General features: G+C 41.3%; 4 protein-coding genes across 8 annotated transcripts; 3 read left to right on the top strand and 1 right to left on the bottom strand.

Annotated features, from left to right (window-relative positions):
- The first annotated feature begins 67,887 nt into the window (after nucleotides 1–67,887).
- slc45a3 (solute carrier family 45 member 3) lies at nucleotides 67,888–130,202 on the top strand. Of its 4 annotated transcripts, XM_062978574.1 has the most exons (6): nucleotides 67,888–68,064; nucleotides 77,233–77,331; nucleotides 110,872–111,286; nucleotides 113,764–114,588; nucleotides 117,052–117,317; nucleotides 125,787–130,202. In XM_062978574.1, the coding sequence occupies exons 3-6, from the start codon at nucleotides 111,067–111,069 to the stop codon at nucleotides 126,216–126,218; spliced, it is 1,743 nt and encodes a 580-aa protein (XP_062834644.1). In that variant the 5' UTR covers nucleotides 67,888–68,064; nucleotides 77,233–77,331; nucleotides 110,872–111,066; the 3' UTR covers nucleotides 126,219–130,202. The 4 variants fall into 4 exon arrangements, with proteins under 4 accessions (XP_062834644.1, XP_008113847.2, XP_008113848.2 ...); XM_008115640.3 differs by lacking the exon at nucleotides 77,233–77,331; XM_008115641.3 differs by lacking the exons at nucleotides 67,888–68,064; nucleotides 77,233–77,331 and adding an exon at nucleotides 100,005–100,044.
- A 5,002-nt stretch (nucleotides 130,203–135,204) lies between these two features.
- On the top strand, nucleotides 135,205–157,632 carry LOC100566502 (Krueppel-like factor 15). Of its 2 annotated transcripts, none has more exons than XM_008115642.3 (3): nucleotides 135,205–135,389; nucleotides 146,979–147,992; nucleotides 156,426–157,632. In XM_008115642.3, exons 2-3 carry the CDS (start codon nucleotides 147,061–147,063, stop codon nucleotides 156,607–156,609), a joined length of 1,116 nt encoding a protein of 371 aa, XP_008113849.1. In that variant the 5' UTR covers nucleotides 135,205–135,389; nucleotides 146,979–147,060; the 3' UTR covers nucleotides 156,610–157,632. The 2 variants fall into 2 exon arrangements, with proteins under 2 accessions (XP_008113849.1, XP_008113850.1); XM_008115643.3 differs by lacking the exon at nucleotides 135,205–135,389 and adding an exon at nucleotides 135,761–137,876.
- A 9,222-nt stretch (nucleotides 157,633–166,854) lies between these two features.
- On the top strand, nucleotides 166,855–205,709 carry elk4 (ETS transcription factor ELK4). Its single transcript, XM_062978575.1, has 5 exons — nucleotides 166,855–166,976; nucleotides 189,646–189,861; nucleotides 192,067–192,957; nucleotides 195,082–195,198; nucleotides 196,269–205,709. The coding sequence occupies exons 2-5, from the start codon at nucleotides 189,655–189,657 to the stop codon at nucleotides 196,365–196,367; spliced, it is 1,314 nt and encodes a 437-aa protein (XP_062834645.1). The 5' UTR covers nucleotides 166,855–166,976; nucleotides 189,646–189,654; the 3' UTR covers nucleotides 196,368–205,709.
- A 7,289-nt stretch (nucleotides 205,710–212,998) lies between these two features.
- Nucleotides 212,999–274,195, bottom strand: mfsd4a (major facilitator superfamily domain containing 4A). The gene is made up of 10 exons (XM_008115680.3): nucleotides 273,330–274,195; nucleotides 251,350–251,548; nucleotides 249,937–250,176; nucleotides 227,185–227,353; nucleotides 223,549–223,664; nucleotides 221,877–222,050; nucleotides 221,117–221,264; nucleotides 220,562–220,632; nucleotides 216,262–216,382; nucleotides 212,999–214,497 (listed from the first exon to the last, which is right to left on the bottom strand). Exons 1-10 carry the CDS (start codon nucleotides 274,193–274,195, stop codon nucleotides 214,436–214,438), a joined length of 2,166 nt encoding a protein of 721 aa, XP_008113887.2. The 3' UTR covers nucleotides 212,999–214,435.
- Nucleotides 274,196–280,660: the final 6,465 nt, after the last annotated feature.

Here is a 280,660-nt window from a genome sequence, read left to right as displayed (position 1 = left end):
TTGTCATGTCAAATTTCACTGAAATTGGACATGAGCCCTCAAGAAGATACACAGTTAAAGTGAGGAGGGTGATACCCGCTTTGCAATGCAATGGCAAAGAATGGGAAAGGGTTTTGATAGACTCCTATGGGACTGGTGTAATAATTTGGTTTTGTGACAATAGGAAATGGCAAAAAAGCACATATTCTAACTCAGTGGTTCTCAACCTGTGGGTCCCCAGATGTTTTGGCCTTCAACTCTCAGAAATACTAACAGCTGGTAAACTAGCTGAGATTTCTGGAAGTTATAGGCCAAAACACCTGAGGACCCACTGGTTGAGAACCACTGTAATCGAATTTACTTTGGGTGGCTATTTCAAAGGCAAAACTTTGTTGAAATAGTTCTGTTTGCCACAACTACCAAAATAAACTATCAAAATGGAAAGTTGGTCCAAGTCAAATAGACTAGTAAGGAAGAAGATAATCCAACCCAAGATTTAGCAAAGGGGGAAATGGTAATCCTGTCCATCCTATAGCACAAGCAGCAGGCAGAAAACCAATTCATCACAGAAACTGGACTTGTAAGGCCATAATGAATCAGGATGGCAGAATGTCAAGGTAAGAACGAGTTTAAAGTACAAGGTGTGAGATATTCCTGGTTCAGGTGTAATGGGGAAAATTGAAAAAGCCAAAAGGAAGGAACCACAACAGAATTCTCTAGATGCCCAAATATATAGTAAAACGATAAGCTTCATTATTTATGATTTCAGGGTTCCACAGGCAGCCTTGGAACATATACCCCACAGATGGGATCGTACTGTATTAGAAGAACCCTCCAAGCCTGCTTTATCACAGCTTGGAGGAAGAGGTTTCATTTCTATAATTACGAATTCAAAGGTTTATGAACAGAAACAGTACCTAATATTACCTTAGAATAGACGTGTAACCCACCAGATAATTGGATTTAAACTCTGGAGTGGTCTGAGCCACCATAGCCAGTGGTGAAATATACTGGGAATTGCAATTCAAACCAGAATCTCCACACCTGACTTCCAGTTGATACAACATCTTACTGAATATTTCTATTGAAGGTAGTCTAGATTTTAAAAAAACATTTAAGGCGTTTTTGTAGAATTCAAACATTGTTTTTTCTATGAATAGAATTTAAACTGGTAAAGTGAATTACAGGTGCAAAAACATCAAAACAAATATCCTTAAATTTCTAAGAACATGATCATGCTTTGAATTAGGCGAGGATTAGCATTGGCTGTTACCTTAGTTTTGGGGTAATGTTAAAGTGTTTTTGGAGTTAGCAGGTCAAAAATTTGCACCAGAGAGCTTCCAAAAGGCTATGAAGAAATGTTTTCAACTGTAACAATGCACATGATCTCCAGAAACAGCAGAGGGCGTAGCTCAACCTCAGTTGCCTTTTTACCCCCTTGCAGAGAGCCTTATGAATTGTATTTAAAATCTGTGTTTACAAAAGCTTCTTGTGCTCTTTTTTGGATTGTGTTAATATCTATTAAAAGCTCAAACAACAAATATTTCAAATCATTTAGAAATTTGCATAATCCAGTCTTAGCATTTGCAGTTTAGTCTGTGTTAGGCCACCTGGTTCCAGTGTGTTTGGGCAACAAAAATGTAAATGTAAAAGTAATAGGTTAAATTTTGCAAGGTATATATGGAATGCTCAATAAGGCACAGTATGTTAGGGACAGATGAGAGAAGTATGTCCTAGCATGTCAAAAACAACACAAGGGAAGAAAAGCTTCAATTGCAAATTTGAAGATAGTTAAGAACTGATCCAGGACCGCAATCCTGGAAACCAGGTTGAGAGCATCTGGATAAGAATTAAGGGAACAAGGATTTTAAAAGATGTAGTTGTGAGGGTCTACTACAGACCTCCAAGCCAGATGGAAGAACTGGATGAAGTATTTCTTGACCAGATGACTAAACATTCAGAAAGAAAAGATGTGGTAATGGGAGATTTCAACTACTCTGATATTTGTTGCAAAACAAACTTTTCCAAGAGTACAAAGTCGCAACAATTCCTCACTTGCCTTGCAGACAGTGTTATTGTCTAGAGCAGGCATCCTCAAACTGTGGCCCTCCAGCTGTTTTGGCCTCTTAACTCCCAGAAGCCCTTGCCAGCTTGTTCAAAGGCCAGGAATTCTGAGAGTTGGAGGCCCAAACAGCAAGAGGGCTGCAGTTTGAGGATGCCTGGTCCAGAGGGTAGAAGAAGCAACAAGGGGATCATCTATTCTGGATCTGCTCCTAAACAATACTGAGGATCTGGTGAATGAAGTGGTGGGATCCTTAGGTGGGAGTGACCATGTGCTCCTGGAGTTTGTGTTACAAAGGAAGGGTGAAACTAAGAAAAGTCATACATGCATTCTAGACTCAGGAAATAATGAGCATGATTCCATGGACACAAATACTAAAAGAAAGGGGTTAACGATGGATGGGAGTGCCTTAAAAGTGAGATACTGAAGGCACAACTGCAAACAGTACCAGCAAGGGGGGGGGGGGAAAGAAGTGTGAAACAACCAGAAAGGATGTCCAAAAACTTTTAGCTGAGCTAAGATTTAAAAGAGACATGCACAAGAAATGGAAAAGGAGGGAAATCACCAAAGAGGAATTCAAACACATAACCAACATATGTAGGGAAAGGGTTCGTAAGGCATAAAATGTGCTTAGGCTTGCCAGAGAGATGAAATCCAATAAAAAGTGTTCTTTGGTTATGTCAGCAGAAAAATTAAAAAAGGAAGCAGTAGGGCCTGTGTGTGGAGAAGGTAGTGAAATGCTAATGGGACAGGGAAAAGGCAGAGCTGCTCAACACCTTCTTTGCCTCAGTCTTCTCCCAAAAGAAGATTGGTGTTCAACCTGAGCACTACGGAGCAGATGAGGTAATAGGGAAAATTCAACCCAAAATAAGTAAAGAAGTATTAACCTGGCTACTCTAAATGAATTCAAGTCTCCAGGGCCAGATGAACTACATCCAAGAGTATTGAAGGAACTACCCTGTTTCCCTGAAAATAAGACATCCCCTGAGGTTTTGCTGAATTGCTAAATATAAGGTCTCCCCCGAAAGTAAGACCTAGCAAAGCTTTTTTTTTGGAAGCATGCCCGCCAAACAGAACACCAGAGCATGCAGGATTGGTAAATGTACATACCATAGATAGTTGTACATGAAAATAATAGTAGCAACAAGAAATTCTTGATAGGATTCATGGTTTGTCTGGTTATGCTGGTTGGTGATAACAACAACTATGCAGTATATAATAAATGTTCATTTTTTGTTCAACAATAAATGTGAATTCTTCATGGAAAAATAAGACATCCCCTGAAAATAAGACCTAGCATATCTTTGGGAGCAAAAATTAATATAAGACACTGTTTTATTTTCGGGGAAACACGGTAGCAGAAGTAATTTCAGAACCACTGGCAATAATCTTTGAGGATTCATGGAGAACAGGAAAAATCCCAGCAGACTGGAGGAGGGCCAATGTTGTCCCTATCTTCAAGAAGGGAAAAAAGGAAGACCCAAACAATTACCGTCCAGTCAGCCTGACATCAATACCAGGAAAGATTCTGGAGCAGATCATTAAGGAGGCAGTCTGCACTCACTTAGAAAGGAATGCTGTGATTACTAAAAATCAACATGAATTTCTAAAAAACAAGTCATGCCAGACTAATCTTACCTTTTTTTCAGTTTGGTAGATGCAGGGAATGCTGTGGATGTAGCATACTTTGATTTCAGTAAGGCCTTTGACAAAGTCCCCTATGACCTTCTTACAAGCAAACTAGTCAAATGTAGGCTAGGCAATACTACTATTAGGTGAATCTGTAATTGGTTAAGCAACCAAACCCAAAGGATTCTCACCAATGGTTCCTCTTCATCCTGGAAAGAAGTGACTAGTGGAGTGCAGCAGCTGGCATGTAAGGGGGGGGGGGCTTGAGGGGCTTCAGCCCCCCCCCCCCGAAATTCTCAAGGTGGTCCACGAGAAGGCCTTACATTTATTATTTAAACTGTTATGTTTATTCATATCATGATCTGATCACCATGCTCAATATATCCTATATGCATGGGGGTATTGGGATAACGATACAAAAGGTTTACTAGTGTAGACCCTCACCCACTCAGACTCATCCCCCCCCCAAAACCAAAATCCCAGCCCCTCCCCAAACAAAATCCTGGCTATGGGCCTGTGCTGCAGGGTTCGATCCTGGGCTCAGTGCTATTCAACATTGTTATTAATGACTTGGATGAATGTTTAGATGGCATGCTTATCAAGTTTGCAGATGACACCAAATTAGGAGGGATAGTTAATACTCCAGAGGGCAGGATCAAAATTCAAAATGGCCTTAACAGATTAGAGAGCTGGGCCAAAACTGACAAAATAAATTTTTAAATGTAAGATACTACACTTAGGCAGAAAAATGAAATGGAAAGATACAGAATGGGTGATGCCTGGCTCAACAACAGTCCATGTGAGAAAGCTCTTGGAGTCTTCATGGACAACAAGTTAAACATGAGCCAACAGTGTGATGAAGCAGCTAAAAAGCCAATGGGATTTTGGCCTGCATCAAAAGGAGCATAGTATCTAGATCAAGGGAAGCTATGGTGCCTTTGTATTCTGCTTTGATTAGGCCTCACCAGGAATACTGTGTGCAGTTCTGGGCACCACAGTTTAAAAGAGATATTGACAAGCTGAAAGGTGTCCAGAGCAGGGCAACTAATTTATTTATTTATTTATTTATTTATTTATTTCCATCATTTCTATCCCACCCTTCTCACCCGAAGGGACTCACGGCGGTTCACAGTCTGGAAAAATTCAATGCCAATATACAATACAAAAAGATAAAACATAAGCAATTCAAACAATTAGATAATTTAACAAAGTACAATAAATAGATTTAAAACAATACAATATAAAATACTTGAACCATTCGTCCACAAGACCTTGTACATGAACCTTAATCCGGACCGAGTCGAAGCCAACAGAATTCACTCAACAAACGCTTGCCCACAAAGCCAAGTTTTCACTTTTTCCCTAAAACTCAGAAGGGATGGAGCCTGCCAGATATCACTGGGGAGGGAGTTCCACAGCCGAGGAGTCACCACTGAGAATTTATTTATTTATTTATTTACAGTATTTATATTCCGCCCTTCTCACCCCGAAGGAAACGCAGGGCGGATAACATTGCACATATAAGGCAAACATTCAATGCCATAACATAGAACAGAGACAGAGACAAACGCAGGCACCGGCTGGCCTCGAACTCATGACCTCTTGGTCAGAGTGATTTGTTGCAGTTGGCTGCTAACCAGCCTGCGCCACAGCCCGGCCTGTCTCTCGTCCCCACCAGCCGCACTTGTGAGGCAGGTGGGGCCGAGAGCAGGGCCTCACCAGATGATCTTAAAGTTCTCGTAGGCTCATAGGAGGAGATACATTCGGACAGGTAAGTTGGACTGGAACCGTTTAGGGCTTTGTAGGCCAAGACCAGCACTTTGAATTGGGCCCGGTATCATATCGGCAGCCAGTGGAGCTGGCTTAACAGGGGAGTAGTACGCTCAGTGTAAGCCGCTCCAGTTATTAATCTGGCTGCCACCCATTGTACTAGTTGGAGCTTCAGGGCCGTCTTCAAAGGCAGCCCCACGTAGAGCATGTTGCAGTAATCCAAACAGGATGTACCCAGAGCGTGGACCACCGTGGCCAAGTCAGACCTCCCAAGGTACGGGCGCAGCTGGCGCACACGTCGGAGTTTTGCAAAAGCTCCCCTGGCCACCACTGAAACCTGGGGTTCCAGGCTCAGTGATGAGTCCAGGAGAACACCCAGACTGCGAACCTGTGTCTTCAGGGGGAGCGCGACCCTGCCCTATACAGGCTGTAACCCTATACCCTGTTTGGCCTTGCGACTGACCAGGAGGACCTCTGTCTTGTCTGGATTCAATTTCAATTTGTTTGTCCTCATCCAGTCCGACACAGCAGCCAGACACCGGTTCAGGACCTGAACAGCCTCCTTAGTGACAGGTGGGAAGGAGTGACAGAGCTGGACATCATTTGCGTACAGATGACACCTCACCAAAACTCCGGATGATCTCTCCCAATGGCTTCATGTATATGTTGAACAACATGGGGGACAGTACTGACTCCTTCGGGACCCACAAGACAATGGTTGTGGGGTCGAGCAGGTGTCCCCCAATGACACCATCTGGGACCACCCCTCCAGGAAGAACCGAGCCACTGCAAAACAGTACCCCCGAGACCCATCCCGGCAAGGCACCCCAGAAGGATACTGTGATTGACGGTATCGAAGGCCGCTAAGAGGTCCAGCAGAACCAGCAGGGACACATTCCCCCTGTCCAGTTCCCAGCGTAGATCATCGACTAAGGCGGCCAAGGCTGTCTCGGTACCATGTCCCGGCCTGAAGCCAGACTGTGCTGGATCTAGAAAATCAGTGTCTACCAAGAATGCCTGGAGTTGTGCGGCCACTACACATTCCACAACCTTGCCCAAAAAGGGGAGATTGGAAATGGGCCAAAAGTTGTCCAATTGAGTGGGGTCCAGTGATGGCTTCTTCAACAGCTGTTTGATCACAGCCAATTTGAGGCTTGCTGGAAAAATGCCTTCCTGAAGGGTTCCTCTGGCTTCCTTTATCAGCCAGGATGGGCAGGGGTCTAGGATGCATGTGGTAGCCCTCACCTCTCCAAACACCTTGTCGACATCTTCAGGCTGAACCAATTGAAAAGAATCCATCAAAATAGGACAAGCAGATGCTCGTGTTACATCCTTGGAGACTGCTGTTAATATGGTGTCAAAGCCGGAGCGGATCAGAGCGACTTTGTCCACAAAGAACCGAGCAAATGCTTCGCAGCGGGCTGCCAAGTTGTCAGGGATCCCGTCTTGGGTGACGGGATTTAACAACCCTCTGACAACTCGAAACAGCTCCGCCGGATGGTTCTTTGCGGACGCAATATTAGTTGCAAAGAAAACATTCTTTGCAGCATCTATTGTCATGGCATATGCCCTTAGGTAGGCGCACAGCCATATTCGATCTGATTCGTTCCACTTTGAACACCACACGCGCTCTAGTTCCCTCTTCTTTCTCTTCATTGCTGCCAACTCCTCAGTAAACCAAGGAGCTGGTTTAGCTCGGGTACTCGAGAGGGGACGTTCCGGAGCGATTGTGTCTACTGCTCTGGTCATCAGTTGTTAAAATAGAATCACTGGGGTGGGGGAGGTAGAACAACAAGCTAAGGGACAATAATAAAATCACAATTGAAGTGCCTGTAGCGTTATACAGTTCTTTAAATGATAAAGTGACTTTGTGCTTAGACATAACCCTGGTCAGAATATGGCTATTCTGTAGGTCAATAATAAGGCACATAATAAGGCACACCCTCCTCAAGCCTCTTAGGCAACCCACCCCAACCCCCCACTCATGGCTCCAAATTGATAGGCTAAACACAGTTCATAGCAGCATAGAAAAGTTCATCATAGAATGTTAAAACAATTAATTATAACAATTAGATAAAGTGCTTAGTCCAGATGGTAGTCAATAAAGTGATAGCAGTGCATCTCTAGATGGAGCAGGATGCTAGAGCAGTCCAGTGGAAGGTTGCGTGGGAAGACCACGCACAGGCCCCATCAGTCTAGGTGGATTAGCAGTCTAGGTGGATTAACAGGCTGACTCACCAAACAGCAGGGCCAAAGATGAAAATGTGCCTTCAGTCTTATGTAGGATCTCTGCCCGTCTCAGGTGGAGGCCCCAGATCTTAATATTGCACTTGGCCCCAGAAAAAACTCCCAGCAAGGTATGGCGCGATATGGGGACGCTGGTATAGTCCTTATGAACAGTCTGACGGCTAGATGTAACGCGGGAAGCAACTCCAGTGGAGGTTTCAGTGGCTGCGCAGCCTTCCTCTATCTCGAGCTAGCTCCCGATCGTTCCTTGTTAGTTCCTCGTTCTTGCCCTCCACTAACGCTTGAACTTCCCCCCAGGTGACCTACGCCACTCTGGGGTTTCAGTCCTAGCTTGTAAGTTTGGGCAGGATGTCAAAAGAGCAGCAGTTCTAAACTTTTTTAAAGCAAACTTATGGAGCAAGATGGTTCAGTATGTTCAATATGATTAAAGTTTTGGAGACCATGAATCCCTATGAGAAGCTCTTGAAAGAACTGGGTATGTTTAGTCTGCAGAAGAGAAGATTGAGAGGAAACATAATACCAATGCATAAATATGTGAAAGGATGTCATAAGGCTTGTTTTCTGCTGCTTTGGTAACTAGGACTCAGAGAAATGGGTTCAAATTACATCAAAGGAGATTCCACCTGAACATTAGGAAAAACTTCCTGACCATACAGTGGAACTCTCTGCCTTAGAGTATGGTGGAAGCGCCTTCCTTAGAAACTTTTAAACAGAGGCTGGACGGCCATCTGTCAGGAATACTTTAATTGTACTTTTCTGCATGTCAGCGGGTTGGAATGGATGGCACACAGGGAGACTGCTGGGTTGCGGGGTGGACGGTACACCAACAGAATCCCCAAGCTGTCTCGGGCCCCCACCTTCAGCAGGACACATTCAAACCTCATAGATTGTGGAACGGTGCATCTGATCAGGGCGATGGACTGCCGGAAGATCACCGCAACTCCTCCTCCCCGACCCTCAACCCTGGCCTGCTGATGGACCCCGAAACCCGGTGGACACAGCTGGGTGGGATTCACCCCACCCAGTTCATCCAACCATGTCTCGGTAATACATGCAAGATCCGCCCCCTCATCCAGGATCAAATCCTGGATGATAGCTGTCTTACCATTGACGGATCTGGCATTCAGAAGCAGGACCTTAAGGTTGGGGGGTTTGTCCTGAAGACTACCACACCTATTCCTCTCCAGGGTTGCAATAACTCTGTTGCGCTTCTCCCTGGGTCGTTGGTGACCGTTCTTCCTTCTCCCCCACACCACCTCAATGGGGCCCCACCCGTGAGAACCCTCTTCCTCCTGAGGGATTGGCTTGTTGAGATTGCCATTTGAAGTGGATAGTCAGCTATCCTGGGATGAAAGGCCTCCAAGTGTATTTGATTGTTTAAAAGAGAGGCTTATCTCCGCTGGTATGAGAGAGGAGGAGTCATCTAATATGATAACATCATCTAATGTTACACCTTACACCTTCCTGTTGCTTTCTCTCCTCATTCCCTCACTCCATAGCCTGCTAGTTCAGTGATCATGCTTCAGTCTGTGCTATTCTTGTACAATCTGTGCTGTGCTGGGTTATAAACACACTGGCATTGTTTCGAAGAGTAGGAGTGCTTATTTACACACAGGGTGGTTGCCTATAACAAAGGGCATGTTGTCACCTGCTGATGGAAAGAAACAGGAGAATGAGTGGTGCAATATTTTATACAATGCCAAGTTCTAGTTTTATTGCAAAGTTGCTCTTTAATCTAAAACCAAAAGAAGGGCTTTCAGGGTGATGTTATCAGTTGTGAGTGGAAAGGCATTTGTTTTGGAACCAATTTGATACTAAGGGCAGCATTAAGGATGTGGGAAGGAGGGAAGAACCGAAGAGAGGGTTTTGTATTTTTAAAATATACTTCTAGTCCTTATGATCCAAAGGGCAAAATGGAAAGCATGGACTGAGCTGATAAAATCTCAGCAGTTTGGGAAATAGAGCTTCAATAAGCGTTGTGCTGTCTCTTCCCTGGCTTATCTAGCTGTTATATACAAAAAGATCGCCTTTGAATGTTTTGCATACTTTTCATGCAAAGTATATCAATGGATATAATTTTGTAAGGCAATTACCTTCAGTGGGTCCTGGCTCAGGAAGGAAATCAGGCAGAAAACCCAGTCTCGTGAGAGATGCAAAAAGCAAAGTTTATTGTTATCACAGCTATGATAAGGCAAACAGCCATACATACCCCAAAGGGCTGTATAATGCAAATGGCCGCCGCAAAGCATGTCGTAGCAAACAAAGAATAAATATGTTGTCGAAGGCTTTCATGGCCGGGATCACAGGGTTGTTGTATGTATTTCGGGCTGTGTGGCCATGTTCCAGAAGTGTTCTCTCCTGACGTTTCGCCCACATCTATGGCAGGCATCCTCAGAGGTTGTGAAGTATACCTCACAACCTCTGAGGATGCCTGCCATAGATGTGGGCGAAACGTCAGGAGAGAATACTTCTGGAACATGGCCACACAGCCTGAAAGACATACAACAACCCAAATAATATATACCTTGGCTTATCTAAAATTGACCAATGGCTGAGGGTCTTCCTCACCTTCCATACCCACTTGGCATAAGTGATACCTGGGACCTCACTTGTTGATTTCAAGCTAACTTTTGGTCTTGGAACTTTCTGGAGAAAAGCACCAGCTCATAGGAAAGGAGGGGCATATGCAGAGGCAAAGCCACATAGGCAAAAGTTTACTATTTTGTGGTTTATTGTCCCTTCACTTTGAAGGCGAGTGCTGAGGTTTTTAAAAAATGAGTTTAAACAAAATAATCCAAAGCTATCTTGCATTGTTAAATGACACATTATAGTTAAAAGTGATGCCCCATATCAAACTCTGCCTGAAATATTCCAGAAATACTACACTTTCTAGTATTCAAGTTCACATTTCACATAGGTAGAAGTCCAAACACTCATCTTTCTTTGTTAATGTATTCATAGAGTTGGAAGAGACCTCATGGGCCATCCAGTCCAACCTCCTGCCAAGAAGCAGGAAAATCGCATTCAAAGCACCCCCGACAGATGGCCATCCAGCCTCTGTTTAAAGCCTCCAAAAGAAGGAGCCTCCACCACAGTCCGGGGCAGAGAGTTCCACTGCCGAACAGCTTGCACAGTGAGGAAGTTCTTCCTGATGTTCCCATTATTTTCTTCAGAGGAGGTTTGCCACTGTTTTCCTCTTAGGCTGAGAAAGTGTGACTTGCCCAAGGTCACTGAGGGCATTTCTATTGTAGAGTGAGGATTAGAAGTCCTAATTCAGCATTTAAACCATTATACCACATGGGCCCCCAATCTAGTTGAATTTAATCCTTACAATAATGTTTCCTAATTTAGGCTGAAAGAAAATGGCTGGCCCAAGATCACAAGTCGTTTTCTTTGCATGAAAGTATGCTTTTGATCTTAGTTTTCTCTACTCAAAGTCTGACACTAACTATTGCGCATATTGTTTATATACCACTGGAGATGTTTCATTTACGTGCAGTCTTTCTCACAAAGTGGGACCCGGGGCAATTCACAAAAGAAATCAGTTAAAACCTGACAATCGAAATAAAAAAGACAACTAAAATCACACTTAAAATAGCATAACATTATTTTAAAAGCATACAAATTTTAAAAAAATAAAAGGAAGCATATACCTAACTAAGAAGCCCCCTGCAAGCAATTACATATTAAAACCTACTTAAACAAAGAGGTCTGTATGTGCCAGTAAAATAATAGCAATGAGGTGGCTAGCTTAGTCTCCCAAGTGGTGGAACTGAGAAAAAGCCCTCTTTAGATCCTAACTGGTTTGTATAAGTAGATATGGTCTTTCAGATAATCTAGATCTAACCCATATAGGGCTTTATAGGTCGTGATCAGTGCTTTAAATAGTGCAAGGAAATCGGTAGCCAGCGCGGCTGTAACTTTTCCCTGCAAAACTCAAAAATATACAAAGTAAGCACAGTTGCAATTCATAACAGCAAAATTAGGTAATTGTTAGCTAAAAACACAATCTAACTTAATGCATTAATGCTAATTTTGTACTAAGAGAGCAAATTTCTCATCTTGGCTGACTCCTATGTAAATACAATTAAGCTTGCTGATAAAATTGTAGCCCCACTACTTAATGACTGGTGTTTTACTTTGAAGTTCTCTTGCTAAACAGCAATAATTTATAGTTCAGCAGCAAATTGCCCTACGAGTCCAAAATGTGGCTCAAAAGCTCTCGTGGATTTCCAGTGTCGAATTTGTGCCCATGTATCATAATAGAGGATGAGAAAGTATTTGAGCAACTGATGGTATTATGTCTTGAGTGAGTTACTTGAGAAGACACAGAATGCATTTGATGACAAAGTCACTGTGGAAGTTCAAAGTGATATTAGATATTTTGTATGGTTGAGATCAGGAAGTATTAATTCACACAGTCAAATCACCTAATGTTGAAAATCATGAAGAGCTCATTTGCTAGCTGAAGTGAAATGCTATTTTAAACCCCTTGTCGCATTCTTTTTTAACCAGGACATTTCCTTTTTGCAATTGAATTTCTTCAGTTGTAAAAAGGAACTCTTCAGGGCTTTAATTGTTGAGTGAAGTGGACCGTCACATGCCCTGAGACAATACTGAGTAAACCAGGAATGGGAATCAGATGCCCTTCAGATATTTTTGGACCACAACTTCAACAACCCTTTCAAGCACAGCCAATGGAGATGAGTGCCAGGAGCCATCTGAAAGTTTGTATGATACCCAATGCCTGAGTGGATGTTTTCCCATTATAAAGCAAAATGACTAATTTTCTGCTGTACACTTGTGGGCCTTATGTTGTGCTGGTCTGATCAATATGCAGGGGGTTTAACTAGATGACCCTTGTGGTTTTTTCTACATTCTGATTCTGTTCAGCTTGCAAATCTCACTGTAGCTGAGAACGTAGCAATGGGTTGAGGTTGATTTTCAGGATTCCTGTATTTTTTATGAGCTATCACTGCTATCCCATGAAACACTTGTGACTTGGTGTAATCACCAGTAGTCAAATTCCATTAGTTTTCCAAAAGATCTGCTCCTGGTTGAGATATAGACAGCAATACATCAATTTGTGAGATGGATCATCACAGCTTCTTGAACTTCTGGGATTCTGGGGGTGGAGGGGTGGCAAAATTTTAAAAAGTTTTGTAAGCTGCCCTGAGTCCCTTCGGGTGAGAAGAGTAGGATAGAAATAATGGAAATAAATAATAAATAATAAATAAAATCCTGCCGCAATGGCTGCCTGCATTTCAGAAACTATCTCTATACTGCTGTTGTGAACACAAAGCTAAAAACTGATCCAAGATTGTGTGGCTGCAGTTTCTTGTTGAGCATATCTTGTTTATCATATTATATACAATCACACAAACAGTGAAAACCCAATATTAGAACCACGATTGTGCAAATGGTTTATCCCACTAACAGTGATAGTGGGTTCTCTTTTATATGCACTTAAAAAAATTAAATGGTTTCTTTGTGTTTCAAAAAGTTCTCTTGCCTTTGAGGCGAAATAAGGACATCATCAATGTTTGCAGAAGATAAGTATATTCCAAGCAATGATTAATTTCTTTTATTATGCTAGTGTGCTTTTTCCCCCAAAGCAGTTTGGGCAGGATGTTTGGCCTGAGTTGGAGATTTGGACTGAGCATCATTACTTCTGCCAGCCTTGGTCTCCTCTCTCCAACTTGCATTCTCACCCCACCCCAAGCACATACAAAACAATGTGGATGAATGAGAGTATTATGGGTCATGAGAACTATTCTGCCTTATTTTTGTGGGATGGCCTTGAATGTGTGGCTTTGTTTTTTCCTGGTCTGGAATCAAAGATCCCAAAACACTAGATTGCCTTTGTCTTAGTGCTGTGAGATGAATGTGAAATTCGGTTTACAGAGGAAAGAACCAAAACAGAAGTAGGAGTCATACTTGAAAAGGAAGTGTAAAGAGGTTGAGTATCTGAAATGTTTGGGACCAGAAGTATTTTGGATTCTGGATTTTTTCAGATTTTGGAATACTTATATGTACATATATCAGCACAATGAGGTATCTTGGAGATGGGACCCAAGTCTAAACACAAAGTAATTTATGTTTCATATACATCTCCTTACACTCTGCACATAAAATAACTTAGAATATGTTTAATGTTTTAAACTGGGAATTTGTTTTAATACTGATTATATTTAATTCTGTTTCAATGTTTGCATATTGGTATATTAAATTGTATGCTAATGCTTTTATGTTAAGCCGCTTTGAGTCTCCTTTGGGAGAGATAAAGCAGGGTATAAATATAATAATAATAATAATAATAATAATAATAATAATAATAATAATAATAAAAACATTTCTGTTCAGATTTTTCTATTGTTCTCTCTAGGAATCTTTAGATCCTCTAATGTGATTTGGTAGTCAACTTTTACCATAGAGTTTTAACAGGGCGCCCCCAGTAATGCAGTGGGTTAAACCCTTGTGCCAGCAGGACTGCTGACATGAAGGTTGGGTTGCTGACCTGGAGGTTGCCAGTTCGAATCCAACCCGGGGAGAGCATGGATGAGCTCCCTCTATCAGCTCCAGCTCCATGCAGGGACATGAGAGACGCCTTCCACAAGGATGGTAAAAACATCAAAACATCCGGGTGTCTCCTGGGCAACGTCCTTGCAGATGGCCAATTCTCTCACACCAGAATCGACTTGCAGCTTCTCAAGTCGCTCCTGACACACACACAAAAAACCCCCATAGAGTTGTGCCAGAAGACCTATGATGGACCTACAATGTAGAATTAATGTAGTTTGACACCACTTTAATTGTCATGGATCAATACTACGGAATGCTGGGAGTTGTAGTTTGCTGAGGCACCAGCATTTTGTCAGAGAAGGCTAAAGGCTTTGTAAAACAAGATCTGTCATGACATTAAATGATGGCACTTAAAATGATGTTAACCTGCTTTAATTCTACAGTGTAGCTGCAACCCTAGGCATTGCATGAAAGGTGTTCTCTCCAGTTAAAAAAAAAAATCTTTTTGGTTTTTATTGCCACTTTTGTGGGGGTCCTGTGCTCCTGACTCCAGAGAATAAGCTAACCTTTACAGGGAAAACTTTGCAATGCGTTTACAATAAGTAAGCCCCTCTTTAGATTTGTTTTTTAAACTCTAGCTCTATATAATTCTGCTCTTACTGAAGACTATACTTGTTCATTGCTGCTGTTTCCCAAAGCCTGTTATAGCCACATTGGGCTACAAGGTCTTCTTTTACACTACCCCACTTGCAATATTTGCATACTGTAAAATTCTGAAGTATAGTTTGGGCAGATATTTAGAATTCTCTTTCAGAGAGCTTTAAGTTCCCCCAGACTATACATCCCAGAACACCATAGAATAGAGTTATGGAAGTTACAGTGGGATCATTGAGCTATAAACATGAAAGGGATTGTGAATGCTCACTAGATGGATGGGATTTCTGATGACATTTTCAGGTAATCATGGTCATATGTTCGCAATTCAGCCCATGCATATACTCATTCTTTGATAAATAAATAATAATTTGACAGGCTGTAAAGTTTTTTTTATATTATGGAGACACTAGCACAAAGCTTATTTTAAAAAATGTAGCCACTTTCAGTGCCATACATTTTAGTGTTCCATATCTTTCTTTTGAAATGAGGTGAATATGAATGATGATTCAGCTTTGGATAGCTTTTTCTGCTTGGGCTCAACCACACAGGGCCGGCCCTAGGTAATTTTCAAGTGTAAGTGAACAGAATTTTGGTGCCCCCCCCTCCAAACCAATCACTGAAAAATAAAAGCGTTGGATAAGCAAAAATGTTGGATAGTAAGGAGGGATTAAGGAAAAGCCTATTAAACATCAAATTACATTATGATTTTACAAATTAAGCACCAAAACATCATGTTTTACAACAAATCAACAGAAAAAGCAGATCAATACATGGTAATGTTATGTAGGAATTACTATATTTGTGAATTTAGCACGAAACATTGTACTGGGATATAGGGCAGTGTGGACTCAGATAACCCAGTTCAAAGCAGATATTGTGGGTTATTCTGCCTTGATATTCTGGTTTATATGGCTGTGTGGAAGAGCACTGAGGGTCCTTAGGAATCCATAGGAATTAAAAGGCCACTGAAAGGGAATCTGGCCCCCGGTATTAAAAAAAATCTAATATCAGGACAGTAAATAAAGACCAACACTCAGAAAACAGAGGAATTCCAGACAAAAAACAATCATGGCCAGCTAGCACCTTCCAACAAAGGATTCCCCCAGGCAGGAATCAGCCAGGCTTTGAAGCTGCAAGGCCATTTACTGCTAATCAAGGTGATCAATTGCAACATTTACACTTGCCTCCAACAGAGTTCTTTCTCCCACCCTGGACCTTCCTCAGATATATAAACCCCACTTGACTAGTTTCCAACAAACCTCGCAACCTCTGAGGATGCCTGCCATAGATGTGGGCAAAACATCAGGAGAGAATGCCTCTGGAACATGTGCCCCTCTCTACTCAACCGGAGGCGCCTCAACGGCACCCCCTAGAGGATTGCGCCTTCCGCAGGTGCATAGTTTGCGTAGCGCTTGAACCGCCCCTGCAACCACAGAACACTTGAATTTATAGAATACCTTTCTATCGCCAGCTAGTAACAGCAGTCTGATTCCATAATAACTTAGGATTAGGGCAGCTTGTCTTCTGGGTCAGGAGACACAGCCAATGTTTAGAATCACCCACTCAAAACCACTTTGGAACATATTTGTAGAACAATTTGGGCAGTTATAAACAGACCATATAATGCAGTTTAAAGCTGATTCTAGGGCATGGTGTCCACCCCCCCCCCCCAATTGCACACTGCTGCATGCATCAAACTAGAACTAGCACATTACAAAAACTCACCAGAGAATAGATAATTCCATGCAAAAATTCAAAACCAGTCTAGCCACAAATATTGTGGTCTGGGGTTTAGTTCCAATCCTCAATCAGCAGATACTGTAGCTACCATCCCAGCCTCAAAACAGTTCCTGGGATGTTTGTGTAGACATTTCACAGCAAACCCAGTTTGTTTTAATCCACTTCTACAGTGGATTATAATGTCTGTATAGAACAGGGGTACCCAAACTAATGCCCACATGCCAGATGCAGCCCTCCAAGGTCATTTACCCAGCTGCCGTCCTAAACTTTAGTCGCCCTACGTCTGAAATGACTTGAAGGCACAGAACAACAACAACAACAATCCTAATTCGCTTGACTATCTCATGAGCCAAAAGCAGGCCCACGCTTCCCACTGAAATAACTGGTAAGTTTATGTTGGTTAAAATTATAATTCATTTTAAATATTGTATTGTTCTGTTAAGGGTTTTTTGCACTACAAATGAGATATGTGCAGTGTGCTAACAAATTGGTTCATGGTTTTTCAAAATACAATCTGGGCCCCCAACAGTCTGAGGGACCATGAACCGACCCTTGGCTTAAAACGTTTGAGGACCCCTGGTGTAGAACCACCCTTAGAAGAAAAGAAGGAGTCACCTTAACCTCTTTGAGTCTCCTTATGGAGAGAAAAAGTGGGATATAAATAAATATAAAGATAAAGATAAAGATAAACATAATAATAATAATAATAATAATAATAATAATAATAATAATAATAATCGACTTGTGATTTTGCGATACGAAATCTAGCGTATATATCTCGTTTGCTGTGTCATGCTATGTCTTTGTGTCAATAATAATAATAATGCTGGCACAACAAAGCATTGCATGGAAAGTTCCTTGACAAAATTGAAGGAAAAGCTGATAAGGGGAAGACCTGGCTATGGCTCACGAACGGGACATTGAAGAAGGAGACAGAAGGCCTGATCCTTGCAGCCCAGAAGCAAGCCATCAGAACAAATGCAATTAAGGCTAAGATCGAAAAATCAGCTGATGACCCAAAATGCAGACTGTCCAAGGAAGCTGACAAAACCATTGATCATATCCTCAGCTGCTGTAAGAAAATTGCACAGACAGGCTATAAACAGAGGTACAACTATGTGGCTCAAATGATTCATTGGAACTTATGCCTCAAGTACCATCTCCCAGCAGTAAAGAACTGGTGGGATCACAAACCAGCAAAGATAATGGAAAATGAACACGCAAAGATACTGTGGGACTTCCGAATCCAGACTGACAAAGTTCTGGAACACAACACACCAGACATCACAGTTGTGGAAAAGAAAAAGGTTTGGATCATTGATGTCGCCATCCCAGGTGACAGTCGCACTGACGAAAAACAACAGGAAAAACTCAGCCACTATTAGGACCTCAAGATTGAACTTCAAAGACTCTGGCAGAAACCAGTGCAGGTGGTCCCGGTGGTGATCGGCACATTGGGTGCTGTGCCAAAAGATCTAAGCCGGCATTTGGAAACAATAGACATTGACAAAATTACAATCTGCCAACTGCAAAAGGTCACCCTACTGGGATCTGCGCGCATCATCCGAAAATACATCACACAGTCCTAAACACTTGGGAAGTGTTCGACTTGTGATTTTGTGATACGAAATCCAGCATATCTATCTTGTTTGCTGTGTCATACAACATCATTGTGTTAATAATAATAATAATAATAATAATAATAATAATAATAATAATAAGAAGAAGAAGAAGAAGAAGAAGAAGGATTAACCAGTCCACATCCTGGATGTTATGGCTCTATATAATCAGGCTCCTGGTTTCCATTTCTGCTCTACCCTTCGGTCAGGTGCCACTTCTGTGTTAGAGTTCCTTACCTGTACAGTGAAGACAGTAGCATTTCACCCAGAGTGAAATATTGAAAAAATAAGCAGTTGCGTGTGAGAAATCTGGTAGTATAGTTAAATATTTGTTTTAAAACTTATTGAAGCTATGACCCTCCAAACCAGTTCTTGGATTAGATTTATCTTTCATTCATTATCACAAAGTGGAATGAAGTCAATATATCCATGTACTCTGGCTTGAAACCTGAAGTATTAGTGTTTATAATAAAGGGTTTGTTCTGGTTACCTTTGTGAAGTGGATGTCTCATTAGTACATTTGTAGGACACAGCTTTGGTGTTGATCATATAGAACGAATCCACGGAGCTATGACTGTGGGATGTTTATACAGCTTGCATGGAATGCAGTGGCCGACCCAAGTGATAACCTTTTGGAATGTTAGAATTCCTCCGTATTAAAAAGCTCCTTGCAACTTGTAATGTAAACCTTAGCCATATGCTAAATTTCACAATGTTCAAGGAGCTTTTTGCGTGTAAGATCGATTCAAAATATACCTCCTCTGCAGTTCAAAGTGATATAGTCAAAAGTGAGGTTCTATAGTTTCCAAATTTGCTGGCTTCAATTGTGAACGAAACTAAGTCCCAAGTCATAGTACTATCACAGTACTGAACTGAACTTTAAGATCAGATGTTCAAAGTGTACCAAGTTGATATACTTACTTAGTAGTCTTTCTGGTACGATTTGAATGTTGTTTCCCACCCTTTTAAAGCTCTTAAATAGGCATCAGACCTCACTGTTAATTTATTTCGTGGTTTTATTGTGTTTTATTGTTATTTTGCTGCTCAGTCGTTTAGTCGTCTCCGACTCTTTGTGACCTCATAGACCAGTCCACGCCAGAGCTCCCTGTTGACCGTCACCACCCCCAGTTCCTTCAAGGTCAAGCCAGTCACTTCAAGGATACCGTCCATCCATCTTGCCCTTGGTTGGCCTCTCTTCCTTTTTCCTTCCATTTTCCCCAGCATCGTGATCTTTTCCAAGCTTTCCTGTCTCCTCATGATGTGACCAAAATACTTCAGCTTTGCCTCTAATATCCTTCCCTCCAGTGAGCAGCCGGGCATTATTTCCTGGAGGATGGACTGGTTGGATCTTCTTGCGGTCCAAGGCACTCTCAGGATTTTCCTCCAGCACCAAAGTTCAAAAGCATCTATCTTCCTTTTCTCAGCCTTCCTTATGGTCCAGCTTATGCATCCATAGGTTACTATGGGGAATACTATTGCTTTGACTATGCAGACCTTTGTTGCCAGTGTGATGTCTCTGCTCTCCTTTGTCAAGGTTGGCCATTGCTCTCCTCCCAAGAAGTAAACGTCTTCTGATTTCCTGGCTGCAGTCTGCATCTGCAGTGATCTTTGTGCCTAGAAATATAAAGTCTGTCACTGCCTCCACGTTTTCTCCTTCTATTTGCCAGTTATCAATAGGTGTAGTTGCCATGATCTTGGTTTTCTTGATGTTTAACTGCAACCCAGCTTTTGCACTTTCTTCTTTCACCTTGGTGATAAGGCTCCTTGCTTTCGGCCATCAGAGTTATTGTTATTTTAACCTGCCCTATACACTTTGTTATTGAACAGTTCATAAATGCCATTAATAAATTAGACATGATAGACAGAAGAGGAAGAGGGAAATATGAGCTATGAGGTTTAAGGAAATCTAAGAGAACAATTAGAAACATGAGTTAGTGCCTGACAGTTAATCAAGGCAGGCTCAATCTTCTACTTACTAGTAAGATTTGTCAAAGGAATCTGTTTTGAATTACTGGAACATGGTTAAAAGCTCTCTCTCACTAAACTTTTCTCTACATTTTGCCAACAGAGTTGCAGACAATTTTTAAACACTCAGGTGAACTTCAGACCATATGTCTATTGCAATATTTAGTGCGGTCTTGCTTCACAATATTAATGTGGAACAGGGCAAGGTTGACATGCCTCTTTGGACAAACAAAGGGCCTGGGACATATTTCAGGAGTATACGCAACCAATTGGAACAAACATTTATGCAGAATAGCTACATGTATACTATTCCTTCTTAAAGTCGTGTGTGTATGTATGTGCGTGTGCGCGCGTGTGAGAGGCATTTGCAGGGCAAAAGCAGTCAGCAAAAGGAAACACTTTAGCTAGAGTTGAGTCTCTCCTGAAACCTCCTGTCAGTACTCACCCTTCTCTTGTCAGGAGGATATTTGCAGTGAAGGGATGATGGTATAGGAAAATTCATCAATTTACATCAGTGTTTCTCCCCAAATCATATATAGATGCACAGCCCAAACTTCTTATATCTACAAACACAGGTTTGACACACACACACACACATGTCCAAGCATGGAACTGGAACTGGAACTGGGTTGGAATACATAGGAGCCAATAATGGCTAAGACATTGAGTTTGGAAAGTGACTCTTTGAAAAATATAATTTGTTACATAATAAAATCCATGACCACATCCCCACATTGTTAGATTCAAATATAATTTCAATTGTTACTATTTGATATCCAGTTTTTAATAGTAGCCAAAACATATATTTTGATTCTTTTTGAAGATGGGATGCTACAAACCACTAGTTCTTTCCAAACTTAACTAAAGTTATTTGTAATTAAGTCATTATCTCAATACTGGTATTTTAATCACATTACATTTCAACCACAACTTAATAAGGGATAGCCTAGCTTTGTTGCCCTTATGTTTATTACAGGGCCGCTTCGTAATGGAAGCCCTTGAAGCCGCTGCTTCGGGTGCAGCCCTTGCTGGGCGCTCTCGCGGCAGTGGCGACCATTGGGTCGCTCGCCACGGAAGAAGGAAGTACTTGCTATTCTCGTGAGATTTCGCAAGTGCTATCTCTGTGTTTTGACATTCTAATCTGAAAAATTTCCACTGAACAGCAGAAATCTATTGTAGCTCATCATGTATAAAACATATGAAGTCATATCTAAAGATGTGCAAAAAATGTTGGGGGCAACCTGAAAAGCTTTGTAAAACAGGTTTTTTTTTAAGTTTTAAACCCCCCTTTTCTGCAAAAAAAACTCCTGAAAATAATATTATGGATTGATGTATAAAATGTTCAGGCTATGGCGCTTATGTAGTTACTCCTCCCAAATTATTTAAAAAAGCTATTTGAGAAGAAGACATTTATGTTAGGCTATGCACAGTATCATTGATCTCCCTGATGGCCTTTTTTCTGAAAAAATCCCCTGCATAAATTGCTTCTTCTTGAAACTTCCATATTTTGCAGTTTATATTGTAGTCAGCAGTCCTTCCTGCACTGTTTTTGTATGTCCACATATCTGTAGCTGTTTCTAGTATTTCAAAACTGCAAACGGAGTGAGTTCCAATTTTGTTATCTGTCTCTCCCTCCCTCCCTTCCTCCCTCCCTCCCTTTCAGACACAGACATTTTTGGCAGCCTGTGACACCTCTGCTGAGTCCGAAGGGCAAAAAGCGGGCCTGAGATTTGCCATTTCATTCCTACCTAGTCCATAATTCTTAGCTTCCCAAGATCCAGGGAAGCAAAGTGTCTTTCCCATCACTCTTGCTTTTTAACTAAAAGAAATCCTACATTCAAGAAGATTGAATATAGGGTGTTTTGCATACAAAAATATTATCAAGTGCTGTCTCTGACAAATGGTATAGTGGTTTGCCTGAATTAGAATGTCCCCACCTGGCCATGGAAACTCGCTATGTGACTTTGGGCAAATCACACTTAGAAGGCAATGGCAAATTCCCTCTAAACAAATCTTGACAAGGAAACCCTATGATAACAGCTTTGAGTCTCCTTCGAAAGAGATAAAGTGGGGTATAAATAAATATAACAACAACATCATCATCACTGTAATTCATAGTTGATGTGAATGCACATTTCAACAACACTATATATATATATATATATATATATATATATATATATATATATATATAGGATTCTACCAAACTTCCTTTTTAATCTGTTTAATTCAGTGCTTGTAATTAGTCAATACTACCTGGAAGCAAAAGAGACTATGTTTTTCCATAATCCTCAAGGACCCAGACAGGAAGCTATTGGTTTCTAAGTCACCGAGGATTTAAATAGCTGGAGTGCAACAACATGTTGTTAGTGATTTAAACTAGATTTTTCTTTCTTTTCTTTCTATTGCAGTCACTTTTTGCTTATGTGGTGCAAATGTTTCTGAATAAACACACTGGGGACAATTTGCAATGAATCCAATAAACAGGCTGATGGTGTTTACCTGGAGCAAACAGCATATCTGTGTTTGTGTTCCATGTGAAAGGAACCAAGATAATGGAACAGATGGCTCACAATTAGAAATATGGATGCAGATCATTTTGTTTGCACAATGTTTTTCCCCCTTTAGTTTGTTTCAAACTGGGTGGCTCTTGCAAATATACCCATGTTTATTGCCTCCCTCTGTTTCTAGCTTTGCAGTGATGTAACTAACTACGTGACTCTGAGGAACAATTAGCACGCTATGATTTCTAAACAGGAGGTGGCTAGGGCATGATTCCAGCAATTCCATACTTAGGCAGATATCATGTATGAATCACGTGTTTTAATTTCTCAGCTATGTACTAATATTTAGTTTTGGGAAGTCACAATTTGCAGATTGTGGGAAACAAATTTGTAAAGAAGAAATGATATATAGGAAAACATTTCATGAAATGCCTTATATGAACCGTAAGAAGGAACATATTTGATTGTGTAATTTCCTCCAGTGTTTTGATTTCTCCTCAGTCTCTGAGCCCTGGAAGCAGTCTTGTGGAAGGTCTTCTCATGCATCTGAAATGGGCAACATGCCACCAGAAGGCCACACTATGCTTTCAAGTTGCAATCCTGTTTTGGGCCCCAAGCAGCATGGACAAGACTTTCAAATCTGAGCTTCCTGCCTTTTACATCCTGCTGCTCTTTTCCATGGTAGTTTCCTATCAACTTTGCTGTCATCTCAAAGGGCTGGATGATGCAAAAGGATGTCCTGTGATCCCCATTTCATGGAGAACTGTTATATTTGCTGCCAGTCTTTGGTAGTGGCACCTACTATTTTCTGCAATGTGGCAGCAATGCAGCCCATGTTGGGGTCAGTGTGGTCCATGTGTCCTCCTGAACCTGTGACATGTCCGTGTGTCAATGATCAAGACAGAGTCCCAGTCTTACAAGGCTCACATAATACTATGCTGTAGTGTGTAGGGTTTACGTCTAGCTTGTTTAGTTGCTGGTTCTAAAGTTTTTAAAATTTTCATCTCCCATTATACTTAGAGCAACCCTAAATCTAAAGTTTAGGCGGGGTGCAGGTAAATGACCTTGGGGAACTGCCTTAGGGCCCTTCCACATTCATATAACCCAGAATATCAAGGCCCCTTCCACACAGCTGTATAAAATCCACACTGAACTGGCTTATATGGCAGTGTGGACTCAGATAACCCAGTTCAAAACAGATATTGTGGATTATCTGCCTTGATATTCTGGGTTACATGGCTGTGTGGAAGGGCTTTAAGGCAGATAATCCACAACATCTGTTTTGAACTGGATTATCTGAGTCCACAGTTCTCACTTGAACTGAGCTCTTTTGCCTGTTCTGATACAGTTTAGTCCATTTTAAATTCCAAGTCCATGTGTGCGCTTTTGTTGCAATAGATTTTGTTTTGGGCTGTGTCTTGTGGGTGGTGGGTGGTACTTTGTTATGCTTTTGCAGCCAGCTACTTGTCCCCACTTCAATTTCTCACTTGCCAAATATGACTTTACTGAAACTGGTCACCTTCTTGTAAAAAGCTATTTTTGAAAACTTCTGTTGTGCTTTAGTTCATGATGGATATAAGCTTCTGCGGTGGCATGGCTGTTTTCCTCTAGGATCACCCTCCCAAAACAAACTTGCATGGAAAAACATAGTGATGCTACCATAGCAGTGGGTTGGTTGTTTTTGTTTATACCCTTTCTGTCTCCAAGTGTGGAATCCAAGATGGCTTACAGTAAAAAGCAAAATAGCACTCATGCTAAATTTATAGCAATAATGTTAAAGACCTAGGGAGATTTAAAATACACTAGAAATGCTAAAGTTTTAGAAAAAATTATAAATAATTTAAACATTGTAAGGAAGCATTGTGAAGAAAGGAATCCACATATTTGTCAACATATCTGGAGAGAAAATGAGGTGGATGTAAGGACCTTAAGCATGGGTTTCCGCTTTGTTTGGTCAAGGAAATGAGAAGATGTGTCAAGAAAAAATATTAGACGGATCAGCACTGTGTGGCATAAATCACCAATCTGTACATCCTTTATTGTAAAGGAAAAAATTATGTAATAGTAATGTGGGCTTTCAAGGTCTCCAGAACTGCTGATCAAATAAGATGATAAGAAAAATGGCAACATAGGGGTGAAACTACCAGGGTAAAATGGCCTCATGGTTCACTTTCCTGAATTAATTTGTGTACACACAGACATTGGATTTTCCTTAAGAAGATTTAGAATTGTGCAGTCAGGTGTTATGTATTCATTTCTGCAAGAATATTCAAAATCCACAAACAAGGATACCTTTGGGTTGTTGTGTGTTTTCCCGGCTGTATGGCCATGTTCTCTCCTGATGTATCGCACACATCTATGGCAGGCATCCTCAGAGGTTGTGAGGTATACCTGCCATAGATGTGGGCGAAACGTCAGGAGAGAATACTTCTGGAACATGGTCATACAGACCAGAAAACACACAACAACCCTGTGATTCCGGCCATGAAAGCCTTTGACAACACAAGGATACCTTTTCCTGTACAGCATCTAAAGGGCTTTTTGCTCAGATGAAACAGTACATAGATTCCTTGAGACATTAAATGTTCTCTGTCTAAGAAAGGAGCAGTTAATTGTGCATATGACAAGAACAGCTAAATTTCATATATCGGTAATTTACTTTCCTGTTGCTAATGGAGTTGAAATCTACATTTATTGCTTTGTCCTTAATCCTCACTGGCTCAAAAGAGAAGTGACCTCTGCCTGCTTTGAAATCCTTCAATACCATCTGAATTGACATTGCAGAGAGAATGTAGACTCTAACATCATCACCATTGTGGCTTTTTGGTATCTATACCTGATGAAGAAGCCAGGGAAGCATCAAAAGCTTGCAAAATTTATTTTATGCCTCTGAGTTAGCTCAAAAATGGTGTTGCTGCTTGTGAGTGATTTTTTATAATTTGTTGTATGGCCAACAAAGCTATCACCAAACACACACTGATGCAAAACACACCTTGAGTTCGTGCACACTTTTCTTTCTAGAGTCCCACTTCCTGAAATTTGAACTCTCCATAGAATGCTAGAAAATGTAGTGACCTGCGAAATTGACAGAAATACTAGAGAACAGAAGAATGAACCTGAATATACCGGTAGTGTTCCTGACCTTTAGTTCCAATTTGTCTCTTTCTGTTTCTGGTAAACAGAGGAATTAAACCAGGGAGAATTCCCAATTTGTAATGGGATCCTGCTGGTGTCTGCTTGATGGTGACACAGAGATGGTTTTTCTTTGTTGTGGCATCCATCCTATCAAAAGATGGGTGCCACATTCAGACCTGCAGAGTGTTAGGCTTCAATGCTGGTGCCTTTTGTGTTCTCTACATGGCTTTCTTCCATTTCTGAACTGCTTGGATGTGCATTTGTTGATTGTTTTAAAAATTACTCTCATTTTTACTGATGCAAACAAGAGTTGGGATTTTATTCAAATATGAAGAGAAATAAAAATTAATTCTAATAAACTGGAGCCATCACTGCTCCAGTCTCCCAGCTGATTCAGGCCAGCCCTATCTACTATCATTAATTTACCATACCAAGAGCGGACATGTGAGAAGCCTCCCAACAGGATGGTAATACATCCGGGCATCCCCTGGGCAACATCTCTGTAGATGGCCAATTCTCTCGCATCAGAAGCGACTTGCAGTATGTTCTCAAGTTGCTTCCGACACAATACAAAAACCATACTAAGAGAAAGGTTTGGGTTCAAGACAGGCAGCATTTTAAAACAATACTTATTAATCCTGAGGCTCAAACCTTTCACAATTATTTATGACTTTTTGGAAAAAGAAAAAGAGGATGGCGATTGTGAAGGAGCTTGGAAATGGGATATTGGGGATGGAGGGGTAAATAACTGTATTCTTTCAAAATGTTTTTTGCAATTATATGCTCACCCAGCCACCCATTTCTAAGAGTCCTTTCTTCCTCTGTGGATGAGAAAACCATTTATCATTTCTCACTCCACTCTGCTTCAGCAATCAGCCTTAGAACTTCCCAGCTGTATTTATCAATTCAATCTGAATTTCAAATTGATGCCATGGCTCCAGGAGGCTCTATATGGGGACCCTACCTGACTTCATGCGGGAAGACCCTGAGCAGAGCCTTGAATGTTAACCTCATACCTAGCCAAGTTCATATTAAGAAAAGGTGATCTTTTTCTGGTACAGGGGAGGCAAGCAAAACACTAAGCCTGGGTGTTTTTGATAGCTTGGCTCACAGTGTGCCACTTAATCTAACATCTGTGCCCTGCCAGCAGCAGGTTGGCCACCCATGTTTCAGACTGGTGGGATGTGATGTAAGCCTCTTGACTTTTGAGTGGAAGAACAGCTGGCATCACTGATGGTGGTGGGGCTCCTTCAATTTATCAGTGTCACCTTCTGGGGTGGTCCTCTGAGTAGCTGCTGTTCATCTTCCGGTGGCTGCCCTCAGACTTCTTTTGAGCTTTTAGCTGTTCAAAGGGCCAGCAAAATTCATGGCACAGAGGAAACCGCAGGCTCTGGAGTGGCGTGTGTGTGCATTTTTTTTACCCTCAAGAGACTTTTGCTTTTGTCTCCTGTTGTGTGCAGCTGTTTCGCGAGAGATTTTAAGGAGCGGCTGGAGCTGCCGAGTACACACTCTGTAAAAATGTGGTTGGCCCATGGCCCAGGTCTGTGCAAGCTAGCAGCTACAGGCCACTCTCACCTAGTTTCAATAGTTTCATAGCAGAGGCTCACAGGAGAACACATACAGGAAGCTATCACATACACATGAAATTGTAAATCTTTTTAAAGGGAGTACCTTTCTGTTGGCAAGCTTGCTATTTTCTTATGGCAATGGTAGTCAAATTTGACCATCCGCAGTCAAGTGGGAATGCAGTTAAGTTACATTAAACTCCAGTCATAATTGTTTTCTTGGGGGGGGGGATGAAGAAAGGGAGTAGTACAGTCCTCTATAGAGTTTTATTTGCATCCTTCACCATTGGGTATGTTGGCTAGAATTAATGGAAATGGTAGTTCAAGAACTCTTGAAGGGCCAAATGATTCCCATACCCGGTTTAGATGTTAGTGTGTATTACTTTACTCATAAACAGTGGTTGTGCCTTTTTCTAGACCCAGAGTCCTGTCTTGACAGCAGCATCATATTAACAGAAGGCTGTAATGTTTTCCTCCCTAGATGGGAAATTATGATTAATGGTTACAACATTGTTCACATAAAGGAATATTGCTTTTGAAGTACCACATGTCTGTGACTCAGGCCTGCAATAACTGATCTCCCTATACAACTACACACCTTGTGCAATGCTTTTGTGGCAGCATGTTGGCACATCAGAGACTGAGTTTCACCTTCTCTCCCACATTCCCCACCTCCCCTTCACTGTTCCTGAGGCACTAAGTCTTTGATTTTAAGTTTTATTTGATTTTTAAAATATAACCTTAACAGGAATTACAACATTTCTTTAATTTGTTTTAAATTACAAAGCAGCAGAAATGTGGGATGGCAAAGTTACGAGGTAATGTGACATTATTGATGCAATTGGATGAAAGCTGAGATGTACACTAGTGAGAGTGCAGTAAAGTTCCCAGATAACTTTGGGGTTGGTCTGTATGGCTATTGTAGTTTCTTCCAACTGTATGATTAGTTGACGTTTTAATGAAAGATTTTGGGTCTGTTTTTAAGGCTGGGGGACCCAACTTTGGCAAGCAGCTTATTAATGTGTATTTATTTATACATTAAGGTGAATGTATGTAGAAGCAGGGCCGGCCGGAGATAATTTAAAATATTAAGCGAGGGTGGGGAAAAGCGCCCCCCCCCCGCCGGCGCCGCGGGAGGCGTGGCCATGTGCCACAGGAGGCACATGGCCACGCCTCCCGCGGCGCCGGCGGGCCCTGCCTCCCGCGCCCTGGCCCCGCCTCCCGAGCTGCTCGCCCTGACCCCACCTCTCACGCAGCGTGGGCCTGGAGGGACCTCCGCTGCAGTCTGGCCAGCTGGAAAAGGCCAGATGGGCGAGGGTGAGTAGCGCGGGAGGCGGGGCCAACCCTGGCCCTGCCTCCCGTGCTACTCGCCCTGACCCCGCCTCCCATGCTGCATGGGAGGCGGGGCCAGGGCATGCTGGGTGGGAGGTGGGGCACCGCCCTGACAATGCCCCGCCTCCCGCCCAGTGCGCCCGGGCCTGGCTGGCCTTGCCCGGCCGGCTGCCGGCTGGGCAAGGCCAGCCAGGCCACAAGGCCAGCCGGCAGCGGCCATGTGGAGCTCGCTCATTGCCGAACAGGCCTTCCTGTTCACCGGTGAGTGAGCCCATGGTCCCCGCTGGGGCGGGGGAAGCCTGACGGCGCCCCCCTGGGTTCCTGCACCCGAGGCGGCCGCCTCACGTGGCCTCCATGAAGGTGTCTACGGACAATGCCGGCTCTTCAGCTTAGAAACCCCCAGAGTCGGACATGACCAGAATAAACGTCAGGGGAAAACCTTTACCTTTACCTACGTAGAAGTGTCCTTCATGTGTTAAAAATATTTAAATTAACTTATCATATAAAATCAGCTATAATTTAAATAATTTAAAAGACAGCAATAAAGATTTTAAAAATGCAGCATCCTCATTCAATGGAAACCTTTTGCATGATCATTTAATCATCAAATGCCTGCTACATAAGGAAGTCTTTACCTTTTGGTGAAATGAGAGCACAGAGAGTGCCAGGTTAGCTTTCTATGGGAAGGAATTTCATTGCCTAAAATCACCATATTGAATTATAAATACTAAAAGGGCAGAATATACAGTACCATGAAGCTGAATGTACAAGGAAACAGAAAATAAAAAGCAGTTTATACATATAAGCACATCAAGAGTTTGTTTATATGTTCCAGCTCTTCCTTTCTCAACTGCTGCACCATGCTGCAGAAGAACACAGTGTTCCGTGGAACAGGTTAGCAAGAGCTTTTGGGTAACTAACTGCCCAAGTAATTAGAACTGAATTGGTGGAAGAAGACAGCAAGTGTTGAATAATTGGTGGTCTGTTTTTAACCAGCTTCTAGCTTCTAACCAGCTAGTTTTGTTTCCTTCCAGGATTTTTATTTTATGGTTGTTTACAAACCAGACACAAGACAACTCTCTGCAAGAAGGGAATTGAAAATAACTCTACTTGCAGGCATGACAGCAGAGTCTACAGAGAAGGAGCAAATCAATCTTTCTTTTTCCATCATGTTGTTGTTGTTGTTGTTGTTATTGTGCACATTCATATCATTTCTGATTTATGACAACTCTAAAGCAAACTTTTCTTGGCAGAATTTGTTCCGCAGGGAGTTTGCTTTTTGCCTTAAAACAGTCCAATGTATGAGTTGCCCTTACCATGTGATAGTAGGCTGTGCTTTTGGAATGGAAGATGTTGCTTGCTCTGAAGGATAGAGATGGGGAAGGAGTCCAAGCTCGCTGGTTCTATTTGGCCATTTTTGGTATAATGACTTGGGAATTTAAGCTGCTAACAATCAGAAAACAGATATTTACAACTGGGAGACTTCCCTGTCATGTTTAGCCATCACTGACTTAGTTCTCCTTTAATTTCTGGGTGAAGAAAAAATATGTTTCCCCCAGATCTTTTAGATTCAATCTATATACATTTTAATGCTAATATTTGTGGCAATTGTGCAGTGAGTGTTTTTACTATGTATAGACATGATCACACATAGCTAGTAGCATAGGGTTGAAGTTCCCCAGCTTATGCTACTGATTAGTAAGGTACTGTGTTGCTGTCTTGTCAAAATGCAGTTTTTTTTAAAGTATTAGGAAATATCCCACCATATAACTATGAGATTATTTGGTTTATTATCCTGGTTCATCTTTGCTTGTTATCTTCATTTTTCTTGTCTTTCCAGCTAAGAGGTTTGGAGGAATGTTCAGAGGTATTCCCCGATATTTCTGTTTCTTTACAATCAAAACCTTTACTGTCTGTTTTCAGTCAGGATGTGAACTGTGTAGTTCTCCAGATATTGTTGGACTGCAAATCTCACCAGATAGGGGATATTCAACCTCTGTACATACCCCTTTAAGTTGCTGATTGACTAATTGCGAACATGAATTTCATAGGGTTTTCTTAGGCAATACACAGGGCACTTCCAGACAGAGCCAAAATGTGCATTTTAAATCTGGGTCAAAAAATCCTGGGACCTGACAGCAGGTCCACACACAGGCCAGTCAGTTCCAGAAAATGGTCCCCCACCATCCTTTAATCTTCCTTTAAAATGGATCAAGATGGAGGGTGGATGGGGGACATCTGGCTGAAGATTGTTTTTTCAAAAAATTCATTGCACTGTGCGCTGGACTTCATTTGCGCACATGAGAATATATTAATGTATAAACAAGCAGATTTCTTATCTCTCTTCGCACACAATTGTTAATTCAAGCTTTGTTTAATATTATAAAGTTTAAAAGAAAGAGTTTCAGAGATTCTAATTGCTTTCCACTTGTGCTTACCTTGAGCCTCCTGTGTGTCTGTGGCTCCATTTTTGACAGCCTGATCAGCTGCTTCAGGCTTTTAAAAAGCACATGTGCATTGGAGCAGTCCACACAGGGGAAAGGGAAGGAAAGCACGTGTTTCACATAATTGAAGGGATATACAGTCATGTACTTTTGGGTGGAATCGGGTTTTAAGCACACCTTTTTAACACGTATTTTTCCATGTTAACCCAATTTCACCCACACTTTGGCTAAACGTCATTTAGCCACCCCCCCCCCCCCAGTTACTTCCAGGGTTTTAGCCATGTGTAGAAGGGCCCTCAGAGGTATTTTTGTTGGTTCCTTCCTCTGAAGTGTAGCCTACAGCATTTGTTGTCTGTCTCCTATCCGGATAGTAACCAGAGCTGACATCCAAAATCAGATGGGACCAGGTGTCTTTATCATATTTAAGTACTGAAAATGTCAGCTCTTAAACTGAAAATGTTATAAACTGGTTTTGAAATCCTTGGGTCCAACATGCAAAATATGATCTAACAGTGATATTTGCTCTTGCACTAAAATTCTCCTCTTTGTCCTGGAGAAGGGAAGCAGGCCCTGAGACTCAGGACCAAACCTTGAGATGTGAGAACCTAAGGAAAACTCAGAAGCTGTGTTCATAAGATTTAATATCTGAGAAAAAAACTCTTATTAAAAAACATCATTTCACCTATTTTCTTCATCCATGAGCAACGCATAGATTAGGTCAGGTTGATTTCAGCAGTTTGCCCATTGCAACACTGTTAACAGTGAAAGGTGGTGATTGGACATGATGCAAAATGTTGTGATAGTTCTCTGGTTGCATTGTCAAAAAGGCCAAGGACATAGAGGTCAAGAGTGCAGTCTCTTGGGAACATGGTGTTGAATTCTGAAGACTTGATCTCCCATGAGATAGCTGTACACATACACCCCGAAACCAGTTTTTCATTCTTCTCAACCTTTTGCAGACTCTAGGCACCTTTCCAGAATCAATAAAACATTATCCTTGGTTGACTACATTCTGCTAAGCCTGTAAATATTATGCAATAATCTCAGCTCTATTTACAAGCAAGTATTCCACCTCTTTCAATAGGGTGCATTTTCTCAACAGATATATCCAGTATCCTGAATCTGGAAACCTTTGGATGACCTTTTAAAAATATTAATCAAGATTGACCCCCAATATTGCACAGAAGGAAGTAGCTGCTTCAGGCAGCTGTGGATTTGGGGTCATGGATGCATGGACAACTAATGTCACATATTTAATTTGTTATCATTGCTGTTTTGCTTTGGAAGTTTGTTTTTTTTTAAATTCAAGGACTGGTGAAGGTGCTTATGAGATTTTTCGATTAGGGGATTAAAATACCTTGGCTGGCTTTGGGTATAGAGCATCTTTGGGTATAGAACATCCGGGGCGGCTCAAGTGGTAAGCAAAGTACGCATTTGCGGAAGGCGCAATCCACTAGGGGGTGGAATTGAAGCGCATCCAGGTGCCCAGACTCCAGCTGCAAAAAGAGGGAGGAAGCTTCCCTCCTCGCCAAAGTCCCGAACTCCTTCCTCACAGCGAGGAAGGAGGCTGGGGGCTGGACGAGGAGAGAAGCGGTGAGTGACTGGTTTGGGGGCAGGGCAGGGGGGAACCAGAAATACTGCTTGCTTACACTTTGAAATTACCTAGGGCCGGCTCTGATTTTGACTTTGGTGAGGAGGGCCATTTGCTCTTCCACCTCAGGCAATAAAATATCTGGGTCAACTCTTTCTCTTCCGTAGAAGTTTTGAACTCTTCTGCAAGACAAGAGACATAGGGAGAATAAGCTGAAGTCTCCAAAATAGCTGTTCATTCTCCATAATGATAGCACTTTGACACAACTTGAATTGAAATGGCTCCATGGTGTGGAATCTTGGGATATGTAGTTTCATGAGGTAGTTAGACTCCTCTGCCAAGGATTGCTGATGCCTCATCAATCTGCATATCCTGGTATTCCATAACATGCAGCCATGACAAATACGGAAGTGTCAAAATGTAGTTGTCACCAGGAGGTATAATTTAAAAGTGGCTGCTGCAATGCTGCTGCCTGAACAATCTTAAATGTGGTTGGTAACAAGCATTACACCCCTCCCTAGAAGGCAAACAAGAAGTTTAAACAACCAACACAGAAGGGGGTTCCGGCACTGTTCCATTATCCGGACAGACTCCGAAAGGGGGCTAAGACAGAGAAGAATAGTCAATTTTATGGGGGGGGGGGGAGTTGAAGAAGGATATCAATTTTCTCCATTTACACGGATTTTTCCCCCCGCCATTCCCATATCATAAACTAGGGTTGTTTTCACAACAACGACATGGGTGGGTGGGTGGGTGGGTGGGTGGGTGGGGGGAATAACAGGAAAACAGGAGGAGATAGTTTAACTCTTTCTCCCCCTCCCCCCCATAAAATAGACTATCCTGCTCTGTCTAACTCCCCCTTGTGGCCTCTGCCCAGATAATGAAACAGCACCAGGATTCCCTTTGCCCTGCTGTTAGGTTGAGAAGGTAGGGCTTACTTGCTTAAGGTCACCCAGTGGGTTTCCAGGGTTGAGCTGGGATTCAAACCCTGGTCTTCAAGTCCAAGCCGATCACTGAAACCACTACACAATGCTGACTATTCTGCCACCTTTCTTTGTGGTATTATCTCTAGTAGGAAGGTTAGAGATCTTATTTATCATAAAAGAATGTTACATTGTTCCTGTTGAAAAATGTCATGCTGTACTGCTTAAGTCTCTGTGGTTATATAGGAAGCCTAGAAAAGAGTTAGGGACAGTCCTATGCATGCTTTGATTAGGCTTCACTATTGTTTCCTCTTTCCTGTTGACCTGTTTAGGTCAACCCTACCCTTTGATGCTTTAGAAATGTGATATCTCCTAGGGCTTTGATGTAACTTCCCCAATTTGGCCTTTGGAATGTTTATGGCCCTAGAGAAGAAGAGACCCATGAGGTTGGTCGCCATTAGTTCTTCCTGCTTTGTTCCAGAGGGGATGCATCTTGTCCCCTCTTGTAGTCAAGATGTAGCTATCTAGATCTTTGTTATTTTGATCCGTCTATGTGTATTAGATCAGATTAGATTAGCTAGTTAGCTCCAAACCTTTTCTATCCACCAATGGATTTCTTTTTACCTCAATAAATGCTTTTAAACTTTAAAGCTGGCTTTGCGGTCCTTCTCCATCCTGAAGAACACATAGAGGCTTTCCTAAACTCACACCGCGTAAGTCTCACTGCTGCATTGGAAGAAAATGCTTCCATTCCATTTACTCTGCTATTTTAATGGGAATTTACCTCATAAAGAGGGTGATTTGAGCTTAACGGCTCATAATTCCCAACAGTTCCCATATAATAAGGTTGCAGTCTTCAAAACACATAGAATCATAGACTTGGAAGAGACCTCATAGGCCATCCAGTCCAACCCCCTGCCAAGATGCATGAAATCACATTCAAAGCACCCCCAACAGATGGCCATCCAGCCTCTGCTTTAAAACCTTCAAAGAAGGAGCCTCCACCACACTCTGGGGCAGAGAGTCCCACTGCCGAACAGCTCTCACAGTGAGGAAGTTCTTCCTGATGTTCAGGTGGAATCTCCTTTCCTGTAGTTTAAAGCCATTGTTCTGTGTCCAGGGCAACAGAAAACAAGCTTGCTCCCTCCTTCCTATGACTTCCCTTCACATATTTATGTATGGCTATCATGTCTCCTCTCAGCCTTCTCTTCTGCAGGCTAAACATGCCCAGCTCTCTCAGCCACTCCTCATAAAGCTTGTTCTCCAGACCTTTGATCATTTTAGTCACCCTCCTCTGGACACATTACAGCTTATCAACACCTCCTTTAAATTGCAGTGCCCAGAGTTGGACACAGTATTCCAGGTGTGGTCTGACCAAGGCGGAATAGAGGGGTAGCATGACTTCCCTGGATCTAGACACTATACTCCTATTTATGCAGGCCAAAATCTCCTTGGCTTTTTTAGCTGCAGCATCACATTGTTGGCTCATGTTTAACTTGTTGTCCACAAGGACTCCAAGATCCTTTTCACACATACTGCTGTCGAGCCAGGCGTCCCCCATTCTGTATCTTTGCAATTCATTTTTTCTGCCTAAGTGGACTATCTTGCATTTGTCCCTGTTGAATTTCATTTCTAATCTCTAATCTGTTAAGATATTTTTGAATTCTGCTCCTGTCTTCTGGAGTATTAGCTATCTCTCCCAATTTGGTGTCTTCTGCAAACTTGATGATCATGCCTTCTACTGAGGAAATGGTCCCACTGAATATGGTGGAACCTAATTCTGAGTAAACCCACTTTAGAATTGTACTGTAAGACATGTAATATAAAGGGATATTTATAAGATATTATTGCACATAGAATAAAATGCCTCAGGCATGATTAATGAATGGTTTGAAATCTGAGCCATGAACCATCACCCCCTGGGCAAAGCCAAATTTGTGCTGTAATCCAATTAAAGTCTAGCCAGTGGAGATTTTCTTTATTATTTGAACAAACTGCTAAGAAACCTCAATCTTGGCTTCTGTTTTCCTCCATACCTGCAGCAGACTCAATAGCACAACACCTTTAATCAGAAATTCTTATTAAACAAAAGCTGTATGGTTTTTTTTTGGTTCAGGTCACTGAAACAGAACAATATAAAAAGTATACTGGACTCATTGTGCTGTAGGAGATGAAATGGCAAACTAGAAAGAGCAGCTATTTCTGAATGCATTTTACACATAGCTTGAAAAGAGAAACTGGTTGAATCCACACTTGCATAACAAATTTTTATTTATTTATTTATTTATTATTTAAACTTATATGCCGCCACTCCCCTAGGGCTTGGGGCGGCTTACAAGAAAGGCTAAAATCTAACAATTTAAAAACATCTTTAAAATATCTTTTAAAAAAAACATCTTAAAAACACTCCTCCAGGGCTCAGAGTGGCTTACAAAAACAAGCTAAAATCTAAGCAATTTAAAAACAGCAATAACGGAGATCAAAAGCCTGCCGAAACAGGTGTGTCTTACATGCCCTGCGGAAGACTGATAAGTCCCGCAAGGCATGAACTTCAGGCGGCAGAGTGTTCCAGAGTGATGGTGCCACTGATGTAAAAGCTCTACGTCTAGTTGCTGTTAGACGCAAGGTCTTAAAACTGGGAACTTCCAATAGATCTTGGTCCTCAGAGCGGAGGGATCTCTGGGGTTGGTAGGGGGTGAGGCGGTCCCTCAGGTACATTGGCCCTACACCATGTAAGGCCTTAAAGGTAAGCACCATCACTTTGAAAGTGATCCGGTGCTCAATTGGTAACCAGTGCAGCTGTAGTAAGATTGGTGTTATATGACATCTCATCGGGACTCCCGCAAGAAGTCGAGCAGCTGCATTTTGTACCAACTTGTCTTTATGTTATTCCTGGTGCTGCTGGAACACATGATTCTCCTCTATAATAAAAGTGAAAGTATTTCTAGGTTTGAAAGCAGTTCAAAACATGTTTAGCTCTACAGTTTCTAGAAAAAAAACAGTTTCTGGTAACATGTGTCCTGAGTTCAAAAGGGATCTGGATGAAATACATAAAATCCATATTTATGAGTGTTACAGCAACAATCTATACCCGGACTGCCCTAACCAGGCACTCAGGTGGCAGGTGAGGAAGGGGACTGAATGGGGTGGGTAGGGGAGAGAGAGGGCACCTGCCTTAGGCGATCCCTCGTAGCTCGAGGACGATGGTCTTCCATCTTGGAGGTGTGTTCTTAGGTGACTGAAGAGACCGATTCTTGACCCGCATATTCTCCCGCAGTGAGGACATTGGTTTCCAGACGGAATGCGGTCCCGGTCGGGGTTAGCTTGACGCTCCTTCCTCTTGGCACGTTTCTCCCTTAAGCCCTCCGTTCGTGCCTCTTCGAACTCCGCAGCACTGCTGGTCACAGCTGACCTCCAATTAGAGCGCTCAAGGGCCAGGGCTTCCCAGTTCTCAGTGTCTATGCCACAGTTTTAAAGGTTGGCTTTGAGCCCATGTTTAAATCTCTTTTCCTGCCCACCAACATTCCGTTTCCCATTCTTGAGTTCAGAGTAGAGTAACTGCTTTGGGAGACGGTGATCGGGCATTCAGACAACGTGGCCAGTCCAGCGGAGTTGATGGCGTAGGAGCATTGCTTCAATGCTGGTGGTCTTTGCTTCCTCAAGCACGCTGACATTTGTCCGCCTGTCTTCCCAAGAGATTTGCAGGATTTTCCTGAGGCAACGCTGATGGAAACGCTCCAGGAGTTTGGTGTGACGTCTGTACACAGTCCACGTTTCGCAGGCATAGAGCAGGGTTGGGAGGACAATGGCTTTATAAACAAGCACCTTGGTATCTCTACGGATGTCCCGGTCATAAAACACTCTCTGCTTCATACGGAAAAATGCTGCACTCGCAGAGCTCAGGCGGTGTTGTATTTCAGTGTCGATGTTGACTTTTCTGGAGAGGTGGCTGCCAAGGTAGCGGAAATGGTCAACATTTTCTAATGTGACACCGTTAAGCTGTATTCCTGGCTTTGCAGAGGGATTAGCTGGTGCCTGTTGGAAGAGCACTTTGGTTTTCTCGATGTTCAGTGAGAGGCCGAGCTTCTCGTATGCTTCTGCGAAGGTGTTTAGAGTACAGTAGAGTCTCACTTATCCAACATAAACGGGCCGGCAGAACGTTGGATAAGCGAATATGTTGGATAATAAGGAGAGATTAAGGAAAAGCCTATTAAACATCAAATTAGGTTATGATTTTACAAATTAAGCACCAAAACATCATATTATACAACAAATTTGACAGAAAAAGTAGTTCAATACACAGTAATGCTATGTAGTAATTACTGTATTTACGAATTCAGCACCAAAATATCATGATATATTGAAAACATTGACTACAAAAATGCGTTGGATAATCCAGAACGTTGGATAAGTGAGACTCTACTGTAGCTTGTAGGTCTTCTTCTGAATGCGCACAGACTATGTTGTCATCGGCATATTGGAGTTCTATAACAGATATTGTGGTGACTTTGGTTTTGGCTCTCAGTCTGCTGAGGTTAAATAGCTTGCCATCTGTCCGATAGATGATTTCCACTCCGGTGGGAAGCTTCCCATCAACAAGGTGAAGTATCATAGCGATGAAGATGGAAAATAAGGTGGGGGCAATAACACATCCCTGCTTGACACCCGATTCCACCTTAAATGGGTCACTTTGGGAGTCATTGCTGTCCAAGACTGTTGCCATCATGTCATCATGGAGGAGCCGCAGGATGTTCACGAATTTGTCAGGGCACCCGATTTTTTGGAGGATGGTCCAGAGAGCGCTGCGATTCACTGTGTCAAATGCCTTTGCAAGGTCAATGAATGCCATCTACAGAGGTTGGTTTTGTTCCCTGCATTTTTCTTGGAGCTGTCGTGCAGTGAAGATCATGTCCACTGTTCCTCTGGAGGGACGGAAGCCATTCTGGGATTCTGGGAGGGTGTCTTCTGAAACAGGGAGAAGGCGGTTTGCAAGGATTCTTGCGAGGATTTTCCCGGCGGAGGTTAGAAGGGCGATACCACAATAGTTCCCGTAGTCTGTTCTGTCCCCTTTCTTGAAAAGGGTGATGATGGTGGCATCCTTGAAGTCAGCTGGGATTTTCTCGGTCATCCACACCTTTTCAATAAGCTGGTGGAGTTGTTGTATCAGCTCAGGTCCACCCTCTTTGAAGATTTCAGCAGGAATCCCATCAGGTCCGCTGGCTTTGTTGTTTTTTTGTTGGCTGATGGCATTGCTGACTTCTTGCAAACTAGGCAGTGCTGCAAGCTCATCCCTGGTTTGTTGTTGCGGGATTTGTGAGAGGGTCTCTTTGGCCACATTGGAGCTGCGATTCAGCAGGTTCTGGTAGTGCTCTTTCCAACGTAGTGCAATTGATGTTTTGTCCTTCAGAATTTTGGTTCCATCTGATGAGCGTAGAGGCTGTATGCCATGGTTTCTTGGTCCGTAAATGATCTTTGTGGCTTTGAAAAATCCCTGAGCGTCATGGGTATCTGCAAGGTGTGGATTTCTTCAGCCTTCTTTGTCCACCAGATGTTCTTGAGTTCTCTGGTCCTTCTTTGGACCTCAGCTTTTGCACTGGCATAGATCTTTTTCTTGGCAGCACAGTTGGTGTCTCTCTGCCATGTTTGGAAGGCTTTCCTTTTGTTATCAATTAGCTGTTGGATCTCTTTGTCATTATCATCAAACCAGTCTTGATGTTTCTTAGTTTGGTATCCAATGGTTTCTTCGCAGGCTGTGATGATGGAGGTCTTCAGTTTGCTCCAATGTTCCTCAACATTTTCGGGGTGTTCTGTGGGTAGATGATCCTTGAGTGTTGTTTGGAGAAGGGCTCGTTTGGAGGGCTCCTGAAGGGCTTGGGTGTTCATTTTGCGCCTTGTTTTTCTTCCTTGGAGTCGGCGTTTGGGGACGATCTTGATAGCCATCGTGGATCAGATTAACCTGTGGTCCGTCCAGCAGTCATCAGCACCTGTCATGGCTCTTGTGAGAAGCACATCGCGGCGGTCTCTGGCACGTGTGATAACATAGTCCAAGAGGTGCCAATGCTTTGACCGAGGGTGCTTCCATGATGTCTTGAGCTTGTTTTTCTGGCAGAAGAGCGTGTTGGTGATGACAAGGTTGTGCTCTCCGCATTTGGTGAGAAGCAAGATGCCATTTGAGTTGCTGTTTCCGACCCCATCTTTTCCTATGATCCCTGGCCACAGGTCGGAGTCCCTTCCGACTCTGGCATTAAAGTCCCCCAGGAGGATGATTTTGTCCTCCTTAGGTATCTCCGATAGGATGGTGTCCAGCTGACAGTAAAAATTTTCCTTAATGTCTTCGTCAGCATCTAGAGTTGGTGCATAGGCGCATATGATGGTTGCCTGTTGGTTTTTGGCAAGGTTAATTCGGAGGGTTGAGAGTCGTTCATTGATGCCAGTGGGTGCTTCAGTCAGGTGCTTCACCAGGTCGTTTCTGATAGCAAAGCCAACTCCGTGTATTCTTCGCTCTTCTTCAGACCGTCCCTTCCAGAAGAAGGTGTAGCCTCCCTTTTCTTCCTTCAGCTGTCCCTCTCCTGCTCTCCGGGTCTCCTGAAGGGCTGCTATGTCGATCTTAAAGCGTCCCAGCTCCCTTGCAATGATAGCAGTCCTGCGTTCGGGGCGTTCACTGTCAGTGTTATCCAACAGTGTCCGTACGTTCCATGTTCCAAAGTTCATTCTTCTTTTTTGGCCGCAGAGTGGTGACCCCTCTGGACGCGGCAGTCCAATCAGGGTAGGAGAGGCAGACTATGTTTAGGGCACCTTTTCTAGCCCCTTCCCCGTGTGGGGTGAGCAGAGCGGATCCTAAAAAGGGCTGTTCAGTCATGGATACAGCTGCCGGACTACTAAACTGCCTCGGTCCTTGAGGCAGAACGACTGAGTCCATATCCACCGCCCATGTGCCAGTCTGTGACTAGGGGCTTCCAGATTTCACAGTCCTGCCCCCGTCGCCACTCGCTGATCGCCATGGGACTTTTGTAGCTTTGTTTTTATTTTTGTTGGAAGACGCCTGTGCGTGATTTTTTTTAATGTGTGGAGATCGGTGCACGGCCGGTCAACACACAGTCTTCACAGAGTGAGGTTCCAGCAGTGGTGTGGGCACCTGCACAGAGGGCACCTGCACTGCTCAGATCAATCACTTGGACAGGAGGCTGAGAGGGCAAATGGTTGGGAGGGGAGGGCAATGAAGATGGAAGATGCTTGTGTTGCCCCAATAAACACTCAAATCAGGCAAAAGACTGGGAAGGGGATGAGACAGAGGGAGTAAGGCAGGGGAGGTGACAATTAGGGCACCACTGAAGCCCCTTCCAGCTGTCCTTGCACCATTGAGCCATACACCACCTGCACTCTGTTTCATGTATCTGTTTGTTGGGATACCTGCTTCTCCGTTCTTCGGTTTTGGCAATGACATTTAAAGTTCCTGTGCTCACACTCAGCCCTAGGTCCTCATAACACTATGCCCCCCCATAATGTTTAGGGGACTAATGGAAGGCCACAGGGCAACTCGAGTCACCCTGCGAGCTGTTCACCCACCTTCCTCCTTCCCTTGTGGTGTGATGGGAAGGCAAGAGTGGAAGAATTGCTATGGAGTACAGGATGCCCCATTGCTTCCCCCATCAGATTGAGGGAAAGCACGAAAATACAGTGTTCCCTCACTTATCGCGGGGGTTAGGTTCCAGGACCACCAGCAATAAGTGAAAATCCGCAAAGTAGGGAGTGCAAGAGGATGGGCAAGGTTTATAGGAAACTATAGAAGGCTATTGGTTGATGGGTTTATCCATGCTGGAAAATCAACACCTCTGAAGCTGCTATGGTCATGTGACCTAAAATAATCTGATACTGTGAACATGTGAACATGCCAGAAATGCCTTTTTTGTATCAAGGTGACTTCTAGGGAGGGGAATTGTGTGGCCAATTTCAGTTCAGATTAAAACAGGTGAGTATGATTTGGTGTTACAAATCTCAGACTAGGAATAAAAATTATTGTATTAAGTTATGTGTGTGTTTTTATATCCTGCCTTTGCAATCATTATTTTGTATTTATTCATTTATTTTGTTGTATATGCCATCTTTTCTATATACTAGGCCCTGAGATGTCTCAGGGACAATTAAAAACAGAATTATCCAAATTTTGACATTAAAACAACAATGTAATTTAAAATAATTAATAAACACATCCAGAAATTAATTCAGTAATGCTAAAAAATTTAGTGAAAATTATATCAATTTTTTTGTTTTAATTATTGATAACATTATACCAACATGTAGATTGTTTATATTTTAAAGGACACGTTTAAACGTCTAAAAATTATCAAAATAACTAAACACCACAAACTTATCACAGCATAGTATTTAAATAATATGAAATGTTAATTACCATTCAACCTATCATCACTGTTGTAATTGATTTAAGAACTCCTATTTGCTGTTGTTGATATAACTATGGAAACTACGGATGATAGGTTAATTTTAATAAATTATTTGCAAGCTGTGGCTAGAAAAAAAGGGTGGGTAAATTTCTTGCTAGCAGAGTCTACTTTGCCTTTTTATACAACCCCACATTGCTAGTTTAATTTCATTATTTAATTCTTAAAATGTAAGAATTCTGAGCCCAGACTATTATTTGAATACTAAAAACTGAGCTGAGCTCATAGTCCTTCCAGACTATTTGGCTACTGCAAACTTCTTTTATTCCAGTATTCTGGTGGGAAAGAGTCATTTTATTGTTGCTTTAGCTAAATGACTGGAAACGGGAGATCCTTGCTGTCAATATGCTGCAAATCCCCCCTTGAAATTTATCAGTGGACCTAGATCTATCCCCTGCCAACGCCATTACTCATATTTCCTTCGGAAGGAATATAATAATATGTGCCAATAGTGATCTGGCTCAAGGAAGAGGCCGTTTTCTTCCCAGGGAAATTAAGGAGTGGGCTGTATGGAGTACAAATGGCTCTGTCATCAAACCATGATGAATCAAGGTGCAGTGTAACGGAACACCTTAATTTGCTGTAATACATTGAAAAGAAAGTCATGAGACCTGTTGTTTTCTTTTCTTCTTAACCACCTAAGATTAGCCATTTTTCAGTCTGGCAGTGATCCAACACCAGTTAATTTACTTCCCAGGGAAAGCCCAATTTGAGCTTCTTTCTTTTCTTTTTTTTTTACTTGACAGCAAATACCAACATTTGCATTTCTGCAGTTCCCTGGAGGTCTCCTCAGTTCTGCTGGCTCAGTGCCACTCAGGCTTGAAAGAAGACCAGGCATGTTAAAGCATATAAGAATTTGTACTCCTGTGTGGCAGGAGCTTTGTACCTTTCCTATTATGTCTCCGTATGTGCCTTCAGGTCTCCTGTCAGCCCATGAATTTCATACTGTTTTTTAAGGCAAGGAATAATCAGAGGTGGTTCTGTCAATTCCTTCCTCCAGCCTACAGTGCCTGGTATTCATTGGCAGTCTCCTATCCAAGTAATACCCATGGCTGTCTTTGCTTAGTTGCCAATATTAGAATCTAGAGCATTTAGGGTATTAGTTGACTTTAAAATCAAATGGAAGGGGCCTCTTAGAGGTGTCACATTGCTTATAAGACCCACTCTGTGATCACTGAAAGCAGAACATTTAGGACTTTATCACACAGGGCAGGCAAACTGGCATTGGAACTGGAACTTTGGTGACAATCCATATCACACAATGTGGTATGTGTATTCCTCTACCAGTTTGCTTCCCCATCATAATTGTTCTGTCAATAGCTCCCAGTCCTTCAACATTCTTGTCACCAATCTTAGTGCAATTAATCCCTTCCACTTCTATGCCAGTATGCTGGCAGTAAAGTGATATCAAGGGGCAGGATTGTTCTCCTCTTCTCCTCCTTGCCTCTGCTTTGCTATTCCCAAACTGGCTGTTTTCCTTTTATTGTATATTTATATTTGCTTTTTTAAAAAATTGTGGTATTGTGCAATTGCATGATGATGATGATGATGATGATGATGATGATGATGATAGAATTGCAGTAATGCAGGAAGGCGGGTTTACTAAGACATGCAGAAGTTAACTGCAAATTAGTTCAACCTGAAATATATCCGCTATCTATGCTACAATCACCTCTCTTTGTCCTGTATTTCAGGAAGAGATCAAACCACAAAGACAAACAATTTTTTTTTACAAAGGTAAATGCTCAGCTAATTTAAATTAAGTTATTAAAAGACACACATTCAGATTTAATATCCTGTGTTTTTAGTAATATTCTCCTACTTGTCTGAATGTAAACTTTAAATGTGACTGTCTTGAGAAACATCTCACAGGAAATGTTGGTTTTAGTTCCTATACAAACCAACTGTATTTCTGATATCCTGATGTTTTGCTTCTTCCAGTGTCTTTCCAACATATTTTTAAGTAAACTCCAGGTAGAATGAAAGATTTTTTTTAATTTCCATGCCACAGATGGGTACATTCTAAAATGAAAAAGATTGCTTACATGCCTGTGTGTCTCTAGTGACTCGGAACTAATAAAAATAATTGCCAAATAAACCAAGATACTGTTTTCTGAACATACATCAAGCAAGGGAAAGAGAACGGCTGGAACAAAATTATGATCATAATGTCTAACTAGAATATTATTGCTAAAGCACTATAGCATAGTAAATAAAACTCCTGAATAATCACAGAATCATGAGCTGAAGAGTCCTGTGGGCCATCAGGTTTAACCCTCTGCTCAGTGCAGGATATCCAGCTAGCTTCCCCAGCTGATAGCTATCCAACCTGAGGAGGAGACTGATTACCACTCTAGGCAATTAATTCCATTGCCCAACTGTGATGAGATCAAAAGTTTTGCGGGTCTCCCTGGAAGAGGAGATCCATGCCAGACCCAGAAAGAGGGTTGTACAACACCTGGCGAGCATGCGAGAAGCAAAATAAAGGTTTTCCTATTTCCCAATAAAAGGCTCACCAAGTTTTAAGCAGAGGTCACTGAGTTTGGTCCAGCTGGAGCAGGATGACGGCAGCAATATGTTGCAAGAAGAATTGTCATGCCATTACATAGAAAAATACACATTTTATACCTTTTCAGTTCGAATTTCCTGCTCTTGCCCACCTGGCCAGCTGATTGGTTTGGGGAGTCCCTGATGTCAGGAGGCAGGAGGAGCAGTCTGGGGGGCTTGCGCGCCTCATCCAACAGGAGTGCGAGCTCCACCTGTAACGTTTCTCCCTCGCTGGCCAATGGGGGAGATGGAGGCGTGGCAACAGGAAAAGCAAAGGCAAACATATGTTGATGACAGGATTAGTGAGTGGCCCTATGTCAGGTCCTTTGTCAAGCGGTCTGGTGAGAGCCTCAGGGCTCTGCAAGCTGGACCTGGCTATTGAGTCATTGATTTAAATAACAAGTCTCTTGAATGAGAGTCTGACACATGAATGCCAATCCTATTTTCAAAAGAGCAGCAGCATCAGAAATCTTGATGGGATTAAGATTATTCAGAGTCCAAGGAGGGAGATGGCTTTGTCTGGACAGCTGTGGCTTACCCTTGTCTCCCTGCAGAGGGGGGTAAGCCTTTTTGGCAAATGATTAGAGTGTCCAAAGGTGTCTTCATTCTCAAATGGTCTGGCCTTGCCCTCTGAGGTTTGAAAAGAATTCCATTGTTTTATTTTCCAGAGGGTGGTCATGGTAATCCATACTTGTAGTAGATAGCCTGAGGCATCCTGATGGTGCTCAGGTCAGGATGGTGTGCTGGTCAAAAGTTCACATCAGGGTCACAGTGCTTCTTTTATAAGGGACAAGAGATAAAGTATAATAAAAATAATAAATAATAAAATAAAATTGATAGGAGACACATGTGGGATTCACTATGGGGGAGAAACACGAGATCCAGCATCCCCATGTATTGGGAGACAGAAGCAGGTAGTCCCATAGGGCATGCAAAGGGCTTTTGTCTCCTTTGTGTCTCCCATGGGGGTAAAAGAGAGAAATCCCAAAGGTTCTCCAGCAGCCCAGCAGGCAAAAGGGCTTTTTAGGGTTCCCCTAGAACTGGGAGACTGAGCAAGGGGTACACGGGGTTCATGAAGGGAAAGAGGAAAGGGGTTCCTGATACCTAAAAAGTTCATAAGAAGGTGCAAAAGGTAGTTTTGGATCGCATTGCCTGTGCTAATTCATAAAAAGGCAAACTCATTCATGAAAGGGAGCCAATACATTGTTCAGGAGGTGAATCGGGGCCACTGTGGCAAAAAGCGAGATAGCAGTTTAGTTTAGAAAGTGCTCTGAAGTGAAATAGAATTGGTCTGGAGTGAATCCGTTGAGTTGTGGATACGGGGACCAAGTTGGTTTCCGTATCCGCAGTTAAAAGAACTACATTTCCTTGTTCCCAAGGTGGTTGTGGACTGCCTCAGCCAAGGTGGCTGTGATCCGCAGCTCGGAAAGGGGTTTATTGTTAATTTTTGGTTATTGGAAGCAGCCTGCGAAAGAGCTCCTTTTGCAGGCAGGAAAGTGAAAGCAGCAGCGGATACAATTTATTATTCTGGGTTAATATGTAACAGAGGACAATGGAGCTTCAATGGAGAGAAGCTGCCTGTGGTTTTTATCTACTGTAAGGGAGGATACAATGTATCTGTGTGACTGAAGTCTATTTGGAAAGGAAAATCAGGGTTCCTGTGAACCTGTGGAACTCCTGGCAAAAATCAGCTGTGTGTCAAAGCAATGTGAGTGCAGGGGCTTCTGTGCTCGACATCAACTGCTCTCACTGTCAAGAACTCACTGAAAGGGATCTAGGAGTTTTAGGCCCCTTCTACACTGCCATATAATCCAGTTCAAAGAAGATAACCTGGATTTGTTATGGCAATGTAGAAGGGGTCCAAGCTGAACATGCATATCAAATAAGATGCTTTAAAGTGAACATAGTACTGATGAGACCTGGCCAATGCAGAATACAGGATGACTATTATTCTCTCGTTGTGGAAATTATCCTTCTATTATTTTCCTTCAGATAGCATTTGCTTCTTCTGCTACAGCCTTACTCGGCTGCCTCATATTCAATTCATGAGACAGCTGAGTCTCATAATCATGAGATCATCTTCATATGTAGTGCTGCAGCCCCTATACCTGTGCATTTAATAATAAAAAGAGCTCAGAGGAAATTAGTGGAAATCAGTTTCTGAATTGTTCATCAGACTAGATGTGACACATGAACATGGAGAGAGAGGATGAAGCCCCAGATATTTTTTAAAGGACTAGATGGAGGAGCATAGAAACCTGTGAATATGCAGGTACATTTTTTTTACAAAAAGCATTGGAATATTTTCAAGCAGTCTGGTTGAGCCCATACATAATATGTCTGGTGAAGCTGTTCATTGCAAACACATAAATGTAAGATTTTTCCTTGCATATTTTCTTCCATTCAATTAGAAATGTGGAAAAACTAGGCTGTGAGCTATTTGAATAAATGCCACATTAATAGTATGCAAATAAGAGTAATGAATACTTGTGCAAAGTGCAAATTATCTCCCAGTATTTGGAGATTCTGGATTCCAGAAAAAAAACACCTCCCTTTTCTAGTGAGTCATAGCAGTAATAATACGTTGGGAGACAGACATGGTTGTCATGTGGTTAGATTTAAAACAGTCAGATCTGAATGAAAGTTTGGCTTTTATGGACTTCTTTTCGAACTCTGCACCCATGTCAACATTTTAAATGAATTACGTGCAAAATTGCAGTGTTTTTTAAAACAAATCCTCCTTCTAGTCTTGTCCTCAGGTACCTTGTGGGCATGTATCTACATGTAGATCACCACAGCCAGAAGTTTCAGTCCTATGGTCCACTTTGATAGGTTGATTCAACATGCATCACCCAGCCCTTTTAATTAGCATTTATGTCCCCGGTATTTATCTTACTATATATTTTCATCCCATGTAGGCAATGTGACATAGAAATTGTACTTTTCTAAGCATATGGTTCTCTAACTCCATGTTCTCTATAGATAAAAAATCTTCTTGAAACTGAATGTGATACTATCGGGCCTGCAGTTCAAGATGGTGATATTAGGATTTGTTTTTAGCTTATCAGCAACTGTAGCTCTATTAATTTTTCTGACCACTTATTTATTTGATTCATATTCTGCAATAAGATCTATATGATGTAGTAGTTTGAGTGTTCAACTAGGACTCTGAGCAAGGGCGGTTCAACCAGTAGGCAAACTACGCGATCGCTGAAGGCGCCATCCTCTTGGGGGTGCAATTGAGGCACCTCCAAGTGCCCTAAGGCTAATGAGCAGCTTCTTTTTTGTTTTGTTTTTGTTTTTTCCCCCCTCATCATTGGGAGGGGGAACGCCCTCCGGGTACGCCTCACCTTCCCCCTCCCACGTGCGCACACACGCACACAGCTGGGAAGGAAGGTGGGAGGGGGAGGCTTATGATTTTACAAATTAAGCACCAAAACATTATGTTTTGCAACAAGTCTGCCACTCGTTTGGGAGCGTGGCTGCACACCTCTCTCTTCTACCTTTTATTTTTCAGTGATTTGTTTGGGCGGGGGGGGGGGGCAAAATTCTGTTCGCTTACACTTGAAAATTAACTAGGGCCAACCCTGACTCTGAGACACCAGGGTTCAAGTCCTTGCTCAACCATAGAAACCCATTGGTTGGAAAACCCAATCAAAGAAACACTTTCTCAGTTTCTGATGAAATAAATATCTCTTGACTGTATTTTGTCAAGAAAACCGTAAGATAGGCTCACCATGAGTCAGAGTTAATTTGAGGGCACACAACAACAATAATAACCAATTGTGCTGCATCATATAGGACTACAGCTGCTTATGATGGTTTCCCCTGGATGTTGCTATAAATGTGTGCTCTAATTTAAACATAAACACAGTGCAGCCTACCACAGTGGGGAAGAAGAGTCAAAAAAGCAATTGTCCAAAAAGGTAGCATTTCCAAGCACTGCAATGAAAATGGAGCAAACAAGCATGCTCATTAGCTGTCTGGACCCCATGCCTGTCTAAGGGTGGCACCGGCAAGATTTATTTCAGACAACAGTGAACTCTTCCAGATTGATTTAAAAAAGCACAAGTACTCATACGCGTCTTGCAGGGTTTCCTGTTGTTGTTGCCTTTGTGTTTTCTCTTACATTCTTTAGGGAGGGTATTTGTGATGATGAGTTGGATCTGCATTAGAGCTTTTTAAAAGCAGTGTTTTCAATGGTGTGAAAGATATATTTCTTTCTCTGTGAATTTTGAAAAATATTGCAGAAATGCTATTTTACTGATGTTTTAGTGCAAATATGTCATCTTATTTTGATGATTGTATGTGTATGTGCTTACAAGTCACTTGTCAACGTATGGCAACTTTTGGCGGATTTTACAATGCTTTCTAAGGCAAGGTATCTTCCTCTGAAATACAGCCTATAGTACCTGGTATTTGTTGGCAGTGTCTCACCCAAATACTAGCCAGGGCTGACCCTGCTTAGATCAACTGGATCTGGTGCCTTTAGGTTTTTTTTTTTATCATGTCAGAAGTGACTTGAGCATATACAGCAAGTTACTTGTGGTATGAGAGAACTGGCCATCTACAGAGATGTTGCCCAGGGGATGTCTGGATGTATTACCATCCTGCTGAGTGGTTTCTCTCATGTCCCCACAAGCTAGAGCTGACAAAAGGGAGCTCACCCCTTCTCGTGGATTCAAACCGGCAACCTTCAGGTCAGCAACCCAACCTTCAGGTCAACAGTCCAGCCTGCACAAGGGTTTAACCCATTGTGTCACCATAGCTCCTGCTTTTAGGTTATTTAATCCCATTGATGCCCTACATCTCTACCAAAAAAAATGTATCTTGGAATAAAAAAGAAATCCATGCAAAAGTGGGAATAAAATGTTGCAGTATGCCCATACCCATCACACACTCCTTTGGGATGCAACTTCAGGTTGTTTGGTGCATGCAGCTGCAACAGAAGAGAATGGTCAGAACCCTTAGAAGGAATAGCTTATGGAGAGAGGTCACTGGCCAAATTCCAGACACCCCACTCTATATTAAGCAGCCCTGGCCTTAACCTACCCTCATTGTTCTGATCACAAAGATTTGTTTAATTTATGTATGAATTGCTTTCAATAAATTTAAGAAGGTATGTTTGCTTCTCCTCCTCCTTTAATCTTCAAAACAACACTGAAAGGTAGGTCAGTCTGAAGCCAAACTTGAAAAAATACTTTTATGTCCGTATCTCCTAGAATTTAGTGGCCTTTTAAAACTCCAAAACACAACTTTTCCAAACTCCACACTTAGAAAGGGTTAGTGATCTAAGATGACTCAAAGAGATGCACAGAATAAGGAGGTCAATGTGGATATTCTGAGTCCAACACCCAATAACCCTTTAAGTTCTGTTAAGAGGAGTGGGTGAAAGAAAGAATGGGGTAAAAATAAGGAAAAAGATAAAAAGATAAAAGATTTGCTCTTTCCTAAATTATGTTTAATTGGTCTGGGAACAGAGACGGAGCAATGAGGGGCAATGTCAAAGAGGTACCTATAATAATTCAAGAGGAACTGGTTTTTCTCCTCTTTGACTGGAAATCACACACACACAAATTATTGAGTCATTTTTCCCAGAATCAGCCCAAAATCTATATAAGCTTTGAGGGCAGCAAATGTGCTATTAAACCACCACAGTGACTCTTAAAATGTCTCATCAGCTTTCACCCTTCCTGTATGACAGCTGACAAGTCTTTACTGCCAGGCAAAATAATGTCTTGCCTATTGGGCAAAACTCAATCTTAGTTTTAGGAAATGTTGGTATCGCTGTGTGTGTTTTAAATGTCACTCTTGCAATTAGTCTGCATTCTGCAATGTGACCTTGACCATGCAATTCCATTTCCTGTGGTCCGTGTTCGTATAACAAACATCCCTATTACTTTTTATAATCAATAGAAATGTGCAGATTTTTGCGGGTCTAGCCACATATGCTGCTGTCTCCTTGATCCTTGGCCCCATGGCACACAGTTGAACTTGGAATGTAAACAGACGCAGGATTGCACTTCAGGAGTCCTGAGTATAAGGAGCAATTGGGTTTTGTGTGCAATGTACTTATAAAAAGCTACAGTCAATTTTGCTAGTAAATCTATGAGAACTAAAGCTTCAAACAGCATACCGGTAATTGGGTTGTTATAGACTTGAAGCGCTGCCATACTATGCATTGATTGAATAGAGCTATGTTTCTACTTGGGAAGATGTATGTATGTTGACCTCTCAGCCAGAGAGTTATAATGCCTCACCAAAAACCAAACCCCAATATTTCAGAGAAAGTAGCTAATAAGGTTGCTATATCCAATTCTGTAAAACTGGACATTTAATTTGAATATCCATGTACATTATTCTAAAGATAAAAATTATTGTGATTTGTATTCTAGTCAGGCACACTAACTGTTGCATTTTTAAAAACTCTACTATTTTGAACCTTTGTGGAATTTTTGCAGATACAACTGTTTTGAGAGAGAACCAGTATAGAGTTAATGGCTAAAGTGCTAGATTAATTCTCCGGTTGATTGTGACATTCATCATGGACCTCCCTACATTTCAGCAAACCTGCCATAAGAGTTTGCTGTAGGGGTTAAAAGAGAAAGTTTAGGAAATGTACATTTATAGCACAGTACAAACAAAACAATAATAACTTATTGTCATGCAGATACTTCCAGTGTTATTCTCATAAGATCGGTAATTTTGCCATCAATGTTTCACTGATTGCAAAAAGCTACATATTCACAGGCCAAGATGGAGAAGTAAATAAGGATGAATGTCAGCAAATGAGGGAATAAAAGTGTGATCTGATTTCCTTCAGAAATATGGAATTACAGTAGAGTCTCACTTATCCAACATAAACGGGCTGGCAGAACGTTGGATAAGCGAATATGTTGGATAATAAGGAGAGATTAAGGAGAAGCCTATTAAACATCAAATTAGGTTATGATTTTACAAATTAAGCACCAAAACATCATGTTATACAACAAATTTGACAGAAAAAGTAGTTCAATATGCAGTAGTGCTATGTAGTAATTACTGTATTTACGAATTTAGCACCAAAATATCACGATTTATTGAAAACATTGACTACAAAAATGCGTTGGATAATCCAGAACGTTGGATAAGCGAATGTTGGATTAGTGAGACTCTACTGTAATATTGTATTATTATTGTTGTTGTAATATTGTATTATTATTGTTGTTGTTGTTGTATAACTAGAAAACAGTGTATTGTAACTTTTTCATTTTGATGTTTCATCAACACATGCACACACAAATGGTAATGAGAGGCTGATTTTCTTTTAACCATGAATTTTATTCTGTGTCCAAATTAAGGTTATCCCCCTCAAAGTAGTTCTTTGGGCAGCTACACAGGCATGGTTTCCATTGTTCATAGCAGTGCTAGGCTTCTTTTGGAATGGGTTTGAGCTCATTGGTTATGCTTTTCTGAATATTGTCCAAAGTAGCAATATAATAACTTATTATCATGCAGGTGGTTTTTAAGTGGGGGAATAAAAAGCAGTCTCATGAACTGAGCTCTGGCAAATAGGGGGCCTGGGGAACCACAGGAATGTTTTTTTCTGCCAAAAATTCATTGATGGAGACTGCTGTGTGACATAGGGCCTTGTTGTGGTGCAGCACCCAAGGCGTACAATTCCTGATCACACACATGTCACCCTTTTCCTGAGCCCTTCAAGAACTTCCCAATAAAAAGTTTGACTGACACATTCCTTGTGGATGATCCCTTGCCTGCCACAAAAACAAACGAGCATTGATTTAATTTTCAATTTTCTCCTTCTCGCTTTCTTAGGATGGGGAGAATTTGCAGTGTGCCACTCTGGATCATACTCAAAAATCCCTGATACATCACCTGTGATCACATGACTAAAGAATTCTGGCTCCCTCTCAAGACAGTTCAGAAGATCAACACACACACACATCTCCAATTGGCCTTCTGTTCAGTCATGAGGGTTTTAAAATTTATCTCCTTTCTGCTGTCCGTTTTGTAACGTAGCTCACGAAAAGAACTTCGCATAGATGCTCTCAACAATTGCATAGCAACTGTAGCAAGTGGAAAGTTGTATTACGTTTAAGACAGGGGTTAACCTAACTGCCATGTGAAATGGGAAGTCACAGCGTTGTCAGTTTGTGCACAATGTTGCCAGTCTCAATACTTTTCAGCTGTACCTTTTTCTGTTATTGAGAAATTGGACACCCCCCCCCCCTCCTAAAAGATGGGCTCAAAATAGGCTACATGAATTCTTATTTTTATTTTATACAATTTTGCAATTCTGAGAACTCGGCTTCCCTCCGTGCCACTCCTTGCTCTACTTTCATTGACCCTTCCATCGAAGAGTGACTGATTGCACACCCCAGAGACATTAACATTTTCCCCTATGAATGAGTGGTTCACCTCACAGAGAACCACTTTTTCACTGCCCCGGAGACTAGGACTCAGAGCAATGGTTCAAATTACAGGAAAGGAAATTTCACCTGAAAATTAAGAAGAACTTTCTGACCATAAGAGCTGTTCAACAGTGGAACTCACTGCCTTGGAGTGTGATGGAAGCTCCTTCTTTGGAGGCTTTTAAACAGGCTGGATGGCCATCTGTCAGTACTTTGATTGTGCTTTTCCTGCTAGAGATTGGACTAGATGGCCCATGCAGTCCTTTCCAACTGTATGAATCTATGAAAGGCTCCACAGAAAATGCTTGTATAATTCCCAACCCCCGAGACTGGTATTCTTCATATATGCTTAAAGAGCAATTTAAAGGGATTTTTTTCTCCACTCCTCAATCTTCCTGTGCATTCTCTTGAGATTCATCCATAAACTCTGTACAATTTCATTCATAATTTTTGCATGGTTATATGCTCATTGATAAAAGTATAACTGCATGTGCTGGTGTTGTGTAGGGAAAGATCTTCTCATACTGTCCAGTGCTTAAGTCCCAGAAAACTTGTTAAAGAATATAACATGCATGTTTGCCTACCTGAGCTGCTCCTGGCTTCATGCCCATTGTGAAGTTAATACCATCATGTAGGGCTTTTCCAGCTTATTGATTTGATCCGGAGGCATCCACTCCTGTGGACGGGCACACATATTACCACAGTATACCTTCAATTGAACTGTTACATCAAAATAATTGACCATTGTGTTCACTTGACTTTTTCTTTGCATAAACTGGATTGAGTAATTAATCCCATCATGAACTGTTTTCCATATTTCCACACCAGAATTTCAGATGTCTGCACCTTATTTATTTATTTATTTATTTACAGTATTTATATTCTGCCTTTCTCACCCCGAAGGGGACTCAGGGCGGATCACATTACACATATAAGGCAAACATTCAATGCCTTGACATAGAACAAAGACAAAAACAAATGCAGGCTCCGAGCTGGCCTCGAACTCATGACCTCTAGGTCAGAGTGATTGATCTCAGCTGGCTGCAGCTGGCTGCTCACCAGCTTGCGCCACAGCCCGGGCCCAAGAGCTATTGGATTTTCCTACTGCCCAGAGAAGGCAGAAGAGAAATATTAGTCACCCTTCAGTTTTTGAGAGCTCTTGTCCCAGTTCTTTTTGTAGGAAAATGCTTGAGCCGAGGGTGCATTTCCTGTTAAGAGGACAAGGTAAGATTAGCCCAAGAGTCCAGACGCCTGCTGTGATGGTGTCAAGAACCCTTCTGCTCAAGTGCTGTTGGATTCTTAAAATAGCTTATGATGTGCATGTTTTCTAAGGTCTTATAGTGAAGAACGATTTTGGTCATATGTCACTGATAGATTTCCTAGCATCATTTACTAAAAACATAGGATGGGGAAGAGAATCCAGCGGGAATGCAAACCAGGATATTGAACTTTCTCTGTCTTGTGGATAAATGTCATTCATGGAGACATTGCTATACATAACTATATGGTGTGGAACTGATTATTTGGATCCCTAATTGTTGTTACAGCATCATAATTTCATTTTAACTGCCACTGCAACATCCTATAAAATATTGGGATATAGAATTTAAAGAAATGCATTTAGAGTTCTCAAGAAGAAAGCTTTAATTTCTCATCAAACCACAAAGGTGCTGGAAAATGCCTTCAGTTGGGATATATAATCTGCTGCCACCCCCAATTCTCCACCATTTACTAAATGGGTGAATTAGGAGTGCTCAGCATGTGACAGGCGGGGATCATTATATAAGGAGGTGTTGAATTCCTAACTCCACAATTACAAAAAAGGAGGGCATACATCAGTATTACCCTGGAGATTGCCCCTAACAAGATGCCAGCGGCAATCTTTCCACACAGAACAAGAATCTGGTAATTGATTTTATAGTATAAAACTAGCCATTACCAAAGACACTAAGGGTGCCTCTACACAATAGAATTAATACAATTTGACATCACTTTAACTGTCATGGAGTCATGGGAGTGGTAATTTTACAAGGTCTTCAGCCTTCTACTCCAAGGAGTGCTGTTGACTCACAAAATTAAAGCTCCCAGGATTCCATAGCATGGACCCATGGTAGTTCAAACGGCATTCATTCAATGTGGTAGATGCAGTCTAAGGCTTAGGGTGAAATCAAATGATTAGGCTTATTTTTCTGCAACCTGATGACTTGAAAGCATTGGGGGCCTGTACTTAGATCTCCCATCTGCTCATATCTATATATATAAAAGAGTGATGGCATCACGGCGATGGACAAAACAACAAATCTACAGCTCCCCCAAACTCTAAAATTGGCAACGCAATCCATCATCCCCGCCTCCAGTAAGATACAACATAATCAAACAAAAAACACAATCACAACACCAAAAAAACACAACAGGCAATCTGCGCACGCGCAGAAACACAGTCCTCCCAACTCTTTCCGCGCGCGCGCACACACACAGAACCGTTCCCCTCCCTCCCTCTCTTGCACCTCCTCCACCGCCGAAGCCAGGGACTCTGCAGGAGAAGGCACATCTCCGCCTCACGAGGCTGAGCTCCCCATCCTCGAATCGGGAGTTCTACTCCAAAACACCCGGAGGGCCTAAGCCGACCCTTCCCTGCCCTCACCTCTCGCCTGGAAAACAAAAAGGTCCCTCCCTCGGGACCTTCCTGGTTTTTGGCGCCAACACTGTCATTGCCGCGCCAGGCACTTCTGGGAAAGGGAGTCCTGCCTCTCTCCCTCTGTGTGGAGGGGCAGCCTTTCCCACCCCTTTCTCTTCCTCTCGGGCCTGCAGCGGCGGACGAGCACCACGTTGCCCGCCTTCCTGGCCCGGTTCCCCTCCTCCTCCTCGCCGCTGCTCAGGCCTCCTCCTGTCCTCCGCGGGAAGAACATGGAGGCCGGCATCGGGAAGCGCGGAGGCGGGGAGGAAGGAAGCCGCGACGCCCCAGGCCTGCGCCTCCACTGGAGCCCGCTCTTGCCTGGCCTACAACCCACCACCACACCGGCGCCACCTCCGGTAGGAGGGGAAGGGCCGGGATGGAGGGGCAAAGGGGAAGGGCAGACCTCACCCCGCCACGCCTCCCGCCTGGCCCCTGAGCACGTACAGAGCGCCTTCTCCTCTTCTCTTATTTACCCTTTTCCAGGGCCCGGGGGATGGCGCAAACGCCTTCCTTGCAAAATTATAAATATACAGTAGAATCTCACTTATCCAACATAAACATCCCAGCACAACATTGCATAACTGAATATGTTGGATAATAAGAACGGATTCAGGAAATCCCAATTAAACATCAAATTAGGGAATCATTATACAAATTAACCACCAAAACATCATGTTATACAACAAATTTGACAGAAAAAGTATCACAATTTAAAACACTGAATACACAAAAATTGACTACTAAAACGCAGACTACATTGGATAATCCAGAACATTGCATTACCAAATGTTGGATAACTGAGATTCTACTGTAAGATGAAATAATTACTGTGGTGCAGTAATACACAACAATATAATCTCTACAATCACAACACTAAATAAACAACACCACTCTGAAAACGGGAATTCCAGACAGGGAACAATCAGGGCCAGCTAACACCTCCTAACAAAGTATTCCCATCGCCAAAGTCTGGCAAATCCTCTGTTTTCTGAGGGTCACAGACAGTAGAAGCACATAAAATATCACACACAACACCACTCTGAAAACAAGGAAATTCCAGAGAGGAAACAATCACGGCCAGCTAACACCTCCCAACAAAAAATTCACTCAGGGAGGAAACAGCCAGGCTTTAAAGCTACAAGGTCATTACATGCTAATCATTTTTCCTAATTGCAGCATTCATACTTCCCTCCAACAGACAAAAACAATCAAAAATATTGTATATTCACAACCTTACGAAAATAATACCCCTGATGGTGCAGCGTGTTAAAGCGCTGAGCTGCTAAACTTCTGGACCGAAAGGTTGCAGGTTTGAATTTGAGGAACAGACAGAGCCCCCACTGTTAGCCCCAACTTCTCCCAACCCTAAAGTTCAAAAACATTCAAATGAGAGTAGATGAATAGGTACCACTCCAGCGGAAAGGTTACGGTACTCCATGCAGTCATACCACATGACCTTGGAGGAGTCTACGGACAACGCCAGCTCTTCAAGCTTACAAATAGAGATAACCACTAACCCCCAAAGTCGGACACGACTGGACTTAATGTCAGGGGAAAACGTTTACTCTTTACCTTAACTACCACCAATTCCTCAATACTTTATTTCCCATACCACCAGACTTCGCCACAGCAACGCGTGGCCGGGCACAGCTAGTTATTTATAAACAAAACATTCCCAGTTGAGTTCAGGATTACAGTACCAGGAAAGAGGTTTTTTTGTCCCTATTTTCCATGCTGTTTTTCTTAGACAATCTTCCTGTCTCTTGAAACTGCTACTTACCCCAGATACACATTACACTTTCTGCTCCCTATCAGGAACTAACAGCACTTTAGGACAGCTGTTCTATCCCTTGCTGTTTTGCTTTACTGCCATAGCTGAAAGAGAGAAGAGTTGTGTGCTGATAACTTGGCTAGCTACAAATTGTGTGGGTATGTCCATTTTAGATAAAAGGAGAATCTCTGAAGTCATCTAATCAAGCAGGAACGGCCGACGTGACAGTTACCCTTCTTCTCCCTTGACTTCTTAGTGCAAGTTAAAATAACTGTTTTCTTTCCAACCACAGATGTATACGAGATGGCATAATCTTGACATTGTATCTATATCATATGCTAAAAACAATGATGAATTTCATACTAAAAAGTCAGTATACAGACATATCTACATTGGGGCTCCCAGTATATTGTTCCTCAATGCAGAAAACTGTTCAGACTGAGTGTGGCAGTCAGCAGCCATGATCCAGAGCATAACTGTACAGAATGATCCAATTTACTTTTCTGTAAAGTTGGGCACAGTTAGATTTTTATGTAATAATAAACAGGGTTGTGGCAAGAGCCTTTGGCCATGCTTTTTGCAGGTTTCTGGGAGTTGTAGTCCAAAATATAAGTTTTCTGAGTTGGCTATGAGTGTTGGGTTTGAATTAAATGGCTAAAGATCATTAAGAGTCAGATTATTGTGATGATTTGGAAAGTGTGACTTCATTGTACTGTTTTGGTATTAGATTATGACAAGGGTAAAGAACCTTTGAGGGACAGGGGCTTCAAGTTATTTTCCTTGGACATATGACAACTTCATCATGGGGATTTTGGGCAAGATTTATTCTGAAGAGTTTTGCTATTGACTTCCCCTGCAGCTAGGAATGTGTGACTTGTGCATGGTTATCCAGCAGGGTTGTTTTTGACAGAGCAGGGATTTGAACCCTAGCTTCCCTAAGTCCTAGGGTGCATCTACAATGTAGAATTAATGCAGTTTGACACCACTTTAACTGCCATGACTCAGTGTTTCAATTTTCACTGCCAGGGAGTGCTGGTGCTTCACCAAACTACAGTTTCTAGGAATCTGGAGCATTGAGCCATGAAGGTTAAAGCAATGTCCACCTGCATTAATTCTGTGGTGTAAATGTACCCCTAGACCAGTGGTTCCCAACCTTTTTATTTTTTGACCAGGGACCACTTTGACCAGGGCCCACTTGAACAAGGACTGCTTTGATGAGGGACCACTTTGACCAGGGCCCATTTTGAACAGGGACCACTTGAACGGGGACCACTTTGACCAGGGACCACTCTCCAACTTTAGTACCAAAAGGGTGACAAATCAGTTTTAAAAGGGTTACGAAACAGTTTTTGGTCAATTTTAGATTCAGTTTGGTTATTTGGGGTGGTGATTCAGAAAAGAGAATTGGATAGACCACATCAGCTCTAGTTTCTGATACAGAACATATGCCATCCAGTAGTCACCATCTGCTCGTCCACAGAAAAGCATATTTAATAATCTAGAGCGGATGTGGTCTATCCAATGCAATAGTCAGTTTTGCAGAAAGGAGAGGAAATAAAATTAATAAAATAAAATAAAGAGGAAGGACGTTCGCGGACTGGATTTTTGTTCTCGCAGCCCACTGCTGGGCCATGACCCACAGGTCAAGAACCATTGCCCTAGACCAACATTCAAACCACTACACCTTGTTAGATGTTAGGCGACAACCAAGTCCTAAGTTGCAGTTATTTTTGTGCATGTGTATTTATTTCAGCAAAAGCTTGGGCTCCCCCAAATGTGGTGTTTCCCCATGGCTCCTGATTTAGCCTCAGTTGGGTTGACACTCATCAACTGGATTGGCTATCAGAGAAGTGATGGCTATTTTCAGTAGAAAGTAGAACAGAGTTTGGCAGAGCTAATGTACAGCCTATGGGTTGCCTCCTGGCTCTTATTTTAACTGATTTAGTAAAAAATTAAAAGCAAGATGATTAATCATAAATAAAGGCATTTTAGGTTGTAGTCTTGGCATGTTTTGATTCCTGCTTTGTTTCTGACCCTTTCACCCTTGTGAGGATGACCTCATGTTAGTCACAGCAGCAGGTGGACACTTTTGGCTTTGGCTGATTGAAAAATGCACATTCGATCTGGAACACAGATCACAGTGGAAGCAGCTTAACATGAACATTTATCCAGCTACCTTTCTCAGACACTAAATAAGTGATGTTTCCTGGCTAGAAATCTATCCACACATTTTCTGAACTGTTATTATTTTTCCAAATATAAATAGAATCCAACTCTGTTCACATGCAGAGTGAGAGCTGGAAACCATGCAGGATTCGTACGGGAAACGGTGCCGGATTTTTGTTTTACTTTTTTGCAAACTTCATTTGCCTCAGAAAACCATGCCAATGGATTTGTTCCTATTGGTTCGTGTGACTGCAAGTGTAGACGTTTCACATGCTTTTTTCCATGCAATGTGGGCCTGCAAGCCGTTTTGACTGAACAGCTGTCGGGTGCGGAAAACAAGGCGGCATTTGTACCATTGCTTCAAAATCAAATGAAAAGTGTGAAGGATGAAATGCTAGGGAAGGGGAGAAGGCAATAATTTGTGGCATTCTGAACTGTACCTCACAAAATAGGCACATTTGGCTTAAGTCTTGGTCCAGTCGTGAGCTAATATAAATGGTCCTAGCTCCATTGACTTGTATATCTGTAAATGCTTGTCTAATTGGAGAACAGATGTCCCCAAACTCTCCATATGTACTTCTGTTTATGAGGATTTGCACAAACATCTACTTGGTCACACAGATGTTCAGGGAAAGTTCACATTCATGTATGGATAAAGAATTGAAACAAACTCACACTATGAGAAGATGTAAAGTGTAAAATTAATTTTCATGCAAATGTACATGGAGCTGAAACAAAGCGTCAATTTATCATTTGCAAATGGCATATAGATGGTAGAAAACATAGACTCCAATCTGTGATGTCTCTGTGCAGTAGCTACTTGGATCCCTAAAAGCTTGTCAAAATTATATGGAGACCTCTAAGTTATGAAAACAGAAGATGACCGACAAAATCTTATTGGTCTCTATAAAACGACCTTAGTCAAGATTAATTTATTGAATTCAAATATTATAGGCTCAGTAGTTTCCAGGTTTACTGAAAAGTTACTTTCTTTGTTCCTCTTAATGCATTTACTCTCTTCTCCAGTGCAGTTTTATAAGCTGTCTCCCCATAAGTGATTCAATAGTAAAGAGCTAAGTGATTGATGCTATCTCAAACAGAATAATAACTGAAAGCCAACTAGCCATATTAGCCTTTTAATGAAGCAGATGTGAAACACTATAAGAAGAAATTGCTACTTGAAGAGTGTCCTTGTAGTCAAGATAAATCCACTAAAAGCTGATGAACAGGTTGCTCCCTTGAAGATCTTTGGTGCATATGATGTTCATGTCCCTGAAGCAAAGTATTATTTGCTGGCATGTTAATTAAGCAATGCCTAATGGTTTTTAATTCTTCTTTACTGTAGTCCCCTCTTTAAATGTTTTTTGTTACTCTAGACTCCAAAGACTTAATATATAAAGCCCTAAGGTGCATCAAATATGTATTTAAAGATGATCATCAGGGATCTTCAAATTTGGGAAAAAGGGAGAAATGAATAAATGTGCATACTCCTGTTAGAATATTTTTACTGGAATAAATAAATACATAATAATACTAAAACATTGAAACATGGCCTAATATTATTTATTAATTTTAATTAATGAGAAAGTTAATGCTGTATTTCACATAAGCTCCTAAATTGAAGCTTCTAAATTCAAGCTCAGAAAGGAGTATGGCATTTCTCAAAGATAAATAGTATAAATGGGTGGTCCCGTCACTCCCAAAATATTATATATTTGAAACAATATTATGACTCAGTTTATTGTTTAGATTTTGGTTGATGAATAACAGAGATACTATGCTAGCCGTAGGCTCCATAAGAAGGACTGAAACTACTTCTGAGGCACTGCTTTTTCTTCCAGTATCTAAAAATCCAAAAGCAATGGATTTTTGAAACTTGCAAGTAATAATAAATTACACAATGTAATAAAAATTTAAAGATTTTCTGTTCCAGATTTGAAAGTGTCATTCTTGTTTAATTGTGCAGTACTTACACAAAGTAGTTGTTACATGCCAGAAACTTCATTTTTGTGGCTGCCACAAACTATGTTGAATTGGTTGAGACTCGATGAAATAGTCATTAAAAATTATAGCAAACTGTGCTGGAGGATGTCCCCAAAAACAAAGGTTTTTCTGCAGTTTAATAAACCTTTCCCATGTTTTTATGACAGAACCAATTATGAAATGACATTTATAACACAGGAACAAAAATTGTGTTACCTAGTGTTATCATTCAGCATAGTTTGTGACTGAATAAAATTATATATACTAGACCTAATAAAAAGTATAGAAATGTTCATTGTGTTCATTGATTAAATTACTTGGTCTGTTTTATTTAAACTTTTGATGGAGAGATTATTCCCTACCCAGTGATGGCATTAATGGAAGTCATTTCTACAAAAAATCAACATTGCTTTCACTGCCTACCCCACCCCAGGAAAGACTGAAGTCCTTCATGTACAGCTGTGAGAAATATCTGTAGACTATAATGAGGCATTTCTAAGTACACTTGCATCAGAACATGCTGCATATAAACTTAGGGCAGGACATGGAAATGAAGTCCACGGAAAAAGAGTGATATCCCAGCCAGCACATATCACTATGCATTCCTCAGGGTTCCTAGGAAGCAGCAGAGATTGTTGCTTGGGGTGTTTGTAGACAGGGCTGGCCCTAGGGAATTTTCCAGTGTAGGCGAACAGAATTTTGGTCCCCCCCCCCCCCCAAACCAATCACTGAAAATAAAAGTGTTGGATAAGCGAAAATGTTGGATAATAAGGAGGGATTAAGGAAAAGCCTATTAAACATCAAATTATATTAAGATTTTACATCTTAAGCACCAAAACATCATGTTTTACAATGAATCTACAGAAAAAGCAGTTCAATACATGGTAATGTTATGTAGGAATTACTATATTTGCGAATTTAGCACCAAACATTGAACAGGGATATAGGGCAGTGTGGACTTAGATAACCCAGTTCAAAGCAGATATTGTGGGTGATTCTGCCTTGATATTCTGGGTTATATGGCTGTGTGGAAGAGCCCTGAGGGTCCTTCCACACAGCCATATAACCCAGAATATCAAGGCAGATAATTAAAATGCCACCAAAAGGGAATCTAGCTCCCAGTATTTTAAAAAAAACCCTCTAAAATCAGGACAATAAATAAAGAACAACACTTTGAAAACAGGGGAAATCCAGATAGTAAACAATCAGGGACAGCTAACACCTCCCAAAAAAAGATTCTCCCAGGCAAGAAGAAGTCAGGCCTTGAAGCCACAGGGCCATTAAATGCTAACCAAGGTGATTAATTACAACATTCACACTTGCTTCAAAGAAGAGTTCTTTCTCCCACCCTGGACCTTCTACAGATATATAAGCCCCACTTACCTAGCTTCCAAGTCCCCACAGACCTCACAATCTCTGAAGGCCCCAAAGGCGGGCCCGTGTGACATGAAGGTGGGTCCGCGCCAGCCGGAAGGCCTAGCGCGGGCGCCAGAAGGCCCAGCGCAGGTGCCGGAAGGCTCGAAGGAGAAGGAGGCGGGGGTGGCGCCATCCTCCTGGGGGTCTCAATTGCGCCCCCAGTACGATGGCGCCACAGGCAAGTGCCTAGTTCGCCTTGCGGTTGGACCGCCCCTGTTTCTAGAGGAGTGCTGTGCAAATGCTCTGCCCTCCTTTACAGAATTCTGTACAATGACAGACAATGTCTCCCCCTCTGTCTTTAATTATAGTCCACCTTTTGCCCAAAATTGGGACTAATGTTAGCTTACACATGACAGTGAGTACAATATAGTTTAAAATGCTTCAAATGTCAACATTAAAAGAGAATTAAACTAACAAAATCAATGTGCCAATTTTAATGTGGAGAAATGTAAAGTGCTACATAAAGGCTAAAAAATGAAATGTACAGATATAGCATGGGTGACACCTGGCTTGAAAATAGTACATGTAAAAGGGCTCTAGGAGTCTTAATGGAGCAAAAGCTGAACATGAGCCAAGAATGTGATGCGGCAGCTAAAAAGACCAATGCGATTCTAGGATGTATCAATAGGAGCCTAGTGTCGATCAACAGAAGTCATAATCCCACTCTATTCTGCTTTGATCAAACTTCACCTGGAATACTGTGTCCAGTTCTGGGCACTGTGGCTCAAGAAGGATATTGGCAAGCTGGAACGTGTCCCTCTGGACAACCAAAATGATCAAAGGTTTGGAAACTAAACACTAAGTAAGTGGTTCCGAAACTTATTTGGCCTGCCGCCACCTTTCCAGAAAAAATATGACTCAGTGCCCCCTGGCAAGGGGGCGTGGCTTAGAGGGGTGGACGTGGCTCCTGTTCAAGAGGGCGGGGTTGAGCCTCTCCTAGTCCAAGATGCAAGGCTGCGAGGGGAGGTGGGCGGGGCCACAAATTGGCGCCGAGGACTGGGATGGGTGGAGTTACGAGCTCTGAGGCAGGGTTGAGCTTCTATCCCTGTCCTGCAGCGCCTTCCAGGACACAGGAGGCAGGGCTAGAGGAGGGGCCAGGGCCTCTTCCGAAGTGCCTGACGGGGCTGAACCTCTATACTCCGCCCCCGTGTTCTAACAAGTGCCTCAGGGGAGGTATACAGAGGCTCAGCCCTGTCTCGCGCTCTTTGGAAGAGGCCCCACCCCCACCCCTACCCCCACCCTTTAGTCCTAAAAGGCCTCTCAGGAGAGGTATAGAGGCTCAGACCTGTCTCAGGCTCTTGGAAGGAGGCTCCGCCTCATTCCCTAGCTTTGTCCTCTGTGTCCCAACAAGAGCCTCATGAGAGGTATAGATTCTCAGCCCTGTCTCGGGTTCTTGGGAAGAAGCCACACCCACTCCTCTAGCTCCGCCCCCTGTGTGTCCTAACAGGTGCCTCAGGTGATCAGCCCTGTCTCCGGCACTTGGAAAGAGGTCCCGCCTCTCCTCTGGCCCCGCCCCGTGTCCTAATAGGTGCCATCACCACCCCCCTGAATCAGTCCAGCGCCCACCGGGGGGCGGTAGCGCCCACTTTGGGAATCACTGCACTAAGTCATGTTTAAGTGTTTGAAAAGATGACACACTGAGGAGGGGGCAAGCTTGTTTTCTGCTGCTCTAGAGATTAGGACAAATTGCAGGAAAAGAAATTTCCACCTAAACATTATGAAGAACTTCCTGACATAAGATCTGTACAACCTTGGAATATGCATCTTTGGAGTGTGGTGGAGTTTCCTTCCCTAGAGATTTTTAAGCAGAGAGGCGGTTCAACCACCAGGTCAACTAGGCAGTTGCCTGTGGCGCCATCTTGTTGGGGGCGCCATTGAGGCAACTCCTGTCTCCTGCGGCCTGCCTCCGCAAGGTATTGAACTGCTTTTTCTGTTGATTTGTCGTAAAACATGATGTTTTAGTGCTTAATTTGTAAAATCTTAATGTGATTTGATGTTTAATAGGCTTTTCCTTAATCCCTCCTTATTATCAAACATTTTCGCTTATCCAACACTTTTATTTTTCAGTGATTGGTTTGGGGGGGGGGGGGGAGCACCAAAATTCTGTTCGCCTACACTTGAAAAATACCTAGGGCCGGCTTTGAGCAGAGGACATCTGTTGGGAGTGCTTTAATTGCATGTTTCTGCATGACAGAATGTGGTTGAACTGGATGACCCTTGTGTTTTCTTCCAATTCTATGATTTTAGTTACAATATTAAAACAACTTAAAATGCTAAAAGGTTATTTTAAAACAATTAAAGCAGTAAAGCATCCTCTTAAAAGCCCTTCTCCCCAAAATCTTCTGTTCTGAAAGTTTGTTGGAATAAAAAACCAGATCTGCTTTGTATGAAAGTTCTTGGAGCAGCCACTGAGAAGACCTTGTCTTGGGTTTCCACCAAGTGAAGAATTCCTGAGAGAAAGACTTCTCTGCAGGATCTGAGAACTCAAGCAAGATCACCTGGAGAAATACAGTCTATTGGCAGGACCCAAGCCCTGCAGAGTTTTATAGAGCAGAACCAGCACTTTGAATTGTGCCTTGGATCGGACTGGTGGCCACTGGGACTGTTAAGAAGGAACTTTTGTGGTTTCTGTAATCAGTCCCAGATAACAGTCTCTTTGTACCAACTGAAGTTTCCGAACACTCTTCAAAGGGAGCCCCGTGTAGAGTGCATGACAGTAATCCAAGCAGGATATCACTAGGATGCATGTCACAATAAGGCGCATTTGTAGCCCACCTGTTTTTCTTATCAACGGCTCTTGATAACACATGTATGTTGGCATTGCTAGGGACCCCAGAATTGTTATTCAAGGGGTAGAGTCAACACTGGGAGGCAGATTGTTGCAGGCATTTGCAGGATGGGGGCAAAATACTTTCCCCATCAATTATCACAAAAACAGGAGCCACCGATGGCACAGTGGGTTAAGCCCTTGCTGGCAGTACTGATGACTTGAAGGTTGGGTTGCTGACCTGAAGGTTGCTGGTTCGAATCCAACCAGGTGAGAGCATGGATTAGCTCCCTCTATCAGCTCCAGCTCCACGCGGGGACATGAGAGAAGCCTCCCACAAAGATGGTAAATACAACTAAACATCTGGGCATCCCCTGGGCAACGTCATTGGAGACAGCCAATTCACACCAGAAGCGACTTGCAGTTTCTCAAGTCAGTTCTGACACACAAAAAATCACAAAAACATTGAGTGACACCATCTAAAAGAGTGACACCACAATGAATGTCTAGAAAATATTTGTGAAGTGTTTCAGCAGACATTTATAATTTTGTAAGAAAAATATCTCTGCAGTTAGATATAACCATATATAGCTGTCCCTGATTGTTTCATGTCTGGAATTTCTCTGTTTTCAGAGAGTTGTTCTTTATTTACTCTTCTGATTGTAGAGGTTTTTTTTAATACTGGTAGCCCGATTTTGTTCATTGTGGATTTCAATGGCTTCTCTGTGTAGTCTGACGTGGTAGTTGTTAGAGTGGCCCATCATTTCTGTGCAATTACATGAATGCTTGTGAATATCACTTGTTCAAAGAGTTGACTTCTAACAAAGCCATGCTTTTCTTGACTAGTGGTTTTCAAAAGGTGGTCTTGACATGTTCATGGAAATTCACATTTGTCAAACGGATATAACATCATTTCCCCTTTTCAACAAGGTTATGATTGCTATAGGCCTCTAGTGGCGCAGCAGGTTAAACTGCTGAGCTGCTGAACTTGCTAACCGAAAGGTTGGTGGTTCGAATCCGGGGAGTGGAGTGAGCTCCTGCTATTAGTCATAGAATCATAGAATAGTAGAGTTGGAAGAGACCTCATGGGCCATCCAGTCCAACTCCCTGCCAAGTAGCAGGAAATCGCATTCAAAGCACCCCCGACAGATGGCCATCCAGCCTCTGCTTAAAAGCCCCCAAAGAAGGAGCCTCCACCACAGTCCGGGGCAGAGAGTTCCACTGCCGAACAGCCCTCACAGCCAGGAAGTTCTTCCTAATGTTCAGGTGGAATCTCCTTTCCTGTAGTTTGAAGCCATTGTTCCGTGTAGTCCCAGCTTCTGCAAACCTAGTGGTTTGAAAACATACAAATGTGAGTAGATCAATAGGTACTGCTTCTGCGGGAAGGTAATGGTGCTCCATGTAGTCATGCCAGCCACATAACCTATGAGGTGTCTATGGACAACACCGGCTCTTCGGCTTAGAAATGGAGATGAGCACCAACCCCCAGAGTTGGACAGGACTGGACTGGTCAGGGGAAACCTTTACCTTTACCTATGATTGCCATTTCTTTCCAAAAGGATATGCCCCAATGAGTGGGTGCAGTTATTTTCCAAAAGTCCCATTATATAACATGGTGTAAGGAAAGCAGTGTCCCTTATATCAAATTCTGGGCAGCCAATACTTTCCAGGCGATGGTTGAACCCGTGGATACAGAACCCGTGGATACAGAACCCGATTGTAAGCAAGCCTGTCCAGTTCAGCCCAGCTCATCTCAATACGGATGATGAACATTGACGTTGATTGTGATCACTGAATTTCCTGCTCGAACCTGGGAAGTTGATGGCTTGTACTTCTGTGTTAACCTTTGGTTGCAATAAAAAGAAAGAAAGAAAGTTGGGAGTTTGGAAGCCCCTCCCCTCCCTCCCTCCCTCCCTCCCGCCGGAGCCCAAGAGGCAGCAACGTGTCCCATCCCGCCCAGTTCCCGGGGTGAAGGGGGAAAAAAAGAAATTAGGAAGAAGAAAAAATAGAAAAGAGGATCAGGTCACTCCCCCCAACGCCACCTCGGCGCATGCGCCTCCGAGCCCAGGCGAGTTCGCTTTTTTAAAAGGCGGCAGAGGCGAGACAGAGAGAGAGAGAGAGCCCGGCTGGACTCGGAAAAGGAGAGGAAGGCAGGCAGTCCGGCGTCACCGCTCCCGGCTCAGGTACATGGCAGCGACTGACTGGCAGGCGGGGGAGTGAGCATCTCTTCCTTGCTTTCCAAGCTTCTGTAGATTCTGGGCTTTTGGAGGAGTTTGCCCCAAAGTTAGCGCAAAGGAAAGGGTCTCCTCCACTAGGGGAGAGCGGGCTGCTTCTCCTCGCCGTGGCTCTCCCAGGAAGGCTCAGCCCCAGGTGCTTCTCTGCCTCTGGACCCCCCGGGCGCCTCCTTAGGGCATCCTCGCCGCTCTCCCTCTTTCTCACTCCCTTTGGAAAAGTTTCCTCTCCTCTCTGTCGGTCCTTCGGCTTCTTTTTTCATAGCGGTCTCCGGAAAAGAGGAGCGAGGAGGAGGAGGAGGAGGAATAGAGGTAGCTCTGAGTCACCTCCCTGTTGATCTTGGAGGCCTCCGCTCTCGCCTCTGCGCTCAGGACTTGACCCGGAGGCCAGCTCCCTTCCCTGGACCAAATCCCAATTTTCTGCCTGGACTTTTAAAAAATATTTTTAATTTGTATGCTTTTTGACTTGCTGTGAGTTCTCCAGACTGTATGGGCCATGTTCCAGAAGCATTCCCTCCTGACGTTTCACACACATCTATGGCAGGCATCCTCAGAGGAAACTAGTCTAGTGGGGTTTATAGATCTGTGGGAGAAAGAACTCTTGTCTGTTAGAGGCCAGTGTGAATGTTGCCATTGATCTTGATTAGCATTGCTTCTACACAGAGAAGCCACTGAAATCCACAAGCATGTGAACAATTTCAACAGAAAGGAGGAAACCATTTAAATGAAGCATTGCAGCTTCAAAGCCTGGCTGCTTCCTGCCTGAGGGAATCCTTTGTTGGGAGGTGTTAGCTGGCCCTGATTGTTTCTTGTCTGGAATTTCTTGTTTTCTGAGTGTTGTTTTATTTACTGTCCTGATTTTAGAGTTTTTCAAGTACATACTGGTAGCCAGATTTTGTTCATTTTCATGGTTTCCTCCTTTCTGTTGAAATTGCCTGCATCAGTGGTTCTCAACTTGGGGTCCCCAGATGTTTCTGGCCTTCAAATCCCAGAAATCCTGACAGTTGGTAAACTGGCTGGGATTTCTGGGAGTTGTAGGCCAAAAACCCCAGGTTGAGAACCACTGGTCTACAAGCTTGTGGATTTCAATGGCTTCTCTGTGTAGTCTGACAATCAGAGCCAGCTAATCACCTCCCAACAAAGGATTCCCCCAGGCAGGAAGCAGCCAAGCTTTGAAGATGAAAGGTTATTCAATGCTAATCAAGCTGAAACATTCACACTTGCCTCCAACAGACAAGAGTTCTTTCTCCCACCCTGGACATTCCACAGATGTATAAACCCTTAAAAGCCTTAAAAACATGGCTACGTGCCCAGGCTTTCAATGAATAATTGATAAAAACGACCTGGACTGATTTATGGCTAAAGCACAAGGATATTGGATGAATGGATTTTAACCATATGTTTTTATATTTTTATACTGTATTAATTGTTTGTAATTGATTTTATTTACTGTTATGTTTATTTATGTGTTGGCATCAAATTGTTGCCAGTTGTGTACGCCACCCTGAGTCCCTCCGGGTGAGAAGGGCGGGATATAAATGTTGGAAATAAATAAACCTCACAACCTCTGAGGATGTCTCATAGATGTGGGTGAAACATCAGGAAATAATGCTTCTGGAACGTGGCCATACAGCCTGGAAAACTCACAGCAACTCAGCGGTTCTGGCCATGAAAGCCTTCGACAAGACATTTTAATATTTATTTATTTACTCACTCCATTCTTTCTCTTTATTTATTTAATTAAATGTATTAGTTTATTTATTTATTTATTTATTTATTTATTACTCCCAGGTTCATGGCTGCCTTTTTTTAAAAAAAAATATATCTTTTTATTATTTATTATTTATTTTAGTTTTGTTTCAGCTTGAGTACAGGTGGTTGTAGTCCATCTGAAGCGTACAGTATAGATGCAACCAGTACAGCCAATTACAAGGAAAGGGAGCAAGCAAAGGAAAAGAAACAGGGTGCCTTCGAAAAAGCAACCTGCCCCGTTGAGGTTTTGGAGACGCTTAAGAGAGGGGACAAGAAAGGGGACAAGGGGTGCGCCTACACTGTAGAATCAGCGCAGTTTGACACCACTTGAACTGCCATGGCTCAGTGTTATGGAATCCTGATGATTGTAGTTTTGCAAGGTCTTCTCTGCCACTGAGTGCTGGTGCCTTGCTAAACTACAACATACAGTGTTCCATAGCATTGAGCCATAGCTGTTAAAATCATGTCAATGTGCATTAACCTGATAGTGGTGATGCGCCCAAGTTCTCAAAGGAATGCATGACTGGTAGCACTTGACCAAATTTGGGAAAAGTTGAGTTTTAGTAAAAGTAAAGGTTTTCCCCTAACATTAAGTCCAGTCGTGTCTGACTTCTGGGGGTTGATGCTCATCTCCATTTCTAAGCTGAAGAGCTGGCATTGTCTGTAGACACCTCCAAGGTCACGTGACCGGCATGATTGCATAGAGTCATGTTTTGGGGACTGCAAATTCCAAAGCCAGAGGGAGACTAGAAGCTGTAGCCTCCCCGCGCCCAAATCTTTTCAAAGTCTTCCTTGTATCTCTCTGTCTCCTGGTCCTGCCTTTCTTCCCAGTGCTTTGCTGGCTTTCCTAGGTCCATGACCTGCTGTTGGCTCTGTTAATCTAAACAAGGAGTTGGACTTCTGAGTTAATTATCTCAAACCCTGATAGGGCTGCTGAAATGAGTCCGTTTGCTAAATATGAAGAATGCAGATTTGTATTTGACACAGTCCAGTTGGTTAGTTGTCTTGTAAAGTACAAACAAAATGCTTTTAAGTAGCTTGTGTGTGTCAGGGAAGAAAGACCACAGATCCTTCGCTGAGTACTTTCTTTGCCGGATTATCTCTTTTATCCCACTGTACAATATGGTGTTGCTCTTAAGCATTTCTGGGAGCCAAATGACCACCCACTTACTAAATAGCTTTTTTTGGGGAAGCATCTATCTATATGAGCTATATCAGATGCACTGACCTAATTCATAATGCAAGCCTGAATGGCTTAGAACCAGGTGACCCCCAAAAGAACAACGTGTTTTGCCATATAAACATACCAAGACATTAAATCTCATAAGGCCATTTCTGACTGCTCTTGCCAGGTAAGGTAGGTTGCTTTGGCTAGGGAGAAGGCCTTTTTGGATGCTTTGTAACAGGGCAATATTAGTAGGGCTTACCTGGTGCCATTTTCGTGGTCTTGGGGTGCCAAGGACCTTCACCCCTTTTATAAAATTTTGTTTTAGCCTGAGCTAAAAGTTTAAAATTATAGGGTTTAAACAAATTGTTGTTATTTTAATGGTGCAGCTATACAAATGCAGAACTCTTCTTCATAATGACTTGAATTGATTCAGTTAGAAAGAAAATGGCACTAGATCTGGCCTCCTGAAGCTGACTGAATCACAGGATTGGAATTTTTTTGTTGTTCAGGACAGGGAAGGTGTCAGTGGTTGCCTTTGCTAGGATTTGGGGCATTGGCAGCTGCCCAAAAATGCCAGGTGCTGATGCCAGCCATCTGTATAAATGAAGTAACATCACTTACTATTTCAAGCTGTGTTGCATGACAGATTTTTCTCTTTATATCTGGGTCGCTTCCATCCAAGCAGCTTTTGAAACTGACTGTGCCATGCACAGGACACCTCCATGAATATTGGAGACAAAGGGTGAATGGATATGCTGGAAACAGGTTGACTGAAGAGGCCCCATTACAAAGTCAAGTTCTGTGTGCTTTCTGCCATGAAGAAGTAAGAACAGCAGAATGTAGTGCCTACAGAGGATTCCAAGAGCTAACTTTTTCAACCTCTGAATCTTTTAGATGTCTGAATAGGCTCTTGTGTGGCTCTGATAAATGTTTACCAATGTTTCTCTTTCAAATATTGTGAATATTTCTTAACATTTCAGCCAAAGCAAAGGAAACTCGGATTGCTCAACTTTTCCTTCTGTTGAGATCCTTTTCCTGATAGCTAATTGAATGTTATCTTCTTGATTGCTCATTGCTGCCACAAGCAATGAGGAAACAGAATTAGTTTTCTAACATTTTTGATACAGCATGGCTCTAGAGAACAAACAATAATTCAGTTGTCTCTTTGTAAATGCTTCAACTAATAGCTTGCAAGCAGGCAGTATACATTTTGTTTCATGTACTCTTTTGCTAACCCTGCCGGTGGAATAGGCCTGTGCTAAATCAAATATACGCACTCCCGTATCAAAAAGTAATCCAATAAGCTATCAGCTTTTTTTTTTCTTCTTTTGCTCTCTTTTGGAAGCCCGAATAATGGACTCTCTAAGTAGCACTAAGTCTTTATGACAGGGAAGGAAATAACCCCAGTGTTTTAGTTGGGATTATCTGAGATACGGAGCACCTGCTAACACAAGCATGAAGAGTAGTTCAGTTCAATGATAATGGAAAGTGCAAATATTTGAGTAATGAGTAGCTTAAACGCTCTTAAGCATGTTCAGCTCAGAATCACCATGCTGGTGTTTTTAGGTTGCTCATTTTTTTTGTAGGTGCAGCTCTTCTTGCAACTCCTCTTTTTGTGTGTACACTTTCTCTTGCCTTGCGGATGACGAGTGCAAATTCTTGGAAATCTCAGTTCTTTGGGTACTTTCCAAGTGGGTTTCTCATGCAATTCAGAGGGATAAACACACCGATTATTAAAATAAAGGAAAGGAACCACAACACTCTTATGTGGTGCTTAGTGATAACAGATGGTATTACAGTGTGGTATCTACAGAGAATATCCATCTAGCTGTAAAATGTGTGCATGTATATGGAGTGTTGCCATGACCAGGAGATTTTGCTGATTATATATAATTATAAAGCAGCAATAAAGAGTTAGTGAGAGGAACAGAACAAGTGTGATATGGATTCTTCTTTGAGCAATCTCCCTAAGGACCCTTCCAGACCGGCCCTATATACCAGGATCTGATCCCAGGTTTTCTGCTTTAAACTGGATTATATGAGTCCGCACTACCAGATAATCTGGGATAAACAGAAAACCTGGGATCAGATCCTGGCATATAGGGCCTGTCTGGAAGGGTCCTTAGGGAGATTGCTCAAAGAAGAATCCATATCACACTTGTTCTGTTCCTCTCACTAACTCTTTATTGCTGCTTTATAATTAATTAATAATGAGTTAGTTAAGAAGAATTGATTGATTCTAATTGATTATTGATTATTGATTCTGTATATCAATAAGGTTATATGCTGTTATCAGGGATTATCTACGCATGTTCTAGATCATGGCTGGAAATTATGTGTCCTATGGAGCACATGCAGCCCCCAAAGCTGCTGTGTGGCTGCCGGACCCCTTGCAGACCCCGCCTCTTAAATTTGGAGGGTCAGCAGTGAAAATTGGTGTTCTGTTATCTCCTAGAGTAGAATATGAGACCCCTTAAGACCTCTCTTTTTTACACAAGATATGGTTTCTCTTCCCCAATCAAAAGTAACTGCCCCCCAACACAGTGACTCTTGGTTGCTCCTGGTTTCATGTGGAATTGCTGGTGGCTGCCTTAGAACTATATATGGTACAGAACTCAGCAGTGAGATCTTTGAGAAGATATTGCTCTGAAGGTGATCATACGATTCACACTGACTTCAGGCCATTTCTTGGTCCTTCTCCTTGGCAGTATCTGTCTCAGGGTGAAGGATGCATAGACTTCCAGTTGTTGCTAAACTGTAACTCCCATCAGCCCTAGCCAGTACAGCCATTGGTGAAGGATCATAAGACTTGTAGCCCAGCGATCTTCTGGTTGTTTCGGATCATGATAATCTTCCTCACCTTCATTGAATTCCTTGGCCCAGAAGACCTTTGACTCCTACATTGGTAATGTTCCATAGCCTTTCCAATTTTAGCAGAACTGTGATTTAAACGATATATTATTTGCTTCCTCAATCTTATTTTTTTCTTGTCTTTCAATACAGTTATTTGCTGAACTGTTCATTAGCCTGCCTTTTGTTTTTAATTATCACTGTTGATTGTTCTAAGATCAGCTCCTGACCTGAGTATAGCTATTAAAAGTAAATTAGAAGCAGGGATCAGGAATTTGAATATCATATTTTATTTGTTAGATTGTTAAGTTACAGCCAGCCCTCCACATTTGCTAGGATTCGAGGCATGGAGGGATGGCAAAAGTAGAAAAGTCATGACTAAAAATGCTTTTTTAAAAACTTGAGAGTACACTTTTCTAGGTCCTTCAGCATGATGGAAGTTGACCATAGAATCACACTGAAGGGCTTAGAAATTTCTAGAGAGACCATATTGATCAAATCTGTAAATAATCTAATCCACAGAAGTTAAACCTGCAAATGTGTGTGTGTGTGTGGGGGGGGGGGGGGGGCGTTGGCTATGTACCTTATCATTCCAAGAAGGGAATAGCTAGACCAGGGGTCCCCAAACTAAGGCCCGGGGGCCGAGTGCGGCCCTCCAAGTGTTTACCTGGCCCCCACCCTCAGTTTTAGACTTAGGCTCACCCAAAGTCTGAAATGACTTGAAGGCACACAACAACAACAATCCTACTTAACTTGACTATCTCATTGGCCAGAAGCAGGCCCACACTTCCCACTGAAATCCTGATAGGTTTATATTGGCTAAAATTGTTTTTATTTTTAAATATTGTATTGTTATTTCATTTACTAATATTGTGCTATGGTAATAATTGAATATATTATGTATACATAATACATGTAATACAATAAAATACTAATAATAATACAATATAATAATATTAATTATATATTAGATATTAAATGTAATATTACTAATAATATTACAGTATAGTGGTATAGGACAATATAGTGATATAGAATGCTAATATTGTGCTATGCTAATAATATAATATATTGTATGTACATCTAATATTGATAATATTATTATAATGTAATACAATATACAGTACTAATACTAATACAATATAATAATATTAATTATATATTATATATTAAATGCAACATTACTAATATTATAGGACAATATAGTGATATATAATGCTAATATTGGACTATGCTAATAATATAATATATTGTATGTACATACAACTTGTAAGCTGCTCTGAGTCCCCTTCGGGGTGAGAGAGGGTGGGGTATAAATGTAGTAAACAAATAAATAAATAATTGTTGTTGGGGGGTTTTTTGCACTACAAATAAGACATGTGCAGTGTACATGGGAATTTGTTTGTATTTTTTTTAAATGATAATTCAGCCCCTCAACAATCTGGGGGACCATGAACTGGCCCTCCATTTAAAACAGGCTTGGGCTGTGGCGCAGGCTGGAGAGCAGCTGCAATGAATCACTGCAATGAATCACTCTGACCAGGAGGTCATGAGTTCGAGACCCGCTCGGAGCCTATGTTTGTTTGTCTTTGTTCTATGTTAAAAGGCATTGAATGTTTGCCTATATGTGTAATGTGATCCGCCCGGAGTCCCCTTCTGGGTGAGAAGGGCGGAATATAAATGCTGTAAATAAATAAATAAATAAATAAAAAGTTTGAAGACCCCTGAGCTAGACTAATATTTAAGGCAGTGACTTCTTCAGACCTGTAAAGATCTGGGCGTCTTCTTAAAATAAAGGTTGCTTGAGCTCTTCCTTGTAGGCAATTTCTGTTTGCAGTTGACAAATTAAAAGTGACTGTTTCTGTTTCCAGGGCCTAGAGAACAGGATTTAATGCCTATTAATTCTGCCTTCAATCTCATGGCCTCCATTTCCCCTTTGTGGCCGATTCAAGGCAACTGTTTCTCATTTTTCTCTCACTGACCCAGTTGTTTTTCCTGTCACATTTCTAAATGACCAAGATTTAAGATCTCTCACCCAGGATAAGCTATCAGTGTTCATGCAACTGTGACACAACTGAGTTGGTTGCAAAAACTGGATTTTCTGATTTCTGCATTTGAGTTCTTAATTTGAAAACTAAGCCATGAATTGAAAGCAGGTATTTGAGGTCTGCTTACCAATTATGTTAATACGAGTTCCCGAACACATATTTATTCAGTGATGAAGGCACATTTTCTATATCACAACTGAGAAGCTCTTTTCTGGATTATATATGACAATTGTTGTAGTGTGCAATTGCTCCAAATTTTTAGCTCTTGAAATTTCTCACACTAAAGTAAATCTGAGCTGTCTTCTTTGCTTGCTTACTCTATTAATGTTGAAGTTAACAATGTAGCTTTATACATTGCTGAGCTTTTGATCACTACCACTATGCAAATAGTACAATTCAGGCTTCCTTTAAAAATCGTTTTAATTTGGAAGATGAAGAGATTACCAAAGGGCTGAAAGGTTCAATTTCCTGACCTTATAGTATCTATCTGCACCAGAGATCTACAGGAACAAAATTTACTGTAGTCTTTTCATGTGGTGTGATGATAGTGATTGAATCCTGCCTTCTAACCTACGGTAATCTCTTGATGTATATGGGCCAATGTGGCCTTCTTCTTAGCTCAGGTCCAATTTTCACCATATGCTTGAGAGTATGGTGAAAAGGGAGATGAGCATTTCTCAAAAGCATAACCATGGAGAAAATAGTCTTATGCCCCATCCAAAGCTAACAAATGTATTACAGCATGAAATTTCTAGGCTTGCATCTGTTTTAACAGATACATTGGAGTCCCCGGTAGTGCAATGGGTTAAACCTTTGTGCTGGCAGAATTGCTGACCAACAGGTCGGCGGTTCGAATCTGGCCAGAGTGGGTGAGCTCCCTCTATCAGTTCCAGCTCCCCATGCGGGAACATGAGAGAAGCTTCCCACAAGGATGGTAAAACATCAAAACCAATGATTTCAAATGATAATAATAACAGTTAGAGCTATTTGGCTATGGAATAGATTGACTTGGAGCATTGAACAGAGGTTAGATAGATGTTTATCAGGGATGCTACAGCAGCAGATTCCTGCACCAATGAGAGGTTGGATTAGATGGCCTTTGAGATCCTGTCCAACTCTGGAAACTAAATGGGATTTGGAGTAACTAGGCTTGTTATTGCACTTTATGTTTAGTCTCTGGTTTTATTCCTTCACCAAGTGTGTGTACAGTATGACCAAGATCTTGTATGGCACAGTGTGGTGCAATAGTATCTCAGGTGCGGTTGTAATGTATCTTTTCATGTCTCCTTTCTCATCTCTTAGATTCTATAGTTCCCTTGGCCATTCAATGTGATGTGGGAGAGATACAGAAGGACGCATCTGGCTATGGCCTTTCGTGAAATAAGTGACGGGCATGTTCAGGTTAAGTAATATAGCCAGATGCTTCTCAGAGCCCTGCTCCCCCCTCTACTGGCTGCAGGGCATATGAGTTATGTTAGCTAAACAGTGAATTAGTGATTTTGGCTTTAGTAATTTAGAGAGTGAAGAGTTGGAACCTCCACAATGACTTTAAAAAGACAAACAAATGTATATGTTGGACTTAGAGCTGTATATGCCACTAATAAGATGCCAGCCCATATTTACCAACTGAGGATAACATTTCATAGATCCGACAAAGTAGACTCCACTCCGCAAAAGGTTTTGTTCCCATGCTACAGGTTCTCATTCCCTTATCCAGAATCCCAAAGCCTGAAAAACTCCAAAATCTGAAATGGTCCGCTTGGGTGGCTGAGATAGTGACACCTTGGCTTTCTGGTACACAAATATTGTTTCTTGCACAAAATTATTAAAATTATTGTGCATAAAATTATCCTCAGGCTATGAAGTGTAAGTGAAATTTATGCTTAGACCTGAGCCCCGTTATGTATGTATTTGTATGTATGCATATGTAAATACAGGCATTCCAAAATCTGAAAAATTCTGCAATCTAAAACACTTCTGGTTCCAAGAATTTCAGATAAGGGATAGTCAACCTGTAGGAAAACTGATGGATCTGAGATATTTTTCAGGGACACTGGTGCAGTCTCAAATGCTTTCTTTACACTAGACGTTATTTGAGACTGGGAGAACCTCGGAAGCTGCAAAGATGTGAAGTCTTGGCCATTTTGATGATGACCTAAATTCCTGCCTCCGTGGAACTGCACAAGAAAATTGTTGTCATTGTATCGTTGAACTTGTTCTTCTTCTCTCCCCGTTGAATTCCTAGGAGAGCCTTTGAACTTGTGGCATCCTTGGTTTTTGCCTCCCCTATCCAAACAGAAACTGGTTCTTGTGTGTTAACTCTGAAAATATTTGTTTTAACATTTTACCAGTCTGGATATCAGTAAGATCAACCATGGGAAAGTAAGAAACCGAACAGGACGAACACAACTCAAATAGCATTTTTTGTTTTGGTTGGAGTGGGGAGACAGAATAGGGACTGGACAGTGTTAGCAACAAGCATTCAGGTGCCAGTGTCTGCAGGCACGCCATAAAAACATCCTTTAATGCCTGTGGAATGGCTACATTCTGATCATAAAAGTCGCTTTCTTAAGATTGTGAGCACTGAAGATAAGCGATTTCTTTCATGAGAGATGACACTGACCTTCACTGCTCTGGAAATAACCTCTGTTCCAGCTGTTTACAGTCAGAATCACCTGCTCTGGGCCTGACTTGAACAAGCCATGAGGTTAATCATGCGGATTTTAATGAACCACAGGAGGGGTTTGCCTGCAGAGCTTTGATGATTTATGGTGTGATCTAATGATGCAGAAAGATGCCAAGACATCCTGACAGAATTGTAGGGAGGAGTTCAGCACAATTGTATATGGCAGCTTCTGAAAATGGAATGTTAATGTCAGAATTTAGACCTTAAAATACAGATGTTTATTGAAAAATGTGTGATTCATAGCAATCTGAATGTGGATTATCTTCTTTTCATTTGCATTCATAAACACTTGCAAGCATGGACATGTATACACTGCAAAGATCTTGAGTGCTGGTAATTTTGGGTTAATGGGTTTCACAGGATGTATATATATTGGGAGTTTAAGAGTACAGACACCTCCCTGATATTTCAAATTAAACTTTCATACTTTAGGTCTAAATTGGTTGAAGTTCATTGTCGTTGTATTGGTTAACAGATCCTCACTTTGGATTACCGCCATCTTTGCATTTCTCTAATCACTGAGTAGTCATTCCACTGTTTTTGAGAACTAGCAGAGTTCATGTCTTGGTGGAAAGACCACTTCTTGGTGCTCCCTCTATAAAGATGACTTCCTCCAGTCATCCTTCTCAGGAAACAATTTTCTTTGCTGTTCATGGTGGTAGCTACCCACTTTTGGCAGGGTTTATTTCAAGCACAGTCTTATCATTTTATGTGTTTTTACTCAATTGGCACTTTGCTTGCAGCCAATGCTGATGCACCTCCCAAACTATCAGTATATCATTTTTCTGTAGGATTGCCAATGCAGGAGTTTACTGTCAACAGGAGTCTCAGCATCTTTCTTAGCCACAGGTACTGTTAGCACAGGACTTTTAGGGCAGAATAAGAAGAAATGTCATGGCAGACACGGCAAAGGCTGGCCATCACCATAAGCTGAAGTAAATAAAGTAGTATAACAAAGAGCTGTGGGGCACCTTAAAGACCAACACTATAGTATGAACTTTTTGTGAGTTTTAGTAGTCTGCTTGATCAGAGATGCATTCAAGCATTCTCCAAAATTTCTGGTATAAACTTGATACACATGATTGAGGGTGAGATTGTAGATAGTAATAATAATAATAATAATAATAATAATAATAATAATAATAATACTTTATTTATACCCCGCCACCATCTCCCCAACGGGGACTCGGGGCAGCTTACATGGGGCCATGCCCAAAACAATACAAAATAAACAGCATATAAAAACAACATTTCAGAACACAATGAACAGTACAATAAATAAAATATCCATTACAATACAAATCAAGAGAACAATAAAAACAAGGGCGGTCCACATGAACATTAAATTAAAACTCGGGGTGAGAGAAACATAAAATAAAACCATAGCAATCAGGGTCAAGGAAGTGGTGTAGTCTAGAGGATAGATATTAGAGGTAAGATAAGATAAGATTAGATAAGGAGGTAAGCAGGAAATGAAATGTAGAAAATACAGTTAGTGAATTATATGTTATATGGTTGATGACAACAGCATCTTGGTCCTAGGCAAGCCAATTTAATACCTACAATAATAGACAGTACAAGAGAAAGTGTGATGAGAAATCGTTACTCCAAACTTCCAGTGCAAGACTGAATTTTTGAAATTTTAAATTTCTTCTAACCTTACTATTTGATTCTATTCCTCGAAATCTCCAAGCAGGACGAATTTGTTCTTCTTTCATGTCTGGCAGGATTTTAAAGCCAGACTTCAGTGGCATAATACTACTAGGTTCTGAATTGGCACCTACCTGCCTCTATGATTGCACCAGAAAAGCCAACTCCAGAGAACTAGGAAATAATTGGAACAGGTTTTTAGGATATGTGGGGATGCGGAAGCAGAGGGGAAATCCTGATCCTGTTGGCAATTGAAGTTAGAGTTGTTCCTGTTATTTTTGTTGCAATAGACTAACATTGCAATCTTTTTTGGAAATTAAGTAATACACATTATTATATAAAGGGATTTTTAAAAAAGCCCAGAGTCTAAAATTTCCTGACTGCCTGCCCATAGTTCAGTTGGATTTTTAGAAACAGAACTGGCAATTATTCAAATGTAGGACCAAGGACTGCTGTTTATGCGTAACAGAAATGTGGGCTGGAGTCTTAGATAGGCACTGTAGACACAAGACAGTTCTTTTTCCCTGCATCATTTTATGAAAACTATTTGACCAAAGCATATGGGTAATGTGAGCAATAGCTATTTAAGCTGCAATGTGCCCAACAAGATTGGACAAAGCAGCGTGGACTAGCTCTGTCCCCGGAGGGGACGATGATGATGCAACAGGGTCCTTTTCATCTCTTTTTGATTTCTATGAACAATGTCTCTGTCCCTCGCCCTCAAAAGCTATTCATCATTGTTCTCTACTAACAGTAAACTAGTCAAAGGGATGGGTTGGCATTTCATTCCAAAGCCTTGAGTCCCTCTCTTGATCTGGTAGCTGCTCTTTTGTGCTTCACGTCCAAGATTTGCTCATAAACTACCTTTGGACATATTTATTTCTTCACAGAACACTTAGTGACTTGCAGCCGAATTAGCAAATGGGCTCCACTGAAATGTGTTGTGCTGAAGCGATATCTGAGTTATCCTGAAATCAGTTGAGCGTAGGACAACTGCAGGGTTTTTAAAAAGTTACTTTTTGGACTACTCCCAGAATCTCCCAGGCAGTGTGCCTACAAAAAAGAAATCTTTTCTAAGCTTTGATCTCTCCCTCAGCCTCCCCTTTCCCTCTTTCTTTTCTTTTTAAAACAAAATATAATCTTTCCCTACCTTAGTTGCTTACGTGATGATTAATTCATAAAACTTTGATTCACTACACATAAGCATTTCATTAAGAAAATAGATTCCAAATACTTATGTATTTAGCATTAAATATTCCTCACTGTCTAAACAAAATCAGCTGCCAATGGAGCTTCAAATTACCAAAATCTATCAGAGGGCTATCATATAAGAAACTGAGATACATAGTTATGTGTAAATGTATCGCAAAAACCATGTGTTTGACTTGTGGCTTCAGAGTTTCTATTCCATCAGAGGTGGGCATCCTGAAGATTTTCAGAGATCGTTTGTCTGAAGCTTCAATCATCTCCTGCCATTAGTTATGCTAGTTGGGGCAGGTGGCACTTATAATGCAACAACTGTAAAAGTGAGGATGACCACAATTTGCCCAGCCTTGGCTTAGAGAAACATATATCCAAAGTGATTGGGTGAAAACAAGTAGTTAATCATTGATCTTTGGCACTTAATCAGGATCTAGAACAAAGAGGGACGAACAGACACAAATTAATATTCCAGGAAACAAAAAAGATGGTGCTGAAATTGACTCTGATATTCAGTGAACGAATCTCTGTCTTACCAGGCTGCATTTCTGCCAGAATACCTACATGATGCTCAGGGCCGGCCCTAGGTAATTTTCAAGTGTAAGCAAACAGAATTTTGCCCCCCCCCCAAACCAATCACTGAAAAATAAAAGCATTGGATAAGCGAAAATGTTGGATAATAAGGAGGAATGAAGGAAAAGCCTATTAAACATCAAATTACATTATGATTTTACAAATTAAGCACCAAACCATCATGTTTTACAGAAAATCAACAGAAAAAGCAGTTCAATACATGGTAATGTTATGTAGGAATAACTATATTTGCAAATGTAGCACCAAACATTGAACTGGGATATAGGGCAGTGTGGACTCAGATAACCCAGTTCAAAGCAGATATTGTGGGTTATCCTTCTTTGATATTCTGGGTTATATGGTTGTGTGGAAGAGCCCTGAGGGTCCTTCCACACAGCCATATAACCCAGAATATCAAGGCAGATAATCCACAATAGCTGCTTTGAACTGGATTATATAGAAGTGTGGACTCAAATAACCCAGATCAAGGCAGATATTGTGGGTTATTCTGCTTTGATATTCTGGGTTATATGGCTTTGTGGAAGAGCCCTGAGGGTCCTTAGGAATCCATAGGAATTAAAAGGTCACCGAAAGGGAATCTGGCCCCCGGTGTTAAAAAAAACCCTCTAAAATCAGGACAGTAAATAAAGAACAACACTCTGAAAACAGGGGAAATCCAGACAGGAAACAATCAGGGCCAGCTAACACCTCTCAACCAGGGATGCCCCCAGGGAGGAAGCAACCAGGCTTTGAAGCTGCAAGGCCATTACATGCTAATCAAGGTGGCCAATGGCAAAATTCACACCTGTCTCCAGCAGACAAGAGTTCTTCCTTTCTTCCACCCTGGACATCATTCCACAGATGTGTAAACCGCACGTACCTCAATTCCAACAGACCTCACAACCTCTGAGGTTGCCTGCCATAGGTGGGGTTAATCATCAGGAGAGAAAGCTTCTGGAACATGGCCAGGCAGCCCAGAGACCTGGTCTCGAGGAGGCAAAGGCCAGGCCACAGCCGCAGAGGCAGCCCAGGCCACGGCCGTGGAGGCGGCCCAGGCCACGGCCGTGGAGGCGGCGGAGACAAAGCAGTGGAAGGAGAGGAAGGCCATGCCTGGGCGGAGGGCACTTCAGGCAGAGGACCAGGAAGGAGGCCTTCCTCTCCTTCCACTGCTTTGTCCCTGCCACCTCCGCCTATTCCGCTTCCTCCTCCTCCTCTCGGCGTCTCTGACCATTACGTGAGCCTGGGAGGAGGAGCCGGGGGTGCGTGCGCATGCATGCACGCATGCACGCACATGGGAGGGGGAAGGTGAAGTGCGCCCAGAGGGCATGCCCCCTCCCAGCGGGGAGGGAGAAAAAGAGAGAAAAAGACTTGGCTGAACCCCATTAGCTCTAAGTTTAGCTGAAGCAGAATTTGAGTGAAGGTTAGGAATTTCTAGAGGGTCATATGATCTTTACCCATTTTACTGCCATAGCTTCATCCTATGAAATCCTTGGATCTGTCATTTGATAAGGCACTGGATTGTTCTGACAAAAAATTCTAAATACTTTGGGAAAGTGTAAATTGTGTGGAAACTTGCCAGCTATAACATGCTGTGATTGTCTACTGTAAATGAGATCTATATTCATCTTAATATCCCATAATTACTCCTGCCTTCATTTCCTCTACCCTAGAAAAATAGAAAGGTTATGTATCTGAGACAGATATGTGTACACACACACATATACACACATCTGTCTCAGGTACTTAACCCTTTTTATTACATGTGTACATTTTCAAGTCACCTGTAGACTTATGGAGATGCATGAATTTCATAGCATTTTCTTAGGCAAGGAATACTAAGATGTGATTTTGCCAGTTCCTTCCTCTGACATATAGTCTGTCGCATCTGGCATTCATTGGCAGTCTCCTATGCAAGTACTAACCAGTGCTGACCCTGCTTAGTTTCCAAGATCAGACAGGATCTGGTATTTGCCTTTAAGGTACTTGCATGTATTCACTTCTTTGTTATTTACAGATCACCTGTCAAGGTAGGTTATGATTAAAAATAATGGACTGCAATCCAAACTATGTACAGTATCTAAAAGGAGGTGGGAGAGAAAGAGACAGATAAGTGCATTGAGGCAACAGTCTTCCATACTTTTGGATAATGACCAGGTCGAATGGCAGGAGTCCCTGCAGAAAAATATTTTGGGATGAGTGGAAAAGTGAAATGGCAGTTTGTCCCAGACAGGCTATGCAAGGACCTCATGATCTCACATTTCTTCTGCTGCCGCCGGATGAAATGTTAAGTGCACTGATAACTGGGTGCACTGATAGTCCTGGGCAAATAAGAACTGTTAACAACATATTAGAATATATTTCATCAGTTTTTCAAGCTGTTGACCAGGCAATAAACAGTGTGCAGTTAAAACTGAAATGTTTTGTGTGCAAATATCAGAGAAAATCATATTGGCATAAATGGTAATTGCTTCTGATCCATACATCTACATGGTAGTTTAATAGTCTGCTTATCAGGTTATAAAATGTGTGGATTAAAATAGCTTTTTCCAGTGATTTGCATCTTCTGACATTTTTTCCAGTTTCAAATGGCAAATGCGAGTGTGAGACTGTGTTTGTGGAAAACTGGTCCTGCATTTTCAACGTATTCATATTAATTTCTGCGCAGTATTATATAAGTACTCCATTTTTAATCCTGGCTAGTTTGTGATAAGTTTGGACTTTGATAGACTAGAAAAAAGATCCTAGATTAAAAAAAACAGGTTGCTCTTCCTTCTCAGATGCTTTTGTGTGGTAGCTTGATGTTTTTGTTAATAGATAATGGAAAGTGTAGCTTTATGAAAAATGAACTTCAGAAATAAAACACATCTTGCTATATAAATGATAAAGAGTCAATCTTTCTGAAATTAATTATCAAAGGCACTTGTAACATTGTAATTGAAAAGATATGAACACTTTTACCCAGTTACATTTCTGCTTGCCAGGTGTTCTCTGTGAACTTTGATCAGGCAAACACAGCCAGAGGTGGGCAAGCATTCAAAGACATTAACCATAAAGGGCAATTGGAGGCAAGAGTGTGTCCTGCCATTTTTAAGAGAGTGTCTCTTAAAGACACCCACCCCTCCATTTGATTTTGGAAGCTAAGCAGAGTCAGCCTTGTTTAGGACATGGATGAGAGACTGCCAGTGCATACCAGATGCTGTTGGCTATATTTCAGAGGAAAGAATTGGGAAAACTACCTTTGAATATTCCTTTCCTAAGAAAACCCTATGAAGTTCATGATCATCGGAAATCAACAGTTGACTTAAAAGGACATACACAGGCTGAGCAGGACACTGGGAGACCAAGATTCAAATACCTCTCTGCCATGGAAACTTACTGGGTGATCCTGGGCATGCCACTGTCTCAGACTTACAAGAAGATAAAGGCAAACAAAACCCCATTCCAAGTTCACCTTAGGAACGTTATAAATAGGAACCAACTTGAAGTCGCATAATAATAATAATAATAATAATAATAATAATAATAATAATAATAATAATAATAATAATACCTTTTTATTAGGAAGGAGCTAGTTCAGTCCCAAGTCACCTTGTCTGTCTCCTGAGAAATCTGTATAAAGACAAAGTAGCCACAGTAAGAACAGACCACGGAACAACAGACTGGTTCAAGATTGGGAAAGGAGTGCGGCAGGGCTGCATACTTTCACCCTCCCTATTCAACTTGTACGCAGAACTCATCATGCGACATGCGGGGTAAGGAATCCAAGGCCAGAGTTAAAATTGCTGGGAGAAACATTAACAACCTTAGGTATGCAGATGATACCACTTTGATGGCTGAAAGTGAGGAGGAGCTGAGGAGCCTTATCACCAAGGTGAAAGAAGAAAGTGCAAAAGCTGGGTTGCAGTTAAATGTCAAGAAACCAAGATCATGGCAACTACACCTATTGATAACTGGCAAATAGAGGGAGAAAACGTGGAGGCAGTGACAGACTTTATATTTCTAGGCACGAAGATCACTGCAGATGCAGACTGCAGCCAGGAAATCAGAAGACGTTTACTTCTTGGGAGGAGAGCAATGGCCAACCTTGACAAAATAGTGAAGAGCAGAGACATCACACTGGCAATGAAGGTTTGCATAGTCAAAGCAATGGTATTCCCCATAGCAACCTATGGATGCGAGAGCTGGACCATAAGGAAGGCTGAACGAAGGAAGATAGACACTTTTGAACTCTGGTGCTGGAGGAAAATCCTGAGAGTGCCTTGGACCGCAAGAAGATCCAACCAGTCCATCCTCCAGGAAATAATGCCCAGCTGCTCACTGGAGTGAAGGATATTAGAGGCAAAGTTGAAGTATTTTGGCCACATCATGAGAAGACAGGAAAGCTTGGAGAAGATCACGATGCTGTGGAAAATTGAAGGAAAAAGGAAGAGAGGCCGACCAAGGGCGAGATGGATGGACGGTATCCTTGATGTGACTGGCTCGTACTTGAAGGAACTGGGGGCGGCAATGGCCGACAGGGAGCTCTGGTGTGGACTGGTCCATGAGGTCACGAAGAGTCAGAGACGACTAAACGACTGAGCAGTAGCAGCCAGTTCAGTCCCATTAATTGACTTTTGGGCACTTGATAATACAAGTTGAGTATCCCATACCTGGAAACCTGAAATCAAAATGCTTCAGAATTACCTCACAACCTCTGAGGATGCTAATAATAATAATAATAATAATAATAATAATAATAATAATAATAATAATAATAATAATAATAATAATAAAAACTTTATTTATACCCCGCCACCATCTCCCCATCGGGGACTCGGGGCGGCTTACATGGGGCCATGCCCAAAACCATACAATATGACAAAATATAAAACAACATATCATAACACAATTTAACAATACAATAAATAATAACATACATTACAATCCAAAATTCAGAAAAAGCAATAAAAACCAGTGCAGGCCACATGAACACTAAATTAAAACTTGGTGAGAAAGACATATGAATAAAACCACGGGGAGCAGGGACATAAAATAGTGGAACAGTCTAGAGGATAGATATCCCAAGGGAATAACCGAAGGAAAATATGAGTTACTCTCCAAAGGCACACCGGAAGAGCCATGTTTTTAAGTCTTTCTTAAAGGCTAGCAAAGTGGGGGCCTGCCATAGATGCTTGCCATAGATGTGGGCGAAACATCAGGAAAGCATGCTTCTGGAACATGTCCATACAGCCCGGAAATGCACAACAACCCAGTGCTTCAGAATCATCTACATGAGTGGCTGATATAGTAACTCCTCTCTTTTCTGATGATTTGATGTACAAAAATGTTATTTCATGAACAAAATTATTAAAAATATTGTGTATACAATTACCTTTATGCTATTATAATGGGCGCACATGAAACATAAATGATTTCTATGTTTAGACTTGGGTCCTATCTCCAAGATATCTAATTATCTATATTCAAACATTCCATAAATCTGAAAAAAATTCCAAGACATTAGTAGTCTCAAGCATTTCAGATAAAGAATGCTTAACAAGTAGTTGTCATTGACAATAACTCTGAAAAGGGCACCTATCTCCCCAAAAGTTGATAAGCAGGGGGCATACCATTCCTCTTAAATGGAAAGAGTTAACTTGACTGGCATCGTGTTGTCGAAGGCTTTCATGGCCGGGATCACAGGGTTGTTGTATGTCTTCTGGGCTATATGGCCATCTTCTAGACTGCCATCTGCACAAATACACAATATAGGTCTCAAAATTTTAAAAAAGCAGAAATAGCATTTAGTTAATTGATTGGAGAAGATCAAGATGACAGTATCCAAACCTATGCAATTTCCAGCTCCATTGTGGAGAAGAGCCTTGTTTTTTCTCAATTCACCTGCTTCTGTCTTGCTTCCTATTTAGTGCAACCCAAGTACCTGTCTCTTCCTTTTTGCAAAGTCTCTTAGATTCTAAGCAATCCCATCTTCTTTTTTTCTTTTTAGAAATTACAAAGAGGGAACCTGTTTGCAAGGGTCAAAGAGTGCTTCGAGAGATGATGGCATTAAATTAGTCTGACAGGGATATAAATAGTTGGAATCTCAGACCAGAAAATTGCCAAGGGGAGAAAAAGGCATTAGCTACCATGTGATTACAAAAGGACCCATTAGTGTTTTGTGCCTGGGATTCAAAGTGTATTCTTCAGTTAAGAGCACAAGGTCATGATCTTAACTTCAATCAGGGGAAAAGTAATAAAACTTGAAACTTTCTGTCATAATCACTTCAAAGCTGCTTATAGCCAAGACTGGGCAGTGGGGATTTTCCTATCAGTGCTCTTTTGGCAATGTGTGCCAGATAAGGGTTTCCTATTGTCATCATATCTTACTTTTATTTAGTTTTGTTCCGTTTTGCCCTCTTAATGCTAGTACTAAGTTGACCAGTGGATAGTGTGTGGTTTGTTGCAAAGATGTCCATTCCTTTAGGTGATGCTCCCCATAATGTTCAATCAGTTTTCTGTTGTTGGACATTTTACTGGCCCACAGAACAACTAACATTAGACACAGGCTTTGGATAAGCTTTCTTTCCTTGCAATTTGTTTTGCAGCTTGTAAGACTAAAATACAATAACTTTTTCTGTACCCAGTTTTAAGAATGTTCAAAACTGCAGATTTTGAGGCAACAACATTGTTCTTATATCTTCTTTGCATGCCTTGTATTTGTCTGCATCTATGTGATTTAGAGTTCTGGGGAACTTTAAAACTTTCTCAAGACTTCATAACATTTTTATTGTAATTTAAATACAATATTATTATATTTCAGAATTTTAAACATGGGCCTTCATCCACATCATTTCCAGCCTATCAAAAAATAAAAATAAAAATATTTTGGTCACCGAGAATTCCCAGAAATAGCTTTGTATTCAAGTGCCATCATATGAAAATTATCATTATAACACTCTTTGTGTCCATATATGCCCATCAAATTTCCTTTCGACTTATAGGGCACCTTTATCTCTTTCATTTAGGGAACGTTTATAATGAATGTGTTTTGAATTTCATATGGCCCTACCCATATAATACCCTCCAGTATACACATGTACACATGCCACAAAGATAAGATTAAATTGCAGGAAAATGCTTCAAAATATTTTGGTAGTGCTGGATCAAATGGTTTAAAGAACCATCTCCCCTAATATTATCATATATAGTTTTGTGCAAAATTGTGTTACGCCCATGAATGTGTGCACAAGTGTTAGGATTCTGGGAAACCTGACATTATTGTATGAGTTTCTGCAATATTTGTCCATGGTAAAATAGTCTTTCTGTCCTTACATGACTATGTATACAATCCTCCCTCTGTAGCACTTGTATTCATGTAGGAAATGCAAACCTTCTGTGAAATGACTATAAATTGGGCACTTCCTGAATGAGTGTGACTTGAATATTCAGGTACTGAATTAGCACTTTATAATCCTACCTAAGGAACATAAACTGCCTAAATTGTTCAGGATACGATTTCTGTTTTAGATAAAGTTCACGTTTCAGTTCCTTTTTGTAATGAGTGACCACTGAACCTTTTCTTTCCTCTTATTTTGTTCTGCTTACTTGAATGAAATACCAAACAAATTCTAGTAGTATGAGTAGATGGGGGTCACTTAAGTTCATTGGCCATTAACTAACTAACTTCCTGTAACCTCTTCAAATACTAGCATTTTCCAGGGAAATATCCCATCCAATCTTGGCAAAGGCAGCTTCACATGATCTGTACTATATTACTAACATATTACTAATTTTGCTTGAAAAGCCTACAAAAAGTCCCAAAAATGCTAAATTAGTAATATGGTAAATTAAATTAATTGCTTGAAAAAAGGCCTGATTTTTTAAGATTCCCCCTCACTTGCACATGGTCTTAACAGATGGAATTGCAACAATAGCCAACATTTGGTGGGTAAGGGGCTGTATTTGGTCCCCTAGTTCACTAAGGGTTATAGTCACTATCTCCACCAGATTTTGGCAATATAGCAACAAGATCACATTTCCACTTTGAAATAAACCATGTGGGGAGTGTGCACCTTGCTTTAATTCAAATTGTGCACCCAAAAATAGGGTGAATGCTCACTGTGCATTCTGTCGTAAAGCTAAAATGCAATTGTCCTATTGGGGGGGGGGGAGTCAGTTGCAAAACAGCTAGGTGGGCATGTTCTGCATGTTGCACACCTCTGATATACAGTCATAGCCCACACTGAATAGTGAATAGTGATGACTTTGTAGGGGAAATGGTGCTACTGAGAAAAAAAAGGGAGGTATCAGTATTTTTGAAGGTGGAGAGGACTTCATCGAGTCTAATTCCTGCTTAATGCAGGATTTGCAACCAAAAACATCAGCAAATAGCTGTCCAGCCTCTAAGGAATTCCTTAAGCAATCGGTTCCATTGCTGAAGAAATCTTACTATCCAGAAATTCTTTCTAATGTTCTCTTGAAATAGGCTCCCTTGTCACTTGAAAACATTAGACATGTTTCTACCCTCTGGGGCAATTGAAAGCAGTTCTGCTTCCTCCTCACTGTGCGGCCCTTGAGGTATTTAAAGAGTGAAATCATGTCACTGCTCAATCTTCTCTTGAAATTGAGCATGTTTTATCCTCCATACCTCCTATCATCCTTGTTGTTCTTCTCTGAAACTATTCCAAGTTGTCTGTAATATTCTTATAACGAGATTCCCAGAACTTAACACAAGATTCCAGATGAGACCTGACCAGCACATAATGTAATCCAACTATTGCTTTCCTTAACTTGGAAGCAGTACTTCTATTAGGACAGGTGAAAATAGCATTCACCATCTTTGCTGTAACATCACACTGCTGGCTTTTGTTCAATTTATGATCAACAATAGCACCAAGGTTGGTTTTGCATGTAGTACAGCAGAGCTTTGTATCTTTGCTGCAACATCACACTGCTGGCTTTTGTTTATGATCAACAATAGCTCCAAGGTTCTTTTTGCATGTACGTACTTGTCCATTTGGTTTTTGTGGCCTAAATGTAAATTCTGGATTTTGTTTCTACTGTTTTCTTTTTATTAATTTCTGCCCAGATTTCTGGTTTAACTTGGTCCTTTTGAATTCTGTTCCTCTCTTTCAATGTGTTAGATTCCCCTCAGTTTTGTATCACCTGCAGACCTGATAAGGATTCCCTCCACCATGTGATATAATTCATTGATAAAAATATTGAAGATGAATGGTCCTAAGACAGAGCCCTGAGGCACACCACTCCAGATTTTCTTCCAGTTTGAAGTACAGTCACTGATGTCAACTCTTTGAGCACAGTTTTCCAACCAATCATTGATCCAGAAAAACAACATCCACAGCATCCCCACTATCTACTAAACTAGTTGCTAGATTGAAAAAAAATAGATTAATTCAGTAAGACAATATCTGCCTGTAGAACATTGAGCACTATCACTAAACATTACAACAGATTGTTGCAGGTCTGACTTGTCCCCTCTCTAGGATCATTAACTTGATTGGGGTTGTTGTATGTATTCCAGGCTGTATGGCCATGTTCCAGAAGTATTCTGGAATACTTCTGGAACATGGCCATACAGTCCGGAATACATACAACAGATCCCAGCCATGAAAGCCTTCGACAACACATTAACTGGATTTTTTGCCAGATGCTTTTAGATTCTATTGGTTGGCAGAAGAAAGCAAAGTGATAAGTCTAAATTGCCTTCGACAGCATGGCTGTGCCCCATCATAAGAGAGAAAGTGACTGATGCTGTTCTTTTTAGTCTGACCTTCTTAAAGCCTTTTGCATTTTTCAAATTCTTGACGCCATGGAGTGATGTTAAGCTGACCAGAGCTAGGATGGGGGCAGAGTCCAAAAACCTTCAGATCATGTGCCCTTTGATTTCTAGCATTGTCTGAATGTTTTATATTGTGAAATCTGATGGTGAAAGCAACCTCTCCTCCATCCTTTGTTTTAAATGCTGACTCTGAACTGCAGCCTCCAACTTTATTGCTAGTATGGAGCTAGGGACTGTGGAAGAAGAGGGTGAATAGGGATTTGGAAACCCTACATTTAGCATCCTGGATCTAACATGTACATGTTCAGAGCAGAGTTGCTGAATTGGAAGCCTCATGTTAGCAGAAGATTCCTACTTCACTATTCCCAATTCTTGGCCATGCTGCTGGGTGGGGCTGCTGATAGCTGTAATCTAAAAGATTGCTGGTTCTCTCTCCATATTTTAAAGTATACCAGTGCTGAGTGAATATGGATACATGAATACTGGATACATGAATATTTGTTCTTCGTTCTGCCATTCTCCTCCTTTGTCTTGTTTTTGTCAATTTGTCTGTAGCCAAAATGCCACAGTCCTCTCATGACTGTTTACTATGTTGAGTCACTTAAGTTCAGTTCAGGGATAAAAAAGTGAAAGAAGCTGTAGAAAAATGCAGGTGGGCCGCAGACTTGGAATAATTACTGGGTGAGAAAGCAGAAGCATAGCAGAAGCATAGTCTAATTGAAAGCATCATAGGTGTGGGGGTTTTTTTTGGGGGGGGGGCTTTTGCAAGATCTTTTGTGAAAAAGGTAAAGTTATACATAATTGAAAGCATGTCTAGTTTGTTTCTTTTTTTTTTGAAGTGTTGCAAAAAGTATCCCTGGACTTGACACTGTCGCTCACACTTGATACATTGGCAATTGTGGATTTTAGGGCTGCACTCTATGCTGGTTATAGCCTATGCTGGCTATAGCCTATGGAGGTTGTAGGCCATCAGACTCTTGAAAGCCATTGTTGCCTACTCCAATCTTTAGTGCCAACCTTGGTTGTTGTTGATGATGTAGTCAGTGACAGCAGGAGCACAAAAGCCATAGATACAGGAGCCATGAAGGAAGTAAGGCATTGAGCTCACCAGTAGATTGTTGGGTGCCTGATTTTTCTACCACTCTACAGCCCTGGAAAAATGAATTCATTTGTGTCGTGCAGTGGTTCTCAACCTGTAGGTCCCCAGGTGTTTGGCCTACAATTCCCAGAATTCCCAGCCTGTTTATCATCTGGTGACCCACAGGTTGAGAACCACTGGTGTTGTGTGTGTGTGTGTGTGTGTGTGTGTGTTGGTTGCATATTTTCATGAATTTGATGTGCAATTGATGTGGTTTTGCAGGATTAAAGAAAATGTGCCTTCTCTAAGTTCTCAAGTAATTTTTTTAGAATAAAATTGGTAATGTTGTTTGATAATTTATTTAATTTTAAAGGTCTACATTGATTAAATACCAGGCTGGGCAACTGCCGTTGGCTGGGCTAGCCGCAAGATTTGTGAAACAGGATTGCCCTATTGCCCTTTTGCTGATCCCCTCGGGAGAATTTACCTTACTCAGATTTGACACGGATTCTTTTAAGACTAGGAGAAACCTTTATTTATCCAGTTTGTTTCCATGTTTAATAAAACCCGCTTCTGGGCCTAAAGCATCCCAGAGGTGCAATCTATTGACCCCCCCCCCCAACCCATGTGAGTGATGTCTCCAAATTGGCATCTTGGGCTAAGTACTGGTATGTGACCCTAAATCCATTTCTGATAGTCAAAGATAGCTCAGAAATTCAGGGGAACAGTTGCTTAGGACCATTTCCCCCATGCATTAAAAAGCAGAAGAGATACAAAGGCCCTGAACTTGGCATAGTTGAGAAGTTGTTGTTTCGGGGTTGGGGGTGCAGGGCAACATGGGTGCATAATGAAAAACCCAATCTCTAGAAATGTAGACCCCCCCTCTCCTAAATGAGGACAGAGGTGGAGAATTGGACAGTCAGTGTACATTGTCAGTCCCCTTTCAGGGCTGCTGTTCCTGTTTCGAGAAACAGAAAGGGACCAAGGGAGGGGAGCTAGGCCACCTGTTGGATTTTGACACATGGGGGGGGGGCGGGGGGAGAGGCCGCTGCCCTTTTTAACAGTGTGGGTCTGTCCTCTTTCTCCTTGCCGGTGCCCCTCTCTTTTGCTCCCAATCTCTCAAGGTTCTGTTTACAACCGTCCCATTGTGGCTCTCAGGCTGGAAGCAGCTGGGCAGACTGTGGCGGGCTCAAGTGTAATTTCAGCTTCTTCAAAAGCCTTTTAGAGGGTCCCCCTGCCCCCCTCCCATCCCGCTCCTTCTCTGAAGAGGACAGCAGCACCAACAAGAGGATAATTTGATGGATTACTCTGCAGGGCTGAGAGGCTCTTGGCTAATCCCCTTTGTGTGCCTGTTGGGTGAGACGCTCAGCAGAAGCCCCCAGCCCCAGGCAGAGAAAAGGCCGCTCAGCAGGGTGGGTTTTACACACTGACATATAAATACAAGAGCGCTGGTCATGTGGTGCAGAGTTTAATCCTTGCCCACTACCATGGCCTAGAGGTTAAGGAGGGGGGCACCTGTTTGAGTCTCGTTTGGGCTTTTCCCACTTGCTTTGATTTACATTTTTATTCTTCTTTTCATAACTTGGAGACATGGAAAGTGGGGAGGGTCTGGCAGAGGGCAAAGCTGGAGATGGAGCATGGCCTAAATGGAAGGTGGAGCCCAGCCATGCCTTCAATGCTAGCATGCCCGAAAGGGTACGCCGGGTTATCGGAGGAAAGATTTTGTATTTTCACATTTATGTCTCATAATTCTTCAGCCAAGGAGTTCAAGGCAGTGCATATGTTTCCCCTTCTTTATAATCCTCATAGCACTGCTGTAAGGTAGGTTAGTTACAGAACTGCTGATTAGCCCACCATCTACTGCATGAACTTCATGGGATGAATATCGATTTGAAACTGCATCGTCCTAGAATAATGTGCATTTGGATGGAGAGTTACTGCTAAAAAACTTCTTAAATTTTACAGAACTTCACACCTTTGTTTGTCTTAAACTGCCCTTGCTTTCATTGGCACATCATGTTGTTGTGCTTGGAAACTGCCAAAAGATCTGTAATTCAGAGATGATTGGAGTGGAACATGTTTCCTACTCTATATGTTTTTGTACTAGCCACACAGCATACACACCTAAGTGACTGAGATTTTACCCTACTCACAAAGAAACTTGAAAAACTTATAGACTGGGTGGGATGGGTTTGCTGTCACTGTAGTTTCTATTTGCATAGGGCTGATCATACAGTGTGGGTGGGCTTTCTACAGAAGGTTGAATGGTCTCCCCCAACTTGTTGCTTTTCCTATATGTTGGACTACAACTTCTACCACCCACCTAGCATTGCTGTACCACCAGGGAATAATGGGAATTACAGTCAAACACATCTGGAAAGTCCTAGGTTTAAGTTATCATATTTGTATTCTGCCTTTCCTCCATGTGGCTCAGATTTGTACGTGTGGGAGTTCTCATTATTTCTTTTCCACAGGATGTGTACAGGAATGGAGACTTGTATGACCACCCAACAGGGAGAGCTCAAGACATTTTCTTGCCTGAGGCAGAATAGCAAATAGGTTCTGTTACTCAATGAAGTCAAGATGCAGTGTACCCAAAGCCAGACGGCCCTCCATATTTGCTTGTTTGTCTTCTTTGGATTTGAATATTCACAAATGTGATAGAAATGCTATTTCAAGGTCCTCTACTGTGACTCTGAGGACAACTTCTGCCAGAATTTGACCATAGAGTCACACTGGTACACCTAGAATTTCATAAAGAGGTGTTGTTCTCTTGGGTATGTGTTTTTTCACTTTCACAGTGGTCCTATGCCCTGACCCAAGTGAATATAGAGGTGTGACTATGTGTGTATCTAGAGTTCAATCTGAAGAGGTTTCATAGGGTTTAACTCTTCAGTAAATATGTAAAATTACACATAATGTTAATTACATTTTGGGGGGGAATTCATCATGTTACTATAATGCTGATTTATAAGTCACTTGGGACTGTGAGTTTTCTTGCTTTTTGCCTTTGTACCTAGAGAAAATGCTCCATCACAGCAACATTTCTGCCTTCCAGTTTGGATAATAAGAGACTTCTAGCAGCCTGTTATTAGTTGTGCTCTTTGGTGAAGAGCCAGCTATGTAACAGAGGTCTGAGCTCACCGGAAACCTGAAGCTAATTCAGGGAGATGAAATTAAATAAATCACAACTGTATTTTCATCTTCGCTGCTGTATGCACATATTTTAGGAAGAGCAGGAGTTGGGTTGGAGAAGGTCAGGTGAGACTTCCATTCCATGCAAATATAGATGGAATTGTTCTTCATGGTGTATTTAATGTTCAGTTATTTGGCTCCATGCTTTTCTGGAAGTCAAAGTGGAAATAAACTCTGCACATGATCCAGATTGTAGCATCTTTTACACACATCCTGAGGGGAAAGGAATGGGAAGCTAGAAGACAGAAATTAATCTCCAGCTGGATACAAGGGAGAAAAGTAAGAAGGAAAGAACTGGTCAATGTAGAAAAGAGTTTGGTTACCATAGAGAAGTTCATTATATTTCAAACCTGACAAAAATGTAGGTGTACAGAATACTGTTAAACAGCCACACACCATATCATAGGCCAAGGCATTCTGAGGTCATCCAAAGCAGTCGGCCAAAATAAGAGTGAAACACAAGAGTAGTCCAAAGTCCTTTCCAAAATGTTCAAAGCCAAGTAATCTCACCAACACCGAGGCTGCTGCAAGCCAAATCGTACGTAATCCACACACCAAAGTCAAGGTCCAGTCAATACTTCAAGACTTTACCAGCAGCTATTCAGGCTGTAGCAGTTGCATCAACATTGCTTCCAGTATCTAGCCGATCCAGTTTCCAGCTACTAATGCCACTTTCCCAGTGATCCCACCTGTTGTCGCTCCTTTCAGCCAACTGACTGGATCTCCTCAGTTCAATGGCATCAGATCTTAACTGCAGCCTAGCTGGAATGCTTAGTTCCTGGTTTGCTTCCTAAAACCCCTAATCCTGCCCTGACTCTGGATCCCTATCTCCTTGGGGCTTCTGCTCCTGCTCTGCAGAGATGGGTTCCTCAGTGTCAGACTGTTCATGCTGCAGATCTGTATTTGCCCCTGACTCAGATGCTGGACAAAGAAACCCTTCCTCTGCTCCTTAGCATAAGCCCTGGCAGTAGGAAGCATAGATCATAAGGCTGCCATCTAATTAATATGGTTTTCTTCACTTGTTTTTGTGTACCTGGGGTTGGCTCAGTTATTAGGTGGAGTTAGAAAGTATCTTGAGAGGTCAGTACATTATCAGCTGTTCGTTATCATATTTTTGCTGTCAAGAAGAGGGAGCGGTGCTTGTGGAATTTTCTGTCTCATTTACCAGAATAACACAGCTGGCTGAAGGTATCATCTAACTTGGCATGAGTGGGGTGCCATTTTCTGCCTTGTTTCAGATAGCAGAATTACTGGGGCTGACCCTGTATGGGTTTTCAAAAGTGCTGGAGGACCTTTTTGTTGTCTTTATTTATTTATTTATTTTACTTACTTACTTACTTACTTAAAGGTAAAGGTTCCCCCTGATGTTAAGTCCAGTCGTGACCGACTCTGGGGATTGGTGCTCATCTCCATGTCTAAGCCTAAGAGCCGCCGTTGTCCATAGACACCTCCAAGTGGCCGGCATGACTGCATGGAGCACCGTTACCTTCCCGCCGATCTACTCACATTTGCATGTTTTTGAACTGCTAGGTTGGCAGGAGCTGGGGCTAACAGCGGGCACTCATTTCACTCCCGGGATTTGAACCTGCCACCTTTCGGTCCGCAAGTTCAGCAGCTCAGCGCCTTAACACACTGTGTCACTAGGAGCCCCTATTTATTTACTTACTACATTTATATCCAGCCCTTGACATTCTTTTTTAAAAACTGATTAATTGCAAACATGAAACAACTGTATCAATTGCATAATTATGTTCAAAACCCTTAATTGAACTTAGTTTTCTTCTCATGGCTTAATAAATGAGCCAATATGCTAAATGGAGGGGTTGAGAAGAGCAAGAAGGTGGATTAGTGGGAAGAGGTAGATTAGAATGGAATGGATATGTATATAATGTTAATTAGGCTCATTTGAAATGGTTGTGGCACTGCAATTTGATGAAGTGGAGTGAGTGGAGGGTGTCAAAGAATGGTTTGGCATTTGAGAACTAAAGCACATTTCAACCTCACTTGTGTGCCTTTGTTATCCCAGGTGAACTTGCAGCTTATTCTAATTTGGGAATGGAGAACTGGTGTCACTCCAGATGTTAGATTGCAACTGTCAACATTTCCCACCACTGGCTGTGCTAGCAGAGACTCATGGGAGCATAGTCTAAGGGCCTTTGAATATCCATATATTCTTCATCCTTGCTTTAGTCTAACATACTCTTTCCAAAAGTTCTGAAAGCTCTTTAAGGGATGGTGGATGCCAGAGTTTTCAGGATGAGTAATGCCCACATGCCCTCTTTCCCTGCTACTGGATTGCTGGGCTTGGAGGAGAATGTGGTGAAAGCCTCCTTACCACCCACCCCACCTAGTGATCTTCAGCAAGGTCATTGAGATTAAGGAGACTTTCTGACTGTGCCTACAGTTATTCTAAATCACTGGAATGATTTGACAAATTTATATGTGTGCAGTGCATATGTATGTATGTGGTGAAAACCCTCATCTGTCCACTATAGGTCAAGATGCATAAGTCTAGACATTTTGGTCACAAAACCAACCTCCAAGACCTGGGTTTACTTAGCTTTGAGTCAATGTAAATAGTGTACCTTAGCTCTTATCCTTAAAGGAATTATCCATTCTCTGAGCAGAGTGGGAAAAGGCAGGAGGTTAGTCCAACCCCAGGGAATCTAAAAGAAGCACCAACCCCCTCTACTCTCTCTGCCACGGAGCACTTCTGGCTTTTATGAATGCCTGGGTGGGGAAATGGTGATGGTGGCCAGGGATGGCTGATCCCCCAGGGTAGCGTTGGTGCTGTCCCCTTTTCATGGAAAGTCCCTTGATTTATCCATCTGTCATAGCAAAATCCATAATTTTGTCCTCAAACCATGCCTTCTATTTATACATGAGATCAACTTATACATGAATATATACTTAACATAGATGCAATCTTCTATTCATCCCCAAGACATCCTTTCTCATCTTAAGTCCTTAGCTTGCTTTAACCTTTCTCTCAAACAGGGACAGTGCCGCTTTTACAATAAAATACATCAGAGTCACCTTTAATTTTTTAGAAATAGAGGATATAACAAAGAATTTTATTGGAGCTGTTTAAAAACTGTAAAGAGGAAAGGTAGATTACAAATACTTAAATACAATATTCTGATTTTCATTCAATGCTAATGTGTCTTCAGTGAGTATAAGGTTGATAGTGCTTTAAGCATTGGACTATGAGTCTAGAAACTAGGAACTGAATCCCTGCTTGGCTATAAAACCTACTGTGTGATCTTGGGCAAGTCATACCCTCTCAGCTGCACAAGAAAGCAATGGCAAACCTCTTCTGAACAAATCTTTCTAAGGAAGCCCTGTTACAGAGTCATCATAGGTTGGAAACAAGCGGAGGTCGCACAGCAACAACAAACTAAATAGTGAAACACTAGCACGAAAGAGCAAAATTGTGTCTGTATTAGTGGTAGTGAGTAACTGTGCTTTGAAAGGCTTTTCATTCCTCACCGAAGAAAGCAAAAAAAAAACTTTCCTGTCTTGGGAAGCTGAAGCAAAAAGTGGAGAAAATGTTTTTGTTTTAAAATAGCTATTTCCATAGATGTGAAATCTGCTAAAAGAGTATTTTCTCTCTGTGTGTCGCTTTTGGCGATCATTGTCACTCCTGTGTACCCCCTCCTCTTTTCCAATACCTTGCAGAGTGGAATAGGGGGAAAAGTTATGCTGAAGCTGCAGGAATGTAAAGCATCCAAACTCACTCAAGGTTGGCCATTGTCAGAACTGCCTGCCACCCTCCGAAACAGTGCTCTCACCCTTCCTTTCCTTTGTCTGGCAGTCCCCCCCCCCTCCTTTCACTTACATTGAGGCATTGAGGCCCAGCCCACTTACCTGGCTTCCAGGTAGGGAAGTTCGGATGAGTTATTCTCTTGTTTCTTAGATGGGGAAAACACCTGTGAGCTGTTCTCAGTACATCAGGTAGGACTTATACATGTTATGTTTATTGGAAAATTTCGGTTTCTGTCTCTCATTCTGTAAGACAACCTTCTTTATCCTTTGCCAGATTGGTTTAGACTCTTGTTGCTTCTGTTGCCTTCTTGGCAGACAGCTCCTTATTTTATTCTTTAAATATGTATATTTCTTAAGAAGTGCAAGTAGCAGATGGCCTGCAGCATATTCATAAAGGACAGTTTAGCAGATTATGTATTTAAAGTAGGAATGTAGTATTTGACAAAGGATTTTTTTTTAAAAAGTAAACTCATGCAGGGGATTAAGAGCAGTGGGACAAATTATTCATCACAGTCACATCCATTTACTCTTTGTCTAGCAAGAAAATTTGAGTATGGAGACTCAGTTACAGAGTTCCTATTAAAATTAGCATGTATTTAGCTAGCAGTTGCTAGAGATTGGTGTAAAGTACTGCATCAGACCATTAGCACTTTTAACATTGTATAGTCTTTACAATAAGGCAGTAGACTTGTGTCTATCCAGGTAATATTGGCCTCCAGTTTTCATCATTCAGTTGTGAGTAATGATGGGAGTTGTAGTCTATCAACATCTGGAGGGCCAATGGGCTCCAATCCTGAGTGACAGTGGCCCTCCAGGATTTTCAGACTGGATGCCATCCATTTTGCCCACTAAGCCAGATATGGGTAAACTTCAGCCCTCCATGTGTTTTGGACTCCCACAATTCCTACCGGCTGTTAGGAATTATGGGAGTTGGAGTCCAAAACACCTGGAGGGCTGAAGTTTGCCCATGCCTGCACTAAGCTATGCCTTTTCTCTAAACGTGATCTCTTATTTAGCGATTCAATCTTTCTGTCTGTTGTCTTTTTTGGGTTCCGGTCATACGGTGCAGCTAAATATTCTTCCCATATGAAAGTTGGGTTTCTTTTGATGAGGAGTTTAGTATTCTAGAGTGGCTGAAGGAATGTGTGGATTTCGAGACACCCTCAAGACTGTAAACCCAAAATCAGAGTTTAGAAATGTTACTTTTGGGAATTACATCTCCCAGAATCCCCTGCCAACTCAATCCAAATTCATTTATGACAGGAACTGTTCCCCTGTAGTGTCTCACAAAGTGTGCCTGTCAAATCCAACCTGCTAGTAAAGTACAGTGGAGTAGTTTATAATAAATACTTGCTCTGAGTAGGGACTTGTGTGCAGCCACACTGGCACCTGCAAAGTAGAGAGTGTCAAATTGAAGGCAATAGCCCCCTCCCCTCTTCATCTTGATCATTGTTTACTCTAGATAAGGACTGGTGAGCTTTTGTAACCTCAGGTGATTTGGATTTAAGATTACAGAAACCCCGCCAACATAGCAGTTGAGAAAATTACAAGTTTGCCACTTCTGCTATAGGTTATTTAGAAATAACCTAGACCTTCTGTAGCCTATTCATCTGAATTAGGGCAGTGTGATTGTTGTGCTGACATGATGAGTTTACATCCAGGTCCAGTTGTATAATGATCAATTGCTTCTGGCTTCATTGGTTCAAATTATTATTATTATTACTATTATTATTACTATTAGTAGTAGTAGTAGTAGCAGCAGTATATGTATATGTATACAGCTTTTTCTCTTAAAGAGATTCAAAACCGTTAGATGTGTTGTTGTTCATTAGTAAAATATCCTCAGCCAATTAAAATTACACCTTTGGCTTTTAATTAAAAATACTGACCATCTTTAAGAAAAGTGTTATTATTTGAACTGCTAGGATGAAGTAAGACCTTGATCAAGGTGCAGGAAAGATTTATCTAGCCTCCACTTAATTATTTGCCTTGATCCCTGTGCTAATCTGTCACGAACAGTGGTCAAAATCGGATAGCATGATAAGCCAGGGGACCAAGAGCGACAGTAGTCCCAGATTAGTTACGATTAGTGTGGAATAGCTGCTTACCCACTCCTGCTTGCAAGCTGTTTGTTTACTATGTTTGTTTATAATTTTTTCTGACTATGGTTGATTTTCCACCTCTGAAGCAATGCTCCTTGGTTCAGAGAAACAATCCACATTTTTGTTTGGGCTTTTTTGATGGGAAACAAACCAGAGGGAGAAAAGCACCCACATATGGATGACATGCCTAACTGTGGTTTATAGTTTAGAATAGAGTAGAATAGCTTTATTGTCATTTTATATTGTACAACGAAATTAAATGCTTTCCCCAACACAAATCACAAAAACAACTCGCCCATTCCTCCATGCTCCAACCACCACCGCACAGCCCCCTATGCCACATCAATGCCAGGCTATGAAGTTCAATATAGTTACAGCTCTAGCCGCTTCCACTGTAGTCATTGAGCACCAGCATGTTGCTCACACATGATAAACCAAGCTTTCTGTGAATCCCTGGTTTGTTCTGTCATCAGAACCCATGCAAAACATGACACTTAAAAGCCTTGTTATCACTTCATTCATTTGTCTGAAGAAGGACAATTTGCCAGTTACTTTGGGAGATGGCATCACATTTGTGTTGTAAAAAGAAACATCTAGAACTGTGTTCACTTGCATTCCCTTCTTAGAATTTCACAAGTGAGTTGAAGCTGCAGTCAGAAGTTTCTTTCCAGTAAACTGCCCATCACTGAGCTAGCTGTCTTATAAAATTGTTCCTTGTTTTGTTGGTTCGTTCTTTCTAATACTGTCCTTCCGTGGGAGTGTTATCTTGATGTAGATGTTCAATCTCTTAATATGCATGAGGTTTGGACAACAAGCGTACCAGTTTTTACCAGGGACTGTGTCCTGAGACAGTGAGCACTATGTACACTGACATTGTCCTGAATGAGCTGCTCAGGAACCACATAAGAGCTCCCTGCACAATAGCTTTTATTCCTTGCCAGTTTTCTCTGGATTATTTTGCATCCCTTGGAGTACAAACTTTAGCATTTTGTATTCCAGTAGGTCTTTGTACTGGAAACCATATTGTACTGGAAACTGAAGCATTCTGACACACAATACCTCTCAAGAAGGTTGCCAACAGTCTTTCTCTTCTTTTTACATTAAAGGCTTTTCTTTTTTCCTGGGTGGAGCTTTTAAACAGCTGGGTAACAAACAGAATGCATCAGATGGTGTTGCTGGTGATTAAATGCAGGGATAGGGACTATGCTTGTTGAGCTATTGCATGCCAGGGCTTTCTTTATCCATTTAATGTGCAGCTAGACTCTAAATGGGCAGCTAAGAACATGTGGGCAATTTGGAACACCAAATAATCAACCAAAATCACTACCCAGAGATTCCAGTGCTCCTGTCAACATAATATTTGTCAGTCAAAAATGGAAGGAATAATTGTAGAATATTGTGAACTCTTCATGCGACAGCAGCAGAGTTACAAGACTGATTATTTCATAAACGTCTAGCATTGAATTCTTAATTAATATGTAATATTACAGTCTTAAACATGGGTCTTATTGTTGCAAAGCTACATGAAACATCTTTGCTTGGAGTGTAACCACAGAATCAAATCATTTGAGCTTTGAAAATATACATCTTCTCTTCAGATTTTTCATGTTAATTAGGATCTGCTTTGTTTTTTAAAAAATGCACATAAGCAGTATGAAATTCCAGCTCTCCAGTACCGTTCTTCATTCTTAATCATTGGTTCTCCAGCCTGGGTCCTCAGATGTTAAATTGCAAATACCAAAATCTCTCACCAGTTGCTATGGTGGCTGGGACTTCTGGAAGTTGAAGTCTAACAATATCCAGGCACTCAGGTTTAGGAATCATTGTTCTAGATCAGAAACATGCTTACTATTCTGGTCAAATGTAAACAATGTCCTTGGCATCCCTTCCCTCTTTTGATTTCTGCTTCTTTCAATTCCTTGCATCAATCCAGTTGTTTGTGGTCAACCTAAAGATAAATTAAATCAGCAGTGCTAAAAAATCACCTCCCTTTATATGCTTAACATACTGCTACTCCTTTTTACTCTTTGTGACATGAGGTATATGTACAGAAAGACTGCTATTTCTTTTACCAGTTGACTTCCTTGTTGTTCCAGGATCTTATGTCTATGTACTAAGAAGGTTGTGAGATTAGAACGAAGGCCTCTTGTATTGTATTTGGGCTTCTTTGTTTATTTTCTCCCCTTATGTTTTTCTTATTATTTAACATCCCTCACTACAAATAAATCACTGTTGGAGTTTGTGGTTCCTCTTGGGTGGAGCATCACAAGAACATTGTTCTGTATTCATGTGAAATTACAGTTTCAGAGGATTTTCTCCCACCCTATGTAAATTTCTAAAGGCTAAGCAAAGAAAATATATAAATTCAGCCCTCTGTGTTGGTGGATTTGACTTTTGTGGATTTGGTTCTTCAAGGATTTGATTTAAAAATGTACTATCTAAGAATCTCTGGGACCTCCAAGTGCAACTCTATAATCAATGACTGCCAAAAGTTGATCATTGAGCTATGCTGGAAGATCTGAAGATTCCTTCAAAATATCTCTATGAATACCTAGGTCTTCCAGTATGACCCAGTGGAAATCATGTTGAATCATGCTGGAGAAGCTAGATATTTCTGGAGAAGTATTTCCCTCAAATGCATAGGTATCTTGTATCAAGGCATCCTTGGCATGCAAACTGTAATTGCATTCATTTGGGCATGTCTATATTTCCTTTTTTAAAACTCCTGCAATATGTTCTGCTAATGTGAGCATGATGAGAGGGATTCTGGGAGCTGTAGGCTAAGAAAAATGACTTCATTAAAGTCTGCTAATCTGAAAGATCAGCATCTTTAATGATGGGAGGCATATAAAGAAAGACCTTTGAATTATAAAATTAAAGGAAAAGAACAGAGCACTTACTCTTTGTAAAATATACAATAGTTTCACAGTGTGATTCCTTCGGTGGTGACGATGGGGGTTGGAGAGGCAGCAGCGTGAGAGGAATGGCTCCCAAACCGCATAGGATGGATGTGCCGAATATACAGGTATAGGTTAACTTGGCCCCGCCTTTCCTTCCTGCAATTATATTCCCTGCCTCTCACAGTGAATGGCACACTCCTTACATCTTGGTCGAACTTTCTCTGCTGCAAAAGCTTTGTCTGGGGAATGAAATCAATGTGTTTAGAGTTCACCTGTTGGCCCACAGCCTCTGCAGACAGTCAGGTGAGTTGGCTCACAAAAGTGGTAGCTTTTCAAAAGATTTCAAGGGAGTGGAGTAGCACAATTTTGCTCTGACCATATACAACTGCCTCATGTTTCTGTCCCAGAGTAATTCTGAATCTGCCTTTATCTCCTTTTCTTCTCTTTCTCTCTCTTCTCCTCCAGGCTGCTGAATGCTCCTCCTGGAAGTGTTGCAAATATTTTGAGAGAAATGTAATTTCAATGAAAAGCTGTGGTTGTTTGTTTGACCTCACTTGTAAAATATGGCAGTTAAAAATCTGCCGGGAATACATTTTTTCATAAATGATAGTGGAGAAATAGAATTGTAAGGCAGCCAAGAATAGATATGTTTTTTCAAAAAAATAAATAAATGCTTGCCTTTCATGCCCGTCAATAAATCTTGACTTCAGACTGTGGATTTCTTTCCTTCTGGCACATAACATTTTTCCTGGCTACTATTTAGCCTTAAAAGATCTTAGGTGGACTAGATTAGAAGATCAACTAATCTATGCCACATAATGTGTTAAGCTTTAACCATATATGTACGGAGAAGTACTACCAAAATCAGCATGTTACAGATTAAACTCTTACCTGTATCTAAATTGTATGATGGGCTTGTCAGATCATATTTCAGATTTACTTTTGGGTTTCATGGCTTTAGGGTAAGTGTATGTATCCCAAAGAGAGTTTCACTCTGACAAGTTTTGAAATGCTCTGACTGTGTCCGTGTGCACACATGTGCCTTATGGCTGACTAGTTCAACTTTTACTAGTCAAAAGGCAATGTTTAAACTTAGCATGAAGATAATTGAATTAATGTGTGCAGAAAATCAACATCCACCTTTGTCTTTCATGTGGAATAATAGCAATGAATAATCCAGACCAGGCATCTTAGGAGAGAAGATATATATATATATGTGTGTGTGTGTGTGTGTATATATATACACATATATACATACACACACACATACACATACATACATATACTGTATATATATTCTGTACACATCCTCCATAACCCAGGGTTTTGTTTCTGAGTAAATCCTAGAGTAGTGCTACTCAAAGTGATAGCCTGTGGCTCAGTAGCAATCCATGAGCCATTGGCTGTTGGGTTTGGAGCAAATTTCCAGGAAAGGGACCATATTTGTGCCTAGTGACCTCAAAATGAGCTCGACTGCAATTCCTGTTATTGAAAAGGATTTAAAAATATACATACAAATACAAATTGTGTGTTGTGAGGTTGGAAATATTCACATGTGAAAAATATTTAACTGTTGTGGCAGGAACCATAAAGTTCTCTACTTTTCTTTACAACATAGTGCTGTATTGATGCGGCTGAGACTTAACTTCTCTGAACAGTGCTGCTTCTCAGCTTTCCAAATGAGTTGCTGTTACTACTCAGGACTATTAGTAAATAAATGTGAGAAACATCTCTTGGAATGTGCATAACTTTATTCTGCTGGTTTTAAAACTGGAAAACATGTTCGCTGTGAGAGGCCGTTTCCAATTCTGTTTGCATTTCATCCTTTCCGCCCAGTTGAGTTTCCACTTATAGGGCAGGAAAATGACGCAATGAGACACTATTGCATCTAATTTAAGATTAGGAAGAAACTTGCAATGGCTTCCATCTTCCAGAGAACCTACACTACCTCTCTTTCTCTCCACATTTCTATATACAGTTTGTTCTGGTCAGCCTACCATGAGACAGAGTAAAAGAGCAGATTTTATATATTGGAAGGGCTGCCAATGGTTAGTGGTTGAATGTGTTCTTGATATTTTCCCCATCTTTTTCACCACCAGGGACAGGAAGATGGATTTGTGGATTTTATCTGCATCTGGTGTTAAAATAACTTGGGTTCAATTGGCATTTGTAAATTGGATGTGTGGATCAGTGCCACTTGTTGTTCCACTTCAAGCACCAAAGCATCTTAACCTGGCCCTGTGTAATCTTTCTTCCTGCCTTTCCCCGCTAATAAATATTGTAGAGAAATGCAATCTTCTTCAGACTCATTAAAACCATGAAGATGGGTGGGAGCAAATGAGTTGTCAGGGGGGGAGGGAGGAGGAAAGATGTGAGGCATGAAAATGTCTGTACTAGTTATGTGTCGAATGAAGATGATGGCCCCATGAACTTCTCAACTCTAAGCAAAGATGCTCCTCCCTTAAGGGCCATAATTGCTTCTCCGGGGAGAGGTCGGTGTGCCTGGTGTAGAGCACCAACCTTCTGTGAAGCCTATACATTTGAATGAGTCGATTAATGAGAGCTGAATTTTTTTAAGTTAATTCAAGTTAAGATCTAATTTTATCAGATCTTAAATATTAGAGAATAGTGAAATTATCTGGATTATCATCATGCAGCCGTTTTCCCTTGGTGCCGGTTGGAATACATCATGTTGTTTATGGCAACAGATTCATTGCTTTCTGGATATCATTATCTTGATATGGCAAGGATAAGTTTAAGCGAATAGGAAAAGTCAACATCATTAGAGGACATATCTGCATGTAAATATTTGTAAAATGCAAGCACCTTTTGCATTCTGGAATGCTTCCCACTAATTGCTTCCAAAAATCTGCATCTTTATAGTATTGGATTTTTAGTGTTCTTGTTCTCTTTTATGCCCCTCCTTCCCTAGTTGTGTGAGTGTGGCTGCGTGTGAGAAGCAGTTTGGCTGCCAGTTGGCAGCTGTGATTTCAACAAAATCAGTTGTGGTGATTAGGGGGAAAAAAGATGGATGCTAACCTCCGGCAAATTATCTAGTTCAAGAACCATTCACATGATTGTGAATTAGAAAAGGCTGGTCTGTTGCACATCTGCATGTATTCCTAATTTTAAAATTCAAAGACTTCAAGTTGGCTTGAGTTCTTGTAGCACCTCTGTGCACTTTTAGCATTTTTCTGACTTCTTTGTCCTCTTACTATTCCATGCAGAGGATTTAGAAAAGAAAATTGTTTCCATAAATGTAGACACTTGCTATTCATATAATATTTATTCAGCTATAGAATGTGACATTCCAGATGTCGTTAAATTCCTCATTATGTGTTGTGCTGGTTAGGGTTTCATAGTTTCCACACTCAGTAAGCAAACCCTATAAGGGCACCCAGGAACCTAAATCAGATATGATGATTGAAATTGGTATTAATCTATCTATTTATCTACTTTATAATATGATAATATCACCTTCTGCTTCTGAACCCAAATCAGATTTCTAGACTTTTTTGTTTTGGAAATTATATCAACTGGAGTAAATAGCTGGTTTTTGTTTGTTTGTTTGTTTTTACAAATTCCTTTACCAGCACAGAAGTATGACAGGCATTTCTATCCACTTCTGTCAAAATGCACCAATATTAAAGAAGCAAGATGTAAATAAAGGACACTCTGCAACCACCTAAAAAGGTTCCCTTGCTCAGATATTAAGCAATTTGTAGAAAGGCAATTTGTTTAGTGGTTTGAGCACTGGACTAAGATGCAGGAGACCAGGGTTAAAATCCGTTTGGCCATGAAAACCCACTGGGTGACCTTGGTCAAGTCACACTTCCTCAACCTCAGAAGAAGGCAAAGACAACCCTTATCTGAATAAATTTGTCAAGAAACCACTGTGATATATTCACCTTAGGATCACCATTAGTCGAAAATTACTTGAAGGCACATCTGAAGATATTATTCAATATTTTGGAGTGAGTGTCCCTTTTTAAATGGTTGCAGGGTGACTTTTATTTACCTCTTGCTCTAATTTAAGTGGATTTTGAAGCCAGAGTACAGAAGTGACTGGCATCCTTATATGCTGGTTAAGAAACTGATAAAATAACTTTATCTCAGTTGTAGTAATTTCCAGAAAGGCAATTTGGCCTGTAACAATTTGGCAAACTGTGTTTGCTCGTGATAGAAAATATTATCTTCATTAAAAGAAAGTAGAGCCTCCATATTTTGGGCTGTACTGTCCAAATCCCAAACAAATACTAATTGGACAGACTGGTGTGGACTGGTCCATGAGGTCACGAATAAACGACTGAGTGATTGAACAACAACAATGTATAAGAACAGGTATGGCCTGGTCTTGGAAGCAATAGCTCCACCTGCTGGTTTAGCCAAGGCTTACCAATGCCAAACTCTTCATGGCCAAGATGATTAAGGTTCAAGCTTTCCCTCTCCCTCCCTCCTTCTCCCCACCTCCTTTCTTTTACTATAAAAGTATATTCTCAATAGTTTGTATGCGTGATTTTTGAATGTTTGTAGTTAAGCAATAGCTTGGAAGTGAAGGGAGAATGACAGAAGGCAAAGAGGTAATTAAGTCAAAGACATCAAGTATCTTGGTCATAAAATTAAACGATTTGGTGACTGGTTCTTTAGCAGAGAAAGAGGAAATGGATCAAGTTTGTGGGCAAATCCATTGTAGTACCATCTGTTCTGTTCAGCTATATGTCCTAAGTGCAAAACTCCAGTGTGTTTTCATGGCAGGCCTTGTGATGAAGTCTTGGGTTTGAAGGAGAGCAACATTACCCAGTTGTCCTCTTTCCTCTGGCACAAAGCATGGAAGGAAAAGGCCTGAGCCAGTAGACATAATCATATCATCTAATGGTAGTGAGGCCAACTTGTTGGATATAGCGCTTCCCCATAGAGGGCTTGCTCCAGCTTTAGGATCACTTTTATTGCCCTTTCCTTCTTGTTATCCAGCTCTTGTTGAGTGCCTTCAAGTCATTTCCAACCTATGATGACCTTAACACAATATTTTCTTGGCAAGATTTGGTCAGAAGAGGTTTGCTTCCTCTGAGGCTGAGAGACCCCTACTTGCCCAGGGTCACCCAGTGGGTCTCATGGCCAAGCGAAAATTTGAACTCTAGTATCCACAGTTATAGTTCAACAAGCCACTATGTCACATTGGCTCCCAGGCCAGTTCTACAGTTGTTGATATGATTATTATTTTCAGTGCGTGATCATACCATAGGTTTATATATGGGAAGTAAAATACTACTAACTTTGTTTTTGATCAATTTTCTCATGGTCTCTCTCAAATGAAATTGTCTTTTCAAAGATGATGTGCATTGAGATGTTATTGTCACCAATTTCTCCACTAGGGTCCTTACATTCTTGTTTTTTCTTTGTTGGCTATTGCAGGTTCAGACTCCATGATACTAGGCCTTTGTTATGCTTTGTTTGAGGCCTCAATTTAGGGTGTACGATTTTAATTAAAGTTGCTACATTTGCTATTTTGTTGCCCCTTCATCCAGAGAATTAAGTATAGCATATGATCTATTGGACTAGCTGCATATATAAAGTTATCAATAGATAAATAACCTCATTAAGACAGAAGCCTCGTTTAGCAGCTTTGGGTATATTTCATTTGTCTGCTAATCTTTGTCTTTCATTTCCCCCTTTTCACTAACACTTGAATTTTGTATGTTTCGGCATTGCTGCTTAGTTCCTCAACTTTGTTAGAGCCTATGGGTCTCAATAAATTATCTTCATACTACAGTTCCTAACATTTAGATGCTCTACATGGAAGCTGGTTAGGGGGGAAGATTCACTCAAAGTAAGACTGTTCTCAATTATGAATGAAAGAAGCTGCCAGTAGACTATACCTGGGTGGCAGGAAGGCTTGTGGTATTTCTAAGCAACAGAAGAATTTGCTACATGGTGTTATGCCAATTAAAAATGTAGATGTGAGGACATTGGGTGTTGATGGGCAGTTCGGCTTAACTTTCTCTATTTTCATACAGAATGTGAAGTGCAGGAAAACATTCAGGATCTTCATGTCGCCATTCTCAGACCAGACATTCTGTTGATTTTGACCGGTGGCCAGCATAACAGAAGGCATTTACTACTGGGTATAACATGGCTCTCAGCCTTTTGCTACTGAGCCTCAAAAGAAGACACAGGACTCAGACAACCTGTTCTGGATTACCTTGAGGAGAATGCTTTTGGCTTGGCACAGCCTTCCAGTGCTAAGGTGTGAGGGCAGCATGGCTCAGAAAGCCTGGCTCAGTACACTGTTCCAGAACCGCAAAGCCCAGCTGCTGTTGGTCAATTCTCTAACGTTTGGCTTGGAAGTGTGTCTTGCTGCAGGCATCACCTATGTGCCCCCACTCTTGTTGGAAGTGGGAGTGGAAGAGAAGTTCATGACAATGGTTCTAGGTAGGTAGTTTCTTTATTGTATTTTTAATAAGGTATGCATTCTCTATGTGGTCTGGAGTGATGTCTGATGTCTGGCTTGAGAGGATTTAACAGCCCTGAAGGCACCCAGTCCTGTTTGATCTTGGAAGCTATGTAGGATCAGATCTGGTTAGTACTTGGATGGGAGACTGCCAAAGAATACTAGTTGCTGTAAGCTTTATTTAAAGGAGGGGGGGGGGAGGCTGGCAAACCTGCCTCTGACTATCCCCTGCCTAAGAAAACCTTATGAAATTCATGGGGTCACCGTAAGTCAGTAGGTGACTTGAAGCCACATACATAATACATACACACAAAAATGCATAGTGTTGCAAGTATATACACACAGAGATATCCAGAGGCAACCTTTGATGTGAATATGTGGGAGGGCTTCGTCTACCATTGTAGAATGAGGCCACCTCCCACTGTAGAAAATGCGTAGAGGTGTGAATCATTATGGAGTTTGTGTATATACAGTAGCGGAGGGTTCTGTCTTTCTAGTTGTATTTACAGCTCTCATCAGTTTTAGCCAATATAACCAATGGTGAAGAATGTGTGGAAGTTGCAGGCTCAAAATTCTAGAGAGCACAATTGCCCGGTCCAGTCCATAGGGAGAACTTTCTGCTGCAAAGATCTTGGAAAGATATGCAGTGCATGACTGAGAGATACTAAGTAACATTTTCAGGAATATATTATATATTTGATACAAGATAAGATAATTTCAAATATATGGGATTTCAGGGAGGAATAACAAATGATTAAATTCTTTCCCTTTAAAAATGTGGACTTTATCTGAAATAAAACTGAATCCCCAGATATGGTACACAGTGTAATGTAGTTTTTTCCAAGGTCATATCCTCTGGTTTTGTTAGAATATACTGGTAACTCCCATCATCCCCAGTCTGGTGAAACTTGGCGTCGGTATGTGTACAAATGCACATATAAATGATACAATACATATAAGGTTAGAGATTCTTAATTTAATTTTCAACCCCCTGAGCCAGTGGTCCTCAAACTTTTTAAGCAGAGGGCCAGTCCACAATCCTTCAGACTGTTGAGGGGCTGAATTATCATTTGAAAAAAAGAACGAACAAATTCCTATGCACACTGCACATGTCTTGTAGTGCAATCCCCCCTCCCCAACAACAATGAAAGAACAATACAATATTTAAAAATAAAAACTATTTTAACCAACATAAACCTATCAAGATTTCAATGGGAAGTGTGGGCCTGCTTCTGGCCAATGAGATAGTCAAATTAATTAGGAATGTTGTTGTTGTGTGCCTTCAAGTCATTTCAGACTTTGGGTGAGCCTAAGTCTAAAACTGAGGGCAGGGGCCAAGTAAATGACTTTGGAGGGCCGCTTCCGGTCCACGGGCCTTAGTTTGGGGACCCCTGCCCTAAGCCATGAAGAATAACTGTCTTTCTTGATTGCTTCTGGAAAGGTCACTCACTGCATCAATTTCTTGTAGCAATTTTTTTTAAACACCTAAGAATTAAGGAAGCTTAATGTAAAACAATGACAAAATGGTATCGAACCCCATATCAGTTGGCCCACATCACGAAAAACACATCAAAATTGTGTTGGCATAAATGTGGCGGAATTTGAAGCTTTATCTATATGTCATGAAACTACAAAAAGCTGCAAAAAAAACTAAAAATTAAGAACAAGATGGAGGAAATATTAGAGATAAAAATAGAGTTGATCAAAAAACCATTTTTTAAACTCAGAAAATACAGAGTAAAGGTGGAATGGATCGAAATTGCAAAATACATGATAGCAGCTACCCAAACAATGGTAGCTTTAAGGCTAGAAAGAGCACAGGAAATGGAAACCTAAAAAATGGGATGAATATTTTTATCAGATTATGTACTCCAAGATTACATCACTGAAAGGAGAATTAAATATACGAATGGACAAATATAAATCTATAAGAATAATAAACATAATACATTTATGTCACAAGACACTTTATCCTTCGTAAGGAAAATGACATAAAAGTAGTCAAACTTAGGGTAAACATGGAAATTGAGGAGGAAAATTACACTGTCCCGTTTGACTTTTGACTCCATATGTGGAAAGAGGTTCTGTGCATGTGCAAAAGCACTAAGGGGCAAATGTATGTATACAGATGTGCAGATTTCATAGCAGTTAATCGTTTATCTTTAGTGACAGTAGTCTTACCTTTGAGATCTTTGGTTCTGTAAGTGTTGAGATACAGCATGACACTTAGTTTAGAGGTCTTTGGTTTAGTTTCTGAAAGGATGACAGAGCTTGGAAAAGTTTCTTCTCTGAACCACAACTTCCACAATCCACCCTCTCCCCCCCAAGGGCCATGCCAGCTGAGGCATTCTGGGAGTTGTCATCTATAAAAGTAACCTTTCCAAGAATTGAGTATGAGTGATCATCTTGTCAAATCCCATAATCTCAATTAACACTTCTCTTCCTTTCTTAATTTTAGGGATTGGACCAGTTCTAGGCCTAGTCTTTGTGCCGCTCATTGGCTCTGCCAGCGATCACTGGCACAGCAGCTATGGCCGTCGCCGGCCTTTCATCTGGGTCCTGTGTCTGGGAGTCTTCCTGAGCCTTCTGATCATTCCTCATGCTCATCGTCTGGCCAGCCTTATTGCCCTGGATACCCGCTCTCTGGAGTTAGCCTTCCTCATCATGGGCATTGGTTTGCTTGACTTCTGTGGCCAGGTCTGCTTCACTCCCCTGGAGGCTCTTCTCTCGGACCTCTTCCAGGAGCCAGACAATTGTCGCCAGGCCTTCTCAATGTACTCCTTCATGGTTAGCCTGGGGGGCTGCATCGGGTACCTACTACCAGCCATTGACTGGGACAGTAGTTTTTTGGCTCCTTACCTGGGAGGACAGGAGGAATGTCTCTTCAGTCTCCTTGCCATCATCTTCCTTGGCTGTGTCCTGGCCACTGCTTTTGTGACTGAGGAGGTGGCTGCTCAGGTAGAAGTGCTCACAGGCCCTGCAATGAAGGATTCTTCCAAATCCCCACCCTTTAGCTGCTGCTCTTTCTGGCTTCCACAGAGCCTTTTCAGGACCAGGCATCTAGTCCAAGCCTTTAGGAGCCTTTGTGCCTTGGCCCCGCGCCTTCATGGAGTATGCTGCCGTATTCCCAAGGTAATCCGGCAGCTTTTTGTTGCTGAGTTGTGCAGCTGGATGGCCCTCATGACCTTCATGCTGTTTTACACTGACTTTGTTGGGGAAGGACTATACCAGGGAGTTCCCAGAGCTGAACCAGGCACAGAGGCCAGGAGACATTATGATGAAGGTAATCATAATTTTTTTCAAGAGCTGTGGTAGCAATGGGGAGGTATTTGCTTCTTCTAAATGTAGTAGATGCTTCAAGTTATGTAACTTTTTTTTTTGTGTCAGGAGCAACCGGAGTTGCTTCTGGAGTGAGAGAATTGGCCGTCTGCAAGGACGTTGCCCAGGGGATGCCCGGATGTTTTGATGTTTTTACCATCCTTGTGGGAGGCTTCTCTCATGTCCCCGCATGGAGCTGGAGCTGATAGAGGGAGCTCATCCACACTCTCCCCAGGTGGGATTCGAACCTGGCAGCTTTCAGGTCAGCAACCCAACCTTCAAGTCACTTAGTCCATTACGCCATCTGGGGGCTCCAGTTATGTAACTGAAACTCTCATAGCTCCAGTAAATTATGCAAGTGAAGCAAACTTGAATAAAGTTTCCCTTGTACTTTGCAAATCCTTGGCTTTTGCTTAACTTGGAATTTGGGGAGGAAGTTGAGGGCAAGAGGAATGACGCCAATATCAATGTGGTCCTGGGGTAGTCCTGGACTTAGATCAGGAAACCAATGTTCTGTTACCTTTATATGCAGAAACTCATTCGTTCAAATGCTTTAGTCTTTTGAAGATCTTCAAGTATGGATTCCCTCACTTTTTCCTCTTTTCAGAAATCCAAAATATAAATATTACTTTTTAAGAAGCTCAGGCTATCCATAGGCCTGAACGTGTATCTGGCATCAGCAACTTAGTGTTTTTAACTGTACCCATTGACATTGCTGATTGAGCTTTTTGGGGGAGATGTAGTTCAAAACAGCTGGAAAACATTAAGCTGTCTCCTTAAGCATACAGCCATTTCTGTGCTTGTCAGAATAGGTACTAAAATATGAAAATAAAGTTAGGGGGGTAAGTTGGAAATTTGTTAATGAACAAAGCTTAAATATTTTGCTTTTTAATGAAGGCAGTTGCCTTAAGTTGGAATTTCAGCATTAATGTTTTTCCAGAATTAAATTCTTGTTGAAGTATTAGTTTATTAATTGTGTCATGATGCTAACGAAACAACAAGCTTTCTATTATCCACTTGTGACCCATTCTGGACTAGGACAATTTTCTTTCCTATGTATATTCTGTGAAGAAAAGCATATGACTGAAACAAGGAATGTAAGAGCATTTTCTGAAGTGCACTGTCTCTTGTGATCTCTTTATTAAGACAACTTGGGGAAGATGTTTTACCATTCATGTTTGCACAATATACACAATACTGAATATATGGTGCACTATTGTATATATTGCTTATACAATTTAGGACCCCACCAGTGATCTGCTGAGATCACAGGGCCACTCAGCAAGTTTGAGAGATCTTGGAGAAAATCTAGCATGCTGTACAAGACCATTTTTAAATTGGAGGGATTCCACCATATGAAGCAATACTCTAATTCACTGTACTTTGTTCAAATATGAAGACAACCTGCTCTCTTCCACCGCAAAGAGCCAATTTCTATTGGATATAATTTTCACTCATTAACTCATCCATTTTAAAAGACACTTTGCATATCATCCTGCATGATACTTCAACATTGAATGAAATGCTTTGGATGAATCAGCAAACCAAAAATAATCTGTGGTGGACTTTGAACAGAAATAGTTCTTTATGAAAGGAACAGATGACACAGCTGTTGCAACACGCACTTTTAAAAATTTAGCTTGGAGTTGACTGGAGATGTTTCTCATATATGAATTCCCTTCTCGTTGCATGAGTTTTGCAACAGATCTCAATCTAAACATTTGTCTCCTTTCCTTCCTAACATAGAAAATATCATTCAGATGTGGGAATTCTTGAGCATTTCTTGCTAATACTACTAGATCATTTGCCTGCCTATTGTTCCATATACAATAGTTCACCACAAGGTCTGGGTGACCCATCTCGAGTGTATTTAATTTTTAACATCTCTGCCCCAGTGCTGCCAATGAGCCCTGCCAAAATTCAAAGTTTGATTGTGTGTGTGCAATGAAGAACACTGAAGGATTGCAACAAACCATGACCATGTCCATAGATCCATTTCCATGTCTCTGTAGATGTCCTTGATAGTTTTATGGTTGAGAAACTGGTCTTGCAATAATGAATTCTAATTTTGTTATTGTCATGTAATTTAATCATGCTATCTCATCCTTGGTGTCAACAATATCTATGTGCTGCATTCCCCATGCACAATTCTAGGGCAGAGTTCAATGAATATCTGGTTATGAAAGTTTAAAACTTAATTCGGGCTTTTACATTGCAATTACATACTCAGGAATTTGGGAGTAAGCTTCCCTGAAATCATTAGAGTTTACCTTTGAGTAGACATGTATACGTTTACGTTGTTAAACTCTAACTGTTTGGCTACTATGTATTTTTATTTTATTTGATTTTATAAAAATAGACTGCCTTCTGATTAGTCTGCCCAAAGATTCTTTTGTGTTTTGCCCAATGAACATGAATCTCATTTCAGGAATTCGTATGGGAAGCCTGGGCCTCTTTCTCCAGTGCATAATCTCCATCTTCTTCTCGACAATCATGGATCGAATGGTGAAACACTTTGGGACGCGAATGGTCTACCTAGCCAGTGTGGCTTTATTTCCACTGACTGCCTTCATCATGTGCTTCTCTCAGAGCATCGTTATAGTCACTGTTTCTGCTGCCCTGACAGGTTTCCCTTTCTCAGTGCTGCAGATCCTACCATACACACTGGCATCTCTCTACCATCATGAAAAACAGGTATGTATTCATATAGGTACAGAAAAGAGATAGTATTTAGGAGACATTTGGGATTTTTGTGGGTGAAATGGGTTAGGAAGAGCAGAAGCTGCATAGCCAAAGTGGAATCCATAGTGACTTGTCCAAACTAAGCTGAAAAGGCCTAACAATTTTTGCTCTGTACTTCTATTCCAATTGTAGCTTGGAGTGTTCTAGATTTGCCTTATTTTATAAAGCCCTCGGTGGTCATCATCCTTATCCCAAAGTGTTTGTGTGGTAGTTGTGAAGCTGGAATTGTCCATTGGAAGTCCCTTTTATAGCCAAGTTATTAATGGTCTGGATACTGATGCCCCCCTCTCCATCCAGTATCGAATATAAATTTCCAGCTTTGGAATGATAAAAAGTACTGTAATGGAAAACCAACTGACTAGCAACAAGCCTCTTATTCCTACCCAATATCATTGGATGCAACATTCTACAAGGCTATAAAACCTTGTTTGTAGTGTCCCATTCACTACACCTCACAGCAATCTCTAATTATTGGTTCATCTCCACAGGCTATGCTGTTTGGGATTTAGGAAACTATGGTTTAAAAATGTATTTTTCTGTGATTTGTTTTTTCTCATCCACCCTCCAGCAAGTCCATGGTTGCTTGGTAATCAAGTGACTTAGACATCTCACAGAATAGATTGCACGTTGCCTCCAAATCAGACATGTCACAATGCAGGGAGTGGAAATGTGGGGACATCAAGATATTATTAGTCTAGAGCAGGCATTGTTGACTGAACTGGCTAGGGCAAATGAACATGTTAGTTCAACAATACCTGGAGTGCCAAACATTCTCTCCTCCTATCCCAAAGAGAAGGATATAGGTGGCCATTTGAATCTGCAGTGCCTTCAAAAGACTGTGACTAACTGTGACGCTTCTTGCTTTCTCAGCGTGGTTTCTGGAACAATTTCTTGACAAAAGACCACTCTTTGATTTTTTATATTTTCAGGCCACAGATTGGACTCTGATGTAACAATGAACATAAAAAAATGATACCATGACAGTAGTTCAGGGCATCTGAGAGAAGCGGGACAGAGGATGTCAGTGCTACCGTGTTTCCCCGAAAATAAGACAGTGTCTTATATTAATTTTTGCTTCCAAAGATGCACTAGGTCTTATTTTCAGGGGATGTCTTATTTTTCCATGAAGAAGAATTCACATTTATTATTGAACAAAAAATGAACATTTATTATATACTGTACAGTAGTTGTCATCACAAACCAGCATCACCAGACAAACTGAATCCTATCAAGAATTTCTTGTTACTATCAATATTTCCATGTACAACACTCTATGGTACGTACATTTACCAATCCTACATGCTCTGGTGTTCTGTTTGGCGGGCATGCTTCCAAACAAAACCTTTGCTAGGTCTTACTTTCAGGGGAAGCCTTATATTTAGCAATTCAGCACAACCTCTTCTAGGTCTTATTTTCTGGGGATATCTTATTTTAGGGGAAACAGGGTATAATAAACAATTCTAGAGCTTGAGGCAAGCTCATAATCCTGTGCTCTTCTTAGGTCCCTTCCGCACAGCTGACTGAAATCCCACATTATCTGCATTCAACTGGAATATGTGGCAGTGTGGATTCAGATAACCCAGTTAAAAGCAGATATTTTGGGATTTTCTGCCTTGATATTCTGGGTTATATGGCTGTGTGGAAGGGCCCTTAATGGTGAGATAACTGTTGAAGCAGTGGTCCTTAACAGTCCTTATAGCTGCACTCTTAAAATGCAGGAAGTGGTGTTGACTGGTATTAAAAACACACACACACACATACACACACACACACAATATGGTAGTTAATAGAACTTGCTCACTCATGACCAAGGCACTCAAAACACTCCAATAGGAATGGTTATAACAATACATTGTAGCTGAAGAAAATCCATATCTCGTTCAGCTGCTCTTTGGGTTGGAGCCAAAATCTGAAGAAAGAACTGGGGAATTCAAAGGAGGTGACAAATGATATTGTTAATTAGAAAGTCCTGGGGCTCTGACCCCGACCCCCAGCTTCTCTATTTATGTCTCTGCCCCTCACATGGCCTCCCTGCAAACATACAAAGTGGTGGTGTTTAAAGACCATGCTATCTAACTGATTAAAGTTTAACATGAGTGTTTTAACTGAAATCAGTTTGGCATGATTAGTAAAATCTGATGGATGGTTGTAGATAAGGTAATAGAATGAAAACTGGAAAAAGCTCTGATACAGTTAATGGTTATGTGGAAGAGGGAGTTTCAGCAGTTGTCAGATCGCAAGCAACATCTGCTAAAATTCCCTCTTTTACACAGCTATCAAAAGTACAGAAATTGTCTCCAGTTTTCACACTGGTAGTTCTGGCTGTAGAGCTTTCAGAGTACTGCTGCTCTTGATAAACCATTGAACATGTTTTTGGCTTTCCAAATTGCCACATTGAATGTGTCTCAGTACTGAAAATGGGAATAATTTTTTTTCTTAATCTTGGGTTTTATTCGTTATCTGTGTGGTGTAGTGTTTGGGTTTGAACCAGGACTCTGAAAGGCCAGTGTTCAAATCTCTGATCAGGCAGCAAAACCAACTGGGTGCCCTTGGGCAAGTCACACTTTCTAAGCCTCAGAAAAAGGCAATGACATGCCTTGCTAAAAGAAATCCTGTGACAGATTTACCTTAGGACCACCGTAAGTTGGAAATGACTTGAAGGAGAACAGCCACAACATTACCTAGCATATGACTATTACTATGTTGCTTCTTTGTTTGGGTTGTGTCTAAAACAGATATCTAACACTTACCACCTTAATTATGCTAAGACTTAATATTTCGTTTGTAGCCATTTCTTTCTTAGGGGTTCTATTATTCTAAGCCACCTGTTTTCTTTGCTTCTTGTCAATCCTTTCTGTCTGCTTCCTGTGTTTCTTTGCTTCTCTCCTCTCAAGAGAGTTACTTCATAACTGCTGCCATTCCAGTGTTGTGAGAGCCTGCGAGACTAACCCTGTCTGACGCTTCACATTCGCAAGCCCCGTAAGTCGCTTGCATTTCTCGCATGCCCTTCAATTGTGATGTGCTGCTTCTTGGACCATTTGTTTAAGGGGTTTCACCCTTTGAAGTGTCCTAAAATGATAAAGGATGCTAAGAAAATGGTTAATTTTGGGACAGGTAACATGGCACAAAACCTTTTGTTACCCAAATTATAAATGACACCAAGATTACCTGAGCTTAATCTGTTTCATGAATCCTGTTTTTGTCTGGATTGATTTATGATGATGCATGTCTTTCCCACAAAGATACTGTCTGTCTTTCTTCTTCTGAATTATATTTCAACTCAAATAATAGTTAGGAATTCAAGAGGAGAGTAACAATTCCTTGTGTATACTTTTGTTCCCGGTTCAAATCTGCAGAGATCTATTTCGGACTTCCAGCATTATGTCGCCTTTAATTTGATCTTTTATGAAATGGTAGATTACCATTATAAAGATTTTAGAGTTTGGGCCAAGGGCTTAGATGAGGAAGCCTAACCCCCTACTACATGCTGTAGCTGCAGATGGTCCATATAGGGGTGAGGCACATTCTGTGGTCCAGGGGACAACCACAAAAAGTTCCAAGGCCTACCGGTGAAGTTGTTTCCTGCAATGATACACCCTTATGAATACCCTGTGTATTCAAGAGGTTGCTCAGAGATGGACATAGATAAAGAATTCAGCCTCTTTTCCCTTGAGAAGCCTTGGGCTCAGCCCATTGCCTACAGTAACTTGGAACTGATATAGGTAACATTTTCCCCACTGAAATCAATAAAACATGTTGGAGATGGAAAATGCTCACTTAAAAAGCTTCTTTTCACTATTCAGCTTGTTTACAGAACTCAATTTGCATTTTTCTGTGTTCTAGTTTTTTCTTGAGTTTCTTCTTCTGGAACTAATATTTAGCTCTCTGATTTTTAAAAACACAGAAGATAGTCTTGAAAATCCAGAAGATGTACAATTTCTTGCAGAGCTAAGCAATGTTACTATATCAGATTACAACTCCCAAAATCCTCCGTTCTGCATGGTCTCTAGCTATGCTGACTAAGGGATTCTAAGAGCTTTATTTCCAAGAAGCAGCTTTTCAAAATTCTGCTTTGAAGTTTGTACTCTCTGCTCCTTTCATGACCAGCCTGCTTCAGAGTTGCCCAAACGACATATCTAAGACTGGGTGATAAAAACTTTGGCCTCCTGATCTGGATTAGGACTCACTCTGATCTGGTATGTCCTCCAGTCCATCATTATGCAGATAGTAAGCAATTACAATCAACAGGAATGAAAGGATTAAAGCAGCCTTACCCGCCATGTCAAAGCCTGCTATTTGCTTTGAAAAATGTTTTCCTAAGTTTTTAAAATTGTTGTTTGGCTTAACTGTGTTACTTACCCAAGTCAATTTTGTATTGTGGCTCATTAATTTGGGTTAGTTTCCTAAACCATAGGTAGGAAACCTGCATCCCAAACATCATACATAAGCCTTGCCCTGTTTTGGATTTGATTCCTACACCAATAGGATTTCTGCACCAATTGCTGAAGTGTAACCTCTGGTGGTTTTTGACTGAAATAACATGAATTCTGACTGAAAACAGGTTCTTCTCCCCTGCATTAAGATTAGCCACAGTTTCAGATTTTGATGTAATAACATTGGTCAATTGAAAACATAAGCAAAACCTGACCACCTCATGGCTGTGCATGTAATACTCAAATCACACACATGTAATATTTTACTACAGTAAAATGTTGCATTGGAGCACAGCCATGATGACCAAAATATGTGTAGTATGAATAACTGATAGAGCCAGTATCACCTTCTATAACTGATATCTTGAAAAGTGCCATTGAGATTGTGAATATGTTGTTTATTTTCTCTGTATTCTTGTAGTTCACACATTCATTGCCTTTTTGTGAGTGCATATCAAAGGGTGATGGTGCCTAGCAAGAAATCATTTTTGTGTGCCACTTGATCAAAGACAAACAGACATGGGTTACAGTGATTTTTGTCATAGCTCTAAATTTCCAAGAGCAAGCTTGTTTATGAGGTGGTGTTTGGTTTATGAATGGGCACCCATTAGGTTGAGCAATAGTGTAGGCTGGCCTGAGCAAATGTAGCTGTGAATATAGACAGTAACATGGCTTTATGTCATACTAAACTGAAGTATGACATGTTTAATCCTTTGTTCACTGGAGTGGGTCCAATCTAGACCATACAACCTGCATCTGTTATTTGTAGGCTGTGTGTGCACGAAGAGATTTGGAAATGCCAACATCTGTAAAAGTTGTGAGTTTTTACTGTGTTGATAATTCCTAAAGTTTTAAAACAAGACCCTGATTACAAAACACAGAGTAATATTTGGCTGCCGTTAGCCATTTGATTCTAAGCAGCGTTTCTGCACCAGAAGTCTTTCCTCCCCAGGGCATTCTCTTCCACAACATAATCTACTGCCAGAAAAACCTTTGCCTAGTGACTTAAATTATCAGGTTATGCAACTGCTGGAGTGATATGTGCATCAACATGAGTGTTAGGCAGATTCTTAATTTTCCTAATGTTCTTTGTTGAAAACCTTGGCTTGGCATGCTGTGGATACTGAAATGTATTTGGAGGATTGATTAATATTTTGAGTGGCTTCAGTATGGAGGATGGGTGGCACCCAAAACCATGGAAGAATTGCTTATGCATGTGTACTTGTGCATATGATCTGGCAAAATGATTGGAAGAACTATATAAGCAAAACTAAGCAGTGACATTAACTTGTATATTTAACAGTGGCTTCAAGTGTCCTTCATCATAACTTGGCACTACAGCAAACAAATATATATGAGTTTACAGGAGGATTACAGAAAGTTGTGAAAGATAAACTTGTCAACATCCATTAGCCATAAAACTAAAAATAGCAATAGAAATTCAGAAAACAGAACTTGAAAAAAAACAAACCTTGATCTTAACCCTGATATCTTTCTCTTTTACATACTACTGGTGAGCCTTCTAATGGTATCTGGTAGCCAGTGATAGAAACAGAATGCTCAACCAGATGGGCCTTTGTGCTGAAGCCATTTGCCACTGAATATTAGCCTCAAGACAGCAGTGAAAGGAAAAGACTAATGTCTTCATACCTGCCTGGTATACTTTCCAGAGACATCTGTTTCACTTCCCTGAGAAACAGGAGCCTGCAAAATATGGACTGTTGCTCTCATCCAGCTCTGTTTGTCTTGTATTTTAGCAATACGTATGTTCTCCTACTATACTACATGCATTCAGTTCTCTAGTAGGAATCACTATAGTTTTGGCAGGTATATTTTAAAAACATGATGTTCCACCTTCACATCTGTATTGACCAGAAACAGTGTATGGAAAAGTAAGTGAAAGTCTGTTCTCTCACTATGCAGATGTGTAATAAACAATCAGACCCCATTTCAGTACTGCTTGCCCTGACACCAAGAACTGCTACTTGAAGATAATGAAATTAAGCTCACCTCCAATAGCACTTTTTGATGTGCTTTATTACACTGTGGGCTGTGATGGGCTGGATGAGGGCGAATAAGCTGAAACTTAATCCTGACAAGTCAGAGGTCCTCCAGGTCAGTCGTATGTCCGATCGAGGTATTGGGTGGCAACCTGTGCTTGACGGGGTTGCATTCCCCCTGAAGGCACAGGTCTGCAGTTTGGGGGTCCTCCTAGACTCAGCGCTGACGCTTGACGCTCAGGTGTCGGCGGTGGCCAGGAGGCCCGTTGCACAATTAAAACTTGTGCGCCAACTGCGACCTTACCTTGTGAAGTCTGATCTGGCCATGGCGGTCCATGCCTTTGTTACCTCTAGACTGGATTATTGCAATGTGCTCTACGTGGGGCTGCCCTTGAAGACAGCCCGGAAACTTCAACTAGTCCAACGTTCGGCAGCCTTGCTTCTAACTGGAGCTAATTATAGGGAGTGGTCAACCCTCCTGTTTAAGGAGCTCCATTGGCTGTCTTTCACTTTCCGGACCAAATTCAAGGTGCGGATGATCACTTACAAAGCCCTAAATGGTTTGGGACCCTCCTACCTTTGTGATCGCCTTTCCCCCTACGAACCTGCACAATCTCTTCGTTCGTCGGGGGAGGCCCTCCTCTTGCACCTGCCTGCCACAAGCGCGGTTGGTGGCGACAAGGGGGAGGGCCTTCTCCGTGGCGGCCCCCCGGCTCTGGAACTCGCTCCCCAGGGAAATCAGGCAAGCCCCACCCTGGTGGCATTCAGGAAAAGCTTGAAAACCTGGCTCTTCACACATAAGTATCACCCATCCCCATAACAATCATGCTCCATGACCTCTTCTGCACAGGTTGCACTTTTTCCTACTCAATCTGACATTGATGCAGGGTTTCTCCCATCCCAAATCGCTCTCCCACAAATCTGCAGCACTTTATCAGTTCCTTGTGTTTACAACTTTTACAAGGTGCACTTTACCCAGTCTATTATTAGAACTTGTCATTTTTAATTTCATGTTTTATTAAGTTTGTTTTTATCTTTGTAGGTTAATGTTTAAATTTTATAATTGTGTAGATTTTTGTCTATGGATGTATTTTATATTATTGTTTTTATCTGGGCCTGGCCCATGTTAACTGCACCGAGTGCCCTCCAGGGGAGATGGAGGCAGAGTATAAAAATAAACTACTACTTCTTTTTCTTTTTCTTCTTCTTCTTCTTCTTCTTCTTATTATTATTATTATTATTATTATTATTATTACACACTCCAAAATTTAAAAAAAACTATTTCCCCAATGTCCCTTTTTCAACCAGTTCAGAGCCTCTCAAGCAGGGGTGTGCATGATTTGTGGTAAGACTATATTGTCCCCTTGATCTCAACTCTAATCATATTCTGAAATGGATATTTTTTTGTTCAGCTTTCAGAAGCACAAGTCAGGATGCTCTGTAGACAGAGATTCTGGAATTTGGAAGTCCAAAATATTTGGAGGATGGCAGGCTGAGAACCCTGCCCTAACTCAGTCATCAATTTTTGTTTCCTGGAGCATATTCATCTCCATCTGTTTTGAGCAAAAAAAGCATATACTTAAGCAGGAGAGGTCCTTGCCTTCAATCAAAATACTGCTTTCTGCATAATGCTGAGTTGTGCAGTTACCTCCTAGTAAGATCATCCTTGTGCCAAAATTAACTTGGTCTACTCGACCCTAACCAGGTTAGAATGTGCTTGATTTGGATTTTAAGCCAATTCCATTTTAGAATCATAGAATCGTAGAGTTGGAAGAGACCTCATGGGCCATCCAGTCCAACCCCCTGCAAGAAGCAGGAAAATCTCATTCAAAGCACCCCAACAGATGGCCATCCAGCCTGTGTTTTTCTTCAAGTAATTGCAGTCTCCCAACTTCTGCCTTGCTCCAGGTACTCACGTATTTCACTGCTGATTCTGTGTTCACAGAATTCTGGGGCAGCATCTTATGTTCCTTTTTCTGTCATTGCAGATATATTTGCCTAAGTATAAAAGCAAAGAAGAAGATGCAGCTCAACTAGACAAGAAGCATGGCTTCCTCAAAACCCATATTTCTGGTCAGAAACTGACATACCAAAATGGACACAATGGAAGTCTCTTCTCTGCCCCTGTTGCTGGCTCTTCCCTCTGCGTCAGCTCTCCCTGTGAAGTCCCTCTCATGATGATGGTGGGAGACACAGACACTGCAGCTGCAAGCCGAGGCATATGTTCAGACCTGGCCATTTTGGACAGTGCATTCCTCCTTTCCCAGGTCATCCCATCCCTCCTCATGGGTTCACTTGTTCAGTTCACTCAGTCAGTCACTGCTTATATGGCATCTGCTACTGGTTTTGGCTTAGTGGCCATTTACTTTGCAACCAAAGTTACCTTTGACAAAAGTGACATGGCCAAGTATTCGCTGTAGGAGGGGAAAGGATGTGGATCCAAATCCAACTTGAAAAAGGGTCACAGAGAAGAGTCAGTTTGTACACAGGATGCGCCTTCTTTCTTCCCAGGTTGCATTGTTAAGGGACATATGCAGAAATCTTGGCTGAAGGATAAGAAAACAAAAGGAAAATATTGGGCTAATCTCAGGGTATCTAATGAAAGGGAGTATAATATCACATTGCCTGTTTCTTCATAATGCCTTCACCAAAGTGCTTTGGCATTGAAGTCTATAGATAGAGGATTCTGGGCTTAAAAAGTAAAGGGAGAACATTTACATTACAGAGAACTACTATTAGAGATGGGAAAAGTTACTCCTGTGGACTACTGTGGCCAATAATGATGGAGCTGTCGTTCAGAAAGCTAATTTTCTTAAGCTCTGACTACTATGATAGCTTTTTCAAATTGTGTGGGTGGTACAGGCACAGAAGGGGCCAAATATGATTCAAAGTTCTCATTCACCTCACTTTTTATTATATATTTTTAAGCACTGCTGTTAGTTGTGGTTGGTCTCCAGATTGTCTTATAGGTAAATACACTATTGGAATGAAAGTTTCCTTGTCTTGGTGTGAACCAGAAAATACATGAAAAGAGGACTATAAATTGGCACATCTAAAAGGAGGTAGAAATTATCCACTCCCTTCACCCAGATGTCTTGTAAGTCAAGATCGAGGTGATATAAAGAAGATGAATAGTGTCACATAGGACTGGGAGAGGGACTTGTTTAGGTGTGGATACTGTGGTTGAAATAGCAGCAACTGAGCAGTGGCCTGACGGAAATGAAAAACTTGGTCATCATCTGATCCTCCCCCCACACCTCTGTTCTAAACTGAGTTTGCAGTGAGTACAAACAGAGAGGTTTGCATAAACATCAGCCAAAGAACACACCCTTTTGGAAGGCTTGGTTTTAGTGACTGGCTGGCACAAACAAACCACGGTGCCTTTCGCTGTGTGCAGTCCTAAAAAGGAGGCTTAGTGTGCCAGAATGGTAAAAGTTCTTTCGTACATGCTGCCTTTGCTACTAAGGACGAATCCTACAGCCTGCCAGTACTAAAGGGCTCCATAGAAAAACTGACCATGTTTCTTAATACCACAAAACAGGCACCAAGCTGATTTTTTCCAGTGTGCAATGTATCCATTATGCCACCCAGATTGAATGGAGGCACTCCCTCTGTCAGGCAAACTTTGCAGAGCAAATGGCTCTCCTTGAAATCTGTTATTTTTTCTGCATTTTTTTAAACAACCAAACAGTTTTGAACAAGTAATATATTTAGCTCGCAGCTATTCATGCAGCACCAGGCAGTGCAGCTGTTTCTAACCAGGAGCAGAACAACTCTTAGTAAGAGAAAATCAGGGTACTCTACATGGAATATTTAGACTAGAAGGGCACTTGAAGGTGAAACCCAACCCATGGCTATTGAGGCAATAAAATGTAACATCTTAGAAAAGTTAGCTTTTTGATCTATAATTCCAAGAAACATACAGGCACATTAATCATATTAAATTGATTAATGGCACATCTAATGTGGCCCCTCACATCCATTATCAGTGTTGGATTCCAACCTAGATGTTTTGCCCTTTGAGTGATGGAAGTAATTATACAGGTAGGTAACCATTCAGTAGACTTATAGGTAGTGATAACTTGTGGACTGAATGGGCTGGGTGCTCTCCCAGATGATAGGGAAGGTTCATTCTCATCCATGGTTAAGTCCACAAGCACTCTGTAGGGATAGGAAAACCACTTAGTCAGCCACCTCTGTCAGTAATGATCCAGAACAGGGGCCCCCTTCATGCTACACTGTGATAGTGCTGTCATTCCACTTCACTGCATTGGGTTCATCTTGGAATTCTGGGATTTGCAGTTTAGAGACAGGTATTTAGAATTCTTTACCAAAGAGCTGTAGTGTCTCATCAAATCACAAACCCCAGAATTATATAAGATTCTATAAGATGGTGCCATGACAGTTAAAGCGGAATCACAATGCTATAATTAACTGCCTTGAATCTTGTACAAAGAGGAAGGCAGCATATATATAATATAAATACATTTTGTGGTGCAAAAATGTCCCAGCATTCCTGTCCCCAGCATTTCCCATATGAAACTATTGTTTCTCTTTTCCTAAAGAAGGCAAACTTTCTGAGGTTGAATATGAAGATCAGTTAAAGCTTTGTAAAGGATTTTTGTTTTCTATCAAGTCATCTTAAGAAATTACTGGTTTATCTTTTTGCCACATGTTCATTGTAGTTGACTATACAAGGGCAATCTTTGAATGTGTCATAGGGTGAGCTGGGGATCAAGCATAGAATTTGGAAGAACAGCCTTATCCACTGGAAAAGATCTTACTGAGGTAGTCTTTCCAGTTTTGTGGTTGGCTGGGCAGAGTCTGCTACTCTGGAAGTAAAGTTACAAGCCATAAATAGGAGCAAAACGATCTGGGAGCTCTCCCAACTGAGGGAGTTGTTCGAAACTGCGAGAGAGCCATGAAGTCTCCCAACGATCTCAGAACTCGTATAGGAGAGGGAATAAAGTACACAATATTCAAAATATAGAAGCAAAATGAGAAGTACATTGTCATAATCCATCTTTTCTCAATTTGGCATCATCCAGAGATTTGAGACTTAATTTCCATCATCCTGAGGAATGACCATGCTGATGAAGGCTCATGGCAGCTATAGTCCAACATATGCTTCAGTCACTTTGAAATTAGTGGTGTGGAATTCAACAGTCCTTTGTGCCCTATGGACAGATTTGCTTTCCCTTTTTTACATCCTAGACTTCAGTCAAGGAAAGAAAATGACCACAACACATCTTAATTGTGTTAATTAGGGCTGATTCGAGTTGTAGCCCCAAAAATCTAGAAAATACCTAAAATAATTGTTTTGTTTTTTGAACCAGTGTTTCAGATAGAGCAGTGGTTCTCAACCTGTGGGTCCCCAGATATTTTGGCCCTCAACTCCCAGAAATCCCAACAGCTGGTAAACTGGGATTTCTGGAAGCTGTAGGCCAAAACACCTGGGGACTCAAAAGGGTGAGAACCACTGGATTAGAAGAAAGCCCATATATCTACACCAAGTTGTCCTCTTTAGATCACATGTATCTTCTGGTCTGGTCCTTAGGGTGGAGAATGGGGAAAACTATGATGTGAAATCCCAATGATTACCCAACTTGTCCTATTTTCAGTTTTTTTTCACTTTTCTGTTTCATGAGGACAGTGACATGAACATTGCAAAAAGAAATATTCATTATATCTTTGCAATTGTTGATGTTTAATAAGGGGTGTCTGGGGGCTGATTTTTGAGCCATTCCAATTGCTGCTTATAACTCTCTCACAATGTAGTGTTATTTTCAGTTTTGCTCAGTAAGCTCTCATGCTTTAGCGCTTAGCCTGTTCTAGTTATCAGGAATAGTTGAGTTGGGCCAGTGAAAACTCCTTCCCAACCAAGTATTCAGCCACTGGATAATGGATCAATCCACTTCAATTGTTGCTGTATATTTAACGTCAGCACAGTTACAATGGCATTCTCTTTAACAAGTTTTCTTTTCAAGTGTTTTCTGTCAAGCAATGATTTTTTCCTCCATTACTGATATTCACCTGCCTTTTCCCACATAGCTTTATTTAAAGGGAAGTTACTGAACATGTTTAGGCCAGTGATTGGATTGGTGCCTTTTACTTCCAAATAAGAGATTTCATTGAATTATATTTGTTTGAAGGGGAACATATCTCCCTCACTGTGTCTTGCTGTCTTCAATTTGTGTGTTTATTTATTTACGGAAGTAAATATTTTGTATAGTTTATGTGCAGGGGATATTAAAGTCTATTAAGGAGTGTAATTTTAAGAACAGTGTGTTTATAATTTAATGACCCAATGAGAACTTTTTTTTGACTTGGAACTGGATGCCGAATGAATCTATTTTTTGTCCCGAACTGAAAGAATTAATAAAAACTGAAGACAATAGAAGGAATTCACATGACTGCAGGTGTAATTAATTACTGCTCTCCTCTCATGATTTATTGGAACAGCTGTTTCAAACATGCCAATTAATCAAGGTATTACAATGAGACATTGCTTATGAAGATAGGATTAAAAGCTGAGAATTATGGTGCTCCAGAAGACAAAGCAGCTGCCGGTTAAGAACAGGATTTTGAAGTACTATATTACAATGAACTGATGGCAACTTATTGCAAAACACCAAATAATACATTCTTTGAAAACACAATTGCAAGAAGAAAATCCTTCTAAAGAATGGATAAATTACAAATACCAAATTGGTCAATGTACTCTCTGTGTTGTCTTTAATTTTGCACTTCATTAGGAAGGCAGATACACACTTCACACTGAGAGAGACATAATACCCAAATGGATAGAGAAAGATATTGACTGACCATTTCTTACTCTCTTTTCTTTCTCGAAATGCATCAGCAGGTCTTGCCAGCTCCTAGGCAGGATATGTCTTAAGGGTTGTATAATGGCAAACTCCATCACTGAATACTCAGAAAGATAAAGGCAGATAAAATAGAAGATTCCACTTTTAAGCAAAAAAAAAAAAAAAAAAGAGAGAGAGAGAGAGAGAGACTGAACTGTTGTAAATAATATAATTTTTTTCATGCCAGGAGTGACTTGAGAAACTGCAAGTTGCCTCTGGTGTGAGAAAATTGGCTGTCTGCAAGGATGTTGCCCAGAGGACGCCCGGATGTTTGATGTTTTACCATCCTTGTGGGAGGCATCTCTCATGTCCCTGCATGGAGAGCTGGAGCTGACAGAGGGAGCTCAGCTGCTCTCCGCGGATTCAAACCACTAACCTGTTAGTTAGCAGTCCTGCCGGCACAAGGGTTTAACCTATTGTGCCACTGGGGGCTCAATATAAATTTCTGGTCTGACGTATTTGGGATAAGGGATACTCAGCCTGTACTGTGGTTCCTTTTTTTTGTCCTACAAAATTCTGGCATGCCAAGATGAATGATGCTGATAGAGATGAGCATTCATGCTGGCACTGTTGCATCGACTTGCTTTAACCCCAGTCAACAAATTCATTGTTGAGGAATGAAATTACATTTGAGTGATATCTTGGAGTGTCATGCTGCTGAAGAAACTAAAGGTTGTAATTAGGTCTAATTTGGGAGGAAATATGGAAATAGAGCTAATCAGGAAAAAAAAAGTCAGGTAAAGTGCTACTCTTTGACCAGGCATGAATTCTGTAGCAAATAATATTTTTTAGGGATGAAGGTCAGCAGCTACATTTTTCTATCCTTACACTAGAAGAATTGCTAAAACTATCAGTGGAGTACAGGACAGGGATTTGTCCAATGCTGTGACATTACCTTTTAAAAGTTTCTTGTAATGCTTAAGAGTCCCTTTTTCATGCATTTTGCACACTTCCCCGGTAGGTGGTGGTGTAGACATCCTGACATCCTGAGCGCAGCAACAATATGATTAAATTGCCCAGAAGACACTATTCTGTACATTTTTAGCTAACCTAATGGCTTGATTTTGGTGAAGAAAGGCTGTGGAAGGTTGCTTCACACACGTCAGTATTTTCCATATCATTTACAAGTACAGTAGAGTCTCACTTATCCAACACTCGCTTATCCAACGTTCTGGATTATCCAACACATTTTTGTAGTCAATGTTTTCAATACATCGTGATATTTTGGTGCTAAATTTGTAAACACAGTCATTACTATATAGCATTACTGTGTATTGAACTACTTTTTCTGTCAAATTTGTTGTATAACATGATGTTTTGGTGCTTAATTTGTAAAATCATACCGGTAACCTAATTTGATGTTTAAAAGGCTTTTCCTCAATCTCTCCTTATTATCCAACAAATTCGCTTATCCAATGTTCTGCCGGCCTGTTTACGTTGGATAAGCGAGACTCTACTGTATATGTAGAATCCATAAGCAATGATACCTTTTTGGGTCCAGTTCCAAAATGAGATATTCTACCGGTATGTGAGCTTTTGAAACTTTACTGATTCTTCTTCAAGCAATTATGCTAAAAGTCATACAAGAGCAGGGAAGCCTTGCAAAAAGTCTTGTCTGGAAGCATACATATTATATGTTGAATGTTTACAGTCATTGTGCCTGTTGACCAGTGTATAGATATTAGGGAAATCCTAGCACCTGCTGCTGGCACTCTTGAGCAGCTGACAGCAGAGCCTGGAAAATCTGATGATGATGAATAAACATAACAACTTGCTGTTGCTACCCATAAGTGACCAGTAGTTGAATGTTGCTCTAGATCCCAGAATATCATCTAACTCATGTTTTGTTGTGGATGGCTACTCTGGCTGAGATCTTACATTGGAGGTATGTATTGGTTATGTCGATTGGCAATGATACATAATGGAATGCATAATTTTGTACACCACTCAAATGCTCAATATGAATGCCCATCTACATGCATAATGGCACTGAACACAACCGATTCCAAGACCTTGAACTGAATATAGATGTATGCATCAGATAAAAACCAACTGCTTCTGCACAAGTCCTTAATGCATCAACAGGGATCCTAGCCTATGTTTAAGGGTAACTTTCCCAGCTCTGATGGATAATATTCTGCTCATGCAGGTGCAGTAATTGGATCTTTCCTGCTCCACATCAAAAAGATAATTCACTATTTTAAAAGTCACTATGATACCATTTCTCAATTTTGCGGTGTTTTTGAGTAAAGCTATGCTAGGGAATTAGCAAGAGATTTAAAATGGCATGTTGCAACTTCCAGGCAGTGTGCCAGTTTTGTAGAGCCTCTTTTAGAGTGTCGATTCTGGGCACCACAAATTAAAAGAGGTATTGTCAAGCTGGAAGGTGTCTAGAAGAGGGCAACTAAAACTATAAGAGGTCTGGAGACTATGCCCTATGAGGAGTGTCTAAAAGAACTGGGGATGTTTAGCCTGCAGAAGTGGTGGGGAGGAGGCATGGTAGGTAAAGGTAAAGGTTTCCCCTGATGTTAAGTCCAGTCATGTCTGACTCTGGGGGTTGGTGTTCATCTCCATTTCTAAGCCGAAGAGCTGGTGTTGTCCATAGACACCTCCAAGGTCATGTGGCCAGCATAACTGCATGGAGCGCCGTTACCTTCCCGTCGGAGCGGTACCTATTGATCTACTCACATTGGCATGTTTTCGAACTACTAGGTTGGCAGAAGCTCGAGCTAACAGCGGGCACTCACTCCGCTCCCAGGATTTGAACCTGAGACCTTTGGGTTTGCAAGTTCACCAGCTGAGTGCTTTAACACACTTTGCCACGGAGGCTCCTTGGAGACATGGTAGCCATGTATAAATATGTGAAAGAATGTTATCAGGAGAAGGGAGCAAAATTGTTTTCTGCTGCCCTGGAAACTAGGACCCAGAGCAATGGGTCACCTGAACATTAGAAAGAACTTCCTCACTGTGAGAGCTGTTCAGCAGAGGAACTCTAGCTTGGAGTGTGGTGGAAGCTCCTTCCGTGGAGGCTTTTAAACAGAGGCTGGATGGCCATCTGTCGGAGTGCTTTGATTGTGCTTTTCCTACATGGCAGGGGACTGCACTAGATGGCTCATGCGGTCTCTTCCATCTATGACAGTGGTTCCCAACCTTTTTTCACCAGGGACCACTGTGAACAGGGACCACTTTCCGACGTTAGTACTAAAAGGGTTACAAATCAGTTTTTGTTCAGCTTTAGATTTGGTTTGGTTATTTGGGGTGCTGATTCAGAAAATTGCATTGGATAGACCACATCAGCTCTAATTTCTGATACAGAACATATGCTATCCAGTAGTTGCCATCTGTTCACCCACAGAAAACCATATTTAATAATCTAGAGCTGATGTGGTCTAGCGAATGCACTTTTCTAAATCAGCACCCTAAATAACCACAGGAACAGGCCTAAAAATGAAGACACAAAGGCACTTCTGCTTCCAGGCGCCACATGTAATGGCTCCGCTCAGAGGGAGGGAGGGAGGAGGAGAAGTGGCAGTCAGGAGGCCTGTTGTCACACCTTTTGTGCATAGTCAGCCTCTCCTCTGCTAACATCCTTGTTGCCTGGCACTATAAGAGGGCTTTACGAGACCAATCGCTCTTGTTGCAACGGTGTAGTAACAGTGAGGCTGCGGACCATATTTTAGTTCTTGGGAACCATGTTAGTTAAACTTCTGAGCTGCTGAGCTTGCTGGCTGAAAGGATGGAGGTTTGAATCTGGGGAGTGGGGTGAGTTCCCACTGTTAGGCCCAGCATCTGCCAACCAAGCAGTTTGAAAACATGCAAATCAATAGGTACTGTTCTCGCAGGAAGGTAACAGTGCTCCAAGCAGTCATGCTAGCCACATGACCTTGGAGGTGTCTTTGGACAACGCTGGCTGTTTGGCTTAGAAATGGAGATGAGCACCAACCCCCAGAGTTGGACATGACTAGACTTAATGTCGGGGAAAACCTTTACTTAGGCGTCACTGGCAAAGAGTCAGTCACCTTACCAAATCCCAGGATCCCATAGCATTGAGCCATGGCAGTTCAAGTGGTGTCAAACTGTATTAAATCTGCAGTGCAGTTGAAGTCCAAAACACCGGGAGGGCTGAAGTTTACCCATGTCTGGTGTAGATGCCCCACAGTCCAATACTCCACCATGGCGCCTCCTTTCGTAGAATCATAGGGTTGGAAGAGACCTCATGGGCCTGCCAAAAAGTAGGAAAGACGCATTCAAAGCACCACCGACAGATGGCCATCCAGCCTTTGCTTAAAAGCCTCCAAAGAAGGAGCCTCCAGCACACTCTGAGGCAGAGGGTTCCAGTGCTGAACAGCTCTCACAGTGAGGAAGTTCTTCCTGATGTTCAGGTGGAATCTCCTTTCCTGTAGTTTGAAGTCATTGTTTCGCTTAGAAAGGAGCCTCTCCAGGTATCTGAAAGAGACTGGGAGGGCCGGACATTCCCTCCCAGGCATTTTTCTCTACGGGCGCCACGTGGTTCTCGGGGAGGAGGAGGAGGTGGAGGAGGAGGAGGAGGAAGGGCCAGGCGAGCCCCCAGGAGGGGCGGCCCAATGGAGGAGCCAGGAAAGAGCCAAGCCTTCCGAGAGGGCGGGGCGCCCCAAGCTCCGATTGGCACCTTCCCTTGCATCATGTGAGAGAGACAGAAAGAGGAGAGGAGAGAGTGCGTCCTTAGCCGCCAGCTGGGACGACATGGTAAGGGGCTACGAGGGAGGAGGAGGAGGAGAAGAAGAGGGGTGGTGGAAAGGTTTTCCTTTCCAAGCGTGGCAAGTATGGGTGCATCGTCACTACTTTGTAGAGTGAATGCAGTTTCACACCACTTTTAACTGCTATGGAATTACAGCATTTGCAGATTTCTGAGGTACTTACTCTTTTCTTGTCAGAAAGCTCTGGAGTGCATCTATGCCAGGCATGGGCAGACTTGGGCCCTCCCTCCAGGTGTTTTGGACTTCAACTCCCACAATTCCTAACAGCCGGTAGGCTGTTAGGAATTGTGGGAGTTGAAGTCCAAAACACCTGGAGGGAGGGCCCAAGTCTGCCCATGCCTGATCTATACTATAGAATGAATGCAGTTGGACGCCACTTTCAATTGCCATGGCTCAAAGTTCTGGAATTCTCAGAGTTATAGTTTGGTGAGACACCAGCAACTCTTGGGCAGAGAAGAACCGAAGGCCTTGTCAAACCACAACTCCCACAATTTTACAACCTTGGGCCATGACAGTTAAAGGGGCGCCAAACCCCTGGAGGGCCCATGTTTGCCCTTGCCTGATCTGTACTGTAGAATGAATACAGTTTGACACCACTTTTAATTGCATTCATTCTACAGTGAAGATGCATCCTAAGAGCTTGCCAAGATGGCTTTGGGTGCAGAATGAATGCAGTTTAACTCTGCTTTTGAGCCCCCGGTGTCGCAATGGGTTAAAACCTTGTGCCAACAGGACTGTTGACCGACAGGTCAGCGGTTCGAATCCAGGGAGAGTGGGTGAGCTGCCTCTGTCAGCTCCAGCTCCCCGTATGGGGACATGAGAGAAGCCTCCCAAAAGGATGGTAAAATATCAAAACATCCAGGAGTCTCCTGGGCAATGTCCTTGCAGATGGCCAATTCTCTCACATCAGAAGCAACTTGCAGTTTCTCAAGTTGTTCCTGACATGAAAGAAGAAAAACCTCTGCTTTAATGTCCATGGCTGAATGCTATGGAATCATGACATTTGTAATGAGGCACCAGAGGAGTAGGGAAACCCCCTTATAAAGCTACAACTCCTGTGATTCCATAGCACTGAATCGTGGCAATTCAAGTGGGGTGAAACTGCATTGAATCTACAGTGCAGATACATCCCGAGTCTATCCATCTGGAAGGCGATCTTCCTCCTTTCCTGCTGTCCTCCAATCTACCTACCATTATCATCTTTTCTAGTGAGACATCTCTTATCATGATTAAATGTCAGACCCACTGAACTTTTACTGCCATGATTCTGTGCTGTGAAATTTGTAGTGCTCTTTGGTGGAGAAGGTAAAGTCCTTGCAAAACTCCAACTCCCAGGATCTCATAGCATTGAGGCATGGCAGTTCAAGTGGGGTCCAGCTGTATTCAGTATAGTAGAGGGGCCATTTTCTCGTGTGCCTGTCAAACCATCCTGACTCTGTTTTTCCAACCTGATATTTCTACCAAGAAAGGGTTAATCCAGAACAACATAATCAGGGCTTGAGGTGGAGGAATCCAGCTAAACAGGCTGAACTGCCTGGGCCAGGGACTGTTTGGTTAGAAGGCGGGATTCCATTATGAATGGGAGAGGGTCAGATCCTGATATTGGTAGGTTGATAGTAAAGTGGCAGGGTGGCAGGAGGTGTGCTAAATACCAGCCAAAGAAGTTGGCATTTTGCACATATTCTTTCCAGAGGGCTCATCTTAGAGCTGCTCAGAGGGCAGTTCTGTGATGCAATTTAGAAGTGGAGTAGAAGGAATTGGGTTTGCTGTGCAGCAACTACGTAAATGTCCCAGAAACCAGTTCGGGGCTGAGACAGTGGCTGCAGTATTAGCTGATTGCGGATCAGAACTAAACCCAGAAACCACAGTATCTGCAGTTAGACAGCCTCTGGAGTTTTTTCTTATCCAGTCCAGTAAGATGTGTTGAAGTGAATGGACCATGTCCATTCTAGATCAGCATTGGACCATGGCAGGGAAGTGAGAGCAATGGGGTGGCAAGCAAGGGTTCCCATAATGTGGTTTCCCTCTTGGGGGAGAAATTGTTTACCTTCCAGCCAGCTGTGTTTTGGCATTTTTAAAGTGCTTCAGCATTAGGAGTGTCCTGAGAAGTAAGGATTCACTGTCATTAACAGTTTTGTATGTCCACATGAAGTCCAGGAATGTATCCCCTGTGGATCTGGGGGTCATGCTGTATATCCCTATGACTTTTCCCCTGTGTCTGGAACTTAAAATAGAACTAAACATGCCTTATTAAACCATACAGTAGTTAAATTGAACCCAGGTTAAACACACAGTTGTAAGAGAAGTGTAACACCTGTACAAACACATAAAAAGCCACAGCCAGTCAGTTGCCAAACATCTCCCCAAATGGCAAGGCCTTTGGCTCCTGGCAGGACGACAAAAAGGAGGCCAACCTAATCGGCCTTGGAAGAGAGAGCCACAGTCTGGAATGGACGTCTACAATTCTCCTACACAGGTGACTAGGCATGTTTATCCAATAGAGAACTCCATATTCAGTTGGAGGTTGTGAAAACATAGTTGTGTGTGCAATCCTATTATTCATGTTGTGCCGTTGTGCCCATGCAGACATGACTTCCACAATGTGATCATGCACTGGCTATTTATTTACGTGTTCAGTTGCATAGTGTTATAATTCATTAATGCATAGTCTTTATGCAGTTCCCTCAAGTGTAAAGTTGCAGTGAGGTAGGATCTTAACCAGTTGGTGCTTCTCAGGATCAGAGGGAAGTTCCTGTTGTCTTAAAGGAGATGATTATGAGAAACCTAAAGAAACCCAAATTAGTCTTGATCCAATGATTAAGAATAATTATTTCTTGATGCCCAGTCCTCTAATTTTGAATAAGGTGTTGGACTGGACTGTAGCTCCTCAAATGTAGGTAACCATGTAAGAAATTTGCTATTTAGAGCTCTTTGGTTTTAGGCTGGGTTTAGGACTAGAAACAGCTCTGGTTACTTAGTGGACAGCTAATACTGAGGAATGCATGCAGGGAGCAACATGCTAAAAGTTTGCCTGGATCACCTGACTTTTGATCACACTGACCATAGTATCTTCTGGATTGGTTACCTAATAATAATAATAATAATAATAATAATAATTTTTATTTCTTACCCACCTCTTCATATGGCTTGAGATGGGTCACAGCACAGTTAAAAGCATACAAATACTATAAAAAATCTACCAAAACACATTAAAATTCAGTCTCACGAAAGATACAGATCAAAGCATTTCTGTAAAATACACATTAGTCACACAGGACAGAGATGCACAGTGTTATGGTTGAAATTCTTAAGAGCTGGTGAACACGGGATTTCTCTTCTGTCACATCTCATTTGGCATATGGGAGTATTACAAGGTTTCACCTTGTTTAGTGCCTTTTAAAGTGTACATGAAATCACTGTGTTACAATGACTGTAGACTTGAGTCAGCAATACAGTAATGACACACAGTCTCCATTTCCTACCCTTAAAATTCTGAGGAAACCATGGAACTCTTGAACAGGTATCTGGAGATGGTTTTGTGACTGATGATGGAAAGCAAGATGAAACTAGAGAAAATATGAAGGCACAGTGGATAAGTAAACTAGTAAACTAGTGGATAAGTAAACTTGGAATTAAACAGTTTTAGATGGGGTTTCACCCTTCTTGAAGGGCCAAGTTCACAGTAACTTTTTGGAGTAGGCTGCCTTTATCAGGGTTTGGAAATCAACTTTTTTTTGGATCACAACATTGCTGGTTGGGGGGAGTCTGGGAACTGTAGCCCAAAATTGTAATTTCGCAAGCTGTGCTTTGGCACTGTCTGTGAAAGAATAGTTGTGGCATTAGCCAGGAAAGCCTTTTACCTCCTGATCATATGTGGATAAAGCGTCTTTAATCTCAGTCTTGCAGATTGCTGCAAAAGTACATTAAATTACAGGAATATATTTAACACTGTATCATCACTAGTTTAACCAGCAAACTTGTCTGAAACAGAGGAGATTCAACAAATTCTGGTCTTCATTTTACGAAATCCTACTAGCAAACAATCTAGGCAAGAACCTAAGGGCTGATCAATAAAATGTATTTATTACCTGTGGAAGAGAACAATAAAGAAGAATGAGGCTAGCTACTCACAAACACTTCACTTACCTTAGAAGCACCTGGGGTGGGAAGTAGAGACACTTTTGTGAATTGCGTTATGAAATACATTGTGCAATGCAAACTCTTTGACATGGATGTTTGCTACTGGGAGGCCATGGAGTATTCCAAATGTTGTACTCTTAGAACCTGGGTGTGTGTATTCAGGAATGCTTCCTTGAATTTCTTGTTGAGTTTTCAACAATTTGGAAAGATAACTGTAGCAAAGAGAGTGTCATGAATAAATCTGCAGCGTTTCCATATATTTATATGCTTATCAAAGGACATGAGGTTTCTTTTAACTGTGAATGAATAGAGAAACTATTTAAGGGACAAATATTCAGGCTAAGTATCATATAGTTTATTAATCTTTAGTATGTTCTGTTTCCGGTTAAATAATAAGATGATAATTTGAGTTATGATTTCATTAGTACTGATGTCCTATCCACTGACTCAGGTTGCAACTATTTTACACACTGTCACAGAGTTCATAGTTGCTGTGGCCAGTCTCCTGTGGCTACCCTTTTGGTGATGATGAGCTTGTCCTTGGAAAGCAGACAATCAGACCACCATTGTCACCATAGGTGAAGCGTTACCAGCCAAAACTGGCGTATCATTGGCATGGCTTTTGAGAGCTGTGATGAGGTAGCAGAATGGGATTTTGTGGAGGTTGTGCAACTTTGCTTTGGATTCATTGGTTATAGTATATGCAAGCTTAATTCCAGCATCTGTACAGAATGACATTATTGCATTTATGAAAGAGGATGTACTAGAACAGTGGTTCTCAACCTGGGGTCCCCAGATGTTTTTGGCCTTCAACTCCCAGAAATCCTAACAACTAGTAAACTGTCATGGAACCCAGTTACAGGGCTTTGGTAATTCAGCCCTGTAACTGGGAGTCATAACATAAACAATCCCAGGAGCACCTGGCAGAAGAAGATAGAATATGCCTGGGAACTTGGGGCCGAAAGTATAAACAATTATAATTGGTCTAGTGTGTGAAAATGGTAGTAATGTGATATTGGGGGTGGGACTTGATGATGATATTTACGTGTGGTGTTACGTAGCATCAAAAGTTATAAAAATAGTTGTATGTAAACATTGGGTCATTCCTGACTTTTCCAAAGTCATGTGTTCTTCAATAAAGATTGGATTTGAGAGCAGCCATCTCTGATCTGCGTTCAGACTGATCCTTTGAAGTGAGCAGGACAATTAAGTCAGGAATCCAGTTCTCACCCTCCTGCAAATTTGCAGTGAAGTGATAATGAGCAGGGAAGGAGATCAAAGCCATGACGGAGCAAAGGGGCCTCCGCTGGGAGCTCTGCCGTTGGCAGAAGAGACATTGCAAGCCATAGCTTCCTCTACGGGGTACCCCAAGCCGGACGGCGTGACCCAGAGGATTCCCAGAGGGGGAAGAGGCGTTCCGGTGGCGGCAGAAACCAGTTGGGGATCTGGAGGAAGCATGCCGGAGACCGTGGCCCTGCGGTTATCCATCCTGGAAACTCATTTATCCAGGCTGTCGGATACCGTGGGGAGAATAGTGCCAATATTGGAAGAGAATCTCCAAAAAGAGCACATCCGATATGGCGCCGAGAGAGAGCCAAGCAAAGGAGGCGATTGGAGCCAGAGGGGACAGCGAGCTTCCACGCAGAGTCCCGCGGCGGCAAGGGACGAGGGAGACGAGGAATATTGGCAAGAGCTGGAGTTCCGGGACAGAATGGCGCGCGAAGTGGAGCGCCAGCAAGCTCTGGGAACTCTGAGGCCGCCAACCCCAACAGAGCTCCCAACCCCCCGAATGGGCGTCGGAGTAGAAAGGCCACTGGGGCCAGGGATCGGGTCCAGTGGATTTGCAGACGAAGGCGGAGAGGAGCGGGGGATCCAGGAAGAGGAGGAGGATGTGCCGTACGACGAGGAAAGGCGAGATGAGGGGGCTACAGCGAGGCCAGTATGCGGATGGGCGGAAGGGCCGACAGCGGCGGCAGACTTTCGGGAGCCGCGCAGAATGACCACCGGAGTGGGGCGCGGCGTGTTCCAAGGAGCCGCCCGAGGGAACCTGATGCAACCCTTCCCCATGCCTCCCAGACAGCATCAACGGGCCGCAGAATGGATGCCAAGAAGAGAAGATCTCAAACTGGAATACGGAGGGGAATCAGATGAACTGAACTTTTTTCTAATTAGCATCAGAGGATACATGGAAGACAATGCACACACATTCCCCTCCGAGGCAAGCAGGGTTCGAGCCATCGGCAACACACTAAAGCGAGGAGCAGCCAGCTGGTACGTGCAACTCCATGCCAGACACGACCCATGCCTGAGGTCAGTGCCCCGCTTCCTCGCCGCACTGGAAAACCGATTCAGAGACCGGCTAGAGCAATTGAGGGCTCGAGACCAGCTGAAAGGAATAAAGCAGAGGGACAAAACAGTGCCCGAGTACGCAGAGGAATTCCTACACCTCGCGGAAAGGGTACCAGAGTGGTCTGAAGTGACCAAAGTGGAGTTATTTAAAGAGGGACTACGCCCCGAGATTTTCAGCTGGGCAGCGCACAGAGATGACCCCGAAACGCTCCAGGGATGGATTCAACTAGCGGGGCGCGTTGAATCCACCCTGGCCCAAGTAAAGCGCTTCAGGAGCAGCGGCGGCCAGCAAAGACCGGTGGCGAGAGGTCGAGGAGAAACGAGGAAGCAGGAAAGACCTGGAGGGAGGCCGGGGATTCCCTCCAGAGGAGATGACAACAAACCTAAACCGGGATGCTTTGTATGTGGGAAGACGGGCCATCGAGCAGCAGAATGCTGGGCACGGAAGGGGGAGCCGCCAAAACCCTCAAAGCCCAAGCCAGCAACCGGGAGGCGTGCGGAGGAGGAGGTGCAAGCTCCAGAATCTTCAGAAAAATTGGTGAGTCGGGACAAACGCATGATAGTAGTGCCAATCTGCCTCTCGGGGCTAGAGAATCGGGCCACCTGCAAGGCATTTGTGGATTGTGGTTGTTCCAGAAATATTATAACTCCAGAGTTAGCAGGAGCGTTGAAATGCCAGCAGATGGCGCTTGACTCCCCAATTGCATTTTCGCAGCTAGACGGATCAGTTGCTACTGGGGAAGTATCTACAAAGGAAATACGGGAGGTCCCATGTAAAATAGGCAAATGGGAAGGAAGAATATCCTTTGTGATAGCCCCTATTGCCACATACCACGTAATATTAGGGATACCATGGCTCGAACAGGCAAATCCCGAAGTAGATTGGAGAGGAAAGAGCCTAGCATTTAAAGAACAGCAGACGCAATGGGAGATAAGCAAGATTGCAGAAGAGGAGGACGAGGGAGATGAAGAAGGTGAAATAGACCCACTGCTATTGCCACCTGAATACAGAGACTTTGTGGATGTGTTCAATCAGAAAGAGGCAAGTAAATTACCTCCCAAAAGGAATATAGAAGTAGAAATTGAAATAACCCCCGGAGCAAACTTACCAAAACCAAAAGTGTATCCCATGTCTGTGCAGGAGAAGGAGGAATTGAGGAAATACATTGATAAAAACCTGGCGCGGGGCTTCATTAAGCCATCCAATTCTCCTCTCGGGGCCCCAGTGTTATTCAGGAGAAAGAAAGACAACTCCCTAAGATTGTGCATTGATTATCGAAATTTGAATGCAATTACTAAGGACAATAAATACCCCATGCCCTTAGTAAAGGATTTAATTACCGTATTGAAAAAAGGGAGCATATTTACTAAACTTGATTTAATTGAAGCATATCATAAATTAAGGATCAAACCGGAAGATACTTGGAAAACTGCATTTTCCTGCGCATTCGGCCATTTTGAATATAAAATTTTACCTTTCGGTTTAAAAAATGGAGGCGGGTGCTTTATGCAGCTTATAAATGAAATACTGCACCCATTGTTGTACAGAGGGGTATTCATATTTCTTGATGATATCTTGATTGTGACTGAAGATAAGGAAAAGCACGTGAAATTGGTCCGGGAAGTTTTGCAGAGACTAAGAGAAGCAAAGCTGTACGCAAAACTGTCCAAATGTGAATTTAATAAAACTCAAATTGACTTTCTGGGGTATCGGATATCTCCAGAAGGGTTAGCTATGGATCCAGCTAAAGTATCAGATGTAAAAGAATGGGGAGTGCCTCAAACAAGGAGGCAATTGCAATCGTTTCTGGGGTTTGCAAATTTTTATAGATCCTTCATAAAAGGCTTCGCGCAAATAACTGCACCCCTTACTGAACTTTTAAAAACAAAAGGGAAAGGAGAGACAGCAAAAGTAAAAGCTCCTGGCGCCAAACTAAGTTGGACGCCAGAATGCCAAAAGGCATTTGAAACCCTAAAAGAATGCTTCACAGAAGGACCCATTCTAAAACACCCCGATATCAGGAGCCCTTTCATAATCCATTGCGATGCCTCAGACTGTGCGTATGGGGCAGTACTATTGCAAAAGGATCAAAATGGGAACTTAAAACCCTGTGGATATTTGTCCCGGAAGTTCAGCGAAACTGAAAAATGTTGGCCGATATGGGAAAAAGAGGCACTAGCCATATTAAAAGCCTTAGAATGCTGGCGACACTTTCTCGAAGGAAGCGGAATCCCATTTGAAATTTGGTCTGACCATAAGAACCTCCAGTATTTAAAGTCCCCTCGAAAATTGTCCCCCAAACAGATTAGATGGGCACAATACTTCAGCAGGTTCGATTTCCAATTAAAGTTTTTTCAGGGGAAGCAGAATGTCTTGGCAGATGCTCTTTCACGCATGCCTCAACACGAAGGAATACCCACAGCAAAAGAGGGAACAATATTCTCTGACAAACAATGGGGTTTAGCTGTCAGAACAAGAGCACAAACCCAAAAGGAGAACACTGCTATGGTTGAACTCGACGGAAAAGATAATTGGGGAAACGAGCTGAAACAGTCTTATGAAGGAGATCAGTGGATCGCATCCAATGCAGAACAGGGGGAGCAGAAGGGGGGATTTTGGTTTGTGAACAAGAAACTGTATATCCCAGCAACATTAAGGATCAAGATTTTGCATCGTTTTCACAACAACCAGAGCGCCGGTCATACAGGAATTACAAAAACAACAAAAGCAATAGCAAAACATTGCTGGTGGCCAGGGATGAGGAAGGACATAAAAAATTATGTTGTTCAATGTGATGATTGTGCCAGAAATAAATCGAGAGGAGGGAAGCCAATGGGATTATTACAAACAGTAGCAGAACCTACCAGACCTTGGGAATGTGTAGCTATGGACTTTGTGGGGGAACTACCGGTTAGCAAAGGACATCGTTATATTTGGACAGTATTGGACCTGTTTTCTAAACAGGCCCACTTTATAGCACTGACGAAACTACCATCAGCCGAGAAACTAGCTGAATTGTACATAAACCATATTTACAAACTGCATGGATGTCCCAGTAGAGTGGTCAGTGACAGAGGAGTACAATTCACAGCAAAATTTTGGGAAAAATTCCTGGAAATGCTAGGAGCAGAAAGGAGTTTAAGTTCTGCTTTTCACCCCATGACAAATGGGGCGGTAGAACGTACTCAGCAAACACTTGGGCAGTTCCTTCGAATGTACTCTAACATGAGACAAAATGACTGGTCTCGGTGGTTGGCTTTTGCAGAACTAGCTTTTAATTCGACTATACATTCAGCAACAAATAAAACCCCCTTTGAAGTAGTTTACGGGTATGAAATACAGCCTCTGCCCCAGCTGCCGAGATGGACAGAGAATGAGGGAACAGAGGCAGGGAAATGGAAAGCGCAAATGATGGAATGCTGGAGTCAAGTGACTGCATCCTTAAAAGAAGCACATAAAAAGTATAAAGTATTCGCAGACAGAAAGAGGGTGGAAGGTGATAAATTGGAGAAAGGAGATTTAGTGTGGCTAAGTACCCAAAACATCAAACTGGGGCTACCTTCGAAAAAATTGGGCCCTAAATATATTGGACCATTTAGAATACAGGGTGTTATCAACGAGGTGACTTTCCAGTTGGCATTGCCAAAAAGCTTAGGGAAAATACACCCTGTATTCCATCGTAGCTTACTGAAAAAATATATGGGTACTTTGGACAAAATGGACACATAGAATTATTGTTTTGTTTCAGGCTGGTGATGAAAGAAGAACTGAAGAGGAGGACGAAGAAAAGGAGGGCACCATGTCATGGAACCCAGTTACAGGGCTTTGGTAATTCAGCCCTGTAACTGGGAGTCATAACATAAACAATCCCAGGAGCACCTGGCAGAAGAAGATAGAATATGCCTGGGAACTTGGGGCCGAAAGTATAAACAATTATAATTGGTCTAGTGTGTGAAAATGGTAGTAATGTGATATTGGGGGTGGGACTTGATGATGATATTTACGTGTGGTGTTACGTAGCATCAAAAGTTATAAAAATAGTTGTATGTAAACATTGGGTCATTCCTGACTTTTCCAAAGTCATGTGTTCTTCAATAAAGATTGGATTTGAGAGCAGCCATCTCTGATCTGCGTTCAGACTGATCCTTTGAAGTGAGCAGGACAATAAACTGTCTGGGATTTCTGGGAGTTGTAGGCCAAAAATATCTGGGGACCCCAGGTTGAGAACCACTGTACTAGAAGATGTCTTTAGATAGAAGCCATTAAATAATTTATGTTTATCTTGTGATCTGTTTAGACCCCAGAGGACATCCAGATCATTCTGAATTACTTTATACAATGTGTTATGTTGGCTGGGACTTAAATACTTTTAGTAGACCCTCTGTCTGTGAACACTGCCCAACTTTGAATTGGATGCATATTTGCATCTGCTCTGCAATGGTCATTCAGTTCCCTTGGATCTTTAGATGGAGATAGTGATGTATGTTCACAACAGCAGTAAATTATTAATAATTGCACTAAACTTGTGGAATGTACCTGGCTTGAAACTGCAACTTCTGTTTTTATAGAGTTTAGCCAGAGTCTTTTGTGTTTAGTCTCTTGTATTTGATGTAAAAGTCTTATTTTTTATTTAAATATTGAAATTATTTTCAGTGTGCATGCAATTTCAAAATCTAATTTTAAAATTAGATGTTGAGTGAGCATGAAAACCTTCACTGCCAAATTTACAGAGCCTTGTCAAAAAGGAGTGTCACATGATCTACCCCAAAGATGATATGGGTACAAAATTTGATTGCCTGAAAAAATAATTGATTGCTTTCCAGAACTATGACAGATATTAGAACTTTGCTGCTAATCGAGAAAGTCAATACTTATCCAAACTCAAGGAATATATTGTATTGAAAAAACAATATCCAAAATAATGCTGTGGTAGTTTCTAAAGTATGTTTGAATATAAAAATGTTTTTATATTAAATGTCATCTCATAGTTCGACATTTCTTGCTTCCGTTGATGGAATGTAGTTCTTTCTAGGTGTTCTACTTCTGTTTCCTGTGTTGACATTTAAAATTGTGGTTGTCTTCTTGTAGGTGGGTCTATAGTGTTCCAAGCTGCATCATTTTCAACTGATCTACTTAAAAGTTATACACACCTCCATCTACATACTTGTTTATGAGCAAGGAACCAATGGTCTCAGTAATTCATAGCGAATCAGTGTCTCCTTCAGAACCATTGACGGCCTCAGTTTCTGTGCAGCTAGACAATACGTCAGATGCTGTCAAGTCTGCAATGCCACCACTAAATCTGCAAGACTACAGTGGGGAACAAGTGTTTAACCCAGACGTTTCCAACTTAATTTGCACATCAGAGATGGGTGTCTCACTATCAAAAGTAAAGAAGGAAATTGAGAAACCACAGACCACTGTCTATGAAGCTTATCTCAAACTACCAGATGTGTGCACAGAACTCTCTAGAGACTTCATCCCAACCCTGGAGGAGATTGAAGAGTTCCTGAATGAGAAAATGTCAGCTCTCAAGGATGAGCTCAGTGAGAAACAGCAAGTAGGAAGACAGTTTGAGATAACATCTGAAATCAGCCTGGGCAGCCCTGGAGAACAGTCTGTTACTGGAACCAATTTGGATGATGGTCTTTCAAGCTCTATTCAGTCTGGCGGCACAAGCATACCTGGAACGTTGGGGACTATCCCTGTTGTCCTTCAGATCCAGCCCACCCAAGTGACTGAAGGTGATCCGTCTACTCAGGGCCTTATTGGAGGCATCAGAGTGACACAATTGGTCATCAAAATGCAAGGCCAGAGCTTGACTATTCTTCCTCAGGTTGTCCAAAGCCCTGTCACAGGCACAGACCAAAAGTATGTGCGCATTGCCCCTTTGCCTGTGGCATTGAGACCTGGAGTTCTTGGAAGCACAAAGAGTACTGAGGCCAAACTCCCCAAGTTTTCTCCTTCCACCATCCGGGTCCACAAGTGCACACATCCTGGCTGCACCAAGATGTACACCAAGAGTTCTCACCTCAAAGCACACTTCCGACGTCACACTGGGGAAAAGCCTTATATATGTACTTGGCCAGACTGTGGCTGGAAGTAAGTATACATCAATGAATGCTGCTTTCTCTCTCCTGCTGTTCAGACTTCATTCTATAATCCTTTTCTTAAATTAATTCCCCAAGCTGAAAAAAGTTCATAATTTATGCATTTTCAGCTGGATATTTGCTGATTTGTGGGGGTTTGGGAGGTCTTGGGGTGTAGGGGTCACAGTGTTAAAAGGCAAAGCTTTTCATGCTTTTTGTGGGGTTTTGAGTGCTTAAGGTCAATTTTTGCCCCTCACAATATAGACAGTTCTGTGGAAGATGGACCAATAGTCTTACTCTCATACTTCTCAGCAGTATGGGAGAAATTCTCACTTATTGATTTGATGCTTGTTGCCAAGCCCCTGTTTAAAGGCACAGGAAGCTTATCCTGGAAGAAAAACAGTGCTACTGCAACCACTCCTGATCACCCCTCTGCCACATAATTGCATCCAACAAACTCTTTCAGAGACTACATGGATATAGTATGATCCTCATATCTGAGGGACTGATGCACATGATTTCACCTACCAGCATCTGACTAAATATGTCCTCTCTACAAATTTTCTAGGCTATTCAAGTGATTCCATGGTATGCTTTCACCAGACATTAACATAGAAATATCCTGGGAATATCCTCTCTATGAATTTGCTAGGTCCTTCAAGGCAACTCTATAGTACCTTCAAGTGGAAGCCATTTGGTTCAGTAGGGTTCACTATCATCCAGAGTTCCTGTACAGGAACTAACTGTTGAAACTCTGTGAATACAGAGAAAGTACTGTATTTTCACCTCAACATTGCTGCTGTCCCCAGAATATTTTCTTTCACTTGGTTGGATGAAACCTAGCGTCCAATTCTGGGCACCGCAGTTGAAGGGAGATGTTGACAAGCTAGAAAGCGTCCAGAGGAGGGCAACTAAAATGATCAAAGGTCTGGAGAACAAGCCTTATGAGGAGCGGCTTAAAGAACTGGGCATGTTTAGCCTGCAGAAGAGAAGGCTAAGAGGAGACATGATAGCCATGTATAAATATGTGAGGGGAAATCATAGGGAGGAGGGAGCAAGCTTGTTTTCTGCTGCCCTGCAGACTAGGACGCAGAACATCAGGAAGAACTTTCTCACTGTGAGGGCTGTTCGGCAGTGGAACTCTCTTCCCCGGACTGTGGTGGAGGCTCCTTCCTTGGAGGCTTTTAAGCAGAGGCTGGATGGCCATCTGTCGGGGGTGCTTTGAATTCGATTTCCTGTTTCTTGGCAGGGGGTTGGACTAAATGGCCCATGAGGTCTCTTCCAACTCTACTATTCTATGATTCTATGATTCTATAAACTTCTGTGTCCCCTGATAAAAAGGTTGTGGAGATCTTGAAAGAGTGCCCACAATGTTAAACATAATAGAAGGACTTAGCCATAGATTTTGGAACATACTTGGAAATTACTTCACTCATATGTACCTTTTGTGAAGTTTTCCCAAACTACAGGCTACATTTTCTGCGGTGAAGTTGCAAAGCCTTGAGAGATTGCTTTTTTATGCATTCAAGCTATATATGTATCTCTTTCTCAAGCAGATGGTTTTATTTAAAATTTAAAAGCTTTCAGCTGTCCTTGGAGCAGGAAAGATGTTCAAAATACCAGACGTGTTCGCCTGATGAATGTGCAATTGCCATCACTTGCAGGGAGTTTTGCAACAGTCTTTTGGAGCTGTGGTGCATCAGTCTCTTGACTGCTTGTGATAAGAGGAAGAACATGATGAAATATCTCATTTTCTTTTCAAAGCAGGATATATGTATCCAGGCTTCAAGGGTATCAGACAGAGTAGATAGGTAGGGATCAAACTAACTCCAAACCAAAATGGGAAGGGGTGTGTGTGAGTGTAGCTGTTCCTGTGATATAATACATGACCACACAGAGGCGTTTTCCCAAAATATGGGAAAGTTACTTCTTTGGACTACAACTCTCAGAATTCCTCAGGAATTGCATAAAAAGCTCAAATTCCTAAAATAACGTCTATTCTAACTTAAGTTTTCCCAAACTGATTATCTAAGCTTTTGACAGTCTGGGCAGGATAAAGGAACAGAGGTACTTTATGTTAAGCATAAATTCTGGTTAGGTTTTTCCAGAATTGGCATGGAAGAGGGGATGAGAAGGAGAAAAAAAGATGAAACTTTCTCCCACGTTTTACATGCAGAAACTGACTAGGCTGAATATTGGCAATTGACTAGTAAACCTTCAAAGCCTTCACTGCATTTTAAATAATGTAGTTTAAAGAAGATAACACAGTCCCTGTGGCATACACAGCTCTGTCAATCAAGGATATGTCACTGCTGCCTAAAGCACATTTCCCTCTGCCCAATGGATGAACCACTCTCAGACCTCAAAAGAGCAGCAAATGTTTCAAGGAAGGGCCATAGTTCAGTGATACTGCACAAGTTTTTGTACAGAAAGTCCACAGCTCTATATGTGGGAAAATACAGATAATTGTTGCCTATCAGTTTAGGTTATATGGAGAAAGAAAGACCTGCAGCAGCTCCCTATATTCATCTATACACATAATAAAAGTGAAAATCTGTATGTGTGTATGTGGCTGGGGTGTCCTCTTGCACAGATATCTCCCGCCTCCACAAACATCTATAGCACTAATGCCCCCCCCCTCCAATGACATTGCAGGTTATAGCAAGCACCATGAACATGTACAAGAGCCCTGCCATTGTCCTCCACAAACACCATCCTGCCCACCACCCAAGTAAAGGCTTTCATACGGGGACAGTTTCATCCTAGATGTTTTGTTTTTCCTCCACCACAGACTTCCCAGTGTTCTTACTCTCTCAGATCTTCCTTTCCCAGATCTTGTTGTAGTTCCCCTACAACCAGAGAAACCGTGATCTCCACCAATGATGCACTTGGTCCAAGCTTGGCACACAGAACCCCCATGACTAACTCAACCTACTGGAGAGGTTTGAAGGGACTGACTCACCATAGTAGGAGTTGTAGTTTACCCTACAGCCAGAGAGCACACTGTAACCCACAGATGATGCATGTAGAGCAAACTTGGCCAACATAACAAACTTTAAGTTTTCCGGGGTCTATCTGGCATGATGTGAGTTGTAGTTCACCCATAACCTTATGCATTTTGTACAATTAAAATTGAATTTATCAAATAACCTGGGCAACACCGGGTACCCAAGGTAGTCTAAAATAATAGAAAGACAAATGCTTAGTTTTCTCTCTACTTGGAAATGTTACCATTTTTGAGCTATAGCTCACAAATACTGGTGTGTGTATTCTAGGAACTACCGTCCCAAAAGCAAGTTTTCCAGGTTTCTGTCCCACTTCTTTTGTAAGAACGAGAGAATGCTAGGCTTTCACAAGCTTGGCAGAATGGATACATGAAGCAACAAACTGCATGCTCCCTTCCCTCCCTTGCTACTTTGCTACTCTCTTAATTTACTGCTTCCTTTTAGCCTGCAGGCTATCAAGCTCAAGAAAGTCTTGGCTGATCTGTTGCCTTCCAATTCCTTTGGCTATAATGACTTGAGATTTGGTATGCACTTCTGTTTTGTTCCAGAGAAAGCTAGTCTGTATTTTTTTTCATCTTGGAACTCTGGTAAATGTATTAGGAATTTGTTTGATCTCTGTCATGCTCTGTAAAAGCCTTGGCTACATTAGATACGGGCTACAAATGCAGATGATGAATGGAAAAGATGGTAAACATAACAAGCCCCTCACTCCACATTCCGTTGTACATTATGATAAAACACTCCTAATGACTCTACCGTATGTGAAAGTTGCTAGGAATTCAGTGGTTTCATTTAACAGCATAATTCTCTCCTCTCCCTTGTAGACTCTCCTGTTATTTGATTCCACCAATACAGAGGCATGAAATTTAAAAATATTCTACCAATATCCCAGTGATGCAAAAACAAACAAAAAACAAACAAACCGGAAAACATTTTTGGACTTAAAATCTCCAAACTCAACCATCAGTAGTCATGATGCTTAGGGTTCTGGAATTGTCTGCCTCCCCTATAATTGATAGAATCCTATATCTCCATCTATGTTACATAACTTTCCAGTTACAGTAGAGAGTCACTTATCCAACATAAACGGGCTGGCAGAATGTTGGATAAGCAAATATGTTAGATAATAAGGAGGGATTAAGGAAAAGCCTATTAAACATCAAATTAGGTTATGATTTTACAAATTAAGCACCAAGACATCATGTTACACAACAAATTTGACAGAAAAAGTAGTTCAATACGAAATAATGCTATGTAGTAATTACTGTATTTACAAATTTAGCACCAAAGTATCATGATTTATTGAAAACATTGACTACAAAATTGCAATGGATAATCCAGAACGTTGGATAAGTGAGACTCTACTGTACTTGACTACATAGCAGAGATGCTAAGAATTGGGAAAACACATAATTGGACACTAGTATGAGTGTCCAATGCACATTGAAACCAGTGCATTTCCCATTATGCATTGTGGTCATTGCTCAACAGTCCCAACCTCTGAGGATGCCTGCCATAGATGTGGGCAAAATGTCAGGAAAGAATACTTCTGGAATATGGGCAAACAGCCCGAAAAACACACAACAACCCTGTGATTCCGGCCATGAAAGCCTTTGACGACACATAGTCACTTTGTTGCTTCTGCTAGATGGTAATATAACAGCAGCTCTCTATTGGATACAAATGTTATGAAACTGCCCAGTTCTAATCTCACTAGAAATAGGGCGACCTATAACTCCCCAACAGGATTTTGCCTAATGTTTATTAGCGAGGGAAGAGATTGTATTTTGCCTACCAAGTCATGTATTGTGGTTCACACAGGGAATATGTGACACAGCAGAAAATCAAACCTAGAATTCTTTATTTTAGGTTAGTAGCTTGTAAAGTTTTTCAACAACTTTGCTGCGTGCAAAAAGTTCTGGAGTGAGAGTCTCATTGTCACTTCTCCTTGTGGAGAAACAGTGGTGCTTGTTTTCTATCTGAATCAGTACATCTTCCTTCACTTTAAAGAAGATGACAAGATACAAATAGGGGGGAAACCACTTTTTTTCTGCAGAATAGGGCACATCCATCATTTATCTATACTCTGACCTTCAACCAGACTGGGAGTCATGACAATTTGCAGAAAGACAGAAAAGTACAATAAAAACACTAACATTGATTTTTTGGACCATGACACTTTGGAGAGTCTAGTAATTGTGATCAAAAAACCTTTCCAAGCCTAAGGCAAAGGATTCAGTAAGAAGAGAGTAAAATACTTCTCTGCACAATAATTAATTGAATTTACACCACCAATTTATCTGGCGATGGCACTGCCTTAAAAATTGTAGACAAATCCTGAAGGACAGGTCTGGCAAAAGCTGTTAAACACAACTGCGCTATAGCCTTCACGTCTTGCTTTCTGGGTTCCAGGATATATCTAGTTAACTACTGTGAGATGCAAGAATGCAGAATGCTAGAATAAATGGATATTTGGTCTGATCCAGAATGGTGGTCACTGTGTTTCATCTCATGAAAAAAGCTACAATAGAGAAAGCAAAATGTTTGCAAAGTTCATGATCTTGGATTTGCTGGTTTTGCCTACATTGGTCTCAGCTCCAGAGCATGATGAAGTTTAGCATGTGCTTAGGTTCAGAGACATGGAAAGGGCCCTCAACCTATATTTGCTTCCATTAATGATTACCAAGCCAATATTTTTTTATCCTGTTTCAAGAACAATAATTTGCCATTCTTGTAACCTCCTTTTTATAGCACCATACCCCCTTTTCTTAAAAAATTCATTGACCTTAGCTAATAGAGATATACTAATGTAAATTTTAGAATTCGAAATTGTCATGTACATTATGTTCTAAATCCAATTGTTGCGCATAACTAGAATCAATTGCTGAATGTTACATTAACAGTCATGTAAATACTATTAATTCAATAAACCTATATCCAGCTGGAACTAGCAATTAGATTTAGGTGTAAGCCTCCCATGGTTTAAGCACCAAACTAGTCACTTCTTTCCAGGATGAAGATGAACCGCTGGTGAGCACCCTTTGGATGAAGAGTCTTTCCCCCAGAACTGAAGAATATGTGATTTTCCAGTTACAATGTACTTCTTTTCTGTCTCAGCCAGCCTAGTCAATGGTGAGGGATGATGGGTATAGTAATCCACCAATATTGAGAGAGCCAGAGGTGCTCCAACATTAAAGACTACATTCCTTCTAGGGCAGTGGTTCTCAACCTGTGGGTCCTCATATGTTTTGGCCTTCGACTCCCAAAAATCCTAACAGCTGGTAAACTGGCTGGGATTTCTGGGATTGTAGGCCAAAACACCTGGGGACTCATGGGTTGAGAACCACTGTTCTAGGGTCAGCTGAGCTCCATGCCAACTGTGGACAGAACTAGAAGTGATGCGGGTACCCCTTTTCTTTTTTACAGTTTACCTATCTGTTATGATCCATTTTTTGCTGCCACCCCCCTTCCCCCCCTTCTCTCCTTCCTTCCTTCCTTTTCTATTTCTCTTTCTGGCATCCTCCTCTCCCACTGCTTCCCCCTCCCCCCTCTCTCTGTTTTCTCTGTTTATGGTTATCTTACCTTTTATTTCTCTTTCTCCACCTTGCGTTGCTCATAAGACTATGCATAGAAAGGATAGCTCAAGCTTGCCAGACCTCACAACTGATTACATGCAGAGTGTTTTTTGAAACAGTGCCATAGGCTGCAGGTTGTCCAATCTTGTCCTATATCTTTCCAATGATAAATGCATATTGAATTGAACAATGGCCCCTTTACGGTTAAGGACAGTATCTGGCTAAGGTTTTGAGTAGATTGGCAATGAGATCATGTCTGTTCTTTTCCTGGATTATGCAACACCAGAGAAGTTGTGCTCTCTTCTGCCTCTCTGCTTTCTTCACGCCAGGGAGACATCTTTTTCACAAAAACATGACGACTTTATTAAGGTTTGTAAGTTCCTTTATTGGGAGGTTCTGTTGAAACTCTTGCCAAAGCTTATTGATGTGGCCAAAAGCAGTTGGTGTTGTCTTATATGTGTGCTCCAATTCATATATGAAAAGGAATGTGTGTGTATGTATGTGTATAAAAGAAAAAAGAAAGAAAGGCACAACTAACAGAGGAGAGTTAGAAGTGATATATGTGAATAATGAACCTGTAGTAAATCTTTATTATTGAATCTCCGAGACTCCACCTCTCCTTTTCTTCTTCTTTTATATTAGTGGTTCCCAAACTTTTTTTTTGACCAGGGCCCACTTTGACCAGGGACCACTCTCCAACATTAGTACCAAAAGGGTTACAAATTGGTTTTTGGTCAACTTTAAATTCGGTTTGGTTTTTGTGGTGCTGATTCAGAAAATTGCATTGGATAGACCATATCAGCTCTAGTTTCTGATACAAAACATTTGTCATCTAGTAGTTGCCATCTGCTCACCCACAGAAAGCCATATTAATCTAGAGCTGATGTGGTCTATCCAATGCAATGGTCAGTTCTGTGGAAAGGAGCTGAAATTAAATAAGTAAAGACGAAGGGGGTTCGCGGACTGGATTTTCGTTCTCGTGGCCCACTGCTGGCCATGGCCCACAGGTTAAGAACCACTGTTTTATATGGAGACAAGTTGGCATTTCCAACACCGGGAGAACATAGATCCTGAAGGATGGTGTGAACTTACCCACAGAATTGTGTAAGTTGCAACCCAGCACCAAAAGTTCCTACAGTCTTTTAGTGCTGGGTTGCAACAGCATAACTGCAGTACAAAATGCAGTGCAACAAAGCTTGATGTGGGAAAGAATGGAATTCTGCTGAATCCCTTCCTACTTCAGTTCTGTGCACTTACCTGTAGGTAAGGTGAATGGCAGCTGCCTCCAGAATACCTTACTGAACATGTATGAACAGCAAAACAGAGAGAAAGGGGGAGAGCAGATAAACCTGCCTCACCAGATGTGCTTAGCTTGTTCGAAGTCTGGCCATCAATAATGGAAATCATTAAAAATGTTGACAGAAAAAATATGTCTCAAGATGGATTTTGTGGTTAGAAGTTTCAAAATGTTTTGTTTACTTTTGCAAGGCCTACCTGACCTATTTTTTATTTCCCATTTGCAGTTAGTTCTGAATAAAATGTTCACTGAAATGTATTTAATTGCCTATCCTTATTATTTCATTGTTATGTCTGCCTCTTGTTCTGAAAAGAAGTAATGTTCAAAAACAAATCTATTTTGTTAATTGCGACATACCTATATGTAATTTGAAAATATGACTAGGAAGGATAATTTTTGAAATGGGGAAAAATAGATTGAAGCTAAAGCACAAACTGCTCAGCCATCTATTCTGTATCCCAGGATGCTCTTCTGCATAATGTGATTTGGTGATGATGATACTGGCTGAAGAAAACAGTCTTCTTCCTTTACACAAATATGCAGTAAACATCTTGTCCTCTGTCTGGCAGGTTTTCCCGTTCGGATGAGCTCTCTCGCCACAAGCGTTCTCATTCGGGACTGAAGCCTTACCAGTGCCAAGTCTGTGAGAAGAAATTTGCCCGCAGTGACCACTTATCCAAACATATGAAAATCCACAAAGGGTCATTCAGTTTGGGAAGTCGGACAGCCCAAGGTTGTATTGGAAACAGTTAACCCTCCCTTTGCTGCTGTCCCAAGAGAAGCCTCTCAGTCGCATTAGATGGAAACACAAAATACTATTTTCCTTTAGGAAGGAAGGAGACAAGGGACTGATAGCTTAAAATATGTGGATGGCATCCACCTGAACATGCCTTACAGTCACTCTTGATCATTGTGAGCCTTTCTGCAAACATTTGAAGAGGGAATGCAGCATTTAAAGCTGTTGAAGTGGGAAGAATACAATGCTCACTTTTGAATTTCAGAATCAGGACTATTTTAAAGTATTTCTAACTCTTATGCATGGGATGATAAGTGAAATAGGAGTTTCTTTTTCAGCAGTTTTGTCTCCATCAGCATCCTATCTGATCACTCTGTTACTGATCCTACAATGTAAATGAACATGAATGTTAAATAATGGCACCAAATGGATGCCTGCTAAAATTGTGAAAACAAGTCTGAAAATTATGAAACGTAATTACATTTAAAACCAAGATGTCCTATTTCTGCATGAATTCTAAAGTCCGTTGTTTTGAAATATGAGCTTCACCTTCGTAAAGCCATATTGAGCCCTTTAGGTTTTGTAGCATTCAATAGAATTTTCTTGGTTTTCGATGTCTGTCATTGCAGAAACTCATTGCATTTTGGATTACTGTGATTTGGCTCTTACAGCCTGTTTAAATGCCTTTGTTCTGAATGGTGACTTTCAGTGCCTACAATGGCATACAGAGTGAACTTTGTGCACACATTCTTCTCTCTCTCTCTCTCTCTCTCTCTCTCTCTCTCTCTCTTTCTGAGAACTGTATGGTGAAAAACAGATTCTCCTTTGTCTGTGTTATCAGGCAAGAAAAGGTATCTTCAGATCAGACCATTCTGTAAACTTTGGGGATGTAGTAGGGCTTATGGGGTTCAAACTTTCAAACTTCTCTTTGTTGGCTGGCAGAGTTTGGGAATTTTAGTTGATTTCTCCCTCTTTTCAATTGAGTTCATGTGATTGTTGTGCTCTCATTTTATACACACACACACACACACACACACACACACACACACACACACACACACATATGTATATGTCTATCTATCTATCTATCTATCTATCTATCTATCTATCTATCTATCTATCTATCTATCTATCTATCTATCAAAATGGCTTCAGTGTTTAGAGGCCTGGGTGTAGTTCCTTGTTGTTGGGTAAAGGGTTGTATTCATTTTTGTTTTCTTGAGTTTGTTAACTCTGCTTGCACCATAGGGCAAAAGAAGCAACTGATAAAAAGCCACATGCACTTTGTGACTGAATATGGATTTAACCCTGATTTCCTAGCTACTCTTTGGTATTCATTACATTACTATACTTCAGCCTAATGATGTTTCTTTTGTAGAAGCAACCATCCTTACCTTAAAAACTATTCTAATATAACCAGCCACAAGAAACTGCCTTGTTTTTTCAAGTGTCAACATAGACCTCTGGAAAGTAACTAACAGCTACTTTAAATTGAAGCTTTGAGTAACTAATTAATAAATCCTCCAATAATGGTGCCTTCCATGTTAGTGGCGGAACAATTTTTGCTTTGGGTTTTGATTTAAACACTGAAGGAGCTATAGAAAGTGCTGAATCTATTTTTAGACTAAGGGCTATCAACACTGTAGAATTAATGTAGTTCGCCACCACTTTAACTGCCATGGCTCAAAGTATGGGAATCATGGGAGGGAATCATGGGAGTTCACAAGGTCTTGACAAGAGTGTTGGTGCCTCACCAAACTACAACTCCCATGATTTCATAGTGTTGAGCCATGTCCGCTGACACGGTATCAAATTGCATTAATTCTACAATATAGATTCACCCTAAGATTCTGAACCTTGGTAACCCTTTTAAATGGAGACCAAAATGCAGTGCAGATTTACTACTTCAGAAGTCATCTTTGCAGTAATGAAGGTGTCATTTCATTACATCATGATTTTAGCTTAATGGGGAATGTCACCCATTTTGCAGGGAAACTGTGACTTTGTAGTTGCTTTAAAAATTACTATGGGACCCTTTCGCACTTTATGGCTATGACACTACCATGCTTCCATCTTATACAGTCTTGAGGTTTTCAGTTGTGTATGTGTGTGTGTGTGTGTGTGTGGGGGGGGGGGGAATTTAGACTTCTCTGCCAGAGAGTTTAAGTGATTCTCCAGATTGCAGCCTCCGGGATTCTAGAAGATGTTGCCACATTGAGTAAATAGAATATAATACTATCATTGTGTAATGTGAAAAGGACCTAGAGTGTAGGGAGGAGTGCTGCCACATGCTGCTGCCTTGTGCTCTATTGAAGTGATTGTGATTTTAGCACAAAGAATGTACCAGCTTGTATTGCAGGTTGAGTAGTCCTTATCCAAAATGTTTGGAACCAGAGGTCTTCTGTATTTTAGATCCCACCTCCCCATTTTGGAATATTTGCATATACTTAATGAGACATCTTAGAGATGGGACCCAAGTCTAGATACAGAAGTAATGTATAAAATCTTATACACAGAACCTGAAGATAATTTTATGCACAATGTTTCAAATAATTTTGTGCTCGAAGCACAGTTTGTGTGCATTAAACCATCAGAAAGCAAGGGTGTCGCTATCTCTGCCACCAGTGTGGACAATTTTGGAGCATTTTGTTTTTCAGAATTCCAGGTAAGGGATGTTCAACCTGTGTACAGATGCCTTTGTTCAAACTAAGTGAAAAAAAATATGTTCTATTTACCTTCAAGATATGAAAATTGAAAAGATATTTTAAAATGTTTAATTATAACAGTAATGAACTGCTGGGGTGGCAGCAGACCTAAAGCTCAAAATAAACTACTTTAATAAAAGTAACTTCCCAAGTTTTATCTTAATGTATTCCTGCTGCAAAAGAAATGGCTTTTCATCTGGGTAATGGGGAATATTATCTTTCCCATGCACTTGAACTGCACAAAGATGCAATGCACCAAGCACTAGGGAGGCAAGTACCTGCATTTTTGTTCTTTTGTTTCTTATGCACCTCCAGCATGCCCTGATGTGCTGGACAAGATCTTACGAGATGATGAGAACAATCATTGTATAAGATGGTAAGACTAGCAGGCAGTATCTACATATAGTTACTTAAAAGACTATGATTGCAAGATGTTTACTTGGGGATAATTCTTGTTCTTGCTTGCCTTGAATGTTCCAGCCACCTTCCCCTTTGGGCACCTTCTTTTTCAGTATGTGCCAGCTTGTGTGACTCACACCTCACTTTTCCCTTGCTCCAGAGCCCTATACGTCCAAATTCAATTTGCTCTCCGGCTACATTATCCCAAGTTACTCTGTCTCAGTTTCCATGCAGGCTTCTAAATGAACGTGTAAAGAAGTTCTGTCGCATTACACTTCTTGCTGAATGAGCCTCCGGTGGCCTAGGGGATAAAAGCCTTGCGACTTGAAGGTTGGGTTGCTGACCTGAAGGCTACCAGGTTCGAATCCCACCCGGGGAGAGCGCGGATGAGCTCCCTCCATGCGGGGACATGAGAGAAGCCTCCCACAAGGATGGTAAAACATCAAAACATCCGGGCGTCCCCTTGCAGACGGCCAATTCTCTCACTCCAGAAGCAACTCAGGTTGCTCCTGAAACAAAACAAAAAAGCCTCTGGTGGTGAAAGTAACCAAGAGAGGGATTAAAAAACACCTCCTGCAGAAAAAATGTACAATGGCAATTTTAGCTATTTAAAGCCCACAAAAAAGAACTCTTGTGCTCCCAGGTGCAGAAAGCCAAACAGAGAGAGAGAGAGAGAGAGAGAGAGAGAGAGGGATTTGCATATGTCGCAGGAGAGAAAAACTAACTGAATAGCCATCAAAACAGGCAGATTCATTTGCCAGCCGCAGCATTCCTTCTGAAAAGATGTTTTATGGTAATCATGTGATTCCTGCCCTCCTCCTCTTTCTTTCCTTCCTTTCATATGAAAACAAGTATTTGTGAAGGCCTTCTTATGTAGCAATTAATTATCTGAAGACAACATCCCCTTAATTCACTTTGGTCCCTGATTTAACCTGTCATGGTTGTGTAGGCTGGTCAATGAAGGAAGCTGATAGGAAGAAAATAAACTTCAACATTTCAACTTATTTGAAATGTGGTTCGGGAGGAGAGTTCTACAGATAACATACACTGCTAAAGAGAAAAAAAAAACAAAGTCCTAGAATAAATCAATACCAAACTCTTCCTAGAAGCCAAGGGGAGTAAACGGAGACTGCTGCACTTTGGACATACCATGAGAAGCAATAATATTTGGGAAGGTAGAAGGCAGCAGGGAAAGAGGAAGATCACATTGCATATGGATTCACTGAATCAAAGAAACCACAGCCTCAAGTCTGTAAAACCTGAGCAAGGCTGGAAGTCTCTTATTCACAAGGTCAGAGGTGAATAAAAGTGGAGTAAACCTGCTACCTATGATAACATTAGAAACTTTCCCCACAACTTGGCATAAATGGTAAAACAAGGCTACCAGCAGTGTTAGCACTGACCAATATAGTTTACATTTCCAAAGTCTAGTCATTGTTCCCCCCCCCCCCCCACTAAAGGGTGGTATGGTTTAAAAGCAGACTAGACTGGTGTTTGGACAGGCATATGGATAACTGTTGTGGGCAAAAGACTGAGATAACTCCTTCTGAGTACTGATTGCATGCAGGGCTGGCCCAAGGTAATTTTCAAGTGTAAGCGAACAGAATTTGCCCCCCCCCCCAAACCAATAACTGAAGAATAAAAGTGTTGGATAAGCGAAAATGTTCGATAATAAGGAGGGATTAAGGAAAAGCCTATTAAACATCAAATTACATTATGATTTTACAAATTAAGCACCAAAATATCATGTTTTACAACAAATTGACAGAAAAAGCAGTTCAATACATGGTAATGTTATGTAGGAATTACTATATTTGTGAATTTAGCACCAAACATTGAACTGGGATATAGGGCAATGTGGACTCAGATAATCCAGTTCAAAGCAGATATTGTGGGTTATTCTGCTTTGATATTCTGGGTTATATGGCTGTGTGGAAGAGCCCTGAGGGTCCTTAGGAATCCATAGGAATTGAAAGGCCGCCAAAAGGGAATCTGGTCCCCGGTATTAAAAAAATCACGACAATAAATAAAGAACAACACTCTGAAAACAGGGGAAATCCAGACAGGAAACTATCAGGGCCAGCTAACACCTCCCAACCAAGGATGCCCCTAGGGAGGAAGCAACCAGGCGTTGAAGCTGCAAGGTCATTATATGCTAATCAAGGTGGCCAATGGCAAAATCCACACCTGTCTCCAGCAGACAAGAGTTCTTCCTTTCTCCTACCCTGGATATAATAATAATAATAATAATAATAATAATAATAATAATAATAATAATAATGATGATGATGAATAATAATGAATAATAGAAGTCTTATACAGGATATTCAGGTCCAGATATGTAACCTCAGTTACCTCGATTCCAACAGACCTCACAACCTCTGAGGATGCCTGCCATAGGTGGGGTTAACCATCAGGAGAGAAAGCTTCTGGAACATGGCCAGGCAGCCTGGAGACTTGGCGATGGCAGGTTAGGCTGCGGGTGGCCGCTGAGGCCAGCACAAGGCCACAGAGGCTGGTGGAAGGCCTCGGAGGGCGGTGCGAGGCCTTGGAGGCCGGCGAGAGGCCTCGGAGGCCAGCCAGGCTGCGGGCCTGGGAGGAGGAGGCAGGGGTGCATGCGCATGCATACACGCATGCACGCACACAGGAGGGGGAAGGTGAGGCACGCCCAGAGGGCGTGCCCCCTCCCAGAGGAGAAGGGGAGGAGAGAAGAAACAGACAAAAAAGAAGCTGCTCATTAGGGGCACTTTGAGGTGCATCAAGAGGCACCTCAACTGCACCCCCCAGAGGATGGCGCCTTCAGCAACCGCCTACTTAGCCTAACAGTTGAACCGCCCCTGATTGCACGAACTAAGCCCTATAAAAGGCAAATATTGCTTGATGCCTCCATCATTTAAAGAGAACTGGGACATTTTAAGACAACTGGGAACAAATAGGATGAATGATCTATAATAGATTGTTGCATACATGAAGGAAGAGACAGGATGGCTAAAGAAGTGTATATTGAGAAATGAGGCAAAAATTAAAATCAAATGGAATAAAGGTTACTGGATACAACTTTATTTGAAACACTGTTTGCCTGGAGTGATCCTCAAAACCTGTTTACACTGAGACATATTTGTGACATACAGTAGAGTCTCATTTATCCAACACTCGCTTATCCAACGTTCTGGATTATCCAACACATTTTTGTAGTCAATGTTTTTAATACATCGTGATATTTTGGTGCTAAATTCGTAAATACAGTAATTACTACATAGCATTACTGCGTTTTGAACTACTTTTTCTGTCAAATTTGTTGTATAACATGATGTTTTGGTGCTTAATTTGTAAAATCATAACCTAATTTGATGTTTAATAGGCTTTTCCTTAATGCCTCCTTATTATCCAACATATTCGCTTATCCAACATTCTACCGGCCCGTTTATGTTGGATAAGTGAGACTCTACTGTATTTACAAAAAATGTATTGGAAAAAATGCACCTTGTGTTTACTTCAGAACTGATTGACCACCACCAATTAGAAATGAATATTCCCAGTATATCCATTTTGTCTGCAGATAACCTTCATGTTTGTTTTAAGAGATAAACATGGAATTGGGAACCCCAATGTAGAAATTAGTTTTGTTCTTCAATGTACTCTCTCCAACTGAAATCAGGCCAAATTTGCAAACACTAAATTTTGGATAGGATTATAACTTTATTTGCACTGTGTGTTAAAATTGCGGAAACTGAATTTTCTGGGAGAAAAATACAGAAGTCCACTGTTGGCTTAATTGTAAGTTTACTGTCAAGTGAGTTTCGACTTGACAGCAAGTCCTATAAGGCTTTTGTAGAAAATAACAAGCAAATTAACACTCTGGAGATGTCGAAATTGTGTGCGTCTGTAAAAATATATAACTTTTAAAACGTTTTTGGAATAGTAGAAGAATGAGTAGCTCTATATGTTGAATAAATCATGCTGAACTTGGAAGAATTGGTTGCATTTTAAATCCATGCTCTGACACAATCTCAGTGTGTGAACTTGGGTCAGTCGCTTCCAGTGTAAACCTATATCATAAAACTGTTTGTGAAGCAACATGAATATCTCTGTCACCTTGAATTTGGTGTGAGAAAAATAGGATGCAAACATAATATATAATTGAAAATCAATATGCATTGCCTGTCTTCATAGTGGCATATTTCCTAATGTGAAATGAAAATGCATCCCTGCAAATATACCATTGGGCATCTGTCAGAGATACATACATAATGCAAATTTACAGACTTGGACCTCCAAACACCACATATCTCTTCATGTTTTGGAGTTTATTGCCAAATTTCACACAGAATATGATAAAATATGAACTACAGTAGAATCTCACTTATCCAAGCCTCGCTTATCCAAGCCTCTGGATAATCCAAGCCATTTTTGTAGTCAATGTTTTCAATATATCGTGATATTTTGGTGCTAAATTCGTAAATACAGTAATTACAACATAACATTACTGCGCATTGAACTACTTTTTCTGTCAAATTTGTTGTATAACATGATGTTTTGGTGCTTAATTTGTAAAATCATAACCTAATTTGATGTTTAATAGGTTTTTCCTTAATCCCTCCTTATTATCCAAGATATTCGCTTATCCAAGCTTCTGCCGGCCCGTTTAGCTTGGATAAGTGAGACTCTACTATATATATGTATCAGATATGCATGTTTTGACCTGCCCCTTTGTGAATAGACCCTAATTTCAAGATTCATCAGGATTGTATCCAGTCTAACCTTGATTCAATTGCATCTAGTGGTTTAAAAAACTGGAAACCTGGAGTGAAAAATAGGAGTTCCAAAATGAGATTTTAATGAATATTTTATGTGTCTAGTCTGTTTGTGTAACTATTGAGTCAGGTCCCAAAACAATTGTGAAAGAAGCTAGATCTGGCCTTTTTTCAACTCTTTCCTGCAATCAAGTTGCTGTTGGAATGACACTTTCTGGAACCTTCATGCAATACAGTTAAATATAGCAGAATCAGTCTAGTTTTCATCAGTACATCCTAACCCAGGCATGGGCAAACTTCAGCCCTCCAGGTGTTTTGGACTTCAACTCCCACACTTCCTAACAGCTTACCGGCATCTGGAAGGCCGAAGTTTGCCAATGCCTGTCCTTCGCCTCCTCTTCCAGTCTTCCTCTGCGTTTGCAACCTGTTATATTGTCATTTTGGTTGTGTGCCTTCAAATTATTTCTAACGCATGGTCATGATGGGGCTTTCTTGGCAGGATTTTTCAGTGTGTGTGTGTGTGTGTGTGGAGGGGGGGAGTGTCCTCAGGCTGAGAAGGTGTGGCTTACTCAAGGTCAGGGCCCCTTCTACACTGGCATATAATCCAGATTATCAAATCAGATAATCCACATTATCTGCTTTGGACTATTGTCTACATTGCCATATAATTCATTTTGAATTAGATAACAAATTATCTAATTTTATATGGCAGTGTAGAATAATAATAATAATAATAATAATAATAATAATAATAATAATAATAATAATAATAATAATTTTATTCTTATATCCCTCCCCATTTCCCTGGAGGGACTTGGGGCGGCTTACATGGGGCCATGCCTCAATAGAAGGGGCCTCAATAAGCCTTCATGGCCAAGAAGGGGTTTGAATTGTAGTCTCCCAGTGTCTTCAAGTACATCTGCACTGCAGAATTAATGCAGTTTGACATCACTTTAGTTGCCATGGCTGAACACTGTGAAATCTTGGGATTTGTAGTATGGCGAGGCCGCAGCACATAATGCCTTGTAAAACTATAATTCTCAGGGTTCCATAGCAGTTGAAGTGGTGTTAGGTATGGGTAAAGGTTTCCGTTGACGTCAGGTCTAGTCGTGTCCGACTCCATTTCTAAGATGAAGAGCCAGTGTTGTCCGTAGATGCCTCCAAGGTCATGTGGCCGGCATGACTGCATGGAACGCTGTTATCTTTCCGCTGGAGTGGTACCTATTGATCTACTCACTTTTGCATGTTTTCGAGCTGCTAGTTTGGCAGAAGCTGGGGAGCTCACCCCACTACCCAGATTTGAACTGCTGACCTTTCAGTCAGCAAGTTCAGCAGCTCAGCGATTTAACCCACTGTGCCACCAGGGGCTCCCTGGTGTTAAACTGTGTTAATTCTACAGTACAGATGCATCTTCAGTGAAGACATGTGAAAACAACTAATCAGTGGCTCAGCTTCGTAGGATCCTGACACACAGCCATATAACCAGAATATCAAGGCAGATAATCCAAAACATCTGCTTTCAAACGTCCACATTGCCATATAACCCAGTTCAAAGCAGATAATATGGAATTTTATTCAGATGTGTGGAAGGGGCCTTAATTATTATGTAATTTAGGGAGATCCTTTAAAATAAATTATATGTTTTGCTAACCTATTTTTCACTTTCATGGGCGGCAAATCATGACGTAAAAAGGCGAATGTTAATGGAGCAGACGGGATAAAAACGGCTAATTAAGTCCTTTCCACACAGCTGAATAAAATCCCACATTATCTGCTTTGAACTGGATTATATCGCAGTCTGGACTCAGATAACCCAGTTCAAAGCACATATTTTGGGGTTTTCTGCCTTGATATTCTGGGTTATATAGCTGTGTGAAAGGGCTCTAAATTAGGCCTCAAAACAGAAGACCTAGTAACGAAATGAGTGCCTTCCAGGGAAATTTAGACCACGTTGCCTGAATTCTGCGTAGGCAGCCCGAGGGCACTTCCACACAGCCATATAACCCAGAATATCTACTTTGAACTGGGTTATCTGAGTCCACATTGCCATATAACCCAGCTGAAAGCAGATAATGTGGGGTTTTTATACAGCTGTGTGGAAGGGGCCCACAGCAGTCTTTCAACAGGACAGAACTTCTTTCAACACAAGCACATGCTCTGCTCCTCATTGGCCTGAGGAGGACCACTGAAAAACTCCAACCCCCAGAACGCTCTGCGGAAGGGAGGCGGGACAAGGTCTCGTATTGGCGGGCGCGCTTAAGAGCTTCGCTGCCATTGGCTTGCATGCCCCCTTTTCCCCCTGAGGGGGGTGTGCTGTCGGAAGTGGCAGCTACGGCGGCCGTCATGGGCGCGAGGCGTCGCTCTGAGGCGGAGTGAGGGAAGCTCGGAGTCCGTCCGGCGCAGAGGAAGAGGAGGAGAAGGAGGAGGTGGGATGGGGCCCCGGCCCGCGAGTTCCCGCAGGGACCCCGGGCCATGAGAGGCAGGGCCTCGGCAGGGGGCGCCACACCTGCGAGGGAGCGGGCTTAGGTGAGTGGGTCTGGGTTGGAGCCACCCCGAGCCCTTTCCCCCCTCGTCCCTTCGCCTTGCCAAGGAGCTCGCTCTTCGCCTTGGCTCTAGGAGAGAAGGACGGCCGTGGTGGCCAGAAATGCACTCTGGACATGCTCAGGAGCCCCTCCCCCTTATGTCACATGCTGTTCATAACATAGATCTCATTTTGAAAGTGCATCCATCTGACTCGCTTTAACGTTGATGGAACTATGTATAGACCTTATGCAAGGCATGGACAAACTTGGGCCCACCAGGTGTTTTGGACTTCCACCATTCCTAACAGCCTCAGGCTCTTTTCTTTCCCCCCTCAGCCGCCTAAGGGCCTGAGACTGTTAGGAATGGTGGGAGTTGGAAGTCCAAAACACCCGGAGGGCCCAAGTTTACCCATGCCTGCCTTATAGGCGCCCTCAAGTGTTTAAATATTGTAGGTTTTAAATTATACTTCCATCCAAGGCCGACTAAAGCTTATTTTAATGTCCCTCCTTCCTTTGCTTCCTGATTCAAAGGGACACCAGAGCCAGAGTTTTCCTAGTCGCCCTTTCTTGGAATTATACTCTTTATTGGTTTTTAAGTACACCCTGTTTAAAGATGATCTCTTCTTCTTTTCTGTTATAATATGTAAATTCCATTTTCCTCTCACAAGGGAGACTCAAAGTGCCAAAGAATGCCGAAAACAATACATTTTACATGGAGCTGCTTGGAAGATTCAGCTGGTTCAGAGATCAGCATCCAGGTTACTAATGGGAGCACCTTACAGGGAGATAATAACTCCTTTGCTATGGCAGCTCCACTGGCTCCTAGTTTGTGAAATTTAAAGTGCTGGTCATTCCCAAACTATTTTGGACCAGGGACCACTTTGAGCAGGGATCACTTTGACCAGGGACCACTCTCCAACATAGTATCAAAAGGGTTACGAATCAGTTTTTGGTCAACGTTAGATTCGGTTTGGTTATTTGGGGTGCTGATTCAGAAATGTGCATTGGATAGACCACATTAGCTCTAGTTTCTGATACAGAACATATGCCATCCACTAGTTGCCACCTGCTCTCCCACAGAAAATTATATTTAATAATCTAGAGCTGATGTGGTCTATCCAATGCACATTTCTGAATCAGCACCCCAAATAACTCCAGGAACAGGCCTAAAAACGAAGACACCAAGAACATTTTTTCCCTCCCGCATGTCTCATGGACTCAATTTTAGGTCTCACTGCCCACAGGTTGGAAATCACTGTCCTAAATGGTTCTGGTCCAGACTACTTGGCCAACCATCTCTCTTCATATGAGCCTGCTCGGACCCTGCACTCATCAGGGGAGGCCCTTCTCTGAGTCCCACCCCCATCTCAAACTCACTTGGTGGGGACAAGAGAGAGCCTTCTCTGCAGTCTCCCCCCCCCCCCCCCCCCACGCCACTGGAACTCCCTCTCGAAGGAGATCAGATTGGCCCCATCACTGTCCTCTTTTAGGAGGCAAATAATAATAATAATAACAATAATAATAAAACTTTTATTTCTATCACATCCATGTCCCTGAGGAGACTCAGGGTGGTTAACAACAAATATTGGTAAATATTCCATGCCATAAAAACTAGACCGGGACAAAACAATCCACCCCACCCTAACCCAAAACAAACCACAATTACATCAAAAGTAACCGCAGATTAACAAGAATTAAATAATAACATAACTAATATATGATTCCGCAGCTTACATTGGGAAGAAATATCCAGAATCTAAACAAATAAACACCTTCCTATGCACCCAGTTCTATGTAGAAGCGAATGGTTAAAGATCCAGCCTTTGATACAAAGAATGGAATATGAACATAGCTTTTAACCCTGTTTTTATTGATAGTGTGTAATATGTTTTACTCCTGTTATTGTGATTTGTTATCTGGTTAAATGTTTGTACTGTTTATTTGTACTGTTTAATTTAGTGGTGTATTTTTATGGCATTGAATGTTTGCCTTTTTATGTTGTGAGCTGCCCTGAGTCCGATGAGGAGATGGGGTGGGATATAAATAAAGTTTTACTTACTTATTTACATACATTTTAAAACAGGCATGGGCAGACTTTGCCCCTCCAGGTGTTTTGAACTTCAGCTCCCACAATTCCTAACAGTAAGATCAAACTAAACATAGAACTAATACTTAAAATAATATAAAACCATTTAAATATTCACATGCTCAAGGCACTCTTCCTCATCTGATCTTGGCAAGTAAACAGAGTCAGCCCTGGTTAGTACTTGAATGGGAGACAGCTAGCAAATAGCAGTGGTATTTCAGAGGAAGGAAGTGGCACATAACACCTTTAAGTATTCCTTGCCTAAAGAAACTTTGTGAAATCAATAAGGTCTCTATAAGACAGCAGATGACTTGGAGGCACATAAACATACTTAAACAAGACTTCAACCTCACAAAGGCTCTCACAGTAATTGTTGGTCTTACATGTTGTTAATTTGAAAGTTTCCTGCCCTCAGGATTATAATCTGAATAAAACAGGACACACTAGGAAAAGGGAATGGCAGTGAGGAAGGATATTAAAGGCAGTGTTCCAGTTGGTCCTCCATAGTCATGGGTTCTTCATCCAGGAATTCAACCATCCCTGGCTTGAAAATACCCTCCTCCTTGCCACCCCCACCCCCCAAAGTTCTACAAAGCAAACTTTTATTTTGCCAATTTGACTCTGTTGCTGTATATAATGGGACTTGAGTGTCAACTGATGTCAACTGAAGACAGGTGTCCCAGTGGATACCAAGGGCCCACTGTGTATACATTTTTCCCATTGCTTTCATCTTGACCCTGCTCATTTTTACTGAACAGCTTTCTGTAACTAATAACTTTATTAATCATTTTCTCATTGCTATTTATCCATATAACATTACTGATAGGCATGGTGCTTTGTGGCAGTTCGTTGGCCCTTCGTGACAACACCTTTGCCATTACGATACACCTCTTATTTTAAAGGGAAGACGAAGGCAGAGAGAGAATGACCTAGAAGGGCTTTTGGTTTTCCTGGAACTAAAAATCTAAGTTTGTCGTTGTGGATTGTACTGGCAGGACTTCATTACTTCCTCTTGGCAGCTTTACATTGTCCTGTAGCTCTTGGGCCTTAATTATCAGCCTGCAGAATTTAACTCTATTGCTCCTTTCTGTTTAACAGACTCTTTAATTTTTGACTCCTAAGATATGCTCCTAAGATATCTTTCTACTTTCCCCCATCTTAAGGGTCTTCTACTGTACCTATACTTCAACAAGTTACATCTTCTCACACTCACCTCCATCCACTTGTTGCTCCTTGTGACAGTTATTTCCTGTCACTGAGGTTGCTTTTACATGAGGGTCAACAAGTTGTAGCGTGTATTTCTTCACTACAGGAGATTGCAACCTCTAAAGTACCTATGCATGCTAATGGGCAGGTTTTGCGCAGAATACTCTTTTTTTAGAAGAACAGCCCATACTGGTATTCTTTGTGTTAATGGTATTGGAGATTTAAGGGAATTTGTTAAAATGAAATTACTAGTGTGAATATGGTCAATGCGCATACAAGATCATACTACCTTATTAAACTAATTTTTTAACATGGATTTGCATCTTTATTACCTGTAAAAAGCCAATTGGAAGCATGGGCAAACTTTGCTTCATATTTCTCTCCTAACAATTTTGATTGTGGCTTAGGTCCAGGCTGTTTGACAGACCTCACTATAGGAGTCTGTTTGGAACCTGAGATTCTCAGAAGATGTCCTTCTTTCATCCTACCACCTTCTTGGTGGCTGCTCTTGGTCTCAACTTCCTTCTTTTAGTAGTCATCTTCTGTCGTGAGGCAAAGATTTTTTTTTAATTCTAAAAGACTTAGAACTGAAGATTTTTTAAAATTATATATTTAAAGTGGGTATTGTATTGTTTTAATTGTGCTATTTTAGCTAGTTTTTATTATTTTAAATAGTGTACTGTTGTGACTACAATATAGATTCATGTATAAGTCAAATTTATTTATAAATAGAGGCCAGATTTGGGGGCCAAAATTATGGATTTTGGTGTGATCTGTGGATGAGGGTCAGTCTGCAGAGAGGCTAAAGCTCCAGTTCCACTTTCTCATTCCCCACCCAGGCATTCAGAAAGGTTGAAATGATGCCACGGCAGAGAATGTAGAGCGGGTTGGCACTTTTAGGGTCTCCTAGGATGGACTAAGCTCTTGACTTTTGCTAGTCTATTCGGAGAAGGCCTGATTTCCTTTTTGGTACAGGTTAAGGTACTGTACTTACATTGACTCATGGAAAAGTTGAACCAGGTTTTTTGGTTGATATTTTTGACTAATTTCTATATTTATACATGAGTAAATAGCTTACTTATATTTTAATGTTAATTGATATACCATGCATACTCATGTGTAAGTCAATCTCATGTCTAGGTCAAGTATGAGGCCAAAATTATAGAATTTGATATTGTTATTTATCCATGTCACTTGCTGAATGCTTGCCTCCCCAGCTCTTTGCTTTGTTTGCATCTGTCCTGGTCAAGAGATGGTAGTGGGTGGTAACTACGTGGAGCAGAGGGATACAGCAGGATGTTTTTGTGGCTGGTAGGAGTTAACTGGAAAAATAAACCAATGTATATTTTTAAAAGCTCCAAAACTAGCAGAGGAGTTTATGTTTACCAACCTTTGTCACTTGGATTTCCCAGCAATTAGTGTTTTTTTTTTTCAGTAGAGGTTCTTCTGTCTCAGTCTCTTGAAGGATGTTTGATAGTTTCTTAGTGTTGTACACACTAAGATCTCTACAGATATCCTTCTGAAAAAATAAGTGAGAAGGGACACTCAGTGATTGCCTGCATGAAAACACTAGGCTTCATCTTGTGGTATGAAGTGGGCAGGGAAACTGAAAGTGCACAATGCATTCCTATTTGCATGGAACTTGGATGACAAGCTAAAGTATTAAAATATTGTATTTCTGTTCAGGACTTTGATCTCTAGAAGGAAAGGGGAGCGATTTGTAATCAGCTCTGTAAGATTGCTGTTCTTCCTTTGAAGACTGATGTGTTTTCTGGAAGTTTGTTTAAAACAAAAATGTTTTAAACTAGAATAAATATTATATATATTATATAAATATTATATATATATATATATAAAAATATTCTTACCCTGTAGGCAGAAGAAATGATCTAGTCAGTGCAAACCAATAGGGCATTTGAAATGGGGCCACCTAGAGAGATGGGACAGGAATGACTTCTATATAGGGGCAAGCATTGCAGATCCTCAACTTTTAGGACTTTCATGCAAGAGGACCAGCGTTTCACTGGATCTGTTGTATGATACCATATGCATACTACCCATATTTACTACGATTTTACCATTTATGTGTTTTAAATGCATTTTTTATCCTGTATTTTTGTTTTAATTGATATATTGTATTACTGTTTTATCTTTTTATAGTGTGATTTGTATTATGTTGCCTATGTTTTGTCCTATGTTGTTTGGGCCTCTGCCCCATGTAAGCCACCCCGAGTCCCCGCGGGGAGATGGTGGCGGGGTATAAATAAAGTTTTATTATTTATTATTATTATTATTCAACTGATAGTCTGCATTCTCTTTGTGATTCCCCCTCTCCAGGCTATTAACAGATAAAACAACAGCTCCCAGTCCTACAATGCCCTATCCCCTTACGATGTAAGGGGATAGAATTCTCTTCCTCTGCCCACCCCTGGCTATTACCAACATGGCTTATTTTGTTATTATATTTTATATTTGTGTGTTGTTGTTTTTTTAAAAAATTCTGACATTGCAGAGATGTACTAACAAAAAGGAATAGCAGTATTGTGAGAGAGCCTTGCTATTTTTTTTTTACTTTTCAAGTATATACTGATGTCAGGGACAGAATATTCTTTAAGGATATTAATTAAAAATCAACTGATTTATTTTTTGATGTATTAAAAACATTGACTTGAGCTCTTGATGTCTTTTCTTCATTGTGAGTTTGGATATCTTTTTTCAGTCTTGATATGTTTTTCCTTTGAGTACTCCAGAAGAGCATATACATGATTTTTCTTGCACCTCAATACTATCTTCTGGTCTTCAGGTCATTTTTCATACTACTGGTATTTAATACTTCTGTAGCATCAACAGCGTGATTATCTTGACTCCTTTTGTTCATTTGTCAAATGAATATGCTAACATCAAAGTGATTAATAGCAGATACCTGGCAGGCATCCAAAACATAGATTGACAGAAGCAGAAAAACTCTTGACTGTTTATCATGATTTCTACCCACTTCAGATTTCACAAGGCAAACCTGTGAAACATTGAAAGCTGATAACCAAACTATATCATGAGGTTTTGTGGACTAGTTGTTTTTGTTGCAATGCACATAGGTGGCTGCCACTATAAAAGGAGTGGAGCCTCCGATGGCGCAGTGGGTTAAACCCTTGTGCCGGCAGACTGTTGACTTGAAGGTTGGGTTGCTGACCTGCAGGTTGCTGGTTCGAATCCAACCTGGGGAGCTCCCTCTGTCAACTCCAGCTGCATGTGGGGACATGAGAGAAGCCTCCCACAAGGATGGTAAAACATCAAATTATCAGGGCATCTTCTGTACAACGTCCTTGCAGACAGCCAATTTTCTCACACCAGAAGCGACTTGCAATGAAAGAAAATCAAAACAAAAAAACAAAAAAATGATTGATGTGTTAAAAGGAGCTTTTGGATCCTACCTCTTTTGCACTGGGTTGTATTTCATAGATATCAATCAGTTGTGTGGATAGTTCTTGTTTAAATGGAATTAATCCTTATGTGATTTTCCATTCACAGAACTTTGTATGTGTATGGAAAATCTCATTCATAGTGTGTCACTATGTCCTCTTACTTCTGTTCTAACAGTTGAACCACTAACAAATCTAACCTGTGACAGTTCTGACATAACTGGCTTGGGCATACATGCATACCAACCTAGGATTGCCTTTTATACTGACATCCTAAAAATTTCCCTAGAAACTGCCAACCACACTTGCTCCCAGTTACACCAAATCATTACCTCTTCATGACAACTCATGACCATAGGTGGTCCCTTAGCAAAAGACACAACAGAAACAAACCAACAAAATCTCTAATTCATCAAACATGGGGCAAAGACATTAAGTATTTCAGATCAGGATTGGAATCATACCTGAAGCCGCCACAAGAGAAAATGTCTTAAAATTGTGCATAAATTATATCTTTAAAAATACATTTGTCCAGAATGGTTAAGACTGCCCATCATATTGCTGGAGAGGATATAAAGCTGTTTGTTCATATGTACAAGTACATATGTGGCTGGACTGCCCCAGTATATTAGATTTCCAAAATGTTATCCTGCAACAAATTTCCTTTATTACACACCAAACTGTATATTTTGTCCTGTCCTCTTTCAGTGTATGTTAATAATAATAGATATTTAAAGCACAGAAAAGTAATTGCTTTCTTATTGTGGTTGAACGAATGAAGTCAAATGCTGGAAATCAGGAATATTTATTCTGAATATCTGGTGGAGAACTTCCAGATTCTTCTCCACCAGAATAATCTGTCTAATAATTTTTTTACAGAACTAAATGATGTAATGGACAAGTGAGAAAGAACATATTTCAGGAAGATTTGTTTGTCTTTATTGAATATATAAATGAACATCATCCTCCACCTGCCTAGAAAGCATTCTGGAAGGAAACTTTACACTGCAGAGCTTCTTCTTTGACTGATCACTGAAAATCTCCCATAAGCGAACACAGACTTTGTTTAAAATAAAGGGTTTTTTGACCATGAAACATTTCATCCTCCTAGTCTAGGCATGGGCAAACTTAGGCCCTCCAGGTATTTTGGACTTCAACTCCCACCATTTCTAACAGCCTACTGGCCTAAGTTTGCCCATGCCTGTCCTAGCCAAATGTTAACTGTTAATTTTCTCTTTCCTTTCCCTCTTGTTTGTTGGTGTTTATTTCCTTTTTAGTTATCTGTTGGATTGCTTGTGTTAAGTACATAAATGATGTAAATATTCAGTATACTGTTGCCACCTGTACATGAATTAACAAAATGTTCAGTAAAAAATAAAAATTAAAAAACACAATTAAAAGCTTGATAAAACATGTCCTGCTCTGCTGTCTTTTGGAAATATAGCAAAGAAGTTACCAATCTATGTTCCTTGGAAAGGGAGGTCATAAATAAGGAGGCCGCATCTGGTATTATCAGGAGCCAACCTTTATAGGACATATAATGATATAATTGAGAATGTGTGAATTTGTGATTATCACTGGTGGTTCTATTATATGTTTTAGGATTGCCATAACTCATTAGCAGGCACAAAGCAACAAATATTTAGAACATGGTGGTTGTTCTTCAGTTATTGTGGTCCTAAACCGGGGCATGCAGAGTTTGAACTGTTACAGCCTGCTGCCCTCCCAGATGTCCCCTTGACAAATTGATTTTATTCCAATAACAATTTTGATCTTAGAACCTCATTACACTTGAGCATTTATCCACTTTAAATGCTGCGACTGCCTCCTGCTGAATTCTGCAGCTTGTAGTTTAGGGAGGCTCAGGGCTTCTCTGGATGAGCAGTTTAAAGGCCCCTCCCTAAACTACAAACCCCAGAATTCTGCAGGAGGCAGTCACAGCATTTAAAATGGATTAAAGTGGATAAATGCTCAAGTGTGATGAGGCCCATAAAGTGGTTACATGGCCCTGCAAGTTCCTGACCCCTCCTCCCAATATTAAAACTGAAGCGAAAACCGGTTACTTCCTATATATAGATAGAGAGAGAGCACCTATATTCAAGAGTCTTGGGGGTGGAAAACGAGCATTCAGATATTTTAGAGTTGTCCATGCCTGTCATAAACCCAAAGGAGAACTTTATAAATAAGAAGTAGCACCTTGGAATTCTTCTTAGAAATGAACTGGAAATGAAGTGATTCAGGACCAGTGCTACATGGTCTATAAAACACATGACTCACAGATCTATCCATCACATTCTGCTCCATTTGTCATTCATAGACATCTTTCAAGAACATCTCGATGTAATGATAGTCTATATAAAAAGACAATTAAGGGAGGACTTGCTGTGCCTACATCCTTCTCAAACAGTGGATGATTCTAGCCTTTTGCCGGCTGGAAGACACAAGAAACAAATTCCGCATTTAGGCTAATAATTATAAGAAAACTTACAAGCCTTTGACACTGAATTCATTTAGAAATAGCTACAAACTTCCTCTTGATTTTAGAATTTCCCGTTTCATGGTTAAGGGCAGTTTTTTTTTAATGTACTTCAACAAAAAAAGAGTTGTCACTGGGGGACCGTGTGCATTTTTAAAAAAAATTCAAAATTTTTATTTGATACATCCCAACAATTAACTATTTTTTGCCATACATAACTTATTTCAGTATACATTATTCCAAAAGTAACTATTTCTTAAATTACATTTTAAACAGTCCTTAGAAATGTATCACCCTCCCCCCCCCATCCCCCATCCCCCTGGAACAGCAATTCAAAACGTCAGTTTAACCATGTGGAACGCCTGGTTCAAGGTGCTGTATCTTTCGTCTCCGTCTATTTTGTTAATTAGCACAGTCCATTTCCTGAACCAGTCTTGATCTTTTAGGCTATTTGTATATATATTTTTTTCTTTTGATTGATGAAGTCATTAATTATATATTCTGATATATAAGCCCACCAGGTTTGTACATCCCATTTTGTATCGTCCCTCCATCTTCAGGCTATTGTGACTTGTATTGCGGCTGTCATATATTTTAGGATCTCTGTCCAATTATTGTTATCTTCCTTTACCTTTACTGTGAGAGACATGTATCTGGCTTAGTCCCATATTAATTCTTTCCCTATTATTTCTTCCATTATTTTTCTATAAAAGTTCTAATTTTTTTTACAGTCCCACCACATGTGGGAGAATGTACCTATTCCCCCACAGTTGTGCCAACGCTTATTTGAAGTATTTCTCGTTATGTGTGCTAATTGGAGGGGGGTTCTGTACTATTTGGATATTATTTTCCTTTGGGTTTCTTTAATCCTTATATGTTTAATTTTATGAATATTATCAATCCAAGACCCAATTAATTTCTCAGTAAAGTTTTCCCCTCCTGTTTCCAGTTATCTATAAGGGTTGTTTTTTTGTTGTAAGTTAAGGTGATTAGTTTGTCATACAATAGCCCAGTCATTCCTTTATCTATTTTCCTTTTAATTATTCTGTCCAGTGGGGTTTCAGCTACTTCTCTTCTTTTGATGGCCTGAGCTTTACTGGACAGCCCTAACCATGCTATCCAGTTCCCTTGACCACATTTGTCTTTTATTTTATCCCACTTTAATATTTCTCCTTTGGGATTCATGATGTCCCCAATCATTTTGATACCGTTTTCCTTTAGTGCCCTAATTAGATTTGTGAATGTCTTATCCTTATTTTCCAATGTTTCTATTGGGAAAAGGTCAATTTTATTTATTTGTAATTTATTTTGCCATTTTTTTCCAGATTAACAACATTGAAAAACAGGGGCCCGCTTTTAAATTCTTTAAGTCTTTTCTATCTATTCTCTCTCCCAATGATGTTCCCCTTTGCCAATTATTTGCTTCTTTTTCTATTTACACCCATTTTTTTGACCTTTCCAATTCGAATTCTAATAACTTCGCTAACTGGCTTGCCTCGTAGTATATTCCCAATGAGGGAGCTCCCCAACCACCCATTTCTTGTTTACTATAGTATAAAAAGTTGGCAATTCTGTTTTTGTTTTCCACTATCCATTGTTTGATAGAGTTATCCCACTTCTTCAACAAATTGGTAGGAATATTCACCGGGAGGGTTTGGAACAAGAATAAAAATTTGGGCAAGATCTTTATCTTGTAGATTTTTAGCCATGTAAATATGTCTTGGAATTTCTTTCCCCATGTGATAATTTGTTTGCTTATATTTTTCCAAAGGTGATTGTAGTTCATTTGTATGATATTGTTGATGTTTTTTGGTATATCCACTCCTAGGTATTTCATCTTCTTTTTCCCCAATTTTACTCCATAATGTTTTGAACCTTCTTGAGTTCTTCTCAAGTTAGATTTTTATGTAATATCTCTGATTTGCCTAAATTTTCCAAAGTCTTTGAGTGTTTTGACTAATGATTGTAGTGATTCCTCCACCTCCCCTAAAATTATCATAACATCAGCATATAGATTAATCTTAATGTCTTCCTTGCCCACCTTATAGCCTTTAATGACTGAGTTGTTCCTTACTAAGTTTGCTAAGTGTTCAATGGCTAATGAAAATAGGGCAGGGGAAAGGGGGCATCCCTGTTTAGTTCCCCTATTAATATTTATTTGTCTAGTTTGTGTCCCGTTCCGGTGAGGCGTTCATGGAGGCTGGCAGGGCGACGAGAGAGCTCTCTCTCTACGCCAGTCCTATAGGCGATTTGGAAGAGTTTTCAACTCTCGCTTTCAGACGGATAGATGCCTGAAGGACAGCCAAGCCCATAGGGTATCATTCCAGGGTCAAGCGTCTGGCTACCCCTCAAGGGTGGTCGGTCCACGATCCAGCGGGATAGATCCCAGGGCAGTGCTGGTCGCCATAGGAGAACTGAGGCAAGCACCTCGGGATAACAGCCTACCAACGCCCATTTTAAAATTCAAGAAACAGAAGACTACAGAAAAGTAAGTTGAAACAAACGTTCTTTTCTAAGGGGGGACTTCCTCGCTAACCAAATTTGATTGGGATCATACTGATGACAACATTACTTTATAACAATATTGAGAATGGAAACGGAATGAAAAACAACAGATAACAACAGACAATTCAAAAGACAGGGGACGCTAGACTCTATAAGAGTTTTCTGCAACGTAGAACTTATCCCAAAGCAAAAGATTCTATCAGAAGCTGAGAATCTCTTAATATCGTTATAAGAATTTAAAAAGAATTTAAAACGTAAAATAAATCTCAGGAAATGGCGGCGAGACCGCACTGACCTTGGAGAGGAGATATCGGAGGATTGTTATGTCTACGGAGCCTCGGCAATAAACAAAGAGCTTGGAGGGGGAGTGCTCTGTGGGGGAGGCCCAGAGAGACTGGAAATAGAAGAGGAGAGGAGACGGGTGGAGGAGATTGATTGGGCGATCGTGACGAAAGGAGGAGGAAGGAGCGAGAAGGTGAGGGCGGAAGGTGAAAAGACAAAAGGGCGGAAATTGGAGAAGTCTGGGCGGAAGAAGCCAACAAGGGAGGAACGGGCAGAGACGAGAAAAGGAGGAAATAAACCGCGACGGACGAGGCGCTTTGGAAACTTGGTACGGGGGAAACAAAAGCTCAAATTGAAAATACCCAGGCAAGAGGAAGGATTCGAATATAAAGCAATATAAAGTAAATCTGAAAGAAATGAAGTAGAGACGGGAGGGGATCCAAAAGGTTTGAAAGGGGAGAAGAAAAGATAAGATTTAACGAGGGGGAGGAGAAAAGCAGTCACAACAACCCTTTATCTGATACTGGATAGAGTTACAAATAAGACTCCAGCTAAAATAAACTCATATAAATAAACTCATATAAATAAACTCACAGAAATAGTAATATAGTTCAGTATTATACGAATAAAGAAAAGACAGATTAAATTTATAAGGACATTTATTGAATGCCAAACTGTATATAATAAATATGGAATCTCTGGCCAATTAAAATAAAATTTAACTAGACAAATTAAAGGCAATACAGGGAAGGCTAAATCATCGCTTTGAACGAGAAATACGAATCATAACGGAGAAAAAAAGAAAAGAAAATAAAATATAGGAGAAATGTCATTCCTAAAGATTAAGGACGACAAAAAGGCAACGGGAGCGGGAGCAGGAAGAAGAGGTTCAATACCGGATGACCTATCCCTCCGGGATTTGATGAGGGAGATGCAGAAAATCTCCGAAAAACAGGACGCATACCAAAAGATAGCGGAGGAACAAAGAATGGAGGCAAGGAAAGAAATGAGAGAAGAAATAGACACACTAAAAAAGGAAATCTCAATGGAACTAGGGGCTATGAAGAAAGATCTGGACTATTTAAGACAAGAAATGAAACAAACAAAGACAGAAACAAAGAAAATAGAAAAAACACAAGACAGAATAAGCAATAAATTGCAAGGACTAGAGGAAAAAAACTTTAAATTAGAAAACAAATACGAACAATGGGAGCAAAAGGAATTGGAATTTCAATTAAGATTCCGAAATATTCAGGAAGAAGCAAAGGAAAATATTAGACTAATCATAACCAAAATTGTGGCAGAGAAACTACGGATAACAGAAGAACAAGCAGACCAAAATATTGACCGGGTATACAGAGTAACCACGAACTACTCTAAGAGAAATAAAGCTGATAGAGATGTGATAGTTCAATTCGGACGAAAAAGAGTTAGAGACGAAATTCTGAAAGAAAATAGCCAAACCCCAACCATATTTAAAGGGAAAAGAGTAGCAATACTCAAAGAATTCCCAACATCGACTTTGATAAAGAGGAGAAAATATTTATTTCTAACGGAGGACTTGAAAACATTGGGAATACGATTCAGATGGGAAAAAAAAGGAGGGCATTATGGTCTCCTACAAAGAGAATAAGCATTGGTTGACAACAGAAGAGAAGGCCAGGGAGTTCCATAAAAAACTTAAAAGTGAGATGGATGAAAGTAAATTTAAAGAATGCACGGTTTTAAGAGAAACAAAAAAAATCAAGAGAGCAAGGTTTGATTCCCCGGAAGAAGAAGACACCCAACCAGGAATAGAGGAAGAAATTTGCGATAGAGAAGAAGAGGAAGAAGAAGGCGTAGAAGAAGAAGAGAAAAACAAAGAAGATGGAAATCAGATTCTACTCTAACAATGTTAACGGATTAAACTCCCCACAGAAAAGGAAAAAAATATTTAACGCCATTAGGAAGGGTAGATATGACATATCGGCATTACAAGAAACCCATATCTCCCAAAAATACATATCGCATCTGACTCAAAAATCAATTGGTCAAGAATATCTATCCTCAGCCCCTGAAAAAAAGCGAGGAGTAGTAATATATGCAAACCCAAGACTAAACACACAGTTGGCATTTAAAGACGACGATGGAAGGATAGTGGGAATTATATTACAATTAGATAAACGAAAGATCTTAATATGCAACATATATGTGCCAAATGGACCCAAAAAAACATTTGTGAAAAAACTGTCAGAATTAATTAGAAATCAGGAATACGATGACTTAATTATTATGGGAGACTTTAACGGAATAATGGATAAGAAGTGGGATAAATCGGAGATAGCGACGAAAAGTAAAAATAAATCATCGGGACAACTACCACTTAATTTTATGAAACTCTATAAAGATCTAGATCTGGAGGATATATGGAGAATGAAACATAAAGAAGAGAAGGACTACACCTACTTCTCCAATAGACACCAAATATGGACAAGGATTGACTTGATTTGGGCTTCTAATACATTAACCACCAACATTAATCACATCAAGATACTACCCAGAACCTATACAGACCACTGCCCAATGGAAATGATATTAAATCAAGGAAAAAAGATATGGAAATGGAGGCTTAATGATAACTTACTAAAAGAAGAAGGAGACATTAAAAAAACAAGGAAATTCTGAAAGAATTTTTTGACTTTAATGAAACGCCAGAAATTACTATTCAAACCATATGGGATACCTCCAAAGCGGTAATGAGGGGGTACTTTATCCAACAAAACTCAATTAGGAAAAAAAAGAGAGATTTGGATATAAAGAAAAACCTAGGAGAAATCAGCAAAATGGAAAAGGAGCTAAAAAAATCCCCCAACAATAAGAATATTCAACAAAGTCTACAAGCACTACACAGACAAAGAGAAAATCTAGAATCAGAGGAATTAGCAAAAAAATTGAAATTTATCAAACAACACCACTATGAAAACGCTAACAAACCGGGAAAATGGCTGGCTTCTAAAATAAGGAAGAAGAGACAAAAACAATTTATCTCTTCAATACGAGTAGAGAATAAAGAATATTCGTCAGATCAAGAAATAATGGATCAATTTTACAAATTTTATAGAATCTTATATACAAAAGACCAGATAGAAAAGGAGGAGATAGCTAAGTTCTTAAATAACCAGAAACTAGCCAAAATTACGGATAAACATAGAGAATTTCTAAATAAGGAAATATCAAAAGAAGAATTGTATAAAGCAATTAAGAAGCTTGACTCCTCAAAGGCGCCAGGACCAGATGGATTTACAGCGGGTTATTACAAAACATTCGCACAAGAATTGTCACCAATGCTTCTAAAAATAATGAACCAAGCAATGCAAAATGAGATAATTCCAAATTCGTGGAAGGAGGCTACAATAACATTAATCCACAAAGAAAAATCAGATCCTCAGGACATCAAAAATTATAGACCAATTTCGCTCTTAAACACAGATTACAAATTATTTACAAATATATTGGCGGAAAGATTGAAAACCTTTTTAACAGATTGGATAAAAGAAGACCAAGCCGGATTTCTTCCAAGGAGACAAATAAGAGATAATGTCAGAATAATATTAAATGCAATAGAATATTATGAAAGAAATAATCAAAAAGAATGTGCCTTCCTCGCGTTAGATGCGGAGAAGGCGTTCGACAATATTAACTGGGATTTCTTCATTATGTTGGTAAAAGAATTGGATATGGGACATCAATATATTACAGGAATAAAATCAATATATACTAATCAGGAAGCAAAGATCTGTATAAATGGCCAAGAAACAAAAAAATTTAACATAGCGAAAGGCACAAGACAAGGATGCCCACTTTCACCTTTATTATTCATACTTTCACTAGAAATGCTACTAAACAATATAAGAGAGGACAAAGAATTAATTGGAATAAAAATAAGGAAAGAGGAATATAAAATAAGGGCATTCGCCGACGATATGATTTGTATAATTGAAAACCCACTGGAAAACATCCAAAACTGGCTAAAAAAAATTGAAGAGTTTGGTAAAGTCTCGGGACTGAGAATTAACAAGAATAAAACAATGATAATGACCAAAAACATCTCAAGGAAAAGACAAGAAGAATTGGGAAGAATAACAGGAATAAAAGTCACGAATAAAATAAAATATTTAGGAATAGTTATTACATCTAAAAATGCGCAACTATTAAAGAATAACTATGAAGAAAAATGGAGGGAAATAAAAAAAGACATGGAATCATGGAAACATCTAAATCTATCGCTACTCGGAAGAATATCTACAGTCAAAATGGTTGTGCTACCAAAAATTTTGATCCTTTTCCAAACAATCCCTATAATAAGAAACTATCAAATATTTAAAAAATGGAATTCAGACATAACTAAATTTATTTGGAAGGGGAAAAAAGCGAGAATAAAATTTCTCAATTTGATTGATGAAAAAAAGAGAGGCGGATTGGGACTACCAGACCTGAGATCATATTACGAAGCTTGTGGCCTAACTTGGATTAAAGATTGGTCAAATTTAAATAAAATTAAAAGCTTAACTCTAGAAGGATTTGACCTAAGATATGGTTGGCATGCCTACATGTGGTACGAAAAGAAAAAAGTGGAGAAAAATTTCGGAAATAATTTTATTAGATCAGCCCTTATTAAAATATGGGAAAATTACAAAGCAAGATTTTACCAGAAAACACCTCTCTGGATATCCCCAATAGAAGCAACACAAAGAACAGAATTAAGATGGGAAGAATGGCCAACATACAAAGATGTCTTGAAAAAACAGAATGGGGAATTTATATTGAGAACTCAAGAAGAAATAAGAAATAGATTCCAAAAGGTTTCGTGGTTTCATTATAGACAGATTCAAGAATATTACAATAGAGATAAAAAATATGGATTCGCAGATAAAGATACCTTATGGGACAAAATTAGACTCAATGAGAGAAAAGAGATTACTAAAAATTACAAAATATTGTTACAATGGACTACTGAAACAGAACAAGTTAAGGACTGCATGATAAAATGGGCAGCCTATGTGAGACATTCAATAAACATGGCAGAATGGGAGAAAATGTGGAACCTCAAATTGAAGTATACCAATTCATACGATCTCAAAGAAAATTGGTACAAAATGATGTACCAATGGTATATGACCCCCCAAAAGTTGGCAAAGTGCTATAAAAATGTAAAGGATCACTGTTGGAAATGTGGGAAGCAGACAGGCACATTCTTCCATATGTGGTGGGGATGCAAATTGGCAAAAGATTACTGGAAAAAAATACACGAGGCGATACAAAAAATTATTAAGGTCAACATCCAACTAAGACCGGAGTATTTTTTATTAGGAATAATCGATATAAATCTTAACAGAAATCAAGAGATTCTATTCCATTTCTTAACAACGGCAGCCAGAATAGTCTACGCAAAAAAGTGGAAGACAACAGAAATACCAACTAAAGAAGAATGGATATTGAAAATAATGGACATAAAGAATATGGATACATTGACATACTATTTGAAGACCCATCATGGCAAACCAATAAAAGAAACTGATTGGACACAATTAACAACCTATATAGAACAAGAAAATTTTTTTCACTAAACCAGAATGTCGGAGTGGACTTACAGCAAAAACAAACACGAAATTGTTTTACTACCCAAAAGAAAAGACGGGAAGTACTGATTCCCCTTTTTATTTTTATTTTTTTTATATATTTTTTTTTCTATATTTTTTTTTCTTTTTCCCTTTCTCTCCCCTCAAGCCCCTTGCCCCTTTCACTATCTTTATCTTTACACACAAATGTTCTCACTCTTTTTATGTAGATAAAAATCCGAATAAAATATATATAGTTTGTGTCCCGTTTACTGAGATAGTTGCTTTGTTTTCACTATATAGTTCTTTTATTACCTTGTACACACCCCCCCCAATATTATATTCCTCGCAGAGTCTGTTCAAATATTTGTGAAAAATATTTGCAAAAGTCCAATTTTAATATAAGTACTTTAGATTTTTTTTCCTGTAGCATGGTTCAAAATGTTCAAAATATTCCTTATAGGGTCTGCTAATTTCCTGTTTTTTACAAATCTGTATTGATCTTCGATTGTATCTGACACTACTGACACTTTCTTTGGCCCAGTTCCTTTTAGGAGCCAACCCAGGATTTTATCAAAGTATGTCTATTTTATGTGACTGTATTAGTTTTATGATTTGTTTTGTTGTTGATTGATTAGTTTTATTGTTGTGTTTTTACATTACCTGTTTGACCTGGGCTTGGCCCCATGTAAACCACCCCGAGTCCCCTCGGGGTGATGGGACTGGGTATAAAAATAAAATTATTATTATTATAGTATGACACAGCAAACAAGATAGATATGCTGGATTTCGTTTCACAAAATCAGAAGTCGAACAGTTTCCAAGTGTCTAGGACTGTGTGAAGTATTTTCGGATGATGCGCTGTGATGTCTCATGGGCCATGTAGTCCCGTCCCTAACACTGTTGTGACAGATGAGGAGGAAAACTTAGGTTTTCCTCCGTTTCAGTCAGAATTGGAACTTTCTCAGCCAGAACTGGAACCCTTGCACCTGCAGGAGATTTGCCTTCCAGAAGTTTGCCAAACAAGCCCTGAGCCAAAATCTCCCCCTTTTTCTCGCCGTGATTATTGTCAACAACAGAGAGGAGCTCAACAGGCTAATCGCAGAAGCCTGAGAATCGCGGCCAAACAAATGGTTGATTAGCCTGCTTCCCATGAGAAACTTTAGGGAGTCATGCATCTGGACCCAGAGAATGGCTTTCGCTTCTGGTTCCCCAGAGAATCTGCTCTTGGCGGGAAACCGAGACCCTACTTAGGTGTTTTGCCCACGAAGGAGTCTTGCGGAGTCAATTCGTCAGCTACGGGAGTAGGTTGTGTGTGGACTACGCTACTCCCGCGGTCGAGTTCTTGTTCCTGTTTCCAGCCCTGCCTTGTTTCCCAGGACCTTGCCTTGCTCCACGGACCTTGCCTTGTTTTTGGACCTCGCCACGAATTTACCACGGATCCTGTCCTTGCTCCACGTTCCTTGTTGCCTTGAATCAAGCTTTGTGTACCAAGAATCAAGTTATTTCCTTGCCTTGCCTAAGTTTCATGGACTAAAGGACCTTGTCATCTCCCCTCACTTTGCTTGGCAAAGTGAGTGTTTCGGTTACTGGATTACAACTTTGGACCTTACTATTTCATATTGGACATTGTTTTCCTGGACTATATTTGACCTTTCCTGAAAGGTCTTCTTCTGAACTATATTCTACATTTACTTTTATTGACTTTACATATTTCCTTAATAAAGATATTAGATAGATTCTGGCCTCTGTGTATGGTTATTGGTGCTCTGCAGCCTGGGTCGTGACATGCGCGCAGATCCCAGTAAGGTGGCCTTTTGCAGTTGGCAGATCGTAATTTTGCCAATGTCTATTGTTTCCAAATGCCGGCTGAGATCTTTTGGCACGGCACCCAGTGTGCCCATCACCACCGGAACCACCTGTACTGGTTTCTGCCAGAGTCTTTGAAGTTCAATCTTGAGGTCCTGATAGCGGCTGAGTTTTTCCTGCAGTTTTTCGTCAATGCGACTGTCACCTGGGATGGCAACATCAATGATCCAAATCATTTTCTTTTCCACAACTGTGATGTCTGGTGTGTTGTGTTCCAGAACTTTGTCAGTCTGGATTCAGAAGTCCCACAGTATCTTTGTGTGCTCATTTTCCAATACTTTTGCAGGTTTGTGATCCCACCAATTCTTTACTGCTGGCAGGTGGTACTTGAGGCATAAGTTCCAATGAATCATTTGGGCCACATAGTTGTGCCTCTATTTGTAGTCTGTCTGTGCAATTTTCTTACAGCAGCTGAGGATATGATCAATGGTTTCGTCGGTTTCCTTGCACAATCTGCATTTTGGGTCATCAGCTGATTTTTCAATCTTGGCCTTAATTGCATTTGTTCTGATGGCTTGCTCCTGGGATGCAAGGATCAGGCCTTCTGTCTCCTTCTTCAGTGTCCCATTCGTGAGCCATAGCCAGGTCTTCTCCTTATTAGCTTTTCCTTCAATTTTGTCAAGGAACTTTCCATGCAATGTTTTGTTGTGCCAGCTGTCAGCTCTAGTTTATAGTGCAGTTTTCTTGTACTGATTTTTTGTCTGCTGTGCTTTGAGGAGTTTCTAATTTTTGACTTCAATCAAAGCAGGTTTTTCACTTTGCTTTACATATTAATTATATCTGGTATTATATCTTTCAGTCTTTTTGCTAATATTTTAGTGAATATTTTGTAGTCCATATTGCTTAGGAATATTGGTTTATAAGAGTTAGGATCAGTTTCGTTCTTATTTGGTTTTAGGATTGTGAGAATTTCTGAGAATTTCCAGGAATTTGGTACATGTTGTTTCTCCATTATTTCATTAAACAGTGTAACACGGTTGGGAGTAATTTTGTCTTTAAATATTTTATAAAAGTTTGTTGTAAAGCCATTTGGCCCAGGTGATGAATTTATTTTTAGACTTTCTATTGTTTGTTCAATTTCTGTTTTAGTTATTGTACTATTTAGATTAGATTTTGACTGTGAATTTATTATTTTTTCCAAGAGGCCAACTTGTTTGATTAAATCAGTGATTCCCAAAGTGGGCGCTACCGCCCCCTGGTGGGCGCTGCAGCAGTGCCAGGGAGGTGGTGATGGCACCTATTAGGACATGGGGGCGGGGCCAGGGGAGGGGCAGGGCCTCTTCCCAAGTGCCGGAGACAGGGCTGAGCCCCTGAGGCGCCTGTTAGGACACACAGAGGGCGGAGCTAGAGGAGTGGGCGTGGCTTCTTCCCAAGAGCCCAAGACAGGAATGAGCCTCTGTATACCTCCCCTGAGGCGCTTGTTAGAACACGGGGGCGGGGTATAGAGGTTCAGCCCCATCAGGCATTTGGGAAAAGGCCCCGCCTCCTCCTCTAGCCATGCCCCCTGTGTCCTGGCACGCACCGCAGGACAGGGATAGAAGCTCAGCCCTGCCTAAGAGCTCGTAACTCCTCCCATCCCAGTCCTGGCTGCCCATTTGTGGCCCCGCCCACCTCCCCCTCCCAACCCTGCATCTTGGACTAGGGGAGAGGCTCAGCCCCGCCCTATTGAGCAGGAGCCACGCCCACCGCTCTAAGCCACACCCCCTTTCCAGGGGGCGTTGAGTCATATTTTTTTTGGAAAGGGGGCGGCAGGCCAAATAAGTTTGGGAGCCACTGGATTAAATCTTTACTTCGTAAAGTTTTTCATAGTAACTAGCCATAATCTCTCTGATTTCCTCATCTGTAGATCTCAGATGTCCTCTATCATCTTTCAACTTAAGTATTCTGTTTCTAGCTTGTTTTGATTTTAAGACTCTGGCCAATCTCTTTGAATTATTAATTGAATTGATTTGATAATCATTTTTAACCCATAAGTATTTTTGTGGTCTCTATTTTATCTAAATTCTCCAGTTTCTGTTTTTTCTCTTTCCAGTTTCTCTTATTATCAACGGTTGGATTTTTTTGGAATCGTAGGAATGCATCCTCAGCCTCTGATCTTAATTTCTCAAATGTATACTTTTCTTTTCTATTGATCCCTATTTCCAATGAGATGCAAGTACCCCTTATGGTTGCTTTAAAAGCATCCCATAAAATCTCTTCTTTTATTTGTGGTTGTCTATTAAATCGAAAGGGGACCGTGTGCATTGATACTAAGACGTACCAAGATTTTGGAGGCTGACGCTTCTCTTTTCTATAGCTTCCATGACAATTAAGGAATGGGTATTAGGCTGGCTTGTGTGCCCACTGTCATGGTTGACTTGCTGCTCATCTGCTATTTGAAGTAGATTTTTGTTTGGTTTTTGATGTAATTGTTAAAACATTCTCTTTTCAACTTAATGAAGATTTAAAATAATGTGTCATTTGACACATTATTTTAATTATTTTAGGTGTCTGCTTAAAACTTCAATATATGAATGTGACCAAAACATGTTTGCAGATTATTTAATCAGGAAGCAAATTTTACCCAACTTTCCCTTTAAAGTTTGTGTTTTGTTTGCAAATGTAACTTAACTGGTAATTTATAATACGTATAGCAAATGGCCTATAGTCTTGGATACTGCCATTCTCTTATTTGTTTGATGTCATAACATTTTCATTCAGTTTTATCCAAAAACCACAATTTTATTGTTGAAATCTGAATGGTGAGATGTCCTCAGACATGAAAACCCAATCCTTCTTGTAATGATCATTTTGTTTTTCTCTTAAGAGAGAGAACATGTAGTTAGTTACAATTGTGACTTCAGTGGAATTGCTTTTACTTCTGTGTGCTACTTTGGTTTTGAATGGAAGAGAAGTTTTATCTGGCCTCTGTAATGGCACAGTTCCTTTTGAAACAATAGTTTAAGCTCACACAGGGTTTCTGCAGATAAATGTAAGGAGAAAATGTAACTCTTCAAACTGACCTGATTTCCCTATGAGGAAAACAGAAAATTTCAGAAATTGTACAGGCCTCCTAAGCTGCTTGTGTTCAGCTTCTATTGGCAGGCCCATCTTCTTATCTCGTGTTAAGAACTGTGGGCAAAAACACCTTTCCTGCTACCCACCTCCAGGTAGGGAAAATGTTAATAGGTGTCCTCAGAAGGCTGTGCGTATATTTCATAGTGATCTTTCCCCCTCTAATCTTTGAATTTCAGCTCACTGCTATGGACAACGCAATCACCTTGTGGCAGTTCCTTTTGCAACTCCTTCAGGAGTCTCAAAACAAGGATGTTATTTGTTGGACCTCCAACGACGGAGAATTCAAACTTCTGCAGGCAGAGGAGGTGGCTCGCCTCTGGGGGATCCGTAAGAACAAGCCCAGTATGAACTACGATAAACTCAGTCGTGCTCTCAGATATTATTACGTGAAGGTAACTCAATCTTTTGTTTGCCCAAGAGGCTTTTAACCCGCTTGAATTTTATTGATGTTAAGTGGAATGTAAATAAGAAAAATGTTGTTGGCCTGTCTTAGTTGAATGAGTAGGGTTTGTCCATAGTGGTGCCACTTCCCATCCACATACAAAAGCTGAACTGTCAGTTGATGCTTTCTTTAGTACAGGCAACAAGACAACCTCCTTTGCTAAAGCCTGTATAGCAGACATATTCCTTTTCCCTAGCACCTTTGCTTTTTCCTCTTATCTGGGGCCAAAGGTGATCCCCTCACTCTGCCTTATGGCAGTGCTGGCCCTATGAGTGAGTGTGGTTGCCTTCAGAATGTACAGTATCAATTCTGAAACTTTTGTTTCGTTTGCTTAATGAGCGTAGGAGGGGCCTTTGTTATAGGTGTGATTTAGACATATATGTCCTTTGTTGTTTTAAAATTTAAATGCATAATGTTAATTGTGTATGTACACTCTATATATGGCAATTAATTGAGATTCTCCTTGAAAACCAATTGTTCTGAATACCAGAAGGAAGAACAAAGTTGGGGGAGATGCAGGCCTAACAATACAAATTAACCTCATGAATTTTGTCTCTCTCTGAAATATTAAAATCATAGAATAATAGAGTTGGTAAAGATCTTATGGACCATTTAGTCCAACTCCCTGACATATTCTGGTTCAGATTTTTGAACCCGAGTAGCCTTCTATATCCTTCTGCATTATTCCAAATATTTTTGTCTGACTTCTTGTAGAATAGCATATGGTAGGGGAATTTGTTATTTCTTCTTTGCACAGACACTGCTTCATTCTCAATGGTTTTGGAAACCAGAGGAGTACCAGACATTTTAATCAGTACTGCCTTAGAACAGTAGATGTTGATATATCATGAACTCTTAACAATGGTTTGTTTTGCAGCTGCTCTCACGTGAGTATACAAACAAGAAAATAAGTCTCCAGGAGATAGTGTCAGCTCCAGTGAGCATGCTGATTTGAACACTGGCTTGATTATCTAGCATTGTGTATTTTCTTTAAAATGCACAGATTGAATCAGTGAGTAGAAAAGATTTTAAGTACCACAGAATATTGCTGAGAAGCATTGAAATGGTTATTATTCACGCCATTCTGTGGAAGATTTCAGCTGATTTTCTTCAGCTACATCAAAATGTTACATAAATGTTCTGTCTTTTGAATATTTAACCTTGGTGCTGTAACACTGTGCACACACTGATAGAAGTGTTTTGCCTGTCTTCAGAATGTGAGCTTCAGTTTTAGTACTTTTTGAATCAAGGTCATAACATGTGGAGATACAGTAGAGTCTCACTTATCCAAGCTTCGCTTATCCAAGCTTCTGGATTATCCAAGCCATTTTTGTTTTCAACATATCGTGATATTTTGGTGCTAAATTCGTAAATAAAGTAATTACAACATAACATTACTGCGTATTGAACTACTTTTTCTGTCAAATTTGTTGTATAACATGATGTTTTGGGGCTTAATTTGTAAAATCATAACCTACTTTGATGTTTAATAGGCTTTTCCTTAACCCCTCCTTATTATCCAAGATATTTGCTTATCCAAGCTTCTGCCGGCCCATTTAGCTTGGATAAGTGAGACTCTACTGTAATTGAATGAATAGCCATTATGTTGAAGATTTTTTAAAAACGGTAATAAAGTTTCAGAGCCATCTTCATTCATCTTGATCCTGGATGGGCTTTTTGATGAGTGGCTGGTTGGACAGAAATGAAATGGCAATGCTTTTCTTAAACAGACTACTTTGCGGTATCACCAGATGCCATGAGTTAAGTGAAACTTAGGAGGAGGTGCCTTCGTTAGAAAATAGATGGGAGACCATTGAATCACCTTGTAAGCCACTCTTTAGTTTCTCAAATGAGAATTGAGGCATACATTTTGATGCAGGATCAGTTAGTAGCACTTAGGTTCTGTTGAAATCAGTTTTAGATTACTTTTTGTGATATTCTCAGTGGGGTCTAATAAATTTAAATCCAAACTATGAGGTGTTACTTTCTCTGAAAATTGAAACAGTGTCATGCTGATCTGGGTATTCTAGAAGATGTAGTCCAAAAATGTAGTTTTCATAAGATTTCATCTGGATCTAACCAAATAAATAAATCTCTTTGACAAAAATGCAAATACGATATGTAGCTGATAGCCTTTTTTCTCTTTTTTTCACAGAATATCATTAAGAAAGTGAATGGTCAAAAATTTGTTTACAAGTTTGTGTCCTATCCAGAAATTTTGAATATGGATCCACTAGCAGTTGGCAGGATTGAGGGTGATGCTGAAGCACAGGCAGGCATTGTAGATACTAACAACACTACCAAGGAAACTGAGAACTGTGGGAAGGAGAAGCCTCAATCCTGCGCAAAATCCTCTAGTCGCAATGACTATATTCACTCAGGCTTATATTCTTCATTTACTTTGAACTCCCTTAATTCCTCTTCTTGTGTAAAACTCTTTAAGCCAATCAAGATGGAGAATCCAACTGAAAAAGTGGCAGAGAAGAAAATAATTCAGGAGTCTACACCTTCAGTCATAAAATTTGTGACCATGTGCTCCAAAAAGCTTTCACCATCACCCCTTGCCTCTACTACTCAATCAACATCTATTATATCAGCTGTCCCTACCCTGCCTTCTAGCTCAGATGAAAGTCTCCAGGCCGTGGAGTCTATAGTAACACCAAAAATGGTGGCCACTGAAACCTCAACATCTTTGCCAAGTTTGACTATCAATTTCACCCCAACGCCTCCTTCAGCTTCCGTTTCCCCTGCTCTCCAGGTTTCTCCCAGATCTCCTTTGCCACCTTTAGATTCTAATCCTGATCTGATTATAGATAAGGAGTCTGACACTTGCCAGCAGCTGGAAAAATCTCAGGATCAAATCTTGGAGTTTAAAGAACAGAGTACCTTCATGGCAGAAAAGGAACTTCGTCTTAGCCGAACTAGGAAGCCAAAAGGACTGGAGATTGCCCCCACTCTTGTTGTTACTGGCAGTGACCCAAGCCCTTTGGGAATACTAAGTCCTTCTCTCCCTACTGCTTCTCTTACACCAGCACTTTTTTCACAGGTAATCATGTCTTCTGTTTTTAAATAAAAATCTGTATGACTGTACAGTGGGGTAAACAAAGTGCAGCCCATAGACATACCTTAAGACAGTTTTTGTTGCTCTTAGTGCCTTTCAGAGCCTCTCTGGTTTCGTGTGTGTGTGTGTGTGTGGGGGGGGGGGCATGTGTGGCAAGAGGCAAATACTTAATTGCACTTCATAGTGAGTATGGGGATTAATTTTGCTGAATCCTCTCTCAAGGGCTTATTTAGGTTCAGAGAAAGCCTTATTTTTTAAGTAAGAATCTTGGAATTGATCGTCTATTCACTTCCTTTGAGGAGAGGTCAACTCTTATGGACCTAAAATGTTATTTTGCCATAGGGAGATGGCAAAATAGCCTTCAAGCCTATTATGGGGCATTGAAAAAACATTTTGGTAATATATGGTTTTTCTGGGACGAAAAAGGTTGAAAGTTTGGAGCAGAAATAGAGGCTGAATGGAAACCTTACCTGATTTGACTATGTTCACATACATTGCCACAGTGCCATCTGTTCAGTACATTTTCCTAGTGTCTCTGTGTGTATATACACAAGTAGTACAGGATGCTTACATTTGCTGTAATTTTTGGTGGAGGAGGTGTAAATATCTCGGAGATATCCAAGCTTTCTGAGCTAGTGTTTCATTTTATTTGTTTTCTTAAGGACCAACAGAACTCATAGAATCCAAATTTAGATATGTGCAAGATGGTATGGATTGCCCTGTTCCATTTTCCTCCTGGTAACCACAGAAGTGTTACATGAAGTTGAGTGGGATCCTGCATCTTGACTGATTAAAAATCAGATGGAGACATGTTCAGTGAGCATAGATATTTTCCTTCAATTAAGGCAGATCCTTGATCCTGCCCAGTGTTCCTAGTTATTTAACTGTGGATGCTGGACCTGGTCTCCCACAGGGCTAGGATTCTGGGAGACCATGGAAAGTCATACTAAGAGGAAGAAGACACTGGCAAACCACCTCAGAATAAATCTCTCCAAGAAAACTCTGTAATAGGATCATCTAGGTTGCTGTGAAACTACATCTTCCCTTCCCCTTCTTGTGGAGTGTAGCCTATTCTTGCTTGGCCTGACTGGAGTTAATTCTCATGTCTGCTGCTATGTTAAACATAGCGACTAGTCCTGCTTCACACAAGATCTGAAACACCAGTTTTAATTCAGGTACAGATCCTAGATCAGGCATGGGCCAACTCTGGCTCTTCAGGTGTTTTGGACGTCAATTCCCACAATTCCTAACAGCTGGTAAGCCGACTGGGATTTCTGTGAGTTGAAATTCAAAATACCTGGAGGGCCAAAGTTTTCCCATGCCTGTCTTAGTTTGACCATGAATCCTAGCTCATTTTATGTTGTATGAACATCATATCCCGATATTCTGTATGGAGATTTCCACTCCATAAAGGAATAGAAGTAGAAACATTCAATCTTTCAACCTTTATTTAACTGTGATTGTGTAATTAGGTATATACTTCAGAATGGCTGCTCAAGTGCTTCTTCCACTCTTGATGTAGAATGGGAATCTACTGGGAGCAAATGAAAAGCTTACATGGCACTTTCCTGCTATATGTTATATTTTTCATTTTTATGTCTATCTCTTTTAGGACATCATTCTTAATTGAAAGATAAGTTTAATAGGACACTTATGTACAGTTTACTTGTTTCAATTTGCTTTGTTAGTGTTTGAGCAGAAATTAGGTAACCAGATCACTGCCCATTCCCCATTTTTTAAAAATGTGTTTATTTAATTTATATTCTGCCCTTTCCCCTTGCATGAGGCCCAAGGATTTTCACTTTTTTAGGACTTTTCATGGACAGCAGCCAGAGAAAGAGGGTATGGTTATTCACATGCATGAATGTTAGAAATTAATTCACATCTTTTGATATGCCATCGGGCTCCCATTTTAGGTTTGCACACATTAATCAAATTCTCACTCATTCTATGTAATCACTTTCCAATATTTTATGAACTGTCTGTTTATGTTCTGGTTTCATCTGAAAGGTGCTGAAACAAGTGATTAGTAGTTACATTAAAGGTAGTTGGAGCTTCAGATATTAAATATACTCATAACTGGGTTGTAACATTTTGTATGTTTTCCAGACACCTATTTTACTGACTCCAAGCCCCCTGCTCTCCAGTATCCATTTCTGGAGCACTCTCAGCCCATTTGCTCCTCTCAGTCCAGCAAGATTACAAGGTGCTAACACCCTTTTCCAGGTATGTTTCTGAACATGATATCAGATAAGTTCTGTTTAAGAGCCATCAATGTTGGTTCATGAGAACTTGTTTAAACATGAACTCTTTTATTTTTTATAGAAGTAAATGTCAGTTTAGATTAATGGTTTTTAAATATTGGTCTCCAGACTTTTGGAACCTCCGCTCACAGAAGCCCCAGCCATCTTGGCTAATGGTCACGGACTCTAGAAGCTAAAGTCCAAAACAACTAGAGAACCAAAGATATATCACCAACATAAAGCTCTGCTCATCTTTTTGATTTTTATATGCAAGTATTTTTTCTGACCATAGAGTCTGTAACTTCTGTATCAGAAACTATGACATTCTTTATTCTGCAAACCATAGTTCACACTGATTTCCCATTCTGGGTACGAAGGCTAGTGGCCATGGTCTTCACAATCAAGACTTTTCTTTCCATAGCTCTTCTACAAAGTTTTTTGAAAACTTTTGAAGACTCTTCTAAATGGCAGGGGGTTGGACTGGATGGCTTTTGTGATCTCTTCCAGGTATATGATTCTGTGATTCTTTCACATTACATTTGAAAGTTCTTCTTTGTTTCTTTAATGGAAATCTCTCAAGAAAACATGAATGCAAATAAATTTGTGAAAAATCAGACAATGTGATTTTCTGGATGTGTTTTCTCATGTTGTCTCTCATAGTTGAGGTCTACCTATGATGTTAATTACAGGCCTCTCTCATCTTTTTAAGTGGGAGAACTTGTACAATTGGTATCTGACTAAATACTCCCCCCCACACACTGTATATAAAAAAGAACCTTAGTCAAGACTTGTTCATTTGTTTGCTTGTAGCCCTGCCTAGAAAGCCACTTTTAACATTAGGAGTTAAAACCAAACAACAAACTTGCCCTGAATTTTCCAGTAAAAAGTGGTCATTTGAAGTTGGCCATTGCTCTGCTTTCCTGAAATTCAGATCAAGATCTTTGGATATATTTGGTGATTTTTGCTAATATTTTAACACTCCAAAAAAGAAATGTTTGTACTGGTATTAATTTTTTATATAATTCAATCATAATATCTTATTCTGTTTTATAGTTTCCATCGGTGCTGAATACTCATGGACCATTTACTTTGTCAGGAATGGATGGGCCCTCCACTCCTGGGCCTTTCTCTCCAGATTTACAGAAAACATAGTGCATGGCTTTCTCGAAAGAGGACACATTGGAAAATGAGAGGAAGATTCATTAAAATGATGCAATCCAAGGAGTGATTGGTAATTCCACAGGAACAATATATACTGACTTGATTTTGCCATTCCCAGTTTAAATGCCTTTGCAGATATTCCCTTCAAGACATAAGGGAATTAATATGGAAATGCCTTAATTGGTGACTCTGCTCTGTTATCTCTTTTCTCGCTTGCTTCTTTTTGGTTTAATAAGTTTTTTCTTGGTAAAGGGAACCTAATTTTGTATGGATACATTGATTGCATTTGTAGTAGCTGATATCACAGTCACAGATAGCCACCCTCTTGTTGGATAATCCTGTGCTCCTTCTCTGTTTCTGTATATTATATTATTGGAAGTTTGATTCCAAAAAACAGCTGGAAAGCTTTAAGATTGTTTTTAATATTATTAATTTCTGTACTGCTGATACAGGAATGTAATGTATGGCTTTGTAAGGAGAAACTCTACAAGTGCATGTTGATGGTATACAAGAGATTTAAACAAACTACTAGAGATGATAAATGTAGATAAAGAAGTTGTATTGACATATCATAGAAAACATCATTTTATCGTCTAGCAGGGGGATGGGACCCATGCTGCCTTCCACTCTGGCAGCTCCCAGCATTCTTCCTTTGGATAAACTGATTTAGGGCTCTTGGGAATTGTAGTTCAACATTTGGAGGTCTACATAATTTCTGCACTCTTACCCTTCAGCTGTATGCTGTTGAATGATTCAAAGGTGCATAGATCATGGATTGAACATGCTTGATCTTCAAATACTGTTTGAATTCTTCAAGTGAGGTATTACTTGGTAGCAAAGAAAAGGGAAAAGAACATGGTAAAATTAGCAAATCAGATAGACAAGCGAACTGTGCAGTAGGTGTGCTATCTCATCAGGTTAATTGTAAATGTTGTGTTACCTTCCTGCTTGAAAATACTTCCTCAGCCTAAAGAAATAAGGCATCTAAAAAAAGTAATCACTTCTCTTGGCCCCACCTTTGTGCGATATATTTTGTGTTTAAGTCTGAGTAATAGCTGGACTAAACATTTTGGGTGCATAGATGCTCCTGCTGCTAAAAATATTGTATCATTATTAGAAACTTTCCTGTTGATGATGATGGCATGGTGAGAGTGGTATAATGTGATAATAATTTGAAGGGAGCTAAAGGTAGTGTTTAACTTTCTGGCGAGACAGTAGTTCAGCCCTCCATTCCAAAAGTACTATCTTCAGAATGGCATAATATGTCGTTATTCCTTGTTATCTGGAGACAACATTCTGTTGACTTGCGGGTTCTGAAATCTTGCTTTTATGACCCATATTGGAAAGTGTGAACTGTTTCCACCCAGAATAGTTTTTATAGTTGTAGCCCTGTAAGTCTCTTGCAGCATAAAAAGGAGGAAAGAAAAGAGAGAATTAAAAGACAAAATATGGTAGCACTTTTAAGACTATTTTTACATAAGCTTTCATGGGTATTAACCCACTTTTTCAGATTCAATACCCAGAATTAGATGTCTATACTAGTAGTAGTTTTGCTATAAAGAGATGCATAAAGAGTTAAGAGTATTTCTGCATAAATGTTAACATGCAGATCCTGGGTTGGCAGGTGCCAAGTTCCTAAGTCTAATTTCTGAAAGCACCTTAAATTGTGTAGTTCTAGGAACTATTTATTAGAAATTGTGTCCCAGAAATGGTGTCTGATAATATTTCAATGATCAGGTCATGTCGCTCAGGAGTGGAAGGTATGGCATTGGGAAGTCTTGGTTGTCTTCTGTCAGAACTACATTTGAATTCCCATCATAGTCACAGTGGTTACTATTAGTAGATTCTTAGGGAGCAAAGATGATTAAAATGTAGCATCCATTTGCACCAATATCTCTGGTGCAAGGCTGAAATGATTGGACTGGAGGGAAGCTTGTAGTTCTATTGTGTGTGCATTGAGTCATCCAAGATTGGGCCTATGTGAATGTCTTCAACTATCCCCCAATAATGGGCTACTTGTATGTTATCATAAAGGAATTTGTTCAGATTTAAATTCATTCCAATCTCTGTTCAGGCAGTTGCCTCTACATATGAAGGGCTAAAAGGGTGCTGCAGACATGGACATAAACATTTGTCGTACCCTGCATCCAGCAGTATTTGTTGTACCCTGCATCCAGCAGTATCAGAGGCCATACAGAGGACTGAAGAGGGTTTTGTAACCACATTGGACTGACAACTATTACAGAGTTCTCTTGATTGGGGGCCCTGATAAGGCAGCTTTCCTAATCATAGGAGTTCTATAACACAGCAGCTCTGAATGCTGTTATTAAGCCCTCTTCAGATCCTCAGGCACTCTTCTCAGGCACCCATTTGAGTTGTTTGTAATTTTATATACGGAGTGCCATTTTAACATGATGGGATTTGATCCACATCCACACATTTTGATATCCATGAGGAAGTTCTGGTACTAAACTCTAGTGGATACCAAGGAACCATTATATTTGGTTGCCCTCCCAAACACAGTAATAATAAAATTCTGATGAGAGGGAAAGAGTACAGCTTTGAGCATCCCTTATCTGGAATTAGAAATTACCAGAACCATCCATGTAGAGTCTGAGACTGTGACACCTTTGCTTTGTGACGGTTCTTTGTACACAACCTTTGTTTTTGGTGCCAAATTGTTTAAAATATTGTATGAAATCACCATTGGGCAATTTGTAGGATGTATATCAAATATAAATGAATTTCGTTTATAGACTTGATTGCCATCTGCAAGATCTCAGTATGTACATGTAATATGTAAGCATATTCCAAATTCTGGGGGGAAAACTAAAATCCAAAGCACTTCTGGTCCCAAGCATTTTGGATAAGAGATATTCATCTAATTCATCAGCCCCCCAAAAGACAGTAGACATAGAGCGGACCTTTACTGAGACACTTGCCAGGGTTGTTGTGTGTTTTCCGGGCTGTATGGCCATGTTCCAGAAGTACCCTCTCCTAATGTTTTGCCCACATTTATGTCAGGCATCCTCAGAGGTTGTCTGACAACACACAACAATCCTGTGATTGCTACCATGAAAGCCTTTGGCAACACACTGCTCAGAGCTATTATTTTGCCAGACTTCCCTTCATCTTGGAAAGTTACATGGGACATCTGTTAGGTTCTGATTTGTGTGTGCTGTCTATTGATTCTAGTAGGCTGAGGAGAGTTCTTTTCTAGACAAGATGAGAGAACAAGTAGCTAATTCAAGGACTGTTTGCAGCCCTCAATGTATTTGTGCAACCCTCCCCAAATTGCCCCATTCAAAACAATCAATAAAAGGGAATGAATGCTCCTTAAAGCCTTTGCAAATAGTAATTCCCTTCTGATGTCAGGGTTATGTTTGGATATGAGATGAAATTTTCTGCATTTTTAAAATTCATTTTTTTGGCAGTTGGATTCCTGGAAATTTCTGTTTTGGGGAACATTCAGCCCATGACATGGTCTCTTCAGAGTGGGGGGGGGGGGGATTTGCCACTGGAAGGCTTGTAAGAGTTGTTCTTCCCTAAAAATGGAATTTGAAAGGCATATGCTTCTTGCACCAAAATTGAATGTGCAATATTTTATAGGTTCTTTTCAATTAAAAAATGTACAGAAAAACAGCTGAAAAGAATAGATGAGGATATGCATCCTGCATTCTTGCTTTTGCAGTGATTTTTATGCTGTTTCTATTGGACAAGTAATAGCACTTTTTAGGACTAGTTATTTTAAACAAGGCTGGCTGTATATATTGAGTAGGAGAGTTTTCAGGTGTGGTTCTTGCTTTAAATTCTTTTTGAGCAGTAAAAGAATGGCTTTTTAAACTGTTAGCTTGTTTTTCAATATAGTTTTCAATCTTTGTCTTTGCTTCTTAGAGATATGAGCCATTTGAGAGTTTATAACAGATGGTCATCGATCTCTTGATGGATTATTTCCATTACGGGAATCAAAATTTAGGCTAATGCATTTGGTTCTGAAAATTGCCGTCTTTGTTCAAATGCACATCTGAAAGTAAAGGATTCTAAAAAAAAATCTTATAAAGGCAGAAGTTATTGCCTAGAAAGGCAGCTTGTTCTTTTCTGGCTGTTGGCCCACTCTCCTCTTCCTTCATTGTCATTGTGATTTTTGTGCCATTGCACCCTTCACCTAAACAACCTTTCAAGTTTTTTTGCCTGTACTCCACTTGAGTAAATGATTCCTTCCAGGACCCCATCCCCCCAATAAGGAAATATCTGTTCCAAAAATATATTTTCAGATTGTGATTCAACTGGATACAAGTAAGGAAAGAACTTACTACTCTCATGCATGTTTTCCTTTGCACAACACAACTTATCTGTAATTACCCATATTTTCGATTATGATTGATGTCATGAATGTCTGATGCTTTCTTTTTGTTTGTAGTTTGCTGACAACAGAATCACTCTGGAGTATTATTGAGTTTTCTTTAGTAGTTAATAATATTTTAGTTCTATTCCTAGTTTTCTAATAGAGAAAGGAGCAATGCTTATAGTCTAACAAGTTGGCAGTAATGGTGCCATCCTAGTGTGTAATGGGTTTTATTTCAGCGTTTAGAATTGATGATCTTTATAATTCATCTATCCACTTCGATCACATTGTTATTGTATTTTACATAATGATATATAACAGACATTTTGCCATTAAAAAGGAAAATATTAAGGGATGCTCGATCAACTAAAAATTATATTTCAAGATTGTAGATTTCGTAGGAAGGATTGGTTTTTTCCCCTTTCTTTCATTATTTTGCCCACTGAGAAATGACAAATTTTCTTCTTCTAAAGACCATTGGAATGTAGTATTAATCTGAATTTCCCATTTTTGTATAATGACAAATGCTATTATAATTAAACCAGAATGTAAACAGTAAGGGAAGGAGGGAGCAAATGAGAATACAGCATCTGACCTAATTCAGTATCTGCTTTGTTGTATTAATGTGTTCTTCTTTTAACTCGGGGCTGGGCAAACCCTGCAGTTAACATACAGGAATAACTCAGGATCAGTTATGTAAAACACACTTGGCATATTTGCTCAGCTCTTGTGTTTGAGTACATCTTATTCTGGGAAAAGAGTGTGGTGGGATAAAGAATGCAGTTCTTGTTATACATACATACATACATATATATATATATATATATATATATATATATATATATACACACACACACACACACACTCACGCATGCACACACGCTCACACACACTGTATGTTTACTCAGACATGCTATTGATCCCAGTGTGACTTGTTTCACTGTAAGTTTGTGTAACACCACAGTCATGGAAAAGTAAAAGGAGAGGATGCTGGTCAATTTAAAGGGCATCTTTCAAAGCTTATGTCTTCGTAAAAGGTTTTCTTTTACTATCCCTTTTCAAATGGCAGTAAGCATGGCCTCATCTAGATGATGGCTTGGTGTATAATTCAGCATTATTTATTTTCTTCTTCTTTTGAACCAATGGTTTCCCTGTTGTTTCAGGAATATGGGTTTTTTCCCCATTTTTTTCCAGTCAGTTCCATCATGAATGTTTTTGTTCTGTTTTCTTGGTGACTTCTTTTTCATTACTTATGTCAGTGAGCACAATGTGACACGGACCATTGCATTACCAACTGTCCACTGATCTGTCTTCCATGCTTTCTGTCTTGTTTAGTTCTTGATTGGGTGGAAGGGGAAACAAGCAATATCAGTCTTAGTTGTCCTTTTATGTTCCTCATCATCACTATTGTGCTGTTTCATTATAGGAAATCTAGCTAGTGAGCACATTCACTCAATAGAGCATAATAAAAGTTGCTAGTCCCATCATCTTTGAGAAATTAAGTATGAATGAGGATGAATTTGGAGGAAGATAAGTATGCCAACTATAGAATATATTTTCCTCATTATCCAAACAATCCCATGCTGAGAGTACCTGTCTTTATAACTGCACATTTCAAGTTGCCTTGCTAAGACTATTTGTGTCAAAAGAAGTTCTGGTTACAAAATGCGTAACTATTGAAATTGCTATTGTCATTGCTATTATTTTCAAACTATAGAAAAAGCTGACTAAAATGTAAATAGTTCCTCTGTCATAATTATGTAGGCATAATTTGACTCATATAGAGAACTGTCAAGCAAGAGCCTTTATGAGATTCCAATTGATATCTTGAGTTTTTTTGAAGGCCACTTTGGATCATTTTTTGAAATCAGTTACACCAGCGTTGAGAGCTTTGCTGCTGTTTGCAAAATTTGGAAGTAAAACACTCTTTATAATGAAATAACAAATTCCATGAATCTCCATTTTTCCCCAGCACTCATCCTGCCTTCCCCCGGTATAGAATAGTACTAATAAAATGGAGGAGGCTAAAGTGGCACAAGAGGCAATATACCATAATATAAAGTACCCATATGAGCATCTAGATTGTGTATTTATTATATATACATTAAATGTACTGCACTTTGTAACTGCAGCTTTTAAAGTATCTTGCACTTTCAGGATTTCTAGGTCTATTTGTTATGCTACACTTTGTCTGTCTGTTGTAATATAAATTCAAAACTATATGACATTATGTGATTTTCTCCCAAAGTGTCTTAAACTCACCTGGGAATTGTTCATGTGTGATATTCTCAATTCAGTTGTGCATATCATTTAATAATCCAAATGTCTCAAATTATTTTTATTACTCCATGATATAAGCCAGGTTGGGGAACCTTTGGCCCAGAAGCTGAAATGTTCCCCATCCCCAAGCGATGGTTTACTTGACTAACATTCGAGTTTGAAAAGAAAGACATCTCTTCAGTTTTCTTTTTTGTGATCCTTGGTAGTAGCACTTAATATGAATGAATAAACTTGTCTTTAATTGAATTGTTGTCAAATCTGAATTTGATAAAACATTTATTTTCAAATCTTTTATATACAATGGTTAGCTCAAAAGCAGCCCCTTCTCTACACATTGATCTTATCCCCCTTTCGAAGACATCTCAGACACTGAACATATTGTAGCTGTGAATTTCATTAAAAAGAAGACTAGATTAATAATTGGAAATGTCTATTTTTAATCTCTTTTCACATCTGGATGATCTTTATAAGATAGTCATTCTTGTGGTTGACATAATAATAGAGCAAAGGATGATGAGGTGAATACTTGGGGTTTCTAGGAGACCTTTTGAGCTGTGCAATTTCTTTGGTAATATGTTTTGAAACTCTTCGTAACATCACCGACTTTCATTCTTTCTGTTCAGTTGCACCAACTTCTAAATGCTAAGTGTTCAAGGATGTCTTTTCATGAATACTTTGTAAACGCATTTGAAAATATGTTATCCTAAATAATTTGTAAAAATTCATTTGTATTTTTATTGCAGTGTTACCAGATGGCCTTATGTACATCACAGTGCTTGTGATAAGTACAGTAGCAAACTTTTTGTTTTTTGTTTGTTTTCTCAGTTAATTCTTTTCTGCATCATGGAAGAATATGCAAGGGAAATCGAGGTTGAGAAGAGTGAGAGGATAGTGGGAAAGCCAGTCAATTAGCATATATATGATTTAGAGGCGCCTTGTGGAGAAGAGATGTGGTTGGAGGACCTGCATGATCCAAAGTAGGTGTATACAGATAAGGGGTGGGCAACTATCTGCTCAAGGTTGCGGGCTACATTGGTCTCTGCTGGGTCATATTCCCCACCGCTCCATTGTTTTTTGAACAATTTTTTCCCAATCACTCAACATCCTCAGGAAATATGTAGGTCTGTTTTAGACCCTTTGTTCAATAAGTAAAGTCAACAGGAATTTGACATCTGGTTTACATCTTTATTACATAAAGACCTTTCCTGGGTGTGGAGTCTATTTGACAAGTGGGTGTGTGCATGGAGGCTTTTATTCAACAAGGATATATGTGTATGCTTTGAATTTTTTAAAAATTGATTGAAAAAAATTGGAGGAAGGTATTTTTTTAAAAAACTGTCCAGCCACCGCAGTCAGTCCACTCCAATGTAGATGGTGTTCCTGCCGTTGCTCTTTTACTAGTAAGCTAACATACTTTATTTTTTCTTCTTTCCTTAACAATTTGGTTAGTGTTCCTACAGGAGTCTCTCCTTTAGCCAGAAAAAGTAGAACAGCCTTAATTATTCACTTTCTTACTGAAGACGTGATCCTCCTCCAGGCTAAATAGCACAGGAAGGAGGAAGAGAAGAAAGTTATACTTGGATCACAGTGTTGTTTTTTTCTGCAGACGGTATTGCCTTCTAGGCTAGCAGAAAGAAAAGGCCCTACTCTTGGAATGGCTTGTTGCCCTTATCAGGCCTTTGCACTATTTCTTGGAGAGGAAAAACCATATCTAAGTTCAGTTCATGACATCACCCACCTGCCCTTGGGCAAGCATTTGTGCCCCACTGCAGAAAGTGTGATGGTTCTTGGCTTTTCATGGATGTCCTGGAACATCTATGCAACCTGAAATATCCGGGTGTCTGTTTCAGTGCACTTGAGAGCCATGTCATCTTCCAATTGCTGAATGAATCCAGTAGCAAATATCTCAAAAAGAAGATACATTTCTCAGATGCACTGAAACAGACTCCTGGATATTTCAGGTTGCATAGATGTTGCAGGACATCCATGCAAAGCTATACTGTCTGATTTCTTAATGTCTTCCAAATATTTAGCCTATTGTGTTACAATAGTTGTGTGGAGTTAGTTGGGAGAAACTAGTTTCTTCAAGTCTTGTTCCATTTTTTTAAAATAATTGAAAATGTTTATCTTTTATATATCCAGTATATCCATACCATTGTTAAAATGATGCTGGTGTGTAATGCAGTTGCATAAATAGCCAAAGTTCTAAGTGAAGTTTCAGTGTTATTGCTTTGACTAGAAGCACCTCTGGATAAAATATTAGGAGGACCGTCATGATGTTGAAATGTTGGTTAGAAAGGGAAGAAAATGTTGGGAAGCCTTTTTTTTAGAGGAACATGCTTTAGATTTAACCACAAATTCTACAATATAAGGTGTTCAGGGACTGCACGGTGGGTCATGCTGTTTTATGGATTGATTCGCTTTTAATGGTTGGTGTATTATTTGTTGCCTGTCAAAACATAATGAAGGTCTTTCGTGAAGAATCAGGTGTTTTTTCTATTGTTTAGACTTCTGTGCAAAAATAAAAATTTGTGGCAATTAAAAAAAACAATTTTGAGGGAATGTTAAATATTTTAAGACATGACAAAATTTGCTTTTTATAATAATGTAAGCTGGCTTTAAACATTGTAGCAAATCATGTTAATATGTATGTGCAATCAGACTTGCAAAACAGTTGTATTTTTTTAAATAAATATTTTTTAACAAAATTTGTAATCCTGAATGTTGTTCTCTTTTGTAGTGGAAAGAAATCGCTATTACAGTATAGTTTATATACACTATGGTTGTGTAACTCTGAAGGATTGTTTAAACCCACACCATCTGTGGTTGACAGCCTGTTTTTTTAATGTTTGTGTGTGTGTGTGTGTGTGTGTGTGTGTGTGAATGATTATCTTTTTAATTTTGAATGCAAATAATGCATATGTTTTGTGAAGAATTGTCATTCATCTCCAGAAGGCACAGATGTAGCTGTCAACGGCTACCAGTATCAGAATACAATTCAGTAATCCTGTCTTAGGAACCCTGTTTCTAACCCTTTCTTATTTAGCTTTTATTAGTTTGTTTCTTTTACGCTGTGCAAAATATGTATGACTGTTTAAATCTGAGTGGCGGAACAAACATGTCAGCCCAACACATTTCCAGAAATAGGCTCCCTGTAACTGCTCCACTCCCAATGAGTTGGATGCAACACTTTCAAGTTTTGATGAAATCACTCAAGATGAAATCACATGGGCCTGGCAATCTACCACAGATGGCACATCCTTTTAGACTGGTAGTTCTGTGTTCCTAAGAATACTGCTTAAAAAGTTTGATGACTTCTGATCTAGGACCTATAGCCAATCAGTGCCAACTAGATTAGATATGGTGAATTACTAGCAACCTATAATGGCAACATTCCACAGGTGTATTCTACTTGGGGCTGGATTTAGGCCTAGGTCCTTTCTTCTCTTCCTCTCCTTCCGTTTTTAGGTTTGTACCAATTTTCTTTCTGCACACATTCTTTAAAACTGAAATATTGCAGCCATCACAACAATTTTATTCTGAGAAGCGTGCTTGATAGGCATCCAATGCTGCATGCCATGTGTAAGTTCTTGGATGCCAAATTTAAGTTTTCTCAGCTGTCCTCTGGTTATGGACAGAATGGGCAGAGGACAAAAAGCCAGTTGTTTCTTTCTTCTGTGAAATGACTACCCATTTTTCTTCGTGTACTCTGTGAATGCACACTAATGGAGAAGCTGCGCCTGCGCAGGTTCCGACGGAAACTCTTCCAAGCTGAAGTTCAAATTTTGGCGGTAACCACGCCCCCCTTCCCAAGGGGCATATAAGGCAGCCCCAGGCGCCCGCTCTCCAGTTCCTTTTTTTCCGCCGCAAGGTTCACTTCGGACTCTTCGCATGTCTACTACTCGTTTCAAGCGTTGCACGCAGTGTGCTGCTAAAATTCCTGACTCGGACGGCCACGCCAAGTGCCTCTTCTGTCTTGGCGAGGCTCATGTGGTCAGTACCTGCCGTTTTTGCCTAGCTCTCACGGCTCAGGCCAGAAAGAACAGAGCCGCTAGGCTTAGAGCGGCGCTCTACGAAAAATCTCTCGCGCCAGAACCGACTCCGTCGACGTCGGGTACGTCGGCGTCCTCAGCTTTGAGAGCTATGTCGGCACCACCAACTAAGCCTCCGGCAGCCAAGGCTTCCTCGGTCTCGTCCAGAGCGTCCAAGACCTCCAGGGCCGCTAAACCGGTCAAACCACCGTGTACTGTGACGACGGCGACCGTGTCGACCCGCTCCGGAAAGGTGGGACCTTCCTCGACGTCGAGCTCTCTGGCTTCGGTGACCTCGATCCGCTCTCGTATCGGTTCCCCTCCGTCCTCCTCTGCTATCAAAATAGCCTTTAAAAGGGCTCACGAGGAGTCTCGTCGAGCGCAATCCGACTCAGCTGTGGTTCCTCCCACACCTGGCAAGTCCTTGAGGGTTGCATCCAAGCAACCGCCGGCGAAGAAACGGCTAACTCAGCACTCCTCCTCCTCGGCCTCCTCAAAGAAAGACCCGCCATCTTCCTCGACAACTTCCTCGAGAAGGTCTTCTCCTATTGTACCAGCCCAGAGGCCTAGAGATGTTTCTCAGTCTCCATTGCACCCCCTGTCTGATGGGGAGCTGCAGGACTCACCCCACCACTCTACCCAAACGGTGGTCAGGGTGCCGGTGCCGGAGCCCCTTGCGCCGCCTCGCTCGTCGCGCCAACAGCTCTTCCCTCCCACCTCGACACCGGAGCGTGGCAGACAAACGGCTCGCCTGGCTCGGGCAGCCCAGGCCTCAGCCTCTAAGGACCTTCGGCCTCCGGCCCTCTCTTCCCGCGAGGCCTTGCCTCCTCCCGAGACTGTGCTGTCTTCTCCCCCTCAGTCCCCCCAAGGGGCTGAGGAGGAAGATGTTGATGTCGACCGCCCAGACTCTGTCCTCTCGGCCTCGGTGGTCTCTCTCGGTCTCGACCTCTCTCCTCCCCACGACGCGTATGAGGCGGACCCGCCTTCTCCTACTGACAATGTTCGCGCTTTCGCTGAGCAAATGGTCAGGATGGCCGACGCCCTGGGTTTGGAGATCAAGCAAACCTCCAAAGCAGTGTCTGACCCAGTCTTCAAAAGGGTGCAGGCCCAAGCTCCGCCGGCCACGCTACTCCCCTTTCTGCCTTATCTGTTGGACGTTATCCAGGCCTCCTGGAAAAACCCTTCCTCCATTCCTCCGACCTCGAAGAGGATCGAGACTTGGTACCGTACCGACGATGATACCCTGGAGTGGCTCAAACACCATCCCGACCCTAACTCCCTGGTCGTTAAGGCCTCTCAATCCTCAGGTCGTCAGTCGAATACTCCGGCCGACAGAGAGGGGAAGCGCTTCGACGCCGTGGGTCGAAAACTTTATTCCGGAGCCCTTTTGCTTTGCCGCATGGCGAATTATGGAGCCTGCATGGGTGCCTACCAACAAATTATCTGGGAGAAGGCGCAGCCCTTCTTCACTAAGATGTCGGACGAAGACCGCTCCGTCCTCACTACCCTCCAACAGGAGGCAGACTCGCTCGCTCACCACCAAATACAAATGGCGAAGCATACAGGTGATACTGCGGGTAAAATGATTGCCCACGCGATTTCCATTCGCCGCCACGCCTGGCTGAGGTCTTCGGGTCTCTCCTCATCTTCCAGACAGGTCATTGAGGACCTTCCCTTTGACGCGCTCGGACTGTTTCACGCCGGTACCGATGACAAACTCAAGTCTAATCATGACTTTAAAATTCTTGCGTCTAAATGTGGCGACCAACCTCAACCTCAGCGCACTCGCTGGTTCCCGCACCGTTCCCGCCGTTTCCCGCCGCAATCTTTCAGACACCATTCTTTCAGGCGGCCTTCGGGCTCGAACAATCAAGCCCATCACCAACCTCGCCGGGGACCTCATCCGCAAAAGCAACGCGGTCGATCCACCCCTGCTCCTCCGCAGCCTAATCGGCGTACCTGACGCCAACCCCTGCCAAAGCTCCTCGCCCGCTACCGTTGTAGAGCCCACGCTGCCTCGTCCCTTCGGTATCTTTGCAGACCGACTAGCCCCTTTCTACAATCAATGGGACTCTATTACTTCAGATGCATGGGTTCTCCGCATTGTCCAAGACGGCTACGCCTTAGAGTTCATGGACCTCCCTCCTACAGGTCACGTTCTCCACTCAAACCCTTCCCCAGAGATACTGGCCGAAGTCGAAGCGCTACTGGCCAAAGGCGCTATCCGTCCCTCCCCTCCCGAACTGGACCCTTTAAGTTTCTTCTCCAGATACTTTACAGTCCCGAAAAGAGGAGGCGGGCTACGCCCGATTCTGGACTTAAGGGCACTCAATATATTCATTCGCCCCTCCAAATTCAGGATGGTCTCTATTGCCTCTATCCTCCCGATGCTGCAGCGGGGAGACTACTTTGCCTCCATAGACTTACGAGACGCCTACTTCCACGTGGCAATACGAGAGGCGCACAGACGGTTCCTATGCTTCAAAGTTCTCGACCAAACCTACCAGTTTACCGTTTTGCCCTTCGGTCTCGTCACGGCCCCGAGGGTCTTCACCAAGGTTGTCGCCGCCGTAGCGGCCCACCTCAGGCTACATGGCATCACGGTCTTTCCTTATCTGGACGACTGGCTTCTCGTCGGGCCCGACCCGGTTCTTCTCCAAAATCACGTCTCTTTCACGCTGCGTCTTCTAAAATCTCTCGGCCTCCAACTCAATTCCGAGAAGTCAAATCTCTCCCCGTCAACCCGAATCCGGTTCATCGGGGCCCTCTTCGACTCCGTCGCAGAGACTGTGTCACTTCCGTTCGACAGATTCCTGGCTCTCCGCCACCATATCGCCCTTTGTCGATCTGCCCGGAGGGTCAGAGCCCGTGTCATTCAGGTCCTTCTAGGCCACATGGCCTCCACGGTTCTCACGACCCCGTTTGCCAGGCTGCGCCTTCGGACCCTGCAAAGGTGGTTTATAGACACTTTCAAACCGTTCCACCACCACAACTCCAGATACCTGTCGGTACCGTCGTCCGTCCGCCAGTCTCTCTCATGGTGGATGTCTCACCAAAACGTGTGCAAGGGCCTTCCTTTCCATCCAGCCCCGCCATCGCTAACCATAACCACAGACTCCTCCACCTACGCTTGGGGAGCCCACATGAACGGTCTAACGGTTCAAAATCTTTGGTCCCCGTCAGAGAGGGCCAACCACATAAACTTCCTCGAACTTCTCGCCATTCTCAAAGCCCTAAAAGCATTCTCCCCCCTCATCCGCCACAAGTCCATCCTCATTCAATCGGACAATCTAGTAGCAGTATTCTACATCAACAAACAGGGTGGTACGGGTTCGAGGAAACTGATGCTCCTCTCCTCTCGTCTCTGGATTTGGTGCATAGCCCACGGCGTACAGATCTCTGCAATCCACCTACCGGGCGCCCAAAACGGCTTAGCGGATGCCCTCAGCAGGATGACTTCTTCCTCTCACGAATGGAAGCTCAATCCCGAGGTCCTCGACGGTCTGTTCCGCCTCTGGGGGCGCCCTACTCTGGATCTCTTCGCGTCTCCCCACAACGCTCAGCTACCCCGCTACGGAGCGAGGCTCCCCCCGAACTCTTTCCCCGGCTGCCTAGGGGATGCCTTTCTTCTGGACTGGTCGGCGGAGATGCTTTATCTTTTTCCACCGATTCCCCTCATACCGAAAGTTCTCGAAAAACTTCTCTCGATCTCGGTCACGGCGATTCTCATAGCTCCGGCCTGGCCCCGCCAACCGTGGTATCCAGCCCTTCTTCGCCTCTCCAGAGGATCGTTTCACCCTCTGCCTCTCTCGCCGCACCTTCTCTCACGGGAGGACGGCAAAATTCTTCACCCGGACCTTTCTTCCCTTCATCTCACTGCATGGAGGATTCTTACCTAGCCTCTCTTCCGCAGAATCTGCAAGACGTCCTGCGGGCAGCCCATAAGCCGTCTACTACCAAGGCTTATTCCTACAAACTCTCTCGCTTTCATGCCTTCCTTCGATCCCGTAACGTCGACACCTTCCCGACCTCGGTATCGGTGGTCCTCGACTTCCTCATGACTCTCGTCGAGAAGAAACTTTCTCTTGCCTCTATAAAAGCTTATCTCGCAGCTCTTTCCTGGTCTTTTCAGCGCCACGGCCAGCCATCTCTTTTTTCTCACCACCTGATCAAAACCTTTCTCCGGGGCTACAATAACATCTGCCCGCCGTCGCTACCACCTACGCCGGGCTGGAGCCTCGAACTTGTACTTTCTCAACTGTCTTCTGCTCCCTTCGAACCGCTTGCCTCGACCGATCTACGCCTGCTCTCCTGGAAGTTGGCCTTTCTGGTGGCGATCACGTCGGCACGACGGCCATCCGAGCTCGCTGCCCTCAGAGTCGACGAGCCTTATCTTCGTTTCCACCATGACCGCGCTGTTCTTCGCCCGGACATTACCTTTCTTCCTAAGGTGGTGTCAGCCTTCCACCTCAACCAGGACATTGTCTTACCAGCTTTCTTCTCTAACCCCTCCTCTCCTCTCGAGCAAAAACTGCACCTTCTCGACGTTCGGAGAGCACTTCTTTTCTACAGGGACCGTACTAAGGACATTCGTAAGTCACAAAGACTCTTTGTCGCCTATGCCCAGGACAAGTTGGGTAATCCCATCTCTTCCCAAAGACTGTCCCACTGGATCGCTCAGGCCATTGAGTTGGCCTATGAACTAGCCAAGCGACCTCCCCCTCCTTCCATCCGCCCGAGGTCGACTAGGGGCCTCTCGGCGTCGACCGCCTTCCTTAGGGGTATTCCGCTTGACTCCATATGTAAAGCGGCTATCTGGTCAAACCCTCTCACGTTTGTCTCTCACTACAGGCTGGACAGTAAGGCCCTTAAAGACTCGGCCTTTGCAAGATCAGTACTCTCATCTTGCCTCTCCTGACTCTCAGACGTTTTTTCTCTTCATATTCACCCACAGGTGACTCTCTATACCTCTCCTTCAAGTTGGACGGGGTTTTTTCCCCATACCTGCCTCTAGGGATATGTTTTTTTCCCATGATTGTATTGAGCAGTTGCTCTGTTGCTTTGTACCGCCTCGTTGGCCCTGGCGGATATGCCAAAGACCAAGATGTGTTTGTCCCTCTCCCCCTGGGAGAGCGTTTATATGCACTACGCAATTGTGTATTTTTCTCTATCATGTTTATTGAAAAATTCCTTCCATGTTATGTTCTTCTTCTATGATGCTCATGTTGCATTGCACTGGTCCTTTCGGACAATTTATTGCACTGGTCCCTTGGGACGGTTATTTTTTCTATGTCCTAATTAACATGTGTTTGGACATTCACTGATTGTCGAGTTTGCCTTGTCCCACCATCCGGGACCTTAGCGTGTTAGTCTCCATTAGTGTGCATTCACAGAGTACACGAAGAAAAAGGACAGGTTGCTCACCTGTAACCATGTTTCTTCGAGTGTACTCTGTGAATTCACACAAACCCGCCCTTCCTTCCCCTCTGGCAAACCTCTCCCTTTCTCGTTGCCTTGGCGGCGTAGGAACTGGAGAGCGGGCGCCTGGGGCTGCCTTATATGCCCCTTGGGAAGGGGGGCGTGGTTACCGCCAAAATTTGAACTTCAGCTTGGAAGAGTTTCCGTCGGAACCTGCGCAGGCGCAGCTTCTCCATTAGTGTGAATTCACAGAGTACACTCGAAGAAACATGGTTACAGGTGAGCAACCTGTCCTTATTTGGCAGGGTTCTATGCCACACACATTCAATGTCTTTGTTCTAATAAAATATACACGATTTACATTAGAATAATTCTGGAATTCCCATCAATTTTGACTTCAAAATACAGACTTCCAATTTTTCTTTTGCATAGAAAGTCACATTTTAAACCCCTTAAAATACTGTTACAGGAACAAGTAGGTATAAAGTTGATCGTATGCCTATATATCTTCCTGCAGGTAGGATATAGCTAAAAGTTTGAAATCTTAATTTATGGAGAAATATGTTTTTATTGATTTACACAAAATGGCAGACATGGTTTGCTGCAAACCAGAGGATGCTTTTTTTCTCTTTGTAGACATTGGAGTACAGAGTACGGCTTCTGCCTATTCCTCATCATTCTTAACAGCTATAGCTCCAGTCATCTGCTTTACTGAAGTTGTTTTACCACATAAAACCATGTTTTGCTGATCTGATTAATGTCCACCTGGTTCTGTATCTTAATCTGAAACCTCCACCAACCAGTAGGCACAAACGGTCCCTTAGAAAAAGTCAGTGTCCATGTTACTTAAGGTCCCAAGAAAACACAAGCTTTGTAATCAAGGAAGGTGTATATTACTTGGATGACATGAAAATCAAAAATGGGGGTGCATACCCATGCAACATTGCAATCTGTAAAGCCAAATGGCAACACAAATTTAGTATAAATGTACAATTTTGAAATTAGTAGTGCAACAAGCCTCTTGGGAAAAAAATAGCTCTGATTGAGTGAAGTTGCTAGGTCCCATCTTAAAAGTCACTCCACGAGTTCATGCGACGAGAACAATATTAAAACATTCCTTTATATACATACACATGTATATCTGTGGGACAGCATTTGCAACAAAACCAACTTAATTCTGCTAAAGCTCTATCTTAAGACTATCCTAATACCTTCATTTATAGCAGTCATAAAAATGACCACAATAATCTGGACATTCAGTACCTCTCAAAAGTGCTGCTCCTAGAAGGCACCTATTATATTGCACAAATGGAAAGGACATGACATTTGGTTTCATATACTTCAGGAGTTAGTCTGTTCTGCCTAATAGGGCAGCCCACAGATCTTATTCATTCTAAGGTGCTAATTCTGAAATGTCAACACAGCTCAAGCTATTATACTTCCCACTGTGTGGCCGCAGCAAAATCCCATCTGAGAACAGTAAGATTTCAATATTACAATTTGATTTGGCGATTTACTGCATTTTTTTCTTAATCTGTATCAAAGACCTGGGATTAGAGGGCTTTTAAAAATTCCCCAGTAGCAAATAGTTTTCCAAATGAGGGAACAATGTCCACTAACTATAGCTGCCTCCTGTTTACAGTGAATATAAAAACCCAGGAGACCTCCCACTTGAGGCCTGTAAAATGACATCAATACATTTTCCCCACCACCTGCACTCCTGGACGGACATAGAGTAATGCACGAGAGGAGTTTATGCTTTCATGTATCAAAATTTTCAGCCCTTCTAGAATTTTGCAGTTTTTCTCTTAGTTTCAGCTGCAGTGAACCTTCTCTGGTAACAGATGATTGGTTGATGGGTACAAGTCATAACCAACAAGTTTGATTGTAGAAAATTCAGGTAGTTTGAAAACAGGCGGTGAGAGCAATTCTTTCAATTGGAGAGTGACATTGTGCTTGTTCCAAATACAAACTCATGGCTTCATTTAGCTCTGATAAAGTCCAGGTTCAGCTATTGGTGGTGACTTGTCAGGTGACAGATCTATATCTGCAAAACAAAATGTCAACTGCTGTTTTTTTTTAAAGCACAATAAAACCTGTTCACAGACTGTTCAATGAGGAACATGGTAAAATGTCTTCCACTTCTTACATCCATCAAGAGCTGCTTCATACAGTACAGTAACTATGGCCAGATACTGTATTACCTGTATCTTTGACATAAACATCTCTCGTCCATGGATTCATCATGGAAAATTTGTGCTTGCAATGCAGAATTGTATAGCATTGGTTTACATTTGGTTTGTAACTGGGATTTATACTGATATTTTGCTTCTTCCTAGCAGTCTATGACAACAGTTCCAAGGTGAATACTCCTCCACCCCCCACCCCAAAAAAATCACATATTTTCACTTTGAAATATATTTGTAGGAGAGTAGGTGATGTAGTGGCTTTGTTCAATTATTTGTCTTACACCCATTGAATATTTGTTATTTATCAGAACTGGTTTTATTAGCATTAACAAGCCCCTAAGCCTGGGATCCTGTTGGTGACTTATAGTGGCATAGAGTTGTTACATTTGCATTACTTACTGTTTTGAGTTGGGTATAGTAGGGATGCTTACAAAAACTGTGACCTTAATGAGAAAGAGGCTAAGCTCCTAAAATAACCAGGCACAGCATAATGCTCCACAGTTCTATGCTTGTTCGTGGACCTGGGAGGGACAGCTGCTCCTTACTGATGGCAAGAGAATGGAGAGGGAAGATAATCCTGAAGATAAAGATGGTTTGGTCTCTGGGAAAAGAGGAAGGCTAAGACAAGTGTATATAAGAATACAGTACACCTATCTTATCCTATCTGAAGACTAAACCAGCTGCATCTTTGTTGTCTGAGCTTCCTCAGCTTCATCCTCTCCCCACTGGTAAATAGCAGGAACGGCAACACTTTCCAAGGGCTTAAAATCTGCTGGGGTAGGGAAGTTGTTAAACCTCAAAAGGGCTAAAGATCAGCTCTCACACTCCATCCAAAAATAAGCCTATGTGCACATAAGCCATAACTATATTTGTGAATGCCACTAACAGGATTCCAGCTAAAGCCACCTTGCCAAAGTGCTCAAGAGTGGGGGACAGCTTTTGGTTGTCATCACAACACCTGCACCCACCATACCTCTGTTGTCACCTTGTCTTCACTTTTGAGTAGATTGCCACAGTTATGCTTGCCAATAAGATTTGGGTCCCCGGCAACAGACCCGGGGTGTGTTGAACATGTAATCGTTTGCTATTTTACTTCCAAGGGGGACCAGAAGCACTTATGTGCCAAAATACTAGGGCTGCCTTGGGTAGGCAACATCTTAATTGGGGAAAATTGGGTGGGGCGTATGCTGCTTCAATTCAGGCAGCAAAATGTCTTGGGATGGCTCCATCATTCAGCTAAAATAGCAATAGCCGGTATCCTCATAAATGATTCTGTATTCCTGAGTTCAGCAAAGAAAGCCAACTACTGTTTGCTCATTTATTTTGCTTCTTCAGACTTTCAACACATTTTATGATATCCCCACACACTTCCTGTCTACGCAATATGCTTCATTTTTCTTGAACTCTAATTCCAAGAGTAAAGAAAGTAAATGGGTGTTTGGTGCTGGAACACTGTGGCCCATCCAAGCAGGAAGAAATGACAGGAAGCAGCTGTAAAATACACATTTCCTTGCATTTTCTCCTCCTCCGATCTCTCCAGCCCACTCTACTGTAACATGTAGACCTCCCCTTCCTTTCTTTTTAAAAGTGGAAAGGGGTATCAATGAGCTGGCAGTTCTTACCTGACTGGGGCTGTGGGTGCATCCTGTGGAAGAATAGAAGGAAGATGTAGAAAATAAAGGCCAAGGCTCCAAATATGGTTCCACAGACCAGGAAACTGTAACTGCCTTGATCGTGAATGATCTGTCAAAGAAAAACATAAAGCTGATGTTCTGCAGTTCCAGAAACTCACAACAGCAACACACTAATATGATAGCCTTTGAGGCCAGAGAAATAACAATGTTAAATCCTTCCAGCAAATCCTGCTGGGGCTATGGAGAATCTGTTTCCCTTGAGCAGGTTCTTTGGGACAGATTGTCTGACCTCCAAGGGAAAGGGGGCAAATGGCATCTGTTTCCTTGGGGTTTCCACTAGCCAGGGAGAAACTTCCAGCTGAAGAAGTCTGCTGTTCAGCTTCTGATAATATGCATGTATGAAACTGTTTCCTCTTAGAACTGGTCTCTCATTTTTAACTTGTTGGACTACAACTTCCCTCTACCCTGACCAACATGACAGATGGCCACAGACAGCTTGGAAAATATGAACAGTGCTTGCAGAAGTAAATAACCTAGTAAGGGTGCTTTTCTAGTCCCATAAAACTTACTGGGCTCCAGTTAACATCACTAATGGTCAGAAATGGTGGGGATACGTGGTCTTACAACCTTTTGATGGCTGTATGCTCTCCAACCTGCTATCTATGTATTCAATGGTCTGCTACACTGCATAATATCTTGGAGCGGGGTTGAAGCTCAGCAGTAGATCACTGGCTTTGCAGGCTAGTTCAAATTCCTGGCATCTCCATAGAATCATAGAATCATAGAATCATAGAATAGTAGAGTTGGAAGAGACCTCAAGGGCCATCTAGTCCAACCCCCCGCTAAGAAGCAGGAAATCGCATTCAAAGCACCCCCGACAGATGGCCATCCAGCCTCTGCTTAAAAGCCTCCAAAGAAGGAGCCTCCACCACGGCCCGGGGGAGAGAGTTCCACTGCCGAACAGCCCTCACAGTGAGGAAGTTCTTCCTGATGTTCAGGTGGAATCTCCTTTCCTGTAGTTTGAAGCCATTGTTCCGTGTCCTAGTCTGCAGGGCAGCAGAAAATAAGCTTGCTCCCTCCTCCCTATGACTTCCCCTCACATATTTGTACATGGCTATCATGTCTCCTCTCAGCCTTCTCTTCTGCAGGCTAAACATGCCCAGCTCTTTAAGCCTCTCCTCATAGGGCTTGTTCTCCAGACCCTTAATCATTTTAGTTGCCCTCCTCTGGACGCTTTCCAGCTTGTCAGCATCTCCCTTCATCTGCGGTGCCCAAAACTGGACACAGTATTCCAGGTGTGGTCTGACCAAGGCAGAATAGAGGGGGAGCATGACTTCCCTGGATCTAGACGTTATTCCCCTATTGATGCAGGCCAAAATCCCATTGGCTTTTTTAGCTGCCGCATCACATTGTAGGCTCATGTTTAACTTGTTGTCCACGAGGACTCCAAGATCTTTTTCGCACACACTGCTGTCAAGCCAGGCGTCCCCCATTCTGTATCTTCCAGGTAAGAAGCACCTGAAGAACTACTGCCATTAGCCAATACTGAGCTAGAGGACCACTGATGTGACTTGGTGTAGGGCAACTGTATTCCTTCTTAAGATGCAATTCTTGGGAATAGTTATGAGAACTAGTCAGATGTCATCACGGTGTGAGTGTGCAAGTTTAGCATTGGTTCACCAAGATGGAAATCATGCAGATCTCTAGATAGCAGTTGCAATTCAACATCCCCTTTGTGTAACATAAATATCTGCATGTGGAGATACACTGCAGCAGCACTACACAATCTCTTTGAAGAATAGCAATATTGTGCAACACATGAATGACTGCTGCTGCTATACACAACTGCACTGCATAATGTTGCTGTGTGCACAGCATCAGTTCTGCCTCTTTCAGCAGAATACATCTGTTACACTATGATGAACAATTTAATGTGTATGTCACTAACAAGATGGTAACCATTCACAGTGGCTTCAATTGATATACTTTTAGTAAGTGACTTATGCCTATGTCTTCTTTTAATTTTGTCACTGAAGTAGTCAGAATTGTCTACTGACCTTGAGCACCAATCTTGCTCCCTCTCCAAATCCACTTTTACTTCCTGCAGCTAACCCAACATTTACTGGCCAGTGAGGAGTGTAGGGATGTGGAGAAACATCCAAGTATCTTTCTATAGCTGCATATGCAGTGATGAAGCAGCTCTGCGACATTCTGGGATCTTTCAGATGTTGTATAGAGCAGAGCTTCTTAAACTATGGCCTGGGACCCCAAATTGGGTCATAATAAATGTATGTTGGGGTCGCCTTTCCTTCTCTTTCTTGCATGCGTACCCCTCTGCCTTTCCTTCTATGCCCCACGTGTGCATGCACCATCCTCTCAGCTTCTTGTGTGCCCTTCTCAACTTTTCCTTCTCTCACTAGCATACGCATGTGCCACCCTCTCGCCCCTTCTTTCTCTCCCTCATGTGTCTCTCTGCCTTCCCTTGTCTTCCCTACGTGTGAACATGTCTCTTTCTCTCCCCCCCCCCCCTTATATACCTGTGGGCATGTAAAAATGTCTAAGATACAATGGAATTGCAAGTCCCTGGTGTGTTGTGATATTAGCTCTGTGCACCCAGCTACAGGAACACACCAGGATAGTTCTCTGCCACCTAAGCACCCCAATGGCCAATATATGGCTACACAACAAATAAAAAGTAAGGGGAGTGGGTAACAGATGAGATGTGTTACAGTTCTGCCTAGTGGAGCTTTATATCTCCCACATGTGGCCATTGTTGGACTGCAGTTCTCAGCAGTCCAATGAAAATAGTTGCAGCTTTGTTGTAAGAACCCATAATCAGTGTCAGCTTGCTTGATGGCAAGTGGGGCCCCTTAAACATTATGTTAAAAGTGTTAATGTCCTTCTAGTAGCTTGAAAATCTAATAGATTTTCCAATATTATTAATGTATGAACTAAAATTGATGTATTACTAGTTTAATAAAGAAACAATACATTCATTTTTGAGGGTACTTGATATTTAAGTATATAATAAATGACTCTGATTCGGCTTATGTGAGGTTAACACGCACATTACAAATAATAACTACTAGCTGTGCCCGTCCACGCATTGCTGTGGCTACTTTACTGTAGTGTTGGACTGGATGGCCTGTAGGGGTTGGACTGGATGGCCTTTAGGGGTTTCTGTTATCTGTATGATTGTAGGCTTGTATTATGATTGATTTTGGAGGTACGGGATGGCCATCTGTTGGGAATGTTTGGATTGTGTCCTCCATGGCAGAAAGGGGTTGGACTGGATGGCCTTTAGGGGTCTCTGTCTGATTGTAGGAGTGTTGTATTATGAGTATTGTGGAGATATTGGATGGGCATATGATAGGAGTGCTTGGTTTGTGTCCTCCTGCATGGTAGGAGGACTTTGAACTGGATGATCCATAGGGGTGTCTGCAAATGATAGGCTTGCGAGTGTGCAAGCGTGGAGGAGGGGGGGGGCGGGGGAGGCTCGGGCGTTTTGTTCCCAGGCGGCACTTTGAGGCCCTAACTTGCGTGCCACCATTCCTCCCATGCTATGTGCCCGGCTGCTCGTCCCCCCCCCCCCCAGAGGGTCGTGTGGGCCACTGTTTCCCAATCCAGGGTGTTTTTGAAATGTACTCTAAGGATGTTGTGGGAACTCGGAAGAGAGGAAAACCCATTTTGCGTGTTCATTACTGGGCGCCATTTTCTGCCCCAGGCTTGCGTGCCACCGTTCCTGTGGGAACAGGGAAATGTAGTTTAAAGACTTAGCTGAATCTCCCTGGAGAGGGAAGTGGCGGTTTTTCCTTTGTGTCTCTCTGGTGCTGCGCGGTCCTCTGAGGAGGACTGTGGCGAAGATGGCATCGGCGGTGGTCAGACGCAAGTGTGCACGTGAGCGTTTGTGGGGTTCGCGCGGTGGCTCCTTTCCCACGCAGGCACAGTTGGTGTTTAGGGGTTTTCGACTTTTTGGGGGGATGAGTGTGTTATGGAGTTGTGGTTGTGTTGTCGGAACCCAGCAGGGAGGACCCTGGGTTGTGTTGTCAAGTTTCGTGTTTCTGTGTTGTTTAGTTTTGTTGTTAACCTCTCCTCTAAAGTGGTCAGAACACTTTTATATATATAAATATAAGCTCCAATCTTTTATGGATGCCTCCCCTTGTGTTCTGACAATATTTTTAGACCCAGTTTGCCACTAGCTGTAGCCCAAAATCATTTGGAAGGGCTACATGATTCAACCCTTATCTTATACCCACCAGGCTGCTCATACTGTATCTTGCACACTTACCGACCCAACCAGTAACTGCAAAACCATCTCTCCAATTCCTGCTCCTGTCACCAACACAGTAGTGGCACAGCCTGAAATGAGAAACACATGGTTACACTCTGCTTGTGTTTCAAATAGACAAGCAGATGAAATGAAGACTGGACTAATATGGCAGGAGTTTGTATTCCATATTTTAGAGCATATGTATGCAAAACCTGTAAGTGTTATTGTCAAGGATTCTGGGACTTCTAGTCTAGATGAAAGCTCTGTAGATATGGCCTCCATCATACCAGGAAACACAATAACTATAGAGCAAGACAGTCAATTCAAATTATAGGGATTGAAATCCATGGTCAAAATACCACTCTTCACTTAACAAATGTCATCATTTCTGAACACAGACTGAGATGAATGAGCTTGATGGGAGTAAGAGTCCACATCTGGAGAGCCACTGTGTGATATGGAAAACCCAGAATATCAATGTTGTAGCTTGAGATGGGCACTCTAATTTATTTTCTGGTAGCTATTTAACAGTGCATAGCTCTCAAGCAGAAGGAAATAAGAGACTTGAATTACCTTTGTACTGAAGGATGTCTTCAGTGTAAGCCAGCACACTGGGGAAAGTACTGCTAAGAAACAGGCCAAGAGAGGCAGTCCCCACAAACAAAAAGACCACACTGTAGGAAAAGATCAGTAGCAGGAAGAATGTTATAAGCACCCCAACCTGGAAGGACAATAAAACAAAGGACAGATATCAGTATGGAATCAAAGATAAATGAGTTTTTAAATTCATAGAATGGTCAGTCTGAAGCCCAGCCCATTACAATCACAATTTCATTTCATTTACATCGCTAAGTGCTCTCCTTCCATGTAAAACTAGAGCAGGATAGATTTTTGAAAAATCTCTTTACCAACAGCAGCTGCCTCTTGGAAAGAAATTGTCAAAGGACTGATAATGTTAGGAGAATAGAGAGCTAAAAATATCTACAATACAAACCCAAATTAAATATTAAAATATAAGGTATGTTGTGAGAATTCCCAAAGAGCCCTTGAAAACAGAAGGTTTAAAGGTACAGACTACTCTGTTAGGGATTTCTAGCTCCTACATTTATCAAAGTTCTTTGAAAGAAAGCAATCTTTCGTGATGGTTTACATTTTCCTCAGTTGTGAAATTCTCTGTGAAAGAAATGCTAATATCCCCAGATGAGGCTGTCAGTTGCTGATTAAATTAGTATTACTCACTGGCCTAAAAGTGAAGGAACAGACCTAGGGTTCTTGACCAAGAGCCAGTATCAACTCTGCATTGAAAAGAAGGGAGACTCAGATTTGGCCTTACCACATTGATGAAAACCATAGTTGCAGGGTTCATCCTGTATGAGACCGGGATGGAGATGAGTCTGCCCAAAGTGATGAAACCCCAAAAGAGACTAGGCAAATAGCCGGCCATCTTGTGCCCAATGGAGAGGGGTTCCTCCACAGCATAGCTGTACACAAAACCAGAATACTCCCCCTGAAATAAAAATAAAAGATGAGCCATGTTAGTTAGGTTTGCACAGCATAGAACTTACCTCTTGAGATTCTAAGTTAACATACACCTAGCATTCATTCAATTAACAAATTGCTCCACAATTATAATTAACTGAATGATATGACAAAAATTAAAGCCAACTAAAACACAGTTCTGAATCCAATTGTTAATCCCAACCAGAACAGATTTACGGAACCTCACTGATTCAATAGATCTACTCGGCCTAGGATTCACAGTTGGATTTAGGCTACATATCTCCACATAAACCATTTGTAAATATAGTATCATCACAATAATAAGTTCAAAGCAGAGACTTTAAACCCCTTAAAACACACATGAAAGAAGATGATGAATGCAAAAGCAACAAAATTCCAGAGAAAAACCACAAGAAAGAACAAGGAAAATGAACTGAAACACAGAGTTTTAAAGGCCTGAAGGAGCTTTTAGTTGGCTCTGAAAAGACTTGAAAGTTGGACCACATAATGGAAGTATGTGAGTTGCTACTTATGCCATATTGTAGTAATGTAGGATCTTGGCTAAGGAATTCTTCCAAATGAAATTCAGCTACCAGTGAGTTACTGGCACATAAGTACTGCAATCCAGGTGCAGACTTCCAGGGCTTAGAAAAGTTATATTTCTGGACTAAAGTTCCCAGGATGGCCAGTGGATATGTTGGTTTCTGGGAGCTGTGGTCCACAAAAACAACTTCTCCAAACTCTACAATGTAAAACAAAAATAACCATCATAGATAGCCTTTGTTCTGCCCCCCACTCTGGAGAGGTCAGACTGTATAGGACTCCCTTTACATGACGCAATTATAAAAGGTAAAGGTTTTCCCCTGACGTTAAGTCCAGTCATGTCTGACTCTGGGGGTTGGTGCTCATCTCCATTTCTAAGCCAAAGGGCTGGCGTTGTCCGTAGACACCTCCAAGGTCATGTGGCCGGCATGACTGCATGGAGCACAATTATCTTCCCGCCAGAGCGGTACCTATTGATCTACTCACATTGGCATGTTTTCGAACTGCTAGGTTGGCAGAAGTTGGAGCTAATAGCGACCACTCACACTGCTCCTGGGGTTTGAACCTGGGACCTTTCGGTCTGCAAGTTCAGCAGCTCAGTGCTTTAACACACTTCACCACCAGGGCTCCAATTATAGCACAACTTTAAATGCCATAGTCGAAAGCCTATGGAATGCTGGGATTTGCTAAACACACCTAGCTCCCTAAGTTGCTCCTCACAGGACTTGACTTCCAGTTAAAGAAAAAGCATAGCATTAAAGCTGTGCAGTGCAGTGATTTCCAAATTCTAGTCTTTCAGATGTTTTGGACTCCCAAAATATCAGTTGCCTTGGCCAAAGATCAGGAATTCTGGGATATGTGGCCCAAAACGCCTGGAAGACCAATATGGGAAACACTGGTGTAGTGTGAAAGGGCTCTCTGTGTGGGTTCAACATGGCTCTCCTTCACTGCTTGCCTCTTACCATGATTCCATCAGTCATGAAAAGAAGAAGGGCTCCAGTCACATGAACAGCAAAGTAAGAATAAGGAGCTCCTCTGAAGTTCTTGCTCTGGCAGCATCCAAAGAGATCATTATGGCCTGAGGAGGAGAAAACAATACCATGTGATTTTTTCTATGTGCAGCACTGGTTTAGCAACAATTGAATGTTGGGATCATATGGATATGTCTGCCTGTACACCAGATATCATCTGATTCTCAAAACAAACAAACAAAAAAAAAAACAAAAAAAAAAAACAGATAAAGAGGAAAGCTTAGTTGTACTGCATCCCATTCTGAGGGCAAGGAAATGCGGTCTTACAGCCATCCCTTCACATTTGTGGTTTTGACGTTTGCAGATTTGAGTATTGATGGATTTGATTTGAAATGTTCCCTTTAGGGATCCCTAGGTCCTCCGGTATGATTCTATGCTCAGCTTCCTTCAGTCAGGCTGGAGGACCTAGAGTGTACTAGAGAGAGCACCTATCTACCGAATCCTTATGTCCACGAATGTAATTCTATGGGCAGTTTCTGGTGGAAACTGACCATAAAGTTGTGCTAGAAGATCTAGACATTCTTAGAGAGGTGTTCTCTCTGGTGAAAAAAAATAGCAATTTCTTTATTTACATTTTTTCACTTTCATGATGGTCCAGTGCACGTTAACCCAGCGAATGTGGAAGCTGAGTGTACTATCAAAGGGGGTATTATCCACATTTCACTCTTCAATTCTGTAAGTGTATGATGCTGTTAAAATTGCAATGTTCATTAGCCCTGGCAAGCGTAACCAGGGATATCTAGCATGCCAAATACTCCCCATCCTTGATATACATGAAGGAATAAATACTATGGTGTCCCATTTCTGGAATTCTGTCCTCTTGGAGACCTGATATCCTCATATCCTTCAAATTTCATGTCTTCAGATCCTCTGAAGATGTCAGCCGCAGATGCAGGCGAAACATCACAAGAAAAGCTGCTAGAACACAGCCATACAGCCTGGAAACCGCACAACACTCCAGTGATAGCCTCGTAAATTAAAACCTGGCTCTTTCCCAAGGTTTTGGAACCTGGTGAGCATGGCTTCATTTGGAACCTTCTGGCTTGTGGATTTCAGTCCAACAGTTTACACCACTGTTTTTTAAATTTCTTTCTAGCTGTTCAATTGTTTTGTTGTTTGTATCTGAGTTCAAGATCTCTAGAAACATGTCAGGAGGAGCATATTTTAAACATACAGAGAATGAAGGAGAGCAATGAAAAAACTTGTTCTGCCTCCGAGACACATTAAGAACCTCACCCTGGCACCTAACTGCTTTGCTTCCTTAACGGCAGGGTATTTTTTTCACCCAAAGGATTACATTTTTCAGGAATAATTTCCTGGCAGCCATATACCAGCAGTGTGTGGGGCAAAGCCACAAAATCCTCCCTTCTCACACAGGTATCCTAAAAAATTCCCTATGCAGTCGACACTCCTCTGTTCAATTAGGGTTGTGGGTTTTTAAAGCCTTCCATTGGAGCACATGGTACCCTTTTCCCACCAAGACTATCACAGGTGGAAGGAGACACCAAGACATCTCTGTGCTTCTCACACTCACCTTAGGTGTTAAGACATTTGAAAACAAGGACATTTTGCATACACATATGCATAAGGATGGATTTCAGGTCCAATGGAACAAAAACAGACTTTGCCTCCAGCAATTTCCCACATTAAAAAAATCTGATTTGGGTTAGAAAGCACTGCTGTCTTCATGCCTGGCTGGATGCTGTGGGAATGTGACCAAAAAAAGTGTGTGTATGTGATAAGTTAGTGTGCTATGTCAACAAAGGTGCTGAATGAAATGAATTCAATAGTTTATAAATAGTTAGACATTTATAAACTAGTAAATTATTTTTTTGGATTCTTCTCTTCTTTTTAGCTGGATGTTGCAGCTACCAAAATGACCCAGTAGCCTCCCTGATAGTCAGTATCCTCTAGAAATATTGAAGTAGCAGCCCATAGTTCTCCATATAACTGCAGAGTATGGTTAATGTAGTCTTGTATACCTGGAGGGTACCATGTTGGGGAAGGGTGTATCATCATCATCATCATTATCATAGTTTCCCACTTTCCTCTCTTAAAAGAGACACAAAGTGGTTCAAAGTGTACAAAAATGGACCGTCTTGGAGGAAAGTTACTTGAGGTTTTGCATGTCTTTTCAGCCACCTGGAATATGCCACTTGCCAGCTATATCAATGTCTCAGGTTTCCTACTTTGCCAAATGCACCAAAGGGAAAACAACTCACATAGCAAAGCTTGTGGGGTCTGAATCAGAGAAGCCAAAACAGACATGCACACAGATATGAAAACCTGTTTGTGTGTGCCAGGGAACTGGCATAAATACAAAGGGCCTACCAATCTTGCAGGGGGGTGGGTGGGGAGAGGAATGTGTAAATGCATTTGTAAATTGCTACATGCTGAAACAAAACTACAAAATAAATGAGCAGAGATGTTTTTAGAAGGCACGCAGTAGCTGCTTTGACAAGGTTCCACTAACAAGCTTCTTGGCACATACTCTCTGCTTTTCATCTTCAAACCACTTTGTGAGCAATGATAATTGCCTGATTTTTACGCACAAGAATTCTTGCAACTTAGGGAAACAGATACCTTTGCCTAGAGGGAAACGCCATATTTATTATGAAGCCAATGTAGGTATGACACATCTTTCTTTGACAAAGCATTCTCTATTGTTTATCTATTGACGTGGGTGCTAAATGTCATCCAGGAGGGACTCAACTGCAAAGTGTTAGGAACCAGATAAATACTCGCTCAGGAAATTGTCCCAGAGAAGTCATATTCTATAGAGCTAATACTACCTTAAAATATGCCCGAGCAGCCTACGATATTATAGGATTAAGCTATTTGATTTGGCTCATTTAACCTCATGTATGTGGAGGAAGCTTCAGGGAATCAATCTAGAATTACCAAAATGGATTAGGAGGCTAGTCCATTAGTTAATTATCTGGTTAGCATTCTGAAAGTATTACCGCAATGTATTTCTGTGTTTTGGGTTATATGTTTAATAAACATTGACTTACTCCTTTCCATGTACATTAAAGGGAGGGACCTTTGGGCCCTTCAGGTATTTAGGTCTATAACCCACCAACAAGCAGGCCAACCAGTAGGGCCAATGATGAGGGATACAATAATTATATTGAAATGTTGTACATCCCTGACAGAAAATTAGAACAAGATTTGATAATTGTAGCCTTCTAGATGCAGAAGCTCCATCCATCTTAGTTGATGGTGGAGACTTATAGAAGCTATTGCTTAAAGAGCTACACTTAAAGGGGAGCACAATTAATCAGCTCTTTTTCAGAATAAAGTTAAGGAATATTTTGGAATTAGAGATCCATGTTAACTGCATCTTCCCCATATCAATAGGTAATTTTCCCAAAGGAGATCATGAATATAATTTGTCTCATTCTTCATGAAACAGCACACTACATGTGTGGGATTAACTGGGCTGATATATCCCATGTCTACAGACCCCTGATCATGTTGACTGGGATATTATGGGAAATGACCATCAAAAAAGAGGAGCTATTCAAAGCTCTATGTCCATGCCACAATTGGTGTGGGAGCGCTCACCTAATTCTGTTTGAAGTTTTGGCGAGGAAGTGGAAGAATCATCCCCGTCTGCTGCCCGGGTTTCCAGGGCCAGTTCATCTGCAGGCAGCAACGGGGGACTGTTCTTGTGACAGCACGGCACCAGCCTTTCCTTGTAGAGCAACAGGAACACGGCAATGGGGACAGGCAGCTGGAGATCAGCAGAGAAAGCACAGCTGTCATTTCATATCGACTGATGACCTGTTTGCCACTAGATGGCACTGGTTTGTTGCCACAGGCCCTCCCTGTACATCATCTCAAGCAAACCTATGATGCTTAAAGTGTCACTTTTCTTCCCTTTGGGGTTTTTTTTTTTTGAAATCATCTTTGCTTGATGAAGAAGTAGTGGGATTTAAAGTTAGCATGATGAATTTTACACCATTCTGATTTGTCAACTGGTGGTGCCCTTTTGTTTATTGGTCAACATTGTGTATCTTTGTTCTTCCACAGATTTTTATCAAAAGTTTTGGTTGTTTTTGTTTTATGCATGCTTGCTGCTTGCCTACAGTGTTAGGGTGTCTCTTCACTATAGCATCAATGCAGTTCAACACCACTTTAACTGCCAGGATTCAGTGCTATGGACTCATGGAAGTTGCACTTTTACAAAGTCTATTACCTTCTTTGATAAAGAGTGTTGATGCCACACTAAACTATAAGTCCCATGATTCTGTAGGATTGAGCCATGGCAACCAACTGTTCTTAGCTGTGATTTTTAGAAGTGCAGTGTAATATATGAGAAGAGGCATATGGCATAAGAGCTCCTACCACACAGCAAACTCCAACAGTGTGCAAATGCACACAGTTCTTATATAAGGTACAGATGCAGGAGCAGCTGGCCATAGGGACACATCCAACATGTAGCTGATTGTTCACCAGTCTGCCTTACCACAGGAGGAGATGAGCAACTGGTGAGCATATCCCCAGGTTCTCAGCAAGCTAAGCTGTAAACCTGGAATATAACTTCTCATATAATTTTGAGAGAGGGCTTTCATGCCCATGCCAATATATATATATAGGATTACATGTAATCCATTACTGTATATATAATCTAACATAATCACGACAGGTTTGGTTCAAGACCCAGAGACATACCAGTTTTCATATAATCAACAGACTGAAGTACAATGACTCCTGAATTTGCAGGACTGGTTACCTACAGTTTCACTTGTCCATGTCTGAATAATATGTTCTCTCTATCAATTTTCTTGATCTTCCAGCATGTTTCTAAGGTATGCTTCCACCAGAAGCTGACAGAGAATCGCAAGAAGAGCCAAGAAATGCTGGAGTGGTGTTCTCTCTAGACATTTTCTTGGTCCTCCAGCATGATTCTAAGGTATGCCTCTACGAGAAGCTGATCATAGAATGGCACAGGAGTACCTAGAAATGCTAGAACAGTGTTACATTTAAGCATTTTCGTGCTCCTTCAGTGTGACTATATGGTATGCTTTTGCCAAAATAGTTTATTTCAATAAACTATTTTAATTAAGCACAGTATCACATTTCCTTGGTAGGTCCAGGAACATATCCCACACAGATATAAAGGTTATACTTTAAGTTTACACTACTTCAGTCTGTTGAAATGCTCTCTTACTCTGCTGGCAGGTGGCAGCCTAGCCTCACTGTTGCCAGAAACATTGGCACTCCACTCAAAAGCCTTCTAGGATACAACTAATTGGAGGTATGTATTTAAAGGGAGGTATCTAAGTTGCAACTTAGACAGAGACAGCCTGAAGATCTAACTTACAATGCAGTTCTGGAAGGCTCACAATTCCGATATATTGGTGCAACACCCTCTAAATGTAATGGTTCTCAATCTGTGGGTCCCCAGATGTTTTGGCCTTCAACTCCCAGAAATCCTAACAGCTGGTAAACTGGCTGGCATATTTGGGAGCTGTAGGCCAAAACATCTGGGGACCCACAGGTTGAGAACCACTGGTTTAATGGTTATCAGTTGGACCAACTCAGTTATTCAGTGGAACAGTGATTTTATTAAGTCTATGTGTTTGTGTATGTATGTGTGAGTTTAAAGGTGAAGAAATGATACAAGAGAGGAGCTAAATAATCAGATTAATACAGAAAAGGACAATCATAACTACCAGCTGGTTGTTGAATTTGTTTTCTTTGTGTCTGTGAATTAAAAGAGCTGTAGTTCCACATTTCTTGGTTTTTGTTGGCTCAAACGCTCAATTTATGTGCTCCCCTTTCCCCTCTCCTCAACTGCATTCATTTAAGAGCCCTTCATTGTTTGCTCAATTTATGTGCTCCCCTTTCCCCTCTCCTCAACTGCATTCATTTAAGAGCCCTTCATTGTTTGCAGAACAATAGGAACATGAACTGCCAGTTTCAGTCCCTATGGAAGAAAAACCTTTTCCCCTAATAGTTAGAATCCTTCCGGAGGTCAGGACCAGTTTGTGTTAATGGCAAGCTTGCTCTGGAGCCGAATAAACAGATGCAGATATCAGTCCCTTTGAAAAACCCTGCACTAGGCAAGTACATTGTGTTTGCCCAATCTAACCTTGACATTTCCTTCCACAAAATGCAAAGAGTAATCCACTATGCATGTGGAAGCATAGAACTCGAAGGGGCCTCAAGGGCCATCTAGTCCAATCCCCTGCTCAATGCAAGTGGCTGCAAGGAAGAAAGCAAAGGATGGGGAAAGCACTTCCAAATAAGACATTATTATGACACAGCATTTCTGTACAAAAGTTGCATCTAAGGGTCCTGTCACAATATAGAATTATAGCATTATGGTTCCACTCTGACTGCTTTGGCCACATCCAATGGAGTCCTGGGATTTGCAGTTATGCAAAGAGTATTGAGAATTCTTAGCTAGAAAGCATTAGTGCTAAAAAGAACATGCTAAAAAAAAATCCCATAGAATCCCATAGGATATTGCCATGGTTGATAAAATGGGAGTCACAGTGCTATAACTGTGTATTCTGAGATAGTCTTTAGCAAGGATGCTAAACTGGATATAAGAACTCACATTTTTTCCTTCAAAACATCTTCCGTTTCTCGTCCTTCATTAAGTCTTCAGACCAAGCTTGAGCAAACGCAATCAGATAAGCGAAGAGGAATGGTATAAACCATGCCCTAGGTAGCCATGCATGTTTATTGGCAAAGATGTGCAGATCGTGCTAGAGAAACTGAAGTATTTGCTCTTAACTGGGTAAAAATCTCCCTCCAGTTCATGCACAAGAAACATTGATTTGCAAAAACAAACAGAATGTTTCCAATGCCTTCTTTTCTTCCAAAAGCTATTAATAATAACCAATAGCAAATTTGGAATTAAAACAGAGAAAACAGAAGAGAAAACGTGTGTGACCTGGTGGCTTTAGTTGTTATATAGCACCTGAAGCCCATATTCCATGCACAGCTGTCCCTTATGCACACATCTGGTTGTCGTGCAGCTGCAGCAAAGTCAAAAGGAGGATTCCTGCAGGAAATACGCCCAAGCCTCAGATGTGCCTCCAAACATTGCAAATCTTTCTTCCTGAAGGACTGTGATCATGAGCGCATTTGGACATCCAAGAAGCTCCATATACTCAGCATAAATAAACAAAAGAAACAGTAACTGATGTCTAAACATTAAAAATTAATATGAATTGAATGTCGCTTACTGCTTCTGCTATTCATTTTAGACATTTTTAAAACATTTATTTTTAATCTATTGATTTATTTTTTCAGCAACATAAGTATTATTATACAATTTATAAAGACAATAATGTTCCCCTCCCTGACTTATATCACTATATACAGGCAGTCCCCAAGTTACAAACATCTGACTTACAAAAACTCATAGTTAAGAACGGGGGTGAGACAAGAGGAAATGAGAGAAATTTACCCCTAGGAAGGGAAATTTCACTCATCAAAGAGTTATCATGGAGAAAATGTGTCCCAACTAAAGCTTTATCTCCAATCCACAACAAGCCAAATTTTTCAAAATTGAATTATCACAGGGACAGAAAGTGAGGTGAAATCTTTTGAACAGGGGCACAGACAACAACAACAAACTCCACAGGAATGTCAAAAATAGCTATAATCTCACCAATCTATCATTTTAGACAATTTTGTCATTCTATATTATCTTTTTTTTTCAATGTTCAAAACCTGGCATTGTTTTAACATTTCCCTTTATGAATAATATAAATGATTCCCAATCTTTTAAGAAGATATCAATTGACTAAAGATAATTTGTTCATTTCTACCAGTTCTGAAACTTTTGTAGTCTACTTTTCTTTTTTAAAATGTTGTAATAGTCTTGTCTGGTAATGTTATTTGTCAGCTTCATATGCCACTACATTTGAAGCTGCCTTGGAAATGTTATTCAAACAGCACTTTCAGAGTTATCAAATGCACTATCTGAATTATGAACCTATAACTACCTCCAGTTCTGGGAAAGAAGGCCTTAGTAAACACATCTCACCAGTTTCCAGTGATAGCAGAAACTGGGAACCAAGCTCAGCCAAGCTCACTGTACTGAAACCAAGTTATTTGGATGACACCCCAACTTCTGAAAATCTTGAGAAGTTTTCAAGAATGCCCTACAGTGTGGTCACCCATGTAAACTGCTGCTGAGCCAAGAATATATACATAATGAGTCAAAGTTTAAGGACCCAACTAATAAGAGACTTGAAAAATGAATGACATTAACAGCCTCTTTACTAGGATGGCAGACAGCTTTTTGGGAGCTATTTTCCTTCCCTAGCAGTAATTTCCAGAAAGCCATGTTCAAAAGAATTTTATAACACACAAAGAGGAACATACATGCACATACACAGATAATTTATTTCATTTCAAATCCATCCACATACATGGCACTCTCCCTCCAATTTTATCTTCACAACAATCCTAGAATCATAGAGCTGGAAGTGATCAAACGGGCAATCTAATTCAATCCCTTGCCATACAAGGATCCCTGAAAGATGTCCATCCAAATACTGTGTAAAGATCTTCAAAGATGGAGAACCCACCACCCTCTGGGGCAGTCCAATCTATTTCTTTTCTTGTAATTCAAATCAATTGGTTCATCTATCTATCTATCTATCTATCTATCTATCTATCTATCTATCTATCTATCTATCTATATTTATATCCTGCCCTTCTCACCCAATAGGGGACTCAGGGCGGCTTACAATAAAACACATATATAAATTGTACAATACTTGTAAATCAATTAAAAAGTTATTAAATTACATCAGACATTCATAAAAACATTTATAAAATACAGATGGGCATGTTCGAATCTAAAAGACTGGGTCTGTCAATTGAGTTCCAGCGTACATAATAGTAATTAGTGCTGCTAATTGTTATTCGAGAGCCTGGCCCCACAACCAAGTTTTGACCTTCCTACGGAAAGATAGGAGGGAGGGAGCCTGCCTGACTTCACTGGGGAGGGCGTTCCATAGGCGGGGAGCCACTACTGAAAAGGCCCGGTCTCTCATCCCCTCCAGCCACACCTGTGAGGCTGGCAGGACCGTGAGCAGGGCCACACCTGATGATCTTAAACTTCGAGGTGGGTCATAGCGGGGGTCACGTTTGGACAGATAAGCTGGGCTGGAACCGTTTAGAGCTTTATAGGCTAACGCCAGCACCTTGAATTGTGCCCTGTAGCTAATTGGCAGCCAGTGGAGCTGGCGTAACAGAGGAGTGGAACGCTCCCTGTACGCCGCTCCAGTTATTATCCTGGCAGCCTCCCGTTGGCCTAATTGAAGCTTCCGAACAGTCTTCAAAGGCAGCCCCACGTGCAAGTGCATTGCAGTAGTCTAAACGGGATGTAACAAAAGCGTGGACCACCATGGCCAAGTCCGGCCTCCCAAGGTACAGTCGCAGTTGGAGCACAAGTTTTAACTGTGTGAAGGCTCCCCTAGCCACCGCTGAGACCTGGGGTTCCGGGCTCAACAATGAGTCTAGAATCACTCCCTGTGATGCCTCATGGGCCTTGTAGTCCTGTTCCTAGTACTATCGTGGCAGATGAAGATGAAAACATGGGGTTTTCGCCGGTTCAACAAGACCCGGAGTCCTTTCACCTGCCGGATGTTGATGTTTGCCCTCAAGAATTCAGTAAAACAGGCCTTGGGCATTCCTCCCCTCCGTTTCCCAGGAGGGAATCTTACTCTAGAGACAGAGGAGTCAGAGAAGCAAATCGGAGGAGTTTACGGATCGCTGCCAAACAACAGGCTGATTAGGCCTGCTTCCCTTGGGAAATTCTAAGGAGTCATGCATCTGGACAGAGTTGGGTTTCGCTTCTCGTTCTCTAGGGAAAGAGATTGTTGGCGGGAAAACGAGACCCAATATAGGTGTTTGGCGCGGGAGACTCTTTGCGGAGTCAACAGATCAGCTTCAGGAGTGAGATTGTGTGTGGACTTCGTAACCCCAGTTCCTTGCCTCCCGGATCAAGTATTCAAGTTTATGCATCGCTTTGCTTTCAACCACGGACCTTGTTCCAGGATCCACGGGTTACCTTGTACCTAGTCACGGACCTTGTTAAAGAACCAAGTTTCATCCAGCCTTGTTCCAGCCTTGTTGTCAAGCTTCATTGGGCTTCTAAGACTCTGACATTTCCCCACACTATTGCTTGGCAATAGTGTGTGTTTCGGTATTGGATAAAGAACTTTGAACTCTAATATCATTTATTGGACTATACATTTTTGGACTATATTTGACCTCATTTGAAAGGTCTGCTTCTGAACTATATTCTTCACTTGTTTTTATTGCTTTTATATATTTCCTTAATAAAGATATTAGATAGAGACTGGCCTCCGTGTATGGTTCTTGGTGCCCAGCTAACAGAGGTCTGACACCCCCAGACTGCGAACCTGCGCCTTCAGGGGGAGTGTGAGCCCATCCAGCACAGGCTGTAACCCTATGCCCTGTTCGGCCTTCCGACTGACCAGGAGGACCTCTGTCTTGTCTGGATTCAATTTCAATTTGTTTGCCCTCATCCAGTCCGACACTGCGGCCAAGCACCAGTTCAGGACCTGAACAGCCTCCTTAGTGACAAGTGGAAAGGAGTCAACCAAGAATCCCTGGAGCTGCGAGGCAACCACATGTTCCAAGACCTTGCCCAAATATGGGAGACTGGAGATCGGCCGAAAGTTTCTGAATTGAGTGGGATCCAGTGATGGCTTTTTCAACAGCGGCTTGATCACAGCCATTTTTAGGCTCGCTGTTTCTAGAGCAGCAGATGTCACCCCTCAGTCATCTCTTTTTCAAGCTAAACATCCCCAGCTCCCTTTGTCATTCTCATAAGATGTGGCTTCCAGAGCTTTGATAATCTTGGGTTTGTGTGTGTGTGTGTGTGTGTCAGGAGCGACTTGAGAAACTGCAAGTCGCTTCTGGTGTGAGAGAATTGGCCTTCTGCTAGGACGTTGCCCAGGGGATGCCCGGATGTTTTGATGTTTTACCATCCTTGCGGGAGGCTTCTCTCATGTCCCTGCATGGAGCTGGAGCTGATAGAGGGAGCTCATACTCACTCTCCCCGGGTGGGATTCGAACCTGGCAGCCTTCAGGTCAACAACTCAACCTTCAAGTCGCAAGGCTTTAACCCACTACGCCAGCGGGGGCTCCGATCATCTTGGATATTGGCAAGCTGGAACATGACCAGGGAAAAGTGATCACCTTGGTCACCTTTCCCTGGTCATGTTCCAGCTTGTCAATATCCTTTTTGAACTGTGGTGCCCAGAACAGGGCACACAATATTGTACCTGTAAGATAGGTTAGTGCCAGTGCAGAGTTGATAGGCTTCCTCTGCTGTACTCTAACATGGCATCACATGGGAGGTTAAAAAGTAAAAAGTATTCAACTTGAACTTGAGGTAAAAATGCAGAAATGACCCCACCTCTCCTCATCTGGGAGAGGACGGATAACCTGGCTGCTATTCTATTCATCATGGAACATTTTACTGCTATAAAGAAACAATTGTAAATGAATGGTCTGATTGCAAAAAATGCAGTCTGACGAGTCAGGCACAGCAGCAACTCTGAGTATCGATACACAGGCTTGGTTGTGGCCTCACCAAACTACAAAGATCAACACATACATCTGCAGTGCTGCCCATTCCTCAAACTAAAATATTCCGAACCAGACTTCATATATCAGAGGTGAAGGAAACAAGACTCCCACTGGAGTTTTATTTTCTAAAATGCAGGGGCCTCGTTTTAGAAAACCATCACAAAGAATTTCATGGCAAACTAAAACAGGAGTTGGCAACCTTTATCTACCCAGTGCCATGTTCCCTTGTAGATAATCAAGAAATGGTCACTGTGCACTAGATGGATGGCAGGTAAAGCCAGAAGCAGGCAGGGCAAGAATCAAAAGTAGATCTCTTTTAGCCACCTTCCTCCTCTCCTCTCCATCCACTTCTCTGTCTTTTGCACTTCCTACCTAATGGGCTGTTGGGAGAGGGATCGTTCGCACTTGCAGAAGATGTGGGGAAATTAGACCAAAGGAGGCACAAGATCAGTCTATGGCAGGCATGGGCAAAGTTTGGCCCTCCAGGTGTTTTGGACTTTTGGTTGAAGTCCAAAACACCTGGAGGGCCAAAGTTTGCCCCTACTTGGTCTATGGACTATATTAGGCCTTTGGCTGCAGATTTCCAACTCTCAAATCCAAAGGCATTATAGAATAGCAGCTTTATGGAGGCATGTGCTTAAACTGAGCAATGTTACTCTTTCCTGTGCTTAAGGCCCTTTTACACTGCCATATACAATCCAGATTATCTGCTCTGAACTGGATTATATGGCAGTGTAGATTCATATAATTCAGTTCAAAGCAGATGATGTAGATTAACTGCATTTATAATCTGGATTATATGACAGTGTAGAAGATGCCTTCTTCTTTCTAAGTTTGTATATAGACTACTGCACACATCTCAGCCTCCTCTAATTTTATCTTGCATCCTACCTTTCCTTTCCCTTTCCTTTCTTTCCTTTCTTTTCAGTTTAAGACTGAATGGTGCTGATGAGCTGACTTGGCTGCCATGGCCAGGTTCATCTGCCAAGATACACACAGGCAGGGCCAAGGAGTTTTATTACAGGATCTCACAACTCGACATGCTTGCTTTAGTATGACATACTGAACCTCCTGGTGCACTGTTTAATGAGAGGCCTTGGCACAGAGCTCAGCAGCCAAGTGCAAGCCTAAACAAACAGCAGAATCAAAATCATTTCACACATGACTAAATACTCAGCCTGCAATGCTAAGGAGAACCAGCATTTGTGTGGATGCAACATATATTCAGTTAATATAAAAGGTAGACAGATTTAAAAAAATTTCATCATCCAACTCCCTCTAGATATATTGGATCATTATCTTTTAAGTCAGCAGGCTCACATTGAAGGATAAGACTCTAGCTCAACCAACTTGATAGACTCAGACCGGGGAAAACTACTATGCATCTTCACAGCAGAGATCAGCATTGAGGACTTGTTCTTCTATCTTTCAGATGTGCATTTCTGTAATTGCCTGCTCACTAAATTATGCTTTTTGTTATGATTTACATTACCACCACAATCTTTGGCTTTCCACATGTTTTGGAGTACATTTCCAATCAGACTCCAACCATCACAATCAAAGGAAAAGACAGGTGAATGTTGCCATCCAAACATCTGGAGAAGACTAATGTGTTCTTAACTAATATGACCGAAACTGAAAAGTTAACAACATGTACACAGAGTCTGGATAGATTACATTTCTGGATTCCAGCTTAAGGGTCATCAGCCACTATGGTTGTTAGTTGAGGAAACTGCAGAACAAAAAGGTAACAAACACTTTAGATAAAGGGCCCTAGCTCCCCCAGCAAACTAAAGCTTCACCTTTAGGTGCTGTTGCTAAGCTTAAGCCTTGCACAAGGGAAGAAATTGAAGAATTTTGGAAACTGCATAGCAAAAAGTTCTAAACCACTGGTGGTCACCTTGCACACTGGACTCTTGTGAGGAAACTGAGACAAAAGGGTGCATCTAGCAGGATGGCAAAGTTTCATGAGATCACCAGGAGAGGGTATGATGTGTCTTGGGTCGTGATGCTTTTTTCTGAACCTGCTTTGTTGTTTTTAACGCTATTGGCTATGTGACACAACCACAGAGCGCATCTAGAAACCATCAAGTTAGGGAAGACTGGTCTATGTATATGTTGTATTATATTTCTACATTACCTCCCACAAAGCCTCCTGAGAAGATGCACAACAAATAAACACAATTCAAACAGTGCAATGGTTAAAAATAAAATAAAAACATATTAAAATGTCCTTTAAAAGCTTTTAAAAGTAATTAAAAACAACCATAAACAGTTAAAATAGATCAACTTCAAACACCAAATGCCATGTGGAAGAGGACTGTTGTAGCTGTCTGCCAGAAGCACAAAACTGAGAATAGCTGGCATATATTCCTTTGCCAGGGCATTCCACAGTTTCCCATCTCTCTAGTCTGTTAAGATCATTTTGAATTCTGCTCCTGTCTTCTAGAGTGTTGGTTATCCTTCCCAATTTGGTGTCATCTGCAAACTTGATGATCATGCCTTCTAACTCTTCATCTAAGTTGTTAGTAAAGATATTGAACAGAACCGGGCCCAGGACGGAACCCTGCGGCACTCCACTTGTCAGATAAGATTGCTTATATTCAAAAGCTTTGTGTAAAAGTTTCTACTACATGGAATAGATAACCCATACATTTTTCCTGCTTAGCCAAGTAGCTGAAAGTTTAGACTGCAGGCATAGAGGCAAGAAGTAAGACACTATGCAAGTTGGCGCCTAAATCTTTATCTGCCAACTTAAAAACATATCCAATTATTCCCTGAAGAAAAAGTGACATAATTTACACCATTTTAACAATATCTGATATTTTATATTGTTCTCATGCCCATTTCTTTAAATTTACCACAGATACCTCTTTCACAAGTCAAGCTGTGCTCTTTCACCCTGCCCACTCCATGGACCCCCCCCCCCCCAGCAAAAAGGACAGATGAGATTTATTTTTTTCTTAGGCCAAGAACATCCATTTCTCTCATTCCACCAATTCCATATGTTTGATTGCATCAGTCTTTGGCAGGCACAGTTGGCTGTTCTAATATTTCCCAAGCAAAGCACAAAATAGAAGCTAGGACACCCACCCAAGGCCTAGAAAACCTAGTAGAAGCTGTGAAGTGTTGAAATTGTGCAAGCAGATTGCAAGGGAGCTCTTTAAAAAGCTGGTGCCAACACCCTCAGAGGCAATTAATCATAACAAAGCTTTCCTCTAAGATTATCAGAGGAGACAATCATAACGAACTTTTTTTTATCAAACATTGTCTAGAAGAGGCTACTATAGTGTGGCAACCGAATTTGCAATGAATTACAATGTCAAGAAAGAGTCAGAGGTTTTAAAATCAGGGGTGTAATCTATAGCAGGGATGGGGAGCCTCACTCCATGCCTTGTGGAGGAACCTAACCCAATTCAGTCTTCTAGGTGTTTCCAGGTGTCCATGGCCTCTTCCCCATAACAAAATTGTTTTTGTGATTTAGAGCTCTGGTTTTGCATAGATAGCCCCTCCCCAGAGGTTGAAATGTACCTAACATTGTTACTGGCAGAAAGGACTACTAAGATAGCATACATGGGCACTTTTGGCTCCCACTTCATGTCCCATCCTCTACTGGAATGCAGCACCTGAAAACCTCTTTCAGATCAAATGCAGCCTTTAGGTTTGAAGTGATTATATTTCTGTCATGTATGGGCACATATGTTTTTTACCTGCTGGTCAGTATCCCACAATGGTTGGCCAGCAGAACCAGATGATCAAAAAACCTTTCAAAATCTCTTACCCAGCAGAACCTTGAAAAGGTGACACTCCCCTTGTGGAGAGGGTTATATGAATGTAAATGCATACATAATGTACAAAGTGAAGTACAGTAACACACTGAAGGTAGCTGCTCTCAGAGCCCAGAACTATGGAAGGCTAAGTTTTTTTTTCTCTGTTTGGGAGCTGACTGTATCTCCACCATGGCAGTTTAAACCTGCGTTTCTAAAGCTATGTGATGTGAAAGGCAGACAATGATTTGATCCCTCAATGTGCCAGGGAGCTATTTATGTCCATTGTCTTTCTTTCTTTCCCCCTGGAAGTTCTAAAGAGATTGGTCACAAGAGTGCTAGGGGTCCAACAGCGGTCCATGGACTACCACTTATGCAAAACTATTTCAACTCATTTTAAAATGTATTTGTTTTTATGTTGTCCTTTTAAATAAGATTTTGCTTTTAACCTGGCACATTATTCTTTTTAGAGACTTTGGGTTTTCAGGTGCTGCATTCCAGTAGAGAATGGGACATGAAGTGGGAGCCAAAACTGGGATGAAGTTTGATGTTAAAATTAAATAAGTTAAAGCAGGGATATTATTATCACCAGTTGCTTATCCAAAAAGGAGGCCAACAAGGCTTAGACATTCAGTTTTCAAATATTTATGGGGTTAAGTCTACTCTGCATCGTTCTCAAGATCGATTATACGAAATAGCAGGGAAACTGGCAAGGTGAGAGACTACCGAGTGACGCAGAAGAGAAAACAGACATGTCATTCAGCATGGATTCTTGTCCTGCTTTTCTTGCTTTCAGTTTGCTTGGTTTACGCCCATATTTCCTCAATAACGTGGCCGTAATGTTGCTCTTCAGGTCTGAATCACTGGGTTTGCTCATAGGTAACTGCAAAGCACAGGGAACCTGAAACTTAAATCTTGCAAGAAACTTCTAGCAGGAAATATTACCAAGTCTTTCTTTTCTCTTAGACCCCCATTTATTTCGTATATCAGTGGTGTTCATTTAAAACTCTTGCAACAAGAATAAACGAAGCCTGCAGTTAGAATTCTTATCTTGGATGCAGGGAGCTTAATTCAGAAAATAGAAGCGTTAGCATTTGGATTCTATCGCACACGTCACTCTTAAAATTACCCAAAATTTACCATTTGTAATAACACCAAAAATTTGGACTTAAACTTTTAATCAACCTAAGGAATTCTAGGAACTGTAGTGTAAAACAAAACGTTTAAAAAGTTTCCCGAACTCTGTTAATTATATTCTGATAATGACATATGGCTTGCAAGTGTGACATGACAGGTTTTTTTCTCCGACTTCAGTCTAGGAATGATTCCCTCTCATTCCCACCACAGGGAGTGGTACATTTGATACTTCCCTCCTTAGCCACAATATTAATGAAGACCTCCCCTGTGTGTTAATGGGAACATCCCTTCCATAGTACTAATTGCAAGAAAAGAAGCAATCTTCAGTGGAACTGTGACTATGGAGAAAGAGTCAAATGTACCATGCCCATATCTTGATAGAAATCACCTTCCACTTAAACCAAGGAATAAAGTGGGGGAAACCCTGTTGTGAGTGGAAACCCAATTGCTTAAGTAACACATAGCTAGGCCCTCATAGATATATGAGGCAGCCATTTCAGGAGTCACAATGAAGGATGTATCACGCAAGAGGGTATCCAAGGTGTATATACCACTGGCAGCTGTATTTAAGAGCAGATGTTGTGACTGCGCCTTCGGGGATTATGGTTGATGGAGATGGGATCCGAAGAGGAAGAAAAAACCCTCGTGATGAGGGTTCACTGGAGGAGTTGCACAGGAAGCGACTTAGAGAGCTATATGGGGGATCTTCTGAGGAAGATTCAGATGGGGAGTTTGGGGAGTTTGGGGAAATGGATGCTGAGGAACAGGTGGTGGCTGGGGAAGTGGGCACCGAATGGGCACAGCCACCAGAGATGTCTGGGATTTGGGGCCTATGGATACTACTGAACCTGGGGTTTCTGCAGGAGCTGATCCCACTTGGGATGCTTGGAGAAGGGAGGATGGTTCTTTAAGTGTTCATGGGGCTAAGTGTGGGCAGGATGATTGGGACTCCGATGAATTGCTAGGTACTCCAGATCCACGAGCTCTAGCTGTGTGGAGTTCGGACTCTGAATAGATTTGGGACACCTGGTGTTTGGGTGTGAGTGTTTGGTCACCCAGGAGGAAGGGGAATAAAATGGGAATGTTTGGCCAATGCACTTTGCGTGTGGCAAGGTGTTGCTGAGGCGCCATTGGGATCTCTGTGTTTCCGTGAAGACTGGACTTGGACTGTGATTCGGATCTGCTGATACCATCTGGCTTGGCTCTCGCTGTGTCTTATCGTGGACCTGGTTTGGATGACTGCACCCTCTTCGGACTTTGGATTGAATTTGACCTGGCTTCTGTCTACGCTCCCAGACTGACGACTACTCCCAGCTTCTGACTTCTGGAATTTGCTGCTGCCTCTCGACCTGACCTTGGATTCTCCTGACGATGGCTATTCATCATCCCTTTGAAGCTTCAGCTTTATCTGCACCGTGGAAGCAGTTTACTGCTCTTCTAGTTTGTTTGTTTTTAAGCCAGTTTGCTGTTTTTCTTTTGGGAACTGTCCCTTTAACTCCGCAGAGCCGGCTGTCTGTTTTCAGAAACGGTTTGGAGCTAAAAGAAGCTTTTGCACTTTCTGTTATACTCTGCAGCTTTTGGAAGGTTGCAAGCCTTCGTTTATTTTGCATGTTATCTTGCAGTCAACTCTATTTGTTTCTTCTAAGCTGAATTGAAGCGTCCTTAGTTTTTATTGAATGCCAGCATGGGAAAATAGCATGGCTTGTTTTTGTGTTATTTTTGGCTTATCTTCAGAATAAACTCTGTTTTGTTTGTGACCTGGCGTCTGACTCTTGACAGCAGAGGGTAGGGATGCTTTGATATTTCCAACTTCATCTGGCACAACCCTAAATGCTAAAAAAAACCCTATGGAAATAATAATTCAAAACATCTAGAGGATCAAACCAAGGAACATAGTCTTGTTCACATTATACAATTATAGCATGTTCATATTATTTCAGCTACCATGACTCCATCCTATAAAATCTTGAGGTTTGTAGTTTTGTGAGATATTTACTAGTAGTTATTTTATGCCAGCAAACTGTAATGTTTCACCAAACTACAAATCTGCAGATTTAATAGGATGGAGGCATGGACATTAAAGTGGAATCACAGTGCTGCAACTATATAGTAAAAAATGCATCCTTATCTCTAATTGATATTAGCCTTTTACCCTATCGTTTTCTGGGTATAATTACTGCTACATTGTATATCATGTGTTTTTAATGCTCCTTATTTCAATATTTGTACAGGACATAGGACTGATTACTCAGGAAGTAAGTCTCGCTGTGCTCAATGGGGTTTATTTCCTATTAAGCATATCTGAAATGTCAGTCTTAGTTGTAAATACACTTTAGCAGCTTAAGCAGCATATAATTTCTAATGAAAGAAACCCCAAAACTAGAATAGATTACTTCATTCAGCTCTTTTGCAATTGAATTTTATTTTGATGTCGGTATCAGTTGCTTTGTAGTTTTAAGACAATGTAATGAAGTAGTCAGTCATGTACTACAGAGTACAACAAAGATGAGTGAAAACACAACAGGGCTCCCAATACAATTTTAGCAACCCCCCCCCCCCCCCCGGGTTATTCTCCTTTAAGAGACAATGTCAGAAGCCTTCAGAGCTACCAAACTTTGTTGGAAGAATAATTAGGAAAGCTTTCCACGTGGAGCACAAACTAATAAGATCATCTGCATCACTTCGCAGCATAGTTCAGTCCTACCTGGGTAATGTTTTTGTTTCTTAAAGTGAGAAGCTCTTGAAAAATAAGTGACTTTTAGTGAAGACATCTATCCGTAATGCTATTTCCCATATTCAAATTCCTTTACGCACAGTCCAATGCTATCATGGCAAGTAAGTTGCAGGAACACAGGATGTAGCAAAAGTCCTGCTCCATCAACCAATGTTGGCAATGTTCCCAAAGAACATTCAACAAAAAACCTTCAAAAGGCAGAACAGAGAGAGATCCATGGCTCTGCTATTATGTTTTGCAAGTGGCAGAAGAGTTTGTCTGTAAGTTTGTGAAGGAAGGCTGTGGATCATATATTTGTAAGTGGCTCCAAGGCCCACTGAGTTCAATCCACTGCTGTGTAAAGCACACCTGGGAGACTGTCATTCCAACTTTGTTTTAAAAACCCAACAAAGGAGAATCCATCACCTTTCAAGGTAGTCTATTTCATTACTGAACAGCTCTTACAAAGTTCTTGATGATGTTTATGTGAAATTTCTCTTCTTGAAATTTTAATCTCTTGGTTCACATTCTGTGTCAGAGAACAGCAGGAAATAAGCTGGCTTTATTTTTAAAGATAACTGCTGACTCCTTACTCAATAATTTCTTATCCAAGATAAATATACTAAACTCTATCAACCATTCATCGCATTGTTTAGTTTCTAGACCTTTTATCACTCTAGTCATCCTCTGGACATATTACAGTCTCTTAATGTGCTTCCTATATATTGGTGCCCAGAACTTGCTACTGTTTTTCAGATGAGGTCTCATCATTGATTTAGTGATGTACTAGTCTGTTGGTGTAGCTAGAACTGTATTGTCTTTCTTTTGCCTATCTGGCTGATGTCTGGTCGGACAAAGATCCTTTCCCCAATTATTCATGTCAACCCAGGTGTCACTCATTTTGTCTTTCTTTTTTTAATGTCAGGAGCAACTTGAGAAACTGCAAGTCACTTCTGGTGTGAGAGAATTGGCCATCTGCAAGGATGTTGCCCAGGGGACGCCCGGATGTTCGATGTTTTACCATCTTGTGAGAGGCTTCTCTTATGTCCCCGCATGGGTAGCTAGAGCTGACAGATGGGAGCTCACCCCGCTCCCCAGACTTGAACCGCTGACCTTTTGGTCAGCAGTCCTGCTGGCACAAGCGTTTAACCCATTGCGCCAGCGGGGGCTCCATCTTGTCTTCATGATCTGACTTTTCTTAACCTGAACATTTATCCCAGTAGAAATTCATTTTGTTTATTTTGGCCCAGATCACAAATCTGAACGCTGAGGTATGAACTAATCTTTCCAGTTTATTATCATTTGTAAATTTAATGTGTGTGCTTTCTATTCTATCACTGAAGTCACTTATAAAGATGCTGAATAAAACTGGACCAACAACATAACCTTGTGGCACTCCACTTGTTACACGTCTTCAGAATGATGAGGAAACATAATTTTTCAGATGTGGGCAAGTAAAACTATGCATACCAATCCTGTAGAAACATAGCCTAACAGAAAAAAGTAAAAAAGAAGCCTAACAAGTTAAAATCTTTACAGAAAAAAGAGACTGCATTGAATGTTTATATTGTCCGTTTGATTTTTTCAGCCTTAAAGCTCTCTCTTAATATTCATTTTTAGATGACACTGGACTATGGCTTATTGCTTATAAGTGACTCCTATAATACATTTATTAACTCAAGATTAATGCTAATCTTTTCAAACCCTTTTGCCTTTGCTTATATATAGCTGCTGCTATGAAGTTCCTTTTTTGTTAACGTAACTTTTTATTTGCATACATTAACAGCTTACAGTGTAAACAGAACACAAAACAATGAATATGTTACAAACACATAACCCCACCACCAAGGCCTGAACAACAATAATTTCCTTTGCCATACATTTATGAGTCAACCAGTAAACAAATGACATATTCAAAAGTCCTGATTAACAAGGTTGTATTGTTTTCCCTTTTCACTCTCTAAAACAGACATGGGCAAACTTCAGCCCTCCAGGTTTTGGACTTCAACTCACACAATTCCTTACATACAGTCTGTAGGAATTGTGGAAGCTGAAGTCCAAAACACCTGGAGATCTGAAGTTTGCCCATGCCTGTTCTAAAACATTTAATAAAAAACGACCAATATGAATCAAAATCTGATCTATTAGTTTCCCCGCTAAACACCCTCATTTCCATTGAGGGCTCATGTAGGGCTATGTTCCATAGCTCCCCATACCATGCTTCCAGCATGAGATTGGTTACTGTCTTCCAGTTTCTTGCAATTATAAGTCTCACCACTGTGAGTAAAATAATCAGCAATTCTTTCTTTTCAATTTCTAAATTCAACTTTGTGGTGTCCATTAGCAATGCTAACCTAGCATCCGGGGTGATGTTTAGTCCTATAATGTTACCCATTTCCATACATATGTTATTCCAAACACTCTTCAGCTGGGGGCCCTCCTGCCATAAATGAAAATATGTCCCTTTGTGAATGCCACATTATACTGCTATGAAGTTCCCATTGTCCACCATCCTGTTGAGCTAAAACTGAGCCTTCCAGTAAATCATAGATTAGTTATTATTGATGGTGTTAAGGATCTTAGACAAGCACTTCCTTTTTGGCTTCCTCAGTGTATGTACTCCACATTAACAACTGGGAATTTAAAGGGGATCTGAAAATCGTTCCTTCTTATGAAAGATTCTGACACCACTCTTCTTCAAAGAGATCCCTTCCAGGCCTAAGAAATGAACTTCTCTGACTCAAGGTTGTCAGGTCTTTGTTTGCCCCCTTGTGCCACCACTCCCTGGTTGCCAACAGAATTTCCGTAGTTCCCAAAGACTGAGCAAATGATGCATAGAATTCTTTGTAATGCTATCTTTTTCTAACACCTTTAACACTTTGAGCATTAGTCACAAAACCTCCAAGATCCTGTTAGTTATGCCTAAAGTTATATTCTGTGTCCAGAAAACTTCTTTTTATTTTAAAGCTTTGTTAGTTTCCGAGATGTTCAATGGTCTAATCACATCAAAACATCTGTTGGATGACTCTGCTGCATTGCACCGAATATAATGCAAAAGTCACCTGGATTAAAGCAACAAGGGACATATACACCCTTAAGAGCTTGGAAACATTACTGCTGTCTGGGGGATATCAGATTGTGAATCTGGGAGTTGTGGGAGGGGAGAGTCAGGCAGTCTTCCAGATACTGCCTTTTACAACACTCAGCATTTGTAACCATTAGCTATGCTGGCTAATGCTGGGATGTGCAATCCAACAAACATCTGAAGGACTGCATAACCTCCACCCATACAATAAAACAGGCTTTGTGTGCATGAGAGAGACAGCACATTTTTTCAGAGCAAGATCCGGAGAATTTAAACTCATTTATTTTCTATGAGTATTGATATTATACCCAGGAGTGATTTTTGGACTAAACAGCATGTAGTTCAGTGTAGAAATATTTAGACTACAAAGCCAAGCAATCCTAACATGAAATACTTCACTGAATTTTGCCATCTTTCATAAAGCAGCCAGGGGAAAGGGGCTTTAGTTAGAATGGGAAGCAAAAGATGTGGCCTTTCCTCTCTGCACTGCCAGCTCAATAAAAACCGCCCCCAGCAAGGCTGTTAATTCTCCCTGGAATAGAAGCTGTCATTGGCACCAATCCTATGTGTAGCTAATTTGGGAATAAATCCCATTGCACCAAATAATTTTAACTGCTATAATGTAGGCCTGCATGCTTCAAAGCAAACAATTTGGTATGCCCAGTAAAGAGAGATTTAACTTTTAGGACTTTTTTTAATGTCAGGAGTGACTTGAGAAGCTGCAGGTCACTTCTGGTATGAGAGAATTGGCCGTCTGCAAGGACCTTGTCCAAGGGACGCCCAGATGTTTTTGATATCTTGCCATCCTTGTGAGAGGCTTATCTCATGTTCCCACATGGAGCTGGAGCTGACAGAGGGAGCTCATCTGCACTCTCACCTGGTTGGATTCGAAATGGCAACCTTCAGGTCAGCAACACAACCTTCAAGTCAGCTCTCCTGCCAGCACAAGGGTTTAACCCAGTGTGGTCCAACCTTTAGTTACCCGAGGGCCAATCAAACTTTAGTATATTGAATGTGAGGTCCAGAGTGAAGCTTCAATATGGCCATTATATGACCGTTTCTTAAAAACTTAAAGCAGTAAGAAGGGTAAATGATTTTTCCCCCAAATGTTAAATTAAAATATTTTTCCAGTAAGAAGGACAAGGGCCAACAAAAATGAAATGGTGGGCCACATGTAACCCGTGGGCCACGAGTTGGACCACACTGGTTTAACCCATTGCACTACCAGGGGCTTTTATATTTGGGACTGTTGAAAATGCAACAACACTCAGCACTTGAAAAGTTAAAGGTCTCTTAGGGTACATCTCCACTTTAGAACCAATGCAGTTTGACACCACTATAACTGCCATGGCTCAATGCTGTGGAATCCTGGGAGATGTAGTTTGGGTAGGGACCAGCATTTTTTGGCAGAGAAGGCTAAAGATCTTGTAAAGCTATAACTCCCATGATTCCATAACACAGGGCCATAGCAGTTAAAGTAAGGCCAAACTCCATTAATTCCATAGTAGATATACTCCCTTTGAAAAAGCAGCATTGATACGTGTGAATAATTTTCAATGACTCCAAATTTCCTAATCACCTATTCCAGTCTTTGAGATGTAAACCAATACTTTTAAGGATCTTCCCACCTTTACCCACACTTTATTCTTTCATGTCTACTAATAGTTAAACAAGATTACATCTGTGCAGTGCTATCTGTCTTATCTTCACAGGAGTTCTTACAACAAAGCCTTAGGACCTCTTCACACTTACCTCCCCATTGCTCTGTTTTGCTGGCAATTGCTGGCAAAATGGCAGGTGTGTGGGGCGCTGTGAGTGCCTTCCCTCTTTCCCCATTACAAGGAGGACATGGGACATGGTGCGTTGGTCCCTGTCCATATCAGATGGGACTACCCAAAATACAACTTACCTTGCATTGGTGGTGCCACTTCGGGGATCAATGGGGCGGGGCTGAGCTAGCGTCATCTGATGATGCTCGGCAGCCCCTACCCCAGAAGAGGAGAAAGGGGCCAAGAGCACCAAATCTAATAACTCCCTAGTTTCTCTCCCTCCACACACACACTGGTGCCTTTGCTGCTTATTTACTAGTGACTAGACACACACATGTTCCATCAAGAACGAACAACGCTTGATGAGCTTCCTCCTTCTTTGCAGTTATTGAAGACAGCTGCCCTGACCCTGAATTTTAAACTCTTTTATTTAATCCCTGTTCTGTGTATTTTAATATGTATTTTATGGAAATACATTTTAATATAGATCTTTCATAGAAACACATTTAATATGTGCATTAATAGAATTTTTACAATGTTTATATGTTTTAATTATGCTGTAATCCGCCTCAAGCCACGAGGAGAGGCAGGTAAGAAATATTATTTATTTATTTATTTATTTATTTCGCCTGTCAACTATCTCCACATGCATAGCAGGCCCAACCCTGATTAGCTTCCAAGTCAGAAAATGTGGGATGTATTCAGAGTGTTGTGGTGGTATTTCCTGAACAGACAACATATTGTGAGCTATCCTGGTTGTAATGTGTTTAGGGATGGATTGATCATTGGTGTGCAATTAAGACCAATTTCTTTCTTAGAAAGAATTGTTCCTGCTGAAAATTGAAGACTGCAGGAACTGGTTTGTTCCAATTGGTTGACATTTTAGATTTCCTTTAGGTACACTTACTGACTGTACCAAGGACCCTGTGCCCACCTGGTTCCCTTAAATTGTGGACTGCAACTTCAATTATCAGCCAGCATGGTCAATGATGGGAGTTATTGCTAACACATAAGAAGAGTGTATTATAGCAAAGATTATGCTGGATGGGGACTACAAAATTTGCAATCTAACATTATAGCAACAAGATGGAATGCAATGGTATAAATTCATTCTAAGCAGTTTGACAGACAATATCAGCCTACCCACCCCTTTTTTTAACCTAGTGCAATTTTTTCAGTTCCAGCTCTTTCTTTCTTGTTATCTCAAATTTTTCTACAGAGGAAAAGACTGCCCAGGGAGCTGTGGTAAGCAGTGATGTGGGTCAGAGTTCACCTGACTATCCTGGGTGAGAAATATTACGCAGAGAACAAAATATTACAGAAAATATCTCATATTTCTTTATGGGAGCCTAGAGATGTGAAGCTTGTTGCAGTTTCGACTGTCTAAAGCAATCCTTTGCAGCAGGAAGCTCTGCCTGCTGCATTTGTTGTTTGTTATTGGTGGAGAGACACCTCATTTAGTTCATATTTATACAGGTTATGGGCAATGGGAAAAACACTTAGAAGTCTGTTTTTGCTGAGTGAAAGAACCATTACTGCCTCCTATTTTGCAAAGTACTTTGTAGTGCATAATATGATTATCAAGGAAATAACTTCATCTGCAACAGAGAAGAAACGGCCATAAAATAGCTTCCTACCTTAGGAAGGCTGAAATGACAGACAAGTTTTATTTGCTTCCTGACAGTTTAGCTGAACCTGTTCTTTCTGTGCACAATAATTCTGATGAAAGAATTTCGTCCTCCCCAAATTATCTCTGACACTGCAATGCCAACATTGTTGAGGTTTTTTAAGTATCAAAATATGGAATACAAGCCTCATGAACCCATGAAAATAAAGTAAGTCCATTTTAGGTTCTTCTCTATCCATTCAACAGTGTTCTTCTCTGCTTCATTCAACAGTGTCATAATTGCACAAGCAGAGACAGAACAATACAGACAGTTTAGTGAAACACCATAATATTTCAAGTCTGAAAACTATGAACCAGACTAGAGATATCTGCACAAACACAACCAGCTTCTAATGGGATCCTGGAGATATTCAGATTGAGAGGCGCTCTCCTCAATATCCTGAACTATGTTATTTTAGAACAGTGGTTCCCAACCTTTGGTCCTCCAGTTGTTTTGGACTTCCAGAAATCTTGGCCAATTTACCAGCTATTAGGAATGGTGGGAGCTGAAGTCCAAAATATCTGGAGGACCAAAGGTTGGGAAACACGGATCCAGGATTATTCATTAAGGAGGCAATACTTACATTGATCAAAGCCATAATCCAGAAGGCATAAGATACTCGCGTCACCACCAGTCCTTTGGTAGGCAGGTCATAACTGGACAGGTTCCCAGGATGATGGGGGACCAGGGACTTTCGGATGTGAGGGAGGTTGTTGTTGCTAGTGGCGGTGCCATTTGTCAAGATGCAATTGGTGTCTGACAAAAACGGGTCAGCTATCAGTGGGCTCAACAGGGCACCAAAACCCACAAAGAAATGAAGGACCTACAAAATGGAAAAGAAAACCTGGAATTACTTCCAACATCATGATGCCAGGCATCTCTGATGACAAATATGGCCAGATAAATGTAATCAGATTCCAATTCATACATATTTATATGAAGTGAGCACCATGGTTTGCACCTTCAACAGTAGCTTCGAATTGCTGGATTCTGATCTAACAGCTTTCTTCATCAAACCTTTCCCATAAGTACTGCAATGTGATAAGAAACCTAGCAGTCTCCTAGAATGCAAATGAAGTCCTTTTTGAGATACTGATTTATAATATTTCTATGCTACAAAAATGATCAGAGTAGCATAAAGCATCGCAAAAAAGTAGCAATATTAAAAAACAAAAATGTATCAAACCAATATTTCAATGTGTTATGCTGTTCACACTGCATCCCTGTACAGGTATTTATTTTTATAGCAAAGAATTAAACATGATGAAATTACAACAACACTCATTAGTCAGGTTCATATGGTGGAAACAATTCTGGAAATATATGTTATGCGATAGAAGGAAACTGCAATACTATCTTCACAGGACATTTTATGTGTGCAGGTTAGGATTCTGTGATATTGTACTGCATTTTCTTACAAAAGCCATGTTGCCTTTTCTTAAATGTTGTGATTTGTCTCTTAGGAATCCTATTTGGACTTAAAGATGACTAAATTACAGAAGAAGGGCTAACTTTGGAACAGGAGACGTGCTGTATATATATGCCTCAGGGCTCTCTTTGACACAACTGCCCAGATATAAAATAGGAAGAATTCCACAAAATAGGGTGATCAGGAGATAAGATCAGGAGAATGAGGCAAGAGAAGAGGGTTGACAAATGCACTAATTGCGATGTTACTGGCAAGTGTATACTTTGTCTTGGCTATAGAGCTCAATTAAGGCATCCTTCTGCCAAGCACCTATACTGACTTTAGGAACATCAAGAAAGGGTTCAGTGAAACATAAAGAATCCCCTAACTATAACTTGTAGAAGCTGGGAAGTTTGTTTGGGTCTAAGTTCAGAACCTCTCCTCCTTCTTTAAGGGGAGTACCAAGTATGTATGTTGGCCAGCTGCCAAGTCCAGCCAAAGTTTGTAGTACAACAACAAGGAGTCAAAACAGCAAAAGATCCAAAGGTCGAAAAAGGAAAGCCAGACTCTCACAGCTCTTTGTCTCACCTGCAGGAAGACAGCCGAATCCTTCTGATAAATCTTCACCAGCTGCATATTGGAGAGTGTGTCGATGCACCCCATGGCCAGCCCCGCCACAGCCATGACCACTGCGAGGACCACCACATTGTGGCAGATGGGGATGATGGCAAAAACCACCGAGATAGCAAGCGATGATGCAAAGAGGGCAAGCAGAGAATGGGCCAACCTGGAGCAAGGGGAAGAGGAAAAAGAGGAAGATGTACTCTTTTATTTGTTGTCATTGATAATGTTTTCATCTCACCTACTAATTACAGTTCTTGAGGCAGGTTAGAAAGAGGGAGGGAGGGAAGGAGAAGCTATCTCTAATAGCAAAATAAACTTTAATGCGAAACGGAAAAAAAAGAACAACACTCTGAAAACTATAAATAGCAGCAGTATTGCCTAAGGATTCTTAAAAACCCAGATAACAAAGGTATTGGCATTGTACCTAAAAATAATCAAAGTAAACACAAGATGAATTGATTAAAAGATGAAGAATATGTTGCTTTCCATGCTTTGTGATCCTGGCCAGACTCCTGCATTTCCTGCACATTTAGATCAATAGTACCCAAAGTGGCTTTGATGATATACTTTATGTGTCTAATTTATTGTGGACAGAGTAGGTAGCAAGCTTTGTGATCATTTGAACCACTTTGGACAGAAATATCATCCCATTCCACCAGCTGGTCCGTTGTGTGGAGAGGTGTACATAATATTTTTAGCTTTTGAGATATTGAGTAAGTCAATTTGCACACACACTGAGTAGCAATTTGCCATGAACTGCAAAGGAAACACAGACTTTTAGATAGATATGTTATCATCTCCCTGGATAAAAATTGAGAAAAACCTGTTGCTCTGGTTTGCAGCAGCCAAAACAAGATTTGAGGAGCCTGGCTAGTCAGCGTTTATGTCATTCACAAAACCAGTGGACACCCTCACCCACTTTCTGAGAACCCCCCCCCCCCACCTGAAAAAATGCCAAAGGAGGGGGGATAATATATTTATTTTATTTTATTTATTTACAGTATTTATATTCCACCTTTCTCACCTTGAAGGGGACTCAGGGTGGATCACAATGTACATATATATGGCAAACATTCAATGCCATTAGACAAACAACACACACACACAGACAGACACAGAGGCTATTTAACTTCCCAGCTTCTGGCTTTGTGAGGGTATACTTGATTCCAGCCACAGGAGGAGCTGCTGCTTCATCCTCCACTGTGACGACGAGTCCTTTTTGATGGAGTACTTCCTCATCCGGTGTTGTAAATCAGTTAAATTAGCCTCCCCGAATAAGTGGTCCCTAATTTTTCTACTTGACAAATGCAACTGTCTTTCGGGTTGCTTAGGTCAACAATGAGCAAGGCTATTTTTTATTTTAATTGTCGAGTGCTCACTCCGACACCAGCTGGCCTCAAAGTCATGACCAAGAGTCATAGTGATTTATTGCAACTGGCTACTAACCAGCCTGCGCCACAGATTCTCAGCCACCTTTTATAGTTACATCCAAAGTTAACCTAAAAGGTAATATATCATAATTAGGAAATATAGTAGGACCTGTGGGACTGATATTCAGTTTCACCTACCTAATGTCCTCTCTAGAAGTTCTCTAGGTCCTCCAGGCAATTCTATGGTACTTCCATCATATGTTACCATGGATTCACCATTGAGGACCTAGCAAATTTCTAGAGGGTATACCTTTCTAAGAAAATTCTAGTCCCTCCAAAGTGGCTGTATGGTGACTTCCAGTAGAAGTTGTACATTTTAATAGGATTCATTATTGAACACAGTAAGTTTAGGAATATTTCTCCCACAGATACAGGGAATCAAGTGGAGCCTCAATCTAGGTTTAAACGTATTCAAAATAGTCAACTCTACATGGAACTGTGTCTCCAATAAACTAATCAGATAAGTATTTCTCTGACTTTCCTTGCAGACAGCAAATGGACAATCACTACACCAGTTCCAGCTGTGCCCAAGGAATGCAGGGTTTGATGGATATTCTTTTCTGGCATCAGTGAGATAGATCTCCTATCAGAGATGAGACCCTCCTTTGCTGGTGGATATCTTTCTGCTGTAAAAATTAAAATCTCTTACCAATATTGCCTTATTGTTACCAATGGTCTAACTGATTTTGAAAGAAAAAGGGGTGTCCTGGAGAATGTCTCTCAGCAAGAAAATGTTGGAACTGTCTTTGTGAATGGCCGAGAGCTGCCTGCACCCTCTCATGTACCTTGGTCAGAATGAGCCTGCTTGAACATGGACATGGCTTCCCTGCCGTGAACTCTCCCTATCTGACTGCCACAGGATTAATCTAAGCTTTGACTGTAGATACAAATGACTAGTCTCTTTCTTTTGATTAAAAGAATGTATGTTTTCAAGATTCAGTAGCAAGGTCGCTCAAATTCTGTACTCAGAACACCTGCATTCTAAAAAACTACATTAAAAAAAAGAAATCACCAGGATATTTTGTTTTGGATGTCATCATGACTAGAATCAGTAAAGTATGTAGGGTACTGAAATGCCTCCTTTTCCTTTCTCCTTGCCTAAACACCGTCTTCACAGCCTTAAAGACTTATAACTTGTGATGCAAAGTGACAAAAGATTTCTTAATCCACTTTGTCTACACCTGGTAGTATACACATGTAGTGCAAATACTGCAACTATACATTGCAAATACGGAAGTCTCACAGTACAGTTGGCCCTCTGCGGGTTTATCTTTTATGGCTTTGATTAATACGGTTTCTTTCAGAATCTCTAGGCCAGTGGTTCTCAACCTGTGGGTCCCCAGGTGTTTTGGCCTATAACTCCCAGAAATCCCAGTCAGTTTACCAGCTGTTATGATTTCTGGGAACTGAAGGCCAAAACACCTGGGGAGCCACAGGTTGAGAACCACTGCTCTTGGCCCTTTAATGCGACTCTATGGTCAACTTCCAATGAAAACTGTCCACAGTCTTGCCCTGAGGATCTAGAAATTATTAGAAATGTGTTCTCTCAAATAAAAAAATAGTGTTTTTATTTGCAGTTATTAACATTTCATGGAGGTCCCATGCCCTCAATTACAGTGAATGTGAAGGATGGACTGTCTATCATGTGACATATTATTTTATTAACCCCCACAGCAACTATGTGAAGTTGACTACTTTGTCTCTGAATGATATGCAGTAATTGAGAAGGATTCCCCAGTTGTTGAACAGTACCAAGAACAACAAAGAAACACTTTAAATTATAGTACTAACATTAAATAAAACTTTGATTGCTTTTTTGTGTGATTATGTGCAAAAGAATTGTGAGCTCTGTTCAGTTCTTATCTCATGAGAAAATTCCTACCCTCAGAGTTCTGTAAATAAAAGTGCACCCCTCTGGTACAAGTTGAACTTGATGACCTAGTGTTAAGAGCAACCTAAATCCCACAAGCATGCATTTTGTCCACATCCAAACTACATCTCACTAATGATGAACCAAAAGTGGAACAACAGAACCCCAATCAAGGTGTTAACCTACTCATCCCCATCTACATATCTCCATGCAAGCTCCATGTATTGCCAAACTGGAACCTGAACATCAATCTAAGTCCAGCATTCTTCCTGATCAACCTCATTGGCTGTCTATTGCTTTCCATCTACAGGACTACGTTTAGAAGCACGACAGTAACTAGTTTTAGGGAAAGAGACAATACTATACTATACAGACTGTCTACTGAACCAGCATGGGAGAAACTCAAGTTTAAACTTTTGCTCAGTCATGAAACCTTTCTGGTGAGAGGTTGTTGCTGTGTGCTTTCATGTTATTTAGGCTTACAGTGACCAAAAGAAAACTCATCATAGGCTTTTCTTGGCAAAGAAAGGCATACATGATTTAATTAAATTAATGAAGAGATGCTTTGCTTTCCTCTGCAAGAATGTGACTTGTCCAAGGTCACACAGTGGGTGTCCATTCCAAGTGTTGATTTAAACCCTGGTCTCAGCTCAGGATCTGTTCACAACCAACCATTTGAAGGAGTAGCTCAGGGTACACCTTGAACCTCAGCCTGGAATTTTGTGCCACCTTTCTTGGTTTGAGTCCGTATGTCAGAGATGCTCAACTTTTCAGATTTTAGGACTATATCCACATCTTTGTCCAAATTTACAAATCCACTCCCATACCTAAGCATAATGGAATGGGGAAGCCTCCCTCTCTGTCTCATGAGATGTGGGGATCATGGAGGGTGAAGGAAGTGAAGAGTTCTTTCATTACCCAGTTGTCTTCACTGACCTTGTTGTTCCTTCTCTCCTTTGACTTCATCACACCAGACTTTTTCCCCGTCCTGAGACACTACCAAGATGCAGATAGGACAGAGCCTGCCAGAGCCCATCACATGACGCAGGGCTACTTCCGGTGGGTTGCGTTCCAGCTCCATCCTAGCAGTGTGTTCAGAGGCTGCCCTGAAAACATGGGAGATAACCCATGTTCTCATTTAAGAAGCTGGGGGCAGCGCAGGACGAAGCCGAGGGCAGATGGTAAAGGGGTGATGTGAGGCACTGCCCCGATGATTTTCCCTGAGGCTCCATAGATTCCCTGGCTGTCTCTCGGCTTATGGATCTCTGTCTGATGAGGTCCCTTCTCAATGGTACTGGTTCAACCTGATAGAGACTTTCCACTTTCCCACCACCCAGTTATCCTAAGACTACCATCCTGAGATCATCAGAACAATGGTTCTCCTTTTGTCAAACAGCTGAAGAGCTGAGCAGCAGAACAAGTAAGCAGGCAAGTGACCACCAACTTCACATGACATCCCACAGATTGTCCTCCTGACTATGCAGCCACATAAACTAGAGCCACAGAATGGCAGAGCTCTTTACAGACTCTACAAAAGATGCCATTCTGTAATAGCAGCTTCTCTACAAGTCATGCCAAACTGCCATGACCACAGTTCCTTCTACTGTCCACTTTTTAAAGCCAAAGTCTTTCCCTGACTCTCTCTCCTCTAAATTAGCCATTCCCAACCAGATGCTCTTCGGATATTTTGGAATATAGCTCCCATCATCTCCAACCATGCCGACAGGTATATGAGTGGCAGCCCAGCATAACTAGAGAGAACTGAGCTTGACAATGGAGTGAACTGACTTGGAAAAGGATGCCCTACATCAGTTTGTGAGGCTTTAACCACCAGTTAAAGAGAAAATGTTTAAAGGAGAGCTGGACACAAGGCAGATCAGGCTCTATCAGTAAATCTCAAATTGATATAAACAGATGCATAAACACTTCTGGCTCCTACCTGTTTAGCAATGGCAACAATAATAACAACAACATAGGTCTTCCCTATAAATTATACAGGCACTCAAAACAAATTCCTGGAATCAGAAGTGAACCTATCATGGGATTTTCAAGATTTGTTCAAAATGGGGTTGCCCTTGTCATCCTCTGAGGCTGAGAATCTCATGCTTGTAAGTAAAAACAAATGAGATCTGACAAACTAAATTTTTTCCCCACCCCATAATTTAATGGATTTTTTCCATATGCCGTTCTTTCCCAGAATTGACCAGGCAAAGATTTGCAAGATAGGGAAAAGAGCCACTTGACAATTTACTGCCCTGCAATTATCCTGAAAGTCCACAGCAATACAGCCCCAACCTTTGTGAGTTAATATCAGGGCCAGTCCTGTTCCCAGGTGTTTCGGGCTCCAGTTTTCTCCAGGAGTAATAGTCTCAAATGCTCACGCCTTCTGGAAGAAAATGAGTAACATCCTGCATCTTCTAAACTTCACACGCAGCTATTATTATTACTTATTGAAAAACTTGTCATGGCCAGTAATTCTTTGAAGCATTTCAATGCAATTAGATTACTGACAGGACAGGAAGTCTCTTTCTTATCCAGCCAGATATAATCAGAAGAGTGTGAACAAGAATGATAAAAATGAAATTTAAAAAACAGGATCAGAGCTGACAAGTCCAGTTTGCTGTATGAGCACCACACAACTCAATTATGACGAAGGAGCCAGTCAGCTAACTCTCCTAAAGAGAGCAGAGCTCAAATTGCATGGCAACTTTTGGAAGGTGCTCAGGAAGACTGGAGGTCAACAGGTAACCAGAGTGTGAATCTGGAAAAAGGCTGGCACCAACAGAATCCATAGGGGCTAACAGTAATGGAAATATCCCCAAAAATGATACTTGCATAGTCACATGGGCACGTTGCCTGTTTACATAGGAGTGGGCAGCAGTCATGCCATTGTTTCACTTCTGCTTATCATGGAAAGAACAAAAAAAATGGAATGATGTGCAGATAGGATCCAAGTTGGATTTAGCATTGGTTGCCCTTAAACCTTCAACCTATCCTTGTAACAGTAAGACATAAGAGGGGAGCATGTGCCCAGCACAGCCCATGGTCAGGCTAGAAACTTAAAGAAAAAGAAGCATGCTCCACTCTGGATGCCAGTTTGTGTTTTCCAAGGGGAGTCTGCTTTTTTCAACTGCTCTGATCATGCTATTGGAAGTTAAATTCTAATTTTGATGGACTTAAGTTCATTATGCACAATGCAAGTAGTTGTTCCATCAGCAATTTGAACAATGTTCTGTTACAAAGGGAGTACAGTTCACCTTGCTAAGCTGTATACGTCCTTGAACCAAGACCAAAGTATACTGATTTTCTACATATGATGCTGTATTTTCAGCTACACAGAAGTGGGTCTTGAGAGTGTAAAAACACAAGATCCTAACTGATCTTGGAAACTAAGCAGGGGCAGCCCTCATTAGTATTGGAAGGGAGACCAGCAATGAATACCAGGGGCTGCAGGTTATATTTCAGAGGTAGGAACTGGCAAAACCAACTCTAAATATTCCTGGCCTATGGAAAACTCTATGAAATGTGACCACTATAGGTCAACAAGCAACATGAATGCACATATATACACAGAGAGAAAAAAGTGGTCATCACATGAGACAATCTTCCCAAAGGTTGAATGTTATCAATGTGCAACCAACCGAGTCTTACACAAACTGGCCTTAAGCCTGAGGGTCGATCAAGTTTAAATAAGCCTATGCTTATGCATAATACTGACACATTCGTATTTTTGAGGATACTGCTTGACAAACAATTGCCAAATGCTAGTGGCGTGTCAGCAACAGGCCCAAGCACAACACCTTTGGGACACAAAAAGAGCACACCAGGGGATAAAGATGCAGATGCTAGCAACAGACGCACAGAGGATGGAAACTGTGCCAAAGCTGGAACTTCATGCATACGCCATAGAATTAACAAAAACCTCTTCTATCCTTGTTTGGCATAAGAACACGTCAAGGAGTTAAACATTAATTGTTTTGTGGCCTTTTTAGGCCAATATAAAGGTCTGTGCTGCTTACAAGAGACTTTTTGAAGCAGGAGCGTAAAGGGCAAGTTTTGTTATATAATTACAGCTTCATTATGGAAATACTTTCTTATGCACTTCCAGCAACCATCACAATCTATGTTCTATGCACCACCACACTGCTGCCATGAGTCTAGTCATAAGGACCACCACATTATGCTGGCTCACAAGACAACACAAGGCTTAGAATATCAAATGCATTCTATGAATTTAGGAAGTATCTGTATTAGATGCTTAAAATAAATCACTGGAGGCAATGGGATCATGAACAAGCCTATTGTATCCTGTAGAACACATATGTTTCCTTTTGGCCTAAGAGATGCTCAGGGGAAGATCACATGCTTTGTATGCAGGAGGTAAATGTGAAGGGCTACCATGTAAACCAAGACTAAGCGACCTGCTATCTTCCAGAATAGGTCACCTCCTGAATTTCCATTCCCATCATCCGTCAACAATGGTAGGCTAGCTAGGACTGACAGAAGTTGCCATACAGCAACTTCTGGAAGGTTCGATAATTTCCCACCCCATATACATATGGTCTTGAACTAGCATCTCCACAAAGATTTCGCAATTGGTACATTGTAAATATTAAGTTACAGTTATAAAAGGGTCCATAAGTTAGCCAATGTTCCTGAGCATGACCAGGATAAATGAAGCGGGAAACTGGCTCACATAATAATGGTTGACAACAAGTGGCAAGTCAGGTCACACAACAGAAGGACCACTGGGAAGCATCACTTTAATAGAATTCAGACACTACAAGTTAGTGATGAGAGAAAAGAACTTACTTTCTACTGATCACTCAGTGGTTTAAGAATAATGGCTTGTCCATCCACACATGTTCCCACATGTATGGGAATCTGCTGTGCTGGGTAGAATATGGGCATGGTTTCTTACTTACATTTCCCACTGCTTTGAAATCTGGTCATAGGGTGAATCTGCATTGTAGAATTAATGTAGTTTAACACCATTTTAACTGCCATGATTCAATGCTATGGAATCATAGGAGTTGCAGTTTTACAGGTCTTTAGCTTTCTTTGCCAAAGAGTGCTGGTGTCTCACCAAACTACAAATTCCAGAACTCTACAGCATTGGTGGCAGGCTGCACTAGTTCTATAGTGTAGATGAACCTTAAGATGCAACCATTCAGGAATACAGACTTCTCTTCACTCACACCGCTAAATGAACCCCCAGGTTATGCAAAGATGACTGCTGTTGCCTCAGACAATACTATCACAGCAGTTTGCGTTGTGGAATTTTTAATACCAAGAGCACCATACTGTGTTCAAACACAGACACTTGAGACAAACAACTGTAAAGGTATATTGGATCAGTGCCCTGTTTGTAAGAGCACCCAACTGGCCTTTGGGAAACCGAACATTAGATCAGAAGGGCTTTTGAAACTCTTGCAGCATTTCTAATTCTACAGAGGCTTGTTGTACTTAACATTCAAGACCAACCCTGCACAGAACTTTTCAGTTTTCACAAACCAATTAAAATCTTAAACATTTTCAAAAAAACCTTTGCAAAAAATACTTCGGAATTCAGGAAAGAGAGAAAAACTAAATTGAACAACTGCTGTAGTTCTAAGTGGATCCTGCAGTTCATTTTTCAGTGTTAAAAGAGACTTCATCAGTTGGAGAAAGAATGAGGCAATTTTAAATGGAAGCCTAGAGTGTGAAATAGGAAGAGGCTGAAGCTACAGGCGACCCCCCCCCCAAGAATAGCACAGCTGTGATGGAAAAATTTAAGAATAGCACAGCTGGAATGGAAACAGGGAGGTTGCTAGTGGAGGGGTGTCAAAACGAGGGCATTGTCTGCTCAGAATAAGAATCCTGCCCCTCCTTGTGACATTTTCTTTCATTCTCCAAGTTTCTACCATTCTGAGATTAAAATATCAAATCTTTCACAGAAGAGAAGATTAAGAGGATATACAACAGCCATGTTTAAATGTGTGAAAAGATGTCACATTGAGGAGGGGCAAGCTTGTTTTCTGCAGCTCCAGAGACTCACATGGATCAATGGGTTCAGGAAAAGTCTACCAAGAATTTCATGACAGTTAGAGCTGACGGAAGTAGAAAATGCTATCCTGGAGTGTGATAAAGTATCCTTCTCTGGGAGATCTTAAACACAGGCTGAATGGCCATCTGATTGTGCATTTCTGCATGGCAGGGGCTTGGACTGGATGGTTCTTATGGCCTCTTCCAGCTCTAGAGCTCTATGATTCTACACCTAGAATTGCTGGATGCACATTCCTATTCCCCTGGCAACATTGCTTGCCTTCTTTCTATGGCTGACTTATCATTGCCACCCCCCCCCCCCCCAACACCTCTGGTGCCATTTTGCCAACAGGCACTCCAGTGCTGCGATGCTTCCCCATCACACGGGGGAAGTGCTGTCGCAACCGAGACAGAAGGGAGCCTCCCTTTGTTGACAAGGAAGAAGTTAAGGGAACATTGTGTGATGGGCTGCATGCTCATCTGTCCCTCAACTGGCTGTCAAGTATCCTAGAAAGCTTAAATTGATACATGTGATGAGATCTTAAATGATATTTCTGAATGCTGAAATGAAACTTTAAATCTCTGCATGACTAGGATTTTCAAAATTGAGGGAAATGTCATGGGAAGGGGAGCATTTTTATTGAGTACCAATATTCTACATGGAAAGAAGACATGGAAGAGCAGTGTGTCTGTATGTCTACGCAACTAATATGAAGAAAATCTTATGTTTGTTGTGCCGTCGCGCCTGAGGCTGTACTCTTAGTGAAAGAGGCATGGACGTGACATCTTTCCCCAGGGGATTGCTTCTTGCCCTCCTTTAGGGAAACTTGAACTCCCAAGGACCAAAACACTGTAGTTAACTCAAAAACTGGGTTTATTCTTCACAAAGGGGGTAAAAGAAAATATACATTACAGTCTTTGATTGTTTAAGTCCATGAAGCTTGTCCAGATCCCTCTTTCTCTGGCTGTGAATGCCGGAGCAAACTCAGCCTCAGTCCAATGACCTATATCTGAAGACAAGAGTCTTCCTCTGTTGCCAAAGGACTGATGTGAAGGCGCTTGAGACTCCTCAACGTTATTCAGGTTGGCCCTGAACATGAAGTGTGAGTCCCAAGGGTAAGAACCTCAGAATTGGTGCTGAGAGGTAACTTTTGAAGGGCTTTCAGAGCCAAGCCTCTCTTTCACGTCCATCCGATACAGAACTTGCTGATGGAATGAAAAGAGGAAACACAGTCCTACTCCAGGAAGAGGTGGAGCCAAATAGTTTAGCTAAGTGAGCAATATAACAGGTACAAACAACATTGATTGACAGATATAAATAACCAATCCAACTACATTTACAGGGTAAGGGCAAAATCAGGCATGATACAGCAATTCAAATCTTGAAACTTATAGTTTGACATATAGATGGCGCCACTCGCGCCGTCACATTTGTTGTGGGTTTTCAAAACCAATAGTTTAATTGCACTTTAACCTTTGTATGATTTAAGTGACATGATTTTTATTTATATTTGTTTTAAACTTGTAAGCCACCTTGAGTTCTAAAAAGGGAAAAACTTGGAGAATAAGTACATATATATTGTTTACAGGGAGGGATAACTTCAGGTAAAGTAACAACGGTTGTTTTCACATTTTCAGAGCAAAAGGAGAGAAACCATTAAGAATTGTACCATCAGCAGAAGCAACATTATCATCTTATATCTCTATCCATGAAAATAGATTTCAGCATTTGCAGCAACTCAGTTTAAACACACATTTGAAGACACTATAATGTTAAATAATCTTGGAAATACGTACTGGGGAAATACTGCAAAAATTAGTTCCTTATTGTTTTTCCAATAGTCAAGTCAGCCTCTGAGCCATTTAGTGGACAGCAGCCAATGGGAAGATGAATATCAACAATCAGTTTTGTGCATGATAAAAATAATCAAACTACACAAATCCCTAAACAACTCAGCAGAACAATAAGGACTGGCAATACAGAAAGCAACATCACTAGCACTTACTGACATCTGGAAGGAAATTTTATTATCTGTACAGCCCTACATTATGATGTAATTTCAATATATGAATGCACTTAAAGTATTAGATGTTAAATCTATTGACCAGGTTGAGGTTAAACTTGTTAGCTGACATCTCTATCTTTCAACATGAGAGGCACTGTTTTTAGTTAACAACAAGACAAACAGACAGGCAAGGAGTATTTACCAAGTCTTGTAACAGCCTGTTGTGTCTCAACACAATTGGGTGAAATTGCCCTTTCTTTCAACCCAGCTATTAGAATGTCATGGGGTTTAGATCACATTCACTCACACTCTTTTGAGATTGTGCATCTTCCAAGAAAAGTTTGAATCCTGAATTCCTGATGAGTTAAAAACAAAGAGGTCAATAAAAATAATGGAACCTTTTATGATGATCTAAATATCACATGAACCACAAGCCAGAATTTCTGTGATTTTTCGGTAATGCTTTGTAAATGCTTGGGGTCTGCAACTGCTAGTTGAAAGAGGTGCCTTCCAGCACTATATTTGCAGCTGAGAGTAAGTGCAGTTCTGGGGTTGTTGTCTAAAAAGCTTCAAGATACAGTATACTCTCAGTTAATCAGCACCCATGGGGATTGGTAGATGCCAAATACATTTAGTTTCTGTTTGAGAGTTACGTTTGGCCTAAATAACACTATACCATATCATACCATGACTTGACATTAATATAGAAATACAGTAACTAAAAGCAAATCAACACAGAAGACAAATTTGACTTAAAGTAAGAGTTTTACTGTATTATAAAAACAGCTTTCTGAATTTTAGTTAAATGAAAATCAATAAATGTTTGCTGGTTACTTGAGAGTTCTGATTGCTGGGGAGTTCTGGTTAACTGAGAATCTACTGTATATATTCTTTAAGATCACAAAAGGGGACGGACACCTTCCAAGACTCAGAGGGTTGCATTACCCTAGGAGATGTTAAAGGATCGTACTCCCAACTGAAGTTTTGTCCCAGTCTTCTATCATGTACAGGTAGTTCCCAAGTTACAAACAAGATAGGTTCTGTGGGTTTCTTCTTAAGCTGAATGTATATGTATATGGGCCCCTGTTCAGAAGATTTCACCTCACTTTCTGTCCCGGCGATAACTGGATTTTGAAGAAAAAAAAGTCTTATTGTGGAAACAAGGATTGGTGAGAAAGCTTCAGTGGAGACACCTTTTCCCCATGACAACTCTTCCAGGAATGAATTTTTCTTCCTAGGGGTAGATTTCTCTCACTTCCTGTTATCTCATCTTCATTCCTAACTTGAGTTGTTTGTAAGTTGAATGTTTGTACCTCAGGAGCTGCCTTTTACAATTCTCTGGATCACTTCAATCACAGGAGAGTTGTTTTCCTAAGTAGAAAGGGTCTGTAAGTCATTTTTGACATTTCCTTGCAAAATGTGCCAGAATTACATCCTACACCCCCAGAGATGTTTGCAGGCCTTTTTTTTAATGCAGGTCCTTAGAGCATAAAATGGCTCTGGGGATTCATGTGGTCTACAGGCCACATATTTCTCCCACTCCACATCTAAAAGATCTTTCATGACTAAATTGGGCTTGTCCACATATGCAAAAGACAACACAGAAGTATCACTTGATGGTTGAAGTAATTGACAGTGTTTAGTTTGTGGGGGGAAAAGACTGAGGACAGAACTCTTCAAACACTCAGAGGGCTTTAATACAAAAGATTAATATATATAATATGAAAGTGACAGAAGGCTAAGGTTACAGAAGGATGATTTCTAAGAAAACCTAATAATAGGTTTTATTTGAAAAGGATATATTATATTTATTTTAATGGCTCTTAGGAATTGGGAGTTGAAGTCCAAAACACTTGGAGGCCCAAAGCTTGCCCATGCGTAGTTTAATCAGAACACTGCTTTAGAGAATTATTAAACTGTTAGAGCACCAATTCAACACAGTCATAAATTTAGTCAACGCAATCACATTGAGCATTGGTAGCAATACTGCAAAGTTTGGATGGAAATGCTACCTAGGGCCATCTTCTAGGATGGCAGGTTCTTTGTGGTCTTCTAGTTTATATGTGTGTAGAAAACTCCAAAGTCAATAAATGAGGCACAAATTAGTTGACTTGCTCATGGATACAGCTCAGAGAATTTACCTCAACTCCAGGAAGTACTTCCTAGAATACAAAGGAAAAGCCATGGCTACTGGATTTTACCCAACGAATTAACAAGCAACCTTCTAAGCTTTCAAATACTGGATAGATGCTTCTTCATCTCAGGAAAAAAAACTGTTGCAAAGACAAACATATAGGAAAGGTCTTTGTTTAACCAAACACGTAAGATTGTAAAGCAACAGATGGCCCATCAAGTGATACCTCAAGTTTTTAATACGCAGAAAGTACTGTCACGTATGAAAAAATATGGAACATATGGGCAGGATCCAACAGTGGACTTTTCATGGTGGAAGCTTGGCCTTCACTGTGCCTCCATACTACTTCTGAAAGAGTGTTAAGGACCAGGGAAGCAAGCCTTCTAAAGCACATTTTCAGGCAGTATTGAGGAGAAAGAAAGCTCTGTTGCAACTTCCAGCATACCAGTGGTTTAGGTCATATATGTAAATTGTTCACAAACACACTCACATATTGTACTCTACAGATATTTGGTGCACAAATGCTTAGAAGCATCACAGTATGTCTACAAACAACAATGCACCCACCAAATTGTTCTATGTGGCAAGTGACACACTGCTTATTACTTACTTCCTACACAGGAATGTTCACATGACTACAAGACATGCTGACCTACAAAGACTTCTTCAGCACAAATAGTATCTTGGAAGACAAGAGCTATGGAATCATCAATTTTTTATAATATTCTATACAGCAGTAGTTCTCAACCTGTGGGCCCCCAGATGGTTTACTTTCAACTCCCAGAAATCCTAACAGCTGGTAAACTGGCTGGGATTTCTGGGAGTTGTAAGCCAAAACACCTGGGGAGGCACAGATTGAGAACCACTGCTCTACAAAGGAAGGTCTATGGTTTAATATACCCCTAGTACAGTGGTTCTCAACCTAGGGTCCCCAGATATTTTTGGCCTTCAACTCCCAGAAATCCTAACAGCTGGTAAACTGGCTTGGATTTAAAAACTACAGCTCCCAACTTCTCAGCCCAGGTTGAGAACCACTACTAGTAGCTCTAGTTCATGATGGGGAACTGTTGAGGACTAGGAACCTTGGAAAACTGAAAAAAGGGGTTTTTGTCCCAAAATGTTCCCTCATAGCGGGGATAACGATAATTTTGTAATGGTCCTCACTAAACTAAGGTTAAGAAAGACCTTTGTTCCTACAGGAAGCTACCCAGAAGTAAACTTCTGGATCACTTCCTGCAGAAAGACTCTCCTAAAATGGCCCAGATAGACAAAAATGTGGCAATATTGCCATTGGCACACTCTTTGGGGGGAAAAAAAATTAAAACAGTGCCTAGGTAACCACAAAAACCATCTTGCAGTTCACAGGCCATAATTTCCCCACATCAGCTCCAATACTGGGATAAGTGCAGGGCTCCTTCAATACTAATTTACGAAAAAACCTGACAAATTTTCAAATGACTTTTCTGCCATGGTTCCCTACAGTAAATGGAAATTAAACCATATAGTTACATTATTTCCATAAATGTTTAATGTATGTATAGCATCAATAGCATTCGTGTGAGGAGTTTAAGTTGCTACAGATGCATTCACACTCCCCAAAGTACGGAAGTGTGTAAGTTAAATTACCACCATTATTATCCAAGCTCTAATTCAGCAGTAGTTCAGTTACCACTAGAATGCTAGCCAGCATCACTTAGCAAGAACAGAAAGAAGATTAACGGAGAAAGATAGCACACCAATAAGCCACTAACAACATCCTGGATCCCTAAAAAGGGATTTCTTCCATTAACTCTTATCCTTTTACTGTCTTGTTAGGAGAAGCACAGAAATTACTGTAGGTGCCTTGCTTGAAAAAACCATCAACTACAGAGAAATAAAGAAGTCATGGAATCCACTGTAAGGAAATGGAATCCAATGTCAGTATTTTTGAGTCGTTGATCTGCCTTAAGACATAATTCCTCTCTCAAATTCTCATGGAACACAGATTAAGTGTTCCATATTTCTTTGTCATGGAAAGGTCAAAGAGATACATCTAGGACTTACCGAGACAGAAGGGTCTTTGTACTGTTTCCTGCTAGCATATGCTGCCTTCCTAATTCTGGGTAATAAATTAAATTGCAAACTCTACAACCCTTTCCAGGTGCATTGTCATTGCTTGCTTTTAAAACAAGGATTCTTATATGCTTTTGTTTGTGCTGTCCAGTTAATGCCAGGTCACTTGACTTATGTCATCCCGTGAATGTAAAAGGGTTTTATTAGATCTGGGATATTCAGATGTGGTTTTGCTAGTTCCTTCTTCTGAAATATAGCCTACATAGAGCCCCTTGGCAGCCTCTCATCCAAGAATTAATCAGGGATGACCCTGCTTAGTTTTCAAGAAAGGATTTGGTACCTTTAGAGCAGTTTCTCAAACTGTGCTCCTCCAGATGTTTTGGACTTCAGGTCCCACAATTCCTAACAGCTGGTAAGATGGCTGGGATTTCTGGGAGCAAAAGTCCAAAACATCTAGAGGAGCAAAGTTTGAGAAACACTGCTTTAGGGTATTTAATCTGCAGAGAATAAAATCAGCATATGAAGTGTTAAAATATGATTGAGTTTTCATTTACATGGTCATGTGAACAACAGAAAATTAAAGGGCTAGTAACCTAAGACTATGTAGCCCATTTATAATTGCAAAGAGAAAATTACAATTAGTCTAATTAATTTTAATCACACCTGTTCCCTATGGAAGTATGATTTGTGATATGTAAACAGGTTACAGGTAGCTTTGACTGCTTTATTTGCCTGCCTTGATTTAAGCAATATGCTTTAAGATTATTTTCCAAAGCATAAATCAGTAATGAGACCATTAACTATTATGTAAATATCCCACAAACTAAAATATTTTAAGCAAGGTGGTGAAGCAAATGGATTTTTAAAATAATAAATAAATAAATATTTATATCCTGCTTTTCTCCCTCACGGGACCCAAAGCGGCTTACAACATATTAAAATCACATAAAATCATTCAGAAAGAGCTTGAAAACCTGGGTCTTCACTCAGGCCTTTGGATAAAGATTGCTCATCCCCATAACAATCCTGTATCTGTGACCATTCTTGTACTTTTTACCTTTGTCAACTTGATATAAACACAGGGTCTATTCTCATCCCAATTTGCACTTCCAAGAATTTGCAGCACTTTATCAGTCACCTCGTGTTTACAATATTTATATGGTGCACATTACCCAGTCTACTTTTACAACCTCTCCGTTTTAATCCATGTTTTTATTAGTTCTTGTCATTTGTTTTTATTGGCTAATGTTGAAATTTTTATAATTGTGCATGTCTCTTGTCTATTGTTGTGTTTTATATTGCTATTGTTTTTATTCAGGCTTGGCCCCATGTAAGCCGCCCTGAGTCCCCTTTGGGGAGATAGAAGAGGGGTATAAACATAAAGTTATTATTATTATTATTATTATTATTAAACAATCAGAGTACATCAATAATATAAGCATAATAGGATAAACAAGTTAAGTAAAACAATCACAGTATAAATTCAAGTTCATGAGGCATCATCAGCTGATAGGCCAAGCCAATAATGAACCTACTCTCTCAATAATACTCAAGACTTTGATTTGCATCAAAACTGATGTGTCTGCTGACCAATTAAACAGCAATTTGCCTATGGAAATAGTGAAATGCCCCAAAAAGAATGCCTAAAACAAATCAAGTTGGAAACTCTAGTGTTATTTAGAAGGTAGTGTCACTGTTGAAAATATGTTTATTTTAGAGTGATCTCTGGTTGAGCAGGGCTAATTCCTCATTGATGGGATCACTGATGATTTGTAAAAGATAATACTGTTCTTTCCAGAAACTCTGTATGGAAGTTGAATATTTGCGGTGCTTTCTTATACCTTAGATCAACTTTTACAAGCTTGTTTGACACTGGATGTTGCTTGCCAGCTTTTTGGGGAAGATCAGAGGACAGCTTGAGTTTTAATATCAAAGTTGTTAAAACAAGTCTTTTACAACAGCCGGTTTCGGTTCCAAAAACATACAGAGAGCTCCTCAGCAGGACCTTTGCAGGCCGAGAGGTCCACGTCTGTCTACATTAGGAACTGCTGTGCGCTGTACAGTCCTCACTCTAAATCTTCCCACAACTGTGCCATATGCACCACTTTCCCAAATTCTAAAACCAATTCCACGTGAGAAGAAAGACCTCAGATAACCACACTGACATCATATAAGCCGATCTGAGAGCCTGCCTGTGTGGGCTCTGCAATGGAGCCAGGGTCCCACAGAGAGGTTGGGGGGGGGGGGGGGAGAGAGAAATCCTGCAGACTTGACAATTTCAGTGGAGTCATTCAAGTGACTAAGTGCTGCACAAGTTACGTAAGACTCATTTTGCATGGATTCCGTATCAAACCTGTCCGAATCATTTTTTGGGTCAATCAAGAAGCACCCAGATTACTTTGATCTTATTCAGATGAGCCCTCTGAATGCTTTTGAAGATAAGCTCTTAAATAATTCAAGAAGGAAGAAAAATACTGTACAAGCAAAGAGAAAATCAGAAAGGAATAAGGTAACAAGGAAGGTGTGAGAGAGGTAATTTTTCTTTCTTTTTTTGGCAGATCCAATTGAAACAGAAACAGGGGTGAACAACCGTGTGGGGACCCTTCTAACAAGTCCACATACCTCCGTTTTCCTCTGTAATCCCTCCCAAAATGATGACACAAAATGACATATTTCTGACGTACTCATAGGTGTGGCAAGTATTTGGATTTGGGTTGCATGCTGGGGTGAATTGGGGTATTCAGTGTTTTGACACTTCTGGGGGGCTTTTTTAAAGATGAAAATTGCCTAAAGAGCACACTAATTTTTAAAATTTGAGATGTTGAGGGAGTTTTGGAAACTGGTGGGAGGGGATGAGAGACCCCAAAATTATGTTCCAGAGGTCAAAGCATGACCACACCTGTCTTGGTAAAGTATTAAGCTCAAAGTGAGATAGCTATAAACTACAGGAGGAATAGGACAAATAGCATAGTGAGGTTGGTGGAGTGACTGGACTGGAACAAATGCCATCATTTTAATATTTTAATGGTTCCAATGTTCCCAAATACCAGTCACTCTTTGATTTTATTTTTTTTTGTTCTGTTATTGCTCAAATTTATTCAACAGTCTCGTACACAATGTCAACAATGCAGGAAGAACTATGTTCTTGGGGGCTGGCAAGTTATATTATCTGCCCTTAAAAGCTGGCAAGTTGTCTCCACAACCTTATAAGTGCTTAAAATCTTGTGCTGTTAAGGGCCAACATAATCTGGAAACTCTTCAGAATACAATCCTATAATCAATATTAATAACTCTCAGGGTTACATCCTCTGTACTTCCTAGATTGCTGAACTGTAGCCCACTTTATTAAAGGGAACAACTGCATTCATATATTCAGTGTTTGGATACAAATATTAACCCAAATTCTGTCTTAAAAAATACTGTCAACTGTGTTTCTCAAAAAGGATTTCTGGGTTTCACAAGACCTTACATTTAATTCAGTCAGTAAGTATTTTTTTTTACGATATTGATTTACCAGTAGCCAATGCTCTGCTTAGTAACAAGATGAAAAATACGTTTAGGTATACAGTTGAAGATGCTAAAATTAAATATAAGAACTGCCTCATGGAATCATATGATCAAGCACATTTCAAGATATGAATGCTATCTCCCCACTGGAAGAAAAGCATGACCAAAATAAATAAATAACAAAACCTATCTGTTCTTACAAAGATATCAACTCAGGAAAGTTCTGGCCCTAATGTGCTTCCAATAAACATATGGTACACTTCTAGAAGAGTAGATGTAATCTCCTGATAACCAGAGACTTATATTCAGAGGGATGAGACTGTTATGATTTGTCACAGTGCTTCTTCCATTCCCCATGATAACACTCCATATCACCACATACTTCGACAATTGGTTCATCAAACAAGACTGCTAGCATATACTGCAAAGAAAGTAATCATTTTTAGCCAGGAGCGAGAGCAAATAAATAAATAAATACATACATACATAAACAAATGGCAAAGCCTGGCTCCCTTTGTGTTCAAGGCTATCAGAGGTGTTTTTTCTTTTTCTTTTTTCTGGAGCACCTTATGAAGTTAATTATATTTAAGATAAGTGCCCTGCTTTGCTGTAATCCGTGTTTAAACAAATACAATACATTCTCCACTCAGCTGTTGGATTTCAGTAGTCAGGCTATTCTTAAAGACACAGGAGTGAGGCTGGAAAGAAAACAGATAAAACCAACAATCCTGCCAGCAAAGGAAGCGAGAAGTGCTATGATATGAAGGCAATATTGCTGAAGTGCTATGATTGCCCAATACATGGCCAGGCACCCTGCGTACTTCACCACAATCAACCAAAGCTATCCATTTCATGCTATCATCTGTGCATCATATCTTGAAAAGACCCCATAGTGTCTACATAAAATAAAGCATAGCTTGGGTTGCTGTGTTTTCTGGGTTGTTTGGCCATGTTCCAGAAGCATTCTCTCCTGACGTTTCACTCACATCTATGGCAGGCATCCTCAGAGATTGTGAGGATGCCTAGCATTGATGTGGGTGAAACGTTAGGAGAGACTGCTTCTGGAACATGGTCAAACAGCCTGGAAAACTCACAGCAACCCAGTGATTCCAGCCATGAAAGCCTTCAACAACACAAAGCATAACTTCCTTCTGGATATACATCCAAATCCGAGCAGGCTCCATTTCTTCACAACACAGAAAATCCAAGCATTAAGCAGCAGAGGGTTTTTTTTTTTGTTTGTTTGTTTAAGAACCAAAACACAAGTGTTGAGTCATTTGTGGAAACATCTCTTTCCCCAGATCACTACAGCCAGATGAATGCACATTTTTCTCTGAGGTACAGGGCGCATCTACACAAGAGAATGAGTGGAGTTTGCCACCCCTTTAATCCCTGTGTCTGGAATCCTGGGAGCTGCAGTTTGCACTCTTGAACAGAGAAGGCAAAAAACCTTACAAAACTACAGTTCCCATGATCCTGGCTCGATAGCAGTGCATGTGAAAAAGATTTTGGAGTTATTATGGACAACAAGTTAAACACGGGCCAACAATGTCAAGCGGCAGCTAAAAAAGCCAAGGACATAAATAGGAGTCTAGTGTCTAGATCCAGGGAAGTTATGATACCCCTCTATTCTGCCTTGGTCAGACCACATCTGGAATCACACTGTGTCCAATCCTGGGCATCGCAATTTAAGGAAGATGTTGACAAGCTAGAATGTGTCCAGAGGAGAGAGACTAAAATGATCAAGGGTCTGGAGAACAAGCCCTGTGAGGAGCGGCTGAAAGAACTGGGCATGTTCAGGATACAGAAGAGAAGCCTGAGAGGAGACATGATGAGGGCCATGTATAAATATGTGAGGGGAAGTCATAGAGAGGAGAGAGCAAGCTTGGTTTCTGCTGTTCTGGAGACTAGAACATGGAACAATGGCTTCAAATTGCAGGAAAGAAGATTCTACCTGAACATTAGGAAGAACTTCCTCACTGTGAGAACTGTTCAGCACTGGAACTCTCTGTCCCGGATTGTGCTGGAGGCTCCTTCTTTGGAGGCTTTTAAGCAGAGGCTGGATGGCCATCTGTCAGGGGTGCTTTGAGTGCAATTTTCCTGCTTCTTGGCAGGGGGTTGGACTGGATGGCCCACAACATCTCTTCCAACTCTATGATTTGGTGATTCTATTCCCTAGCATTGAGCCATGGCAGTTCAAGCAACAACAAGCAGGTGCCAAACTGCATTCATTCCACAGTGTAGATGTGGATACTGACCTCATCACACTAGAGTTTGGATTCAGTTTAAATCCACTTTAGGGAGGGGCCTTTAAACAGCTCAGCCAGACAGGTCCTGGGCCTCACCAAACTACAAATCCCAAAATTCTGCAGGAGGCAGAAGCTGGATTTAAAGTGGATCCATGCTGTGGTGTGAGTCTACACCAGGCACAGGCAAACTTGAGCCCTCCGGGGGTTTTGGACTTCAACTCCCACAATTCCTAACAGCCTATCGGCTGTTAGGAATTGTGGGAGTTGAAGTCCAAAACCCCCGGAGGGCCCAAGTTTGCCCATGCTTGGTCTACACAAACCTGCCTGCCTGTGATCAATGGGGTTAACTAGGGCTGCAGGACTGTCCAAGTTTCCATCCACCTCACTTCACCCAGCACCCTTAAGATGAAGAAGGAGGGCACATAGGATCAGAGTCCCAGGCAGGAGAGAGCATCAGAGAAGAGGGGTTCAGAGATACAGGGCAGCTCAGTGGCACCTGTGCAGGTAGGTGATGATGAGCCAAGCAGCTCTGCTGGATGCTCAGAGGAGAGAGCGGAAGGAAGCAGAAGCGAAGGGGCTTGGAGGCCAGGAGGGGCTTGGGAGGCTGTTTTGTTGGATGGGGAGGTCAGGGGGAAGGGGGAAAGGAAGGGAGGGGGGAAGCTGTCGCCTTACTTCCGCTTGAAGATGCCCCCCAGGCAGCTTCCGAGGAGGAGGCAGAACTGCTGCGAGAAGAAGACCCAGGTGATCTGGGAGAGGGAGCTCTGGGTCTGGCAGCGCAGGTCCAGCAGCGTGGGGCCCAGGAAGGCGAGGCAGAGGCCGAAGCTGAAGAAGACGCTCCAGTAGGTCAGCGTGGGCTGCAGGTGCCGCTGGAAGAGCGCCGCCACCCGCGCGTCCCACCACCACATCCTCGCCCCGCCAGGCCCGCCGGAGAAGGAGCACGAGCACGAGCAGGAGCAGGCGGGCGAGGAAGGAAGGAAGGAAGGAAGGAGCGCAAGGAGGCGGACACGCTCCCGCAGACGCTGCCTGGCTCTCTCCCCTCCCCTCCCCACCGAGGGAGGGGGTCTCCGGACGGCGACGCCCAAAGGAAGCGCGAGCAGGATCCACGCGCGAAGCCGACCCACCCTGGCTCTCCTTCCTTGCTTGCTCCCTCCCTCCTGCTGGGATCCTTCTGGCCAACACCTGCGCGCCGGATCCCTCCCCGCCCCTCTGCCAGCGCCCACGATCCCGCGCTCCCGGATCCCGCCCCGGTGGGGCACCCACGGCTCCCTCTCTCCCTCCCTCCCTCCCTGCTCCGGACTGGCCCTGCCTTGAAGCTGAAACCCCTCGGTGGAGCCTGTCCTCACGGTCCCCCGGCACCTGAGGCGGGTTCGGGGCGGCTCAGCGCCACCTGGGGACGCCTCCGTGGAAGTGGCAGCCCTGGCTATGAGCCTCCTTTCTCCACTCCCCAGTCTGAGACCCCACAGCCCCCCACAGCCTCCTCTCCTCCAGGCGTCGTTGCCGAGTGTCTTCAAGTCGTTTCCCATGTATGGGCAACTCATAGGAGAAACTGTCACAGCTACAGTAGAGTCTCACTTATCCAACATAAACGGGCCGGCAGAACGTTGGATAAGCGAATATATTGGACAATAAGGAGAGATTAAGAAAAGGCCTATTAAACATCAAATAGGTTATGATTTTACAAATTAAGCACCAAAACATCATGTTACACAACAAATTTGACAGAAAAAGTAGTTCATTACACATTAATGTGATGTAGTAATTACTGTATTTACAAATTTAGCACCAAAATATCACAATGCATTGAAAATATTGACTACAAAAATGCATTGGATAATCCAGAATGTTGGATAAGTGAGACTCGACTGTATATGGCAAAATATCAGCAAACTCTCAGTTAACCGGCAACCTTCTGGGTGCTTGAGAGTTGCTATCAATAATAGAGCTAATGGTATATACCCCAGGCATGGGCTGTTAGGAATGGTGGGAGGTGAAATCCTAAAACATCTGGAAGACCAAAGTTTGCCCCTGCCAGAATTACTTAGGCGATTCCTCCCTGGTTGTCAGAATATGATGGCCTTAATAATATAATATAATAATATTTTTATAACCCGCTTCCATCTCTCCAAAGGGATTAGGGGCAGCTTACATGGGGACCAAGTCCAGAAACTGGGTTTTTCAGGCTCCTGACATAACATGGCCATAGAGACTCACAGCAACCCAGGGATTCTGGCCATGAAACCCTTCGACAATACATCAAGCCCAGAAAACAAATATACAAGATATATAACTTAACACACATAACAACAATATCATTAAAAAACAATTAAACCACAGAAGAAAAACATCATAAAATGCATCAATGAATATCAAGAACCAAAGGGTGGGACTATTAAAATTGCAGGGGAAGGGCAGGGCTTGTGCAAAACACAGGAAAATAGGACTAAGAGTGAGAATAAGGTGCAGGAGTGGGAATAGGGCCTTCCAAGTGTAGTGTCCTGGCGGTGGATACGTAGGTGACTGTGGAGCCCTAGAATCATAGAATAGTAGAGTTGGAAGAGACCTCATGGGCCATCCAGTCCAACCCCCTCCAAGAAGCACGAAATCGCATTCAAAGCACCCCCGACAGATGGCCATCCAGCCTCTGCTTAAAAGCCTCCAAAGAAGGAGCCTCCACCACAGTCCGGGGGAGAGAGTTCCACTGTCGAACAGCTCTCACAGTGAGGAAGTTCTTCCTGATGTTCAGGTGGAATCTCCTTTCCTGTAGTTTGAAGCCATTGTTCCGTGTCCTAGTCTCCAGGGCAGCAGAAAACAAGCTCCCTCCCTCCTCCCTATGACTTCCCTTTACGTATTTGTACATGGCTATCATGTCTCCTCTCAGCCTTCTCTTCTTCTTCTTCTTATGCCTAGTTCTTTAAGCCGCTCCTCATAGGGCTTGGTCTCCAGACCCTAATCTTGACCCACGTGCTCTTCCACAGTGAGGACATTGGTTTCCAGGTGGAAAATGGTCCTGGTCAGGGTTGGCTTGACGCGCCTTCCTCTTGGCACGTTTCTCCCTTTCACCCTCTGTTTGTGCCTTCCTCCTGGCACGCCTTCCTCTTGGCATGTTTCTCCCTTTCACCCTCCAGCTGTGACCAGCACTGCTGGTCACAGCTGACCTCCAGCTAGAGCGTGCAAGGGCCAGGGCTTCCCAGTTCTTGGTGTCTATGCCACAGTTTTTAAGGTTAGCTTTGAGCCCATCTTTAAATCTCTTTTCCTTTCCACCAACATTCTGTTTTCCATTCTTGAGTTGGGAGTAGAGTAACTGCTTTGGGAGTCGGTGATCAGGCATTCGGACAATATGGCCAGTCCAACGGAGTTGATGGCGTAGGATCATTGCTTCAGTGTTGGTGGTCTTTGCTTCTTCCAGCACACAGACATTTGTCCACCTGTCTTCCCAAGAGATTTGCAGGATTTTTCAGAGGAATTGTTCCAGGAGTTGAGTGTGACATCTGTAGACAGTTTATGTTTCTCAGGATATAACAGGATTGGGAGGACATTAGCTTTATAAACAAGCACCTTGATATTCCTACTGGTGTCCCAATCCTCAAAGACTCTCTGCTTCATTCGGAAAAATGCACTCGCAGAGATCAGGCGGTGTTGTATTTCTGTGTCAATGCTGACTTTTGTGGAGAGGTGGCTGCCAAGGTAGCGGAAATGGTCAATATTTTCTAATGTTACACCATTAAGCTGTATTTCTGGCATTGCAGAAGGATTGGTTCGTGCCTGCTGGAAGAGCATTTTGGTTTTCTTGATGTTGAATGAGAGGCTGAGTTTCTTGTATGCTTCTGCAAAGGTATTCAGAGTGGCTTGTAGGTCTTCTTCTGAATGCGCACAGACTGTTATCATCAGCATATTGGAGTTCTATAACAAAATTATACCTCATACTATAACCATAACCTAAACTCTGTATTGACTTGATATTAATATTGAAATACAGTCATGAAAAGCCAATGAAGACAAATAAAGACAAGCTTAACATAACACAGTTTTACTGTATTATTTTTTATTTAAAGTATTATTTCTTCAGAAAACATTTGCCAGTTGATTGAGAGTTCTAATTGCTTGAGTTCTGGTTAATTGGGAGTCCCTTTGCCTTCCCTCTGAGGCTGAGCATGCAAAGGTCACCTAGGAAGTTTCCAAGGCCCAACACAGATTTGAATGCTGTTCTGCAGAGTAATATTCCAATAAACGACAACACCATTCTGGCTGCTGTCATTGCTCACAGCCATGGGTGCCTAGGGATAGTGAAGCATGGTACTTCCCCTGCACTGAAACCATAGCATCTAAAACAATTTTCCTATGGGGAGGGGTGTCTTTGTTCCCCTGCCCTGGACTGAGAACAGAAGATGTGATCAGCCACACTTTGTAATGTATGTATAGGATGATGTTTCAGGACTTGGCCTATGTCTCAGCACCTGGATCTTTTTCTCAGTCCTCAGGCTCCAGCAGAGAAATTTCAGGACAAGACCACTGCCCTAAAATGTGGCTGTACTGTATTTCTTTTGTTAAAAACACACATATACACACACATACATTTGAATCACATAGTCTTTGATTAATTCCATATTCCATCATGGTGGAAAGACATGGAATTTCCATGTCTTTCCACCATGGGGCAACCCTTGTAACTTCACCAGATTCCTTGGTCTTGAATGTCCATCTCAATATCTCATGCCATGGGATGGTGCTACCCTGACAAGTCAATCCTAGCACTAAGCACATTCTAGAAATTAAATTTACCAATATCTTATTTATATTCATGGTACAAGATAGAGTGATTATGTAACATCATAGACACAGATCCTCTGAAGATGCCACCCATAGATGCAGGCGAAAATGCTGCTAGAACACAGCCATACAGCCCGGGAAAAAACACAACACCCCCTTAAAAAGATTGACCCCCATGACATCAAAGGTAAAGGGAAGGGCAACTTTCCTTGAACTATGAACAGATGTTTTAGGAGTTTCTCAGGCCTGGGCAATGAAAAGAATAAAATATGCCTTTTCCACATGTGCACAGGGCCACAGGCTATTATGAACATAACACCTCAAAGTGTGTTTTCATTCATATATTGAGCCGTTCACAATCATGTATGGCTCAGTGTAGCTCTGCATGCGGACCAAGACTCCATGGCGTACACAGATACACCAACTTTACATATAGCCTCATGGAGAATTGACAGGATTGGAGAAGTGTCTGGCTGTGGCCCTGTACCTGGATGTAAAATGATTACATAATTGCTGAGACCTGCAAGGGTTCTCCAGAGGTTTCTATCAATTTTGTATTTGACTGTATGACCATAGCCCAACACAGCAGTTCTATGTTAAGTATAGGTGAGAGGTAGTGTTGGTCATTGCAGAGAAGGGGAGAAAACACACATGCAAAAAAGAAATGCACACCCATATATGCCACAAACAGGATGTCATCAGGAGGCCATCTCTATGCAGATGACACTCAGCTCTATTATTCTTTTCCACCAAATTCCAAGGAAGATCCCCGGATCCTGGACCAGTGCCTGGCCGCTATGATGGACTGGAAGAGGACTAACAAACTGAAGCTTAATCCAGACAAGACAGAGGTCCTCATGGTCAGTCATGGAGTCAATCAGGGTATAGGGTGGCAACCTGTGCTCGATGGGGTTACACTCCCCCCCTAAGGACACAGATCTGCAGTTTGGGGGTCCTCCTGGACTCAGTGCTGATGCTTGATGCTCAGGTGTCGGTGGTGGCCGGGAAGGCCTTTGCACTGTTAAAACTTTGCACCAGCTGTGACTGCACCTTGAGAAGCCTGACTTGGCCATGGTGGTCTACACCTTAGTTACATCTAGACTGGATTACTGCAATGCACTCTACATAGGGCTGCCTTTGAAGATGCCTCGGAAACTGCAATTGGTGCAAAGGTCTGCAGCCAGGTTGCTAACTGGAGCAAATTATAGCAAGTGGACACCTCCCCTATTAAGGCAGCTCCACTGGCTGCCGATAGGTTTCCGGTCCCAATTCAAAGTGCAGGTTATCACTTACAAAGCCCTAAATGGTTTCAGTCTTGCCTATCTTTGTGGCCGCATTTTCCCTTCTGAACTAGCACGGGCCCTAAGATCTGCTGTGGAGGTCTTCCTCTCACTCCCACCATTGTCACAAGCACGGTTGGCGGGGACAAGAGAGAGGACCTTCTCGGTGGTGACCCTCGCTTCTGGAACTCCCTCCCCATGGAGAATAGTCTAGCTCCCATACTTTCCACCATTCACAAGGATCTGAAAACCTGGATGCTCCAATGTGCATTTGATGGTTAGGCGCTGCTCATGAATGTCCAGCCCTAACTGACTAATAGATTGTACTCAGCACTTTACCCCCAGCCCTGGCCCTATAATCTGCTTTTTCCACAGGCCCATGCCCAGCTCTCTCTAATTCTGATTATCCCCACCATATTCCTGGTTACTGATTCTTGAGGTTTGGTTTGATACATTTTCATGCTGTTTTAATTGTTTAATTAGTCTGTTATATGTTATGTTTTTAACTGCATTTTATTTGACAATCTTGTTGTATGCTTTGGGCTGGTCCTGCATTTAAACTGCCCTGAGACCCTTCAGGGAGATGGTAGTGGGGTATAAAAATAAAGTTATTATTATATTATTATTGTTATTATCAACCAATTCACATAAGAGTTAATATGATTTTGAGTCTCTACAGCAGGGGTCCCCAAACTAAGGCCCGGGGGCCGGACGCGGCCCTCCAAGGTCATTTACTCGGCCCCCGCCCTCAGTTTTAGACTTAGGCTTGCCAAAAGTCTGAAATGACTTGAAGGCACACAACAACAACAATCCTACTTAACTTGACTATCTCATTGGGCAGAAGCAGGCCCACACTTCCCATTGAAATCCTGATAGGCTTATATTGGTTAAAATTGTTTTTATTTTTAAATATTGTATTGTTCATTCATTTACTGATATTGTGCTATAGTAATAATATAATATATTGTGTATACATATAATATTGATAATAATATTATAATGTAATACAATATAATATTTATTTATTACGGTATTTCTACCCCGCCCTTCCCACCCAGTAGGAGACTCAGGGTGGCTAATAATAATATTAATACAATGTAATAATATTATATAATATAATATTAATTATATATTATATATTAAATGTAATATTACTAATAATAATATGGTACAGTGGTATAGTACAATATAGTAATATATAATGCTAATATTGTGCTATGCTAATAATATAATATATTGTATGTACATACAACTTGTAAGCCGCTCTGAATGCCCTTTGGGGTGAGAGAGAGTGGAGTATAAATTTAGCAAATAAATAAATAAATAAATGATTGTTGTTGGGGGGTTTTGTACTACAAATAAGACATGTGCAGTGTGCATAGGAATTTGTTCATTTTTTTTTCCAAATGATAATTCGGCCCCTCAACAATCTGAGGGACCATGAACCGGCCCTCCACTTTAAAAGTTTGAGGACCCCTGCTCTACAGGATCCCTTTGTGAGCAAAAGCCAGTCATTGAGCTGAGTTCAAGCCTTCACTGTCCATCCTGGTTAAGGATTCTGAATGCCCTTAACCATGGCTTTCTACTAGACATGTCCAAAAATCGTTTTGAATCGTATATCGGATTTATTACGGATTGTTCTCGCTTTTTGATACGCATTCCGAGACATTGTCTCACAGCGCAACCAGCAATGTAATTTGAACCATTGTTGGCCCATTCTCTAATTGTCTCTTAATGTTTCGTTAATTTTTTCCCCCCAAATTTTTTTAAAATATATTTTTTAAAATATTTTAAAAAATTGTTTCTGCAACCTACCTTGAGTGGGAGCTTAGAGCAGCCTAACATGGCTGCCACTCCCTGGCCAATCAGAAGCTTCCACAATGGACGCAAAGGTGGGGGCTAGGGTCCTCTGCGTCCACGTGGAAGATTGCCATAAAAGCCCGTTGTGTAGCCCTG

The sequence above is a fragment of the Anolis carolinensis genome, chromosome 4 (genome assembly GCF_035594765.1).
Source record: "Anolis carolinensis isolate JA03-04 chromosome 4, rAnoCar3.1.pri, whole genome shotgun sequence".
NCBI classification, from domain to species: Eukaryota; Metazoa; Chordata; class Lepidosauria; order Squamata; family Dactyloidae; genus Anolis; species Anolis carolinensis.
Note: the sequence above shows the minus strand (reverse complement) of the source record. Positions and strands in the feature narration are given on the sequence as shown.

Excerpts from the sequence above, each read along its gene's own strand:
- slc45a3 (XM_008115640.3), top strand. The coding sequence starts at position 111,067 with ATGCTTTTGGCTTGGCACAGCCTTCCAGTGCTAAGGTGTGAGGGCAGC. Across the intron at positions 111,287-113,763 it reads GTTCATGACAATGGTTCTAG|GGATTGGACCAGTTCTAGGC; the intron begins GTAGGTAGTTTC and ends TCTTAATTTTAG. Across the intron at positions 117,318-125,786 it reads TCTACCATCATGAAAAACAG|ATATATTTGCCTAAGTATAA; the intron begins GTATGTATTCAT and ends CTGTCATTGCAG.
- LOC100566502 (XM_008115642.3), top strand. The coding sequence starts at position 147,061 with ATGAGCAAGGAACCAATGGTCTCAGTAATTCATAGCGAATCAGTGTCT. Across the intron at positions 147,993-156,425 it reads TGGCCAGACTGTGGCTGGAA|GTTTTCCCGTTCGGATGAGC; the intron begins GTAAGTATACAT and ends TCTGTCTGGCAG.
- elk4 (XM_062978575.1), top strand. The coding sequence starts at position 189,655 with ATGGACAACGCAATCACCTTGTGGCAGTTCCTTTTGCAACTCCTTCAG. Across the intron at positions 189,862-192,066 it reads TCAGATATTATTACGTGAAG|AATATCATTAAGAAAGTGAA; the intron begins GTAACTCAATCT and ends TTTTTTTCACAG. Across the intron at positions 195,199-196,268 it reads GTGCTAACACCCTTTTCCAG|TTTCCATCGGTGCTGAATAC; the intron begins GTATGTTTCTGA and ends TCTGTTTTATAG.
- mfsd4a (XM_008115680.3), bottom strand. The coding sequence starts at position 274,195 with ATGAGTTGCCCATACATGGGAAACGACTTGAAGACACTCGGCAACGAC. Across the intron at positions 216,383-220,561 it reads TGCAGTTACTGGTTGGGTCG|ATCATTCACGATCAAGGCAG; the intron begins GTAAGTGTGCAA and ends TTTCTTTGACAG. Across the intron at positions 214,498-216,261 it reads GCACCCACAGCCCCAGTCAG|ATATAGATCTGTCACCTGAC; the intron begins GTAAGAACTGCC and ends TTTGTTTTGCAG.